The following is a 288358-nucleotide window of genomic DNA, read 5'->3' as shown; positions in this document are numbered from 1 at the left end:
TATGCAATTTGGGAATGCCAATTAACCTTATCTGCATGTCTTTAGACTGCAGGAGACAACTAGTGTACCTGGAAGAAAACCACCTAACACAGGAAAATCATGCAAACTCCACATACAGACCCAAGGCAGGAATCAAACCCTTGACCCTGGAGGTGCAAGGACACAGTGCTAACCACTATACCATCATGCTGCCATTTACTAAATTTTTATTTTAAAAAAGAAGGTGTGTTATTGGTCTTAGGTTATGTGGAGGGCCCACCATACAAACCCTTGCGAAATACATGGATGGATGGATGAAAGTCTTCTTATATCAAGACATTAACTTCAAGCAAGAGAAAGAACAAGAGGCCAGGTGGATGGATGGATGGATGGATGGATGGATGGATGGATGGATGGATAAAAATATTTTTAACGGCTAGTAGAAAGTGTGCATTAATGCAAACCCACTATTTGAATTACAGGTTCACTGTCAGAGCAACTCAACAAATAAATCAAGACTTTTATACTCATCAAGATTTATCAGCGTAGGTGTGCTGGGAACTAATAAATCAAGTTCATGACAAGGAGAACAAAGAGCACATAGTTTCAAAAGCTCTTAAAAGCTGTTGTAGCCCCTAGCAAGCTCCAGCCAAAGGCAACAGTCACTTAATGCTGTTAGGTAAGTGTAGTCTACAGTCACCTACCTTTAGGTATACCTTCAAGCCATGTACTGTACACGATTAATGCACACAAGGTTGTTACATATCCAGTATATTGTGTATAAAAAAGATTTGAAAAATATCATGGTTCAAGCTACTGATTTGCTTACACAGTATACATTGATCAGCCATATCATTAACTACATAATATTAACATTGATTATCAATTATATACCACTGTGAACCTACATACCAAATCAGGGAATTTTGGAATACCACCTTACAGTATAAAAAAATTAATATGTGTTTGGACAGATTTAAGAGAATATATTATTTATAGTTAACATAAAAAGATTCTCATCAAAAGGTTTGCTCATACTAAAATGATGTTAGCACTGACAGAAGCTTAGCTTAATGTTAAATGATTATTTCGATTATCTTTAGGGTTTTGAAATACACTCACCTAAAGGATTATTAGGAACACCATACTAATACGGTGTTTGACCCCCTTTCGCCTTCAGAACTACCTTAATTTTACATGGCAATGATTCAACAAGGTGCTGAAAGCATTCTTTAGAAATGTTGGCCCATATTGATAGGATAGCATCCTGCGGTTGATGGAGATTTGTGGGATGCACATCCAGGGCACGAAGCTCCCGTTCCACCACATCCCAAAGATGCTCTATTGGGTTAAGATCTGGTGACTGTGGGGCCATTTTAGTACAGTAAACTCATTGTCATTGTCTAGAAACCAACTTAAAATGATTTGTGACATGGTGCATTATCCTGCTGGAAGTAGCCATCAGAGGATGGGTACATGATGGTCATAAGGGGATGGACATGGTCAGAAACAATGCTCAGGTAGCCCGTGGCATTTAAACGATGCCCAATTGGCACTAAGGGGCCTAAAGTGTGCCAAGAAAACATCCCGCACACCATTACACCACCACCACCAGCCTGCACAGTGGTAACAAGGCATGATGGATCCATGTTCTCATTCTGTTTACGCCAAATTCTGAAACTACCATTTGAATGTCTCAACAGAAATCGAGACTCATCAGACCAGGCACCATTTTTCCAGTCTTCAACTGTCCAATTTTGGTGAGCTTGTGCAAATTGTTGCCTCTTCTTCCCATTTGTAGTGGAGATGAGTGGTACCCGGTGGGGTCTTCTGCTGTGGAGCCCATCCGCCTCAAGGTTGTGCGTGTTGTGGCTTCACAAATGCTTTGCTGCATACCTCGGTTGTAACGAGTGGTTATTTTAGTCAAAGTTGCTCTTCTATCAGCTTGAATCAGTCGGCCCATTCTCCTCTGACCTCTAGCATCAACAAGGCATTTTTGCCCACAGGACTGCCGCATACTGGAGGTTTTGCCTTTTCACACCATTCTTTGTAAACCCTAGAAATAGTTGTGCGTGAAAATCCCAGTAACTGAGCAGATTGTGAAATACTCAGACTGACCCGTCTGGCACCAACAACCATGCCACGCTCAAAATGGCTTAAATCTTCTTTCCCATTTTGACATTTAGTTTGGAGTTCAGGAGATTGTCTTGACCAGGACCACACCCCTAAATGCATTGAAGCAACTGCCATGTGATTGGTTGATTAGATAATTGCATTAAGGAGAAATTAAACAGGTGTTCCTAATAATCCTTTAGGTGAGTGTATATATTCGCTTTATGTATATTCGCCTTATTACAGATGGAGCCACGCCAAATAGCCGCGGCCGTGTGAATTGCGTACGAATGGCGTACGGCTGCCCTATGCACGCCGTAATCCCCCCTCCTTTTTCTTCGAGAAAGGCGTGTCAAGATTTCACAGTAAACACGCCCATTCAAGACCTATTTATGCATTTACCTGGTTCCACCACTAGATGGCGCTTCGTTCTCAAGGACACGTTAACACAAGCCAGCAATTTAGCTGCGCTGAGTTGCAATCACGTGATTTTAACAACCCCCCCCCCCCCCCCCCCCCGCCGAACTGACGCTGCCAAACTGCACTAGAGATGAAGATGGCGACTTAATGGACTATTCGCGGTAAGTGGTGTTTTAATTTATAAAATTTGTTTGGTATTAGTTTACAGTTTATTTCCCAGTTTAGTCTTTTTATCGGCCATTTTGAAAATCACTGGCAGCACCAGCAGCGGTCAGATGTAACTTTAGATAACTTAATGATCTGTTTACCAGGTCTGGAGTTAACATTACAGCTTACTGTCAGTGTCACAAACTCACAATGTCACTCCTCTTCAACTAAAAAGACACTAAAGCTTTAAAAATACTATTAATGTCCCTATTACAAAAGGTGCACTACCGGATGAAGAGTGTTTGTGCTCTATAAAAATGCCTTTAGAATCTGACCGCGTGCTGTCTGGATAAATTCAGCATTTATTTATTCTTTGGGTAAGAGTTAATCTGCAGGTTATATCTGTGAATATAATGTGATGCAGTTCATGAAGGACACAAGCTGAGGATAGATGTACAGGAGCTCGCGAGCTAAACGCTCATAACCCGGTTTATATTTTTCTCAATTTGGCCGTGACTTTGCGCGGTAGCGCGAGCGCTTAGTTACCGAGATGGATAAAAACTCTGAAGTGTTTATCAGTTAAGGAGTGTGAGGAGGGGGAGGTGGTGGGGGGAGGTGTGTGAGGAGGTGTGGGGGGCTTCAGTACTGGGTAAGTTATAGTTTGGCTTCAGAGATGAACTAATATATACGAGTGTTATATCGCCTAACTTATTTGTATGAAAAGCGCATTTTAATTTAATGCAGACGATAATACAGACAGACCGGGGTTAACACTAACAAAGTTCAATGGTTAAAGTTATCCCAGTTTATTTACATTCCAGAATTCCCCAAAACAGTATTTTACACACTCTGTGGTGTAGGTTCACTAATATCTTTTATATTTATTACAACTAGATATTCTGTAAAGTTTATTTATCTTTGTCTTCACTAAATTCTCCTGTTTTCTTTAATCAGAGCTCCGCCCTGGAGGATTGGGGGGTCAAACGGATGACGGTTGGCCTTTTGGAGCTACTGGAGGAGCCTGAACAAGGGATGACGTCACAGTGCAACAGCTTTAGAATGATGTTTGGTCAGGTCTACTGTATGTTCTGAACATAGAATTGCAAAACGTCTGATACTTTAGGGGGGAAACAAAGAATTAAAGAGTTCCATCTTTAAAATAAAAAAAAAAAGTGATATTTTAATATAAAAGAACCAGATAGAGACTGATAAGCAGCTGGTGTTATCCGGGTATTTTAATGACCTTTAAGCAAAAATTTAACATGTTTTTACCTGTTTTATACAAATTATTGTTTTACCTTTGACTAGTTTTGGAAGAATAAATTTTATTTTTAAAGTCATTTGTGCGTGTTTTAATTGTTGGGGGATTGTTTGTGTATTTAAAAATACATTTACTTAAACCAACAACTTCAATGTGCAAAAATGGGACCCGACGTTGTTTTAAATAGTCAAAGAGTTAGGCTAATAATAATGATAATAATAATAATTATTATTATTACTGGTTATAGAAACAAATTAAAACAACAGTAAAACACTTGATCATATGTATCTGTGCTAGTTTGTGTTTGTGACTATGTGACCCATAATTATTTTTTCTCAGTATAAAATTTTTGGTTTTTTTTTAAGAACTCCATTAAAAGAGCAAAGACAAACTTAGAAGGAGTGGAAGGTAAGAAACCTCAGTGGAGAATACTGAGTATGACATGGTGCTAATTGCTCTGTGTGTGTGGTTTTGGCGGGGGGAGGGGTACTTCAGACTTACTTGTCTCTGCCCAAATGTTTGTTTTAAAGCAACGGAGAAATGCCGGAGCGCGCGCACACACCTCTCATCCACAAACGCTTTAACTGTTGTCTTGTAAATCGTTGATTAAACCTATGAACACAGCTGTTCAGCATCAGTCCTAAACACAAGCGCAGGGTATGTTTTTGTCGTTAATTAAAAGACACAAATATGATAATAATTTACACAATGATAACATGTTGTTTATGTTTAATGTTTATTTTGCGGGAAAAGGTAATAAGCAATATTTAAAATAAAACAAACCAGGAAGTAAGTGTTTTTATACATTAAGGTGCTGTGTATAACCAAGTGCCCCAACAGACATAGCAACAGTGTAGAGAGTGTGTGCGCTGTGGGGGATTGGAAGGTGAACGAAGATAATCATTTACAAGACAAAAGACGTTCAGAGGTGTGTTATGCCCCCCCCCCCCCGGATTGCCCCCCATTACGCAATCGCTATCTTCAAAGAAAAGCCGCCGCCCCTTTTCATTCAAACGCGTTAGCGAGTGTTTTTCTTTCCCTCCGCTCGGTTTTGTGAACACAGTTGCGTTCAGTAACACGATGGAACCAATTACCTAAACAGCAGCAACAACAACCATTATGATCACACTTTGTTGAATTTATATTGCTTAAATATTTCGCAGCTCTGTCCTCTTTGCATTGCTACGTGTTTATTTACTTCCTTTTCGCATCGCATGTATAATGCACTGTAAAATCGACACTATCAAACTTGGAAATGATATAATATCCAATCAAACATCACGTTATTAAAATTAACGAATTTGTCACTACTCTTCTCTTATGCAGCACGGCTAAAAAGATGATAAAAGTTACACCAAAGTGCTGCAGGTTTGGTGTCTGTGAGCTTTTCCTAATCAGAGTTACACGGGGGGCATTTTGTGGCTGCTCCAGTTACACTCTACTTAGATATTACACAGAGGAGAGTTCACTTCTGTTCTCTTCATCCTAGCTTAATTTCATCTCATAATATAATAGTAAGTTTTGTAAAGTCTGAGTTCATCTCCCCAGCCAGTGTTGGGACAGGGTGGCAGGATTGGTGTAACTTTTCTTATCTTTTTAGCCGTGCTGCGTAAGAGAAGAGTAGTGACAAATTCATTACTTTCGTTACTAGACATGGTCTATTTTGTCTGCAAGTGAAATACATCGATACGTTAATAATTTACACCACGATAACATTACTGCAGAAGGATCTAGAGACGTGACTTTGAGACGTTCACAGTATATTCGAACCGTAGACAGTGTTTATTTTGCAGAACATTACAAAACAGCCATGTCCAATAAAACAGTGCATCTTTAATAAGCCGCATTGGTTTCGAGTCAGTAGTAAAATTAACGAAAGACTGAGAAGCCCCGTAAACTTGACCCTGACAATAATAGTCGATCTTATATATATAAGATCGACTATTATTGTCGAAATATTGTCGAATATGACATATATATATTTAAATGTTCGAATTAACGTTTCAGGGTAGCCTATATAATTTGTCTTGTCATCTGTTTACAGCGTTGGCTGATTTTGTGATTGAGACCCATGGGTTACATTGAAATATTTTTTATTAGTAGTAGTAAGCCAGGCTTTAGTAACCCTGGATAAATCACAATATAAGCCCTCTCTCGCGCACGCTCTCTCTCTCTCTCTCTCTCTCACACACACACACAGACACACGTACACACACGAACAAGTAAAACATAAAATCGCGTAAAACCAAATGAAACTATGGCAAAAATATATAAGCAGTAAAAATTACAGTAGTATCCTGTAGGTGATCCCTGTCCTGATAACAGGCGCTGACCCTCTGGAACTGTTTAGTTCTGTTAGTATTGTGTTCAAGTGTGAATGTTTATGGGGATTTATTCTGTCTCTGCTGCCGCATCTATTCACCGTAGTGATAAGTGATTAATGTCCCATCAGATCTTTGATGGGGGAACGTTATACTGGTTAAATGACTTAAGACATACTGATCCGTATGGACAGATATTTGTTCCAGATATTATGCGCCATTAATCGATTTGTTATGCCAATTTTTGACTATCAGCGAAAAAAACATCAGCGAAAACATCAAAAATATAACGAAAACAAACTCAAGCAGAAGTTATATTTCAAGCTTTACTTTGCAGTAAAATATTATCTACCAGTGTATTAAACGGAAATAGATAAAAACACCATAATGTAAAATACTCTACATAGCCCGCATTTGTATTCCATACCTACAACGACTGGTATAGATAAATTACAGATGTTAACGTGTCTTTAAGTATTATTAAGGATGTCGTGAAAAATATTGCAATAAGTAGTTTTATTAATTAATTAATTTAATCATTAATTAAAATAGCATAAGCATCATGGGTTGTGTATTGAGTGATTTAAATCTGTTTTATGAATCGTTTTTTATCCCTCTTTTTTACCACATCATCTTTTTATGAAACTATGTTGACGTAAGTTATGTTATATATATATTAAATATAGTAACCGGCTGCTTGGACACTGCAGTTAACTGAAGCAGTCAATGCTCCATCTGGCGGAATTATACAGCATTGCAACCATCTTTTTAGAAAGCGCATGGGGGCGTTTATGGGGTGGGGCATCGTTAACTACGTCATCGCGGGGGATCACATTCCGTGCACGGATCGATCATGGTCCTGTCACGGTCCTGTCATGGACCTATCATGCTCCAAGCGGCTGTTTGACGTGGCTCCCACTGTATATATAATTTTTTTTCCCCCAATTTGTCCTAAATGAACAAGCAACAGGCTATGGTCGGATGGAAAAACTCTCTGAGATGCACGTGGAAGAAACCTTTACAGGAACCAGACTCAAAAGGAAACCAATCCTCATTTGTTTGATACTAGATAGCATGACAATAAATAAATACTTTCTATTAATGTGGGCTATGTGTTGTAAATAGGAGATGCCTTTTGATTTTCATGGAGAATTGGGTCCAAATTTTTATTGTTGTACATGAAAAGATTCAAGAACAAGTGTGTCCCATCACTAAAAGTATAAGTACAGTGGATTTCTCTGGAGGTAGATGTAACAAGTGAAAGCTACAAGTAGTAACCAGAATATGGGGCAGTTGTGTTTGACCATCAGTATACCATGGCTATGGCACAAGTACTTTGAGTAATAACAATACAATTAGAAATTAGGTTAATGTGCTGAGTTGAGAAAAGACATTAAGTGAAAGTGATCTCAGTGCCAACATTCCTTGAGCCAAATTTGGTTATTTTTAATGGGCATTTGGCATGACATCTGGAATCTGCTGGGGCAGTTTTGAGAAACAGGACTTCGCAAAATATTTTGTTGAGAATTTAACTGGAGTTTAATGGGCTGGGGAAAAATGGTAGAGACTGACTCCTTAGTTAATTAAAAAAATTTTTTAAAGACTTAGATTAGGTTACAGTCTCTTGGTTTCAATTAGAAATAAAAGATTGCTAAGATGTTAATTTAATTTATGAACACAGACAATTAATGTATTTAGTCCTAAAATGTATTTGCAAATTAAACTATAACAGGTAAACATTAACATATATGTCCACAAATAGACACAAAAGAACACATTCACATTACCCTATAGTAGATAATGAAACCTAATAGCTAAAGACATTCGCTAGGCATGTTAACATGAATTACAGCTTTAGAACAGAGCAGCAGTTAAAGAGGTGGTAAACTTTTCTGATCTGTTCAGAAGTAATTTGCAGACTTTGTGATTTGGATTTTATGCAAGACAATTAAATGAATCATGTTGTGAACTCACCATTGTGTTATGCATTCAAACAAAGATAAAAAACAAATGTTACTTGCTGGTGGTTGGTAGGAGACAGATGGCTGGTTGCTTAGGTTGAACTCAGGCTGGCCTGCTACAGGTGCTGAGATATCCATGCAGCTAGATGGAAGGATGCTAACTTTGATTAAAAAGCAGCAGAAAAAAGACAACAAGCCTAGAGGAAGAAAGAAAAAACTGCCTCCAAAATATGAAAGAACAAGGAAAACTGACCCAAAAAAACAGATGAAACTGAGAAAAGGGTATTTGCACATTTGCATCTGTAACCGGCCATTGACCAATTAAGAACCTTGCGTATTTTAGCTGTGCTTAATTATAAATCCCAACCACACCATGATGGTTACAAAGTGGCATTTTTGACCTACTGGTCCAAGAGTAAGTAGACACGGTCTAGTCCAGTGGTTCTCAAACGAATTTTTAGCCCCACTTGTCAACAAAATTATAACTTAATCGATCAAGTTTACTATGTATTGAAATATAAATTTCTAAATTAATAAGATCAAATAACATCAAGTTCAAAAAAGAATAAAATACACATGCAATTGTTATAACAGGCTTACTTCATCACTTATCTAGAGCTTTCTTTTAAATAAGTCGAATGGCTTATTAACGTGACTGGGGTGTGTTGTCTCTAAGTGTCTTCCTACTTTGTTCGGTCTTGTACTGTCTGCTGCCAGCGGTTTAAGACACAAAACACACACAGGTCTCTCCTCTGCCCCACCATCCCCACCATCCCCACCATGAATCCAAGCGCAACACAGGCTTCATCATGTTTTCCTTTCTCAAACTCACTAAAACCAAGCCACTCTGCCCTACCCTTTAACACATGGGATGTGGTGAGAGCCCTTTAAAAAATAAAAATAAAAACAGCACCAGGACTAGATAACATGGTCTTAGGTACTATGCTAAACAGCTTGGGGCGTGTTTCAGCTTCTGTTCCAAAGCTATTTGGCCTGCAAGCTGTGGAAACACTCCACAGTTATTTTCATCTGGAATAAAAGGAGTTAAGGTCATCAGGGAGTGTTGCTGGATACAAATGGGACAATGGTACATTAAATACATAGCATCAAACTTACATTTATGTATTTTCTAGTGATTTCATATAAATAATCTTCTTAAATTTCATCTTTCTTTGTCAGTAAGTATACAGTGGGGCAAAAAAGTATTTAGTCAGCCACCAATTTTCAAAAAATTTATTTGCAAATTATGGTGGAAAATAAGTTGTTGTTTACCTACTAACAAGCAAGATTTTTGGCTTTCACAGATCTGTAACTTCTTCCTTAAAAGGCTCCTCTGTCCTCCACTCGCTTTCTCTATTAATAGCATCTGTTATTAGTATAATAGACACCTGTCCACAACCTCAAACAGTCACACTCCAAACTCCACTATGGCCAAGACCAAAGAGCTGTCAAAGGACACCAGAAACAAAATTGTAGACCTGCACCAGACTGGGAAGACTGAATCTGCAATAGGTAAGCAGCTTGGTGGGAAGAAATCAACTGTGGGAGCAATTGTTAAAAATTGGAAGACATACATGACCACTGAATCTCCATCGATCTGGGGCTTCACGCAAGATCTTACCACGTGGGGTCAAAATGATCACAAGAACTGCGAGCAAAAATCCGCATGGGGGGACCTAGTGAATGATCTGCAGAGAGCTGGAACCAAAGTTACAAAGGTGACCATCAGTAATCAACTGTGCTGCCAGGGACTCAAATCCTGCAGTGCCAGACGTGTCCCCCTGCTTAGGCCAGTACATGTCCTGGTCTGCCTGAAGTTTGCTAGAAAGCATTTGGATGATCTAGAAGAGGATAGGGAGAATGTCATATGGTCAGATGAAACCAAAATAGAACTTCATGTTTGGAGGAGAAAGAATGCTGAGTTGCATCCAAAGAACACCATACCTACTGTGAAGCATGGGGGTGGAAACATCATGCTTTGGGGCTGTTTTTCATGGAGTTGAAAGTCCATTTTGCCTGGCGAAAGCCCCAAAACATCACTGCTTTAGAGAAGATCTGCTTGGAGGAATGGGCCAAAATACCAGCGACAGTGTGTGAAAACCTTGTGAAGACTTACAGAAAACGTTTGACCTCTGTCATTGCCAACAAAGAGTATATAACAAAGTACTGAGATGAAGTTTTGTTATTGACCAAATACCTATTTTCCACCATAATTTGCAAATAAATTCTTTAAACAACCAACAATTAGATTTTTTGGATTTTTTTTTCTTATTTTGTCTCTTATAGTTGAGGTATACCTATTATGAAAATTATAGGCCTCTATCATCTTTTTAAGTGGGAGAACTCTCACAATTGGTGGCTGACTAAATACTTTTTTTTATTTGCCCCACTGTAGGTTTGAACACAGAAATGTGCATTCATTGGTGGCTGGAAGGATTTTTTTTAAGCTGTTCTAGGCAAGCTGTTTTTTTAAGGCAGGTTCTTGAGGTGAAATTTCATATTGCAAAACAAATATTTCATACATCCCATAGGAAATAATGTAAATTCAGATGATCCATTATAGCCACACAAAACTATTACCAATTTCCAACACTATAATCATATTTTTACATATAAAAACAATTTAAACATTAAAAAAATGTAATTGAAGTAAAATATGAAATAAAACTTTAGTTATTCTGAATTTATAGTTAGTTTTGGGATCGACTGCTTAAAAAAAAAATGAAATCGATGGCGTCTGTGAGGTGGCCGCATATGCCGCATTGCCACTGTATAAAAATTGTAATTATTTAATTATAATCATTAATATTTGCTTTCCCAAATTGCTACTTGTTTTAAACAGTGGCACACTAGCTAGTCATAATTGTTAATTGATGAAAGTATATATAATTTATATTAAACATCTTCACAAACCTAACACAATCTACTTTATATAAAAAGTGTGTTGTATCAGCCTCTTCATTAGGCATTCTCAATACAATCTTGTGACACACTTTCAGCTGTGTAGAAATGTTCAATCTTCAGACAGCAAGCGTGACAGAATTGTCAAGAACTACCCTGGTGTTCTCATGTTCTGTATTTTCTCTAACAGGTGGTTCATAACCCACACTCCCATAACTGTCCATGCTTTTCTTTCTCTTAAAGACAAGACCGAGTTAATGTTTATTGTAAACCCCGCTAAGTTGATATTTCAGCAAATTAGCAGCTTGTGTGATGCGTCGCCCAGTCACTCTAAGGAAAAAAATCTTTCATGTGTCCGTTTTTTAATTTGCAGTGTTTGGTTCTGGTGCCTAAGGGCGAATTGTAGTGTGCAGATGTCTTCGGACTTCGGAGATTCTCTGACATTATTTTTACCACCAACCTCAATTTCCTCTCTATTGTTCTTTATTTAGCTCTCATATCTCAATGAAGGACAGCCAGTCAGCACCCTCCCTGCACACCCTGACAATTATTTGGGAAAAACATCATAGTGCCAAAAATTTCTACTTCACTGCTCCTTCTATTTCAAACTTTAACAAGACAAGTTGTCTGATAAACAAAAGATAATCATGTTTTTTATGAATTTTCCTATCATCAAGTATTTATGCTCGGCAATATGCTGACATGTTTAGAAAGGACCTGAACCTGGAAATGCTCACCAAACTGACATGCTGCAATGACCAGGCTGCTGTAGATTGCCTTATTACCATGGCAATCCAACTTGACCATCTGCTCAGTATTTGTAGGTTCAGCACCATCCCAGACATTATTCACCCATCAGCTCCCATGCATTTGGGCCAAACACAAGACAAGTGAGATAAGAAGGTGAAGGAAGGAGTTTGCTACTACTGGGGCAAACCAATTTACATTGTTCCACAGTGCAACTTCTGTACTCCTCTCAGAGGAGACTTCTCTTACAATCCACAAAGGTAACCACCTCCACCACAAGTGCCCCTCGCAGTGAGTGCTTCTCAGTTTTAAGAGGTTTATTATTGCATTAAATGTTCAGATATGGTTCAGATCATGTCTTTCTCCTTTTAGCAGTGATTGTCTCTGGTGTTGCTGCCAGCATCATGGATGGAGTCATAGTTACTTTATATCCCCATTCTACTGCTCCGATATCATCTCACTGGGGTTGGTATGCTCACCGGTTGTACCTAATCATCCATCCTCCAGGCCAGTACTCTTTATGAGATGTCCATCTTATTTTAATACATCGACCAAGAATCCACATTTACTTGTTTTTCTAATAATGCATCCTCATGGCCCCTCAATGTCCTGACAAGAAAAGATAATTAAGTTGTCTGCTTCTTCCTATATTCATTATTGTCTTAAATCCACTCATTTCAGCATAATCTCAACCACCATTGAGAGTACTGACAAGCAGTTTGTCCTTCAAATACCTTCCATGTACCATCAAGTCCAAGATGTTTTGAACAATGGGAAAGCCAGTGGTTTGCACCCTTGAACTCGCTCCTTCATAAATGTACTGATCAGCCATAACATTAAAAACATTAAGAGTAAAACTGCCTATTATATGGGCTCCCCTTGTGATAAGAAGGAAGAAAAGTGCCACTGGAAGAAAAGTCTCTGGCCCCTCTAGACATGGCTCCGCAGGATGTTTGGGGTGAGTTGTGGTGTCTTCCATCAGGACATTGGCAGCGGATCCTTTGGGTGGGTCCTCTGTGGATCAGACTAGTTCATCTGGTGAATAACAAGGGTTCTTGAGTAGATTGGAATCTGGGGAGTTTTTAGTCCGGATCAGGCGTAGAATCCTTCAGCTGCCCTGTAGCCAAATAAGTAAACCATCTGAAACAGCTTTGAGAAAAATTGCCTGGAAATGGATATATGTTTTACAGTTAGCTCTGGTTTAATGACTGTGACTTTTATTTAGCATCAGAAAAGATAAGGAAAGCATCCAAGCTTTGCAGGGTAATTATTCTAAAATACAGTATTAGTATTTGTGTACCGAGGCAACAGTTTTTCCTAAAATTATTCAAAAGTTTGCAATAACTTAAAGAGATTTGAGCTGCAATCTGTGCAAAGCTTCACTGTAGGACACACAGCAGTGCAAGAAGATAATGACATGCCTCCAGTGCAGGATTATTTGTAAATATTCTTTTTTTTTTAGACTTACGGTATCTTCATTTTAGAGCCGTTAGTCTACTCAGCTGGCATCACTTGGATTAGTCAAAGCATAAGGACTTGTCTCTCTGCATTCAAAAATGGCGTCTAATATTAAAACCATTAAAACCATTTCCAGAAGATTTAATATGATTTACCATTAGCTAGTTTAATCAATATCTCATCCTAACAGTCAGTGAACTGATGCAAATAGACTGAAAAAAAGGAATAAAACATGCTGAGGTATGCCTTTATCAGAAAAATGCAGGCAGTCCCCAAGTTACAAAGGATACATTTCCAGGTTACAAGTCTTGGCTTTAAGCCGAACTTGTAAGCAAGTTGGAACAGTAACATACTGTATGGTTCCTATTTAGTGTCAGTTAGTCAAATGTTTGTCCCAGCATATGGTATATATTTTCAGTTTCAGAATATACAAAACTTATACACTCCTAAATACGAGTGGCGTAAAGTCAAACTGTGATGAAATCTTTTGTGAATAAAGACGTAAAACTGATTGACATTTCCAGAAGTCTTCCAACACAGTATGGTAATGAGACTTTTAGCTGCAGTAAAACATTTGAATGGTGCAAACATTTGTAAAAAAGCCATACTTCTGTGAATGACAATCCTGGCCAAGATGGCTCGGAGCCCACTGCAGTTGTTTCCGTGATCTTTCAGCATGTAGAAAACCTGATTACATGATACACTCACTCACTCACTGTCTATGCCGCTTACCCCCATATACAGGGTTGTGAGCGGCTTGCACCCCATTACAGGAGTTTTAGGGCACAAGAAGGGAAAACCCTGGACAGTGAACCATCACACAGTCTTTAGACTGTGGGAGGGAACCGGAGTGCCTGGAGCACAGGGAGAACATGCAAAGGTAGGAATCAAACCCGGACCCTGGAGGTGCAAGGCCACAGTGCTACAGGAACCACATAAATATGATAATACAGTACATCATAATAATAACGTTTTCAGTGACTAATGGCATTTCACTTACTCACTTATTCCCCTTTTCTTTGCTGCATCATCACCACAAATTCAGTTCAATTTGATTTTATTTGTGAAGCGCTTTTAACAATTGTTTTTGCCGCAAAGCAGCTTTACACAATTTACACAAGAAAATAATGGAAATTTGTTTCAAATGTGAAAAATGCATGTAAATCAAAATTATTAGATAGTCCCCGCTGAGCAAGCTGAGGGCGACGGCGGCAAGAAAAAAGTCCCTGAGATGGCAATAGGAAGAAGCCTTGAGTGGAACCAGACTCAACAGGAAGCCCATCCTCATTTGGTAACACATAGCAGGGATTGATCTGCAGTGATAGTTCATATCTTAAAGTTAACATGGAGTGTTCATTATTTGAGGCTCAGGTGGACTCCAGTCCTGAACTATTGAGCGACTGCAGTCACAAGTCCAGAGAAAAGAAGTGGAACCGTGCCTAGTCACCACACGCATCCCAAGCAGACAACACAGGCCATCCAAGCAACAAGATCTTCAACCAGAAGCGGAGTACCTGGAAGAGTCAAACAGGCCAAGAAGTGAGAAGGGGCCTGGATCACTGCCAGCTCAGGCAGCTCAGGAGTGACATGTGTGGTTCGACAGAGAGAGACAGGGAGGGGGGGAGAGATGGAGAGAGAAGAGGAGAGAGCAGCAGAGAAGGAGAGAGAACAGTTATTTATGGTCACAGTCACGAAATGTATAAGGTGACTGTATATTTAGTGCAGAGCGCAGTCAGGGACTCGGCAGAACTAACTATAACAGCAAAACTAAAAGGGAAAGCCAGAAGGAAAATCTGCAACTTTACCTAAGGCAAACTTTACCTATTTACAAAATGCTTCACTGAATAAATAGGTTTTTAGCTTAGACTAAAACACTTAGACTGTGTCTGAGTCCTAAAGATTAATTGAAAGACTATTCCATAACTTTGGGGCTTTGTAATAAAAAGCTCCGCCCCCAGTTGTTGTTTTCATAATATGCAGTACTGACAAGCAACCAGGATCCTTTGATCGAAGTGGCGTGGCTGATCATAAGACACTAAGCAAGACCATTTAATGCTTTAATACAGAAGTAATATTTTAAAATCAATGCGAAATTTTACTGGAAGCCAATGCGGTGTGGTTAATATAGCGGTGATGTGCTCATATCTTTGGGTTGTAGTTAGGACTCTCGCTGCTGCATTCTGGACTAACTGAAGCTTGTTTATGCACCTAGTTGAACAACCAGACAGTGAGGTGTTACAATAGTCCAACCTAGAGGTAATAAAAGCATTATTATTTTTAAAGGCAAAAAAAAAATTCTGCATCTTTTAGTGACAATATATTCGTTATTTTGGCAATATTTTTTAGATGAAAGAATGCTCTACTGGTGATAGGTACATAAGCTTTAAATGAAAGACTAATATCCTAATAGCAAAGCAAATAATGAACAATTTAAGACAAATACAAATGCACACCTGTCCACACTCATGGCTAATAACAAACCTCCGCACACTTCTTTCCACACTGTCAACACTCTGCAAAAACTTTTTTTTGAGGTGTTAAAGCATCCGCCCTATAGTCCTGATCTCACTTTCATCTGTTTGATCCCCTGGAAGCAACCCACAAGGATAAAGATTTATTTCTGATGATAAGGCAATGCATTCATGACTCACAATTTAGCCTAAAAACCTTTTTTAATGAAGGAATATAAAAGCTTTGTTCAGAAACGGACAGAGTACATTTAAAAGCAACAAAGATGCATTTGCCTTTTCTAGAAGTGAAGTAAAATAGATTCTACAACAAGAGTGCAAATAATTTTTGACTCACTCTTGTAACACTAAAATTGATTAAATGGTAAGCAAACTCTGCTAATTCAACCATAATAAAACAAAACTGACATGTCTGTCAGGTTAATTTGTTCATGTGGCCAAAATATATATATATATATATATATATATATATATATATATATATATATATATATATACAGGTATATGTAAGATTACTTCTCCAGCAGCATTTTTTTTAATCTTGATTTAACTAAACATTATGTCTTTACAGTTTTTGACTGAGATAATAATTGTTTGATAAATAAAATCTAAAAGTCTACCCAATTCAACAACATTCACAAGATGGCAGCAAAGAAATTACTACAAACCATCTAGTAACTTTCAGATTCTGTTGGCCATAATAACCCAGTGGCTGAAATTACTCTGACTTTTGAAAATAATTTTTTAAAGAATAAAACAGCATTAATTCTGGATTTATTTTTATGTTTTTCTGGATTTATTTCAATAGTTTATAGGAATGTTTACATTTAGGTCTTTACCAGTTATCACTTGCATTCTAGCATCCATTAAACGGTTGTTTTTCCAACAAGGCTCTTTATTTTTTGCTCTCCCTTGACAAAAATTCACTCACTGCAAACTACAAAGCTCCCTGAATACTTCTCCATGCTGAAAAATACGAAGTTACAGCTTTCCCCAAACACTGACACTTTAGACTCCTTCCATAAATATAAAAAAGGTTAACACCTTTGATACAAATCCTTCTGAATGATTTAGTATTGTCAAGATTTTTTTTTGTTGTTGAGCTGGTTTTCTGTCACTCATGAATTCAATGCTCTTACAATGTCTTACTTCGTTATTTTCATATCACCACCTTCCTGCGACCTTTTCCTTTGTATGATTTTGCCAGTGCAGCACAGTGGTGTAGTGGTCAGCACTGTGGCCTCACACCTTCAGAATCAAGAGTCCTGTTTCAAGTCTGAGTTTGTACGGTTGTACTCCCTGCGTTTGGTGGGTTTTCTCCTGCCTCTCACAGTCCAAATACATGCAGAAATTGTACATAGTGTGTGTTTATATGTGTGTGTGCCCTATGATGGATTGGCACACTGTCCAGGCTGTACCCCGCCTCGTGCCCTAAGTCTCCTGGGATGGGCTCCGGCCCCTGCGACCCTGTAAACATGATAAGCTGTATAGGAGATGCCCTGTTTCTGTTTGGTCCTATTAGGCCCCCTATAAAAATTCATGCCTTGCTAGACTGTCTTTCATGGTATTCACTTCATGCAGCTGGAACTCTACTTTGTCCATGCCCATGAGGTCTGGTGATTTTGTGATTAAGTTTATGTCCAAGTGATGTTTGTTAAGAAAAAATCTTACTTAACTCAATTAACTTAAAACCCTGTAAATACATTTCCATTTTTTCTCTGTTTATTCCTGTGCTGTTAGAAAAACTGAATCAGCTTATCAGATTTGATGTGGCTTTGGGAGGCAAAAAAAAACATCTTATTGTCATACCAAAAAAATAATACTATGAATTCTTTCATGAAAATGCAAGAACGTGGATATCCTATAATTTAGATCATTATGCTTTTTTTTTAGACCATTTGTCTAGATGTCGACTTAGTCTCCAGTGACTTTGGTGGAAGTTTCCAAGCCATTATGCAGTTATAGTTCATTTGCCAAAGCAGCTGCCTTCTTGACAAGGCAAGAAACAGCCACCTTTGCACCAATCCCAATTAGTTATAGCAGCATATGACAGGAAAGATGAGCCTGCTAATTGGATGAACTGTAGAATCGCTTACGAAGAAATTGCAGATGTTCAAGCAGAGTTAGTGTCTGCTCAGCTTCAAAATGCTTCCAGCATACAGTAACTGTTTTTTTTTCCCTCCACAGTTTGCACATACAGCTGATTTTATTGCCAAGGATGGTCAAAAAAATATTGATGTTCGGCTGAATCAAATACCTTGAGTCAAATTAAATGAGATTTATTATTTTCTCTTTGGTTTATATTTCTCAAAAAAAAATTTAGTCACACGGAGTGGGTTGGCATAACAAAGTCCTTATTTCTAATATAAATTCAGTAAAACTAATTATACAGTACATGTACCTAGGAAAATGAAAGCAAATCTTTAAATTTCCACATAGGCACAGACTACTTCTTGCATCGTTCACCGGGCCTGTGGTCATTAGCTCTACGTGCTCATGCATTTGCTGCCTCTCGCGGCCGATGCCTGTACTATCACAGGACACAGGAAATATGAAATTTTATTTACTATGACCTGTTTAGAGATTACAAGTTCTATAACCATTAAATATTGCCTAGTTAATTTTCACCCAGCCTGTAGATGAGTTCGACTTCCATTCCTCTTTCTGCAGTTTTTGTTTGCATGTTTGTTTAGAAATGTTGTTTGCATATTTCATGTTTGCAATAGTCCTGAAAAGAAAATAGATTTTATTTAGTTCGGTGTTTAGCCCTAAAGGCTCTATTTAAACCTGCCAAAAACTAATATTAATATTAACATAATCTTTCAGCTTTACTTTGTTTAGGCACCAATAAGAAGATAATGAATTAGTAGATTTAATTAGAGATACAGTATCAAGACAAAATGGTTTTCTGTAAGATTACGCACACAAATTAACGCAAAATGGTCTAGAAAGCTTTATACGGTACGTAGTAAGGCAACCCAGTTTGCATTTGCAGGGATTTAAATGAATAATTTTACTGGAGTTTATACAAAATCAGATTTTTCCAAATCAACCTGCAACTATAATGCAGTAGCGATTTCATGTTTTTTAATATGTGAGGGGGCTTGAAAACAAAAGTAGTAACACCATGCACAAGCCGTATTCATAGGGCTTTATTATACTTTTTATTAAGCATTCATCATAAATGACAGAAACCTACATTTATAAAGCTTTATTGTTACAGAGCTGCCATTAAGACCATAGTAAAGTTTAGATGTAAAGTTGACATACCACATTTATCAGTTGATTTTTTTTGACAAAAGATTTAAGCTTTACAAAAGAAAGATTAAAGAACTGTATTGTTATATGCTTCAGCTTTGTTGTGTAAAGAAAAGCTTAAAAAGGTTTTGTGGGCAAAAATTCTCTTGGCAGGAGATACCTTGTTTATAAAAGAACCTAACAGTTCAAACTGAAACCCAGTTTTCTGTCTCTCATGCACTTACAATGCACTCTTTCTTTCTTTTTTTTATTTGCAATCAGTAGTTAGTGCTGTAGCCTTGCACCTCCAGGGTTGAGGATTTGATTCCTACCTTGGGTCTGTGTGGGTGGAGTTTGCTTTAAGTCTCCTAGGAAAGGTTCCAGGCCCCTGTGACTATTGGCTTAGATTATCCTGAAGACCAGTTTCATTATGGGAGGTGTTGAACTAGAAATTAATTTGTAAAATGCTTCTATCTATAGAGACAGGTGGAGCTGGACCAAGCAAAGTCAATGCAACAGAACATGTAAGGATGTTAACTGAGTACTCTGCCTGGAACCATCTGCACCCTGCATTTGTCCACTTTCATTTCTCACCCATCTGTAACTCATGTGCTGTTTATTTTGTAAGCATACACCTCATAGTACAACACAAATATTGTATATATATATATATATATATATATATATATATATATATATATATATATATTGTGTTTTATAGGTAAAAATCATGTAGATGTATTCGAAATAGAACTTAAGGGAGAAATTATGCACATGTCAGATGTAAAATGCAACACTGATTAAAATGGGGGTGTATTGGACACAGTGATGTTACACATCCACTGTAAAACAGATTGAAGACATGAACACATCTAGAAGGGTCCTGTTGAATTCCCAAAGGTTAACAAATAAAGTGGCATAAGTGGAATTAGTGTGAAATAAGCGGTTTGGTATGGTCAATTTTTCTTTACGTGATTTAACAAAAAAGTGATATAAATCCAAAAAACTGTAAATGGACCAGGCTAAAGAAAACAAGTCATTTTTAGTCTGGATTTAGTAAGTAAGAAAGTATTATTGATATTACTGACATGCACTCACACTAAAGCTGATAATCACTATATATTTATTTCAGGCAGCACTTTTTCATTAAGCACTTTTTGATAAAAGGGTGTCCGCATGATAAGATGGCAGCTCTCACAGGTAGACATTATCTAAAACGCCTGACTCGTTATTCCTTCCCTAAAAAGACTTCTATTTGAATGATATGTACCCTGAAGATCATTACAAACTGCTATAAATCCCTAAAGATGGAAAGGGCAAACCAGGTAAATTTCTTTTCCCTAGGATATGGTGATGTAGTGAGATAAAAAAAAAATCTACAATTGAGGACAAACATTACGATCATCACCAAGAACCCTCTAAAGGTGGAGCCTTATAGGAGAGTCTGATCATAGGCATACAGTTACTGGAACGCCATAAAATGTTGCTTTTTATTACTATTTCACTTTATTTAAAAAGTAATTTTACCTTATTCCTGTTTACTCCACTCGCTTATGGATCAGCAAATCAGGCTTAGAAAAATAGCCCCAAATGGACTCCATAGTTAGTCAAGTGTTTCACTTTGTGTTAACCCCTGGCATTGCTGTTACTGAGAGGCTATGTGAATCTACAGTACAGTCTGGAAAATGACATAATCAGCTCCAGCCTTTAACTCACTCATGTATTTTTATGGCCACCAGGGGTGCTGTTGTCCTCATTCACTTACTCATTGTCTATACCGCTGTCTCCTGCATACAGGGTCACATGGGGCCTAGGTGGGGTAACATGGATCTATCTCAGGGCAAACACACATATACTTGCTTATTCACACACTATGGGCAGACCATGGGAATGGGAATGGCAATTAGCCTAATTTGCTTTTAATGTTTTTGTACTATGGGAGGAACCCAGAGCACAGGGATAAAACCCACCAAGCATGGGGAGTAAATACACACAGACCCAGGGCATGAATCAAACCTGGACCCTGGATGACTGCTGTGGTCATTGGTTCCACATTACTATTACTATTACTTTCCTTAGAAAAGTAATGTTATTCCAAAAATATAATCTTTTTTTCATAATTTTTTACATTTATATAACTATTATTTATATAACTATTTCTCTGAAAGACAGGGCTGTGGTGTCCTGTTTAAAGCATGTCTCTGAATGGACTTGATGAAATCTTACACACTTCCACTAATGGAAGCTAAGCATTTGCCAAATGAAATGGCAAATGCCACATGGACTTTCAAACCGGATCGGTCGTGGCCTGGGTAATCAACGACCACCTCAGGTGCTTCCTCTTCTCTCACGCCACAGCGGATAGGGTTAGGTGTAAGCAGATGATCTGCTGTGGCGACCCCAACTGTATGATTCAAACAGTCAGGATACAGAACCGCAACTAACTGATTAAAACAAAAGACACAACACTATGAGGAGAACTGCTGTCGCCAAAGCAAGACTGATGCAGAAGTGTGTTAATGAATCTATAAGCTAGTATCAGGTGTAAGTAATCACGATTGAACCACAAATGAGCTGAGGACTAATCCAACATGATTAAACCTAAATGTATCCTGTAACTACTTCCTTAATTTGTCGAAATGTACACAGCCATTACATTCAATTACATGGCATTACACATAATTATTTTGCCAAATAAAAAAGAAACTTAATAATGCAGCAGATAGGAACTACTGCTAAAAATGAAAATGATAAATTGCCACAGCACAGCCCCTCTTTGTGCAGAATTGAATGCATGCCATCCATTACATGTCTTCCCAAGCAATCCACATTCCAGATGCAAAGGCCTCGGGCTCAGTTTTTTGTGATCATAGAATAATTTTTGATGCAGATGTTCAATGAGACAGAGCATGTTGTGAAATTAGAAGCTTTCACCACAAACACAGATAAAAGATCCAGCCATGATTTATCACACAATATCATTCTTTTTCATTTAATGGCTATTAAATAAAACTTGTTAAAAGGCCACATTTAATATGTGCTTCAGTGCATGAATAGTGTAATTATCAAGTGAGGGCAATGATTTTAATATTGGGCCAGAGGCAGACAAAAAAAACAAGAGGGGAAATCTCAACAGTAGTCCATAACAAGACAACATTAACAACAAGAAAATATTTCTGATCTAAATATGTGGCATTCATGAAGATGTAGACATGCCAACCTCACAGAGGAATACAGAATAAATTTTGTGTTGACCTATAACATAAAAATGCAGTATAGCAGTGGTTCATACATGCTCTCCGCTGATGTCCAGATGGCGTTTGTGTGGACATCAGTTTCCTACCACCTTCAAAAACACATGGTGGCGACTACATGTGAAATTACCCCTACAGTACCTCTGTGTGTGTGTGTGTGTGTGTGTGTTGAGCCTAGGTATGAGATATTTTGGTCTCTACTGTAATCCAAACACACCTGTAAATCAACAGATTTGATTTTGAACTAATGAATAGATTAATCTGCATCTACACAAGGGGCTGTGATTTAATACCTAAACGGCAGTAGAGGCGGCGCAACTATGACGACACGTGAATAATCCCGGCCACTCTAAAGCGGTACTAAACTGCAGTGGAAACGCAAAACGAGGCGAACTGAGCCATGCGGTGCCGTAACGAGCCGTGCCGAGCCGAGTCGTACCACGCAGTGGGAAAGCGCCATAAGAGAGTCCCCCAACTTTCCATAATTCCAAATTCATATATTGATTTTAGGTCAAATTCCTTTATCAACAGACAAGTATAAATATGTTTCACTAGTGTTTGGATACAAGCAAAGTAAAAAGATTTTCCAGTACACCCGGGCAATGGTCAGACTGCCTTCTTGACATCTGAAACAATGGCTCTCCAAAAACTCCTTTAATGCCTTAAACATTTGGAAATGGCTTGGAGCGAGGTCATTTCTTTAATGTGCAAGTGGTGATCGTGAATGATTGTGTGTACAGTTTCTACAGACAGATGCATCTTTTCCACAAGTCAGCAACAAGTTATTTACTGATTGTCAAGTTTCATTGTTATGTTCCTTTGCTGAATGTTCACAGGAACAACTGCAAAACATATACATCATCCTTCTTTAAAACCTATTTATTAATCAAATGATTATGATTAGTAAATACGTTTGTTGGACTGGATCCTAGTTTCTGCAATCTAGAATCTGACTGATGTGATCCCATACTTTGTGTCATGAGTTGCCCTTCAATTCAGCTCAGTAAGCATTCCAGGGCAAAGGGTTAGCATATTTATATGACTTCACTCTGCACTGTGTGTGGCCACTTGGTTTTGCAGCAGGGCAGTGGCGCCTGTTTGCCACAGTTTTTGCTCACTGGTCAGGCTTGGGTGACCTTGTGAGAGGTGGTGGCACCTGAGAGTCTCCAGCTGTCACTGCTGGCTCCCATGATCCCCCGGCTGTCCAGGTCAGGACGTTATCTAAATGAGCCGGATGTAAAAACAGCACTCAGATGTGCAAGCTTGTTCAAGCAAAAAAAAAAAAAATGTAATTTTTGTGATGAAATTTTTTCTTCTTTTAATAGGAACTTTTTTAGGTCTTTATATTCAAGCTATCGTTGCTGTTTGGGCACGATAGAAATCCTTCCTTAGGAATACATTCAAAAGAGTGAAACAAAGATTTATACAATTTACTTTTGATCTCTTTTGCACAAGAAAACACTTTGCAAACTCTCAGACAAAACACATCTTTTCAAGTTTCTCAAGTTCAAAAACTCAATAACTTCAACACAACTTGAAAGGTCTGGCCCCATGGTGCTCTGAAAGGAACCTGAAACAAAATCTCCTATTGCTTGGAAGCTTGACTCACAGTGTGGCTTGGTTTCAAACACCTTCTTTCTGATTGAGTGGAAGAAAAACAGCAAAACAAGAAAAAAAGAAGAAAAAAAAAAACAATAAACTATTTCCGAAACAAGACGTCTTCCTTGAACTCATGGTGCCAGGGTAACATTGAACTCAAATGATTATAGCCAAAGGGATTACATGAGAACCTCTGGCTGTGGATAATGATACAAGAACACATTTCGAAATCTCTGGATTCAATTTTCCCACTGTGATTATTTAAAAAAAAAATGAATTTGAATGTTGCTCTTAGGTTAAATTGTATGCAGAAGGGTAATTCCTGGGTTTTTGTAGGCTGCATCTAATAAGCATAGGCAATTGTGGATTTCATCAACAGCTTATTCCCAGCCTGGGCCACCGAGGCAGGTGGTGGAGATTAATCAGATGGCTAATCAGTGCTGTTGCAGGCCGAGCAGCAGGGGAGATGCCTGCAGTGCCACCAAAATGGCGGTGTTTATTAATTCTGTCGAGAGATCAGCCTCCAAACAATTGCCTTTATGCAAATGATCTAATATAAATCATAGTAAAAAGCCTGGCTTACATATCTTACTACAGGAAAACCTGTCAGAAAGGGTTTAATGCAAACATTGTAGACCTCAAAACAATATATAAGTAATGTACCTATCAAATACAAAGTTTTATTGCAACAAGAAAACTTTTTTTTTTCTTTTTTTCTGTATTTATTTAAGCCTAATATAAACCTGGCATTTAACGAGCAGTGATAATAGAGCAAAGTTGCACGGGATGTTTAACTACATGCATCACTCCATATCACATGTATTCTAACTATCGTTAATGACGCTAACTGTTGGTCACCAGCATGGGAGAAAGTATGTCCGAAGTACTGAGGAAAGAGCAGCTGCCTGCCAAAACATACATCTAAAATCCAGCTCGCAAACACTTTCAGCAAGAAAACACATTACATAACATTATATTATCCTAAAAAACATTTTCTATCTTTAGTAACTGCTTTTAAAATGTGCTAAATCGCTACTAAACTGTCAATGTTGTTTTATCAAGGTTGCTCTTGTTTGCACATTTGCATGTGCACTTTATGTTGTTTTTTTGCAGAGTTCTTAGATAGTTTTGTTAATTTATGGTGTTAATTTGTTGTTTTAGCTACTTAACCAATTAAGGGGTCTTAGCTAGTTAGCTTTGTTAATTTATGCTGTTAATCTTTTGTAGTATGTAGCACCTTGGCCCTGGTAGAAAGTTTCAGCTCATTATGTATTGAACTGTATATGATTAAAATGACAACAAAAGCCTACTTTATTTGACTTAACTTGTTCACCACAAACGCAAGCTACAAAGCTAACCAGCTCCTAACACAAAGTTGAGTCCCCATTTCCTCTCTAGTCTTTGAACAAGAACACTACTTGATGTGTAGAACAAGTACAAAGAATTGAACACCCTACATGGCACACTACCTTGCCCGTTTGTGGAATTTAAATTAGGCATTCAAAATCTTGGCTCATATTCTAAAGCAAAATAAGTGGAAATACAAAGTAAGTTTCTCAGGACTGTTCATCACCTCCATGATTTATTCTTCTCACCTTTTGCCTACATACAGTAGTACCAGTAAGAATTTAAACCTACTTTTACCTCTGCAATTACACTATTGGTCACCACCTTTGTCAGTCTCAGTTAGTCAGTTCCATGAGTCACAAAAGAATATATGTTGGCAAATCCTAATTTGTTAATAATAAATTGTGTTTGTGGAACTGTTTCATAAAAGCAATATCACACTGTGCTAATATAATTATAACAGCATTCCCTCTTTTGTGATATTTCTTCATTCTAAGCTGTGCCAAAGCAGCATACACAAAAAGCTGAAGTGCTTCATGGCCTTGAGTACATACTAAGATTTTTTTAATTTTTTGATTTATATATTTCTGTAAGATTTTTTTTGTATGTCAACTGGTAAAAACAATATATGTTGAACAAAAAAAATATATGTTGACCCAATATTTTTCCAATGTACTTAAACCCTTAGAATTGGCATTGGTGGCTCAGTAGTAAGTTTCTTGCTTACCATGCGAAAGGCCTGCACGCCCAAACACCAGCCACTGGATGCAGTGCCGACCCAATTGGGAATAAAATGGGAGGGTTGTGTCAGGAAGGGTATCCACAGATGGAATGGTCCGCTGTGGCAACCCCTTGATGGGAGCAGCTGAAAGACCACCAACAACTTGAAACCTTGGAACATTTACTCTAGTAATGTATTTATCATAGAGATCTGATGTCATATGCACTGCCAGCACCTTTTATCTGATGAATATTGCATTCCTAAAATACCTATTTTAAATTGAACTATAAATGTATATTTAAAAAAATATTAGTTATTAAAACAATCTTTTCCTAAAAATTAGGTGTTCATATAACTTTGTACAAAGCATGGTCAGCAGGTTTTTATTTGTCACATGATAAATATGTTAATTAAGATTGGGGTTAAAGTTAATCATAATACTAAGTATGGCCGTTAAGTATTTTATTCGTCAGATGATGGATACAGAACAGTTACTTTAGACTTAATCTAGGTTTAATATTGTTGAATCCCTCCCCATTACATTTATTTAATTGTATTTATGATTTTTTTTTAACTCCCTTTATTTAAAAGCATGACCACTGGGGTTTTATCCATCAGATGATGAATAAGTTAATTAAGACCACCTTTTATTTCCCATGCATAATATACTCTAGGCCAGTTTTTACTCTAGGCCAAATAAATCTTTTGTGATTAACACTATTACAGCTACCTTATATTTTCTTTTTATATATTTATTTATTTAGCTATAATTTCTGATGTTTCTTAAAGAATTCCGAAGCAAGCATCAAGCACCCAAACTAGTTCTTTGCTGAAACATTTATCATGGATATGTACAGTATCTCCCACTGTGAACTAACTTGACTCAGAAGAACGGCCCGAAAGAGCCATACTGATCAGAGCAATGAGGCTTAGCTCTGTACTAAAAGCTGTGCTGGTTCCAGGATGCTCAGGGGGTTTCAGAAAGTATGTTTGCTAAATTAATCCCTGACAGTTTTTGATGCTTGTTTGATTCCTCTCACTGATTCACATCAGTATTTCAGTTCTTGTACTGTATTGTTTTATATCTAACATTTCCTCTAAGACATGTGTAGATAGCCCCATTGTTTTAAACGTCTGCTCACAGGGCAACATAACACACTCCAAGGGAAGCACTATCGATCCTTTTCCATATACATGAGCTCAAAGCTGCCCATGATTGCTTAGTGCATCCACAGAAGGAAGAGAGAGTAATGCTATTTTACCCAGCCAAACACAGACTCTCTAGCCACTTTTAAATCATGACTTTAGATGTAGCTATTCAAAAGTGCTTATCCCATATGCTTTTAGGCTGTACTCTAATATATGTTTTTATTTGTTAATAATGCTGTAATGACTGTTTTATCTTGCACTATTTTTATTTATTTATTTATCATTGGCTGTTATCTGCTGCTTGATTGTACTTTGTATGGTGACCTTGAGTGACTGAAAAGGCCTTTACAAATAAAATGTATTCTAAACTATATCAGTTTTGTGGTCCGTACCAACCTAATTTTGTTTCATGTCGGCGACAGGCAGTGTAATTAACAATTCTTACATGGAGTAATACATATACAGTAGTTAAACATTCCAGTGCTTTTATAATTACTATTTTAAAATATGTGAGTCAAAAATTATCTGCACTCTGGTTGTAAAATTCATTTTAATTAACCTACTTAAAGTACAAATAAGTTACTTTCCAACAAAATTCCCTTGCTTTTCAATACATTTTGTCTATCTGTCCACAAGCTTTTGTATGGAATCGCCACTAGAGGGTACTGTTTAGTTTGTTGTAGTTTTTGTTTGCAGACTCAGTTTCCCAGAAGGCACTTCGGTCAGGTGATGCGGGTGCTCACCTGACCGAGGTAGCTCATTAGATCATCTATAAAAAGCTGTTTAGTCTGGGAAACTGAGTATTGTTGGTAATTATGTGGGCATTTTGTTCTGTATTTTGTTTTGTTTTGTTTTTTGGTTTGTTTTATGTTGTATTTTAGTTGGTTTTGGTATGGAACCATTGAGCATGTCCCAAAGCTCAAGGTTGTGCTTATATGTAGGTCCTTTGTGTTTCTGTGTGTGGAGCTGATTCGGTTTCGTGAAGTCTTGTGTTTGTCTTAAGGTTTGTCTTAAGGTCTCTAGTGTTGGTGTAGTCCCTTGCATGTTTAGTTTCCTCTATGTTTAGGACATTGTATGTTTTGGCTATTGGTAAGTTAGCTAGTTGCATGCTTAGCTATTTGGTACGTGTAGCTAAGGGTATGTTAGGCTAAAGGCATGTTTAGCTAATTGCAATGTCTTTGGCCCTAGTCCAGTCTCACCGCGGCCTTGTATGGACCGCCATCGTGCTGGTGTCTCGCCATAGCACCTGTTTTACAACATGCCTTGTGTGATAGTTTAAGTTTGTTTATTTTTTGGTTTTGTCTCTTCATTGTGCTTGGTTTGTTTCATTAAAGACTCTTTTGTTGAAAACTGCCCCCTGTGCCTATGCCTGCCCCTCTCTGCCCACGGCAACACCATTAGCCATAACACCTGAATCATGACAGCTTTCATATTTCCTCATTAAAAAATGTCCTTATTGGCTGCTTTCAGGGAACTAAACAGGTGAAAGTCCACCAGAGCAAGGTCAGGACTATAGGGAGAATGCTTAAAGGCATCCGAACAAAGTTTTTGCAGAGTGTTAGCATTGTGGACAGCAGTGTATGAACATTTGTCATGGGTGTGGAATAGTGTCGGGCTCCTTCTTGATAGCTAACACTTGTGCGACCTTCCTTAAATCTCTCTATTCATACAAAATTCTTTGTTACACTTTCTCCACACTGGGTACTGAATCTTTGATGAATAATGACACCAGGTTCACCCTTAGACCACAAAAAAACGAATCATTGCATGATGCTCTTCTTGTAAGAAAATGACAAGTGAGGTATCCATTTTCCATCCAGTTACAAATAATTTCCTGCACAGCTGTGACTGGGTAGACAGTAGCCTTGAACTGAAAGCACTAATCAGACAATGCGGCCAACATATGTTTTAATATAGCAGAACTAGCTTACCATTAAATAATCAAAATACTTATTTAAAGATAACTATAATGTTTAATGTGTCTTTTTTTATGACACTTCTCAAGGATCCCTTTTCCTGCTGTGCCAAAGGATATTTTTCCTTGCCACTATCAAGTTAAATATTTTGCCATTTCTGTAACAATGCTGTGTGAAGTTGTTACATGAAGCTGATATGATCTGTACAACTAAAATTGAAATCAAAAGCCTGGTCGGGTATGAATGAAAGTCACTACTAGCTGGTTTGATTTCAATAAATTAAGTTAAATTCACAATTATAGACAGTATTGTATTCCTTCAAATTTGTTGCAATTATAAATTCACAGGATGTACCTGAGTGTACTTGATCTTGAGAAACTGTCAGAGCCATAATGGAGGGATGTTGGTCCTGGTGGCGGTGTTCATTTGCTGCTTTTTTTTTATTTTAACTCCGATTACCAATTTAGATACAGTTTGTCAACAAGCATTATCATGTAACTTTTTTACAAATTGATGCACGTAGGAAAATAAAATCATTCTATCGACTACACAACTTTTATGATTTACTGAGATAAGAAACCAATGTGTATTTCTTAACCACCAAGAAAAAAAAAAGCTTATGATTTGGGATAAGACCAGCTTTAGCCAATCGACTTAAACTATCTATGACAAAATCAGTGCTTTAGCTTGATAAATTCCATCAACCATGAAGGTCTGTGTTCCCATCATAGCATTACCCAGCATGACTTTTCAGTGGCCCTCCAGCTGATTGACCATGTCTCTCTGAGGGGTTTATTTAAAAGAAGGTTAGGTGGTTTGTGCTTTTGCTCTGAAGCGTGTAATGAGAGCTGGAAAACTTCAGTGGTTCAATACTCTCGAGACTCCTGGGTCCTATTCTTTCCACCCTGATTTTTAGGAGCCTTTTCAGTAGAGGACAATGTATCTCCTATTGTTGGATATTGATGTGGTTCTCGCAGGTGTCTTCACATATCTCTTCACTTCCCCTATATAAAGTCCCTGCTAGTGCATGTGTGCTTGACATCCAGCTTAACATAAAATGTCTTCATACAGTATGCCATGTCACATATTCCTGCCCATGTTTTATGCTAATGCCAATTTAGGCATTCATGCAGGTCTATTGAATACACCGATTAGCCATAACATTAAAAACACTAACATTAAAACGTTATATGTTAAACGTTCAAAATATTTTGGGTTCTCTCTGGTCCCTGGGTGCAGCTCCACAGGACATTTGGGGGTGTGAATTTAAGACTGGCAACTGGAAATGGTCAGTGGATCCTGTGGGTGCTGTGGAGTGCAGGATGGGGCCTCTGTGGATTTTACTTTCTTGTCTGACACATCTCATGGGTGCTTCATCAGATTGGAAACTGGAGAATTTGGAGGCTGGTCAGTAGCTTTGGGCTCTTTTCCTGCTGGGCCTGTGCCTCGTGGGCATGATGCACTTTGTGTTCTGGTGCCCATGATTACCAGTTTACTCATTTATAATTTATATTCAGTTTACGTGGTGGTGCTGTTAATATTATGGGTGATTGGTGTCGCTGTGACACTGAATGGTGTGTAAAATGTCTGAATTTCTAAATATTATGATATTTTGACTTCGTGTCTTATTATTTTGATTAATTATATAACTTTGATGTTTTTTCACCTTAACGCCTTAGTGATTTCAATTTGGTTACACTATATTGTATAGTATTGTAAAGTAAAAAAAAAAATAAAAAATAAAAGAATAATAGCAAGTTAAAACAAGTGGCAATATAAAAAAATATGATGCAGTTAAATGCTTTGATATAAAAGAATGTTTCAAGCATAAGATGTTAAATGGCTACACACATTAGTACAAAATTAACATTTTGTTTGTATTAAAAGATCAGATTTTAAGAATTGCAGATGGAACGTCATAATGAACATTTTCCTATGCTTAAAATGTCTTTTACTTTTACATACCGCATATACTTTTTTAAGTAAATCTCGGTGGGATTCAACCGTTCAATTTAACAGTGGATTGAGAAGGAAACAAATGCAAAGATTAACACTGATTTTCAGTTCCTTTAACTCTCAACTACTGTTCTACTGTCATGAAAAGAAAGTGTGAACTTTGATAGCATTCCTGTTCTAAGGAAAGGGGCAATCATTTGACCAGAACAGGGCTGTTTTAGATGGAGAGCCTAATTAACTCTGAGGGATTGACCGGCACTGCCCCAGGTTTTCCATGTCACTGCCTGTTGTCCATTCTTCCAGAAACAATCGATTAATTCCATGGGTGGAGGAACACAAGACTTGAACTATGGACATAATTAAATTACACTAGGGTGTCCGCTCTTGAGTTTCAGGAAATTGCCTTCTTTTGCGTAGTTTAGGGATGGACCTTTGCTTCCCAAAGGCATTCTGTTGAATGAGAGAGTTTTATTATGGGCTGTGGTGTAAGGGAAGAGATTGTACAGGGAAATTTTAGAAGTTTGACAGTAAACTTTAGCTTATTGTTACAAAAAAGCAAACTAACTTTATAACTATACAGTACGATATAACACAGACATATTTAATTATATCTGGTCTCCAAAACTGTAAGTTTGGATAAATATAAAGCATCAGTGAAGCTTTTAAAAAGACCTGTGTGCAGGACTGTGTTTTTTTATCTTCCCATTCTGCTCCTATTCTGTGACCACACTCAAAGACATACGTGTGTACTGTCTGCTCTTTTGTACCTGCCCACTATATTTTTGAAATAAACTTTGGTCCAATACGACAGAAATAAAATCTTAAACTGAAAAGAACGTGGGAACGTAAAAGCAGGACTATGCCACTGGCAGTGATTCGTTTCTTTTTTGCACAGGGCTATCTGGGGGATCTTTGACCCAGTGAGTTTCTAAAACATGAAACAATGGAAAGCAAGTGATTCAGCTGTGACCTTTCTGGAGAAAAAAAGTGCTTACATTTCACTCAAAGTTTCTGCCTTCCTCAAGGTAAAAATGCGTTTCAAATTCTTTGTGTCCCACAGGTTTAGGACTGTAAGAATATATGTGCTTAAATTTCAGTTTTGGAACAAGGCTTTGAGTAGAAAAATCAAGAATGTGAATGGCAGTTTTGAGCTAGTCGCAGCAACATAGGTCTTGTTTCGCAGCAAAGAACTGGACACAAATCTTATTAATGCCGGCAACTACAGTATAGGCTATGGCAAACAAGGAAAAAGTGTTAGTGTAGATAGTGTATCTAGGACATACAGAATCATTTCTGTTGTAAGATAGAATGCACAAAAAGGAGGTTTGTGGTCTGGATAATGGCTGTAGCAAGCAATTATTTTAAAATAAACAAGTGGGCATTGCAGACACTGCAAATAAGAAATTTGAACTTGTTGAACTTGGAATGGTGGACTTGTTGAACTGAAGACTGAGATAAAGCAGAAAAATGTATCTCCATTCTGCCTAAATATTTTGGCCTTAGATTCAGGTTGTCTTTTGTCAACCTGGCAAATATTGCTCAGCCCTAGCAAGGTCCAAGTCCTGATACACATGTTCACTTTCTAAGGATGATCCTGATCTTCAGTAGACGCTTACCCCTTATCTTATATATTTTTATACACCTAAAATGGGATGCCATAACTATTGCATGTTCTGGTGGGTTGGAAACCAGAGAACCCAAAAGAAGCCCTTAAAAACACAGCGAAAACATGAGAAACTCAAAAATGATGCAAATTGCATTGGTAAATTGCATAAATAGTACTTTGCTAACAATGGCTGCAAATTATTCTTAGAAACTGCATCCATAAATATGCTAATATTTGTTGCATGTTGCAAGCTTCTTTTTTTCATTGCACAAGTATGAGTTTTGGTTTCAAATTAAATAACAAAACAATATTGCTATAAAACACTTCTTTCTGTTGGTAAGCATACACAGCATAAAAAAATGCAGATACACAGCATCTGATGGTTTTCTATTGGCCAAATAAGATTTGCTTTGCTCTCAGGGGGTCTAACAATAGGTTGTGCACTATTGAAGCAGCAGTACTCAGCCTTACAGGAAGATTGAGGACGAGAGAGAGAGAGATGCATGTGTCTTTGTAAGAACACATTGCTCCATGGCTTTTTCCTATTCTATCTGCAATGAATGGGCAAGTCTAATCTAAAAGAACCCCTGACACACTGGGCCAACTCAAGCTTGTAATAACTCTGAACTGAAGGAGAGACTTCAGTAATACAGTGGTGAAAGCTGTGCTGGCCCCAGCACATTGTGTACTCTAGGCAAGGTTTACCTTTTCAGTACGCCATTTCTGCACCATTATCCTTCAAACTTCCACAACCCTTTTATTCCACAGCCATTTTTTTTCCATACCCACTCACCTTGCCTGGTAATAAGACTTAAAACTAAAAGAGGAATACTGTACTTTTTGTTTAAAAAAAAAAAATTAGTTAACTTACAGTATTATCTTTAACAGATGTTCATACAGTAGTTCTAGATAAGTTTTGTATTTATAAGTTGTTGTTTTTTTTTACTTAAAACAATACATTTTGTACCACACTACGATTCCAGGATGTACCGGGCTACTTTGGTACAACACTACATGTACTAGGGGACACGTACCAGGAACAAAAATATGTTTATGTATCATATTGAAAATATTTAGATAGTATAGTAGAGACTCTTTTTCTTCCCAGTGCTTGATATCACCATGGTATCTTTCCAAGTGCCATTTTACCTGTTATGATACCATACAATGATTACTACATAATACTTTCGTTGAATACTGTGTTACACGTTGACTATCAATGTTCAGCAAATATCTAATATGGTACTGTGTGTAATATATCATACCAAAAATATGTACTAACATATTTAATATAGTACAGTATGTACATACCATACCATATTAAATACCTGCTGGTAGACACTGTGGTACCCAGAAAGTGCCATGGTAGTCACAAAAGGTATTGTAGCACACCATACTGCTAACTACTGCCTACTGTCGTACTTAGAGGTGGGTAGAGTAGCCAAACATTTTACTCACATAAGAGTATCTGTACTTCAAAATAATATTACTATAATAAAAAAAAGTATTCTAATAATATTAGTAGAAGTAAAAAGTAGTCATCCAAAATATTACTCAAGTAAGAGTAAAAAAGTAGTTGGTGAAAAGACTATTCAAGTACTGAGTAGCTGTTTGAAATAAATAAAATAAAATAAAATTAATAAATAAAAATAAATATCTTTACAAAATAGCGAACTGAGAAACAAGAAACACAAATTTCCTAATCTTACTTTTTTCACAACATAAAGTATTTGAAACAGATACCTACTGTTGGTAACTGTCACAGCGTGCGTCTGTGATGGGCATGTGCCCAAATCTAATACTTCTCCGCAACAAGGACAGCTGTGGGCTCCCTACAGAGTTCCCGCGGCTCTTCAGCTCTCGCACGGAACCGGATTTCGTGATCCTGCCGCCAAGGAGGAACAGGCCGCAAAGGAGTTACACTTCACGGCCCCTGTTCCCAAATGGGGAAAGCCGCCGGACGTCAGAGAGGACTCCCATCTGAGGCCGCGTCCAGTTTAGCATTGGAGACAGATGTCTCTGCCATTTTTATGCTTTCATTCCCTGTCTACCATGGCTGAAGATTTTTTTCCTGCTATGCCGCCAACTTTTGTGTGGTCATGTGAATACATATAGTTGTTGGGGCATGAGTCATGTGATTTTTAATTTGTAATTTAATTATACAAAAGCACATTTATAAGTGTATTAAATGTACTTTTACGTGCTAAAGTAGGACACTTCAAATGTACAAAATATACTCTACACTAAACTATGGCTGTATGTGTTTAAATGTATATACCAGACATATATCATTCATTCTCATAATTTCTCTTCAAGATCATATATTGATGATGGGAGAGTTGGACTTCTGTGTAAAGCCTTTTCCAGCACGTCACAAAGATTATTGCAGAATGAGGTTAAGGTCTGGTCTCTGTGGTGGCCAATTTCCATGTGTGTAAATGATACTCCCTGAACTACTCTTTCATATTTGAGACAAATGTATCCTGGCATTGTCACCTTGTAAAATGCCCATGCCATTAGGAAAGAAAAACCTGGTCATTCAGTATGTTTAGCTGACCTAATTGTTTGGACATATTTACATTTAGGCATTTGGAAAATGCTCTTATCTAGCGACATTTTTCATCTCATTATACTGTACATCTGAGCAGTTGAGTATTAAGGGCGTTGCTTAAGGGCCCAACTTGGTGGTCGTGGAGTTTGAATGTGGGACTTTCTGAGTCGTTGTCCAATGACTTAACCACTGAGCTAACCCTGACCATATATGACCATAATGTTGTTGAACCTAGACCTGACCAACAGAAGCGACTTCAGATCATAAGTTAGCTAATTAGCTTTGTAGCTTGCATTAGCCATGAACAGAATTACATGGATGGTTCAGAGGCAATTTAGAATGATTTAGAATCATAGTGTGACTGATTTTATTAATTGTTAGAGGTTAGAAGGTTAAAGGTGTGCTTTTTTCACAGAGTTCCCACAATCCTTCATCAAGCTAAAACCTGTTTTTTCTAACATTTAATAAAAGAACTACTAAACAAAATGGAAAACACAGACCAGATAATAAAAGTACACCCACTGGAACCAACCCGAAGTAAGTAATTTGTTCTCTATAATGTATTGTATCTAAGTAGATAAAATGTTGAGCTAATTGGAGTTATATGGATGGAAAATATGGGAGATTCAACTTATTTGCTTTATATGTTTTATTTTTTCTTCTTATAAAACATCTATTGTACTGAGGAAATGGTGCCATTTAGTTATATCCTTATATCATATACAATAATTTTCTAAATTCCAACTATTCTAAATTGTTTTTCATTGGTGTCACAGTGTCAGTGCTATTTAGACATATTACATGCAGTAGAACTCATGCAGTTTGAGAAGCAGCCCTGAATTCTACTGTGCATCGAATGGGGGGTTTATCTGAACTCTTTGTATGACTTTAGTGTAACCCCAGTTACAAAACGATCTTCCTCAAATAGCTTAGCACAGAATTTCTGTAACATGAAGATAAGATTCCAAAATTACATGTAACATCCAGTTGCTACAAATTAAAGCTGAGTTTTTTGTGGATCAAAGGTCTTAAAACCTCAGGGCTTGTATGCAATAGAATTCTTCCTAATGTCATTGGAAAGCACCCGTTTAAATCCATGCAATCTCAAACTACATGTGAGCTCAGGATTTTATTATTTAAACACAGAACTCCATGGCAAAAAATGATAAGTACACTTTGAAAGAAACAGGATTAGTGTGTGTTAATTTTAGGAAGCTCAAACTTAAATCTACTCTAAACTGTGTCAATTCCCAGTGTTGGAGTAAAGACCTAATAAAGCCATAGCTGTATACAACAGATACTGTGACAGAATGAGAGATTTACAAGAGTGTCATGAAACATGGAAATCCAAAGTGACAGGAGGACACTCATGAGACAGACAACAACATGATTGACAAGAAAAATATGAAAAGCTGTGCTCATTTACTGACAGAGCAATTTCAGATGAGGGGAAAATTCTAACAAGGAGCTAGGTACATCTCAAGATTTACAACTATAGATGACCTGAAAAGTAAAGGCCCAAGCTTTTCCAGGGGTCTCTGGAGCACTATGAAAGCCACTTTTAAGTACTTAAAATCTTGATGCCCTGTAACACACGAGGCTGCCATCATTAAGCTTGTAAGGGAGCTGCCAAAGCCCTGTCAGAGAATCCTTACTTAAATTTATTACTCTCATAACTACAACCAATATTGGTTTCACTGTTGTTACTAAATAATTCATAGACGTTAATGAATGATAAGGGGGAAATTAATACTGATTTAAAAAGTGGATGTATCCCTTACAAATGGAATAGTCAAATATTCTAACAAACATTTCTAGACTAAAAAAGTTATGAGGGTAGGATTAAATCATAAACACCAATTAAACATACCATTAAAAACATTATAACCACCTACTGGATGTTTCATACAAACACTCACACATTTACACATTACGGGCATTTTGGGAAGGCCACTTAGCCTAATCTGCATGTTTTTGGATTGTGGATGGAAACCAGAAGACCCAGATTGTTGTTGCAGACAGGAATTCCACCAAGCATGGGGAGAATATGCAAACTCCATGCACACAGACCCAAGGACCCTGGAGGTGCAAGGGACAGTGATAACCATTAGCTACTGTGTCGGCTATCATAAGCACAAAAAGACAAGTACCGTTAGGCCATGCTAGGAGGCAAAGGTTGATCTTAGTTTAAGATCAGCAGTTTTGGAACTCAGCATGTGACATGTGCCAACAACAATCGTATTATCATCAAAGAATCACAGGGATCATGTTTTTTTATTCTGATGGTTAAAGTATTATTGTAATAATAATAGTTGAAACTCCTTACCTGTATGTGCATTTACATATATATAATATATATCATCATATATAATCATATAATATTTACACTACCACCAAACATTACCTAGACAGCTGTGGTTCTTTGGAGTCACAGCCAGTGAGAGATTGACTTCAGTGATTTTGCACCTACAGTATACAGGGAATTTGGGCATATGGCAAGTTCACTGAGTTCTAAGTGTTTAAAGAGGTTGTGTAGGTCTCTCTAATTACGTTGGGACTGTGTATGGTATTAGCAACTGGTCCTAAATCAGATTATACAGTTGCTGTTTGTCAAATGTATTTACTAGAGCTGTCAGTTCTTTGACAAAAAGTTGGACGGAAATTGATCTTTAGCTTATGGCCTTCCAAATTTATAAGTGCTTTGGGAAGACCGTCAAAATTGTGGCAAATGTCTTTATCAAACATATTATTTAGAATGTTCCCCTGTGTGCATGTTATCAATTTTTCATGTTTTGTGGATTTCTGTGTTGCAGAACTTTTATGCTGTTATTTGTGCTGCACTTCAGTACAATGTATGCAGTACACTTTACAGTCACCTCAATGTTCTTAATATTTTCACCTACAGTATTCCTTGCCACTTTAAGATTAGTTAATCTATTTAAAGCTTGTGAGTCACTCAAATCCTTATGCTTGCCCATTTTTTTCTGATTTCGACACAACTTCGAAAAAGACCATTTAACAAGCTATTGAAACAAGCTATTAAAATGTAGCTACCGTAAAATTGTAATGGCTAGACAACTGGATAAGAGCAACTCCAAAACTGCACCTCTTGTGGGATGTTCAGGCTGCAGTGTTCAGGACCTACAAACTTGATCCAAGGAAGAAAAAACAGTGAACTGGCAATGGGAAGTGAAGGCTGTCCCATGTAGTCCAATCAAATTAAAGAGCTACTACCAAATGTAAAATAGATATGAACATTTATTTATTTTATGTTTTAAATATGATATTAGTAAGACACAAATGGTACCCTTGTCATAGAAATAAACTGAGGTCGGTAAGCCAACTACAGGCGTACATACTATTTTTTTTATTTAGTTTGTTTTGTGTTACTCACTTAAGTCATGTATAACATATTCTGTCACCTTAAGCACTTTAGGAGACACATCAAATAGAAAGGAGGCAATCAGGCTGTGTCAAAATGGCACATGGTAATACACTGCTGCAAGACTCTCGAGTGATGCTGTGCCAAAGGTTTAAAGAGTCCCGGCATGGCATTTCTTCACCTGGTTAGCACTTCTTTTCTTTCTTTCTGGGTTTGCGATTTAGAGGTCACTTCATTTGTCTGGTGTTTGTTGGTCTTAGAGTTTTTTAGATAACCAGATGTATAAAAACTGACACTAATGTGCCAGAACTTTGCCCTCCCAAAGTTATGCTTATGTAAATTTTACTTTGTAAAATTACCTTGCAATTCTATTTATTAGAACATAAAATGTAAAGAAAAATTGGCATGCTAGACAACAGTTCTCTTTTGTTAGTATGTCAGCAAGTTTGCCACAGTATATGATATTGTAGTGTTTTTCACCGCTACGAAGGAACTTGGAGAGGCGAGTGAGCTTCCTTGCTGCCCAATGCAAATGGCTGGGAGTATTTTATTTAAGACGGCACCAAAGTCACACAAACCACACATTTACAGTCACTAAACACACATCAACAGGACACACTTCTAACACACACACACACAACCTGGCCGAAGCCACTAATCCAAACACCTTTCCCCAACAGGGTGAACACATACAACCCCTCCCGCAAAGCATGATGGTTCCTAATCGAGACCCCGCCCACGCCACAATATCATAATGTGATGCCACTCTGTGATTTAAATTACTGTGGAAAATAATGCTCCTCAATTGTAGATAAAATTGTCTATAACAGTATAAATAAAAAAAAAACAATACTACAGTATGTACCCATTTTTTAAAAACTGACAAGTTTTTAAAAAAACAGTGAATGACTCCATTTTACAGCAAAATGTTATAAATGCCCCTAAAATAAATAAACAAACAAATAAATAAATAACATTGCTACTTTCTGTTCTGTGATCAGTGGAGTGAAACAACCCGCTGAGCAAAAATACCAGCTGCTGTGAATGAATCAAATGCATTTGATGGACATTTGGAGAATTTCGAAGCCAAGAAAAAGCACATTTACAGTACAGTCTGTTAACTGCTATTGCAGTTTCCTCTGCAGTCTTGGAGGACTATGAAAGGGTGCTATGGTGGAGGAGGAGCCTGATTATTCATTGTAAACTGAACTTTATGTAAGGTTTTTAATGTTACCCATGTTTATCAACAAAATATTTGTAATTAAAAAGGTTTTGCATGAAACGTGAATCAACACTTTTTCCATCTTTAAGTGTCCTGCCAATATGACTTAAAAAACGCAAAGTATGATATTTTTTATATAGTGAAACGTTGGATTGCAAGCATTTTTTGAAAGAAAGAAAAGAAAGAAAGAAAAAGAAGAAAAAGGTTAAAAAAAGGCTATAATGTCAAATTTCCACAACATTCTCAAAAGGAGGCAAAAGCAAATGTCATTAGGGAGTTTCCTTGTTAAAGATTACAGTTTGCCAACAGAGGCTCTCTGTCATTGACTTCGTTAGTGTGTGTGTGTGTGTGTGTGTGTGTGTGTGTGTGTGTGTGTGTGTGTGTGTGGTGTGGTGTGGTGTGGTGTGGTGTGTGAGTAAGAAAGTCATAGTTAATAGACAAAGTGCAGGTTAATTAGTTTTATTTATACTTTATATTTTGTATTAATTATTTTTATATAAATATGTTTGGGTTTTTTGGAATTAATTATCAGAATTTACATTATTTCTTAAGGGGAAATTTGCTCTGATATACGAGTGCTTTGTATTACAATCACACTTCCAGAACAAATTATGCTCGCAATCCAAGGTTTAACCAACAAATTACTGTCAAATCATTAAATTACATGTTAACACATCCACAAACAGAATTCACCAAAGGAGAGGTGGGAGGTGTGTTTTTAAAAAATAATTTAACGGTGACACTGATAAACAACTTTGACATTCCAAATCATGTAATGAAGATTATGGAAAAAAAAAAAGTTACTGTAACAGCCCTGTAACGCACCTATAAAAAATTATTATTATTAATATTATTATGATGATTATTATTATTATGTTGACTAATTATAGGTTAAGTCACTTAAAGTATTTATTAAAAATGTAGTATATTTGCTAATTTTACATTCATGTTACTGACTGAACAAAATATTAGCAAGAAACCCTGTCACATATTGCTGTAACAGCAAAAAATAAGGCAATACATCACGTGTTTTATCTGATAAATGGCAGTAATAAAAAAGGGGGGGTTATAGCCTCTTTTACTTTCACCTGTTTGTTTGTTTTTGCCACCACACTTTAAATAGTTAATTTAGTTTTATGGTGCACACAACCCTTAATTCCAGGGTATCACAACCCGCAGTTTTTAGTGTTTATCACTGATTTTTTGTTCTATCAATACCTGAAGTACTTAATTCAGAATAGAACATGGTCTTGTTTTTTTATAATCTCCACTACTGGTCATAGTTTTCTATTTCATGCTGAACGCGATTAAAGCAAAAACCGAGAAAGAAAGCAGTGTGTAAAATTGAAGCTGTTTCATTTGCAATTCTCTGCCTTGCTGTGACTCGCCACATGCTGGAGACCTGGCTTGACAGATGGGGCCCTGGCTGCTCTGACCTTGCAGGGTGTTGATATTTCGTGCCAAGCCCTGTGCCTCCTTTATGTCCATGCACTCACATCCCACACCTTCTCCAATTTAAGAGCTGCATCTGTGGGTGGCATGCCAGATTTTGACATAATGGCAGCAGACAGATTTTTGGGAGGCTGAATCACGCTGGGTGGAAGAGATGTCCTGTAACTAACAATAACATTATAATGGTAGGAGACTGTCCCACATTCTCTCCAAGGATTTTCTTGAGAAAGGTGCAATTATTTAAATAAGCTACAGTTATTGTGTTAACTGCATGTAGTGTACATATGTACAGTATCTGTGGGGTGGTACCTGCCAAAAAAAAGATTAGCTACAGAGGATTTAACTCTGTTGGTTGCAAGGTGGGGCCTCCAAGGACTTTCATATTTCCAGCAGAACATTATGTCACACTATCTCTGTTTACTTACTTTCTTTTCAAATAAAAAATGCACCTGTCCTTCCACATAATGTAAAAGAATTTGATTTATCAGCCACATGGTAAGGTGGACAGGCATCATCATGTGCACATTGACTGGTCTGTGGCTATGCAGCCCCATACACAACCGGCTGCTATGCATTGTGTGTTCTTTCTATCATAGCCAGTGATGGCTACTCTGGCACTTTTTTAGCAATTTGTGCCAGAGTAGCTCTTCTGTGAGATTTAGAATAGAATTAATAGCCTTTTCTTCACACTAAAAATCAGTGAGCTATGGATCCCAGTGACCATGTTGCCGGTTCCCTGGTTGTCCTTCTTAAAGCAAGCGCTGAAATAACAACTAATAATTTAGATTATTGCTCTCAAGTCACTTGCATACTGGAACAAGTTTTATTGAATTTTTGCCGTGAATATGGCTCCCTCAGTTTTGTACTTAATGCTGAGACCAGTGTCTGCATGAGACCAGCTCATATATACTATATAATATTCGATAGATAGATAGATAGATAGATAGATAGATAGATAGATAGATAGATAGATAAATTATATACTAAGTAATGCTGTACAACTGTACCATTATAAAAATTTTAACTGCTGTATGGACCAGTGCTGTACGGGCCATTGATGTAAACTTGAAAAGAAACACACCTGTGAAAAAATGCTTTTTTGATAACACATACACACCAGCCAGCCATAACATTAACACTACAAAAGATTAACACATTAGCATTAACTACCAATTATATACCAGTAAACAGGTAACAGGTTCATGAGTACTCAAGGCTCACCCATGCCCATCAGGACCAAAGGCTACCGGTCCAGTCCGATCCCACAGAAAAGCCATTCAAGCCCTACTTACTAAAAAAAAGTCAATTCTGGCCCAAGAACATAATCCGATTGAGCACCCATGTGGTGTGCCAGACAAACATGTCTGATATATATATATATACTGTATATACACTTACCTAAAGGATTATTAGGAACACCTCTTCAATTTCTCATTAATGCAATTATCTAATCAACCAATCACATAGCAGTTGCTTTAATGCATTTAGGGGTGTGGTCCTGGTCAAGACAATCTCCTAAACTCCAAACTGAATGTCAGAATGGGAAAGAAAGGTGATTTAAGCTATTTTGAGCGTGGCATGGTTGTTGGTGCCAGACGGGCCGGTCTGAGTATTTCACAATCTGCTCAGTTACTGGGATTTTCACGCACAACCATTTCTAGGGTTTACAAAGAAGGGTGTGAAAAGGGAAAAACATCCAGTATGCGGCAGTCCTGTGGGCGAAAATGCATGGTTGATGCTAGAGGTCAGAGGAGAATGGGCCGACTGATTCAAGCTGATAGAAGAGCAACTTTGACTGAAATAACCACTCGTTACAACTGAGGTATGCAGCAAAGCATTTGTGAAGCCACAACATGCACAACCTTGAGGCAGATGGGCTACAACAGCAGAGACCCCACCGGGTACCACTCATCTCCACTACAAATAGGAAAAAGAGGCTAAAATTTGCACGAGCTCACCAAAATAGGACAGTTGAAGACTGGAAAAATGTTGCCTGGTCTGATGAGTCTCGATTTCTGTTGAGACATTCAAATGGTAGAGTCAGAATTTGGCGTAAACAGAATAAGAACATGGATCCATCATGCCTCGTTACCACTGTGCAGGCTGGTGGTGGTGGTGTAATGATGTAAGGGATGTTTTCTTGGCACACTTTAGGCCCCTTAGTGCCAATTGGGCATCGTTTAAATGCCACGGGCTACCTGAGCATTGTTTCTGACCATGTCCATCCCTTTATCACCACCATGTACCCATCCTCTACAGGCTACTTCCAGCAGGATACTGCACCATGTCACAAAGCTCGAATCATTTCAAATTTCTTGAACATGACAATGAGTTCACTGTACTAAAATGGCCCCCACAGTCACCAGATCTCAACCCAATAGAGCATCTTTGGGATGTGGTGGAACGGGAGCTTCGTGCCCTGGATGTGCATCCCACAAATCTCCATCAAGTGCAAGATGCTATCCTATCAATATGGGCCAACATTTCTAAAGAATGCTTTCAGCACCTTGTTGAATCAATGCCACGTAGAATTAAGGCAGTTCTAAAGGCGAAACGGGGGTCAAACACCGTATTAGTATGGTGTTCCTAATAATCATACTAAATCCTAAATTGTGTTATATACGATATACTGTATATATAATGTGTATACCTATATATGGATTTAGGATCTGCTCTTACAGCCATCGGTACTTACACCCAGGAATTTGAGAAATGTGGCATTGTGCAATGAAACACACCACCTGATGTCTGAACGCAGCATTGAGGAATGAAGAATGAGTGGGCGAGCACTGGCACACACACACACACACACACACACACACACACACACACACAGGAAAGCAGAAATATGTTCTGTTACCAAGCAACCCAGCAAATTAGACATTGAGCATGCTGCTGAAGGTCCAACGTGAAAACACAGCAGCCGTCCTGCTGATGTGCTGTCTAATGACAAGGGCTCTGTGTACTAATGGCTATACAACAATATTGAATCAAATGTTTGGGCCAGGAGAAAGCCAATCCCAGATTGCCCAGAGTAAGATAAGGGCATTTTTCATCCCATAGGACACATGAAGGAACCCTAATCAGGAGTCAAGATGAGGCCATGTCAGATTCTCCCAGCATAACAGAGATAGATAGCCCCTGTAGGCTAACACTTTGTATCATGGAGCATAGCACAGGGCTTCGGATAATATAAGATGTCAAGTGCTAATGAAACTCCTTATGTATCCAAAACATTTTGCATCCTAATACAGAGGCTGAATATGTTTTATTTCTAAGACATGTAAAACATGACTTGTTTTCAGTCGCACTGTAATAAAAAATAAGTCGTTGTTATAAATTGCATTCATATGAGAGTTGTGGGGAGACTTTTACACAACACATCTGGCAGCACTGCAACATCATCAGTATTGCACTTTAATTATTTACATGCTATTTTAAGGTCACACTAAGGCAAGAAAATGTGTTAAATGGAAAACAGCCCATTACCCACCACTCATATTTCATTGAAAGCAGCAGATATGTTTTAAGCAGGAAATGACATGTATCCCAGGAAGAAATCATTCAGACAAAACTTTTAAAATGAGAGCCATCCATCAATATTATAAATGACCAACTAATGTGTTAGCACTAAATATATCAGAAATAACATATCAAAAATGGTATTTATATTTTTTTAATTATTTATAAAAATTAATATAATTTTTGTTGTTTAAAAGATGTGTATTTAATATTTATGATCGTGATGTTTCAGTCTGGAATAGTCCAAACTAAATGTATATTTTAGGGTTTTTTTCTCACTCCTTATAATCCTTCTCTTCTTTACAGGTTTGCTCAGAACTCATTATACCCATTCCTTACTTATGAAAGCTTTCTAACTAACTCTCCTGCACACAGAAGTATTTCCAGTCATAGGCATAAGCTCCAGCTGTGATTTATAAGTGCAATTATGTCTAACTACAACTTTTGGATAGCATCCATTTAGCATCACAGAGTGAGTTTATTTATTTATTTATTTATTTATTTATTTGTTTATTTATTATATTTCTTATATATGAAAAAAAGGAATGAGCTTTAGAGCAAAAAGAATACACCTGACGTGCCATGATTGCTTACTGTATTTACTGAAACAACTAAGGATTTAATATCATTGCCAATATACAGTAGATATTATTTTATCTAACTAGGTTTGATTCCCACCTCTATGTGCATGGAGTTTTCATGTTCTCCCTGTAAATATTGCTGGATTCTCCAAGTTCTCTGGTTTCCCCCCCACAGACCAAAAACATGCAGATTAGGGTAACTGACATTGCCAAATTGCCCACAGCGTGTGAATGAGTGTATGTGCGTGTGCCCTGCAATGGATTGGCACCCTGTTCAGGGTGTACCTTGCTTTATGCCCTAGGTTTTCTGGAATAGGCCTTAGGCCCCCCGTAAACCTGTATATAGGATTAAGCGGTATAGATGATGAGTGATCATAAAGGAGATCAGGATGCTTTAACACCTCAAAATAAAGTTTTTGCAAAATGTCAAGAGTGTTGGCAGAAGTGTGCAGATTTACATGTGCATTGTCATGCAAGATCACAACGCCCTTGAATAGCAGTCCTCTGTGTTTAATCCGAAGTTTAGGTTATAGCCTTTCAATCGGCATCTCACTGTAACAAGCACTGTTGATTGTTGTTCCAATACTGGCCCATTAGAATCCATTCCATTTACTTTCAGATGAATGTATCATATATCTCTTTAATGCACAAAATATGGATATCATATATTTTATTTCAGTAGGAAAACTTTGTATTACCATAAAGTTATTTTATATGTTTTATATATGTTTTTATAGTTATTTTATGTTTATATCTTCAAATAAACATTGTTTTCTTTTAAATATGAAAACAATGGAAAGTGTTTTTGCGCATTTTTGGAAGAAGTTTCCAGTGTCAGTACTTTGCAACAGCTGTCCTACTGTTTAAGTGTAGGCTGTCTTTCAATGGAAGTATGCATAAAAGATCATAGAATAGCAGCAGTTTACTCAAGTACTATATTTATTTTTTATATTTACTTCTAAATGTTTTTATTAATGCAATTTTTTTTTCTCTGAGTCAATGGTATGGGTAAAATTGTGCACATATCTTCAGCTTCTGGAGCTTGATTATGCACCTACTTAAGCATCATGACCATAAGGCATTAAAAACATCCATCCTAGAGTCTTTCAAATGAAAGTCAAAGTCAATAAAATCAATGATTACACCAAGGTCTTTTACTGCTACACATGATGAAACAGAAAGGCCATCCAGAGTTACCGCTTGATCAGAAGAAACCTTACTTCTAGCTGAATGCCGATGTGCTGTTTAATCAGAATTAAGTCAAAGGAAGTTAAAAAACATCCAATCTTGTTCTTCTTTTACACATTCCTCAACTTTATTAGGTTGTTGTCTGTCACCTGGCTTTGCTGAAATATATAAAGTAACTGGCTCTCGGCTTTACATACAGACAGACACTCTCAGCCTTACACAGAAACTCTGCTCTTTCGCGATTCTTTTTAAAGGTAAAGTGTGCAGGTTCATTTTTTTTGTTAGTTTTCTTTACTTTACAACAGTGATTTCGACTAGAGGTGTTCCTTGCTAATTTTTCCGATAAAACAGTCTCTCCGTTAATGTGTGTGTGTGCACAACCCTGATCAAAGCCCTATAGTAGGCCATTTACCACTTTAACCAGCACTGTCTCTGTGCTATAATGCACATATACTAAACCACTACTGACTTTAAAGGTCATAATAGATGTACTAAGTTTAATGAATGAAAAATATAAGAACTTCAGAAATAAATACTGTATATACAGCTTAAATACAGCTTATATATTCTCTGTATATACAGAGAAATTTCATTCATTCATCTAATTATTATCTAGACACATTTTTCTTACACATACACAATTTATTATTATTATTAATATTTTATTATTTTATTATTTTTTTTATTATTATTATTTTATTATTATTATTATTATTATTATTATTATTTGAATTTCTTTCATCTTTGTGAAGCTGCTTTGAGACAATGACCATTATTAAAAGCGCTATATAAATAAAATTGAATTGAATTGAATTGAATTGAATTATACCAATGCAGGGTTTTACAACAAATGAAAATTGAAGTATTTAAAGTAATTTTTATTTTAATTTCCGTATATAATAAAAATTTCCTTCAATGTAATGAAGGAAAAATATTGTAAGAGATTATAGGGATGTGGTGGATAGTTTATGGTTCCTGCCTGGGTCTGACCTTCTCACCTAATTAACTTACCAAGCAATCATCCCTGGCTAGGCAATGAGGGAAATATTGCCTTGTATACTGTGTCCAACCATGAACTGGCCCTCTATGGATCTCTATGGTTGGCGATTAGACATTTTTCAATGCTGAAAATAATTATTTTAACCAGATTGAGAGGAAGGGAAGCACGTACACAATTGTAAACTTATGGTTGGTAAGGTATAGTAGCATTATCCTAAATGACAGCTAATCTGGGCAGCCCTGGTTCATACAATGTACAATGACATTATATGTCATAAACATTTAGTCAAAATTAGAAGCTGTATGCAAGGCAGGTGGCCCAAGACAATTCCTCCTCACCCTAAATTAGTTGCATAAAATTTTAACTATAAATCTATTACTTTTAAGCAGTGTACAGTTGCTACATCGAAGATTGGTGTGGCAAAGTGTCGATATACTGACATGGATGATATTATGAAATATTGTGTGTAATCTGTGATGGTTTGCATTCACACTTGATATAGGCAGATGGTGTTGTTTGCCAACACTATATTGATTATGGTCTGTTCCTGTTAATGAATAAACATTCATTGGCTCTTACCATCAGGAGGTCATCAAACAGCTATGCAGGAAATTAAAAAACATGATGTCATTGGCTAGGTTCTGTACAGTCATACTGTACACAGTAACCTTAAAACTGAATTGCATGTACATGAATTGCATGTATCTTTTTTGTTCTCTCAAGAGCATTTGGCCAGGCAGCGTATGTCTCCTGGTTTCCTGCTTTGTCCCCTTCCTCCTCCCACTCATCTCCCCCTGCTTTTTCCTTTTACTACTGTACCTCCATGGTTGCAAATTTCTCACAACAGAGGTGAGTTTACCTGAGGCCCATGTAGGTGCTAAGGCTCAGACTAATTGGTGTTTAATTAGAGTATTTGTGTTTTCATGTGTTACCAATTGCAGGTATTGTTTGCATTATAAATAGAAGTGTTTTTTTTAATGACTGCAACAGATTTTACCCTTAAGGAAAGTGTCTGCTGTAAGCAAAAAACTTGGGAAAAATGCAAAGTAGGGATAATGTGTTTGAACCTTTCATGCCCTTGTTTAAGGGCAAGGTTTAAATTCATGAAGTTTTGGACAGCTTAAAGAAATTAATAAAAACGTAATATATAATCATATGAAATATAAGTCAGATTTTACACAGTTACAGATGTGTTTAGTGGTAATACATTTTCAAAAAGTGAAGATACGGTATATTAAATTAACTATAAAAGGTTTCCAGGTATCAAAATAATGACCATATTGAGTCATTAAAAAATTATGTAACAAAAATAATGATGAGGCACTCCAGGTGAGGTGTTTTTAAATCAATATATGCCCCCAGCTAATCTTTACTAGTTGATTACTGTTGTTATTATTATTATTATTATTATTATTATTATTATTTATTTATTTATTTATTTTTGCTTGTTTGTTTGCTTTGTTTTGTGGGATTTATTTGCACAAATGTACATCTAATTATGCAAATAAGGCTTTGTTTAATTGAACATGCATATATTTGCTTATCTGGTCTTTGAAAGATGTTCAAATTATTTAAAAAATGACTGTAAGGACACTCAAGAGAGATTTTTACAGAACAATTTGTTAAAAAATTATTTATTGTCTAATCCACGAATTTAACATAAATCCAATAATAATTTAACTTACAGAAATTTTCTCTGCAATAAAAGGAATTTACATAAGAAATGTAAATAAAATAAAATTTTACTTATGTAATTATGTCTAAGAAACAGTTGTTTTAAATCTTATATCGCTCCTCACTTAATCCAGAGCTAACTAGGTAGATGGCCTACTCTTTTGCAGGTGTGCAGGTGTAGGTTATTTTTCTACCCATCCCGAGGCATCTGGAGATTGTGCCAGTTTCAGTAAACAAAGGCCAACCCTGTGAGGTTCCCGAGGCATCCAGAGAAGGACCAGCTCTAGCTGGATTCTGCTTTATGATGGTTAGAGCTACACATCCTGCTCCTGTGCTTCCAGTGATCCAGACCCCATCTGCCCTCTGCACCTACTCACTCCCTGTGCTAAACTGGACTTCATGTTAATTTAAAGAACTTCTGTTATATTGAACTTTCACCTGCATAACACACATGATGTTATATAATTCCTATCTGTTATCACCCAAATGCGGAAGTCTGGTTCCTCTAAAGGTTTCTTTCTATTGCCATCTCAGGGAGTTTTTCCTTGCCACTGTCACCGTCACCTTTGGCTTGCTCATCAGAGACATTTCATTCATAATTCATTTATTCATACCATTCTTATCTATATACATTTTCTCACACATACATGCAAAAAAAAATTTTTCTTTCACTTTTGTGAAGCTGCTTTGAGACAATGACCATTCTTAAAAGCGATATAAATAAAATTGCTTGTATGCTTGTATATTATTATTCCCCCATAAGAAATAATGAAAACTCAGATGATTTGTTCCCCAACTCAAAAAAACTCTAAATAAATAAATTAAAATAATAATAATAATAATAATAATAATAATAATAAATACAAAATGTAAAGTAAAAGGATGTGTAGGATATCTGTGTAGGATGACCTTTACACGTGTGCATTCGTGCACAAACACATACACACATACACGCATACGTGCACAAACACACACAGGCGCACAAACAAACGGAAACACTGCTCTGTCTGGAAACTTCTTTAACAACCTTTCCAATGACACACACACACTGAATGTGTATCACACTGAACAGAATCACTGCTCTCACTGGAAGACTCTGAAAACTGGATCTTTAACAAGAAACCTCTCTAATGACACTTGCTTTTGCTTTACATGCATGCACACACATGTGGTCACAATGTTATAGTCAACAGTACACATGCTTGGATGTTGACTATACGTGTGACCAACAATATATAAACAGTTGCTTAGTGGCTGGCACTGTTGCCTTGTACCTCCTGGTTTGGGGTTCAGGTCCGGGGTTGTGTGCATGGAGCATGGAGTTCGCATGTTCTCCCCATGCTTAGTGGGTTTCCGCTGGGTAATCAAGTCCAAAGACATACAGGTTAGGGTAAGTGACATTTCCTAAGTGCCTGTAGTGTATATAATAATCAAGCTGGCAGAAACGAAGGATATATCTTCAGGAGAGTAGGGAGTATCCCCAGGTCCAGCCCCATTGCTGCCAGTTTGCCACTTTTGGATCCTATAGAAAGAGAGAGAGAGTGTGTCACTCTCAAGAGAACACATAGCATTAGCATTAGTGTTTCATGTTAATGACACCCATCATTATAATAAACTGAAAGAATTCAAGTAACTTTGTGGAGCAATGTTTACAACTGAATTATTGATATTTGTAGTAATCGTTCACTCTTTGTCCATTTCAGTTTTACTGATTTTATGGCATTTGCGTGGTGTTTAATAAATGTTATTTTAAGCAAAATCTCTTGCACGTACTGTACCTCACAGTGAGTCATACATCAAAATGTCATGAAACAAATCAAAACTTAAAAATGGCTTGCAGGAGTCGATCAGTCAAGACAATCCACATTTAAAATTGTTGCCGTCTATAAACTATTCCTTGTGCCTCTTCTTGCCACACTATTGCTTTTTCCTTTTTTATTTGCTGATAGCAATTAGAAGTTTCCTTAAGAGTAAAACATTCAGCATGGGGTTGCAGATGGGGAAGTCAGATATTAACAGGCAGGTATTATCTTTGAGATAGATGCATAGAAGTCCAGGGATATTGCCACGGGGGTAAACAAGGAGAAGATGAGAAGACAGAATATAAATAATCCTCAGTGGCCTTTATGAGACATGACCCCATGGGCTTAAATCTGGAGGCTTTTTTTGACCACATGATCGAAGGGAAAAAAATCTACTGAAATAAACCTACTGGATTGACTTGGCCTTTCCTTGTCTCAAATACAAATCATTAGAGCTATTAGAGCTTTACTTCCAAACATAAAGCTTTGTGATCGATAATTCACTCATATTTCAATAAAATAGTGTTAAATATTAAACTTAAAGCTGCTTGTCAAAATGTAGAAAAGACACTGCCGCTCTGCAACCAAAATGATTAATGTAAGATTGAGTCAAAGTTAAAATGAAACAGAGTGATTCAGTGGATGTGATTATTCATCAGGTCAGGTGTGTGAACTTTGTTAGTCATAAACACACTCACTGATTTCACAGATGGGCCTGGTAACTTTAGTGCCTACATTCACAGAAGGGAAAATGTGTCTCATGTATAGAGAACGTCTGGCGAGAGATGAGATGGAACTTTCATACACATTTCGAGAACATTTACAATGGAAATGCAAAATGCCACAGCATTAAATTTATTTTTTTTCCCAGCATTTTACTGACACTCTTCTGAACAAGTTACCATGGTGCTATTTAGTACACAACAAAGCCAAACCCAATCTTAATGTGCCTCCATAAAGGAACTGGGACAATTTACTCTAAAGTGGAAGATTTAGCTCCAAGATGGGGTTGGATGATTCTAGAATAGTGCCATAGTGGGTTTTCACAAGGCGATTCCAAATTCCCTGTTGTGAGTGAGTATGTACTGTAAGTGTGTGATTGTGAACTCTGCATTGTTCCTCCCGTGACCCTATAAAGAATAAATGAGAATTATTCTAGGATTTGTATGGAATCATTATTGTGACCAACAAAGGACATATGAACTAGATTTTGGAATTAGTTGGAATAGTTTTCCCAGCTTCCTGAAGCACTTTTAGCCTCTGATTTTCAGTCCAGCCCCTGGACCTGATCACTTTTAGAGGAATGTTTTTTGTTTGCAAAGCCAGCATTGGATCATTAACACATTAAAAAAATTCTAACTTGAGGCATGAACCAGTGAGAAACAGGTGCAGATGATGACAGATGATCAGGCCGGTGATTAGTATACTGGTGATGCTGAATGCTGAGTGGTTGGAACAGACGAGAGAGGAAATGAGGTTGCTGTTGTGGTTGTTACATAAACAACTAATTTTTATATTGTGTCTTTAGGCACTTTCCAGCCTGTCACAAAAATATTTTTTTCCTATTTCTTTAATTAGGCCTATATCTACTGAATATCATTTAAATTAAAGGTGTTTCTAGCACTAGCTCCTACAAGCAGTGGCGGCCGGCCCATAGGGGGCGCTGGGGCACCGCCCTCCCTGATAAGAGGGGCTAAAAATGTAAAATATATTTTTTACAAATTAAGTTTTTAAATTCGGTTTACCCACCAGTATGTGCCTACATGCGATATGAATAACATATACAACATTTCCCACCTAGTGACATTCATTCACCAGTGAATTTCCACAGACAGACTTGTATCGTTTCTGTCATGGGGCGCTGAGAAAAAGCGCCCCTGAGTGCAGCCAAATAGCCAGTCATGTAGCTGTTGCTAGGGTAAATTAATAAATATGCGGCCAATCAGGTTCTCAGAATTTTATGGTCTTGGGGCGCTGGAAATTCTGCCCCAAGCCGCAGAAAATACCGCGAGATTTAAGTTTTTTTTTTCTTTTGAGGCGCGGCCAATCAGAGAGAGGCGCGGTGAATCAGAGTAATGATGGCGAACTTAACGAGCGAAGAGCAGTTTCCACCAAATTCGGTGAGATCCTTATTAATATACCCGTTTTAGACTGTTGTGTTAAATTGCATTTTTAAAACTGTTTGCCTTTGTGTGAACCACTTTGAGATGCAACTTTAATTGAAAGGTGATCCAGCTGATCATACCCTTTGATGTTGATTATTGTATTTGATACTCTTAAGCATGCATGGCGTATTATACAATGGAAATTTGTTCATTTACTTTATCTGTGAAACTGGTGATTTTGATGAGGAGATTAAATCATTATTGTTAATTGTAATCATCGTCTGATTTTAATTCTTATATTGGACTAAGCAAAGAAATATTTTGTCACATCAGCCCCACCAGGAAAAATTTTCACCAGCCGCCACTGCCTACAAGATACTACATTCCTAATTCCTCCCAAATGTCTGCATTTTGGAGAAAATTGATCAAAGAAAAAAAGTTAAATGCAAAAAATATATATAAGTTTCAGATAAACTATTTCAAACTATTTTTAAATGAATTGCACACAGTAATAATGGAATAGTAATGAAAGCAATGAATTGTACAAGACAAAGACATGCTACTGGAGCTCGCAACTGCGCTGTGGTACAAGGTAATATATACATTTTTACAGTACAAATACTGGGTTCTGATTTCAGTGGGTGTCTTTTATTAAACTTTAACTTCAGCACATTTTAGGCAAATTGAAAACCCACTTCTACACTGATACATTTTCATGGATAAAGTTTTTACTCACTCACTCACCATCTATACTGCTTCATCCTGCATAAAGGGTCACAGGGGGCCTAAAGCCTATCACAAGAGGTGGGTAAACCCTGGATAGGGGCTGCCAATCCATTGTAGGGCACACACATACACACACTTACTCACACACTACTGATCTGCATGTCTTTAAACTTTGGGAGGAAACTGGAGTACCTGGAGGAAATCCATCAAGCACAGGGAGAAAATGGAAACTCAATACACACAGACCCAAGGCAGGAATCGAACCCAACCCCTGAAGGTTCAAGGCTATAGTGCTAACCACTAGCCACCGTGTCGCCTGACACAGTTGTTACTTAATGTTAAAATACAGTCTATTAAATATATCACAAGTCTGATTAATTTTGAACATATTCTCTCCAACTAAAAAGTAATTAAAACATAAAATCTGCTTAAAATGTTCACCTAAAAGAGCCAAATTTAACTGCAGTAAATACCTTTCCTATTAAAGACTACTCCAAGTGGAAATCTGGGGTCAGAAATTTGTCAGAATTTATTACTAATACAATTATTTTTGGTTTATTTCGTATTAATTATTCACATTTGTTAACCTTCAATAATTAACATCAGGTTAGTTTGTGTTAGCTTGCATTTTGACATTATCGAACACCACAGTTTGGAAGAACTGAACAACCTTACCATTGCTACACAAGCTCATTTTCTAAAAACTAGCTCACAATTGAAAGAAATCGAGAGACAACTTCAGTTTAGAAAACTCCCATGAGTGACTTACTGCATTTGGGTTGCAGAGCTGTCATCGAAGGTAAGTGAATAAAGATGGAAAAATAGCATTTCCCAGATAATGAGTTATGGCCCAGTGGCTGCCTACACATACAGTACAGTAATACTCTTATTTGGCCCACATTCTGTCATGAAATGACAGCAGTAAGCTCATCTGGATCTGCCAAAACATAGCTACAACTGAATACTGATTAGACCTTCTCTTAGGATGTAGATCAAAACACACAGGCAGGCTAGCTTCAGTCCAAAATCAGAAAAGGTGCAAAAACATTAGATTTCACTTGTGGCAATGTGTGTCAGTATTTAACCAAAAATGGGCCATCACTGGCTCACAAAATATTTGGCTTTTCTATTATCCTAATGTAGATAAACCTCACCAAAATCTCTTTTTCCTGTGTAAAGTTCAAAATATCAATGACTATCAGTGGAATACACAATGAATAGAACTCCAGTCCATTGCACTCTACTATGTACAGAGTTAAACACCCAGGTGCAATTTAAAGCCATCAATCTACAGACCAACACATCCTTGGGAGCCAGGATGATACTGGAGAACTTGGGGAACCCTAGATTGTTTTAGCCTACTAGTATATCATAATTAAAATACAGTGGTACTGTACCTCGGCATATACAAATACCCCAAACATACAAACTGACCAATTTTTGCCTTAAGAACTGAAATTTTGCAAAAATATATATATATTTTGCATTTTATGTGAGATTTAGTGAATACATAGCATCAGGAGTCCCAAAGTGAGCTTTAATGTCTATTTTTTTTCATATTTTACTACATTTACATGACTTTTCTAAATGTTTTGATTGTTTTTATATGCAAAAGTAAAATTATAGTGAGAGACATTGGTAATATTGGTAATTGGGAATTGTTTTTTTGGGTGGCTGGAACTGATCACTGGAACTGTTTGCCTTAACAGATTAAACCAGTATGCTGAGGTACCACTGTACATGTATCCCCTGGTTCAGAAGCAAATTATTAAGTTGTGATCTAGCAATTTAAATCAATTATGATACAGTAGGTGCATATAGTGGAGCTAAATTTTTTTATTAATAGTTGAATTTGTGCATCAGCCAATCAAAAGTTTCCATAAGAACACAAGCCAACCAACTCTTGACCAATTATAGGGGGATAGCATGCATCCTCCAAAACAAATGAGGAAGAAAACTAAATCTTTAAAAAATGCTGCTCATGATCAGTCCAACAGCATCACATCGGGCTCAGAAAGAAATACTATCTGCATTTTCCCTCATACATGAGCTCAAAGATGCCCATAATGACTTAGTGTCACTCTAATCGACAAGAAAGAGGCAGTAAGAACATCCCTCCCACACTGAGATTGGGGAAAGTTTGAAACTAAGGGCTGCAGAATTGTCACGATTTGAACTCATAGCAGGTGAACAAATACTCTTAAAAAAAAGAAGAAGAAGAAAACTTGAGAGCCTGAGGTGTGTTTATTTTCAGTTTTACAAAATAAGTTTGGAGTTTTTTTCCTGGTTGACAATTGCCTGCCTTAAAGCTTTGATTTTGCATTGTGTTTTATATACTTTATGTATATATAAGTGTGTGTGTGTGTGTGTGTGTGTGTGTGTGTGTGTGTGTGTGTGTTTGGAAACATTATTAAAAATGTCCATGTTAAAGAAATGACAAGAGTATAGAGAGAAAAAAATCTTCATTTTTGAACACCTTGCTCTGGCAAAGGCACCCTTTTTGAAAGCCTTTTTAGGTCTACCATGACTTCCTGTTCTGTCTTCCAAGCTCTGTCTCTTTTCCTCTGAAGCTTAAATGGTCCTTCGGTTCAGGCTTTGTGTGATGAAAAGAAGAAAACGAGTGTGACAGGCTAATGGGGCCTCAAGGTTCATCGGGGAGTGCAGGTGTGTTTCTTGACAACCAGACATTAAATAATAGAAGATTTCAATGTGCGTGCCAGGATGTATGAATAGTAAAGCTGTGATCGTCCTAGTATATAACTAGTGTCTCATTTGCTCTCAGTGAAGAAAAAGTACAGTTTCTAATCAGTGTGAACATTTAATATTCAAATAGTAATTAATCACTAGAGCGCACTTAAGCACCAGGTACAATCTGGGGTAAGGGTAATTTGTTTACGAACAGATGCATGGAAGTGGATGATGAACTGGTGGGGATTTTTTTTTTTTTTTTTTGTGTCATTGATCAACAAGCTTTTAAAACATTAGCAATGTTCCTGACTTTTCATGCATATTTGCACTACCACTGTCACTTTTAAATTTATATATATATATATATATATATATATACTTTTTTTTTCTATATTTCTATATTTTTATATTTTGTGATATTTTTATTATGCCCTTATTTGTACAGATTATTTTACTAGTTAAATTTATTTTTCTTTAGTATTTCTTTTTATTCATATTTATTCTTTACATATAAGTTTTGTTACTGCATATCGTACTGTGTATGACTGTGTATGTGACAAATAAAATTTGATTTGATTTGACCTGCACAATTAAGGATTTAAGGTTAAAAATAGCATTAAAGGTAAGTTATCCAAAAGAACGCACAGGAAATAAGATGTGGAAACCTGAATAAGCATGCATAGTGATAAATAAATTAATAGCAGTATTTACAGTCTTTTACCGAAATAATAAATTTTGCTTACTTAAAGAAAGAGTTTAGATACTTTTGGAGTTAACTGTAATTAATTGATGACCATTGCAGAGAGATAACAGATTTAAATATTGATTGTGCCAGACCTGTTAATGGTTGGGAATCCAAGAGGATATAAGTTGCCCTTGGTTGTGTGAAAGGGTCATGTGTGAGAAAAGAAATAATCCTTTTTCTATAGTAGTGGTTCAATCATGCGGACAGGGGCCCCATCACGTATTTCAGCTGTTAAACAAATATGAATCTTTCAAGTATCAAAGGTCTACAGTCAAAACTTCAACTCGTTAAGTTAGGTTAAAATAATAGTTTCCTCTCTTAAATCACCAAAGTTTAAAAAACATCACTATTCACCAGTTTAGGACCAATTTTACTTTGATTTGCAGATGCTGCGTAATTGTAGCTCTATCCAGTTAATATTGAAACTAGTGGTCAAATTTGAGAATTGCATGCTTTTCTCTTTGCCTTACACTTACCTTCTGTTAATTTCTAATAGAGAAGGAAGGCCGACCAGAACAGTTAACAATAATGTTGTCAGATTGGATTAATTAAAAACTACTAAATCTTGTTTCATAGTACATATTATAAATAAAAATTAAGTCTAATAAATTTACACAAAAACAGACAAGGTCCAAGTGCCAGTGTGTTTTTGTGATATACAGATTTATTTCATTCTTTGTAAGATGTATTGCAAGGCATTGAAGAGCGAAAGGAGGATTATGGTGAATAATGCCCATTAATCAAAAATACTTGAAATATTTTCCTTTTTTCCTTTTGTTTGAAAGATTTAAATGGGCAAACTTAAAGCAAAAACCTAAAAAGAGCTGTTAAAACTAAAAGCTGCTTAACTGTACTGTATGCTGTTCAATGCCTTTTATAAGGTTACTTTAAATATTCAATAGATAGTCAAACATGAGAGCTTCTTGAGTTAATTTTATTCAAGGCTGTCATTATTAATATTGACCTTCTATCCCAAAATCTATCTTCATAAGCTGTTGCAGTCTTGCTATGACCATGCATATAAGTTCTAATCTTTGGCTGTTTAAATTAATTTAAACTTTACATGAGATCTGGCTCCAATCATTGCCCTCTACAAATGGACTGTCCTAAGATGTCCACATGCCCCTGGCTTCAAATGACATTATACTAGAAAACTATCACCTTGATTATAATTTTGCACTTTGGTCACCAACACTATGCTTATTTCTTTGCTATTAAAGGTAAAAAAAAAAAAAAAAGGTGAACTCGAAGTGAAACATGTCCAAGGACAAGCATTTGTACTCTAAAAGTCACACAGGACTCATAGAGAAACCAAAATCCACCTCAGCTTAAAAAAAGGAGTAAAGCATAGTATCTCTGATGACAAAGTTGACATTCCCATCAGATCAAGCACTCCGTCCTACATAATCCTTCTGTCAGTAAGCTTATGCTTTCACAGAATTCCGCAAGCAATCTCCAAAGGTTAAGAAGTACTTCTCAATTTCGATGTGTTAATATTGTGGCGCATCAAAACCCTTCTAGGCATCAAATCAAAGTCTTTTCAAGGCCACTAAAGTTTGAAGCTTTAATTAATTTAACATGCTCTTGACTATGACTTTAATCTGTACCTGGTGTTGATGTTTTTTTTATGTTCTTCTTTCTCTAATCTAATAACACCAATGGTGAAGGCTTTATTTGAGATTACTGGCAGAGTATTTACGATTAATGAGTCAAGGGTAATGTGTTAGTTGTCATGCTGATAGAAAAAAAAATTGGGAATATAGTATGACCAAAGAAGTGAGACCGAAGGACAGAAAGGAAAAAGAAAAGCTTATATTCAATTTTATTTGTATATCGCCTTTAACAATGGTTATTGTCACAAAGCAACTTAACAATAAAAATATTAAAATGAATAAATAAATAAACACATAAATAAGAAATATGTAAAGTAAATTATTCATTTTAATTATCAATGTGTTCTATTGTGAAGCTGGAAGTGATGGCAGCAAGGGAAAAGTTCCCCTGAGATTTATATGAGAAATAAATATTGAACCAGACACAAAAGTGAACCCCTCCTCATTTGGGTAATAATGGATAGTATGGCCATAAATAAATTACTGCTACTGTATATCTGTGTGCTACAAGGGGAAAATTTCAGGTAAATAACAAGAAAGGTGGTAAAATTGGTGTAGGTTGACAGAAAAACAGAAAGAAAGACAAAAAGAGAAAGAGAGAAAAAACAGTTATTGGAGGTATACTTACAGCCTCATAATGGGTAAGGTAAATGTATATTTAGTGCAAAGTGCAATCAGGGACTCTGGCAGGACTAGATATGACAGCATACATAACTAAAATAGAGAGCCAGAAGAAAAAACAGACATACAGTAAGAGCTCCCTAAGAAGTAAAATAGTATGTCATTCAACCACCAACAAACCAGAGTAATCAATGAGAGTAGGGGAAGAGAGCATTTAAACATACCAGTTTATTATTAAACTCTACGTTTATGAGCCCCCTGAACTGCTGCTTTACCTAAAAACAAATATATTTGTAAAAAAGCTTAAAAAAAACGGCCTCAACTTAAACACCAAAATCGTATTTGAGTCCCAGGCATTGACTGAAAAGCTATTCTGTACCTTTAGGGCTTAGTAAAAAAAAAGCTTTGCCCCCTGGTTTAGTTTTCATTACACGAGGTACCAAAAAGCAGCCTGCAGCTTTTCATCAAAAAGCATTAATAAGGAAATAGAGGATCATAAAACTGCTCAGGTACTGTGGCATGAGACCATTCAGTTCTTTGTAGTTTACTTATGGTATTTCAAAATAAATGCTTAATTTTACTTGAAGCCAATGTGGTGCAGATATGATGCGCTTATAACTTCTAATTATTGTAAAAATAAAAAATAAAAAATAAGTCTGGATGCTCCTTTCTGGATTAAAATTAGCTTGTTTTTTTAATGAGCTTGTTTTTTTGAGCAAACAGCACATTAAATGCTCACCAGGGACAAAAATATTTTGGATCACTGCTACACCACAATAAGGATGCATATCGCTCCGTCCAAAGCAGCTGACCCAGACTTTCTGACCACTGCCTGGTTCATCTTCTTCAGAAAAACTTATAGGCAAAAACCTAAATCTGCTAAGCCTGTAGTAAGGACAGTAAAGAGATGAACCGGTAAAGCAGAGCAGGAATTACAGGCCTGTTTCGACTGCATTGGTTGGAGTGTTTTTAAAGCTGCTGCCACCAATCTGGACGAGCTCACAGATTCTGTAACATCCTACATCAGTTTCTGTGAGGACATTTGCATCCCTACCAGGATATTTTTAACATATAACAATGACAAACCATGGTTTACAGCCCAAAAACTCAGACAGCTTTGTCAGGCCAAAGAGGATGCCTATAGGAGTGGGGACAGATCTTGTACAACCAGGCCTGAAAACCATTACTAACTACAAGATGCCATCCCCCAACTCTGTAGGGAATCAACAACTGGTTGATGACCTGAATGAGTTCTATTGTAGATTTTAAACTCCCAGTCTTACACCACACTCCTGTCCTGACCCCTTTCTACACCACCATTATCACCTCTGACAACCCCCCTCTCTCCGCACCCTGCACTCTAGGTCTATGAAAAGGATGTTCTCCAGATCCTTCTGAAACAAAAGAGAAGGAAAGCTCCAGGCCCAGATCTTCACACAGATCTTCAACAGATCACTGAAACTATGTAAAGTCCCTTCGTGCTTAAAATGTTCCACAAAAAAAAAAAAAAAACTAAAATCACAGGACCTAATGACTACAGACCAGTCGCCCTAACATATGTGATCATAAAGTCATTTGAAAGACTGGTGTTGACCAATCTGAAGGACAACATTGGACCCCTACTGGACCCCCTGCAGTTTGCTTATAGAGTAAACAGGTCTGTGGATGATGCAGTCAACATGGGACTGCACTTCATCCTTCAACATCTGGACAAACCAGGGGCTTATGCAAGGGTCTTGTTTATAGACTTCTCATCAGCATTTAATATGATCATCCCAGCACTGCTTCAGACCAAACTAACCCAGCTCTCTGTTCCTAGCTCTATCAGTCACTGGATCACCAGCTTTCTGACAGACAGGCAGCAGCTAGTGAGACTGGGGAAATTCATGTCCAACAGCCACACCACCAATACTGGAGCCCCTCATGGATGCATTCTCTCCCCACTGCTCTTCTCCCTCTAAACCAACAACTGCACCTCTACAGATCCCACTGTCAACCTCCTGAAATTTGCAGATGACACTACAATCGTTGGCCTCATCCAGGACAGTGATACTGTAAGTCTGCATACAGAAGTCATGCTAAAAACAGAACATGCTAAAAACAGTGGAGATGATCGTGGACTTGAGGAGAAACCCACCTGTACTTCCCCCACTCACCATCATGAACAGCACTGTGACAGCAGTGGAGTAATTCCGGTTCCTGGGCACGACCATCTCTCAGGACCTGGAGTGGGACATTCACCTTGACTTCATTGTTAAAAAGGACAAGGTTGAACTTCACGAGGGAAATACAACCCCTGTATTTCCTTCGTCAGCTAGAGAAGTTCAACCTACCACAGGAGCTGCTCAGACATTCAGACTACAAAGGATGGTTCGGACTGCCTAAAGAATTATTGGCACTTCCCTGGCCACACCACAATAACTGTATATATCCAGAGTGAAGAAAAGGGCTCGGAATATTACTGTGGACCCCTCACGCCCAAGTCACCTTCTTTTTGAACTTTTGCCGTCGGGTTGACGCTACAAACCACCAAACACTAGGACAGTCAGACACAAGTACAGTTTTTTCCCTAGGCAATTTACTTCATGAACAGTTAAACATTCTTCTCACTGTCAACAAATATATGTGCAATATTGTGTGCAATATACTTTGCAATACCACAGATATTTATGTAACTTATTTAAAAGTATCTTACACCTTACTCCACTTTTTTTGTGTCATGCTGTTTTGTCTTGTCATTTGTCTGGAAGCTCTGTCACTAAAACAAATTCCTTGTACGTGCATGCGTACTTGGCAAAAAACTCTTTCTGATTCTGATTAATAATGTCACCTTACTTACCTGTATGAAAATGACATTAATAATGCACATGCACTAAATAAGTTAAAGGCAAAGTAGCATTAGCATATAAATTAATGTTATGCACCTTAGCATTTACTGTAGCTAAGTTAAAGCAAAGCTAGCCAGCCTGTGGTAACTGAGGTAAATAGACATATTCCAACCAACAGCCAGGCTCCATTCATTCCACCCATTTTTCTATTAATGGACCAACCAGGGTTTAAGCAAAGTCAGTTCCTGCCAGGGTGGTTAGGCCCAGAGCCCCTACAGTTACCTTCTAAACCGAGCTTCAGAAAAACCTGTGGGTGGCGTCAAGGAGGGTTTGTCAAGTTCTTATACAGTTCTATGGTTGCATTACCCGAGAAGCAGGTTAATTTTTTAAGTAAACTGTAAAACTGTAAAAAAAAAAAAAAAAAAAAAAAGGTGAAAGAGATGTAAAAGGTTCCTAGCAAGCAGCAGACTAAATATGCCACCTGTGGTGTGTGCAGCAGTTTTACTTACACACATGATGCATGAAGGAATGCTAAACCACATTTTCTTGTCATGTTGAAATATATTAATAACTCCCTTACTTCCTCCTTTTTATTTTTGGCCTTTCCAACTAAATTTTGAGTTACTTTTCGAATACAAAATTTTATGAAAAATAGTTTTTAATTTACCTACATTTTAAACATCATAGACAACACTGACTGTTTTATCAATATATAAAAGTTAATAAGTTAAATAAATTATATTAAGTGAAAATAATTATCGAATATTTAAGCCACTCCTTAAGAGGAGGATAAAAAATTAGGGGAAAAAAACTGAAAAGAAAAACAGTCTAGACAAATATTTTAATTTTTTTTTAAAAAGAAAGATGTAAAAGAAGAAAGATTTTTTAAAAAAGATGTCCCTGTGGTCATCAGCAAATCAAAACAAAAACACAATTCGACAGCAAAACAGGTAAAAATAAAAGGAAATGAAAACATTTTAATGAATGGGAAATATAGACTAGGGTCATGTATTTGTTTTTCATGTATATGTCTCTCGAAGCTAACAAACAAAAGCAGATTTAGTGGAGACATGTAGAGAAGAGGATAAGAAAGATAGAAAGTTGGAGTGTGTATAGAAGTGTATATAGAGCCTGTTGGTGAGGGAATGAGAGAATGAATTTAAGACAAAAAAAGAGAAAGAGTGGAAGGAGGAATAGAGACAAAAAAAGTAACTAAAAAGTGTGTGTGTGTGTGTGTGTGTGTGTGTGTGTGTGTGTAAGAGAGAGAGATAAATCAGAAAGGAGATCAGATAAGGAAGAAAGGAAAATAAGATAAGGGAGATATACAGATATACGGTCATCATCCAAAAAAAAAAAAAGCACCCCACTTTATTTTGCCGAACCACCTTTAACTGTGATTACAACATGCACTCACTGTGGCTATGTTTCAACAACCTTATGCAATACCACAACATTTATTTCTACCCAGAGTTGTGAACTCTGTGAAGTCTTCTCCATCATATCCCAAAAACTTTTAATGGGGTTAAAAAGTCAGGACTCTGTTGTGGCAAATTCCTATGTGAAAATGTTTCCTCATGCTTCTTCACCACTCTGAGAAGAAAAAAAAATCTGTTAATTCAGGTCATCAGCTGACTTCATTTTATTGCCATATAATGTTTTAGACATGGCCATCTGAAGCAATAATAATAATAGCGCCTAATGGGCATCACTTCATGCACTTCCCTTGTTACCTTGATGAACCCATTCCTCTGGAATAGGGTCAGTCTGCACTCATCAGATCACATGATCTTTTTTCATTGTTCCAAACTAAACAATCTTTATGCTTTCCAGCAAACTGAAGCCTTTTTTCTGATTAATGTCATTAACAAGTAGTTTTATTATAGCCATACAGCTGTTCTTCTGAAACACAGTAACATCTTTTCTACAACCGACATGGTTGTTAATAGCGCTAAAAGAATTCTTGACAACTGAAACATGTTCATCATTGCAGTAATTATCCAATCAAAGGCTCTTAATTTGCTATTTAAATCCAAATAGCGCCTTTTTTCCTGCAGTACACGTTAAGAGATAACAAGACAGACAGAGTAGAAACAGGGAAAGTGATGCTGATAGAGATCTTAAAAGGAAAGAAGCAGGAGACAAATGGGGGGTTCGACATAGAGGGGACAATGGAGAAAAAGGGATTTATAGAATGAGACAAGTGAGAAAAAGACATGCAGAGAAAAAAGCCGTATGAGAATAAAGGGGGAGAGAATGAAAGAGTTGACAAGAGAGTGAGAAACCAACAAAGAGTGAGAAAAAAAGGAGAGAAATGGTTGAAAAAGAGATAGAGAGAGCAAAAATAGAGAGGAACTTAAAAAGAGGAATTAAAGAGAAAGTGATGCTTGAGTGAGGCAGAGAGATGGAGGAAGAGTTGTAGAAGAAGGAAAGTGAACTTAACTCATGGATTTCTGTGTCTGTGTGTGTGTGTGTGTGTGTGTGTGGATGCAGTGCCGGTTCCAAACCGGATAAAATGGAAGAGGTGCATCAGGAAGGACATGCGGCATAAAACCTGTACCAAGTCGTGTGCTGCTCTGATGGTCCGCTGTCGCAACCCCTCGATGAAAGACCAGCGACAACTTTGGAATTTGTACACAATAAAATGTCTTTCATGCCAAACTTTTAAAAGGAACTAAAAAAAAAATTCAATTTACCAGTTCAATTAAAAATCTTAATTTAAAGAAAGTGACAAGGAGTCTTGTGGCAAAATGTTTTGACTCTTAAAATCCGGTTCTCATTTAAATAAATTCCATATTCATAACTGTGCAAAACCAAAAAATATGCAGCAAAAACATCAGACTGTCTGACAGAAAACCATAAAAACACAAGCACTAATGAGTCTGCTTAAAATCCGCATCAATAACATTTCTAGCTTCCAGCTCTTATTATCTAACAGCACCTCCCTCACATGGTCAAACGTCATGATTTGCACTCAGCTTGTAATCATCGGCCTCCACTGTGCGAGTTTAAGGCTATTTCTGCGCGTAGCGTGACTCCCTGGAGCTTCTGTCAGCCTTCTGCGCGCAAGTGTTTGCATTTCCCGACATGCTAAATGATCCATCTCAGGTTTGAAGGGGGCATCGGTGGGTCATTCCATTAGTGCACTAATGTAAGAACACACGTCATGTGATGCACTTGTGTGTATCTGTGTGTGTGTGTGTGCGTGTGCCAGTGTAAGGATTTAGCAGAGGAGTTTTAAACAAATTTCAAATATTTTACACCTATTATGAAGCCATAGAGAAGGTTTTTAAAGTAGTCTCTAGGATTAATAGGACAAGAATGAAAAAGGATCAGAAAAAGATAAAAATGAAAGATCATTTACCTTGAAAGAGAAGAGGTAAGTAGAGGAACAGGAGAGAGAGAGGAAGAGAGCACAGCAACCATTTCTCCTCCAACTAATGAGCTGTATGAAGGCAAAGGTAAGCATCTATTTATACAGGGACAAATCAGCAAGCCAGGTATTTGTATTCCACTTAAAATCAACAGGAGCAGCCAGGCTTTTATTCTACTGAGAGGAAAATTGTTCGATCTAGTGATTTCTCACCCTCTTGCAGCACTCCGGGGACTCCGGAGGGACAAAAAAAAAAAAAAAAAAGCTTGACGCTTCTAACAACAGTTCTAAAAGGGCAAAGCAGCCAAGACTAGCAGCAGTTCCTTTTAGAAAAGCAAGCAGCATCTCAAATTCTTCACACTCACACTAAGTCACATTAAGAGGAGTAAACATTTTCACTCAGACTTCATCTCGGTTTTGCAAAATGCTTTAGGCAAAAAAGTGTCTTGAAGCTCCACTTGCCTAGAGCAAAACGTATACTCTGTGTCCTTGCCATGTATTTCTTTTTTTTTTTAAACCCCAAAGTTTTACTTTATTTTAATCAGAATGACTTTGTTATAAGAGCATGACATAATCCTGAGCACGGTTCAATAGATTATCCAGGGTTTTTTCACAGAACATCTGCGTGGAACTCGGTCATGAAGGCAGACGTAACTAAATGTCATTGAGGATGGTAAAATTTTTTTTTTTTTATTATATCTGCTGTAAATCAGCTAAGCTTATCTGAAGGTCATCAATGATTTCTTTATTGATTGTACAGCGATGGATTGGCACCCTGTCCAGGGCGTACACCACCTCAGCCCTGAGTCCCCTGGGATAGGCTTCCAGCATAAAACCCCACACAATTTGTTTTAAACTCAATTTGTGAAATGTTATACATAATTAAAAACCAACACTCACTCACTCTTACTTATTTACCTACTATACCACTTTATCCAGTATACAGGGTCGCGGGGGACCTGGAGCCCATCCCAGGAGACTTAGGGCACAAGGCAGGGTACACCCTGGACAGGGTACCAATCCATCACAGGGCACACACATACACTTACTCACACACTGAGGGCATTTTGGGAAAGCCAATTAGCCAAATCTGCGGGTGTTCGGACTGTGGGAAAAAAAAACAGATTACCTGGAGGAAACCCACCAAGCACAGGGAGAACATGCAAACTCCATGCACGCAAAGATGGATATCAATTCTGGCCAGGAATCAAACCCGAAGTGAAAGTGCTAAGCACTAGGCCAGCATGCCACCAGCTAATATACTTTTATAAAAAATAATTACTATTAAATAAATATAAGTATTATATACAAAAAAATTGTCATACTGTGAGGAAAATAAAAGCTGATTACTTATTAACATGGATGACTAGGGAAAAAACAAGACGCTGAGGCTGAGACAAAAAACTTGATTGAGGTAGTACTTGATTGATTGATGTATTTATTAATACACTATATTATTCTAGCTAAATATGCTAATCGTTTTATCTTGCTCATTGTTTGTAATTTTTTTTTTATTTACACATACATTTAATATAAAACTATAGCATAATAAAGATAAATCAGACACAAAAATACATATGTTGCAAAGTATTGTTAGCTTTTTGAACATATAGAACCGTGTTTGTTTACTATGACTATTGACTTTAACTATTGATGCTTACTTTCCATGATTACCCTATGCCATTACCTGTCATTTAAATTGATAAATAATTATGTTCTACTGCTACTAGCGTTCCCACATTTTTACACTAACGAAAAAAAAACTGGCTTGAACTAGGCGATTTCCTGCCTGTGCCTGAATACCATGTGCCGTCTTTAGAGACTAACATGACCCGATATTTCCTTTTGATATGTTTTTTTTTTTAAACCCAATGGCTTTCATATAAGCAGATTTTATAATTCAGCAGCTGGTAAATTTTTTAAAGACAGACTGTTTTAAAGTCATTTCAAATAACTTCTCGCTGGCCAATTCTGCACATTCTGACCTACATACTGTACTGTATCTCAAAGCTGTTTCTAACCCTTTTTAGAAATTTCCTAAGAACTTCACACTGATATCAGATCGTCTCTTTGCAACATTTATTTGATACAGAGTGATAAAAGAACTGAATTCATATCCTTTAAGCAAGACCTAGGATTTTGTAAGTAAGTCCAAGAGATTTTTGATAATATCAAAGAAGCATTATTGATCTGTTCCTTTTTCTTTTTTATCCCACACAAGTTGATTTCTCACCCTTAAGTTAAGTGGATGTTCCATGGTTGGGCACAAGAAAGCCAATGCTAATGGGGCTATGACTTCTCTAACCATGAACTTTGACTATATATATCAATCATTTGTGATTTAAAACAAAAAGAATTCTTCAAAGCATTCATTCATCTTATCCTATGTACAGGGTTGCGGAGGCCAGGAGGCTTGAATACATGAGGTGGGGTACACTATGGACAGGGTGCCAATCCATTGCAGGGCACAAACACACTCACTACAGGCAATATGGCATGCCAATTAGCCTTATCTGCATGTCTTTGGACAGTGGGAGCAAACCGGAGTACCCAGAAGAAACCAACCAAGCATGCAGAGAACATGTACTGTAAACTCCTCGTACATAGACCAAAGAAGGAATCAAACCTTGAACCTAGAGATGCGAAGCCATGGTGCTAACCAGTATGCCACTGCTGCCTGTATAACAAGCATTCGCCCCAATATTTTCACTTGAACACAACTGTTAGACTTGGGGATTTGTACAATAATTCAAATACCTTACTTTGGACCTACAGTATTGTATATCAGATTTGCATGTGAATTGCGGGAAATCTCTTCCTTTTTATTCAAAATGACAGCCACTGTCTTATTGAGAACCTGATCATGTAATCCACGCCTTCCTCCACCCTCATCCTTTTTGGCAGACGTAATGAAACTTGTCTGGAGGCTACAATCAGTGCGCTGTCTCATGCCCTCTCAGTGGCAGGAGAAGACAGAAGAGCACCTGGGGTCTGTAGCCACTACAAATGTTACCCTGCCAAATTTTTCAGCAGTGAGTGATGTATTCAGTTGAGAGCTTGGACTAGCAGCTCCACCTGCTGACGTTTTCATCCTATCTGAGAGGCAGAATGGGCTTTTACTCATCATCGCTGGCAGATGGACGACGGTGTAATACTCGCATCTTTTTGCACCGGAGCATCAGCTGAACCATTAAGAGGCAGTATAGCACTGTATTAGCATACAGGCTTATGTGGATTTGTAGAGTTTCACCTTGAGCAGTGTCACTAAGCAATAACTCCACAGCTCGTTTCAGGTCTCTTGAGACAGACACGGGATTAAAACGGCACTGTTCCTTACGTTGTGTGGACAAGAGGCAAAGAATGTACAGCATTCATCAGCACTAATTGTTGATTGCCATTCCATTAAGATCACATTATTGTCTTCATTATTTACATTTTTACTCAATAAGCTCATTTGGGCCGAGAGGGTGCACAGGGAAATGGTTGTGCTTAATTAGATTTCTAGACTTATCTCTTTCCGGCCTCTGAACTATTAAAGGAAATAATAAGCATGTGAGGGGACTATTGGTGTCCGGGACAATAACGTAATAAGTTGAGGAGTGGGAACAATGCTACAATGACACTTTGTGCCTCTACAAGCTGTTCCTGTACTGCCTAGTGGTAAATAACCCCTATTCAGGAGATGCAGTTTTTTCTTGCTTGTAATCCTTACTTATTGTCTAATTAAACACAAAAGCCTCCCAACAAAGCAACAAGATTAATCAAGATGCCCAAAGGTTTTTTAAGTGTAGAAAGAGCCGCAATAGGCAGTCAGGAAACATTATCTAAATCCTGACTATGTCAAAACAGTCTAAGAGTGTTATCTTTGTGGGAGGGATGACATTACTCTCTTCCCTGTCAGTCAGAGTGACACTAGCCAATCATGTGGAAGAGCTAAATGTTCAGCTGCTCTTTGATGTAGAATGAGCAGCAGTTTATAAAACGCCGTGGCTAGCCACACGTGCCTTAAAAGCATGTGTTAGTCATCACCTCCCTGACTGGTAGCTATAAAGTTTTAGGTGGAAATTGAAAGAAATTTAAAAAATACATATATATTAGAGGTAATAACCCAAATATTTCTGAACGCAGAATGAAAATCTCTTTAAATGGGTTTTATACCTAGCTGAGAATAAGATATTACCACAGTTCTACAGTACATGATATCAGATTCAAAGATTTAGCTCCGCAGGAATTGGTTGTTACAATAAGTATCCGAAATTACATACTGGGCTAGACTCCTTTTTTCAGTTTTATGCACCGGTGCTGCCAGCATATCTGAAATTTCTAAACCATCATTTTGAGCAATAAAAAGTTTTTTTTTTTAAGTTTTTAATTAAATTTGAAAGCCCAAGCTGAGGTGGTTTAACTCAATAGTTATTAAGCAATAGTTTCTCCAGACAATGGAGACTAGCACAGTAGCGTAGCCCAGAATTAATTTTCTCATTAGTCCCACTTGATTAATTCTGTTTTGAGACATAGTAGCAGGTAAACAAGAATATGTAATTCACCTAACTAAGGATCTTCTGTATGTGATATTTTACATGGTCAAATGAGCAATTGATCCTTTAGGAACATCATTATAGGCCAGTCATTGTGTAAGGTTGCAGATGCACTTACTGTATAGTGGAAAGTAGAATTATGGGAAAATTCGCCAGGTCTTTTTTCAGTCAATAACAGATTTCTGTCAGTTTCTTCAGCTAATGTTGAACAGCTAAAGTTTTAACAGTTGCATTTTAGGTTGCTTTTCTGTTCACTACAGTTGTAAAGAGTAGCTATACACTAATCAGCCATGACATTAAAAACATTATTACAAGGGGAACTCAAACTCTACACTTTAACTCTACACAGAGCCTTCCTCAGCTCAGTTAAAGTGTAGAGTTTGAGTTCCTCTTGTGTCACCAGGGTTGATCTGGCCCCTTGGAGCATGGCTCTGCAGGGCCTCTGGGGGACTATTGTGGTGAACCAAGATGAATCCTTTGGGTGCGGTTTCTTGTGGGGTGGAGCCTCTGTGGGTTAGGCTTGTTTGTCTGGTGACTTTGTCTGAAAAATTTACTTTTTTTACTAGATTTATGCTGCATTGGCTTTTCTGTGATATTGTATTATCTAAGACTGCCTTCAAACAAGAGTATACTTTCTATCTTCTACTCCATTTCTGTCTTCTTCCTTCCTCAGCTCTGATACACAACTGATTTTTGCTCTGATCTATGAGCAAGTTCAAGCTAGAGATGAAATCCGTGGCACAACAGGCAAAAAGCTCTGGAAATACCCCCAGAAGGAGTTAGATTGGGAGCACAAAGGATGTTTCACTCTGGTGTCCTTGCTTTACTTAGTATTTAGACATGGAAGAAAAGTAAAAGGTAATTCTTTATGGTGTGAGTATAATGAGATAAAAACGATCAGATCCTGGTTGTGCCAAACAGGCCTGGCTGAGTATCCATGTAAGAAAAAAAAAATCAATTCCACGGAAAAAGGTATTCCTACAAAGAGACTTATCATTGCAGTTAGACTGGGATTACAAGACACTCGATGTTGCAGAGGATAAAATATGACTGTTTTTTACTATTGATCAAACACAGCATGCAAGTCAAATTGATTATGTCAAGCCAGAAACGAAAGATTCATCATATGATAAATATCCTGTACAAACAGAAAAAGTATTTGGATTTGGAGTCATTTTATTCCAACATTTTAAATCATACCATAATCATTCTTACTTTAAAAATCCTCTCATATCTTTTTTTTTTTTTTTAAGTAATAGATTAGGTTGTGATACTTAATTCTTAAAAACAGTTATCAACCTGGTATCACTGTAAAACAGTGATATGTAATCTTGTGAAAATGTCCTCTGATTGCTTTCAGTCGTCAAACGCTTTGCTTTTTTCAGGTGAAATTGACTGAAAGAGGACAAGTCCTTTTTAGCTTGAAGCTCAACTTCAGAGTGTGGTAAATGGAGTCTTTTCTGCTGATGTCAAGCTGTGTTTTTTATGGTCTAGTATCTGCTCCTACCATGCTCTTTAGGTCCATTTGGTGGTTGTGGAAAGCATTAGTTCAGACAGAGTGAGGACAGGAACTGAGATTGAGCTGCCTATGGAGAAGTATTTTCATTAGAACGAGGCGCCTTCAGAAGCCACTGATGGGTCAGGATGCAGTTTCTTATTGCTTTACATCTAGGTCTCAAAAACAAGATACCCTGAGCAGAATGTGCTCAAAACCGCTTCCGATGGCTGGACAGAGTTTGAAAGACACACATGTCACACTTCAGTTGAAGCAGTATGAATAATGCATGAAACTGCAGTTTCGCTCTACAGTAGTCATTTGTCAAAGTTATTGCGTTTCAGCTCACAATGACTTCACCCCACAATCAGGCAGCTAAACAAATATGAGGGGCTTTTTTTACCTCCCAGAAAGATGCAGAGTAGTAATCAGAAGTTGTTATTACATTTTTAGTCATTATAAAAAATAACATCATTTACACCAGCAAAGTTGAAGGTGACTGGAGGGGGAAAAGTCATACTTAATTGGATTTTAGAATTTTTCTCACCTTCTAGCAAATGTCACAATGACACACTCAGCAAATATAGTTCCAGTTACTTACTGACTGTATACATCACTTTTTACATATTACTGGGGTAATCGAAAAAACAATACTTATTGAACAGATTAATACAAATATAGAAGTTAATACATGACAGTTATTGCAATCACGAGGTTTGTAAATAAGCTTTAAAGTACAGCTTACCTTGTATTCGTGGGCAGGACTGCAAATTTTTAGCTGAATTCCATCTATAGCTACACAAAAATGTGTACAGTATAATAAGAGAAAATGTATTCATTCATTTATCTTCTATACTGTTTATCGTGTCTACAGGGTTGCAGGGTCTGGCACTCAGGATTAGTTCCAGGATAGGGCATGATGCAGGGTACACCCTCAACATGGTGCCAATGCATCACAGGACACACAATATTGTCAATTTTAGGAATGGCATAAGACATGTCTTTGGACTGTGGGAAGAAAACTGGAATGCCTAGAGGAAACTTGTCAAGCATGGGGAGTGATAGGTCCGGTCCAACACCATGCACACAAACCAGAGGCGGGAATTGAACCCTCAACCCTGGAGGTGCTGAGGCCACAGTGCTGAGGATCAAAATATTAGCCTAAAATAACTAGACATAGGAAAAAGTAAACATATTTTTGCTTTTTCTCTCTTTCTGTTTATACTGATGTGTATTTCGAGCATACAGTTTATAAAGCATGTTAGTTTATTTAAGTAATACTAATGTGAGATAATTAACTGTTTGGTTATATTGTTGATTTTATACTGAGCTCCAAAATAAGACTTTCCACCATATTTCTGTACAAAAGAACTATACTAAATGACATATAAATAAAGTAAAAAAAATGTTTTATTGGTAGATAATTTTGTCAATAGATTAAGAAATGTATGCTTAAAATTGTTTAAAATAGGCTTATATATTGTGTTTTGGTTTATTGCTTGTTTATGATTTCTAATAAGGAAGAGGATCAGTTCTTACTTCTTAGAAGTAAGATATTTTCACACACTAGGATGCCATTTTTGGAGCGCATCAAGTGCCACACTACACTTACTGGTAAACATGGTGTAAGAAATCAAACCTATGACTATGCATTACATATGAATAAAGATATAACTATTAAAATTGTAAGATCTATATCCATAAACTAACTACTACTGGTTAAGGATCAGGAGGCAACCAGTGTCACTTAATGTAGTTATATTTGGATCGATGGAATTTTATATGATTGGATATTTTTGGTTGGGGATGTGTTCAGTTTCTCAAGCAAAAAGTGAGTTTCGTGTTCTCATACCATGCTACACACACGATGTCAGTGTCACTGCTGTGCTGAAATTGGAACGTAATCTAAATAGTATCTGCACAGCAGTGGTGATATAAAGTTCCTCTTTCATTAATGGGTCAGGTGGAGGGGTCTGACAAACTGTGCAGAGCAACTAATGGTCTAGTCACCAAAAGTACACCTACAGTACATGATAAGTCTGAGAGTCCAGTGAGTATAATTACAAGGTAGATGTTCTTAATAAACTTAAAAATCTGTGTCCTGCATCTTTTGGAATTTTACGTTATCGATGTAGATGTTAAAAAACAGAATAAGCAACATTTTGAGTGGCTTTTCATTTAGTTTCATGATTTATAATCTAATCTGTCATTTTATGTGATCGTAATGTTTTTCAGCTGCTGTAATAGGAGGGGCTTTTGTTTCACAACCCGACAAGGCCACTGGCTGTTTGTGTTGAGAAATAATGGATACACAGTAACTATTTGTTAAAGTTAGCATGTCCTGTCAGTTTCATTCGTCACCAAGGAAAGAAATAGCACCTGTCAGGCATTCGCCAGTGTGAATGGTGTGTGTGTGTGTGTGTGTGTGTGTGTGTGTGTGTGTGTGTGTGTGTGTGTGTGTGCCCACCAGCCCCCCTCCATCCCCAACTGCCACACATAGTAGAACAGCTCCCAGAGCAATTCCACTGAATGATATTTATCAACTGAGTCAGAATACATTTTACAGGATGAAAAACAGACTATTTCTGAAATGCCAATGCATGTCCACTACAGCTGTTTCTTTTTGTTACGTTGACTGAACTGATTGTTTTTAGCAAGATAAATGGAAATGTACTTCTGCTGCTTACTGAATGGTACAAACCCAGAGCAAGGCCAGACAACTTGGTCGAAATGTCACCAAAGTTCTTTCTCAATTGCCATTATAACAGCAAGAGAGTAATCTCCTGGAAGTGATAGGCAATTAAAAAAGTCTTTTTTTTTTTGAAAGAGAGACATTATCTTTCCTTTCTGAGTGTTGAAATCCTTCACTATGTTGAAGAATGGAGGCTGGAATGAAGTTCAACCCTTTTCCCTTATTACACACACACACATACATTATGAGTATGTGTGTGTGTGTGTGTGTGTGTGTGTGTGAGTGAGAGAGAGAGAGAGAGAGAGAGAGAGAGAGAGAAATAAGGCATCATAAAAAGAAGATATTTTAGAAAGGATTAAAGAGAAATTAAAGCCTAGACAGCATTAATGCAAGTCTGAGCCTTTAATGCAGCGACTGTCAGACACATTTTCTTCTCACTTTCTTATTTAAAAAATAAAAATATTATTAATATTATTTTGGGGATATTTTAAAAAAAAGGTAATTTAATACAAAAGTATGTTTTTATAAAAAACTCTAAATGAACTTCTCATCTGCGGCAGAGGTAGGTTTTGGTCTCGCCCTCCTGAGATGGCCTTCATGAGAGCCAGTTTCATTATGGTACTTGACAGATTTTGTAAATGCACTTGACAATTCGTAATCACCTACTTCCATATGTGTTATTTTATAGTTTTGAAATCCCCAGTATTGTTGTAGAATCACTAAACAAAAACAAAGAAATTTGCAAGTGACCCCAAATTTTTGAACGGTAGTGTATGTGAGTGTGTCCTGTGATGGATTTGTCAGAAAGGCGTGGTGTCCGTCGGTTCGCAAAGGCGGATCCAGATGCAGGTGCAGGAACGAGGCATTGGCTGCTCTCAGATCGAAATCCGCTGGCGCTGGAAACGTGCCAAGAGCGTGGAGCTGAATCGTAGTCGAGGAGAGAGCGCGTTAAGTCAAGGGCCGTGAAATCCGTAGGCGTGGTGTCCGTGTTGGGACGTGGAGATAAGCCGTAGTCGAGAGAGCGCGCGTTGGGTCGAGAGAGACGTGAAATCCTTGAGTGTGGTGTCTGTGCCAAGATGTAAAGATAAGCCGCAGTCGAGAAAGCGTGCGTTGGGTCAAGAGCCGTGAATCCATCAGCGAGGCAAACAAATTAGAATCGTGAGGCAAGGAGAAGAAAAACGAGAAACTAAAAAGACTTGGCAATGTGAAGGCTATCAAAAATAAACACGAGAAAATTGGTTCGAGTTCACAATAATCTGGCAAAGACATGGAGCGCTGCGCTTCCTTATAAACTCTGGGAAATCAGCGCAAAATGAGAAACCGGTGTGCAGGCGGGGTGGACCGGGGACATGGGAAGTGACATGACAGCATGGGAAAACAAGGGCGTGGGATTAAGAGCATGACAACGTGGTACGGAAATGTCAAATGACAGGTGCGGTCTTAGATCAGTCCGAAGCGCTGAGAGTGTGACAGGATTAGCACCTATTTCAGGGTGTACCCTGCCTCATGCCCTAAGTCTCCTTTGATAGACTACAGGCTGTGCTTCAGAATAATGTGGTATAGACAATGAGTGAGTGAGTTCAGTGGACAGGCATCACAAGCCTTGTGTCCTCAAATGGGTAAGTTCCCACACATGAGTTAGAACAGCCTATCAGAACCTATCTGTTATATAAGGACTGTTTTTTAGCTACCTGGGATGCGTCATTGCTAGCTCCCCCCTATGGAGTGAGTGGTTGCAGCTTCAGGCTGCTAATGCCCTTTGAATTCAATATAGAATCAGAATCAGAAAGTTTTATGGCAAATTACGCTTGCACGCACAAGGAATTTGTTTTAGTGACAGAGCTTCCAGAACAAAAAACAAATGACAAGACAAAACAGCACGACACAAAAAAAGGGTTGACATTAAATGGAGTAGGGTGTGAGATACTTTTAAATTAGTTAATAATAATAATTAATTAATATCTGAAATCTGTGGTATTATATAGTACAGTATATTGCACTGTGGTAATGTACAAAATATTGCATATATATATTTATTGACAGTTAGAATGATGTTTAACTGTTCATGAGGGAGATTGCCTGGGGGAAAAAACAGTTTTTGTAAAAAACTAGTGTTTGGTGCTTTATATCATCGACCCGACGGCAAAAGTTCAAATTAAAGGTGGCCTGGGTGTGAGTGGTCCAAAGTGATATTCTGAGCCCTTTTCCTCGCTCTAAATGTATACAGTTCTTTGTGGCGTGGGCAGGGCAGTGCCAATAATTCTTTCAGCAGTCCGAACCGTCCTTTGTAGTCTTCTGATTTCTGTTTTCGTAGCCGAGCCAAACGAGACAATTATTGAAGTGCACAGGACGGAATGAATGACGGCTGAGTAGAACTGTGTGAGCAGCTCCTGTGGCAGGTTAAATTGCTTCAGCTGGCGAAGGAAATACAACCTCTGGTGGGCCTTTTTAACAATGGAGTCAATGTGAATGTCCCACTTCAGGTCCTGAGAGATGGTCGTGCCCAGGAACCGAAATGACTCCACTGCTGTACAGTGCTGTTCATGATGGTGAGTGGGGGGAAGTGCAGGTGGGTTCCTCCTAAAGTCCACAATCATCTCCACTGTTTTGAGCGTGTTTAGCTCCAGGTTGTTGTGACTGCGCCAGACAGCCAGCTGCTCGACCTGACTTCTGTATGCAGACTCGTCACTGTCCTAAACGAGGCCGATGATTGTAGTGTCATCTGCACATTTCAGAAGGTTGACAGTGGGGTCTGTAGAGGTGCAGTCGTTGGTGTAGAGGGAGAAGAGCAATGGGGAGAGAACGCATCCCTGAGGGACTCCAGTATTGGTGGTGTGGCTGTTAGAGATGAATTTTTCCCAGTCTCACTAGCTGCTGCCTGTCTGTCAGAAAGCTGGTGATCCAGTGACTGATAGAGCTAGGAACAGAGAGCTGGGTTAGTTTGTCCTGAAGCAGTGCTGGGATGATCATATTAAATGCTGATGAAAAGTCTATAAACAAGACCCTTGCATTAGCCCCTGGTTTGTCCAGATGTTGAAGGATGAAGTGCAGTAAGGGTCCTGTGATGTCCCTCAGATAGGCCAACACCAGTCTTTCAAATGACTTTATGACCACAGATGTTAGGGCGATTGGTCTGTAGTCATTAAGTCCTGTGATTTTTTATTTTTTTTTTGGAACGGGGATGATTGTGGAACGTTTAAAGCACAAAGGCACTTCACATTGTTTCAGTGATCTGTTAAAGATCTGTGTGAAGATGGGAGCCAGCTGGTCAGCACAGGATTTCAGACAGGCTGGTGATACGCCGTCTGGGCCTGGAGCTTTCCTTCTCTTTTGTTTTAGAAAGCTCTGGCGAGCTTGTCCAGATTGGTGGCAGCAGCTTCAAAAACACTCCAATCAGTGCAGTCAAAACAGGCCTGTAATTCCTGCTCTGCTTCACTGGTCCATCTCTTTACTGTTCTTACTACAGGCTTAGCAGATTTAATTTTTTGCCCATGAACCAGGCAGTGGTCAGAAAGTCCTAAAGCTGCTCTGGGGACAGAGCGATATGCACCCTTTATTGTGGTGTAGCAGTGATCCAAAGTATTTTTGTCTCTGGTGAGGCATGTAATGTGCTGTTTGTATTTAGGCATAACATATATTGGTTATGTGAAATTGGATGACATCCGAGATCCTCCTGGTGGCATCTGTTCCCAATTCCCAGGGATGAATGTCCTAAGCCGCTGCTACCAGACGCTTGTCCCGCTCTTTTTGATGCAGCAGTAACAATTGAGGGCCTCTAGATTTGTTATACAAGCCATTCAGTATTGTAATCATTTGGAAAACCGGGGTTCAGTAATGCATTTGGGTCCTGTGGATTGTGAGGTCGTAAGTCATGTCGCATCCCAGATGGCACAATGAAGTTCATAGTAGTAACTTGTTCGGAGCAATATGCTAAGGGAGTGGTACTGTTTATGGGTCAAAAGACAGGATAGCCGGCTTCCCCAGCATTGGTGCAAGTTGTAAGAGGTAATGCCTACATACCTGTGGTAAATGTGGGAACTGCCAATGTTATGTTGCGTTCTACCACTGTTTTGGGGATATTTAGTAGTGTTTGTGTAGTGAGTCTGCCTGCGGGGGTAACTGAAGTTAAGTCCATTGCAGCTGCATTGAGTTCCCAATCCCCGGGGTGACCCCTGTTGTACAGCAACAGATTAAGGCATTGGATTTGTCTATTTTGCCAGAGCTGGCAAAATAGACAAATCCAATTTTTCAAGCCTTTCGGTTTGTTTAAGTGGAATCGAATGCCCTTCAAGCTTTGCGATGCTCCAGGCACTTTTCAGTGTCTAATGGAATGGGTGTTTGGGGATTAGCAGTGTAGGTCTTTACTACTTTATCTGGATGACATCATAATGTTCTCTTGCTCAGTGTCTCAGCATCCCCCTGCCCTGGATAAGGTAAGGGATTTTTGCCTGGGACTGAGATCCCCCCTGCTGTAAAGCAAAGATTTAAATAAATTTGTACCAGTGAGTCAAGCTGTGGTTTCGGCTTGGCTAGTTTAGCAGTGATCTGAGGGCTTTGCAGGAGGCAGATTCTGAAATTGGGGAGATTCTGGGTTTTAGGAAATGAGGAGTGCACCCTACATTTGAGGAGCATAGACAGTTGTCTAAGTCTGCTTACAGTAAGTCCTCCTTTGTCAGTGAGATCAGTTGTTGGAAAGGGAAGAGATTTTGTATTGTCAAATTTCCCATCCAGATGCGAAGAGATCTTTTAGCTGGTTCTTTTATCTGCACTGCGTGGAGAGGTCTTGACTCAAATGCATCAAGGACATGGGCATGAAGGTGTTGATCGTACAATGGAATTGGTGCAGCAATGTTGTAATTAGCCGGGCCTGACAGCAGACTTATTTCAGTGGTGTTGTCTAGTTGTCCAGCCAGTTGCCCTAGACTAAATGAAATCTGGGTCATTGATTTCACTCAGCTGGAGACTCCTCTTTTTGAGCTAGAGAATATCCTGGTTATGATTGATAACTTTTCCAAGTATATATTGGCAGTGCCCACTCAGAATCAGTGGGCGGAGATGGTTTCACAGATATTAGTGATCAAGTGGTTCTATAAGTTTGGTGTGCCTGCCCGTATTCATTCAGATCAGGGCCACAACTTTGAGTCCTCCCTTATTCAACAACTTTTGTTACAACCCCTCATTGAACCACTGATGGGTCCTCTTATTTTTTTAATGTTTGGCCAAGATACTTGGCTCTTTGTTAATTTTTTTGTTAGTTAGGGGGCAGAAGAAGGGGTCCAGGGGTATAAATAAATGGGTTTGAAAGCATCAAACAAGGTTGCAGGTGGCCTTTGAAGAGGCCCGAGAACACTTGAAGGCAGCTGCAAGTTGTTGCAGCATGTTCAGGATGCACCACTGGGAGACGGCCTACTAGTTTATCTCCGAAATTATGGCGTAAGAGGTTGCCATAAGATCCAGGACATCTGGAGCCAATTGGTGTACCAGGTGGTGAGGACACCTAAAACAGGAGGTTCTGTTTATAACATAGCACTGGTAGATCATTTGAGTGGGGTGAAACATGTCTATCACTCTCTGTTAAAGGTGTGAGCAGATTCCTCCATTTCTGGCCCCACAGAAGTGGCAATTGAGTTGCCAACACTGGAGGAGTCCTCATCTTTGGATAAAGTGGACTTGTGGGTTCTGGTTTCTGAAACTTCCCAATTGCGTGATAGGTCAGTATTGTAGGGCCCAGTTTTTTTGGAACATGCTGTACCCCTAGGGATGGTTGAGAATATTGAATCAGTCACCTCGAGGGTCTGAGACCATTTAATGTGAAGCCAGAAAGTTCATCAGTTATAGAGCCAGCAGATCAGTTTAGTTCTGGCTCATTTCCAGCTCCGCCCTTGGTGTGTGGAATAGGATCTTGTTCCCGGCATTGTGGTTTTGTGCAGGCTGCCATTATCTCCTGCTGGTCTGAGTCTGTTCATCTTCAAGTAACCTGTGGAGATTGGGCCTATGAGCAAGTGTATGACTTGGGTGGCTTGGTAACCAATATCTACAGGACGAATCATTTTGCTGGGAGCGCTTTTTGCACAGAACAGGATTAAGACAGTATCTTGCTGTCTTGCTGTTTTGGTGTTTTGCTGCTCTGCAGCTTTGTTTTTTGTGTATTTAGGGTTAGTTTGCTTGTGTTATTGTACAGTATGGTTTGTTCTGTTTATTGTATGGTTTCTTTGATTATTGTTTTCGTTTGGTCAGCCTGCTTTATATTTCTTTTCTGTATATAGAGTGTTATTTTTTCTTTGTTGGTGACGTTGAGTATTGCATATTATTGAATTTCTTAATTAGGCTTATTGTAATTATGTTTAGTGTATTTATATTGTGTTTTTTAGGCCCAGGAGCAGGGAGGTTAGTTGTTTTGTGGTAGTATTGTGGTGATGGTGTCAGGAGCATGGAGTGTGGATTGTTTGTCATCACTCACATCACTGCATGTGTGTGTGGTTTAAAAAAAACAACTTTACAGCTAGTCTACACTGCTATGGTAATCCTTAGTGTTTTACTCATTGTCGCTATATTTTATTTTGTCTGTTAGGTGTTTAATTTGGTGATTGTAACTTTAATAAACATTTTTGTATACTGATCCCTTGTCTCTGCCCTCTGTGGTAATGGACTTATGTGTCTGATTTTGATTAAGTATTTAGTTCCCCTTACTGTAAAGAGGTGGCTAAATCAGTATTAACATATTTTTCCTAATTGTTGGGGTATTTATAGTGAAATTAGATTCGTGCCCATTGTGCACAGCACCTCACTAGCAAAAATGGTCCTTTATATTGTTATCGCACACATGGTGTGTTAAAATACAAATAAAAATTATTTACTAAATATTGTTTAAAATTTGCAGTTATTTGCTGAGTCACCTGCTCTGAGTCAGCTATGCATTTTTGCCAGCATTGAATTCACACCCAGGTAATCACCATCAAAAATGCCTCTACCATGTTTGACAGGTTCATAATTACATCTATAAAATTAACCACCAGGGCTTTCATATACAGCTCGGGCATTGAGTAACACTGCCTGCAGCTTGATATAAACCGACTCCTTGTGAAAATTATTGAAATCAAAGCTATTAAGACGCCTGGGGCACCAACAGCAGGTCAGCATCTTGGCAGTGCCTGCAAAGGGCATTGATGAAAAATAGCTCTGGCCTCCACGCCTGGCATAATTACAGCTCATGCCTTAATCATGGAACTGTGGGATGCAAATAGTCCACTACTCGGAATGTGGATTGGCAGCAGTATGATCCTTGGCTGTGATTGGATGATTGATGGAGGCCCACCATAAGCTGGCAATAATCTCTGTCCTTGCTGGTGCAGAGAATGCAGTGTTGATTAAGAGCTCATGCTGGTGGGCTCAGGAATGAATCTTGATGTGAATGTGCTGAGCTCTGATTCACAATGGCCTTCAGTCAACATGTAGTAAAACACAAGTCACCTTTTTGAAAATTTTCTAAGCTTTATACAGTAGCTGCTGAATTTCAGCAGTTTTAGCAATCAGTGCTGGGTAATTTAGCATCTTTTGATTGCTTAGTGCAGGGGTCGCCAACGCATGGCCCCGGAGCCCCATGTACGTTTTTCATCTGTCTGCTGCGGCTCCCTGTGGCTTTGGAAAATAAAAAACAAGTATTTAATTTTAATTAATTTTATTTTAGTTCGCTAGTTTTTAAAATAATTAATTCTAAATTGGTGATATTGTGATAAACATGTTTTAAGCAACAAAAAATTTAACATGTGTCACAACTGCCGCATCACAACTACCCGCCGGCAAATGTAGGGTGATAATGCAAGGCTATATTTCTTTTACTTTTAATAATGAATTAAGCGATACCATTTATTGATGTGATATTGATATGAAAATAGCATTTTAAAAAGCAGCTTCATCCTAATATAGTCTAAATTCATGCAAACTATATTTTTAATAATATGTATTAATAATAATATTATTATAATTATTACTAATATTATTACACACATTAGATGAGAGGGAAATAAGGTTTTCAGCTACCTCTTATGTGGAAAAAATGCACTGCTTAATTTTATATATATATATATATATATATATATATATATATATATATATATATATATATATATATACAGTGGTGTGAAAAACTATTTGCCCCCTTCCTGATTTCTTATTCTTTTGCATGTTTGTCACACTTAAATGTTTCTGCTCATCAAAAACCGTTAACTATTAGTCAAAGATAACATAATTGAACACAAAATGCAGTTTTTAAATGAAGATTATGTTATTAAGGGAGAAAAAAAACTCCAAATCTACATGGCCCTGTGTGAAAAAGTAATTGCCCCCCCCTTGTTAAAAAATAACTTAACTGTGCTTTATCACAGTCAAAAGTTCAATTTCTGTAGTCACCCCCAGGCCTGATTACTGCCACACCTGTTTCAATCAAAAAATCACTTAAATAGGAGCTACCTGACACAGAGAAGTAGACCAAAAGCACCTCAAAAGCTAGACATTATGCCAAAATCCAAAGAAATTCAGAAAAAAATGAGAACAAAAGTAATTGAGATCTATCAGGCTGGTAAAGGTTATAAAGCCATTTCCAAAGCCTTGGGACTCCAGCGAACCACAGTGAGAGCCATCATCCACAAATGGCAAAAACATGGAACAGTGGTGAACCTTCCCAGGAGTGGCCAGCCGACCAAAATTACCCCAAGAGCGCAGAGACAACTCATCCGAGGGGCCACAAAAGACCCCAGGACAACAACTAAAGAACTGCAGGCCTCACTTGCCTCAAATAAGGTCAGTGTTCACGACTCCACCAAAAGAAAGAGACTGGGCAAAAACGGCCTGCATGGCAGATTTCCAAGGCGCAAACCACTTAAGCAAAAAGAACATTAAGGCTCGTCTCAATTTTGCTAAAAAACATCTCAATGATTGCCAAGACTTTTGGGAAAATACCTTGTGGACCGACGAGACAAAAGTTTAACTTTTTGGAAGGTGCGTGTCCCGTTACATCTGGCGTAAAAGTAACACAGCATTTCAGAAAAAGAACACCATACCAACAGTAAAATATGGGGGTGGTAGTGTGATGGTCTGGGGTTGTTTTGCTGCTTCAGGACTTGGAAGGCTTGCTGTGATAGATGGAACCATGAATTCTACTGTCTACCAAAAAATCCTGAAGGAGAATGTCCGGCCATCTGTTCGTCAACTCAAGCTGAAGCGATCTTGGGTGCTGCAGCAGGACAATGACCCAAAACACACCAGCAAATCCACCCCTGAATGGCTGAAGAAAAACAAAATGAAGACTTTGGAGTGGCCCAGTCAAAGTCCTGACCTGAATCCTATTGAGATGTTGTGGCATGACCTTAAAAAGGCGGTTCATGCTAGAAAACTCTCAAATAAAGCTGAATTACAACAATTCTGCAAAGATGAGTGGGCCAAAATCCCTCCAGAGCGCTATAAAAGACTCGTTGCAAGTTATCGCAAACGCTTGATTGCAGTTATTGCTGCTAAGGGTGGCCCAATCAGTTATTAGATTCAGGGGGCAATTACTTTTTCACACAGGGCCATGTAAGTTTGGATTTTTTTTCTCCCTAAATAATAAAAACCATCATTTAAAAACTGCATTTTGTGTTTACTTGTGTTATCTTTGACTAATAGTTAAATGTGTTTGATGATCAGAAACATTTAAGTGTGACAAACATGCAAAAGAATAAGAAATCAGGAAGGGGGCAAATAGTTTTTCACACCACTGTATATATATATATATATATATATATATATATATATGTATATATACTCAGGTCCTTCTCAAAAAATTAGCATATTGTGATAAAGTTCATTATTTTCTGTAATGTACTGATAAACATTAGACTTTCATATATTTTAGATTCATTACACACAACTGAAGTAGTTAAAGCCTTTTAATTATTTTAATATTGATGATTTTGGCATGAAGCTCATAAAAACCCAAAACTCCTATCTTAAAAAATTAGCATACCATGAAAAGGTTCTCTAAACGAGCTATTAACCTAATCATCTGAATCAACTAATTAACTCTAAACATCTGCAAAAGATTCCTGGGGCTTTTAAAAACTCCCAGCCTGGTTCATTACTCAAAACCGCAATCATGGGTAAGACTGCCGACCTGACTGCTGTCCAGAAGGCCATCATTGACACCCTCAAGCAAGAGGGTAAGACACAGAAAGAAATTTCTGAACGAATAGGCTGTTCCCAGAGTGCTGTATCAAGGCACCTCAGTGGGAAGTCTGTGGGAAGGAAAAAGTGTGGCAGAAAACGCTGCACAACGAGAAGAGGTGACCGGACCCTGAGGAAGATTGTGGAGAAGGACCGATTCCAGACCTTGTGGGGACCTGCGGAAGCAGTGGACTGAGTCTGGAGTAGAATCATCCAGAGCCACCGTGTACAGGCGTGTGCAGGAAATGGGCTACAGGTGCCGCATTCCCCAGGTCAAGCCACTTTTGAACCAGAAACAGCGGCAGAAGCGCCTGACCTGGGTTACAGAGACGCAGCACTGGACTGTTGCTCAGTGGTCCAAAGTACTTTTTTCGGATAAAAGCAAATTTTGCATGTCATTCGGAAATCAAGTTGCCAAAGTCTGGAGGAAGACTGGGGAGATGGAAATGACAAAATGCCTGAAGTCCAGTGTCAAGTACCCACAGTCAGTGATGGTCTGGGGTGCCATGTCAGCTGCTGGTGTTGGTCCACTGTGTTTTATCAAGGGCAGGGTCAATGCAGCTAGCTATCAGTAGATTTTGGAGCACTTCATGCTTCTATCTCCTGAAAAGCTTTATGGAGATGAAGATTTCATTTTTCAGCACGACCTGGCACCTGCTCACAGTGCCAAAACCACTGGTAAATGGTTTACTGACCATGGTATTACTGTGCACAATTGGCCTGCCAACTCTCCTGACCTGAACCCCATAGAGAATCTGTGGGATATCGTAAAGAGAAAGTTGAGAGACGCAAGACCCAACACTCTGGATGAGCTTAAGGCCGCTATCGAAGCATCCTAGGCCTCCATAACACCTTAGCAGTGCCACAGGCTGATTGCCTCCATGCCACGCCGCATTGAAGCAGTCATTTCTGCAAAAGGATTCCCGACCAAGTATTAAGTGCATAACTGAACATAAGTATTTGAAGGTTGACTTTTTTTGTATTAAAAACACTTTTCTTTTATTGGTCGGATGAAATATGCTAATTTTTTGATATAGGAATTTTGGGTTTTCATGAGCTGTATGCCAAAATCATCAATATTAAAACAATTAAAAGACTTGAACTACTTCAGTTGTGTGTAATGAATCTGAAATATATGAAAGTCTAATGTTTATCAGTACATTACAGAAAATAATGAACTTTATCACAATATGCTAATTTTTTGAGAAGGACCTGTATATATATATTGGACAATGAAACTTAAACGCCTGGTTTTAGACCACAATAATTTATTAGTATGGTGTAGGGCCTACTTTTGCAGCCAATACAGCATCAATTCATCTTGAGAATGACAGATACAGTGGCCAGAGGGGTTTTGAGCCATTTTTCTTGCAAAATAGTGGCCATAACCATTGAAAGGCCTTTAACTAATTCTGATGTAAAAAATTCGTAAATCCCAGCAGTTCTAAAAGGTGATCAGTAAAGTCAAAGCAAGTGGGCAAAGCAACTGGGAACTCCAAGCTGTGGAGGAATACATCACTGAGGCTCTAGGAAAGACCTAAACTCCTCCTACTGGGGGTTTAACCAGGTAAAGTATTAAGAGGCCATAACTTTTACCAAACTGAATTTGCACTGAATGTGTACAACTTAGTATGCCTTCCTGAAAGGCATTAGTGAAAAACTTCTGCTTCATAAACAGTGCCTAATAAATAATGCATAATGGGACATGCTTAAGAGGTTTGTCATCAGATACAGACCATATTTAATCTAGAAAGTAAATCTAATCTGCTTATCTGCTGTAATTTAAACAAGAAAAGTGTGAACCGAGGTAGCCTTCTTAGATTGATTACTTGATGAATCAAAAAAAGGTTGACTTGGTCCCAGCACTGTAAAGGAACACATGTTTTTTGGGATTCAAAAAAATTCTACAGTTTTATTCAAGGCTTTAGTATGAATATTGTTGAATGTAGAAAATAAATCACTAAACAAAAACAAAGAAATTTGCAAGTGACCTCAAACTTTTGAACGGTAGTGTATTGACTTATAAAACTGCAGTAACTTGGATCACATTGTATTTATATAAAAATCTTAATACTGTAAACATTTCTGCTTTAAGAACCAAAATCTTAGTTACTAGATCATTGGCATTCATGAAATATGTATCACTTTCATAAGTGGAGGGATATTTCAGAGGAACTTTTTAATATCTTTATTACTATTGGATTTGTCAGGTAAGCAAATTACCCTATTTACAGTGGGAAAATAAGTATTTAGTCAGCCACCAATTGTGCAAGTTCTCCCACTTAAAAAGATGAGAGAGGCCTGTAATTTTCCTCAACTATAAGAGACAAAATAAGAGAAAAAAAATCCAGAAAAAAATCACCTTGTAGGATTTTTAAAGAATTTTGTTTGCAAATTATGGTGGAAGTAACTATTAGGTCAATAACAAAATTTCATCTCAATACTTTGTTATATACCCTTTGTTGTCAATGACAGAGGTCAAAGGTCTTCTGTAAGTCTTCACAAGGTTTTCACACACTGTTGCTGATATTTTGGCCCAGTCCTGTTGTTTTGGGGCTGTCGCTGGGCAACACAAAATATTTTCTATGGGGTTGAAATCTGGAAACTGGCCAGGTCACACCAGGACCTTGAAATGCTTCTTATAAAGCCACACCTTTGTTGCCCGAGCATCGTGTTTGGGATCACTGTCATGCTGAAAGACCCAGCCACGTTTCATCTTCAATGCCCTTGCTGATGGAAGGAGGTTTTCACTCAAAATCTCACGATACATGGCCCCATTTATTCTTTCCTTTACATGGATGAGTCGTCCTGGTCCCTTTGCAGAAAAACAGAAAAACAGCCCCAAAGTATGATGTTTCCACCCCCATGCTTCACAGTACAGTAGGTATGGTGTTCTTAGGATTCAACTCAGGATTCTTTCTCCTTAAAAAACAAAGTTCTATTTTGGTTTTTATCTGTCCATATGACATTCTCACAATTCTCTTTTGGATCATCCAAATGCTCTCTAACAAACTTCAGACGGGCCTGGACATGTACTGGCTTAAGCAGGGGGACACGTCTGGCACTGCAGTATTTGAGTCCCTGACAGCGCAGTGTGTTACTGATGGTAAGCTTTCTGCAGGTCATTTACTAGGTCCCCCCTATGTGGTTCTGGGATTTTTGCTCACAGCTCTTGTGATCTTTTTGACCCCATGGGGTGAGATCTTGCTTGGAGCCCCAGATCGAGGGAGATTATCAGTGGTCTTGTATGTCTTCCATTTTATTAATAATTGTTCCCAAAGTTGATTTCTCCACACCAAGCTGCTTACCTATTGCAGATTCAGTCTTCCCAGCCTGGTGCAGGCGTACAATTTTGTTTCTGGTGTCCTTTGACTGCATTTTGATCTTGGCCATAGTGGAGTTTAGAGTGTGACTGTTTGAGGTTGTAGACAAGTGTCTTTTATACTGATAACAGATGCCATGAATACAGGTAACTAGTGGAGGACAGAGGAGCCTCTTAAAGAAAAAGTTACAGGTCTGTGAGAGCCAAAAATCTTGCTTGTTTGTAGGTGACCAAATAGTTATTGTCCACCATAATTTGCAAATAAATTCTTTAAAAAATTTAAAATGTGATTTTCTGAATTTCTTTTTTTATTTTGTCTCTCATAGTATACCTGTGATAAAAATTACAGCCCTCTCTCATCTTTTTAAGTGGAAGAACTTGCACAATTTTGTGGCTGACTAAATACTTATTTTCCCCACTGTATTTAGCTAACATTTTAATCTCTCTATTCAGAGCAGCGGTAGACTGGTGGTTAAGGTGTTGGACTGCTTAAATACAATTAGGTGACAAGTTGGTAACCTAGCCCCATAAGGAGCTGCCAGAGAAATTACAGATAGAGAAATATTTCCAGAAAGGGCATTAATTGCCCAATATGACTAGGCATGTGGATTTTAAACAAAACAATAATCACCAGTAAAGCCATGCCTTAAGGAATTGGGTTCCTTGCAGCCATTACAAGAAACTCAGGGTGTCTCATACTCAGTGGACAAGCAATGCCATACACATTTTAATATAAAGTGATGTTTATTGTTAGCATCAAAGAAATTTTAAAAAGTCTCAGGTAACCCTAAACACCCTTTTCCTTGTGCATGGATGACTGTCAAAAAACTGGTGATAGCATCACAGTGTTCTTTAGCATCAAATCAGCCACTCCAGCAAGCCAAGAATTGATTGCAAAGCAAGCAGAAAGGCAGGCCAAGTTTGATTGTCCCTAATCAAGTCCAATCATCTCCACTCATCCCTGGTGAGCCCAGCCAAGGAAAACCTAACTAGCCTGATAAGGTTTGTCCATTAAATCCAGTATTTCTGCAAAATCCATTTCTTGAAATTGGCAGAAATAGTAATTGATCTGTATGTCAGAAAGGGAGGAATCTGGATTATTTAGTTAAATGCTCTCACCTTCCTAACCCACCATTACCCTTGAAGATCATTTTGAGTTTTTACATAGCACCAAATTACTTAGATTAAGTGCAGATGGACTGAAGAAAGACAAAAATTGCCACATTGCATTGATATGCATGATCACTTGCTTAAATATGAAGTGGGAATTTTATCATGACATGGCTCTGTTAGTGAGATTTCTGCCTCTGATACGGTGCCTACAAATCAGCATTTTGCATTTCACCTACCACAAAGGTAAAAATGAAACTGTGCAATATCGTTAAGACACATTCATAGGACTAGTGCACTCTGCATGTCATCTGAGAGCTATGGAGCTAGGATGACTGATTCCTGGGCTACAAAATTAAACTTGGATACTTAGTCACGCAAATAATTTGCTGTCTGTCCACCGTACAGTAACTAGCTTTTGAAAGCTCATTTTATTGGGTGCATATTGAAAAGGTTTAGCTTAATTTAAACTAACATTGAGTGGTGTACCAGGGGGTTATGATGTCAACAAAGCAGCAACGTACTTACTATTGGGAAATCAAAAAAGTTCCTTAAAAAGCACTTTTGGCTGCTGATCATCTGTAGGTGGCCTTATGAGTAAAGAGACCAGGAATGAACATAAATAAGTTTGTGATAAGAGCTTCATTTTTAGAGGTCTTTATTTGCATATATGCTTTTATTTTTTTTATTGGATTCAGCTTGTTTTTGATGCACCCAATTAGTTGTTCAGAAAAACATTTTCTTCATCAGAATTTATTACAGCAATGCAGAATCCTGTGACCTTTTCTATCTCAAGTTGTAAATTAATAAAACAAGTCTTCATCAGTTGAAATGCACATTGTTAGGGGTTAAAAAGAAAGTGCCATATCTGTACAGTAGGGTACATTTAGTTACAAGAGGTCTTGTTGTCAACATATTTTGTTGCACCATAATGAAACTGGTTCTTATGAAGGCCATCCCAGGAGGGCGAGACCAAAACCTACCTCTGCCGCAGACGAGAAGTTCATTTAGAGTTATCAGCCTAAAAAAATGACCAATTAACAGCACCTCAGATTAGAGGCGTTATGAAGCCTTTACAGAGCATAAATAGCAGCACATCTCACCATTAACTGTTCAAAGGACATTAATGTATTTTTTGGACATCTTCAGCATTCCTTTACAATGTGGAAAGAAATAAAAATCAGGAACGATCATGGAGTGACCCCAATATATAGTACTGGTCATTATTATTGGCACCCCACCCCTGGTTAAGATGTGTTCTAAGGCTTCTAATAAATTAATTTTTTTATTGCAGAAGCATAATCCCACACTGAAAATTTAAGAAAAATCTAACCTCGAATTGCTATTGGAGCATTTTTGTCAGTTTTACTGTAATTTATAAAGTTGATCAGAGTATCTAGAATTTTTTAATTATTAATTCATTACTTCCTGTTTGCCTGTGGTATAAATATGACGTGACACAGGGCTATTTCTCCTATCCACTCTTCAACTTGGGAAAGACAAGAGAACACTTTCATTAAGTAAGGCAGATGTGTGTCAACCTTTATAAGTCAGGAAATGGCTACAAGAAAATAGCCACTCGCCAAAACTTGCCTACGTCTACAGTCAGAAAAATCATTAAGAAGTTTAAAACAACTAGAACAGTGTCGAACAAGGCTGCACGAGGACCCAAGTTAATCTTGCCACCACGCACAGTGAGAAGGATGGTATGAGAAGTTAAAAAATCTCACTGTTCAAATTAAAATTCAAATTTTATTTGTTACTTACACAATTGCCTGTGACCTTAATTTTTTTTTTTAAACAGCACAATTGACAAGAAATAAGAGAAAAAATAAAAAAAAGAAGCAAGAAATAAATAAATAGTTTAACTATAAGAAGCAAATGTTGCAATGTGTGTGCAAATGTGCAGTGTCCATGGTTGTCCGGTCTACTGTGTATTGGGGTGTGTGCACAGATGAGAAATTCAATTCAATTCAATTCAATTTTATTTATATAGCGCTTTTAACAATGGTCATTGTCTCAAAGCAGCTTCACAAAAAAGGCCATGAGTGACCATTTCTGTGCAATGTTGCAGAAACATTGAAGAAACACGAAGATGATTAGTCCTGTGTGTTAACCTGGTTTAGAGACTGTATCGCCTGCGGGAAGAAGCTCCTTCTCAGTCTCTCTGTGTTTGCCGTTAGGGAGCGGAAGCGCTTTCCTGATCGCAACAGAGAGAACAGTCCATTGCTGGGGTGGCTGAGGTCCTTTACGATCTTCCTGGCCTTGGTCAGCCAAGCGCACGACCCTTTGTAGAGCTCGTCTGTCCTGCATGGTGCTGTTCCCGAACCAGGTTAAAATGTTTCCCATCAGGATGCTCTCTATGGTGTAGGAGTAAAAGTTCCTGAGCATCTTGAAGGGCAGTCTAAAGTCTCTTTAGCACCTGAGGTGGTAGAGACGCTGCCGGGCCTTTTTCACCACGGTGTTGATGTGACAGGACCATGACAGGTCCTGGGTGATGTGAACACCGAGGTATTTGAAGCTGTCCACTCTCTCCACTGGGCTCTCGATGATGGGGGTCTGGTAGTTCCTCTCCTGCTTTGTGCTGAAGCAGGTGAAATCTTTCACTGCAGTTCTCTAACTGTTCACAAGCTCACTGTTAAAGAACTGCATCAAAAAGTGGAAAAGTCTCCTTACCAACCATCTATCTACATGCCAACAAGCTGCTGAGGCATGCACGGAAAAAACCTTTTCCCACCTACAATCAAAAACATAAACATTTAGAGTTTACTAAGACTTTAACTGGGACCGTGTGCTGTGGTCAAATAAGATTAAGATAGAGTTTTTTTTGCAACAAACACTGTCTGGTTCTGGCATAAAACAAAAAGATGTGTATGCGGAAAGGTACCCAATGCCTACTGTGAAGTATGGTGTGATGCTGTGGGCCTGGGAACACTTATTTGTACTTCAATTAAAGGTTGGATTTTTCTCTCTTTTTGCATTGTGGTTCTATATTGTTATTATTAGAAGCCTAAGAACACATCTTAACCAGGGGTGGCAATAATAATGACCAGCACTGTATATGAATGGTCACTGATAGCAGGTCTTACTTTATTGCTATTCTTATAATACCATCTCTGGGGGTAAAACGAAGCAAAATCATTTAGAAAAGACATGTAAATTAAGTAAAATATTAAATAAACAGACATTAAAGCTCACTTAACCTTAATTTATAATTCCTCCTAGCACCCGGCTGCTTTATAAACGAAACTGAAAGTTTTATTGATCCCTTTTATTGTTGGTACCCAGATTCAGAATTAGATTTCTTTTATTGTCACAAGTACAACACAATTGTGCCACAAGCTAAAAATGGTAAAATAGTAATAAATATACTGTTATATTTTACTGTATATACTGTAATATATATACTGTTATAGTAATAAAAATATTGTCTTTCCTTCTTACACAAAATGCAAAAAACCCCACAAAAAAAAACAAGTAAACGCGCTTGGCTTGGCTTTAAGCTTTAATTATTGGCCCATGAGATGTTAAAAGCACAAGCCACTTAAAAGCAAGAAATACCGCTTAATACCTGTAAGACAATTACTGTATTTCCTTGGTCACTGTAAATAGCCAGGTACATAAAATCAATGCAGAGAGACACAAATAACAATCCGTCATTCCTTCACTGACCTGATCTCCATGCCTCCTTACCCCCCTGGGGCCTTCATTACTATGGATCCATTTCAGAAATCCACTCTAACATCTGGATGAGCAGATTGACCTGCCGTCTATTTATTGCAATAATGTGATTTCCTTTCAGAGAGAATGCTACTTACTCAAGAGAAGATTGCCAAAGCAGAATGGATTCTGCTCTTCACAGGCATGAAATGGCAGAGCACTGGAGCTTCAGATGTTAGCTTGTTCAAGTGCCCATGTAAGTTCCCTCTGGTTTCCTCCCATCTCTCAGATTCTGCAACTTTGCATTGTGCCTATGTACAGGTATGTGTGTGTATGTTTGGTGCTTCCCATTCTTGGTCAATGTTACCACCAGTATTCCCAGGATAGCCTACTGATGCACCAGGATAGAGGGGTTACTTAAGCTAAAAACATACAAAAATACAAAAGTTTAATTCCTAAAAATGTCTATATTTACAAAATCCAAAGAACAAAAAGCTTAGAATAATCCCACATGGGCTAACATTTTGCATGTGGCATTTACAGAAACACCATCTGGGTCAATCTCGGCTCCTGGGTTTAGCTGATTGTCCCCATAATTACAAATTCAACATGCCATAGCGTACTCTAAAAGCAGCATTCCTCTAGTGGATTTGTTGATCCATGAGGACCGAGCTGTTTATTCACATGAGCAAAATAAGGTGAAAAAAACAGAGAGAGACAGCTGGCATCACTATAAATAAATTCTCATCTCATTTCTTTTCTTCAGGTTTCAGCTTAATCTTTATAATGTCTTTCTTACAGGGACAGCATAGACATTTAGGTGTTACAGAATGGCTTATAACTGTATGCGTATTTGTTATTGAAAAAGAAGGAAGTGACAATAGTGCTCGAGGGATGCTCAGTTTAGGATGGAAAAAAAATGTGACAAGACAAATTCTGAAGTTGAGAAGGGTTCATCAAGTGTCCCCAGTAATGCATTAAGGTTATATACAGTTAACAGGTAAAACATGCTGTAATTATAATGATCAAGGACTGTTAATGATTAAATATTTTCAAAGCTTTTTGAGTGATTTAATATTGTTTAATGCATTAAGAAGTGATTCTTTTAATCTTCTGAAAAAAAAAAAATTTCTCGAAAAATATTTACAGTACCTTGAAGTTTAAAAAATTTTCCCTGTTGTACTGTTGCACTTCCTAATGAAAGAATGAAATACAGTGTTCGTAGGATAATTTCTATAGATATTTTAACAAAACTCAGAATGAATGAATGAATGAATAAATTAATTAATGAACACCTCACAATAGGACCAAAACTGCATAAACTTTAGAAACTGGGCATTTATGAATAATTTCTTTTTATGACACTTAATGACATACAGTATCTACTGCTCAAGAAGAAACATATTAAGCAGCAGGAGAGGCATGTAGCATTAGTCCTGTGTGTTTCTCCTGCAAAATAGTCAGTGTTTATCATAAAACAGGGACTGCCCCTCTGAATAAATTGTGTGCTGCAGTGTAGGTTCTTGCAGCTGTCACTACCTTACTGGTGCAAGAGCACCTGTTTAACCAGCACACAGACTAGACACCACCATATTGGACATAATTAAAGGGCTTGCAGTCTATTTTTTTTCTGCCATGCTTTGATGTACTGGAGGACAGTGCCTGCTGAGCTCATGAGCACCTGTTTAGTTTCTCATTCATCTGTTCCTCCAACAGGGAAGTGCATGAAAATGACCAGGAGAGAAACATGCTCTTTTTTTTTTTCGGTATTACCATATGTGACTATGACACTACTGTTTAAAACTGGCCCTCACATTTTTACATACTGTAGTTAAGCAAGCATAACATTTTTTTCTAAGTAACAGCCTATCGTGGGAAGGTAAAAATGAACCACGAATCAGGACACGAGTCCTGATTCATCATGGACTATATGCACAGTGCATCATGGAGCACTGTGCATATACTACGGGCTGTTTGCTAGATTAAAACCCAGATTACTAGCTCTGCAAAAGCCAAAGTGTTGATATGATTGCATCATCTTAATCATGAATGCACTAGGAGCTGTTAAAAGCAGGAGGGGTATGCAAAATATAATAAAACAAAGATATATAATGCTATACTGTACAGTATATACCATCCATTTATACAAAAATAAATAAATAAAAAAGTCACACAAATGACCTCCTTTAGCTTTGATTGCAGCATACAGTGTGCTGGCCAGTTTATGTGTAAAAATGGTTGTTCATGCAAACACTCTTTCACACAATGATTCCTGGAATATGCTTTCACCCTAATAGAAGTGATCTCCATAAATGTGATAATAGATGTCATAAAGTACATTAAGGTCATCATATGTACAGTGAGTTTGGAGTGTGACTGTTTGAGGTTGTGGACAGGTGTCTTTTACAGGTCCTTCTCAAAAAATTAGCATATTGTGATAAAGTTCATTATTTTCTGTAATGTACTAATAAACATTAGACTTTCATATATTTTAGATTCATTACACACAACTGAAGTAGTTCAAGCCTTTTAATTGTTTTAATATTGATGATTTTGGCATACAGCTCATAAAATCCCCAAATTCCTATCTCAAAAAATTAGCATATTTCATTCAACCAATAAAAGAAAAGTGTTTTTAATACAAAAAAGTCAACCTTCAAATAATTATGTTCAGTTATGCACTCAATACTTGGTCGTTTATCCCTTTGCAGAAATGACTGTTTCAGTGTGGCGTGGCATGGAGGCAATCAGCCTGTGGCACTGCTGAGGTGTTATGGAGGCCCAGGATGCTTCGATAGTGGCCTTAAGCTCATCCAGAGTGTTGGGTCTTGCGTCTCTCAACTTTTTCTTCAACATATTCCACAGATCCTCTATGGGGTTCAGGTCAGGAGAGTTGGCAGGCCAATTGTGCACAGTAATACCATGGTCAGTAAACCATTTACCAGTGGTTTTGGCACTGTGAGCATAGGAATTTTGGGTTTTCATGAGCTGTATGCCAAAATCATCAATATTAAAATAATTAAAAGGGCTGAACTACTTCAGTTGTGTGTAATGAATCTAAAATAAATGAAAGTCTAATGTTTATTAGTACATTACAGAAAATAATGAACTTTATCACAATATGCTAATTTTTTGAGAAGGACCTGTAAAAGACACCTGTCCACAACCTCAAACAGTCACACTCCAAACTCACTGTACATATGATGACCTTAATGTACTTTATGACATCTATTATCACATTTATGGAGATCACTTCTATTAGGGTGAAAGCATATTCCAGGAATCATTGTGTGAAAGAGTGTTTGCATGAACAACCATTTTTACACATAAACTGGCCAGCACACTGTATGCTGCAATCAAAGCTAAAGGAGGTCATTTGTGTGACTTTTTTATTTATTTATTTTTGTATAAATGGATGGTATATACTGTACAGTATAGCATTATATATCTTTGTTTTATTATATTTTGCATACCCCTCCTGCTTTTAACAGCTCCTAGTGCATTCATGATTAAGATGATGCAATCATATCAACACTTTGGCTTTTGCAGAGCTAGTAATCTGGGTTTTAATCTAGCAAACAGCCCGTAGTATATGCACAGTGCTCCATGATGCACTGTGCATATAGTCCATGATGAATCAGGACTCGTGTCCTGATTCGTGGTTCATTTTTACCTTCCCACGATAGGCTGTTACTTAGAAAAAAATGTTATGCTTGCTTAACTACAGTATGTAAAAATGTGAGGGCCAGTTTTAAACAGTAGTGGCATACAGAAAATAATGAACTTTATCACAATATGCTAATTTTTTCAGCAGGACCTGTATACTGATAATGTGTTAAACAGATGCCATTAATAGAGGTAACAAGTGGAGGACAGAGGAGCCTCTTGAAGAAGAAGTTACAGGTCTGTGAGAGCCAGAAATCTTGCTTGTTTGTAGGTGACCAAATACTTAATTTACAAAGCAATTTACCAATTAATTTATAAAACATCCTACAATGTGATTTTTTTTCTTATTTTGTCTCTCATAGTTGAGGTATACCTATGATGAAAATTACAGGCCTCTCTCATCTTTTTAAGTGGGAGAACTTTGCCCAATTGGTGGCTAAATAGGGTCAATCTGGACTTATCTACCACAAGACTTTTTTCCATTGCTTTCTATTTAGACTCACTAACAAGCAGAGGTGGAAAGAGTAATAAAATGTTGTCCTTAAGTAAAAGTACTGTTACTTTAGTGAACTTTTGCTGAAGTACAAGTAAAGTTACTCTTATAAAAATCTACTTAAGTAAAAGTAAAAGGTAGCTCATTAAAAATGTACTCACTAAAATTTACTGAGTTACTTTTTTTTTAACAGCGGGGGTGGGATGGGGAATGGAACACCCTTGAATAATAAATCTGTTCCCTTTGTTGTGCTTGAAATCAAAGATGTCGCTTATATATGACCAGGGGTTTGCTTCATAAGAATTTGTTGGCATTTCACTTTCACTTCACTTTCACTTTCAGTTTCTGACAAGGTGGTGTAGTCGCCTTGCACCTCCAGGGTCTGGGTTCGATTCTCGGGCCAGGCTCGATTCCCGTCTCTGTTTGCATGTTCTCCCTGTGCTTGGTGGGTTTCCTCCGGGTACTCCGGTTTCCTCCCACACTTAAAAGATATGCAGATTAGGCTAATTGACGTTCCCAAATTGCCCATAGAGTGTGTACGTGTGTGTGCCCTGCAATGAATTGGCACGCTGTCGTTCTGTGGTTTAAGGTGTACCTGGTGCCAAAACAACTCACGGAACAGCATAAACATTAGTGTTTGGATGTCTGCAACAAAATTTGGACTGATACGAAAGGCGGAAGGCAAAAATTTCTTCAAGAGATTCCTTACTGGTAATGAGATATGGATTCATCACTATGAGCCTGAGATTATGAAATGCAAACATCCTCAATCGCCGACCGAGGAAAAGAAAGTCAACCATGAGCTGGAAAATTGATGCTTATAATTTTCTGGGATTTTCAAGAGCCAGTATTGAAACATTATCTGGAAAAAAACGTTCAACAATCAACAGCGATCATTACAGTGAGTTGCTGATTGTGGAGCTGAAGCCTAAACTTCAGATTAAACACAGAGGACTGCTATCCATTGGCCTCCACAGTCCCTAGTTGGAATACTGAGGTTCCTGGAGGAATGGATGGATTATTGGATGAATGGATGGAAAATAAGCATCTCTGTTGCTAACTTAGGGATGGTTGTCATTTTACAAAATCAGATCATGTGACCAAGTAAAAATATTAAATTTTTCTTTAAAATATTATTTAATGTTCAAAATCAGAATTAGAAATATCTAAATTACAAGCAATTTTCACAATAGCACACACAACTTGAAACGAGACAAATTAACAAGAAATTGTAATTATCAGATTAAGATCAGTGGTATTAAATAATATTGCACTTATTGCACAATAATATTGCACATATTTTTATTGCACAGTGGGGAGGTCATGTACTGTAACTGTACATGAGGTAGATTGCCCGAGGTAAAAAACCTTCTTGTGCAAACTGTCCTGGTGTTCGTGCTCTGTAGCGCTATCTGGACAACAAAGGTTCAAAGAGAAGATGGCTTGGATGTGATTGGTCCAAACTGATTTTTTAATCTGGATATACACAGTTCTTAAAGGTTGGGCAGGAGAGCACCCATAATCCTTTTAGAAGTCTAAACCATCATTTGTAGTCTTCTGATGTCCGATTTTGTAACTGAGCCAAACCAGACAGTTATTGAATTGCATAGGACAGATTCAAGTGTGTGAGCAGGTTGAACTTATTTGACAAAGGAAATACCACCGCTGCTGGGCCTTTTTAACAATGGAATCAATGTAATTGTCCCACTTCAGGTCCTAAGAGATAGTGGTGTCCAGGAACCGGAATGACTCACTCCTGCCACCGTACTGTGCATGATGGTGAGTGGGGAAATACTCCTGAAATTAGCAATCATCTTCACTGTTTTGAGCATGTTCAGCTCCAGGTTAAGTAGAGGGCTGTCTGGACTGCACCAGACAGCCCTCTTACTCAACCTTGCTTCTATACTGTATGCAGATTCTTCACTGTCTTGGATAAGGCTGATGACTGTACTGTACTGTAGGTTTATCTGCAAAATTTCAGGAGCTTGACAGAGGGCTCTGTAGAGATGCAGTCATTTGTGTAGAAATAGAAGACCAGTGAGGTAAGAATTTACACTCCTGAGGGGCGTTAGTGTTGATGTTTCAGCCATTAGACATAAATATTCCCAGTTTCACTAGCTGTTGCCTGTCTGTCAAAAAGCTGGGGATCCACTGACAGAGCTAGGAACAGAGTTTGGGATAGTTTGGTCTGGTGCAGTGCTTAGATAATTGAATTGTATGTGAAGTGAAGTCTACAAACAATTAAGCCCTTATATACCTGTTTGCTCTATAAGCAAAATGTAGGGGGTCCAGTAAGGGTCCAGTGATGTCCTTCAGATAAGCTAACACCAGTCTTTCAAATGACTTCATTACCTCAGATTCTAGGGTGACAGTTCTGTAGTCATTAAGTCCTGTAATTTTGGGTTGAGCTGTCTCATCATGTTGGTTATATTTATGTGGGTGCCTTATTCACAACTGGTTGTACTGTTTTTATACTGCCATACTCCTGATTAGAGGACTTCCGGGTCACCTGGTTGCCTGTGAGCTGTTATAAAGCTAGCGGGAGAGTCTTTCATGTAGAGCGCCTGCCTCATTTTAGTTGTGTACCGGATTTCCAGTCTTGCCACGGGTAAGAATGCTCCTCGCTATCGCTTAACTACGCTTATAGACTCATTAACAGTGAGATATTTTCCTATCAACCCTGTTTGTAGAGTGCGCGCACTGTTTTAGGGTGCGTTTGACTTTTACTTTCATACAAGGTATGAATGCTTCTTGCGATCTCTTTTCTATGCTTATGGACGGAGGCACTCATTTAAATCGGCTTGTAGACTCATTTTGGCTTCTTCTACAGTGCTGTCGTTTTTCTGTGGACTCTCCCGTGTGTAGCGTTCACGTCGTTGTTAGGGGTTGTTCATTCAGCATCCGGGAACAGGTATGCACATTTTATTAGTACATTTTATTGTTCTCCGTGGTATGTACATGTTAAATTTTTTTCATTTTAATTAGGTGGAACTATAGGTGGGTGCTGTGGACAAATGCATGAACACTGCTGCTTTGCTTGTATGCTGCTTTGCCTTAATGCTGCTTTGCCTGATTATTGATTTATTTTTGTTTGCTTTACTGTCATTGGACAAATATATGTCATATACTTGCTTCACTGCTGTGTTGCACGACTGCTGCTTTATTGGCGGAGCGCTTTGCTATTTTGCTGCGGTGTATGCATTCTGTCTGAGAATTTATTTTAAAATTTTAAGTTGTTTTTCCCCTTCTCGTCTTTCTCTCTTTTTTTTTCTTTGATTTTATTGATATGTCCCAATCTTGTAGAGCTGTGAGCTAAAGGTGGTGGCAGTGCAACGTGTTGAGGTTTGATCCCTTCTAGGTGTGCGTGTTGGTCACTCCTCTGTGTTGATTCACAGTGAATTTTGTGTGGATGTGATTCACGTGTGTTTGGGGTGACTCTGGCTTGGATAGTCATCCCCTCCCTGTCTTTCATAGTCTGTCATCCACTGGTAAGCTCCAGCTCTATTTTGATGGTATTTCTTAGCATAGCGTATCCTTAATGTCAAATTAAAACTACTTGTAGTATTGTTATACCGAACTGTTAAATTGTAATAATGTGTAAAATTGTTTGTAACAGAATAAACATTTATGTACGAAATCCACGCCTCTTGCATCTTCAGTGAACGTACCTGGGTGCTTTAGTTAATTTAATAATTGGGGTCCTTTATTTCCTTGAGGTGCAATTCCCAAGGTGGCATAATTGGCTACAGTAGTTACAGCAGGGGAGCGGTGGAGTTGAGCCAGCCCTCCTACCACTCGCCACAATCTGGCGTAATCGGCAGGATCACTGTTTTAAACAATGGCGTAGTTCGTCATAATTGTTTTTTTCTCCTAGCTTGTACTTGGTAGGTTTTTCTAGTTTTTTTCTTTTGAAGTTTATTTTATTGTGAGGCAAAGCAGCAGTGTTCTGTAGAGGACCTCTTTTTAGTGGGGTGAGATTTTTCTCTTTTGTGAGTGGTGTGTTAGAGCCTTATTTTAAATTAAATTTTTATTTTAAATTTTGATTAAATTTCGAATGGATTCCAGCCATGGAGGACGAATTGCAGGAGCCGAGGAGTTTGTTTGCCCAATTGAGAGCTGACAATGAACAGCTCTGCCAGGAGCGAGCTTCTGCCACTCCAGAATCCAATGTTGTGCCTTCTACTTCACAAACCTATCCTCTAACAGGTAATGTCTCTTTACTCTCTAGTGTTCCTGTAACCGAACGAATCGTTTTCGTACCTCAGGATAGGCGGTGTCCCATGTTTAGGGGGAAATGTGGTGTTGGATTAGATAAATGGCTTGAGGAGATACGAGCTTGTATGAGGACTCACCATTTGTCTGTTAGAGATCAAGCATTTTTCCTGGTCGATCACCTAGAGGGGGAAGCTCGCGACGAGATAAAGTATTGTTCCACGGTCGATAAAGAGGACCCAGAGAAGGTTATCACAATACTGCAAGAGCTGTATGGGTGTTCTGAGTCATATGTAGCTTTGCAAGAGGCCTTCTTTTCTAGGCGCCAGCTAGAGGGAGAAACCTTGCAGGAGTTTTCATTAGCATTAGTGAGTCTTATGGGGAGAGTAAAACAGTGTGCCCCGACCACTATGTCCAATGCTGATGTCCTGTTGAGGAATCAATTTGTGGAGCATGTTCTTGACAGTGCTTTGCGTCGTGAGTTGAAGCAGATGGTGCGCAAACAGCCCAGTGCTACTCTACTGGAGGTTGGAGGTGAAGCAATTCGGTAGAAACAGGAGAGTCTTCCTAGCGGTGTGAGAGGTGGCAGTCATTCAGTTCCATCAGCATTAGGTTTTCAGTATGGGATTCACAATAGACCTAGTAGTGTGGCCCCTGCTCCTCCTGCAGAGATGGTTGAGCTAAAGGAGTTGAAATGTCAGCGGGAGCAATAGAAAATTCAGCAAGAGCAGCTGCAGCAGCTCGCTCATAGCATTTCTCGGTTACAGCCTTCGCATCAGCGTAGCCGTTCTCCTCGTAGGGGTCTTGTGTGCAGGCATTGTCAAAAACCTGGCCACTTTGCAAGAGAGTGCGATGGGGTGCGTGCTTCCCCTCAGTCTTACTCGTCCCATGTTCCTATCGCATCTGACAGGCAGTCCCGTCCAGCGCCGGAAAACTAGTAGTGCTACCGGTGGTAGCCAGCCTCAAGTGCCCGGTGTTTTGGGGAAGCACCGTTGGTGCTCTAAAGAGCTTTTTGGGTAGCATGGTCTGGCTTTGTTTGACTTCCCCTCTGTTTTAGAGGCTTCAGTATCTGTCTCCTTATGAGCTTTCTGGCAGGGTAAGGGTTCAAGGTAGTAGGACTTGTCGGATCCCAGCTGGTGCTATGAAGCTGGTAGCAGCCACCTGCTCCGACCAGTACTCAGGCTGTACTGTGCTTTTTGAGCCACTGGATTCCGGTTTGCCGGCTGGACTTCTGGCATCTCCTGCCATAGTACAGGTGGAAAGAGGTACAGTTTATGTACCAGTTGTTAATGTGAGTTCTACTGAGGTGGTGCTCTATCCCCATGTAATGGTAGGTACCCTCCATCCAGTTCATGTTGTTAGCTTGCCTGCTGGTATCACAGAAGTTCCAGCCTGTACAGTGACTGTGAATTCGCAGTCTGCTGTTCCGACAGTTTGGAACCAGATAAAGGGCTTGGATTTTTAGTAGCTCAGGAGCAAGTGAGAGCCCTTCTTCATAAGTACAGCTCTTTTCTCTGTTCATGAGATGGACCTTGGCTGTACTACTCTCATGGCACACGACATCCCGCTTTTGGATGACGTTCTTGTTAAGCAATGCTATAGGCGTATTTCTCCATCTAAGTACGAGATAGTGAAAGACCATAATAATCAGTTGTTAGCGGCACAGGTCATTCGAGAGAGCAGTAGCCCATATGCCTTTCCAATAGTCCTTGCTCAAAAAAAGGACGGTACTCTGCGGATGTGTGTTGATTATCGTCAGTTGAACGCCAAGAAAAGGAAAGACTTATTTCCTTTGCCCTGTATTGAGGAGTCCTTGGATGCCATGACTGGAGCGTGTTGTTTTTCCACCATGGATTTGGCTAGTGGGTACAACCAGGTCCTGGTAACAAAAAAAGATTGTTCCAAGCCTGCCTTTTGTACGCCATTTGGACAGTTCGAATGGAATCATATGCCTTTTGGCCTCTGTAATGCTCCCAGTACCTTTCAGAGATTAGTGAAGCGGATATTTGGTGACCAGACGTGTCTGTCTTTGTTGCTGTATCTTGACTATATCATTATGTTTTCTTCCAGTGTAGAACAGCACTTGCAGAGACTTGAGGTGGTGCTGGGCAGGCTGCAACATGAGGGCCTGAAGGTAAAACTTTTCAAATGTGCGTTTTTCCAACGAGCGGTGCAGTACTTGGGCCATGTGATCTCTGACCAGGGTGTATCCACTGACCCGGGTAAAATCCAGGTGGTAGCCGACTGGCGACTTCCTTCTACTGTCTCAAAGCTGCGATCCTTTCGTGGGTTTGCTAGCTATTACAGATGTAGTCTGTAGTCTTACATAGGCTGGTGGCAGACCTGGGTGGTGCAGGATCGAAGAATAGGGGGAGATCCTCTGCTATTGGGGCATGGACAAAGGAGTCTAGTGCCAGTTTCGAGGCGCTAAAGAGCAAGCTTACCACTGCACCTTTATTAGTGTATGCTGACTTTTCATTACCTTTTGTTTAAGAGATAGATGCGAGTCATTCTGGCCAGAAACGCAATTTTGAAAGTCTCCTTATCCAGCAACTTTGTGGGATTTACGGGATTCAGAAGTCCTGCACCACGCCACATTATCCAGCTGGTAATGGCCAATGTAAGCATTTTAATCGGACCCTTCACAATTTGTTGCGTGCCTTGCCAGTATCTAGGAAGAGAGACTGGGCCTCTTGTTTGCCTCAGATCTTGTTTTGTTATAGTACCACACCCAATCAGTCTACTGTTGAGTCTCTGTTCTATTCAATGTTTGGTCGAGAGGCTCGGCTGCCAGTGAATTTTCTGTTGGGAAGAATTCAGGAGCCAGTTGCAGGCCCTGTTCATGAATGAATTCTGGAGCACCAGACTCGCTGGTGAACGGTATTTAAGGGCGCCCAGGAACGGTTGAGGCTTGCTGCAACTCGCAGAAAGCAAACTCATGACCAGCAGGTGCAAGATGAGCCATTGAGGGAGGGTCAGTTGGTGTACGTGCGTGAGTTTAATGCACGCGGCGTACCGGTTGGAGAGGTTGGCAGGTTCAGTGAACGTACCTGGGTGCTGTAGGTAATTTATTAATTAGGGTTGTTTATTTCCTTGGGTGCAATTCGCAAGGTGGCGTAATTGGCTACAGTTGTTAACAGTAGGGGAGCGGCGGAGTTAAGCCAGCTTGCCACATATTTATGTGATTATTTAATAGATTTTAAAATACAATGATTAGTATCATATTAATTTATCTCACTGTTTATTACATTTGTTTAGGTAGAAGAGTTACATTGTTTTGAAAGTACAATTATAAATGCTTTTCCTAAAAAGCAAAAGTATTAAAAAACTTTTTTTTTTTAATTAGTGGAAACATCCAGCACAATTTTAGAAGGTGGCTCATGAGAATTATGTGCCTCAGATACTTGGAAATTTAACCTCGACATATTACCTGTGTGAAAGTCAAATTTTATTAGTCATTCATAATAATAGTAATTTATGTCTTTTAGTTCCTCTGTATAAAACTGGCCTGATGAGATCCTACCAATCACCTTTTCCCCAAAAAAGTTCTAACTTATGTTGCTCTGCAGCTTCAGTGGCAACTATTCTCAAAATTTGAAATGATTCATTTACTGAATTGTACCACTTTAACTAATAAAAAAAATAAAAACAAGTCTCTGCAAATGGATTCCATCCATGTTACCCATTCAGCAAAGCACCTCTCTCCTCTTGCTGATAGATTTGGGGAAACAGTGAGCCATAACCTATTGTTATTAAACTACCATGCAATAATCTTTATACCATTACACTGTGCTGCTTTCAGGGAAGAGTCAATATCTGTGATAGAACATGATGGTCGGAACAGAAATGTGCAGTCATTAGGCTTCCCAAGAATGAAATGGAGCCTAGAGCATTCAGCTATGCATTTTCAGCACACCAAGGCGTAAGTGATGAAGTGTTTGCCAGATAAGAGTCTCACACTGTCACAACTCGGCTCGCTGAAATTGCTCCCTTGACATAATTGACAATCTATCGGGTTTCTCTCGGGGGAGGTTTTTTGCGTGCGACTAGGTTTTGATATTGATTAGATGTTAGAGGGTGATTAGAATATCATATTATTGCTAAGCTGGCTTCTAAGGATGGATCTGTGAGTTTCGTTGGCGAAGTATCATGTTGCATGTTATCATAGCCTTAATCTTAACAAGCATTGCATGGATGATAATCAGGGCAAGACATGCAAATTTCAATGCAGCAGTCTTATGAAACCATCTGCTGGATTTGTGTTCTCTGATCTTCTTGCATCTGGAGTTCTTTACCTCAAACCCACAAGAGCTGCTTAACACCATTAAAACCCAATATAATGTGCACAGACATGATACAAAACAGAACATATTTAAAAGTGCAGTCTGTAATAAGCAACATCTGTTTGTCAAGGTTTTTAAAGGTTATTTAAGGCAATTTTCACATGAAGATTTTAGGTTTAGGCTTATTAATGACATTTCTTGTAGTTACCCACTAAACAAGTAGGTCCAACAAACAGATGAAAAAAAAAGCTACTTCGTATTGACTTTTGCTAAACACAAGTGTGGCACTGATTATGGTCAAACACTGACTGTGAGCCTCAGAGAACAAGCAGGTAAATAGTGACTGCTTACAAATGATTGTGGAGCGTTTGCTCAGGCTGCGCTCTTGTGCCTACAATCACATCACAGCCATGCTGATATCCAGTACAACAGACCAACCTCAAGTGTAATATTGTTTTTATAGACCAGTTCCACAAACATTATTTTTTTGTCAACAAAATAACAATACCTTTCCTGGTAGAACTAACTTACCACAACTGGTGGAGCTGGAGACTGAAAGTTGAGCTGGTGACCAACAGTTGGTATAATAATAGGGGTGAAAGTAGTTTTAATTAAATAAACCATTGAGGTGTTGGACAGTCCTGTAACTCCCTGTAAGTTTCTCTTGGTATTCCTCTATTCCTTTCAATTTATTACTGAATTATAAAATTGCATTTGATCCATAAACAGATAAAAATTAATTACTCTATGTGAACAGAAACCTGTCAATATAAGACCCAACCCCAAACAAACCTGAAGATCTGTTCTCTGTATGAACTCAAGTATTTTGACCAAGTATAACATAACCCAAGAGTGTATAACAGACATGATCAAAGGTAATATAATGATGTAGATCAAAGAAATTCATTGCACATTCTTAAACAGAACCAACCCTTTAACGTCGACCTTAAATGTAAAAAAATCTGCCATACACATTATAGCGTCAACACAGGAATGGATTAGATGTAGGAAAACTAATTTTCCTTTTTTTTTTAATTGCTTTTCACCCCACATACAGCACAGGGTTCCAACAGTATGAACTGCTTCCATAACATTTCCCAATAATGCAAATAAAACATATCATGACCCATAGCAAAATTTTGTTGTTTAGAATGAGCCTTTTCTTGTCTCATGAGACTGAATTAAGACTGTCTCATTACAAGCTCGACTTTGTCTTTTCTATTTCTTCTAAACCCCACTTAGAAGAAACAAAGAGACATAACAGACACAAACCGAGACATACTTTTGGGAAACATTTAAGAAAAGTGAGACGTACGTGAGAAACAGACCTGCATTTAAAGGAGAAGCAAATGAGCCATATATAAGACCATAATAAGATTAAAGTCAGATATAAATGAGATGTATGAAACACAAATGAGAAATATTATAGTTTTATTGAACACATCAAAAATCCTCAACAGCATACATTGTAATAAATTAACAATTTACACAACACCAGCAAAACCTGGCAAATCAAGACATTAAATGATGCAATGTCACCCAACCTGACAAAGATATTAAGTGTCACACTGCTCACTTTAAAGTATGATTTATACAGGAGTTTCACAAAGGCCACAGCATTGTGACAATCTCCAGTGAAAAGAATCAGTCAAAAAGAAGATGAAAAATGTTAAAGGAAAATTGGTTGCTTGCTGTATGTAAGGGCTACAGGAACAGGGCCAATGCCAGGAAAAGTTCTCTCTCACCAGCTACATCAGTTCTTTTGTGGTGGATGTTCAACAAGTTCATCCAAAGTCTGCAATTCCTGAAACTGCTTAGTATCGAATGGGGGAGAAGCGGGGAAAAAACACATTTGGACTTTACCTCGCTTGAGAGGCGAGTTTGAGCTTGCTCATGGGCTGGTGCTTACCTGACTGATAATGTGGTGCTGATGGAGACCCTGGAACATTTTCCTGTTATTTCTTTGTTGAGATTCTTGGTCTAAAAAAAGTTAAGTAAAATTTTAAGGTAAAGTAAAATTTTTATAATTACCAAGATAACATTTCCACTAACAAACAAATATATTGGTCTATATAACTGTTGTCTCTAAAGTTACATGTTCTGGTAACTACTGTTTAACACTGAAAAGTCCATAATAAAACTACTGGTTTTCAAAAACTGATCATGTACTGTAGTAACGTTAACTTACTTTTTTTTTTTTTTAAAGAGGTAAAAAGTAACTTATGTCAAACCACACTGGTTAACTTAGGGCATGCCTAATAATAATACTGTAACAAGCTGACTTATTTTTACAAAAAATTAAAAATTACATTAAATTTTATTTTTTTTATTTTTTAGATACCAAGATACGCTAATCCACATGCTAAACCACCCACAGGTAGCATTTGCAATTTCCTTTTTTCAATTTAAGAAGAAACATAAGCTGTGTAAATTTCAGCTAAGTAGACCACAGGCTCTGTGGTTTTAAATTACATTTTGACTCCTTGTCAATAATTATTAATTTTTGGCTATAGTTCCATTAATCAAAATATTACAATGCAGCTAAGGACATATTAGAATAAACGGAATGAGTAGCTCATCTCTCATATCTTCCAGTCGTTCGTTCTTTTGAATCACGTGACAAAAGAACAAACGACTCGGGACTTGAAGACTCATTGAGGAGACTCAAGTATATAAAAAAGTACTAAACACTCTTTAGTGTAGATTGCACTGTTTGTCAGAGAACCCTAGCTCTTAAACCCCAAAGCATTTTTAGCCATTCTTTGCATTATGTTTTAATCAATATACTGTATAAGATTGTGCAATAAAGAGTGACATTTTTTCAGCAGAATATATTCTTTAATATAAAGAACTTAATTTTATTTCTATTTAACTAACTATACACACATGACTAAGCAAAGATTTTAAAAAGGATCATATCAGAACATATCAGAATGCCCAAATGCACAGTTTACAAGTACCATATACTTTACAGTATGTATGGAAAACACTGCTTTGGGGAAACTACTGTAAATATGAACTATCTCTAAAATTTAAAGGTAATGAGCCACATTTAAGACACCTTTAGGAAGATGCAGAAAACAGATAAAATTTCCTTCATGTCTCAAAAACAGCTTATTTCTCTCTAGGAGACAAATAAGAGATTAAAATGAGATCTCATATTGGAGTTTTCTTTCTATGGGGATGCATTGCTAACCTCACCTTACTTTTTCACACAAATCTTAGCACTTAATTATGACACTTAAATATACTTATTTAAAAAAAAATAAAGTAGCAGATGTATTATTTACTTTGCTATTACAAAATTAATTAAAATTATAATTACAGATTTAACTCCTTGCTTGTTTATTTGATGTGATCCAAACTTAATGCCTGTCCAACAGGCTGATGTAACGTTCTATGCCGTTCTTTTCCATTACACTTCCGGGAAATTCAGTTAATTACACAATTTTTTTTTCAGAAAAACCATAACCAATCATGTGCGTCTCAGCAGATGAAAGTGTTTCATGGACAGGCAATGCCTATCTTTTCAGCGTAAAGAATGCAATACAATTACCAGATAAAATCTAAGTTAATGAGATAATTTGTCAAACTGTCAGTGCTGTGCTTGAGAGCAAGATTAAAAACTGAAAGATGCATTTTTTAAATATTGTTTAAAGTAAATGTGCATTTTAATAATGCATTTCATTTCTCAAAGCAGATTTAATTAATAAAGCAAGCTCCCCAGGCAGTAATTAAATAGGTCAGAGAAGCCCCCTGGTTAGGAAGGGTGATTTCTTTGGTTCATTTATACCTTGTCCCAGGTTATGCAAGAATCCCAGCCTGCATGATCAAGATGTACTGTATAGGGACGAAAGAAATAATATCAGTGCATAGTGTGTACTAAGTATTTTTATTTTTACATGGTTAATTTACCCACTGGTTAATTTATTCATCCGTTTATCTTCAGTAACCCTTAACCTGTTTTATCGAGGTGATGGTCACAATTAAGGGCAGCCAATCCAGTTACCTGTATGTTTAGTAGGTGAATTAAACCCATATGCACAAAGAGCAAACTTCTGAAATGTCATTCAGAGGGAATTTACAAAAAAGGTGTTCAAGTCAAACCAGGACTTAGATTAAATTTATCATGAATGATGGTATAAAACCAATTGACATTTACAGAAGAATTCATGCTCAGCACAGTGATGAGACTTTCATCAGCAGTAAAATATGTAAATAGTGCAAAGGTTTTAAAGGTTATGCCTCCATAAATGAAGTTCCAGGAGCCCACTGCAGTCTGTCCCATGAACATTCAACAAGTGGAACATGTGATAATTAAAAATCAGTGGATTGTGGCTGAGACACATCTGTCTGTGGGACGTGTACGTAATTATTCACCAACACCACTTGTACATTACTGGAACTCATCTGGGAGTTATTGCCACATTCACGTAAATTACTGACCTTGCAACAAGCCATTTCCACATTTCAAATTTCACCATAGCCTTTTTAAGTTTAAAAATGACAGACATAGAAAAATAAGTGTATTTGTTACTCTCATAACGCTGTTCTGTTTGTTATTCTGCATAATCAAAAGTCCTGGTTTGACTTAAACAACCTTAATCAAGTTCAGATCTATTTATTTATGTAAGGTGATCTTTACCACTGGTAAAAGTCACTGTGGGGGATCCTGAAGGAGCACAATCCAGAAAGTAATAAAAATTATTTGATTCTTCGAAAATTATCATATTTTTTTATTATAATTATTTTATCGCAATAATATACTTTGACAACAATTTTTTTAAATATTGTTTATAGTAAATGTGCATTTTAATAAAAAATTATACCAGACCCAAGGCGAGAATCAAACCCTGGAGGTGTGAGACCATAGTTCAACACACTATACCACCATTCCAACCCCTCAGATACATTTGGTAGACAAAGATAAATACCTGTACGAGTTTAAACCTCCTCTTCTTTGTCTTTCGGCTGTTCCCTTTCAGGGGTCGCCACAGCGAATCATCTGCCTCCATCTAACCCTATCCTCTGCATCCTCTTCTCTCACACCAACTAACTTCATGTCCTTTCTCACTGCATCCATAAATCTCCTCTTTGGTCTTTCTCTAGACCTCCTGCCTGGCAGTTCCAACCTCAGCATCCTTCTACCGATATAAGTATCGGTAGAAGGATGTACGAGTTTAAACCAACGGTAACAAATTTATTTCTATTTGAGACCATCTATAAACTGGAATGATGTACAGTAGCTGAATTTAAACACTATGCTTATACGGCTGTTGCCACCTCCCATGTTTTCGAGTGTTCCATGTTTTGGGGGTCATCCTATTTATTACTTAAAAAAAATTATACAATTAAATTCTTAGTATGAAAAAGCTACAGAAACAATGTTACTACCCTAGTGTACACGCAAGGTTATTCACCTGCCAAAATGTAAGATTGCATGTATGTTATCTCCTGAGTGTTTTGAGGTAAATGCGGATCATTTTGAATTTTGAGATGAATTCCTCCAGCTGCAAAACAAATTCCAATATGTAGTATGTCCTATCTTGTTTTCTGCTTACTGACCTTATCCACATCTGACACTCTACAGTATGTCAGTTTAGTGCATGCAGCCATCCATCACACACTTTAACCCAGGGTAGGTCATACACTCTGATGGCAAACCATAAATGTTATGGTGCGGGCAATTTGCAAGGAAAGGGGAAATACTGTAACTCAGGTTTTTCACCCACTTACTTAACTTAGTTTGCTGACGTTATATATAGTCCATGAGTTTCCTTTTTGCAGTATCGACAAACAAGGTAAGGCCCTTTACATGTTTAGGAGAATTTTAAAAGATTTTAGGTGTGAATGTTTTTTGTTCAAAAAGGAAATTTAAGCCCAATGATTCCATAATTCTTGGTACAAATTGCTTAAAATTCTTAAATCATGATAAGCCATGGGGAGATACGCAATAAGATCATGGCTTACTGGGATGTGCGGGGATTACCAGTAGTGTTCTGCAGTTTGCCAGACTAAGAATGGGCTAGGAATTTTTTGAACGTTTGCACTGGAGCTTTTTAATTTTTATTTTTTTCTTAAAGACTCATAGTTCGACTGCCTTCAACCGCCTATTTTGCTAAGGACAAGCATGATACTGTATCACCTGAGAGTGAACTATAATATTTCTTCAGTCATTTTTTTGATACAGGAAATATGTTGTCCATAATAAAATCTGAAATCTGCTGGCTAATGAACAGTAGTATTCATCTTTTTAGGTCTAGACTGCTGATCCACTGGAATTTGCATGCACCAAGAAATTCCATGTCCAAGAAAAAAATACCCAGTGAATGTCAGATCTTTAAGTGAAAAAAAATGCATTTTTGATTCCAGAGGTCAGAGTTTAATTTATTTGTGCTGTTACAGTAACACAAATAACTTGTTGTGATTACAGTGTACATTACAACCGATGTATCTTGAAGAGCATATTTGAATCCACAATACGTTGAAGCAGCTGGGCTACAGCAGCAGAAGACTACACCAGGTGCTTCTCCTGTTAGCTACAGTAAGAACAGGAATTTGAGGTTCACAGTTCACAAGACTCACTAAAATTTAGCTTTAGATTGTAAAAATGTTGTCTGCTCTATTTCTGATGCGACATTTAGACAGTAAGGTCAGAATTCAGTATAAAAAACATGAGTTAAAACTGAGAATAGTTTAACTAAGTACTGTTGCTGACCATGCCCATCCCTTGTCACATAGCTAAAATCATTTTAAACTGTTTTCTTGAACATGATAATGAGTTCACTGTACTCAATGTCCTCTACAGTTACCAGATCTTAATCCAATAAAGTACCTTTGGGATGTGGTGGAACGGGAAATTTCCATCAAGACTGCATTTGAAGCCGATAAAATCTGCAGCAAATGCCTGATTCTATCATGTTACTATTTTGTAACAAACATCATGGAAGAGGGGAACTGGGTTTTAGGAAGCTTTATTTATACAAGGAACCCACTGTAAAAACTCTTTTTGAACAGTGCCAGTATATGGCAGCCAAGGAAACCCTTTTAGGTGGTTAAATGATTTATCATATTTTAACATGCTTAAAAATTACAGTAGACAGTTAAGAGTAGACATCAGTCCAAAATGGATTCTAACTAGTAAAAGCAGTATGGTAAATAAATGTAAAAACTTAAATATAGTAACTACTGAACTACTACTGTAGACACATTTTTAACATTTGGTTGTTTTAATTAACTTAAGATATTAAGCCTATAACAGAAACTTTGCATAAAGTAGCCTGCGTACATGATTTTACAATTTCTTTATACAGTATAAAAACATTATGATTTCACTGTCTATTATAATATATTCTATTTTTACAAAGAGCGCATTTTATGACCTTTACAGATTTTTTATTAACCAATCACAGTCCTAGAAATGCTGTGTCATCCCTAGCAATGGGGTCAACCACATTTCTCACTAAGATAAAGGTTTTGTACTTCCCTTCCTCAGGAAAGTTTCCTAAATCACTTCTAGTCTAAGACTTCCAGCTAGGACACTTCTAGTCTTAAGACTTTTTGAGCTAAGATAGGAACTCTCTGAGAGAATTCTAAGAAGCTTTGTAAACATGGGCCCTGATGACCTGCAAAGGCTAAAAAAAACTATTAAAATTTTATTCCAATTCAACTGGAAAACCTATTTCTACACAAAACGTTACAAACATTTTCACAGCCAGAATCTGAATACTAACTAAATCTATTAAGCTTATGACCATCCTCTGCCCTTATATATCACAATAATTGACTTTTGTCACCTTCCTCTATGCACCATCATAATATTCCGTATTCAATTTATTTCAGTATATGTATTCATGTTGCAACACTAAATAATGAGGAAAAATTCAAGAGGGAATCACTGCAAACTGTTTTCTGTATTTAGGCTCAATTCACTCCCATTATAAGGCAAATACAGTAAGTCAGTACATATACATAAACTCCAGAGACAAACTCCAATGAAGTAAGTCTAATGAAATGTCAGTGAGAAAAGATTAATGAACATCGATAGCACAGACTTTGGGGAAAGTTGAATAAATTATTAGAAAGTTTGTGAACTTTCATATAGGAAAATACATTAAAAATCCTATCTGTGTAGAGAATATTCCCATGTCTATTTACAGTTCATTATTAAATGCTTGGACTACAGTCTGGACTAATCCGCTAGCATTAGCTTTTTACATAGAGTTTCTACAATTCACTTTTTTTTCGTGACAGTTCTATTTTAGAAATGTTTTAAAGTTAATATAGTTCAAATCAGACAACTGAGCCGAAGTTTTCATACATTTCAGATGTGATGCTCTTGGCCAGCATTTCATTTAGTTGACAACCTTCAAAAAAGAAGTCTGCCACTTTTCTTTATAAGAACTGTGAAGAGGAAAAACACATTATTATCAAAATGGATGGACAGACAAGTTGCCATTCAAGCCAAGTGCTATATTCTCTTCTTTTCATCCAGTATCATTAGGTTTCCCTACACAGTTTCCTTTCACACACCCTTCCTCGCGCTTTCTCTCACAAAGACACACACTTATCGTAAATTAGTGAGCAGCCCAACCTTCACCTCACCGGTAGCTCATTCTTGACTTATCAAAAAGCTGCTATTTGCGATCTTCTCACATCCGAGCGATACCACTGAAAGAGAAATGAGCTATATCTTCAAGGTGCATGTCTCCAAGCCATGATCACTAGGTTGACGTTTTAAAGATGGAGCACCATAAAGAAAAGACGTAGAAATCCGGACACAGAATAAAATTCTGCAGTATATAAGGGTTTCAGTGACAGGACTTTAATATTGTGTCCTTCTACTTTTTAAAGGGTGTGTTGTAATTTCAAAAGGAGGCAAGTGTAAAAAATTGGATCATTTATAGACAGCAAGTAAAGTGTAGTCTAAAATACATTTGAAATATTTTCAATTAAGTCAGTTTTAAGTAGATTTTATGTGTTTATTATTTTTAACATTGAACTTTGTCACAAAGCAGCTCTATAGAAATCATAATATACACATTAACTTCATTAAGTATACCTGTTCAATTGCTTTCAGTTAATCATGAATCACACATTGAATGTACCATGTTTTTTTTTTTTTGTGCCAGTCAGGCTGGTTTGCATATTTCAGAAACTGCTGATCCACAGGGATTTTCACACCCAACCACCTAAATGGATTACAGAGAATAGTCTCTAGAAAAGAAAATGCCTTATTGATGCCATAAGTCAGAGGAGACTTCACAGACAGGTACGAGTTCAGAATACACAACACATCAAATCTTGAAGCAGATGGCTACAACAGTAGAAGACCACACCGGGTGCCACTCATTTACATTAACATTTAGGCATTTGGAAGCTGCTCTTATCAGAGCGACTTACAAAATGCGTAAGTTTTCATCATTGGGTAGATCCCCACTGAGTTACTAGGTCAAGTGCCATCAGTCAAACACTATTGGGAAGTTTAGGGTTTTTTTTTTTTTTAAGGGAGAGATTAACCTATGTACTGAAGAAACAGATATAGGATAGGAAGATATAGATAGGAAGTTCCTTTCACCATCTAGGTGCCAAGACAGGAAAGAGTCTACATGCAAGTGTTTCTTGATTTCTGAGAGATGGTGGGACCAGCCGAGCAGTGCTGGAGGATCGGAGGGAACATGATGCGGTGAGTGGTGTGATTAGAGCTGAGAGATAAGTGGGTGCTGGGCCGTTTTTAGCTTTGTAGGCGAGCATCAGGGTTTTGAATTCGATGCAGGCAGCTACAGGAACATGGGAAGGTTGAAAACAAGACGTGCAGCTGCATTCTGGATCAGCTGCAGAGAACGAATGGTGGACAGAGGGAGACCTGCCAATAGTGAGTTGCAGTACAGTTTCAAAATAACAAGGGACTGAACAAGCACCTGAGTATCACTTCGAGGGTGCGCCCCAGAATCTACTATCTTTGTGCTGCTAAGAAAGCATGTCTTCCTTGTGATGTTTAAGTGCAAATATACTTAACTTTTATACGGCCAGTTCTTGAGTATGCTACTCCAGTATGGGGTGGATTACCTAAAGGTCTCTCTGAGGAGTTAGATCCAAAAACGATGCTGTCAGATAATAGGTATTCCAACTTCTACTCTCCCAACATTAAGTGAAAGGCGTGATGAAGCCACCATACGTACTTTTACTAAAATACTGAGGGACAGTTCATCGCCGCTGCATTGTTTCCTGCCTATGGCTCCAACACCTACATATTCTTTTCGGCGGCACAGGATATTCTTTATACCAAGAAGTAAAACCAAACGTCATGAACTCTTCTTTATTCCCTGTGCTTTTAAATTGTATGACACTGTTTCATAGATAATTTACATGTGCTCGATTAGGATGCCTTTTCTGTGTATATGTGTTATTTATTTTATTTTCCTTTATTTTAAACTAAGTAACTGATTGTTTTAAAGTATGTGTATATTTGACACATTTCAGGGTTTTGTACTGCAATGCCCTGCCTTGTCAAATTTGAATAAATAACTTCTAACTTCTGTGAAGAAAGAAATGACCCAATTTGTCTGATGTTGTATATACAGTAAGAAATCGACAAGAGCTAGTGAGGTTAGTAACATGTAGTAAAAAAAAATGACAGTTGACCCAGTGGGACACCAGTAGAGAGTCTGCATTGGGCAGATGATCCCCTCCATGTCACCCAATACGACCTATCTTCCAGATAGGAAGCAAACCATTGCCATGCTGTGGCACAGACTCTAAGACTTCCAAGAAGAGACAAGAGAATCTGGTGTTTCAAAGTGTCAAATGCAGCTGAGAGGTCCAGGAGGACGAGGACAGATGACAGCCCAGCCGATCTAGCAGAATGGAGCCTCTCAGTGACTGTCGGAGGGGCAGTCTCTTTGGAATGAGTCGCTTTGAATCCGGATTGCTTGGGATCATTGAGGTTGTTCTGCGAAAGACGAAGAGCATACAGCAGCCCTTTTTGTTCACATCCCCAGAATATGTTACATTTCTGCAGTGCTACAGGTTCACATACAGTCACTGTACGTGCTACAGGTTGACGTAAGGTACTCCTATTAGCTACAGTAAACAGGAAACTAAGCCTACAATTCACATTGGCTTAGGAAAACTGGACAATAGACAATTGGAAAAATGTTGTCTGGTCTGATGAGTCTTGATTTCTGGTGAAATACAATTGAGCATGGTTTAAATTCCACAGCCTACCTTAGCATTGTTGCTGCACATGGCCATCCCATTATGACCACAGGATAGTACAGTATGCCATGTCACAAAGGTAAAATCGCTGTAGGTAAAAAACTGGTTTCATAAACATGACTATGAGTTCACTGTACTCAAATTGCCTCCACAGTCACCAGAGCTCAATCCAATAGAGAGCCATTGAGATGTGATGGAAAGGGAGATTCACATCATGGATGTGCACAAATCTGATGTAATATGATGCGATAACAGTTCTCTAATTAGATTTCCCGTGCAAACAGCACTTTCATTTTATTACAATGCTGCAAGTTCTACACTCTTACCTGAGCATGGAAAATATTGTGTGGTTATAATAAAGAATATCAGGAGTGGTACATGTGTCACTGTATTGGTCTATTAAAATGGAATGGAATAATGCACTTTCCTACTTAACTATTTTAACTATGTTTTTTCTTTCTTTGTTTTTTTTTTATGCCAGGTCTCTGTCCACTGCCAAATAATTATTAAAAAGTGATTGAACTCTGAATCTAAAAGAAGTAAATCAACCTCATGTTTTTTGGCTGACAGGTAAAAAAAAAAATTGCTGAACTGAACCAACATGTACCTGTACATGAACCTGTAGCACTACATGTTCTGGGCATGTAAATAAAAAGGGCTGCAGTATGCTTCTAGCATATGAATACCGATCAAAAATACACTTGACCTAACTATACAAATTAATAATCTTCAAATCTTAATAACAGACTTTCAGGAGCTGCTTCATTCTTGAAAGTGATCGAAAGCAAATGTTCTTTGCTTCTGGGATTTTCTTGCAGCGATGTAGTGATGCCTCCCACACACATACACACATACACACACAAAGTACACACCCACATACAATCATGTTCAAACATCCTTAAAAGATCCATTCCTCCTTTTTCTGCTGCCCATCCACTTGGGAGAAGCAAATCTGCTCAGACAGTGCAAATTCGATCTGGGAAGTGCACCTGATTGAATCAGCTTGGATTGGCTTCTATATTCATGTGCGCAATAGCAGCCTAGGACTGGAGCTAGTTTTCTGTCTCAGTGAAGCGCAACAGCCCCATCTGCAGGTGACTACCCTCGGCTGGACACGAGAAAGAAAGGCATTTTCCAGTACGGTGTTTTCATTATTCCAAGTGTATGGGATCACAGCTGCAAGAGGCAGGACCGGTGGATTGTGAAATGTCTTTGCTAATATTTTAAAGAAGTTTAAGATGTTTAGAGAAATGGGCCGATGAAAAATATTGCTGCAAATTTGCCATTTTGGAGCACTTATTTGTCATTAAAACCACTTTTTGTAAAGCATTTTAATGTTTGAAGCCTACTACTGTACAGTATATACACCAATCAGCCATAACAACAAAACATTGTGTGTAGGTTCCCAGGGTGCCATCTGGGCAGCTCTTACCCCTTGGGCTGTGACACCACAAGACCTCTGGGGGTGTTCTGTGCAGTGCTGTGTGCAGGATGATAGCAGTAGATTTTTTAACGTCACCCAGAGCATCCCTTGGATGCCTGATCAGATTGAAATTTGTGGAGTTTCAAGTCTGGGTTGGCAATCTTGGGCTTTTTCCCTGTTGGGCATTGTGCATTGCAGGCTGTAGTGGAGGTGCCGGTGTCTTTCTTTTGTGGCTAGCATTGATGTTTTTTTTTTTGCCAATTTGTACTGCATTTTCTTTTCTCTGGGATCAGACAGGACTTTGGTCTCCACAGGCATGGGTGAGTCTTGTGTGCCCATGAGCTTGTCACCAGTTTACTGGTATAAATTGATAACCCATGTGTTACTGTTATATGTTATATGTTACTGTTGCGGCTGATCGGTGTACAGATTTTGTACTAATAAATTAAAAAAACTGGTCTATTGCAATAATTCAACAACACAAATAAAAACAAGTTTGGTTTAAAAAGAAATCAAAATGTATCCATAATTAATTTGCACCAGACACATGAGAGCCCGTTTAAGGATTACACCACAGTGCCTCTACAGAATCATAACGCTTCACGGATGCAGATTAATGCTATTTTCCAAAAGCATAAAACTTACTCGAAAGTATGTAATAAGCATAAACTGACACTGCTAACGTACAGTCAGAGGGGAAAAATCGTTTTCAGTGCAATCCGTCTACTTACAAGAAGATACTATAGCTCAGGGATAAGCCCGCTGTGTATTGCGATAGCCGCCACAAGCAAAAAAACACCAAGGTACAGTACATACACTTATACTGTACAGACTAACACACACTACACCACTTTTATCCTAAGTGCCAGATCCTAGTTCAGCAGCATCTTTCTCTCTCTCTCTTTCTGTAAGCAAAAAATGCACATCTTTTCAGGAAGTGAGGAGCACAGGGATCAGTCATAGTCGTTGCTTATCGTGGCACTAAGCCAGTCTTTTACTTCTAGTGATGTGGAAGAGTGGCTCTGATGTGTTGCTGACTACACTGACTACACAGTTTCACTGAAGAACATCCAAGAATGTAGACAAGTGGCTCTTAGACTGTACAGAGAAACGATGGCGTGTTTGAAGTACAGAAAAAGAGGCAGCTACACTTAGCTGGTGAGATCAAGGAATTAACCAGAAACTTTCATTTCTCTTTACTTGAAAATTTGTCAACTGTATTGCTGTTACAGATGAAACACTTTTGAGTGAAATTTAAGTTCATAATCACATTTGTTTGTGAAACCATACATTGAGCTTGCTACTATGTTACCTTTTATTGCATATTTCACAAAACACTGGTGTGAAGGGCACACAAGCAATGGAGAGAGAGACCAACACTCAAAGAAAAATTAGCCAATCGACAGATATAACAAAAGAGCTGGGACAAAACAAGAACAAATAAACAAAATAAGCACAGATACGGTACAGTATGTGTAATAAAGGAAAAGTAATAGTAGTGCTTATAGTAACAATTAAATAACACCCTATATACTATAGAGATGAGGGTAATTAACTTTTTTTTATTATAAAAAGACAAATAAAATAAGAATTATTATTTTTTTAATTGGATAGCAACACAACGCCCTTGGATAGCAGTCCTCTGGGTTTAATCCTAAGTTTAAGCTTTAGCTCTTCTACGAGCATCTCACTGTAATGAAAAATGTTGATTGTTGAACCTTTTTTCTGATAATGTTTCAATACTGGGCCTTGAGAATCCCAGAAAACTGTAAACATTACTATTCCAGCTGATGGTTGACTTTTAATTTTTTTTTTTTTTTTTATGGCCGATTAAGGATGTTTCCATTCCATACTGTTTACTCTCAGGGTCATAATGATGAATTTATTTTTCATCACCAATAATAATTCTCTTTAAGAAACTTTCACCTTAGAATATAAATCTAAATTTTGTTTGCAGATATCCAAACACTTTCTTTATACTGCGCAGAAGTCTTTAATAAATAATACCCTCAGGCTACAAAAAAGAGAGAGAAAAGAAAAACCACTGCACACTGCTCTTCTTTCATGCAAATCAACAAGTGGGATGACCATTTTTGCCAGCACCTCAGTTACAAATGAGCTGATGTAGTTTTAATATAACTGGAATGCAAATCATTTTTAACTCACTCTCTTATAATGGTCTACAGTTAGATAAAGAGATCATGCATGTGACATTACACCAGATCCAGAACCAAACCAGCTGCCAATTTGACAGACAATCTGTCTGCAGTTTTGCTAAACATTATAGATACCAGTTATAAAAATCTTTACGACGCCAGACAGGAGTTGCACATGTCAGGTGGAGTCAAAAGAAGTCAAAAAAACTGGAAAGTGGTTTTATCAGCTTCCCACTGAGGAAAAGAAAAGAGATTTGTGGTTATCAGCCATCCAGTGAGAAGATAATTCTGGTCAAAGATGAGCCTCTATTATTGGTCACTGGGGCTTGTGTAGTGGGGAGATAGGGCTAATTCTGGTCAAAGATGAAGCTCTGTTGGCTTGTGTAGTGACTATTTAATTTTTAACCATGAAAGAAATCAAATGTACATGATGTTATGTTTACTACGTTAGAGAATGGGCAGGGGTTAAAGAAAGACAGTGCTGTGAATGTTTTTATTTGCATTATTAGGTTTCTTATAGTGCTTAGTTAGCATCTGGTATACTTTTAATATTAATCTTTCAAAGCTAAAATCAGCTAGATTTTCTTTTTTTTACAATCCAGTTTTCTAATTGCACCAGTCTTAGCATGCATGCTAAATGACTAATCACACCATTTTGACCACATGTGCAGTGACTTCAGTTACTCATCAGTCAGTCAGACAGCACAGATGGCAGTGTGACAGTTGGATGGAAAGGTATGAAGAAAAATAGGTTAGAAACTGAACAACAGTGCAAACTGCCACCTATGAAGCTTTGATATAGGACAGTATCATTAGCTATAGGGAAAAGGTTGTAGACTTCCTATACTAGGAATAGAGAAAGTAATTGATAGATCCTTTTACTACCGCTTATAACTCTGTGGAAGGTTGCGCATACAGTATATGATCACCCAGAATTCTGCTAAGTTGAGTGCAACTCCACACAGACCTATTGTAAGTAGTATCAACTCAGTTATTTACAATTACCAAACATCTAGCCACCATACTAGCCCCTTAGTTGGCCAAACTTTCCAAATTAACAGTTTACTGGATTGTATTTACAAGCAAAAAACAAGTGTGTCCCCAATTGTGGGCAATCTGTAAATGGAAGAAGTAGAAAATACTGCCCTGGGCTCTTTTACAGAAATTATACCTAGCCACTGGTACAAATATGTGGATGACATCTGGGTCAAAAACAAACCACAGTAGGTGGAAGGTTTAACAAAACACCTTAATGCTGTTTTCAGTAGCATCAAGTTTATACAGGAGAGTGTTACATGCTACAGACTTTCTTTATTGATTGTGCAGTACTGTACATACAGTATTGAAGGGGACAGAAGCCTCAACATTGAGGTATAAGAAAATCCAGATCACCAAGACACAGATTTACTCTTTAGTACCACCATTTGGAGCACAAACTCCACCAGGCTGAAAATGTACCTACCAGGCACAAACACACAATTTCTCAAGAACTGTGGCTACCCAAATTGGGCTTTCAATAACTCTACAAAAACATCTAATAAGAGTATGTCCACAACAGACAGAGAAGACAAAGAGCTACAAATGGACCAACATTGTCATCCCATACACAGTCCAATGCACCAAATAATACCCAGATTTGTACATTGGATAAACCAAACATCCACTTCACAAATGCATTGCACAACACAGGAGAGCCAGCTCCTCAAAACAAGACTGCACTTTCTATTGTCCTCTGGAAGACAAGGGTTACTCTTTCAAAGACAGCAATGTCCAAAGTCTTTAAACAAAAGATCAATTTAAAAAAAGTTATAAAAAGGATTGCAAACTCACTTTCAACAGAGGGGGTGGCCATAAACACCACTTATTACACATGTACTATGCAGTTCATCACTCCCAAGGTGGTTTCACAGTCTTTCATAACTCGACACAGGTGGCCCTAATGACACACATGTGAAACAACCCAAAGGTCATCTTTACACCAGATTTTCACTGGGAGCGGATCTCTGACGTCACATGTGCAACATTATCTTGTTTTGTGTTCTGCATGGCAACTGGCAAAACACAGTGGCTTGTAGACCTTTGTTTGAATGGTTGAATAATTTTATATAAATCAAACAGTTTTATTTAAATAGTAGATGTTTTGATTCTGGTATTATGTGTCTAAAAGGGGTGATAGGAGATTATATGGGTTCAGTTTGGTGGCGGTGGTGTAAGTAAATTTTAAACTATTTCCAGACAGAATTTGACTTAGTGGTTTTGTTCCTGATGTATGCAGATTGTTTTTTTCCGTTAATATATAATTAATTTTTAAAACTCTTCCATGAATGAGCTCAGTGGTATTCTTTGCTTTCCAGTTCCAGAGGATAGTTACTTGCTAGCACTGTCAGAAAAACTGGTTCAGCTTCGGTAGTTACATTAATTAAGAAGGACATCCCATAAGAACTTTTACTATGATACAGTATTTACTAAAGTGTTGTTTGGTACACTGTGGTACATACCATATTTTATGTAAATTATGGTGTATTATAGTACATATCATAATATAGAATAGTATAACTGTGGAACAGACATAACAATGATAGGTACTATTGGACTTTATAGAGTACCAGGTTACATACTAATATGGCACTTCAGTGAGTACTATAATATGTATCACAGTATCTAATAATATGGTACTTATTGGGTGCTACAGTGGCTAACAAGGTTCAGCAGGTGTCTAATATGGTATGTTTGCATATAGTGTACAATTTTGAATATGTTAGTACATTCTATTGTACGGCATGGTACAAACCAGGCAGTACCATCCTAAATATCTGCTGAAATTTGTTTCCCAGTAAGTACAGTACCATTGAATTTACCAGAGTATTATGTTTTAACCTGTGGAGGATACCAATCCTCACTGGCACTGCAGAGGATTTGCATTTGAGTCGAGGTAGATCCAAAGTCTATCCCAAAGACACCGGATTCCAGTCCATCACTGGGAAGCAAGCACATCCAGGAACATGCTCACAAATCCATGTACTGGTATGTTGATGGATGGAGGACTGCCTGAGCTGTCTGGGTTAAAACAGGGACCCTGGAACTGTGAGACAGCAGAGTTCATGGAGAGGCCTTTGCTATAATGCGCCCTACTTAAAGTCATAAGACTTTTCAAAACAATTACAATTGCATGCCTGCAGATACTCAGTACAGCTAATGGTTTCACTGAAAAAGAACAAGACCGATGGCATGTCGTGTCTTTGTGGAAATGTCATCTATCAGGTGTGTAGGAGCAGAACAGCAGCAGTCATCTGTGTAATCCAAGACATCAAGAGGACAAGTCTTACTAAAAGCTAGCTATTTGGACTATGGAAACTCCAATAGAAAAAGTAATATTAAATAACATCCACAGTATATAAGTAAAAGCATTATGACCGGAGATTTCCTGAAACAAAAGCAAGAAAAACAGCTTTCTAGGGGAATTGAATTATATTATTTCACAGTAATGAACTCAAAATATTATGCGTTCTCTGGGACAACTGTGCATTGTTATCATGAGCACAAGGGCCAAAATAACTAATTACCAATGGAAAAAGAGTGGAGGTGTTAGGAATAGAGTGACAGTTAATATCTAATAATTCAGAACATCTACACAACTGCCAATCATTCCATACTCAAAAATTTGAAAGATCTGTAACACAAAAGTGACAGAAAAAAACAATGTTTTAACAAACATATCAAGCGTATCACTAGCAAGGGACAACCTTTGGTTTTAAAAGAAGGAGTCCAGTGTGGAAGTGATTTATGTCACAGACCCTTTTTTTTTTTTTATCGATTAACTGGGATTGAGGCAAAGTCAGCTCCTTGCAAGACTGGAGCTCTAGAAGAGAAGAGCCACAGAAGATAATGACAACCAGAGATCTCACAGTTGAGCTTCAAAAAACATATGGTTGATGTACAGTAACTAAGGGTTTGTCTAGTGGTCCACTGAGTTATACAGTTTATTATCACTAGTTTTATCTTGTGTGGCTCTGCCCTTCTAGAGGTTTACAACAAAGGGAACTTTTATTGCCGAATATTTTCCCAATAAATATTTGACACCTCTTTAGTACAAGTACTGTAAACAAATTTGGCCAAAATTAATTGACATTTTTAAATAAAGACATAATAGATGATCAATATTTACTGCATGGTATTTAGTGCACACACAACCTACCTTTGTTGGGTCAATCAATGGATTATTTGAATGTCTCCGTTTTCTGAACTCAAGCACTTAAAGGCTTCTTTGATTGTCACAGTTCAATACATGACAGTTATCTTTACCTAAGAACGCTTCTTGTTCTAAGAGGGTACATTAAGGATAAACTCAAGTCATGCCTCCATTACCGAGAACTCTCTCCTGAACAACAGCCTACAAATACCTAATAGCACTTTAAAGAGCAAATATCTGTCCTCCTCCATTTTTACGCCATGTGGGATAAGAGATTAAAGAAGCACTTACTGAAAGATGAATCTGAAGCGCCGTAGTACCCAATAATCACTAGACTTGTCGTCAGGGAAATGCACAAGTTATTGATTGCTATACAAATGCTGAAGGATTGTCCTGTAGTGATATGTGTAGTCTACTGATTCATAATTATGAAACGTATTACTGAGCTGCACGAGATACTGAAGTCTCTAATTAAAAGAAGCCCCAGTGACAAAATGTGTTACTGAAAGGAATTTAAACATTATTAATGCATTTCAAGCAAGTTATTTATTCAGCAAGAACAAGGCCTTAAACCTTCTGCACCTCAAGCTTTGTGTTTACATCATTGGCATTTATCCCCTATGAATTTCCACTCAGTCTTAGAGAACTTCTTAGCGAATTACTATTAAGTTCTTTTTCTTTTTTTCTTCATTATGTGAAATGTCATTGTGTCCCATGTGTGCAGTTTACCAGCTACAAACTCCAATCTGAGGTAAAAATATATTTGTCTGTACTTGCTCACTAGGGAGGTTTTTTGGAAATTCAGAATGATATACTGGGAGAAAAAAAAAATAATTACAAACAACAAACAACTATTTTATTCAAGATAAGGCAGCTTAAAAGCCATTTTTTGCAGTAAAACATCACACAAAAATGGTCCCAGTAAAAAAATTCGGATACTCCTTTCTAATTCAATTATTTTTCTTTATTTTTATTGTTTCCAACACTGTACAGGGTATTTCAAAAAGAATGAACCGATTTCACTATTCAATATTTTATTAAGTAAAAAGTAATACAAAACTCGAGCCAAGTCATATGTATTCTACTCACAATAAACTTTTATTTCCTGTCTTACAAGTGACAGACTCATTCCATAACGATGCTTGAGAACTGAAGCAATTAGTCATAAAATCGGGTCATTCTTTTAGCATTACCCTGTATATTAACAATGAAAAACAATAATTTTTGACTGAACAAGTATGGAATTATGTAATCAACAAAAATGTGTTAAATAAACCAAAATATAATTTGTATATTCAATCCTTCAAAGTAGACGTATTTTGCTTTAATAACAGTTTGGCACACTCTTGAGATTCTCTCAGTCAGAATAAGCCATGGAGGTAGTGGACAGACCTGAGAAATTTGACTTCCATTATGTTTAAGAATATCAGCTAACTTCAGGGGTTGTGGAGTTGAATCATAAATAGTCAGAGCTAACTAACTGTAACTATTAGTTAATACAAGTTCATTTTATTTTAGTTCCAGGTTGTAACATTGAAAAAGTCAAAATTAGAAAAAGCATTACTAAAACCTTTTTGAAACCCTTAATTTTTATGTTTTTAAAATTCACTGGGCTGTTAATATTAAAATATACAGAAACCTGTATTACATACTGTACATGCCATCGGTTTGTTATTTTTCTATTTATCTCATAGTACAACAAGTTTCCTTATACAGTACATCAACAATCTAAGTTTGTGACTGAAGGTTAGCAAAAGTGTTCTTGAATTCAGGGGAGCAAATTCTATGAAGGTTCTTTAAAGGCTTGTTAATTTCTGCCAGTTTTACAGGTAGATTTCAGTGAAATGAAAAGTGGACACTGTAAGCACAGTAGATAATAAGATGGTGCTGGAAGATGGTAGGATGTTTAAGTGTCATCTACATTTTAAATTAAATTGTAATAGAAATTTAGTTTATTTGTAAAAAAATATATATATATAGTTTAAATAGATAATACATCCTGTAAGAATACAACAATCCAAATTTACAAAAAAATTATTTAGAAGAAAACCATTTTCAAATATTTTTTTATATAATATTAATATTATACCTAGAGTGATATACAATTATTATATTTTTTTATAACTTTTATATTTATATATATATATTTTTTCTTTCTTTCTTCCCCCCTATATTCCTATATTTCTATATATTGTAATATTTTTATTATGCCCTTACTTGTACAGTTTATTTTACTAGTTAAATTTTCTGTCATATTTCTTTTTATTAATATTTATTCCTTATATATAGTTTTTATTTTCTTTTTAAGGTCACTGGCGGTCATACAAGCATTTCACCGCATATCGTACTGTGTATGACTGTGTATGTGACAAATAAAATTTTAATTTGATTTGAACATATCATTACAGTAGCTCCTGTTAAGGAATATACATGCATACTACGTATATTGGAATATACTATACTATACTAATACTAATACTCATACTAAGTAAACTAAGTTGATTTTCTAACTTAATATTTTTGGCCAGCAAAAGAATCTGAGCAACTCTGACAAAGCAGAAAGTATGATGGCTAGATGACTGTAGGTCTTGAGGAGTGTTCCTGGTAGGCAATGGTACAGTAAGCACCTCAAAAAAAGTATTAGAAGAATGGACAACCAGTGAACCAACAACAGGTCCATGGATAGAGATACCTTATTGATCCCATAAGGAAAATTATTGAAAGGTCTTGGAAGGTTGAAAGGTCCATGGAAAGGTCCATGGGTAGCCAAGACTCACCGATGTACACAGCGAGTAAGGGCTAGCCTGCCTTGTCCAATTCCACAAAAGCGCAACTACAGTATGGCAGTAACTGCTGCGAGAGTTCATGCTGGCTATGACAGAATGGTGTCACAACACACAGGGCATTACAGCTTGCTGTGTCTGGGACATCACCCATGCTGACCCTGTGCAATGCCAAAAGTGCCTACTATGGTCGCGCAGGCATCAGAAATGGACCATGGAGCAATTGTAGTAGGTCACCTTGGATAATAAATCACATCTTTAAACATCATGTTGCCAGCTGGGTGTACAGTATGTGGGTCACTTACTGTAACTGAGAACCAGGTTGCATTAAGGGAGAAAGCAAGCTGGGGAAGCTTGAGCCCTGGCATTCATGTTAATATTACTTTTACTCACACCACCTACCTACAGTAAACCTTATTGCAGACCAAGTACTCTGCTTTATGGCAACTGTATTCCCTAATAACATTGACCTCTTTTAGCAGATTAATATAGGTGTTGAAAAGACCTGAAATGCTGAAATACTTAAGAAATAAGAAATTTAGATTTTCCCAGAAGTCTTGCGTTTTTTTTTTTCAGATGCACTTTTGTAAAATTCACCTGTGCTTCTGTGTTCCTTTTTTAGACAGAAGAAACTTTTTCCACGCAACCCTTTCAAACAAACCACGCTTTTTGAATCCTCTTTTGATTGTGTTCTCATGGACTTTAATCCTTAAGATGCTCAGTGAGGACTGTAGGGTCTGAGATTCAGCTTTTTCTTTTCTTTCTTTGTTTTTCTTGAGCATTGTACATAATGTGCTTGAAAGTCCACTAATGGGAACATTGGCAACTGTCTTGAATGTTTTACATGTAAATAATCTTTTACACTGTAGAACGATTAACTACAAACTGTTTGGAAAGTGTTTTATAACCCTTTCCAGATTGACTGCTTCTCTAAGACCATTGCTTATGTCTTTCCCTCTTGGCATTGTGTGATCACCCACCTGAATTCTGCAGACAATCAAATTGCACAAACTTCTGCTTTTATAGAGATATGCACACCTGCTAATGTTCAGTTAATCAAGGACTGATGACTGGCTGCAATTCACCCCTTAAATCCGGTGAAAGCAGTAAGGGACTTAAGTATTTCCCCCTTTTTTTATTTTTATTTTTTGCCTCAATTTTTTTAAATAAGTAATGACCGTGAAAAAAATTGTACCGTATATACTATTGTTTATCTGTAGTTATATTCGACTAATAAACTGAGATCTGCTATGATAATTTAATAATTTTATATACACAATTTTTTATAGGGATATCGATATAATATATTTAGATATTGAAATATATCTATCATTCTATTATAGGCCTATATACTATTTATATTTAGAACTTTAAGTATTTTATATATGAATAGGGAGAACAGGATTTCGAGAAACAAAATACAATTATTTAAAATAATTGTGTTTGTGTAGTAAGGTTTGTGTTTTCAGTGCACAGTTTTCAGAAAGTTATATATTTCCTTTCACACTTACTTACCTAAGATTTAGGTGCTGCATGCAGTATTTTACATCTTGGGCGTTTTTTAAGATGGAATTCGCATTTAATCAATATACGCAATAAATCACTACAGTTCATTCACTTTTTTTTTTTTACCAACCTGCATGCACCACCTAAAAGCCACTAGATGGTAGACTCAAATCAGTTTTTACTACACAGCAGCTGCTTTATAATGATCGTTCCTAAAGGCCTGAGAGCAGCAGCACTTAAATGTGTGCATGCTTGGCCATTCTTTGTCTCAGGAAGGTGTCTAGACGCTGTTTAAAATTTCGAATTAAGGTCAAGCCTCAAAAGGTATATGCATAATTGAATTGTTTTTGCAAAAATAAATGTTTTAGTCTTAATCTTGCATAAAATGCATCTTCACACAGCCATAATTTGTAATTTTACAGTGTTTTCAAATCGTAGTCCTTAACAAGCATGTTGCAACCATGACCCCATGACTGAGATTTGAGCACCAGCAATACTGTAACTACAGCTGACACTCATGCAGTATTTAATCATCATTAATATTCCACCCAACAGAATACAATACTAACCCATGGTCCTACTCAATGCATCATGGGATACAGTAGCTGTTTAGTGTAGTTCCTAGTATTTCCCCGTATAGGCCAAACAGGCCATGTCACATTCCCTATTGAGGGCCCTATCAATTCCCTGGGCCTGCTATAAATATACACAGGGAGGTGTGCAGGGGAGGGAGGATTCACTCGTTTCTGACTTCTCCTCCCGTGTCCCTTTCTCCTTACCCCTGCTGCGGCTATTTCCGCGGGCGATCTATATGGTCCGCAGCACTCTGCCTGGGGTTCGGTTTCTATGCGGCTGATCAATGGAGTGCTGTTGAGATTGGGGCCGAGCTGCAATGCAGCAGTGGGGCTATTGCTGGCGAGAGATGGAGGGAAAGGAGAAGGATGAAAAACATTAAAAATCAGTATCTTAACACGAACATGATGCCCTTTCTTGAGCATCATCCTTGACTCTTACTTAGTCATCATTCTTTTGACTTTGATGTGCAGAAATTGTCCACAGGCTGAAGCTGTCTCCAGTGGGAAGAAGGTAGAAAAGTAAATACTCCTGTTCATACAAGACCTCAGGCTTTAGACCTGTTTTCCACATGTATGAGCAGACATCAGGGTCTCCAACTTTGAAAGTTCTCAGTTATCTTTTTCTTATGTTTACATGACAACAAAGCACACAGTCAAAGGTAGAAATTATTTATTAACTGAAAGCACCCAAATGAGGTTGGGTACTCCCTTATATTTCATTCCTCTCTTCCTCATATCACCATATGGGTTTTTCCTTGCCACTATTCCGATTAGCCTGCTCATCAGGGATAGATTTATACAATTATAATGCAGGGTGGGCCATAAGTTTCCATTCATGAAAAAAAAAAGATATATTTATATATATTAGTGCTGTCAATCGATAAAAAAAAATTAACTAATTAATCGCACAATTTTTTGCAATTAATCGCGATTAATCACAATTAAAAGACTGAAACTTTTTGGATATGTAAATGTAAATAATTAATGTTAACTCAAGACAATTAAACTATTTAAATTCAAATATGATTGTTTATTGGAATTTTTGTTTAACTTGTAACACAGATTTTCTCATGTAAACAACATACCTGCAATAAACCATCAATATTCTCCAAATTAACTGTTGGCTTGAAAGCCATATTTATTACAGAAATAAAAACACAGGTATGTGCCATTTGTGTCATTTGAATTTCAAAACAATCAATGCAATTTACATTGGCGAGGCCCTGTAGAGATTGTTTCGGTGGGGTGTTTTGCTTTTAAGTGATATGTCAAAGACGAATTACTTCTCTGGTATTTAAATTCGGCTTTGCAAAATGTACAGATTACTTTTGTTTTATCCACAGAACCATCCGGCAGAGTTTTATACTGAAACTTTCCGTCTAAAAGTCCTTCCTTGGTCTTATCCATACTTCTTTGCACGTTGAACACACGTCGGCCACAACAGGAAATAAAAAAAACTGCAACCGCGTTAATTGCGTTAATTTTTTTTAATGCGTTAAATATTTCAAATTAATCGCATGCGTTAACGCACTAATTTTGACAGCACTGATATATATATATTTTTAAAAAAAATAAAACATTTAAAATAAATAAATGTAAAATAAATATTCTTAACGTTTTTTTTTTTTTTTTATGTTTCAGATACCCTAACAAGATGCGTTTAAAAAAACAGCAACAAATTAAAATCATACTGATGGCCGAATCAGGAAGCAGTTGCATGGTTGCATTAAAATTTAACAGAAAACATGGAGTGAAAACACTGGAACAATGTGTTTTTTTAAACAATAGTAAACATGTAGAGCATATTATATAAATTAATATACAATTTAATATTTATATATATATAATTATGTATTGGAAACTTACTGTATGGCCCACCCTATATATCCAGAACTCATACATTTCCGTGAAGCTGCTTTGTGACAAAGTCCATTGTTAAACGTGCTATAAAAATAATAGAAAAAAATTACAAAGGAGCTGCTGCATCGTCCACTAGCTAAAGATAAAGCAAAGGCTAAACCTCAATAGCACAAATATCAGCAAGTGTTCAAATCCAGTGGCTCATGTATTAACCAATATAGATTTTAGCCACAGTAGACATAATAACAGCATTCAAAACATTTAATCTCTTTTTAAGTTTAAGCTATCTATTAGTGATTTTTAACAGAATCATTGTATTCGGGCTAACTATTTACCTTGATTTAGCTGTAAAAATGGCAGAGTTTATATATTTGTTTTAAAAAAAAGAACTAAATGAAAAAGGGGAGGGGCTAAGGAATAGCATGCATAGCGGGACTGTAATTAGATGGGAACTAAATGATGATAAAAAAAAATAACTGTATGAATTAGAATTACCAGTACTTTTACTTTAAAATTATTAAATGTGTATATACATGTGATCATTAATTACTCTGTAATTGCATAGCTTTCCTTTTAGTGTCACTTTAGCTATTGAATAATATATACAGGAGCAGCTACTAAATAATTAATAATACTTACTGACATATCTGAATAATAAGTCGAGACTTATTAAGCAAAATGAAATAATGCTTTAATACATGTTGCTAATTTAAAGTCTGTACTGCATCTTTGCCAGCAAAGACTCCACCTCAATACATGTATTTAGCATTTTTTAAACAAATGTTTAATTTTATGTTGACAATTTTTGATAATAACACATACATTGAGCATTAATGATACCACAACAAATAATACCCTTAGGTAGGTTAATTTTTCCCATTAAATCCAGTCAAGTCCAATAAAAATTCACTATTGTGTTTCCAATTCCTATAAATTTTGTAAGAGAGAATGGAGAACCTGGGAGATTTCCTGCATTTGAGACATAGCTGTGGTGTGAATAAGTATGTCACTATACCAGGCCAGGCTGAAAAAGCAACTCTTTCCAAGATTCGCGAAAGCACTGCCAAGCTGCATGCCATGCATACAGAATCAGAAAAAGAAACATTCTGGGGAGTACAGTGAGGAGGGGGGAAAAAAGTTTAAAAGGGATACTCTAGCATGCTCTGTAAGATACACACGATGACTAATTCATAGCAGCTCCTCGCAAACCATTGCATCAGGGAGTAGATGATGGTATCTGTGGTTCTTCGCAGTCTAGAGCCTAGATCGTTCAGTGTAATACACACAAGTGGTCATCAGGAGTCCTATAGTGTATGCAATTTTATATTCAATGTTCGGAAATGTTGCAGTTAGTGTCATCAGGTTATTATTATTTTATACTGTAAAATAAAAGCAATCTTCTGTAGCCAGCATGAGATGCAATGCACAGGATGATCATTTCCTCTATGCAATCCTGTCTTCCGTCTTCACGCTCCAGCTTGGCCATCTTTCAAACACAACCGATCCGAGATTTACTAAAGACACCACAGTAGCCCATCTGTTTGGATAAATAATTTAATGCTGTTGCACCATCAATGTACAGTATATATGTGTACTCTCACTCAAAAAGGAGAAACAAAAATGGACCAAGTCCATTCCCTTTTCAAAATAAAAACAACAGTCTGAATAATATTGCTTGTACAACCTAAAACCCCTTGGCTGACTGAAACTGAAGCCTGAGAGCAGGAACCCTTTTTACTGTAAAATGATATTTGAAAACACACAAGCGCACATCCGCCCACTCTCACACACTTAAAGAGCTAGATATGGGGTTCCCAAATTCATAACATGCACCCCCCCAGTTATACTTCAACACTCCAAATATGAACACCAGTAGTCAAAATATGTATGAAAAAAAGTTCCCTGTAATTATGTCCCTTACACTCCATGTTCACAAAACAAGAACAGTCCTAATGACACAATTTGCCAATTTCGGGATGACACAATGATGAAATCGTAATATATTTCCATAATCATATTTAAACATTGGATAGTTTTAACAAACAATCAATCATCTAAAAAAAACAAGTGTCTGTCTACTAGAAAGTGTAAGATGGTCATCACTGCAGAGGTCCGGTGAGTAGACTTGGAGCCAAGCCAACTTCAGATGTTCTACTTGGAAACCATTGAGTTATTTAAGATCGCTTTGGAAATGTCATTCACGGTTCAGTTTTTTAATTAAAAGCTAGTCTAAAACTTTTCATTTTGTATGCGTCAATAAGAGAGACCTTATTTTTTTTACTGCCCATAGGTAAAATCAGGAGTAATTCTTCTTTATACAATCACATGCAGCTCATAATAAATTGCTGATATTTGGATAAGGATCAAATCCCAGAGATGCTTAACTAATAATTACACTACACCACCCTTGACATACGACACTGGTTCAAATCAATTTAGGCGAAATGTCTTAATCAGTTGACAATGACTCCTAATTCTATCCGAAATTTCTTACATTAAAAAAGGAAATATTTGTTACAGTCATAGTACTTAATCAACTGACGGTCCTCTGACACATAACAAGCCATTAACAGACGGAGGATTTGGGATCCACAAGACCTCTGGGGGTGTGTGGCACTAGAACATTGAAAGTAGGTCAATTGGCTGCTCTGGGTTGTGGGGTGGGGCCTTTCTGCATCGAACAAGTTCACTTTCTAGTTAAATTTGGTGGTTGTCTGGATGTCTAACATTAGAAAAGCTACTCATCTTAAAATAGTGCCAAGTTCAAATTTTAGTTTGATTAAAATTAGATTAGATTGGAGATTAAAATAGGTTTGTCAGAAAGTTAATTTAGCTAGAAACTAGAATCAAGTTCGCTGTTCATAAGCACAAAAGTCTGCTGCTCTTTACCACTTAGTATCACCTTCTATAAACAAACCAAATATCATTTAAATATGAAATACTTTGCCTTTCTTTTTAATTAAGTAAATAAGGACATGCATTGCCATGACAATCTTTAAAAGTCTGTGATTTCTATGAGAAAACTGGTTTATGAAAGTACTTGTAAAACGTATAGTAGTAGGGAGAGGCAGTCAGATTGCAACCTTAAAGATTCTGATTCTAGTTGGATAATAGCAATCGGATATTCCGTGGATGAGTCTGTCTGCTGGTAACTGATTAGTTGATCAGTCTCCAAAAAAGTGCAAAATTATAGATAAATAGAGATGGATGGGATCTGGTTTCACACACTAGATTTGTCGTTCTGCAGTGAGGAACATCTGGAAAGTAATGATCATCTCTTTATGTACCCGTATAAATGCCAAGTATACGTTTATTAGCTTGAAATAAATGTTGTTGTTTTAATTCACTGCCCTAATCTCCAGTAAGGGAAGCTGGTAAAAAATAAATGGCTAGTTGGTGGGTTGTATTCGAAGGAGAGTATACGCATTTTCATACAGTATATGTGTAATTACAAGTGTGTTTATGGGAAACCCTAAATAGCAATAGATGTTTAAATTCAGAGAGATCAAGGTCTATATTCAAGCATAAAATCATTAACCAGTGATCAATTAGGGAAAAATTGTAATTTACAATATATCATTAATGAGACACTGCAAAGGGATTGACTGTGGGCATGAAAAACAGATGAGAATACTGTGTAGCTCAGACGTTCAAATGACCTGAATTGTCCTAAAGGTGTTATCACAAACCTAGTGAGTCCAACCTATTTTATGTACTGTATACTGTATATATTGTCATACATAAAACCTGAAATTACAGTTCTGTCTATACAGCATATCTGATCAAAGGAATAGTCCGACCAAATTGCAAGTTGCAATATCTCTAGTGTGCGTCATTACCAGGAACATCAACTTTAACACATTTCCTTGTACTGAGAAAATAACGAAGTACCAGCTTTCTTAAAAACTACTGAGAATAACAGTCTAAGGGCAATTCTTTTTTAAATATAAAATATATATTTTAGTAGGAGGTGTATTCAATCAGAGGAACTTACCATGTATGCTCTCCATCCCAAAGATTTAAGATGTGTTATTCCCAAATGTGAATGAAGCAAATATAAATTTTTAATAAAATTCAAAGATTAATATGAATTTCTTTAAGTCACATTTTAAAATCTTTATCAGGAGTGTTTAAGGGTTAGTTTTAAAGTTATGCCATATACAAGGGGTGTTCAAATCAATTCAGGACTCCTCATGAAGGAAGGCATAAAACGTATTAATATTTACAGAACACTTAGGATGTGATAATGCTGTACTCTTACCCGAAGTAAAACATTTGAATGGTGCAAACGTTTTAAAGAGAAAAATGAAAGTATGAAGGACAATTTGGCCGAGGTGGCTTGGAGCCCACTGCAGGTGTTCCCTTGAACCTTCAGCAAGTGAAATACCTGATTCTTGAAAAATCAACAGATAACTTGTCACCTTGCAGAAGTGACACATCTGTCTGTTGGAAGTGGACACACAATCATTTACAAACACCATTTGTACAATACAAGAACTTAGCTGGGAGTTATTGCCACATCCCTGTATAGTCCTAACCACATTCCAAGCCATTTCCACATGCGTGGGCTGTTAAAGGGGTTTCTGGGAGGCCAGCATTTCAGACATAAGACAAGCAGTCCTATTTAGCGTTGGTTTACTGAGAAAACTTTCTACCTTGATGGTATTCAAGCATTAGTGAAACACTAGAATAAGTGCATTACTGTAGCAGGGAATTATATTGATAAATTAATATCAAAAGTCTTGGTTTGACCCAAACATCCCTCGTATTAATATTTTTCATCATTCACTGATAAAATTTCATTATGTCTGGCATTCAAGTTAAGTTTTATTTTTTTTTCTCAGTACCTAAAATTGTGCAGAAATTACCGTCCATTATAATCAACACATGCTACAGATATAGTGAACCGAAATTGAGCTATTAAAAACATCTAAGTATTCATTTAATGCTTAACAAAAAGGTTAATAAAGCTGTTATAATCTGGTCAACCATGGACACATCTTTTTTCCTAGAACCTGTCATGGAAATGAATGCCACCTTAAATATGGCTGTCAGTTTTCCAATATAAAAATGTTATCGAGATCAGAGAGTGATCTTGTGAGCGACGCTGGCGAGCACCTGCATTGGTCCTGATCAATATCTATGGCCTATGGACGCGGACGTAATGCGGTTGCCAGTGGTGACCGAAGGGGGGGGGGAAAGGATGAAGCAGATTATAAAATGTCTCTCACCATTCACCCCTCTGTCAGCCGGCCATGCTTTATGATTAAGAGCCAGACCTCTACCAGCTGGCACGAGCTGAAAAAGTGCCATGGTGAGTGTGCTGTGTCTTAAAGTCACAGTCCGGTGTTAATAAATGATATGCTGATTGTGTTACTGTTCTGTTTAGTTTTCCAGCATGTACGTATTAGTTTGTGTTTATGAACAGTCTTTGGAGAGGTAAGGTATGCTGATTTTCAGTGTGCATATATATATATATATATATATATAAATATATATGTTCATGCATGCTTGTATGTGTGTGTGTGTGTGTGTGTGTGTGTGTGTGTGTGTGTGTGTGTGTGTGTGTGTGTGTGTGTGTGAGCGCGCGCATCTAAAAGGCATGCTAAGAGCCAGCAGGTTTGCTGTAATCTTCCACTCCAGTGATCGTGGCCTTGCAGAAGAAACAGTCCTTATTATTCATCAAATGTTGATTGATGCAGGCTCTGAAATTGGAAAAAAAAGGAAGAAGGAGGGAGGGATGGAGAGAAAGAGAGAGAGAGGAAAAAAAAGAGAGAGAGAGAGAAGACAAGCAGGTTATCAGTGACAACTGGTCGTTATATTCAAGTGTGCTGAGTCATGCTCTGGCAGCGTTTTACAACGCACACCTTGCTGAGAATGTCAGGGTGTACTGTAGCTACTACCGTACAAATAGAATAAAATCTTGGATCAATTAAAGCAAGGCCACAACAGATTAATCCATTTTGACACTTTTGCTGCCTCTGCTACTTTATTAAATATGGGACATTAAAAAGTGACACTACTTTAAAGTTATGTGCCCCTAGAGAGAATATGGGAGGAAAATGATGGTTATTATAATGATGCTGTGATTTGGCTGTTCCTGCAACCTTATATTTGTGGCTATGAGATTCAATGTACTTATTCTTTTTAGTAAATATACATTGCAACTGTTGCTCAATGAATTTCATCTCAGACTGCCAAACACATTTAGTTGAAATATTAGACGCAAGGATGACTCACAGTCAAAGCCATTTAAATCGAAACCACAACCACCAAAGGAGACCAGCAGATATATGTACAGTAGATGAAAGCAATTTAGGAATTATCTGACACTTATTTTGTGGTGTGTTTACATTTAGTTGCTATTTTTATGGTCAGTTTGGAAAGCCATGAAGTTGGAAAAGCATCATTTCACTTTCATTTATTGATGACTGTAAATGAAGGCTTAAAAGTTTCTTGTACATGTACATGTTTGTAAATGTGCATATTTTACATCATGCTTCTCCAGAGCTTCTTCACCAAAATATAGCTTATTATACTGTAGCAACACCAAGCATGGGAACAACCAGCATGAATCATGTAAAGAATAAAAGCAAGAAAATTATCTAAACCTAATGGACGTGAGGCTCACACATAGGAATGAATATTTTACAATGTGACGGAACTCACATTTTTGATAAGTTATGGAGATTTCTATGAAGCTGCTCCCACACTATCTATACAAATAAATACCCTAATTAACTTAAATCTTATTGTTAATTAGTAATCTAACTTAGTGTAAGAATCTATCCAAATGAAGGAAACCTTACTTCTGTAAATCGCTCTGGATAAGAGTGTCTGCCAAGTGCCTAAATGTAAATGTGAATATTGACTTAATCCACATCTTTTGTCTTCTGTCACTTCTTATCGTGACATGCTCATCATTATGGCCACACAGCTGTTTAGTCCCAATTTTAAAAGTTCTCATAACATTGTATGTGGAAATTCACTATTAAATTTTATTATTTTACTATTAAAAATAGCTGTCCATTTTGTTATGATGCAACTTTACCAAGCCTTTTAGTGATCTCTAATCATGAGATGCATTTTTCGTCATATCGTGCATTTTTCTTCAGTCTCCTTAGCTTTTTTTTTTTTTTTTTTGTGGTTGTTTCTTGAAGCAGTCCAATGATTAGACCCTTTCAAAACATATTAACCTTTTTCCCCATGGCAAAGGGATACATCTTCTGACATGCATATTTAACAAATGAGTTACTCACAGCTCTGTTACGGTTAAAAAATTGTTGGCAGCCAAAAATAATAATCACTGCAGAACTGTTATTATCCAACTGAAGGCTCTAAAGCATTTGCTCATTTAAACCCAAACAGCACTGTTTTATTCCCAAGCAGTGTATTTTTAGGGTCATGAGCTATAACAATAATGAAGACACTGTCATCTAGACCATATTATACCTATTTATACATATTACTGTATATACAATATTATACCTAGATTCTACATCTGGACCATTTAGCATATAATTCCTGGCTGAAGTAGTGCTTAGGGCTCCGGACGCAGGTAATGACAATGAACATACACTGATCAGCCATACAATAGCATTAGAATGCAAATAATTCTGCCCAATTTTGTGGAAAAGCTTTGGCTCCTCAGGGCGTGGCTCCACCAGGCCTTTTTGAGTGTGATGTGATGTCTGGATCTGGGACACTAGTGACGGATACTTTGGGTGCTGTGAGTTGGGTGGAGGGGCATCCATGGATTGGACTCAAGGTTTGTCTAGCACATTCCATGGATGCTCAGGCTGATTGAGATCTGTGAAAACTGGAGTCTAGATCAACACTCTCTTTGCCGGCCAAGCTTTATAGAGACTAGGCTGTGACGCACTGTGTTCTGATACCTTTACTCAGACAGCATAAACATTTTTCAGTAGTTTTTGCTACAATGGCTTTTCTGTAGAATCAAATCAGATGGGCTGGCCTTTGGAGTCAAAAATTAACCTTGAGTGCCCTTGATCCTTTCACCTTAGCATGCCATTTACTGGTATAGAATTGATCATTGTTATTCAATTTACCTGGTAGTGGTGGTGGTGGTGTTAATGCTGTGGCTAATCGGTGTATCTTAATATACACTATTCTACCATGTTACTTATAATGAAGGAGTACCTACTGTATGAAACCTAAATTTCACTTAATGTCAACTACGGAAAAATATGCTAAAAATTTTGGATTTTTTTCTCTTATACTTCTTATTAATTTTCATACTTTTTTTAAAAAGCTGACCACAACAAGATTTATAGGAAATGACAAAAAATATGAAAAAATCATAAAAAAGTATATTATATGCCTTAACAAGACTGAAATATTGAGCTGAAGTGCACATTGACTACCAGACTGTATAAATCCAGCTGCCAAACCCTGCCAGGCTCTTAAATAGTGAGCAACTGCAAAGGAGGCATTTGGCTACTTAGTGTTAATTATGTTAATCTCTTAAATGGATTCGGATAAACCTAGATCAATCAGAGCCAGCAACTGGCTTATGTAAGTAAGTAAGTAAGTAAGTAAGTAAATAAATAAATAAATAAATACATGAATGAATAAACAAAAAAACTAATGTCAGAAGTGATTGATAACTCACTTGCAGGATTTATGAGAGCAGGGCTTGAAGACGGCAGATATGGAGTGTGCATAGCAGATGGGACACAGGTCGTCTTCACTGGTGGGCTGCGAAGAGGGGGGAAAGAGACGAAAATCAGATGTGCAAGGTGTACTTGAATTAAAAATGCTAATATTGCCATAGATAAATGCTAGCCTGGGCCACTTAAAATTATGCAAATCATAGATCATTATAACGGTTCTCATCTAGGTTTAATTTACTGTTCACCGCATATTAGCATTCCTGGCAAAAGTATTACTTACGACTCATAATGCAGATAAAGGCTAAACATATTCAAACAGTCTGCACCATTGTTTTAAGAGCACACAGGTGACCATTAGCATAGGCATTAACTACGACCTGGATGGATCATCACTCTCTACCATTAACGTTGTTCCAGATTATAGTCCTGTGCTTTTAATCGATCCTCAGCATTAACACTGCTGCCTCTCCATATCATTATGTATAGATTAACTATAGCAGCTGAGAAGAATAAAACATTCCAGGTCATGCTATCAGAGGGGCAATGAGATTGGGGTGGAAAAAAGAATAAAAGAAAAAAGAACAGCCCAAATGCAAAAAAAAAATTATATCTCTTGCATCACAAAAATTACAATGATAATTTGTTTTAGAAAATAATCAAACGACATATCATATCAGATCACAGTTTACTTGTGTTATATACATTTGCAAAATTACATTTTCTATTATTATATATTTTTGAAGTTAATAAGATAAGATATATATACAACAGTTTGTACTGACCAAGTAATCCGATTGGTTGAAAGACATTCCATGAGTGCTGGTATAGAGTAAAATAGCACTGGGGTGTTTAATTATATGTACAAATCTGCTTCACATGTGTTCTAATAATCCTAAACCCTTGAACAAGGGCACTACTTGGTGTACAGAACAAAAGCTTATACATTCTACATAGTGAACTAGTTTTCTATTTTACTCTATTTGGGATTTTTCCCTGGAAATATTAGTTAGCTGAGGCTTTCTAAAGTGAAATATGTACAGTATAGACAAATACAGGAAGAAAAAAAAACAGGACTATCCAACACCTATATGCTTAATTTTCCTTACATTTTGGCTACATAGCAATTGTAATAATTTCAATAATTTAAATTTAAAACGATTTTCAGTAATTGCTGACAGTAATTACATAACTGTCTGTTGCGAGCTCTGCCTGTCGCGGTTAGTTAGCTTCAGCAAGCATGGAAAGATACGTGTTGGGAGAGCTAAATAACAAGCAGATTATAATCTTTTCATGATAAGTGGTGTAGATTGGTTGTATAAAAGCAATATCTCACTTAAGGTGTTGCTGTTGTACTGAACATTAGCATGGCACGCTCATCCCAATGGCTGCATCACAGCCATGCTCATTTTCGGTACAATAGCACCCCCTTTTATGTGATATTGTTTAAATACCCTATGCTTGAGATGGTAAAGAATGTCCTTCTCCTTTAAGACTTTTCCATAGAAAACCTACAGTATACAGTATTACACCTTTACTTCTGCAAAGAACAGCCACCTTCCAAAGAAGATTGCCTCACAGAAAACATCAATATATCAACAATTACACACTTTAAAAAAAAATCTATTTGCCTAGAGAACTCACCATACAAGCTCCTGCATAAGACCCAATAACCAATTAGGACAAGTGCACTATCATAAACCTTTGAAGCTGGCACTAGTGTACAGACTAAAAAAAAAAACTGATCACCATCAGTATTGAGAATTTATCGGTGCTGTGGTATGAGATAAAACCAGCATCCCACTGCTTAAAAATGCCACTTACAGCTTATACAGCATTTGCTTTACAGAATAGGGTTTATTGACAATGACATAAAGAACCCACTGGATTTGTTATTGAAGCTATCAATAGCTGTTCTGTAATAAAAGGACAAAAGAAAGTACTTAAAAATCTCATCACAGTCAAAGATCTTCAGCACACCAACCCAACCAACAAGGCTCTATTTTCGTTTTTTGATGGATGGGTGAAATGAAATGTTTGAGAATATGAATAGTGAAATGGTGTAGAAAAGGACAGAGGGTCAGGACAGCTTATGTCGCCTCGAGCAGGTAAAGATCCTCTGATTCTCTAAGGAGATCTAAAGCCTACACTGCATCAAGGTGGAGTGGGATGCTCACAGCAGCTGGTGTGCTTTTCTTTTGAGTTCATTATATAACACTATACTCATGATATTGTAAAATAACTCATAAAATCTGTGCTGTTCAAGATATGGTTGTTAAGCAGACTTTTGCATAAATACTGTACTAAAGATGGAGTTCGTAATATAGTTCATGACTATAATAATGGCATGATTTCATAAGTACCCTAAAGACAGTGTGACCCATTTCCATTTTTCTGGCCCCGAAAAAAAATATTATCTATGTATTCATATGGTTAAAGGTATGTTGATTTTTGTTAAATATTACTAGTTTTCCTCCCTGGAAATAGCTAAAATAAAATGATATGTTGTGTTACAGTTGTCCAAAACTATGTAGCATAAACTAAAACTTTTACTAAATTATTTTTAAAATTCTGCTATGATCAAAAATTACATGCACATCATGAACATATGGTCTTTTTCTATTATTTCTTTGAACTGGTCTCTTAGTGGGGCAGAATGATTGTGTAACATACATCTTTAATAAAAGAAACACCCTGTAATTTGGAGCACAGATTATAAATAGACATGGTCAAGACAATCTGTTGAAGTTTAAACCTACTGTAGCTTCAGAATGGGGACAAAAGGTAACTTAAGTGACTTTGAACGTGGCATGGTTTGGGGTGCCAGACAGTCTGTTCTGTGTATTTTCAGGACTGCTGATATGCTGGGATTTTCAGACAACCATCTCTAGGATTTACATACAACTGTCTTAAAAAGAGAAAAATATCCAGCAAGCAGCAGTTCTCTGGGCGAAAATGACTTGCTGATGCTAGAGGTCAGTGGAGAATGGCCGGACTGGTTTGAGTTGATAGAAAGACAACAATAACTCAAATAACATCTTGTTACAACCAAGGTATGCCGTAGAGCATCGTTGAATCTTAAAGCAGTTGGGCTACAGTAGCAGAAGACCACATCGGGTGCCACTCCTGTCAGCTAAGAACCGAGGGTACAATTCACATGGGCCCATAAAAATTGGAAAATAGAAGAATGGAAAAATGTTGCCTGGTTTAATGAGTCTCGGTTTCTGCTGTGACATTCGGATTGTAGTGTCAGAATTTGGCGTCAACAACATGAAAGCACGGATCCACCCTGCATGCATTAACGGTTCAGACTGGTAGTGGTGGTGGTGGTGTAATGGCCCTTTTGGTAAATATTTGGAGAATCTTTTTTTTTGGCAAAATTGGTAGTTTTCTGACTTTTAAGCACGACTTAAATTTTACCCTGCTTTATCCATTCCACAACCATCTTTAGTGTTGTTTGGGGTCCTTGTCCAGTTGGAATACAAAGTTTTTTTTCCCCACTGTCTAGCTGATCATTTAAAGGTATGCTATAGAATTTTGAGTCATCCTTATTCATTATTATCATTTATCATGATCATTTTCACTGGCAGGAAACAGCCCTTAAGTATAATCCTACCACCAGTTGTTACACTTTTTTATCCCTCTCTTATACTGTGGGAGAGGCCAGGATTATGCAGATCCTGCACTGTATTTAGAAACAGAGAAGCATCAGTTGCTGATTATGTCAATGCGCTTATAGTTCGATGATAGTTATAGAATGATAATGTGTCAGCTTTGGCAGCACAAAAAAAAAACTGTATTATAGTGTGAGACAATGGAGTTTATATATAAATTGAAAATATTTCTAATATTCTAATCTACACATTTACCTCCTAATTCGAAATAGCTAGTTACTGTGTTCTTTTATGCCCAGTGGTATTTTCTTTAATCACAGTCTGAGAGAAGTAGAAGTCTTGTCAATAGTTTTATCACAACTTAAAATTCCCTACAGGAAGCAGTCTGCTCTAAAAATGATAGATTGCACATTTAGGAAATGCCAAGTGCTTTTGCTGGTCGTGTTGCTGCACTAAGTTTTGAACGTCATATTATTGAAAGCTTAAACGTTAAGAGTAGTAACGTAAATGATAGTCTGGCTGAGGTTAAGTGAGCTTCAACAACGATAAAAGTGAAAGAACAGGAAGGAAGAAGCATTTTAATCTGTCCTTTAGTCCTTGGCCCCTGCAAAAAGCTTTTAAAGGTGTGGTTTCATTTCAGGGTTGTGGCTAGTAGTTACGTTAATGAATATAGTCAGAAGGTAAGACATAACTAGCAAGTCGCAAAACTAATCTCATTCACTTTAAAGTGAATATAGAAAATCATCACCCCATATTTTATCCAGCTGTATTTACCAACTTCTAACAGCCAAGTAAAAGATACTAGAAGCCACTGCAATATTTGCCTACTTAAAACTGAAGAACTGATTTACATTTCATAGTGATTATTTGTGAACTGTAGATTGACTTTAGTCATTCTATAGATTTTAAATGGGGTTAAAGTCTGGACTCTGATTAGGATACACTTTCAACCAGTCCTTCAACCACTGTGGTCAGATTTACTGTGTGCTTTGTGTAATTGTCATGTTGGAAGGTAAACCCTCACGTTAACAAATTTCTGGAAGAAAGCAGTAGATTTACTTTAGGAATTTGATAATATCTTGACCCATCCAAATATCCTTCTATCCTGACAAGTGCTCCAGTCATTGCTGCAGAGAAATACCCCCATAACAGATTATAACCACCTTCATGCTTTACTGTAGGAATGATGTTATTTGGATGATAAACTCTATTTGATTTCCACCAGACATATTGTTTGGTTGTGGGCAATTAATACATTTTTTTTTTTGACTACCTACATTTTTGAAAGCTTAGTCGTGACTATAAAAAAAGCCACTTCTCATGAAAGGCCACATGCAGTCACAACTAAGTTTTTAAAAAATGCAGGTAGTCAGATGAGACAAAAATTATATTACATTGCTGAATTTGATACAAGCCATATTTATGGATAATTTGTGATATTGTTGGCACATGCACACAATAACCACTGTCAAAAAATACTGCAACTGCTTCAGAGTTGCTGTAGGCCTCTTGGTAGCCTCTCTGACCAGTTTCCTTTTTTACCCAGTTCATCCAGGAGCGACATCCTAATACAGGGAGAGTCTGTGTTGTACCAAATACCTTTCACTTCATAATAAAGCAGTGATAAAGCCTTTGCATTTTTTGTATCCATCTCCTGATTTGTGTCTGGTCCACAACTTCCCTGAGATCTTTTGATGGTGCCTTGCTACCCACAGCTGATTGTTTGCTTTAGTCGCACTGGCAAAAGCTTTTATACATCAAAATGACCACAGCTGATCACAATTGAAAGTCAAATGGCTTTTTTGCGTCATTGAAAAAGCTTGATTAGCTTAGGAGTAATTTTTAGGAGGGGGCTGATCATTTTCAATGAGAGATTCAGATTTTTTTTGTTTTGTTTTTTTCTGACTTTTTTTTATCTCACATTTTGCTGTTTAAAGGTTACACTAAGTAAATACAGCTGGATAAAACAAAAACTGTTTCTGTCTTTATTTCCAGCTGCATAGCAATAAAATGTGATTTTTTTTTAAAGGTGGTAATTATTTTCTATACCCATTGTAATATAATTTTACAATATCTTTAAAAAGATATTCAAATCTGTGTGGCAATAAATCAGCAAACAGGTGATGATCTGTAAATCTGGTCCTGTGCTGATCATGTACCACTCCTAACCTACATTAAATAAACTTACTTTCCCAAAAAGAGTGCTGAAATTGATTTTACAGAATATAAACTACAAAAGGTGTAATCCTCTTAATTCCTAGGCTTGTTAGTTTTTTTCATCTTGTTTGTAAAATGCATTGACAGATTTGTTCTACATAAAACGAAAGAGAAATTCAATTTAGCATTGTGTATTGTCTCCCCCAGCACGCCCCGCTGAGTTAATAAAAAAGAAAAAAAAAAAAGAAAAGCAAAGACGAATATACAATGGTTAATGAGGACTTTGCACTTCAATACTGAGAAAATTGCTTCTTTGGAAGTGTATTCATCTCAGGTTGCACTATTGCCAAAGTCAGCAAGGTGATCAATTGCGTGCTAACTTTTCTTTTTTATACTCTGAACTGACTAGAGCTATTTGTGCTCGTATCAACTCTATGTGTCCTTCTCGTCTCAAAGTCAAATGGCTTCCACAGGGACTGATAGAGTTTCTATTTGGTGGTTGGCTCAGGGTGGAGGGAAATACAAGTCCATTCTAAATCTCCTTCACATTCTTTCTCTCTTCGCTTGCTTTCTCCAAGTGTGCAGAGGGGGATCTTGTGTCAAGGTTATAGAAGAAAGGTACATTTAAAATGCATTTTAGTCGCGGCAACCTTGACCAAGCTCACATTCACAATTTATATTTGTAAAATAACTTTATACACTGTGTCATTTAGAAATAAGTAAGAAAAGAAAAAAGTCTAATTTTACTGTCACATACAGTACCAATAAGGACGCACTGATATAGATGCTGTCCTAGTATGGTGCTTATTTTGTTTTAAAAATGCTCCAATTCCAGCATCCAAGACCGCATGACACTATGTGACATAAACAGACTGCAAACCACTTTGCAGACATTTCTACAATTGAAGTAACCTAATATAATTAAAAACTTTGTTCAAATGGATTTTTTAAGAGAGAAAAAAGTGTGCTCTATAGAAAGCAATATCAGTAAGAAAAGTGATCAGAGATCTCTTTGTGCCATGAATTGCATCCACACAAACAATAATGCATGAATATGCATCTCAATCCAGATTTAGTCTACCTTTGCACCTGCAATATTGTTTGCTAAGGCTTTTCACAAAATTCTGGAGCATGCCTTTGGGGATTTGCCCTCTTGTTTGTTTCGTCTTTGCACAATGCTCATGTGCACATAAAATGAGGACTAACTTGCACTTTGGGACATGGACAACAACAACGCTGCTGACACATATTTCATAAACCAAGTTTTAATCATACTGCTGCTGTCAATCAAACACACCATATTTTATACTTCTATACTTTTTACTTTTCTATTTTTATGTCATAGTTTAAACTTAATTTTTTTTTTACATTCTGTTTATTCGTATTTTAATATTTCCATTTTCATTCTATTTTATTTGATAACTTTTCAATTTTATTTTGTAACTTATTTAGTTTTTTAAATGTTACAAAATGTTACTTTTTTGTAATTTTTTATTTTATTTAAAAATATATCTTAAATTGTAGTCAAATCTTTCTATTTTAGGTCACAGATAATCGTTTAAAAATTTCACTGCATACCATACTGTGTATGATTGTGTATTGTGACAAATAAAATTTTAATTTCAATTTTGGATTTGTGTCTTTTAAGCCTCAAGAGGAATAGTGCAGTCGGGCACTAATGTTGGACGAGGAGACTTGACGCATCCTTGTTGTTCCAGTTCAACCAAGTGGTGTGGTTGAGGTCAGAACCAAGTGTGGAGTTGAGGTCAGAGCTTTATGCAGGCCACCCATTCAGTGTACTCAGTATGGAAAAATTGCACTGTGACTTCTGGTTGACCTCGTGACACACACCCTGAAAGCTGTTCTGCTCTAACGAAGTGGCCATTGAAAAGATCAATCTCAGCAGCTCAGTCTCTGCAGTGCGGTCGTGAATTCCCATCAAGCAAAGCCTAATATAAATATAAGACACCATCTGCCAAACTGATTGATAGTAAATGATGAGACAGAGTAAAGAAAATGCATTTGTCATGCAGATTCGCTTGATTAATATGGTGACTCAGAGAAAATGATGAAAGTGAATGTGTGCTATACAGATATTGAAGTGTACAAAGTAGAGTTTAGAAGGCAACCAAGAAATCAAAGGACTTGGCAGCCAAAAATAAACCCAATGACAGCATCAAGGATAATGTCCCAATTCGTTGACATCGAAGTCCCAAAGTTGTTATTTATTAAATGCTGTTTTTTTGTTTGTTTGTTTGTTTTTGTGTGTGTGTGTGTGTGTGTGGTCCTTCTCTTCAGTGATGCATCAGACTCATTTTAAATAGCTGAAATGCTAAACCATAAATTTTTGGCCAATAATTTCATTACTGAAAAAAAAAAAAAAAAAACAGTTGTTCAATAAAAAACTGAACAAAACCTATTTCTCAGTATAACTTCTCAGTATTCCTCTCTTAGCCTCACCCTAATCATAGGAAAATCCCCTTAAATCCTGCTCAAGGTAAAGCCTATCCCAGGTGCAAATATACCCCAGAAGGGACGTCAGCTCATCACAAAATTATTATTTAAGACAAGTTATAAATTTACATTTTATAGTATAACTTCATATATATGAAGCAGGAAGAAATAAAATGCTGGCAAAGCTCCCCCTTAAGGCATGCCCCCTGGGGTTGCTGGTGGTCCAGGGCGACCAATCTTCAGTGGGTTCCTCAGAGGCTAAGACAGAGATATGGAGCACAGAGGTCGGTTGGGGGCTTGGCTTGGGGGCTGTGACAAGGTTTGGCATGGAGAAAGGGGCCTGAACTGGATTAGGAAAATGGAACTGCAAAGGGACTTGGCATAGGCTCATGGCTTGAACTTAACGGATTGGGTATGGACAGAAAGGGCAACTTTGTGAGTTTTTGCCACTAGTTGGGGTGTGACTAGGCTAGAGATCGGGTTTGGGGCCCTCACCTAGCTACAAAAAGGGATGGGACTGAAGAGGCTGCCTCATGGGCTTTTGGCCTTTGGTTTTCATCACATCTACAAGGAAAGTGTGTTCCACACAACAGAACCTCCTAATTTTTTGTTTATAGTCATTTGCTTTTTCAAATGTATTTGAATACTTTAAACAACTTTTTTATTAGACACAAATTGTTGATCAATGGTCATCCTAGAGCATGTTTTCCAAAGTTTTGATTTAGTTACACATATAATGTACCAGATAACATCACTTTCATTTTAATTAATTTGATTTCGTATTAATATCAATTTAACGACAATTTCATTTATTTTTGCCACACTTCCTTGGAGCGATAACATTCGAGAAGAAAATGTTTAAGCGTTTTAACTTTGCATCCAATTTCAAAATTTTAAAGACTATTGTTTGTCCATGGATTTGTTCATCAATTAATGTAAAAAATTTCTTTTTGAGTCATTTATCCAGTCAATGTTTAAGTCTCAGTATTTATGTGTAAAATCTGAAAATATAAGTTTATAGTCTGGTACTACGGTTCTGAGGCGGCCTTTTTTTGTTTCCAATTTCAGCTTGCTTATCAGAAACTATTTCACAATTATGATTTATACATATTTTTTTTGTGCAGCTGCTTTGCGACAATGATCACTGTTAAAAAAAAGGCTATATAAATAAAACTGAATTGAACTGAATTAAAATTAATTTAATTGAAGAGAAGTTTTTCCCAGAGGAAGAAATATTTTAGGGTGCTACTTGGAATATTTTATCTCTCTAAAAAAAAAAAACGTCACACATGACTTCCATGCTATGGTACCACAGCTGTTCCATCAAGCATGACATTTCGTTAACGACACTGATGACAGCCGAGTCATGGGATGGATCACTGTCAATAATAAGACAAGGAAGGAGGTGGAATTCCTTGAAGAATAGGGCATCAACAACAACCTGTCATTCAATATGTGGAAAAGCTGCAAAACTGATTATCTAGAGACTTGTTAGGGGACACACTGACCCTTTGCCTGCAACTACGCTGCAATGTATGAACTACGGTGCAAACAATAAGCACTACTGTTACTGAGAATATAAAGATCATTAACTCTCACCGCTTTTGATAAGGCACTTTCTGGAGCTGAACAAAATCAGGTTAAGCACGGAGAACCACTAGAGTGTCACCTCTATCATAATTCAGGAGTCATAATGATTTGGCTTAAAGTATTTTTTTTTATACATTATCTTACGTAAGATTCATAAACATAATGAATCTTCTGAAATGCAATATACTGATTAAAACAATTCAAGTTTACAATTAAACTCTTACTTCCTTCTTTTTAATTTTTTTTTGTCATTTCCACAGCCATCCAGCCATATTTTTTTTTCATGTTATTTCAATTTCTTTTTTTTTCTTATCCATCCATCAATCCAGCCACCCAGTTTGTTTGTTTCTTTCTGTCTTTGTTTCCTTTACTACCCTTGCTTCCACTAATCTATCCTTTCTTTCTTTGACTTATCTACACATATACAATGACTTCTTTCCTTTGTTTTTATCCATTGTCTATTTTTCCCCATTTATCAATCAAACAATCAATTAATTTTTGTTCTTTTTTTTTTGTTTCATTAGGCTAATAAAAATAAAATGATATGAGACACTACAGCTTCCGGTTTCAGGTTCCTTCATAGCTTTTTTTTTCCATGAATGCCACTTTTCCTCTCCCTATCATCTTCCTTCCTTACCAATTTCTTAACTCCCTTCCTTGCTTAATTGTTTTTCCCCTTAGTTTTCATTGTTTACTTAGTGTCCTCCCTTTCCTCTATTCCTTGGCAATTCTTCCTTCATTTTACAGTTTCTTTTTTCGTGATTTTTGTCCTCTAATTTAGGCGACCATCACATGCTTCCTCCAAGGTGCAGGAAGCCAGTCACCACATTGTGTCAATCTGCTGCTCATTTACTGTAAGGGGAGGCATAATACATTTGAAGGGAAGCACTATCCATCAATTCCGTCTGCATGAGCTCACAGAAGTCACATGATGTGCTTACATTGCGACGATTGATACGAGATAGGGAAGGCCGATTTGCTTTCTTCCGGTCACAGATAGCTGTGGCATCATCAAGATCTGAACACCCAATTTTCGAATGCGTTTCTTTTGCACTCAGCTTTTCTCTATGAACACAGCACAAAGTCATTGTCCATCAGGTAAAAGAAACTACAACTAAAAATAACACTACGGTGACAGCAAGGCAAACGTGGAGGTACTTTAAGTTTGAAGTCAACGGATTAGTTTACAAGGGATCAGAAGTGAACCAGCAGATCCTGCAATGGAAGGCCGAGATAAGAGGGGGAAAGGTACAATTGAAAAGTGATTTGTTTTTCTTGTTAGAGAATGAAACAAAAGTCAGGGGGGCTCCCCAGAAAGATTAAATTGCAAATGCTGGTTGTAGGTTCGCAAATTTTAAAAGAAAGCAAGCTCAGTGGAAAAAACAGTGGAAAAAACAGCTTCACACCAAGTTCGCAATGAATATTTTTACAATTCATTATAGTTGTTTCCCCAAAATGCAAATGTAACGGAATCCCAGTGCTGTGTGTCATGTAAGTCTAAGGATCCTAAGGAATACGGATCTCCTGAAATCCTGTGGAGCATAAAGGACGGATCAATTCCACTTCCCTTACACATCTGAAAGCTGCTGCAGTTTTTCATTTAGTTCTTTTCTAAAATGCACTCCTGTTAAATTAGTCTTCACACCCAACTGCACAGAGGCACTTCCCTGCTAGTCTCCAATATATCTACTGAGGTTGGATTTGTATTTATTTATTTATAACTATGCATTTATTCTTCAGTCATTTTTGCGAACTGGGACAAAATGTTTTTAATTTTGAAAAAAAAAAACTTTATTATTCCTAAAAACTTATATCGATAAACAGTAAGGTGTAGGTTCTTAAACCCTGTTTTCAGTTGTAAACATGTAATACATGGTGTACTGATGGTAACGGTAAGCAGCATCATCATTAACTTTTACATCACACTGTGATGGTGTCACAGGCATTCCTCACTGAATGTAACAGTAGACAGCGTAGTCTATGGCGAAAACAGGTACGTCAAAGTGAGCTCAGGGCTACTGAAACCCTGGATCAGACTGCAGCAGAGTGTCTACAGCAACGTTGCACACGACAGAAACATTGGGGTAGCGTGAGGATCGGCAACAAGTTGACTGCACACTCTATTCTCATGTAATAGTAGCACGCAGGTGTCAGGAAACCTCATGTATGCAGTTTTTAAGACATCTTTGAAATATCTCTTATAACTTAAGAAATTTGTTCTATCCAACTATCCATATTTCATTTTTATTTGTTTTGTTCAACGATCTATCTTCATGCCTTTTATTCCTTTGTTCTTTTGTACAAATCTGCTATTTTTTATCAGTTCATCCTTTTATCTTTCTTTGTCACCCATTCATTGATCAATTATCTTTCTTTTATTTTCCTTTTCGTTTTTTTCTGGTCTATTTTTATTTTTCATAACCTTTTTTTCAACCTTCCATACATTTATGTATTCATCTTTCTTTCTTTTCATCTTTCTGTCCATTATTTCTTTCTTTAAAAATTTTTTTCCCGTCCACCCAACATTCTTTCTTTAGTTCATGCGTTTTTGCTTCTTTATAAACCGTTTACTGAGCCACCTTCACTTTCAGCTGCCACAGTCCAATTAGATTTGTCCAACAATTTTTTTTTCTTATTTTATTATTTTTCCCCCTGTTTTTTCCATGTCCATATTTATCAGCCCAAAGTGCTACCAAGTGTCCTTTCTAAACACAGTTTAATACATTTGCCTGTCCTGCTTCAATACTCCAGCTGTGATTTTCTATTGCAAAGCTGCATCAGCAGTCCTTAGCCGGGTTTCATTTTCCTGTGATTCTGGAAAGCACGGTATCTCCAGCTGAGGAATCACACTGCTGCTCGAGGGTTTCGCCCAGCAGGAAGAACATCAACTTTCAGATCTCCATAGAGCTCTGGTTCACATCAGATAAGTGACCTTTCCTGTGATGTGCCCTAGTTGACACAGACTGAGGGGTATTTCACAATGAGCTGGAGGTTTTGCACAGCCTAAGCACATCATGGAGCTGGAAATCAGCTCCCACAGAGCAGGAATCTTGAAGGCAGAATTAACATATGATGAATCCTTCAAACAAATCTCCATGCTTCTGCAAGCTACGACTGAAAATAACACACCATTTGTATCACATTTGATGATAACGTTTCAGAGAGAGATGCCATCCAAAACACTGAGGATCCAAGAAAATAGGATATGAAATATTTAAATGAAAATAAACTAGCAAAGCTCAAAAACAAATTATTTATACTGCATTCATCACTTTTGTGCCGTGATCTGTATGTTGCAAAACATATTTACAAACCGAAAAGAGAATAATAAAAAAAAGACAATAGTCAAGCTAACAACACAAGGACATTAACTCTCAAAGCAGAATGTTTATGTCCTTATTAAAAATCCTACATGTTTGGCTGCATCAGTCTAAGATATCATAGAAAACAGACTGTTGGAAGAAAATGAGCTATACTATTTGGACAAAAGTATATGAACATCTAAGCATCATGAACATATGTTGGTCTTCTATAAACTGCCCTTATATACACACAATTGTCTGGAATTTATTTGTCTGCTGTCACATTACAGTTTCCCCTAACTGGAGAGACTCAAAGTTTCCTAACCTTTTCCCTGGCAAACACATTTGAATTGAAATGGAATGCAGACAGCGCCCCACACCTTTTCACCTGACTTCAGTGCCTGATCTTACTACATCTCCTGGACAGGGTGCCAATCGCAGGGCACACACACATACACACACTCATTCACACACTATGGGCATTTTTGGAACACCAATCAACCTAACCTACATGTCTTTGAACTGTGGGAGAAAACCGGAGTACCTGGAGTCTGGTGGTGCACCTTATTGTAACATGAAAAATTATTTTGGCATAAAATATTCATAAAAGCACATGAGTGTTATTGTCAGGTATTCACATATTTTTGCAATTTTTTGTGCTTTTGTTTTGCTCTTGCGCTTTGTAAAGCACGACACCAGGCTGCGTATTCTACATAATTTATAGCCTTCTATTTTGATTAAATTCTTGTATTTCGTTTATCGGAAAATTCTATTTCATTTAAATTGTTCTCTAACTCATAAAGAAATCTTTCTTCTTTTTAGGTCATAGGCGGTCGTATAAGCATTTCGCGACATATCATACTGTATGGTTGTGTATGTGACAAAAGTTTGCTCTGGTTTGTGGTCTGTTAACTTAATTCGTCTCTACACTGTATTTACCAAAAAATGTGACATATAATCGTTTATAAAGCCCTACCTTAAACAAGCGGACTATACGACCCAAGTACAAGTGAGTGCTTTTCTTTAGATATGATTTCCAGGAGCACCTTAAAAGTGACTCTACACAGCATTTTTGTCAAGTCATTAAAATAAAGTCTCTGACCAAAAATTCTATTATATTTCGAGGCCAGTCAGAAGTATAGACATGTCAACATTGACTCTCTTTCATGTGAGCTGAAGCTTAACAGAGGGAGCATATATGTTGTGGGGAAGATAACTGCAGCTCTGCTTTGGGTGACAAAGTGCTTGGAACAAAAAAACAGTCAGGTAATTGGGCAAAGCTTCCCAGCAGAACATTAATTCAAAGCATTTCTTTTAAACGTCACTTCCCCAACCCAAACCATCAGACTGTTTTTGCTTCAACAATGCACTGATTAAACTGGATTTTGCTTAAAAAGAAAAAGCTAATGTAATGTAATTTAGATGCTGGGATAATCATCTATTGTTTATGAAGAGCAATTACTTTGAGGGTTGAGGTCTTATCTGTATTATAATAAAATTAACATGGAGCAAATTTATGAAAAGAGATAGGAAGATGCATTCATAATTGCTATTTTTTAAGTATTTTAACTCAACCAAACTCGACACAATGTAATCTGTCCTTTGATATGAGTTGTACTTTTTTTTTTTAATCCACTTTTAGGATGGTTTTACACTAGGCACGATACCGTGCCTGGGTACGATTGCTGCACATCCCTGCTGGCCAGCTTCCCTCCGGGTATTTATTCTCTCCGACACTGCTGGTGACAGTACGCACCTAGCCAGTTTGTAAGCCGGCAACACGAAAGACAAAAAGAGTACAAATAAGAGTCAACCTTGGCCCTATGTCTAATATTATTGAGATTTTGGAGCCTGCCTTCAAACTGTATCAGCTATGGATGTGCAGTTCAGCGGGAAAGATCGGTGTGCATGCTGTGCACACAGATATACTGGAGGAGACAGATTCTAAATGGCACTTTATTTCAGTGTTTATGTTCGCTTTGCCAAGACCACTTTTTAATTGGACGGTGTGTTTACAGTATGTATATCTGTACCCAGACACAGTAGGGAGTGTTCACTTGCATAAAATTTGACTGTGAATGGAGCTCCACATGCTCTTGGCTGACTTTCTTGGCTAAGTGGAGTCTGATTTGGTCTTCTGTGGGTATAGTCCATCCACCTCAATGCTTGACGTTTTGTGCATGCTGAGATGCTTTTTAGCTCAATGTGGTGCCAAGAAGTGATTTTACAGTATGAGTTACTATATCCTTCCTGGCAGCTCAAAACAATCTGGTGGTTTTTTTCTGACCCGTCTTATCAGTAATGTGGTTCTACCCAAGAGACTGTCACTCACTCAGTGCTTTTATTTTTCAAACCATTCTGTGTAAACTCTAGAAGCTAATATGTGTAAAACTTTTAGGAAATCAGCAGTTTCTGAAATACTCTTGTACCAGCCAGAGTAAGAGTGTGTGTAAATAAGACACAAATTCAAACACTATTTTTACAGTGATAAAAAAAATATGCCTCCAAAAGAGCTGTGTGTGGTGCTTTACAGAACATTTTGGGAATAGGTTGAATACACAGACGATTCTCAATAATGCTCATCAGCTCTACAGTACTGTGCAGAAAATTGCAAAAGGCAATATATGGCCTATAGATATTTCCTGTAAGATTTTTTTATTCATATATTTATTTTTATGTTTTGCTGGAATACTAATGTTTTATTTTTATTTCCTGCAATAACTTGCCATAATAATTACTAAAAATATAAAGTTATAAAAAAAAAAAACGGACATTATATATACAAGGATGAGTCAAAAATTATAGATTATTAAAAAAATGTTGTATTCCATCAATTTTTAAATAAATTAGAATAAAAAGGCAGTCATAATCCTTTCTAAATACTAATCTCCTTAATAACAAGGTCTGAAGTCACATTCCGAAGTGTGATATAGATCTGATTTTTAGCGCACAAATCTGATGTTTTTCAGATCAGATCTGAGTCACTATAAATGGTTATGACATGCAAACCAGATCTGAGAAAAAAATTAAAATTGAACAATGTGGCCTGTAACGTAAACGTAGCCTGTTAATGAGCAACAACACTAGTACGCGAACACTGCTTAACACACTAAAATGAAGCTTAACGGCATTGTGTAAAATGGCCCAAAAATATTTGGATAAAATCTAGGAATAAAAAAAATTCTTGTAAATATTCTCCTACCCCTCCTAACAAGCACACGTCATATTTCAGCATCTTCCATCTGGAAAAAAGTCAGAGATACAGAAGGTACAAACTGCTTCGGGAAAAGCTTCTTTCCTTCTGCCATCTGAGAACTCTACCCTCTTCAGATGAAAGGTGCCAGCCTATCTCAAGCTGTACTGCAGTTAAATTTTACAAAACACATCAATTCCACTGTTGTAATATTAAATGTTATATCTGAATATTTGAATGAGGAGAAACATATAAAAACTATAACACACTTCAAAGATAAATCTAAAATATATCAAGAAATGCTACAAACAGCTAGGATAAAATAAGAAAAAAAAAAGAAAACATAACACTTCTAACACACCAAGATAGAACATTTTTTCCATGGATTTTTTTTTTTTTCTCAGACTTTGAGATTTGTATTTCATAGTTTGCCTTTTGTGTGAAAGTCCATGTTTCTCGTTATGGCTATTTAATGTGTTTGAATTTTACTCATTTTTTTTAATTTTTTTTATAACGTTTAATTGTATGAGGCTGAATGGAGTGAACTGACGTCGCACGACAATTAAAAATCGAATCAAATGTGAAGCAGGAAGCTTTTTAGTTGTGCAACTGGAACAAGGTCGTCACGCAGCAGCGCAATAAGGTCATCGTGTTCGTCACAGCTGCGTCAGAGTAAAAGCAGAGCACATGTGTCAGTCAATCAATAGACTTTCTCGCAGCGTTACGGCTATAAATAAACCTTCACTGCCTTCGGATAATCACACACCCGCTATTCAGGGTGACGTCGGATTAAATTATTAAATCATTTGGTTGACAGGCAGACAGCTATAATCGTATAATAAAAATATATATTAAGAGAAAAAAAATTATAATAAGCATCTGTGGAAGGATCGGTTTATAAATTAGGGAACATGTTTGACAGGTTTACATTTACTTAGCCGTTTTTATTTGTTTGTTTTTTATCATAAGCAAACTCGATCCAAACCTTTATCTGCACTGATAGCAACAGGAAACAAAAAATAAGTACACGATCATGTTTTCAATGTTATTAAATATTGATTTATGATAAAAGATTCATCATTTTTATTTCATACTCCAGGATGCCTGTTCCACTTATATATACATACATTTTCTGCTTTTTCATGGTTTTTTTTTCCTTTTATTTACAGACAAAACACTTCCAAAGTAATATTTCAGGGGCAGATAAATGCAGAAATGCGATGAATGAGATAGACTGGAACAATTACTGGTAATCAGACACCACTTGAGTGCCTCGCTTCACTGTAAAGAGAGCTGTGTAGAACAGCCTGGGTGCCCAAGCACAACACAAACTTACACACACAAAGACTGCATGAGAGACGTGAGCACAAAAGACATACAGAGCGCCCGGTTGCCTGGGCATCAGAGGCCCGTTGTTCTTGGCAAAAACGTGTAAACAAATGTCAGGGAGGGTGGAAAAACACACAAGAGCATCCTCCATACATATACACACACACTTAATCACTGGCGCACACACCGTTAACAAGATGTCAAGCTATCAGGCGGGCACGGTTTCAAAAACGGTAATGATTTAATAAACACGTTTGCAGAGCGTCCATTAGCTTCAGTCTGTCTGCAGCGAGTGAGAATAATCCCAAAGTGTGTCTCGCTGTTACAACTCACCACATAGAATGCCAGCATATTTCACACACTTCTAACAGAAACTTGTTCTCATATGTGTTTTTTTTTAACAAATTGGCTTGCATAAGTATTTACAGTCACATACTATTTACCTAAAGTGAACTTTTCCACTTAGCGTTATATGCTTGGACCTGAAATGGCCTTAAGTAAAATTATGTCTGATGACGCGACACAAAATATTCCATAATATACAATTAAAACGGAGGATAAATCAATAGTTTCTAAAATTATTTACTTTTCAAATTCATTAGTATATCCTCTTTTAGCTATCTGTATGGAGTTATAGTGTTATAGAGAAAATGAAACAATAAATTGTAAACATTTCACAAACTTTGCATACAGTATAATACACTAATCACCCACAACATGGCCAATTAGAGGTGAGGGGTATACCATTAATTACCTTGTCACAATAGCACCTGTCAATGAGTGGGATATATTAGGCAATAGTCAGTTGTCAAAATTGCTGTGCAGGAACCAGAAAAAACGGGCAAGTGCCAAGAATCTGAAAGATTTGTTAAAGGCGCTAGTTGTGATTTCTACATGGCTGGGTCAGGACATCGCAAAACCACATGTCTTGAAGGGTGTTTCTAGTATGAAAGAGTTAGTACCTATCAAAAGTAGTCCAAAGAAGGACAATTGGTAAACCTGGAACAGAGTCATGGCAAAACAAGGCTAACGCATGTGTGTAGAACGCGAAGCCTACTGTAGCTCGGCTGTTTCGATTTAACAGAGGAGCTACTGCTGAAAAGGTTAACACTGGAAGGTTAACACAGAAACATTGGAACGTTAACACAGAAAGGTTTCAAGATACAAAATGCATTGCTGCTTGCTGTGTATGGGGCTGTGTAAACGAAGACCAGATCACATTTTCTGGATGGCTGGCTGCATGTGCGTCACTTATCAGGAAACAGACACCACCATGATTCTCAATGTGAAAAACACTAGGAGGCAAGGGCAGTGTGATGTTCTGGTCAATGATAAGTTGGATAACTTTTTATGTCCTGGGGATCTTGTGGATTTTACTTTGACATGTACCTAAGCACTGTTACTGACTGAATACAATCCTTTATGGAAACAGTATTCCATGACTGCAGTGGACACTTTCAGCAGGATGATACAAACTGACACTGCAAAAATGTTTTAAGGAACTCAACAATAGGTTTAAGGTGTTCACTCGTCCTACAAATTCTCCAGATCTCCGTCCAATTGAGTATCTGTGGGCATGTGCTGAAAAAACAAGAATGACCAATGCCCTACAGTAGTGTCTTATTCCCAACTTTTATAACCTATTAATCTATACATCTACAGAATGTTGGTCAACTTTATGGTTGGGGACTCTTTTTAAAAGATTAGCGCCATTTTCAGGAGAAGTACATCTGACATTTAAATTATTAAGATTCAAAACCACTTAAAGTGTGGGAAAGAAATGAGATCATCAGCGGGTTGATGACAACATACCACTAAAAATTGTGTTGCCAGTTCCACTTTACTCACGATGAGTCACTCAAGCTGCAATCACAAATTCCAGTCACTTACACCTCTAATTAAAAGCTAATTGGTCATGGCATTAAGTAGCACTGGAGATGAATTTCCATTTGGCAAAGATGTTACAGAGAGTATGTTTTACTGGTTTCTTTTCATGCGAAAAATAAATATTTTACCTGTCATATTTTCCTCAGGTCTTATTTAGGTGGGTGTTTCAGCTAGATGTGATTCAGCAAATTATATAATATAAACATATAAACATTACACCCATAGGTATGCTTATTCTTTTTATTTAAAAAGGCGATACTATGGCATGGCTGTCATAAAAGACAAGCATACACCAATTAGGCAACATATTACAATGCAAAACATTATGCCCAATAATGTGCAGGTTCTCCTCGTACCTTTGGGGCAGTTCTGGGCCTTTGGGGCATGGCTCCACAAGTTCTCTGCTGTGGTGTCTGGCACCAAAGTGTTAACAGCGGATCCCTTGGATAATGTGGATTGCACAATATATCCGACTGTTTGTCCAGCACATTTTAAGGATTCTCTAAGGATTGAGATCTTGGGAATTTGGAGACCAGATCAACAACATTTGACCCTTTGCCCTATATGTGACGGGCTGCAACGCACTGGGTGTTCTAAGACCTTCCTGTCATTGCCAGCATTAGTACTGCTGCAATTAGTAATGCATTTCTTTGGGATCAGACAGAATGGTGCTGGTCTTTGGTCCCCACATGCATAGATGACGCCTTGCGTGGCAATGATCCTGTCACTAGTTTACTAATATATAATTGATAATGAGTGATATTTAGTTCACCTGGTGTTGATACTTTTGTGGCTGATCAGTACAGGTGTTCTAACATTTTTTTTTTAACTTACACTATATGGGCAAAAGTTTGTGGACAATTTACAGTAAAAACCCATGGTTTTTAAACATACCATTCTAGAATTAGTTCCCTTCACTTTTATAATAACTTCCATTCTTTGGAAGGGTTTTCCACTCGACATTTCACCCAGCCACAAGGGCATTGAGGAGATCAGACACTGTTGTTGGACGAGGAGGCCTGGAGTGCAATCAGCTGTCCAATTACCCCTCCAAGTTTTGTGCTCTGGGTAAGCCACACAAGTTTTCTATACCCTGTAAAACATTTTAATGCATTTTTATGGACTTCTCTTTATGCACAGGGACATTGTCATGCTGAAACAGTGTGATGCCACAGCACAAAGACTTTTTTTTTTTTTTTTTTTTTTTTTTTACACCTAGGATCTAAGTACACTATTGTAATAATATTGTAAACCATGCAAAAAAAGGGTATTGATAGGAATATTACAATTTAAGATTTAGAGCATTAAGCAATTGTTTTGAAAACCTTGTGGTATGTGCAGTATATGTGTATGCACATGACTGTAAGAACTTAAAGGTATTTATTCTTTTCATTACTGAGAACAAAAATGTCCTACGACACTTCCTTTTTAAATCTAAACCATAAACTTGCATAATGAACATTCTTTAAAAAATTCAAAGGAGTAGATTTTACCAGTTTTTGTCATTTATAAAAATCTCTCTAGCTTCCGTTAACATCTGCACACCAATTATATGAAAACTCAAAGCCAATCCAAGTTTCGTTTTATCTCCTCAACTCTCTAATGATAATACGAACATTTTGTGCTTGTCTTACGATGCAGCACAGGCTCTGGTTTGACACTGACCAGACTTGAAGCAGTCCTTTAACACACTGTAAACTTCATACTCCGAAACTCAGTCATGTGGAATTTGAGAAATGGCCCTGCACCTATCACCACATGAGCACTACATTAAAGCCCAGACTAAGTTCCTAATGCAAAAGATGGTTCTGGCTGAATCATGGATGCATTTAGAGCACTAACATCTGATACTGCCTTGGCCTGCTTAGGAAGGGAAGGTACCGGAGATCATATTTCATACTGCAGACAGCTCTGTTTTCTGCAGTCTAACTATGCGGTATTCTCTTAGAGCTGGGAGCAGCAAACGTGCATAGCCCAACGTGGGATACACACTCAGTCCATTAAAGCCAAGCCACAGGATGCTCCTGCAGCTCTTTAATCCAACCTCAAAAACACTTTAATGGCTTTTACTAAACCGTCTATAGTGCATTATAATGACTAATGACTTGTTAATTATTTAGAAACAAGCAATAAAATGCAAAAAGGGAATAGTAAGTGGACATTGTATGCAATCTGATGCAACATTTGTGTTTGATGTAGCGTGCTTTTTTATATTAAGCATAGTAGGTCCTTATCTACTGTGGTAGCAAATAGTATTGAGATAAAACTGAAATTCAATGTCAAAAATGATATGCTAATTTTTTAAAACAAAATAATTTTATTTTGTACAATTAAAATTGCTATACAACAATAAATATTCAGTACTAGATGTGCCCATGACTTCTTTTGCGTGGAATTTACTTGCACACTCATATGCACGTATTAAAATACAGCACCATCTGTTGAATTTTGAGATGGACTAATGATTTTTTTCAAGGTCGATTATTTTTTCTTTTTTTATGATATAAGGGGGTTTTCAAGCTCAGCCAAACACACCTGTGAAAATGTCTTCAGTTCATTAGTTAATTTCTATTGGGTTTAGGTCTGTATATGACCCAGGCCATGGCTCCAAAAGATGAATACCACTGTCATTGCCTGGTTGCCATTTTTCACTTGATTTTCAGTTATTGAAAACAACTGTTCAGCCATTTAGGTTTAGGCTAATTAGTGAGATCACCTAGGTTGTGCGCAGGGAGAACTATAATACATGGCAAATGTTGTGCTGAAATATTTGGCCACCCCTGTAGGATAGACGTTTAGTAAACTATGTAGGCCATAGTCAAAACCACCACTCTTCAATGGCGTCTGTGAGCTCACGCAACAGAAGGAGCGGATAGCGCTGTCCTCCGAGTGTGTTACGTTGATCGGTGGAAACACATGATGGTCTGCGGCCCTCCCGACTGAGTGGTATTAGAAGCTTAATGTGGGAACCCACTAGTGACTGAGAGGAATTGGACACGACTAAATTAGGGAGAAAATCGGGGAAATCCCCCCCCCCCAAAAAAAAACAAAAAAAAAAAAACACCACTCTCAAATCCAAGACCGAGTCTTAAGGGGGTGAGACCAAGTCAAGACTCCAAATTAAAACCCTTAGGGGTCTGCAGGGGTTTTGGGGCCCTAAAAAATGTCCTGACATTTGTGTATTTTTCAGTTACTTATAAACATGAAAATGCCTGAAGTCTAATTAAACTATATTCAGCACAAACTGGGCTACAGTAATATGTGAGCAGCATGTATGTAAAAATTAGTATTTTGGAGAAAATGACAGTTATGCACGATTGTTAAAAACAACAAAAAATCATATCACAGGACAACCCATCCTTTCATGATCAAGAGTTTGCTCTAATTTCTTGCCTTTATTTGTGGATTGCATCAGTGCTTAAGCTGTGTTCCATAAGATTTAGAAGAAGATAAAAGTTCCTTTACTTCAAAAGACAACAAAGAAGCAACAAGCCCAAGACCATATTTATCAAGACCAATGGCGAAAACCATTACAACATTAATTATAAACAGGTAAATTTCCAAGAAAACTAAAGGTCATTATAGAAAATGTCTTAAGACTAAGCTAGAAATAAAGATCAAACTCAAGTCCGATGGCCCTTGTGTCTGACATTTTTCAGTCCTCAGGTTATTTTGAGTCATCCAGTAGTAGAATATCAATAACACTGGATTATATTATCATGAAGATGTTTCATTATTCATTGTTACGAATGGCCATGAAAGAACCATGGGGAAAGGTATTAAGGATTAGACATTTATATAGGACTAAAGTAATACGCTATTTAAAAAAATTTATTAAACCATGAAATTGTTGATAGTTTCATAAAGTAAAAGTCAAAGTTTACATAACAATACCTAATAGTGCAAACTAAATAATTACAGACAAACATACTAATACGAAATTATATAGAAAGAATATAAAAGAAAATGGTCATAAGCATTACAAGCACAGCAATATCCAAATAATTTAATTATTTCGGCATATCCAGATTGGAATTAGATTGTCTTCATGTAGTCTGAATAGTAAAAATAAAACACATTGCGTCAGATTGTTAGCAAGTCTGACTTGAACCACATCCAGAGGTGCTTTAAAATCAGGTTAAGATAGGATTCCTAAATACCAATTCAAATTGTATTTTAAACTGTACATTGAGTCACTCGCAACCTGACATGGAAAGCCAAGAACGCATGATCCTGTGGTACAGTATGGGACATAGATCTATGATGCAAATGTGTGATAGAAAATAATTATAATTGTGTTATAATTATTTAAAGAAAGTTAAATTGCTATGCTTTAGGAGGTAGCAGAGGGTCTTTCAACAGCTTTTGGCACTATTACCACAACGTATGTAAAAGCTGCACCCTTGAATTTTCTTCGAAGCTAATTAACTGCGTTTTCAGAAAGAGTGGCTGGCGTAACCACAGTATGAACATGAAGAACAGTCCCTGGACAGAGGATAAAGCAAAATGTCTAATACTGTAGTACTTTGGGGGATGCAACAGTATAGGCAAAGCTAGAGGAAATGTAAAGAAACAAAAAGACATACTGTATGGTGATATATGGAAATATCATGATGCATGTGGCCTCTAAAGCCGTTACCACAACAACCAAAGGTTGGTCGACATTGTGTCGGATTTGGGCTGCCAGTCTGAACGAATCTTATCTGATCATTTATGTGAACAGTCAGTTCTAAAGATCAGTCTTCCACCATAGATGTTGCTTCAGGGAGAAGTTGTGTACTGCATTATTTAGGGTTAAAAGAATTGCTGCCAGCTGAAACATATTATTTACTGCAGTATTCATCCAATCAAAAGCTCTTAATCCTTTGCTTATTTAAATCAATCTTTTTTTTGGCCAAGCAGTATATTTAAAAACAACAAATGGAACAAAAGCATGCACCAAACTGGGAAATAGCACTTAACATTAAGCCTAGCATTAACACTCAATGTCTCTTGAGGCAAATATCCAATTGCCAGTAATCAACACAAGACAATAAAACAGAAAAAACACAGAGCTTAAATAAGGACACTAATCAACTAACCAGAAACAGGTGACATGAATAAAAAAGAAGAAATAAACCAGAAAATAAACTATGACCACAGGCCTCATCAATAAACAGTCAATTGCAAAGGCGGAAGCACGGGGAAACAACATAACTTACAGTATAAAGACAGAAATGCATGCTGTTTCTGATTGTTTATTATTTTAAAAGTTGACTTTTCAGTCATAATTTTTCACAGTTCTTATTTCATTTAATTTTATAATTCACAATGTTTTATAATGCATAAGTCAAATCTAATTGAACTGTGAAGCCAATATCAGCAATCAAATTTAATCATGAGCAAAGCGTTTGTTACACTCCTTACAATTATTTATCCACCAATACAGTACTGTACAGGTACATGCAAAGCAGCAAGATGGACCAACTAAGTTCAATGTATAGTAAAACATCTCTCCTTACATGAGCAGGTGCCTGTATTTGTAGCTGTGCGAGGATCCTGATGTAGACAACTGTTTGAAGCTATGTAAAGTACAGTACTTACCGCAGTTGTGGCTGCAGCTTGCTTGGACTCCTCGGTCAGGAACGACAGCATCTTTTCCACTTTTTGCGCTTCTTCTGCAGTGATATAGTCCGTATCTTAAAGGAAAAAACGAGACACAAGGTGACACAAAGTCCAGGTTTAAAAAAAGGTTTTGTGGGATTGATTATTCATTTACTATATGCATTGATTAAGTACTGTTAATTCTGAAACCTCAAAATCTCAAATATATTTGGTCTGAAAGTTTAATATTAATGCACATTCTAATATATTACAATCATCAATAATCTACAATGATAACTTACAGGACTTAGTGAACATGTAAAAATTTAAAAACATGTAAATTTTAATTGGGAAACTATTGATATGGTGAAGTTTTCTGATTCGAGATTCAAAGAACTTTATTAATCCCAAGGGGAAAATGCATACATTTCTGTAATAGGAGGTTTATGTTTAGCCTTTTGAAAAATTCAGAGATAACCATTTAACCATATGTTTTTTGACATGTGAAAGTATTGTACAAGGCACATTTAAGTAAAAATGTATAAAACAGTAAATTCTTATAAATGAAGGTGTAAAATTGATAGACATTTACAGAAGACTTCAAACACAGTACAGTGATGAGACTCTTGGCCGCAGTAAACCATTTGAACATTGCAAATATTTTAAAGAAGGCTGTATGTCCATGAATGATGATCCTAGCTGAGGTGGCACTGCAGTTGTTGTAAACTGTACACATAATCATTCATGAACACCAACTGCACACTACAGCATTACAGAAACTCGGCTGGAAACTATTCCCATATTCCCTGTACGGTCCTGACCACAATCCAAGCCATTTTCACATGTTTGGGCCATTAAAGGAGTTCCTGGGAGGCCAGCGTTTTAAACGTGAACAGGCAGTCCAATTATGGCTTCGGATTACTGAAAAAAATTCGACCTTGATAGTATCGAAGCACTGGTAAAATGCTTAGATAAGTGCATTAGTGTTGCAGGGGATTATATAGAGAAATAAAGGGAGTATTTACTCTCGTATTTACTTTCATACCTCTCATTTCTGCTATTCTGCGCAATTAAAGTCCTGGTTTGAATTTAACGCTCCTTGTATAAGGGATTTATGCTTTCCTAATAACCCAACATGCTCCATTTCTATCTTAATAATTTCTAAATTATAAAAAGTAAGGAATTGATTGTTTATACCTACTATAACAGAAATGAGAAAAAAATAAAAACACATGATCTCTCTGCTTTATTAAATTAAAAAAATAAAAGTGTTCAAATGATGTTCAGTAGTAGGACCAAAACACTGAATTGTCCATGTCAGTGCCAAAGACACTGGAGTACAGCACCCATCATCCACTGCAAATCACATTCACTGTATGCAAGTATGTAATCTTGTGCACACGTTGAGTTTGTTCCACATTATTGTGCACCTGAACTAAGTTTGTGGTCTCACAGACCACAGTATTTAAGTTCCAGCTTTTCAGTTTGTCTTTGGTTGGTGCATGTCCGAACATTATATTCCCAGTTCCTGTCACAAATCTTGTGTCTGTCTGAGTGATTCACCATGTTTATTACAATAAATAGGATTTGCACCTGCATCCACCTTCAACTGACAATAACATGCTGCTTTTGGAAAATACTCATCCTCTATGTGATAAAATAACTCTAAAACTATTAAAACACTATTTATTAATCACAAGATTACTTTTATTTTTTGTTCATTTTACCAATGATTAAATTCTTAGTGGTACTATGGCGCCAAAAGGTAAGGAAAATAAACAGTGGACAGTCTTGTAAAATCTGATAAGTTACTTTTTACATTTCCACTTATCCTCTTTTTTCAGTTTCGTTACCATCCAGGTTTTGCGGTTAAATCTCACATAGCTTTAAATGGAAAGCTGGTACACCAGGGTGCACAATCATTTGTTCCATATACTAAACAATCAAGTACTATTGATTAGGGGTTAGAGGGGGATTTGTGATTCAGCCTTGTGTTTGAAGATAAGCATAAATAAAATACAATACAGAGGAACAACACGACTATGGAGACAAAGTGTTGTTAAGATGACATAACGTAATCAGATATCTTTTCTTGCTGAAAGTGCTTTTGTGACTGGATTTGAATGTGTGTTTTGGTAGGTAAACACAAAACACACATTCTTATCAACAGTTTTGGTAGTGTGGAAAGCCTCCAATCAGAATGCTTGGTCGGAAAATACATTTGGATCATATGTCTGAAATACGCAACTGCATATCCAGTACACATTTAATGACAATCTGTGTAAAGCATACATTGTTATCATTGGTGCGCCGCTTGGACAGTAAGTCCTTAAATGGAACTAGAGGTATAGTTTAGGTTGAAAACAGATCAGATATTCCTCTCAGACATACAAGCATAGTACTGTACTGTATATAATTCTATATAGTCTCCATTTCATAAACATCCACCCTGACAAGTCAAGTCAAGTCGGCTTTTATTGTCACTTTAACCATATGAAGTTAGTACACAGTGAAACGAAACAATGTTTCTCCAGGACCAAGGCGCTACAGAGTAAAAGGAAATAAAAAAGACAATAAAAGGGAAAGGTGTCTTTTATGTGTCTTAAGTCTCTGCTACTCTGTCCATCTCTAGCCTGAGTTCTGGGTGCTACTGCATTTGGACACTGAGATTAACTGATGATTATAGTGTGGGGTTGAGAGAAATCAGCCAGCTCTCTGCTAGTCTTCCCATGCTTTTTCCAGTTTAATTCCACAATTGCAATTTCATGCCTGTCTAGTCTGAAAGCTCCTAAGTTGCCAATGATACAGTACTGCCAATCAGCATTGCTCCTGCTATGCATTTTGGACGAATAAGCAAAATGCCAGCAACTATCTCAATGACAAGAGGAATGGAGCATAAGACTAATAAATATCCCAATCAGATAATAACGCACTTAGAGCATTCTGATGGGGGCGATGCCAAGAGGGGAAAGAATATGCAATGATTGCTGATATGAGCAACATTATATATGTGTTCTGCAGTGATGGATTTGTTGGCAAGTGGCCCAACTTCCACAGACTACTCGATTTTTACAAGGACAGGTTTAGACATGGGCAGGATAGGTTTAATTAATAATAACAAAGGGGAATTCATTTCACAGCAAGGCTCTGTAAAAACTTACTTTGATTTTAATTTAGACAACAGCCCTAAAATTCTCAAATTATGTTTAACCTGGGTCTTTTGTCTCCAGTTGCAAAACATCCATGCTTTTGTAATTAACAACTGTCAAAGCAGAAGTCTCTGTGGCAAAAAAAAAAAAAGGTCATGATGTGATCATTAATATACGCAATATAGTGAAAACCAATATTCTACTTTAAGCAGAATTTCATAGACCACATCTGTTAGCTGAGACAGAGCAGATGGGAACATGTTACATCTGCTAATTTCAAGATGCATGTGAGATTGACACTGCATACTAATGAGATGGGTTTGAATAAATGTTGTCAATGAAATATTTGCTGTTTTTGAGATATACTGAAAATCTGAAACAGTTCTAGAAAGTATCTGCATAATGAACAGCACAATTTAAGCTCATTATTTATGTAAATACAAGGAAAGCATATTAGAAAATGACATTTTTTGATAATATTTTTTTCCAGTAGATACCAAAAGGAAAGCCCATGCTCACCACCATGCCATCAAGGCATCAATTTGCTTCTCAACTTACTGTAAAGATCCATATCGCAACTCCCTGCATCTGGATCAATCCATACTCTCCACTAAGTTGGCAGCTGGAAGACGGCCAAAGGTTTCCCATTTGTGTGAACCACTAAACCAATGGACTATGATCACACCCATTTTATGAAAAACATCTTGTGAAGGCTTCCTCACGGTGCATTCATCTTTGGCACACTCCTTAAAGGAGCTTCTCAGTTCAAGCTATAACGCTTCAATAGTACACATTACACAATAGTGCTTTGTAGGAAATTGAAGTTTTCTGAATTTCAAAAAGCTGAAAGCTCCTTTTAACATACTGGCTTACTGAAGTAATCAGCAGTGACGGGTCAATACCATCCTTAAAGGTCTTCCAATTACTCTAATCTATGGCACGTTTATTAAAGAAATAATAAATAAATAAATAAATAAATAAATAATAAGTGGTTTGACTTTATTCAACTGCAGAAAATGTCTTAATGTTGTTTCTGGATTCTTGAAGCAACTTCTTCCATTTCATTTCCAGTTTACTACCTGATTTTCTAGTATATAATCACACCAAGGACATTAGTTCATCATGAGATCTTGCCAAACAGTCATGTGAGCTCTGAGCTTTTTATTCTCCTGCTCGTTTATGCTGTGTTTGACCCTTTGTTTGTGTTATTGGTTTGGTCTTTAGATTATCCTCTGGCCTGTTTGCACTGTGATGTTCTGTTTTCTGACTATTGCCTGGTTACCATCTTTGGTCTGAAGTGTAATCTCGTTTTGTACAATTGTAGTGCATGAATTTTGTATTTTAACACCTCTGCACATCAATCCTTAGTCTCTGTCTGAGTCTTAGATGTTAGAGGTTGATTTACTTTTATCTACGCTGAAACCCACTGGATTATAGGACAATCCTTAAAGCAAGGTAAGGGAGCATTATTGTACAGATTATTGCCTGATTAAGCTCATTTGTTCTCTCTACAGTAGGTTAGTAAGTAGACTGTACAAATGTACATGTATACAGGTCTACATATACAATTACAAATTGTTGCAACACCCACAAACAACTGTGAGAAAAATGGTGCAAAAGGGTTTTAGTCAACGGTGGCCCAGTGGCAGTTTTGGTTGTGGTAGTTTTGGTAGTTTTGGTAGTGTGGAAAGCCTCCAATCAGAACATGCTGCATTCAACTTGCCATTCATTTTTCCTATGATGAATAAGTTAAATAGGGTGTTGGCAAATTGTTTAAAGCAGCAGATGGCCCACTTTCACCAACTGCACACCTTTAATCTGTAACTAATAGTATTTCACAGATTAAATTCTCATCAAGAGACTTACCGTACTCACTAACAATCCATTTTAATACTGCAAAAGAACTAAAGGCTTATGGAGCATTGAATGCATTAAAAAAGTTTGATGAATGTAGTTAAAGCACCATATGCCACATATGTTAATTTCCTCCACATTATGTACTAAGTTCATAGTGGGTCCAGCTGCTAGATATTTTTTTAAAAACAAATAACAAATCTGAAGTAAGCTGTATTTATTGTTTGAGATCTCTCCGAAGTGGCACAATCATATTGAGTATAGGAGACTATGATGGCTGTGATGGCAACTCCAGCACCTTCACCTTTTTCTGCTGTAGCCATTGGAGGCTTGGCCTTGTGCTTTGAATCATTGTCATGTAAGAACATCCCAGGCACAGCTTTCATGCTATAAAATGCAAATTGTCTGCCAGTATTTTCTGATAAAATGCTGCATTCAACTTGCCATTCATTTTGACTAACTTCCCTGTGCCACTGGAGCTTACACAGCCAGAAAACATAAGAGATCCACCACCATGCTTTAAAGGAGATGGTGTAGTTTTTTCCATGGACCTTGTTGACTTCTCTGCAAACATACTGTAGAGTTAAATTTTGGTCTCAACACTCCAAATGACTCCAGAAGCTGTGAGGTTTGCCTAGGTGTTGCCTGGCGTACTGCAAGTGGGTCTTTTTGTGGCATGGGTCCAGTAACGACTTTCTTCTGGCAACTCAACGATGCAGGTCATTTTGTGTTCAAAAACCTCCTTATTGTACACCACCACTTCTTCCCAGAACAGCCTGTATTTCTCTCACAGTTGCTTTTTTTTTGCACCCTAACCAATTCATCTGGCCGTAGTGGATGAAATCTTTCTTGGTCTACCTGACCATGGCTTACTATCAACAGAGCCTCTTATTTTCCACCTCTTTACCAGAGATTAAACAGTACTACCAGGCATTTTCAACTCTTACAATATCTTTTTAGATCCTTTTCTTGCCTTATAAAGTTCTGCTACTTTATCACACAGTTCCACTGGCAGATCCATTCTTTTGTCCTTCTTATGGTGCTGTATCTGGCCAAGTCGGTGCATCACCTTATGAGCTGACAAACTTACTGACTATTTACGCACAGACACTAATTACAATTACAATTGTGGAAAAGTCCCTTTTATGGCTATTTAACCCTCTGTGTGTTAACCTGTGTGTTTATAATATGGCCAAACATTTAAGGATATGTAAACGTTGGATCTGAGTTGTTGGGTTGATTTCAGATTTTATTAGGTGTTAAAAAGGAGTCAATCAACTATGTGATAATCATTGGCTTCTTTATCAGTCATAGTTTCTAAATAAATGTCGATTTTTAACCATTTCTTTTAGGGTATGCCAACTTTTGAGCACAACCGTATATATAATTACCAAAATACAATTTTATTGTTTTAAAAGCTTAACATATATTATGTACAAATAACAACATTTTCAGTGCATTACACGATTTTTGTCATCACCGTTATACATGAAAAGATGTATTTCAATGATATTTTTGGTGATAGGTTTGGTCTAATAATCAAGTATTTATTTCTTTTTGTAACTATATTATTTTTAACATATAATTATGTCAAAAATTAATGCAGCACTTTAGAATAGCACTTAAAAAGTATAACCTCTAACTTACTATTTGTGATAATAAATAAACATCTTGCACAGTGGTCTCTTCAGCTGTGATAGAAGCTCTATGCTCATATTGGATTTGACCTCATTTTTAAGTCCAGCTGGAGAAATGCAAATGAGGAACTGTACATGTAAAAGCAAAGCTTCAGGCAAACCTCTGTGCTGCGTTAGAGATGGCCTCTGATACCCAAGGAGCCAGTTAAAGGGTGCAAAAGCAAGGGAGGAGAATGAGGGGGCTAGAGGAGAAAAGAGGGGAGGGAGCGTATGGCAAATGGCCATGGTGTCCATGGCGACCTTACAGTCCCCATGGGAACCAGGCAGCCCAAGGCATGTCCTTGTCCAACAGGCGGACAGCTCGGTAAGAGGCCAAGCTACACAGGCCTCATGGTGAGCTGGAAATTGAAGTCATCTGATAATCTGTCATACAGCTGTAGAATACTGACAATATTGTCTTATCAAATGTTAAGGACACGATCATAGAGATCATTAGTCACCTTCCTTAAGTGCGTTTCACGAGGGGCTTGTTGTGTGTCTTACAGTTAAAGGTTTTTAATTTAATGACCATAATGAAATCTAATAGATTATAAAACTACTTAAATACAAAGGGAGCTTGTACAATTCATCCATCTCCTGTAAGTAACATTTCCTCGGCTATGGCATAGTTGTGATTGAAAGGGACAAACTATTCAAATAGCTGAAACAGTTAGATAATGACATGATGGGGTGTTTAAAGATAAGAGAAAATGGTTAGTTTAGTACCCAAATGTCACGCATTTTACGTCTCTTCAGGACACAGAAACAAAAACAATACATCATGATGCTTCCATGAATTTTCATAAAAATGCCAGTTAAAGATGGTCAAGATAAAAAGCACTTGAGTTCAACCAGCTTGATTCAGAAATCTCTTAAAGACCTCGCCACCATTCCAGGCTCTCGAGCTAAACCTGTTTCATGCACAAGCCTTACACAGAGTGCAGATGCACTGACTCTATTTGGACTAAATAATTTATGACGGCACTATGCAGCTCAGTGTGGTGAAGGCTTGGGGTTTGTAAAGTGGTAAGAAAGCAGAACTGCACCATAAGCCAGCTTAGCAATACCGGAACCAATCAATGGCGCCGCAGTGCAGGCTCGGACAGGTATAAAAATGTCAATTAACCATCTTTTTCCAATTTTAAATAAAAGGAATTAACAAAGATGGGATACAAGAGCATTAAGCTCAGTATGGCATTTCGTCTCATTCTTATTAATTAGTCTGTCACAATAAAAATCTGTGTATTTATCAAGCCTTCAATGAGTTGACCCATATTATTAATACAATTGGCTGAATTTACTAAAAGGAGTAATTAGTTCCCTGCCTCCCACTATGCACCATACAGGTAATGGATGCCCACCACCTTTTTTGTCTGCCATCAGATCCCCGCTTTTCTGAGCTTGATTTACAAACACAGTTGAATTATTAATTTCTGAAAGTATTCAGTAAAGAAAATGTTCTGAATAAATACTTACTCTGATAATAAACTTGTTGAATTGAACCGCCCAGGTTTTCCCTTCTTTTCCAAAAACATAAAATCCCTGTCCATGGTATTTACACAACATGTGATTAAAATATATTAAGATTTTTGCTCCGTTCCTTTAAGGTATTTTTTTGAAACTGCTGCTTTACTGCTACAGTCTTTTTTTTTGAAAAAAGCTCTTAGTCTGCACCTATCCGCTTTAATCACACTCCATCAACTCTTTTGAACAAAACCGCAAAAACAACAGCTTAAATGTAAATGGATAACAAACGACTACAGAGTGCATAGATTGCATAAGAACACCTGAGGTCCCTAATTTACCTTAATTTATTAACTTAGGCTGAACAAACGTATTTATAGGATCCTGGAATATATTCAAACTGCACGATGGAGATTATAATGCGTTATTGATAATGATTATAATGCCATTATTATGTGCTAAGATTATTCTGTCATATTAAGATTATTAAAAACACAAAGTGCTGCACTGTCATGGCAATAACTTGACAATCAGCATAACCACATTTAATACAGCAGATGACAGCTGTTCATTACAAAAATAATTAATTAAAGATGTTTTAGCAAAGTAAGGAAAACGTTTAGTTAGAAATCAAATATAGGCAAAAAGTATATGCAAAGATATTAATAGTAAAAAAAAAATGTTTTAAAGGTTTGTATTTAACTTTCTGAATGTGACAAAAAAAAACTCTAATACAGTATGTGTTCACGCTGTTGTTAATGTCTTTTAAAACTAAAATTGATCATAACTCAAATCACTTCCCATTTTTTGTTTGTTTGTTCATTTAACCAGTTTTATCTTCTTCTGCACCTGTTGGAACTAATGTCCTGGCAGAGACCAGGTGACCGACAGTTTTTGTAATTAACCATTGATAAATGGTTTCTAATATTTCTAATACGTTTTACTGCAAAACCTGACAAGGGACATCCTATCAGCTATTAAAAAAAGGTTTTGTCTTAGAGACATTAAAAAAAGCCAACCATATTTATTCACAAACAACTGGTATAAATTAAATATATTATTTGGTCATACTGTGTCTGAAATGATGTATTTAATTTTATACTAATCACTTATGAATAAAATATAATATATCATTTGGTCATACTGTGCCTTAAATGTCACTTACTCTATATAATTTTCTTGCTTACTAAACTGTTTTATAAAGGCTATAGTTGACTTAAATTTATACTAAGTACTGTATCAGCACAGCTGTAATTCGCGACAACACCTGAACAGCAACAGTATGCTGATATTCCGTATAATGTTCTGCTCAGATGTGTAATGAGATAAAAATGTAAGTCGCTCTGGATAAGAGCGTCTGCCAAATGCCTAAATGTAAATGTAAATGTACTCTTGGTTGTGCGTTGTTGCTTATAAATTTTTTCTTAGATATTTGACTTGTGACTTTTGCATTACCATACTAGTAAAAAAAAACACATTGTAGATTTTTGAATTTCACTTTTTCCAAACAAAATGTTATATAAATTGTGGTTGTATGTCAGTAAAGTTTATATTATATAATCCACAAAATGAATGCTGGCTGTCAGATATTACCTAAAGAAATATACATAAGAAAGTTCTCCAGAAGGACTGTTACAGAACCTCCAGGATGCTTAAAAAACTTGTCAAGCTATTTCCTACACAAAATGTTCCTGAGACTACATTCAAAATTTTAAATGTAAAATAAAGTCACTCTTAATAATAAGTTATGATACTGTTTTGTAATGTTTACTGCTTGTTTTATGTAGAAAAAAGACGAACTGCATCAGGCATCATATTATGCTTAAGAAATCTGCACAGTCCTCTATTTAAGACTATATTCATTCTAAACAATAGAGTACATTATGTACAAACTGTGAACTTTATGAGTAAACTCACAAGTGTGTAGTGAGAAGTGCTTTTGATCTGCTCCAGCAGCATTGGCCTCGCCCCGTCCCAGCAGGTGCTGGATGGAGTGAAGCTGGAAACACGGGTCTGACAGCAGTACCGAGGCAGCCTGAGTGATCCTGTAACACACAACCGAGACCTGGCTTTAGGGATATGCACATGCTTAATGATCCCACATGAAGAACACCACACAGACACGATGCAATCAAGTGAACTCAACTCATTAACATCTGCAGGAAGACTCTTCTGTGGACACACAGTATAAATTTATGTACTTTCAACCAGTGGAAGACACACTGACTGTAACAGCCAAACAAAAGACAACCTCAGAGTGGTAATGGACGTTGTTGATTTATGGGAGAGAGTCCAAAAAGAATCTATGCAATAATTTTAATCTCCAGCCAACAAGGAATAGGGAAAATTATTAATTCTTAGATGCAGCATCAGATTTTTATGCCGGATTATACTTTTTTATTTTTATTTTATATAAATAAAAATAAAAAAGAAGAAGAAATTTAACTGTATCCAGCATTTCTTTCAAAGCAAACGCTAGATAAGAGCCACCATTTTGTTTTATTTGTTTTTTAATTATACAAACGAGTAATAAAAACCTGCAATAATATACTGCTACACCCCCACAGCCCATGTTCGTTTTACATAAACCACGAAACCATCCAATTATTTTAGCTGTCATCAAAAAAATATATAATAAATCATAACCTTTATCATAAACTTCACTGCTGCACCCACAGTACACAGTACTTTCCTGCTGTTGACAGATTTACAACTTTTATGGTAGCCGAGATACAGTTAGAAAAGGAAAAAGACAAAATCGACAACTCACTTTTTGAACACACAGGCTGAATGGCAAATGGTTCTCTAGTCACTACGTAAGGATAGTACATAACATAACATAATATGATACAATGAGGAAAATTTAGCTTAAAGAAAATATGCAAATTAGATTTTCTTGAGCGCTTGCTTTTGTGCTTTATGTGTAGGTTACCTACCTAGTCTGATAATTTTTTTTTTTTTAAACACAAGCCAAATAATATAATTGATTCCAGAACTTCTACTAAACAGCTAAATTATTTATGCACATTATTAAGGTAAATTTAGTCTACTTTTTTTAAAATTTAGAACTTATTATTATTATTATTATTATTATTATTATCATCATCATCATTACTTCATTCCTTTCTCATCTGAACAACATAAATTAAAAAAATATCCTATGTCCACATCATATGCTTTATGTTCTTTAAATTCTATAAGTCATACATGGAAAATAAATCATATTCGTAAGATTTTTGCTAATTCGAAAAAAAAAAAGAAGAAAAAAACGATCTAACCAGTGACCAAACCGATCCGTTGGACTCCTAACCCTAAGGGTGTACAAACTTTTACTTGTAACTGTAAGTACACAATCTGTTTGACAGGCATAGAAAGCAGCTAAACCAGATATGACTTTCTCCAGGGACATTTAGTAGACAGCTACATAAAGCAAAAAGATGTGTTGTCCATTTAAACAATAGTCAGTCCTTACGCACAGGACAGAGAGAACAAATAAGGGAGAGATAGGCAGAGATGGAGAGAGAGAGAGAGAGAGAGAGAGAGAGAGAGAGAGTGGTCGGGAAGGGGGGACGGAAAGGAGAGATTGAAAGACAAACACTGGACCTGTCATAGACGAGCGTACATGTGATGAAGGTCAACACCAGCAGCACACTTGTGCTGACAGCACACAGACACAACAGTCAGGGAAAAACAAACATGGGTCTAAGAATAGCCCCTTCGTTGTTGTTCCTTGTTGCGCTCTCGGCCACTACTAATACACACACATACACGCACACACACACGCACACACACACACACAGCGTAAACATAACAAGGCTTCAAAGACAGGGGGAAAAAAAAAAGTCCCAAGCCTCAGTGCTTTGTCTCAAGACAACACATCAAAGCTTTTTCGCTTCTTCTTCTGACATTAACACAAAGTTATCTGAGACCAAGGACAAACAGAGTGAGAAAGGAAAGCCAGTGATTATCCCACAAAATTCTATGCTCCAGACAGTTTACAGCTAATTTCCCTTCTCAGTCTTTTGCATACACTTTTTCAACACCCAATTTATGACTGGTTTTCATGTACTGATGTGTGATAATCAAAAGCATTTTTATTACTTACCCGAGTGTCTTATTTTCTAAAACACAATCTGTTTGCTAATTCGACTAACTAATAGCCTTACTAACTAACGATCATATCCTTTTTTCCCCAGCACAGTGCCGGTGATGAAGAGACAATCAAAGTCCAGGAAACCACCAAGTAACCGAGTAATCTAAAGTATGGCACACGGGTCTGTTTTACCTTTGGCCTTGAGAATATATTTAATCATTTAAAACGCAGCACAGTACATGTTTATGGTAGCTATGTTAACATGGACAATATTGGTTCAATTAGATTGAAATCATTCTGATGAGAGATTCCAGCTTAATGGTTTAATTGTTAGTTATTAGATGCTTTACTACGGCTTTCTGAAATTGTGTGAACTTTCCCATGTCTCTACAGTATATCCACAAAACAATGCCCTCATTACACTCCGTCATTCCTCATATGGAAATACTTCCCATAGCCTGTGTCCACATGAATATGCATACAAATAGCTTGGGTCCACTGGGACTTTTTTGTCTAACCGGAGAATGCTAATGTGTTTCCTATTGTCCGTCTGTCTGTCTGTCTGTCTGTCTGTCTGTCTTCTGGGTACCGATGACTTACAGTACATGTTAATGACATTTGTTCTTTTGATCTACGAGACATACGTGACACAGGATACATGGCCAAAAGCTTAAATATGCTCTCTTTGCTGATGATAAGTAAACACATCATGCCTGCATGTCCCTCTCCTTCGATTCGGGGCCGGCTGGTAGGCGTACCTAGGATGCGTCAAGCAATAGTTCTTCCTTTTATCCATTTCCAACTTAATCTGGGGCCTCATTTTGAACTCAACACTCAGCCAGAGTGTTAAGAGTGCCTGGCTAGACTGTTCAGTATGAGGTGTTTACATTATGTAGTTATGGGCATTATGGGCTATTATTACCATTATTAGTGGAATATTAGTGGAACCTATTGCACTCCTAGAGATCCAGTTTTGGTCAATGAAAACCTGTGATAAAAGTGTATACAGTATTTTGATTAACCAAATGTAGAAAACGACAATCAAAGGATGAATTAATGGACCCTAGCGACTAATCCATCCAGGGATTTAAGAGATCCTTCACACAGGCAACACAAACAGTGGCACGCTAAATGAGAGCACCACTGGACTGGTGACCCAGATAAACAACAGAAGCAGATAATTACATGACAACAAGGCATCACTGACTACAATAAAGGCTCGGATTACTGATCGGAAGGGTGGGGGTTCAAGCCCCCAGCACCTCCGAGTTGCACCTGTTGCACCCTTCAGTAAGGCCCTTATCCTATCTGCCCCAGGGGTCCTATATCCTGGCTGACCTGGTGCTCTGACACCAGCACTAACTGAGATATGCAAAAAAATTATTTTACTGTGCTGTAAGGTACATGTAATACATAACTGAATCTTAATCTTAAGCTCCGTGTACATTAACATCCATATATTGGGGAACCTATTGTGTTCTTAATGCACTCATTGGCCCCCTTAATGACCATTTCATGTGGCAATCATACGATAGGTCACTTTGAAGGTCTAATCTACGGCTAAAAGTGTGTGGCCTCCTGTTAATTACACAGTATGTGGTCCCTATCCGAAGTGTTGGCACAAAGTTGGAAGCACACAATTGTCTAGGATGTCTTTGAATAATGCAGTGATACAATTCCAAGAAAGCTAAGAAGCTTAAACAAACACATCCAGGATGACAATGCTCCTATTTACAAAGCACGATCAATGAAGACATGTGATTAGAGAGAACGCTGGCCTTCTCACCTGACATGAGTGCCGAGGGTTCTTATGACAGAATGGGCAAAAACTCAATAGCTTTACCACTACAGTACAGTATATGGGCAGCTGTGACATGGTAGTGTGTGCATTATTGAAAAGCTGGGAGTCATAAAGGTGTATAACACATTTTAATTAATCAATCATACTGTAGGAAACAACAATCACAAGATGAATCAATACTACTTTCACACTATACAAACACTCTTAAACACTCGCACTGAAGCGCAAACAGTGGCGCGCCGAATTGCAGCCCCACTGGACAGGTGACCCAGATAAACAACGGAAGCAGATAATTACATGACAACATGGCACCACTGACTACAACACACACACACACACACACACACACACACACACACACACACCTGGCTGCCCTCCTGCTGATCGACTGGAAGAGGCAGAATATAGCTGGGAGGCTTTTTTCAAAACGCATTACTTGAAATTTGTGTGCACACACACACACACACACACACACACACACACACACAACCTCTTACTTTTACAGCTGTCAGTGTAAACCATTTCCCACCCACTCTTCTTTTAGTTCCGGCATTAAAATACTCTATCTCTCACACACACACACACACACACACACACAAAAAAAAAAAAAAAACACGTCACATTCTACATTCATTAACATTCAAATCTCCAAAATGTCCATAAAAAGTGTGATGCCAAGAAACTACCAGGTGTTTCCAAAATGGGGGCATTTAAAAAAGGTGGTTTGGTGTGTGGATAAATAGAGTCTGTAACCCCCACACACACACAAAAAGCTTCATGTTAAGATCCAACTGTGAGGAAAACATACAGTGGGCTCTGCTTCCACATGCTACACGAACACACACGTCCCCTTACAACACACGTGTTCACACCTTGCAACTCACAAGGGAGACACTTTAAACGTGGTTCTATTAACAGGACTACAGAGATAACATTCCATTCCACTAATTAGGAGAACCGGAAGACTGGACTATGATAGTAAACTAAAGGTTAATCCCAGAGAGCACACAGACGTGAGAATAATGCGTAAACACACCAGAGAACTGTTACGGTCTTAATTCTGATTGGTCAGAACGTGTTGAATTTTCTATACAGTATTTCTGGATGCCAGGTTTTTATGAATATGCTTATTGTAATGTTTGATCTCTATATGATAAGAACTTGCGCACACACTTGTATATTTGGATTAAGACTTCATGGATTTGATATGGTGAAGTTTTCTTGAAGAAGATATGTAGCATGTTTTTTTTTTTAAACTGGTAAAACTTTTAACCATAAGAAAGTCGTCAGGACGATGAATAAATGTTGCATAACAAATTTACTTTTAAACAGATTATACACATGGCGTTTCCGGTATTTGTCCCTGTTTTTGTGATGGTGTTCCAGACTTCAGTTCCCAGTATTGCATCTCTGTGAAACTGTATTCACCCGCAGTATTGAGAGGTCTAATTATCACCTTTATAGCACAATTTCTGTATGAAAAGAGCTGCTGTCTTTAGTTTGTAGCCAGAGTCATAGTTTGTGTGTGTTTGTTTGTACTGCATTATATTTAAAAAAGTCTTTATATCCATGAAAATATCCTATATCCGTGCAAATGTCTTAAGCCACCCCTTATGTCTTCACATTAAATTAAGTTAAATGATGTAGATTAAATGAAAGAAATGTTTGACTATGACAGCCGACAAAGTTCCTAAAGAAAAATGCCTTTAAAAATTGACTGTTCATGTAACAACCTCAGCAGCAACCTTATTTCCCCTCTCTTCTGTTCCAACCACTCAGCATTCAGCATCACTAGTAGACTAATCACCAGCCTGATCATCCGTCATTATCAGCACCTGTTTCTCACTGGTTCATGGCTTAACTTGATGGTTTTTATGCTTAAATGATTCAAAGCATGGCTTAACGGACAAAGAAACATTCCTCATACTACATGAGGGGAGAAAAAAATATATATGTATATAAACAAATCGCAATAGACATATTGACTAAACAGCTCAAGCCTTTATCAACCTTAAAACTAAGTGAAGAGAAATCTCATCCTTCTGATCTTTTCTATGTCTTAAGTCAAAAAGACAAAAAAAAAAACGAACGAGACTCTTTGACGTGGTCTTTTAAAAGTACCTCTTATTCTCGTGTCTACTATAGTTGCTGCAAATTATAAGGAAAGAATGGAGGGGGGGTCATTTTAAATTCCACACATGACGCATTTCAGTTTAGTTGAAAGAACAGGTTGTACGGGTCGATCGACCGAGGCATGTTCTCCACCACAAGACGTTGACCCTCTCTTCTGGCTTTTTGTGAAACTCATGTCAGCTTAGCGCTAAAGCCTTAATTTTTCTAAAGATTCCTCAGAGTGCAACAAAGAGAGATTGATTTGTGAGCGAAAGGCAGTCAGAATAATTACCATTGTGAGTTTAATGCGCGACAACAGCGACTGAGAGACCCCTCAGGAATCTTTTTGTCTGTCGAGTGAGTCAATGTACGGCTGAAGAGTTTTCCTTTTTTTTAAAAAGCTCTTTCTGGAAAGAAAAGATTGCAGTAAATTTTCTGTTCTTTAATTTGATGTTTCTAAAGAATCACAAATCGGAAAATGTGTGCATTGTGAGGATGGTAAACGTTCATTTGACTATGAAGCAGCGTTTCCATTTAACACAGAAGAATCAACCTATAGCTTCATATGGCTTATTTGCATTATATTTTAAAATCAGCAGGCAAAATTAAACAGGAAAGAAATATACATTAGAGCTGTGAAATGTAAGTAGACGCAATTCAATTCGATTTTTGAGCGTTGTGATTTTGTCCTATTGCATTCAATAGCATGAACTGTCTGATTTGTGTTACAAAGTAACAAAAGTATCTAATAAACGATATGAAATGTTGTGTAACTACTGCTGTTGATGTTTAAATGTCACGTAGGGTACAAGGGTATCTGTACTGTGCCAACCGAACACATGAGTATTTGCAGAAGCGGACTGTGTGTTCTAGTAAAGCTCCAATTAATTATAAAAGGATATGTCAATTATTTTAAAACTGTGAATTGATTCTAAATCAAAAACTGACTTAACAATTCAAATAATTGAATCGATCAAAAAAAGTTCCAATATTTTGCATAATGTTTAATATAAATCTCACCGCTTCAGAAATTAAAATCAGTTTAAAGACTTGTTAAGATTTCGTGAATTTCTTTCTTTGGGTTTTTCGACTTCACCCTTTAAAAGTGGAGAGAGGACAGTGATTCAGCCTCGATTCAGCTCAGCTGCAAGAGGTACTGTAAATAAAACATGCTATGTTTAAAGGTTAAGGGAACAATTTTTGAAATGACATCTCATAAACTCACATGTGAGACCCAAAAAGAACCACAAATTTTTAACATTGTGTTGTTATTTCAAGCACTGGAACATGAAAAAACCAAAATGTTAATGGTGGTTACAGTTTAGAAATTTAATTACGCTTTGAACTACTTATTTGTATAATTCTTTAATTATTTATGGCAAGTTGATCTCAGTAATTTCCATGCACACTCACAAATGTAGTATCTATTTGTTTGTGACTGTATTTTAGACGAATAAAAAATCTTTGAGTCATTTTCATCACCATACTTTTATGCAATTCCTTTTGGTTGATTTTTGCTTTTTTGTTTAAGGACCAAAATGTAATGCCTAGACAACTGGGTCAGAGAATCCCAAACACTGCAGTTCTTGTGGGATGTTCCCGGTATGCAGTGGTTGGTAACTATCAAAAGTTGTCCAAGGAAAGAGAACTGCCAACAATGTGCATCCAGGCGTCCCTAATGCACATAGGAATGAAAATCAGCCCATCTGGTATGATCTCACAAAAGAGACCCGTTTGCACCTTTCAATCATAGAACATGAAAACATTATAACAGGACGATGCAACAATTAAAAAAGGTGGTCTGGTATCATGGATCACATTTCCTTTGATATCATTTGGATAGCCAGTGTGTATGTCGATTACCTGGGAAAAATAAGGCAAACTTGCAGAAGCAGTGTGATGCTCTGGGCAACCCTGGTTCCTGGCATTAATGTGGATATTATTGACACATACGACCTATAAAAACATTGATGAAGAACACCCTTTTATGGCAACATTATAGCCTAAAGGCAGTGGACTCTTTCAGCAGAAAGGTTTAGTGCACCCTGCACAAAATGTTGAGGAATGGTTTGAGTAACCTGAGAAAGAGTTCAACATGCTGACATCAAATTTCCCCAGATCGCAATAGGATCAAGCATCTTTCATGTGTTGGACAAACAGGATCCATGGAAGCTCAACCTCACAACTTACAGGGTTTAGAGGATCTGCTGCTAATATTTTGCTGCCAGATACCACAGTACACCTTCAGGGGTTTTGTGGAATTCAAGCCTCGACAAGTCAGAGCTATTTTGTTTGCACAAAGGGAGCCGTCAGGCTATTAACCTCCATCCTGACCTTCACACCTTCTAACTGAGACTGTATTATTCAGCAAATAACGACCAAGCTGGAGATACAGCATGTGAATGAATGTAACCTATGAGAGAAAAACAAGACAACGGTCTACCTTAAATGATTTCATGATCCAGACATTTCCAAGAACAATGCTCAGTCATTACATAACACAATCATGGCTGTAATCTGTAAACAAAAAATTTCTTGGTTAAACAAGCTGACTGATGATCTTCTCACGAGTTAACCTGCAAAAACTGGCTTCGTTCTTTGAATTATAGCTGCGCATAACTTTTCAAATAAGTTCCAGCAGAGAAGCTGTTATGGTGAAAAAGTCAGCAGGACCTTGTTTCTGTGCGTGGGAGTGTACTAAAGCTGTGGGTACACAGAGTGTAATGAACTATGACAGCAGTCACGGTTGGTGCAATTATGACTAAAAGGCAAAGAAAGGGTCCTGATCAACTGATACGGACAGATAAAAAGGGTTTAAGCATTCACGAAACATCTCAGAAAATGAAAAGATGGGGCGATTTTAAAACAACGATTTATGACTTCCTCAGTGTGAATACAAATATGATGTGTGAATGACTACAGGTATACTGTAAGCACTGAAGAAACCTACATTTTTAAAATTCAATTTAAAGGCATGAAAACAAAACTCGTATGGAATCTACACCTAACTAGTTTCCTGGTCTTTCACTCTTTAATTTTTCTTTCACTCTTTAATTTTTTTTAAGGAAAATATTATCTAAATCTTTTAATTTTAAACAAATTTAATAACCTGATTTAAATTCTGCATGCATAATTAAATCATGTCTTTACGCCGATGGCTTATAATAATTTCCTTATATAATAATATATTAAAATATTATATATCCATTATTAAAATCTGCAACTCAAACTTTAATTACTAGCAGAAGTGCATTGATGAAAATTATTACCTTACTTGACATTAATATCATTATTCCTGTTAATTAAATCTGACTCCAACAGTCCTAGCGCAACAGCCAGAAAGAAATACCCTGCCGGAAAAAAAATTCAACATAAAAAAAAAAAGAAATACATAACAGGAAGAATACAAGGAGGAAAAAAAAAAAACATTGAGCAGTCCTTATGTTTCATAGTTCCTAGCGCCGGCCAATCAGTGCTGGGAAGAAACCCCTAGATGCTCCTCCTCCAGGACTGTGCAACTGTAAGAGTGGAGACGGAGAGAGAGAGAGAGAGAGAGAGAGAGAGAGAGAGAGAGGCAGCAAGATAGAGGGAGAGGGAAACAGTGTAGAGTACACCCAGGCTCTCTATGAGACAGCCTGAGAGTGGGAGAGATCAAGAAAAAAAAAAAAAAATAGGACAGCGCCGCAAAACAAACGAAGAGACAAAGGCAAAGCCTGGGACTCAACAAAAGAGATGGATATGTTCAGTTTCTAAAAATTAATGAAGCACCGGAAGAGCAAAAAGGGTGGATAACTCATCTCATAAACAACAGTTTCTCTTGATGCCACGTGGATGTAAGACAATGTGGAAACAAAGGAGTGAAAGCGTGCACCGATAAGTTGTATTGCTTCGCAACTGAGGAAAATAATTTTAGGGGGTTTTGTTTATTTATTTCAGAACTGAAAAGAGAGTGCTGATTTCTTCAGAAATTACATGTTACAGCTTGTAAGTAATGACTCAAAAATTATTTTTATTAAGCAAACAGATTGCATCTCTGAGCTGCCATCAGTGCAACACTCAGCACACACTTATTTTAACCGAGCTGGACAGAATGCTGACGTCCTTGAAGATCTTATCCAAGTCTGCAGCAGCCAACCAAATCGTCTTTTAAGGCCATAATTCAAAAGCGACGACTAGAAGACAACACAAACTTTTAAGATTAATGAGTACAGAATTGGTTATATCGGTTTGGGGCATGGGGCAGAAGTTGCAACAGTCCATTGGCTCCTGAACTTGTAAATGTCCCTGCGATGGTGATGAGAGCTATGACACTGGGATGTCTGGAGTAAACTCTGATATTTGGTAGGTGAAATATTTTTCAAATGACTACTTAAATTAAGTTACAATCTACTCATCATTATCTGTTAAATAATGTGGTTGTCACCAGAAACTGGCCAGTAATAATAGCAAGCATAACATCTTGATAAGTCTTTTCTATTCGGATATTTAGTGTAAGTTGACCTTATATTTGAAAGTTGTTTGCTTACAATTCTTTTTCTCTTTTTTATATATAGAGTGTGCTTCAGATCCCATTTTGCAAATCCTGCCCAAACCACTGTGTTCTTAATGTGTGGGCATCTACCCCTGTAGCACTCTGGCTGCTCAACCAAACTCCAGCAGCATCCTGACGCCACAATGTTGTGTGCTCAGGGTGTGGCCGCCAATCTGATGCTTAGCTCGCTCCTGTTGCACTTGGCCAGAGCTAGCCTACCTGTCGGCTGCCTTAAAGTATCAGACATCCTAAGCTGCAGCAATCTAGAACTGAAGTGGATACCAAAAGACTTGCCGGTAACGGCCGCCACCTTGGATTTCAACCATAACCATCTGACCAAGCTAGAGGAAGGTAGCTTCGCTGGACTTCCCCATCTCGTAACCTTGCGGCTGGCGCACAACCACCTGAGCAACCTCTTCCCTGGAACCTTTCAAAACATGAGCGGTCTGCGCCACCTTGACCTTTCCTCAAATCAGCTGAGCAAAGTGGATAATCATTACTTTCAAGAGCTTGTGGGAATAGAGGAATTGCTTCTCTTCAATAATCATATTGTTAGAGTGGAAAGCAAAGCATTGATCAGCCTGAGCAACCTGCACAAGGTCTACCTCAGCCATAATCGTCTGACCGACTTTCCATTCTTTTCCATTCAGGAGCACAGCCATCCTTTTCTTGTTACAGTGGACCTAAGTTCCAATCGTATGCCCAAGCTACCTGTTGAGGACATTTCAGCTCTGCCAGCTTCAGTTCAAGGTGGTTTGTTCTTGCACAACAACAGTCTGATCTGCGAGTGTGCAATGTATAGCATGTTTAAGCAATGGGAGCAAAAAAACTTTACCTCAGTTAAGGATTACCAAGTGGAGCATACATGCTTAGTATATGGGGAACCTCGTGCCTTGGTGCAGTTTCTTGAACACACTCGCTTCTTTGAAAACTGCACTGTTAAGGAACAGAACCAGTTAGCAGAAACGGAGAGCAATTTGAAAGTAGAGGCCGGAAAATCAGTGTTGCTGGATTGTAAGACTTCACTGACGGGGCAGCATCTCACCTTCCACTGGGTATCCCCTCATAAGAAATACATTGCCCCACCGGATGACAATGATGGGATGCGAATGTATGCAAATGGCAGTCTGGAAATTACTGCAGCACGAGTGGAGGACTCCGGTGTGTACTGGTGCATGGCATTGGACCGCCAACATTTACGGAACGAGACATGGGAGGTAAACATCACAGTGAGGATGAGTTCCCATGAGCCAGAGCCATTCAACACCGGCTTTACTACTCTGTTGGGATGTGTGGTTAGTCTGGTTCTGGTTCTTATTTACCTTTATCTGACACCCTGCCGTTGCTGGTGCCGCAAGCAGCCACTACCTGCAACACCCAGTCCTGCAAATGAATGCAGTGCCCAATCTTCGATTTTGACGCCTACACCACCAGCCACCACGGAGGGTCCCGGCCGCAAGGTCAGTAACAACAAGCATGTGGTCTTTCTGGAGCCCATCAAGGAGATACAAAATGGGAGGCCCAAAGAGGCACTGATCTCCGAGAATCCGAAAGTGCAAGTACTACGAAACAATCCTGACTCTTTCAACTCTGTCTTTTCAGACACCACTATAGTGGCATAGCATGAGGTTGCCCTCATCCCCAATCCTTCATTCCACTAAAATAGTGGGTCTTTCAATGTGGCAGTCTGCAACTTCTGCTGCCTCTCAGGACAGAGCAGGGAGTGGGCTTGACAAGCCAAACAGCAAGACAGGGAACATAGCAAAACCAGGAAAGCAAAGAGTTGAAAGTAAAAATGGCATAGGACAGGTAAGAAAACAGATGTAGCCAAACACTGCCCTGAATATTTAGATGGAAATGTGCTACAGGGAAAGGTATGCATGATGCTTTGGATGCCCTTTAACCCTGCTTGACCGCCTTGAAAGAATGACAGCTGTACAGTAGATGCCTTGTTAGGAGCTTCTATGCCTCTGCTTTGTACTGTAACCCATTACTCTACAGAAATAGCACAAGTATTATAGAGGATGGAATGTGGTAGTCATTAATTTTTTAACAAGAAGTCTAAAATGTTAAAAACTAATTTGATCTATATCTCATTTTCTACTTCTACCTTATAGGCATTAGGCATTTCGTGCGAGTGTGAAAAAGGCTGAAGGGAATCATTTACATATTGTAAATGTTTTGGGTCGATCTGTTTCCACCACCCTTCCACATCCCCCACTTCCCCCACCCTTAAACAAATGCCTTCTTTATCTTAATAAACCATTGTGCTTCGACTCCAGAGGTAAATGCCTTCCTTCATTATTGATAAAGATTAGGATTATGGATAAACTGAATATTTACATGTCGGCTGTTTCACTGTTTTTTCTAATGACTGCAACACCACTGTACGCAAGCATATGAATGCTTCAAAGAAACAAGAGATGGTTACACCACATCACAAAGTTTGATTAAACTGGTTTAAATTATGGGGAAAGAAGATATGTGTATTTTATTTTTTTTTTTATCTTTTTGTTCACAGTGCAAAAAAAAAGCTGTTTTTTTTTTTTTTTAGGAAAAATTACATTACAGTTGAACCACATGCACACTAAACTACAAAGTTAATGCAGTCTGGCCAAAGTGCTCTGTAAATAGAAAATTAAAACAATATTAAATTGGATTAGTCTATGGTTGTAACATATCTACTAAAATCTGTTTACTACGGAACATTACCCTAGTGCCGAAGCCCTCCCCCTCCTGAATAACTGCATACCAAATCCTCCTCTTCATCTGTTTTTGAATTAAACTGCACTAAATGCATGACACCCATCATCAACATCATTATTAACAAGACCACCATCGTCATCTTTGCCTTACTCCCTTTCTATGTGATGTTTCTTGGGATCACTTTGGTATGAAGTTAAAGTGTCCGTGTTCATATCGTGTAAGGTGTACATCAGATACGAGGATTGGATGCAGCTCTTGAGGCAGATGAGGGCTTAAACCTCATGTTCGTGATCAGTGTGCAGCTGGTCTAATTAATTCATACAGCTTAAAATTGTTATAGAATTAAATTTTAAAGGGCTCAGGAGAGAGAGTGAGAGAAATTTTAACTTTATTCTTTTGAGGGATGGTTTAGTTACTTACATGAAAAGGGTGGATGGATGTGGTGCAATTAGCATCAAGAAAAAGGCACGTTTGTGTCTATATGGGTGAGTGTTTTATGTCTAGATGGGGATAACAGGAATAGGAATGTGACAGTTTGACCTTCAGGTCCCAACAAGAAAAAAAAAAAAAAAAAGCGACGGTAAAAGCTGATAGGAATCCTTTTTGTTTACTGATGTACTTAGATGTGGGCATAACATTAATTAGATGTATTAATAATTATGTCAATAGAAGGTCGCAAAAGTGTGTGTGTGTATGTGTGTACAGTCCTGAGTTTAAAAAGGTCCAATCTCATCCAATTAGCCATGGCAGCCATAACAGCCCAAGGAAGCCAGGCCTGCCAGCTGAACATGATAAGCCCTGATTCATTTGCATAACGTCTGTGCCTATGAGGGACTCTGCCATCTGTGTGTGTCTGGAAAGAGGGTGATTTTCAAGACCAGGAGGAAAGGAATACACACGCTCACACACACAGACACACACACAGTACATGTCGGCCTTTCTTTCACCCCAAGAGCAAATAAACATGATCAAACATCTACTCAAATTAGTACTCGGGTCAAACAGTGTTCAAAACGATATACTATGCAACTCCATGTATACACTCGTTTAGATAGATAGAAAGACAGATGAAACGATGGAACTGTTGTCTGGGTCTCTGATTAACAGCGCTTTTAAAACCAGTAGAGCAAAACCTCCAGTCAAGATTTTATTGTCACATATAGCTTTAATTTTATTTATAACATAACTTTTTTTTTTTTTAAATAAGCAAGTAAGAAAGAGAAAGAGATGGGCTTTTCCTTTTATTCTCTATGAAGAAAAAAGAAATCTAAGTAACAGGATCCAGTAGAAATAAGATGAAAGGGAAAAAAAGCAGCTGAAATGTGAATCCGTCTCGCTTAGTGTTGTAAAAGCGGTTGAGTTTTCCATCTTCTAACATTTCAGTAAGCTTTCTACTGTTGAGACACTCTACTGGAGAAATCCAATTAGATTTGCTTAACAGTCTGTGACTGTGAAGTAAACGGGCCAATGTGTAATTGATTTGCTTGTGTTTATTGGCTAGCTCTTAGCATGTAATGGGAAGTTAAAGTTGTAGAAGAAGGCAAAAGACACAAATGATGTCAACTTAATTAACAAATTAAAACTGGAAACTCTAACAGATGGGGGAGGAAAGCAAAACATAAATATGTTTGTTGTGTTATAAATATCATTATAGGAACAAACAGAAAATCTTCAAATCTTAATTGTTACCTTGATTAAAAAATCAACATGATTTTGCAGTGAACATGGACGTCAAAATTTCCACCAGCATCACGTAAGAAAACGAACAATGTTTCAACAAGAACGAACGGATGAAGGGTCTGTGATCAGACTTTGTTCTGCATGACAAAGACAAACAGCTTTTTGAGCGTGTTTGTGTTTATAGGCTTCAAGCATCTAGTCCGCACTATCAGTGAAGATTCACAACTTTTATGAATATATATATATATATATAAACATAAAATAATGAACTTTAATCTTTTGAAATAATGCCATGCTAGCTCCTGTTAGTCATCTGGCTAAATTTCACAGGAAAAAATATAGACATATGATCATGATTCTACATCATGTTGGAAACCCGGTCAGATTAGCATGTTAGCTCACTTGCTAGCATTAGCATTAAAGATCTTTATCTAGGATTGCAAATTGTGCATGTTCTTCTAAATAGATAGGGTTAATTGATAATTGATTAATTATTAATTATTAATGGTCAAAGAACAGTTGAAACTGCATCATTCCAACAAATAAATGAAGCCAAGTTGTTTGACCAAAAAAAATATAATTATATTTGAATGAAGAAAAAAAAACCACATAAGTTAATTTAAATGAATTCAAAAACAAGGTTACTTATAATATAATGCCCAATATATCAATATGCCTTCTTGTGGTGGAGAAGTTTAAACAAGCTAACAAAGAAATATTATGCAAAACAAAATCTAAATCTACGTACAGTTTAACATTTCGGAATATTATTTAAAAATGCTATTTCTGATTCACATCAGAAATCTTAACAAGCTAGAGGTAAAGACTATAAAATATTTTTTATATGACTTAAAAATCAGAAATCCTGTGTGATCTCAGTGACTTTGATGGTGACGTGGCTGTCGGAGGGCTGACGGATTCAAGTATTTAAAAAACTAATAATCTCCTGGGAATTTCACACAAAACAAGAACAATCTGTAGGGAAAAAAAACTCATACGCACTGGGTAAATGGCAGTTTTGTGGCTGGAAAACGTGTGAAATTCTCATGAGATAAGCAGTATCTAAAATACTCAAACCCGACCATCTGGTACTAACAGACATGCTGTGGTAGTCACAGAGATTACACTTTTTTTTTTCTCCATTCTGATGTTTGATGTGAACATTACTCGAAGCACTTCAATCAAGCCTGCATCGTTACTCATTTTCTGTCTTGTTTTTTTGTTTGTTTTATAAATGTACTACATCTACAGTACGTCTATATGCACTGTATGGTATTCCTTCGATGTATTACTAGTTTAGAAGTGTAGTTAAGGAAATCATTACTCGAGAGTATTTACATTTGGTATAACGTGTGCTACACACAGGCAGCAAATTCAAAACAGTCAGCGACCCCTATGAATAATGGCTGGACTTGTTAGAGTGCAAATTTCACACAAGGTAACCCATCCACAAATCCAGCCTCTGCATTTTCCTTTAGAGTTGATGCTCATTGAATTTGGATGTGAAGCCTAATGCACATAAAGCAGTTGTTAACATTAATCTGATGGGTTTTTTTGTTTGTTTGTTTTAAAGTGATGCGAAATCAGTTTTGAGCGCATCTATGATCTGCTGTGTGTGTCCTACTCAGGGCAATACCTAGGTAAAAAAAGAAAAAGTGAGTGTATCCATAGAGGATACTCTGTATAATGAATGGTTTTTCAGTGAAAGCCTGAGGGCTGCCTATATTAAGAATTTATCAAACCCCTTTAAAATTTACTTCTCATCAGAATGAAGAGGATAACCGATATCAATGTACTGTGCTGGAAAAAAAAATATGTATAGGTAAACCAACCGGAATTATAAAAACAGACAAAAAAACTGAGTTTTTACTTGTGCCGAAAAAAACTAAACAAACATTATTTTAGTTTTCAGCTAAACATGGTTTATCAGTCATGCTTTATATTCATCATTTATACAGAAGCATTATACTCCAAACCGAATCCATTATACCGACTCGCAAAAGGCTGCTATTCCTGGACTACATCCTTCCAAATGGAGATGGTAAGTTCCAGTTCTTGCTAATACATCACTAAGCCGAGGCATTTGCTGCTCCTTTGTACTGTATGTGCTGCTGAGCATAATACATCACTATGACCCCTTGAAGGATTTTCCCCTTAATTTGTTTGTGCATGTGTGTGTGTGTGTGTGTGTGCGTGTGCGTGTGTGTGTGTGTGTGCGCTCTCTGACATGGACCTTAAGACCAGAGTTGGCTTAAGTAAATTATCTGACAGCACTAATAAGAAGTCAGAGCCAAGACTAAATCATGTCGCTACTGAGGATCCATCTGGGGTCTTTTCCAGTCACATGGTTTCTGCAGAGTTGTTTAGTGTTGTTCAAAACAGACCAAAAAAAAAAAAAAAAAAGCCATGCAATCTAGTTTATCTCAAGCTCCAAGGCCATTACCTTATAAGCTCTGCTTTGGAGAATATCTCTGCAGTGACAAAATATTTAGATGTTAGAAGATTTAGATGGAGAAGTTATTAGGGTTAGAGGAGCGCATCCAGACTTTAGAGAGGGTTAGAGAACGCGAGAGCAGTGTTATTCCCGTAGCAGAAAGTCTGGGTGCCACAGACGGAGATAGCCACCCCCCGACTCCGGCATTAGAGCCCTCACAGCGGGGCGAGTGGGTGACGACTTGGCGACATACTCGTTCAGCCAAAGCTAATGCTAAGGCTAGCCCACCGGAGCACACCTTCTCTGCGCTTCATGTGTCCAACAGGTTTGCTCTTCTCAGTGATGCACCCACTGAGAAACCTGAAAGAGCTCTGGTTATAGGAGACTCTATAATGAGACATGTGAAATTAGCTAGACCTTTAGGGGCGCCAGCGGCAGTGGTTAGGTGTATCCCGGGGGCCAGAGTACTGAACATAGCAGGTGATCTTAGGGCTTTAAGAAACCATAGGTTCTCTAAGATAGTGGTACATGCTGGAGCTAATGATATACGCCTTCGTCAGTCAGAGGTTAGTAAGAATAACTTTACAAAGATGTTTAAATAAGCGAAGGCGATGTCCGAAGAGGTAATATGCTCTGGTCCCATCCCGATGCGACATGGCGACATAACTTACAGCAGGTTATGGACGCTGAACCGCTGGATGTCCAGGTGGTGCTCCGAAAATAATGTGGGCTTTATAAATAATTGGAAGACCTTTCAGGGCAAAGCTGGCCTGTTAGGGCGGGATGGTGTCCATCCCACTTGGGAAGGTGCTGCTCTCATTTCTTGTAGTATAGCACATAGTCTCAGAAGAGGCCTAATTAATCGGTGACAATCCAGAGCCCAGGCCAGGGAGCAGACAGACAGGCTAAACCAACCGTCTGCTAGCTGCATAGAGTCGTCACTCAGGGTTCATCATATTAAGACTGTGTCTGTTCCCCGAGTTAGGTAAAAAATATAGAAAGACTCAGAAAGTCTGTTTTAGTCATTTCAAAATTTCAAATTTTAAAATTCAAAACACACTGAATACACAGCCGGCAACCTCTGATCTGAAGCTAGGACTGTTAAATACTAGATCTGTCGCATCTAGTAATAAAGCAGTTATTGTTAATGAAACTATCACAGACTGGGAGTTTAATATATTATGTTTAACAGAAACCTAGATTAAAAAGAATGAGTATGTAGCTCTAAATGAAGCCAGTCCTCCTGGATACAGCTACATACACCAGCCTCAGCTAACTGGTAGAGGAGGAGGCGTCGCATTTAAACTCTTTTAATCTGGAGGGTGAAATCAGCAGGTGACGAGTGAAGGCTTGACAATATTTAATTTAGAAAGACCAGCTCGGAACATGAGAGCATACACCAAACAATAGTCACAAGGTCAATAAAGCGATAGCATTTCGTCAGAGAGTGTCAACACGACACAATATCGCCTTCTATCTTTAACCCACGCTGATAATGGGCTCCATTGATATCCATTCAGAACAGTTGGATGAATAGGACCAGCTAAACAGCCCTGGTCTGTTTCTCAAACACAAATATCTGAGGAATACTTAACATAAAAGCTCTGATTTCGGGTTCAAACAGAGGTCTGAAATTATTATTACTGTAGGTCCCTAAAGTGGTGCCTAAACAAAAGTGCTTAGAACGCCTTATGCTGTAGTATTACGAATTTCAAATTCTAAATAAGGCAAAGAGATGAGCACAAACCTGTTCCAGCATGATGTGCACAATGCAAGATCCATGAAGATATGGTGTATAAAGTTTGGTGTGAAAGAATCGAGGTAGCATGCAAAATGTTTTGACCTTAATCAAACTGAATACCTGTGGAATGAACTTCCTCGCCCTGTGACCCCTGATTACCCCATGATTATCGTTTGGCTGGATGAGTAAAGTTCCATAGCCACGCTCCAAAATACCATGGAGGGTATTAACAGCCTGAGATTTATGGAGGACTAAATCTGCAACAGGAACATATGGGTGTGACGATTACATGCTTATATTTAATATAATATAAGGCCATGCAGTGTCCCTATAGTGCATCTTTTCCATCATTTTCGATCAATGTTTATTATTTTAACATATATGTACAGTATATATGAACATTACGTATGGATGTGCTCAGAGCTTCTTTTTTTTTTAACACAAAGATTTTCACACACAATACACAGGTGAGTACTGAACCCATACCTGCTGAGAAAGCTGGTTCTAGATATTCCACTAATCACTCTACAATCATGTGTAAAAGTTAGTGCCCCCTCTTTTAACTTAACCAGGAGTTACTTAGTATAAATGAATGAAAAAACAAAACTAATGAATGACAAATTGCGGCACAATAGCGTAGTGGATAACACTGTGCCCTTGCGCCATGAGGGTCAGGGTTTAACTGCCACATCAGGGCTGTGTGCATGGAGGTTGCATATTATCCCCGTGTTTGGTAGGTTTTCTCCGGGTATTAAAAGCAGAATGAGATGTGTGGTGCAATTATCAGCTCTATAGATAAATATTAGCCTTGTGAACACTTATAAACCAGAAATTTTGCCTCTTTAAACATATTAATAATCTCTTTTATCATATATTCTTTCTGCACATGTTTGCCCCACTTTGGGGTAACACTAACGTAGGAAATTTTGCTTCTTTCCTGATTGGTTAACTCCATAAAAACAAACAACTCTCGCTTATCTGTGTTTACTTGTATCCACTGGGTCTTTGACTGAGGAAGTGGCTGACATTTCACATGCAGTAAAGCATTTAACCAATCACAAATGAAGCTGAATTCTTTTAACCAATCATAACGCAAAACGCGAAGTGTATCGGAAAAGATGAAAAGCCCATCTGAACCGCATCTTCCGTTATATTCCTGGCAAATTAAACACTTTACAGCGGGCAGAACCATGTGGATACCGAGAGGTGTCATGGGGGGGGGGCACCGTTTTTTTTTCCCCCCCCCATGACACCTCTCAGGCTTGGAAGAACCATTTGTTTGTGCTTTATTTGGATTAAATGCTTTAAGCATATAAACTCACAACATAACTGATTTTTGTCCATGCAAACAGTTAAGTTGTAATCTCTAACCCGAATGAATTCATCAAAGACATCAAATGGCTTTTCAAAACAGTATTGCTTGTTCGCGTAAGACATGTAAATGTCAATAGGCCGAAGAAAACTTATACAGTTCCCGAATAAGGTCTTCTACTGGCGCTTAAACTACTAGCCAGAATCGCTCAGGCATACTGGAAACGACTGAATGAAGTGGTTTATCGAGTCATGGTGACCATAACACTTCCTTATCACCTAAAAGGACAGCCATTTCATTAACGCTAACATGTAAAGAGCAAAGCTGTCACTCTTAGCAAGTCACAGAACTGCTCAGATGTTTAGCAACATGAATGTGAACTGGAAGATTCAGAATTAAATAATTTTAAAATCAATATTTAATTGAATTACTTAAAAAAGAACTTATGCGTTTTTTAGATATTCACAACATGACTGTTCTTTTTTCTGCTGTGTTTTTCTTTATCTTTCTCCTCTCCAGGTGTGTCAATTCTCTCGCTCGGCTGGCAAACACTCTCTCGCTCCTGACATATGGATCACTCTTTCAACTCCACAGTAACGTCAAAGAGGAGTGCTTACGCTACTGCGTTGCAGGAAAATTCAAGAAATGTCTGCTTAGCCCTGATAATTCCTCTCCGAACAAACAATGAATTTACAGGACACAGTTTCAGACACAACAGATGGAAGGGATTCTGCCCACGCTGTATTCAGCGGCAGAAGCCATGATGAAAATGCCATGGAGTAACCAGTGATACTGAACATCTACAGTATGGTTGAAGCTGTCACAGTTCTCTAAAGATCTCTCTTTTTTCCACTATAACTTAAAGCAAATATGGAATGAAATAACGTAGTTTAGCTGTTGCGCCATGAATGTGCGTGGATCTGAATCTGAATGATGTTGAGAATAAGGCATGGACGATAATAAAGTCTGAACAATAGCATAGCATGTGTCAAAATTATGTAGTGTGAGTAACTACTGATGTGTGAGGAATTATGTTTTTCAAGGGAAAAGAAATATCAAAGCGCTAATAAATTCATCTAAAAGCTAAACTCCACTGATTTCATGAAATGCATTTTCAGAGAAAACAGAAATGAGGAGATAATGACCAAAGAAAACAGATGCAAGACAAGCACAATAGGAAGCATTTTCCATCGCATATGGCTCGCTTCAATGGTTGCCAAAGCCAGTGAAGCGGTTTAATCGCAGCACAAATCAAAGGTGATGTATTCCACAACAGTGCGGCTCAATCTGCGAGAGAAAGGGCGTCCACTGCGGTGAACATTAATAATACAGTTTACTGCTTATCGATCAACAGAGCAGCCACATAAATGCAAAAACAAACAACTCACCACAGAGTCACTTAAAAAAAAAAAAGATTATAAAATATGAAATGATTTTAGTGAAATGAAAGGGAGAAGGTCTTAGATCTAAAATCTAACAAAGAAACCTAGACTTATGTGAAGAACAGTATCACAAGGAATATAGAAGTATTAGTTTTACTACACAAATCAGAATCTTATATGAAGAAGTAAAATTTTTATAAACGCATGTAGCATTACACAAAATTAAAGACATTGGTGGCTCAGTGGTAGGTGTTTGGCCTGCCATGCGAAAGCCCTGGGTTCAATTCCCAGCCAATGCCCAAACCCCAGCCACCAGATGCCGTGCCAGTCCCAAGTCCAAATAAAATAGGAGGGTTGTGTCAGGGAGGGGATCTGGCGTAAAACCTGTGCCAAGCTTGTGCATGGATCAGATGGTCCACTATGGCGACCTCTTGACGGAAGCAGGCGAAAGACCAACAACAATAGCATGACACAAAATCACGCCAGTCCCTTGAAGTCAAGATTCATGAAATATATGTTATGTGTGTTCTGAAGACAGGACACGACAGCTTAAAGCTGAAATTCAATTCAATAGTTTTTTTTTTTTTTTTTTTACAGGTTAATAATTATATACTCATTCAATATTGTAAGGCTGCTTTCACGCTAGGCACGACTGCTGTCTCTCTGGGTATGATTGTTTCCATTCTGGCTGCCTTTTACATTAGTAATTATGTTCCGTACTCGAGTACACTCACATATTTGCTTTCTTTAAAACAGCAGGTGGCAGTTGCCACCTAGTCGATTTGCGATCCAAAAAAATAAGCACAAAGAAGAAAACAAGTAGAAGGAAGTCACCCGTCATGCTATGCCTAAAATATTATTCATATTGCAGAGAATATGTCAGGAACAATCCTCATGGCTGCTTTTATCCTCTATAAGCTATGGCTTTGCAGTTCAAAGAATGAGATCAGGCAAAAGAAAGGATGTTGCGTTTTAAACAGTCATCCACTTCCGTGTTTAGGTATGGTTGGCCTTCATATTTAATTTAGACTGTGCCTAGTACTAGAACTGTAAATTATAGATAGACTGTCGATTCAATGCGATTCATGCGATTTTCTATTTTATGTAATAGCATATTTTTATTATTAAATTTGTCTCAATTAGCATTCTTACAGATTTTCAATTATTCGAAATTCAAAAAATTAAGTTTGACTTGTTTATTGATCGTTTAAATATTACATGCTGTACAAAATGGTCAGCACAGGCTTTTCCTGCCCATCCCTGTGCTCCACACTCCAGTCCAGTAGGTGGTATTTCCAAGCCAATCCCCATAAACCTTGAAAAAAGCCTAAAGGGTAATTTGGGAATTCAATTTAGCCTAATCTGCATTTTATTGGATTGTGGGAGGAAACTAAAATACCTGAAGGAAACCCACCAAGCACGGGAAGAACATGCAATCTCCATGCACAGAAATTGAGCCCTTGACCCTGGAGGTTCAAGGCAACAGTACTAACCTCCACACCACCATGCCACCTTAGATATACTTATATATACTATATAATATGATAGTATTATTTTTTTTTATTATTATTATTTATTATTATTCTTACCAAGCACAACATTATGATTAAATTATTTGTCACATGTACCTTACAGCACATTGAAATTATTTGTACGCATATTCCAGTTAGGAAGCTGGGGTCAGAGCGCAGCTGAGCCAGGATACAACGCACCTGGAGCAGATAGGGTTAAGGGCAAGGGCTCAAAAGTGGCAGCTTGGTGGTGCTGGGGCTTGAACTCCCAACTTTTCGATCAGTAACCCTGAGCCTTAAGTGTTTAAGCCACCACTGACCCTAAATTTTTGATATTATATTAACATAACACAATGAGAATTAGTAATTAATGTAATATTTTAATTGAATTAAAAACATGTCTATTTCTATAAATCCTTACTATTATATATGCTAGTTTAAAAGAAAATAACTGCAAAATAACAGTTTCTCTGTACATCCTGTAAATGTATTAAACACACACAGTTATGGGTATATATATATATATATATATATATATATATATATATATATATATCTTTAGTATTTGTAATGGTATCAATTTAATATTTAATTACTATAGGTATCCTCAGAGACGGCACGATGGTGTAGTGGTTAGCGACCCTGAATACAGGATAAAGCGGTATATACAGTAAAGTGAGTGAGTGAGAGGTATCCTTAGCGCTGACGTTACCATGCTACTACAGTATACAGAGAAAGTGATGTCTGCATTGGTGATGTTGCTGGATATTTCAAATGGTTCCCTTAACCTACCTCCCTTTTCAGGGAGAATTGAGTGGGGTACTTAAAAGAATACTGTGGAATTAAACGCAGCTGTAATTGTGGTAGATGAAAGTGGTTTGTATTTTCCGATAAAGCTGCAATATTTTTTTTCAAGAAATTAACCAGATTTAGAGCATTTAACATTTGCAAATTTACCTAAATCTAAAGTGTGAATCAAAAACTTACTCATTGATTTAATTCACTGAATCGACCAACAATCGATTAAATCATACAGCTCTACAGGGGTATTGAGTGTTCACATTCTGCATACCTACCAGACTTCGGGATCAATTTTACTACCCGATCAGTGCCGGAGTCCCTAGTGTCAAAAAACTCTTAATGCACTTAACAAGCTTGACGTGCTATTACGTACATTACACCAGCTACCGCTTTATAACCTAGCCAATTAGGCTTCCAAGCAATAAAACCAGTGCTGGGCAACAAACAGAGCTTGTGCTTGTCTGTGTCCTAGCTAATGATTTTATGATTGTTGAGTATACATTTACATTACCAACTTTAAACACACTTCCTTCCTGTTATAGATTTCCCCATTGTAGAATCAGTAAATACATCAATAGCATGACAGTAATACATAACAGTTACTTTTAAACAGTAGCTTCTAGATGCACAAAGAAATTACAGGAATGAATCGTCAAGCTAATAATACTCACCTCTACCGATATAATCACTGTTATTTGCGCAAGAACCTGCACTAGCCATCATTTCTTCACATTAAAAGGGAACAAAATTCTCCAACCATAGCAGAAATACAGTGTACAAGAGCATGGATACACCTGACAAAAAAAGCAATTTCCAAACAATAATGAGCAAAAATGAGAAACTGCAAATAGCATCGGAATGAAAGACTTCTTGTTCAAAAGTTTTTCTGGCAAAAATAAGAAGAATCACTCGCACCAAGCCTAGTTACAAAGTATTTTTTTTTTTTTAAACGAGTCTCAACGTAATTATCATTAAAAGCTCTTCCCAGCATCAAGGTCAGTTACATCTGGAATATATGACAGATAAAAGTTACATGAAACGTACTGTAGACTAATTAACCAGAAATCTTTGCAGGATGTCTACATGTTTCGTCATCTTTTACAACACATGATTGAACCTACGGAGCAAATGTCAAAAGACAGAAAGCTAGTAATGAGTGCTGAATTTAAATGATGGTAAAACGGATATTAATGAGCTTCATGTTTATTCCATATTTAACCTTCCTGTTTGGTGTGTTTCAAGAAGGTTTGTAAGCTATCTCGAATATCTGCCAGCCATAACAAATTCAACATTCCAGACATTTATTAGATCATATTCATTAAGATGTACGTCGCCGACATTGGAAAGTATCTACAAGAATTGATATAATGTAAGTTGTTCTAAGACCCTAAGCAGCCACTATTAAACCATCAATGTTCCAATTCTGCTGTCCCTGAGATGATGTTACCTGCTGGATGATGTTACTGTACCTGCTGTATAAAGTCTGCCAATTGATACTAACAAATGATGGGAAAAAAAACATCTCAAATAGCCAAGGAAACCAAGAGTCAAGAGTGGGTGTGGGTTCAGGAATTCTAAATGGTAGCATCCTCTCCACCCCAAACCCTTCCCTTCCATTTATACTGCTAAACCAATTACTCCACATGATGATCCGATTAGCGTGGCACCACGAAGTGCACCGAATGCCTTTTAGCCAACTCTAACAGAGGTCACAAGTTGTTCTTGTGCAAGAGGTTGTTCTGGATAGAGCATGCACGCAAGTTCATCTCAGTGTACAAAAAAAGTGGTGATGAGACACTTTTCCCTAAATCCATATACTCAATCACTTGATGGAAGTTCCATTAAAACACGCTCTGTTGTTCTGCATTTGTCAGCAAACTGACCACATTGACCTGCAAGGTGACAATCAATGTACCTTAAGCCTAGCTAAGCCTAGCTGTTCTTCAGACTTTAGAATCACCCCCGAACATGTAAGTGTTTTCATTCGTGGCAGGTTTCCTGGAATAAGCATAATCTGTGGAAGTCAAATAATACACAGGAAATCCAATGATGGTTCGCTGCAGATATACAATACCAGTCAAAAGTTTAAACATAACTTCTAATTCAATGGTCTTTGCTGATTTTTATGTCTTTCTACTTTGTAAAACTAAGAGTGCTCCAATCAGGGTTTTTAGGCCGGATCTCTGCACCAAAATGTTTTAAATAAACCTGGACATCAATTTGTATTATCGACCCCATACCAAATGGCAGCCGATTGATCAGAGTACCCTTATGCAAAACAATGCTGAAGGTATCCAAAATATGCAATAATCTGTACTGTAATAGTGAACAGTTGATATTGAGATATCAGGCTGGTAAGTTAAGCCATTATTTGTCACATATGCATTACTGCACAGTCAATTTCTTTTTTCGCATATTCCAGTGTAAATGGAGTCAAAGCGCACAGTCAGCCATGATGCAGTGCTCTTAGAGCAGACAGGGTTAAGCGCTTTGCTCACAGGCCCAACAATGGCAACCTGGTGGAGCTGGGGCTCGAACCGCTGACCTTCCAATCAGTAACTTAGTGCCATTGCGCTCTGAGCTACTGTACCACTGCACAACTAGTAGATTTTGGTCTTGCTTTGATGGGATGGTCTTTATGAAAGTGAGTCTCATCAAGGTGCTTGATGGGTTTTGAATAAGCACAACTGACTATTGTTTTTACTTTAATAGTTGTCATTTCATAGTTTTGTTCTAGAGTATATGGAAACAAATCCCATAACAAAAAAACATTGATTTAGAAGCGTCCAAATTACTAGTACTGTATGCTATTTGCCTAGATTTGCTAAGTAATGCGGTTTGCGGGTGTTCCACAAGACGAGCAAAGATTTTTAATGAATTTTGACTTGGAAAACGAAAAAGTACAAGTACGAGTACCGAGTATCATGTATCAAGCATGCGCTCCTTGTTTTGACGCCGAGCGTCACGTGATCACAACTGAGCCAACGTTTTTTCTTTTTTTTGCGCTGCGAAATTGTGGGTAATCGTCTCCCCTGCTGGGTTTTAGTGCACGTTTCTTACGTATAATCAACATCTGTGCACGCGTGTACCGTTACTATAAAACTGTGATCGTGTGTGTGTGTGTGTAAAACACATTCTATTTTGTGTCTGTATGCATCTGTGTACAGTGCGCATGTAAAGCAAAAGCAAGTCTCATTAGAAAATCCATTTTCTCTCTCTATATCAACCTGCTCTTTGTGTCTGTTTGCACAATTCGATTTGGTTTACGAGTGTTTTGGAATACGAGCCCACTTCCGGAACGAGTTATGCTCGTAATCCAAGGTTTCACTGAATACAGAAGTAGGGCTGCACCATTTGATTTTGACACACAGTGTAATTGCAGTGTGATATTTACCTATTAAATATTCCATTTTGTATTTAAACGTATTTATCTAGGCTAACACCAAATAATGGCATAAAACATTCTCATTAAGAGAATGTTTCCCACCATTTATTAATCACCTTAAAAGCGTTGTTACTTTAAGTAGGAAAGTAGTATGCAAATGAATGAAAATGTTGTACACAGACACACTTTTGGCAAGACTTCATTAAGTTAAGCCAATAGAAACAGATCCAGATAACATGTAGTTAAACGTGGGAGTGAAACGGGAAAACCTGGCACAAAATCTACAGCCAAGTATGAAGTTTCATCAATTTTATGGGCAAGCATCAAACCATAAAAATGGCTGAAAGTGTTTTCACTCAGGCACATGGCCACCATGCACCACTGCTCCAAACGATGCACCTGGGATCCATGAGCTGCAGATGATGGCAGCAAGCTATTTTTTTTTAAATATTTATTTATGTCATTTACCACATGCATATACTGTACAAGTTTGATCACCAACACTTTAGTCTTTAAATCCTCAGACATTGCTGCTTATAGTTTTCCAAATGTGGTCTAAATTTTCATATGCAACCCTTCTCTCAGCTTGGGGGTGTTCCTGAAAGCAGGTGTGGTTGTATGTGTGTGTGTGTGTGTGTGTGTGTGTGTGTGAAGAACAGATGGTGGAAGTGACAGAGACATCACCTTTTTTTATTTGGTTTCTACAAACACCAATTAACACATCATTTTACACCTTGTGTCACCGTCTTCATTTAAAATCACACAATGTCTTCAAACAAATCTTATATTTTTTCTAACCTTTTTTCGATCCATTTACAAAATATGTTTAGAAAACATTGTTTTATTTACCTCTTGACTAGGTGTAATAAAGCAAAAATTATATATTGATATTACCAATTTCACATGATGAAACTCCAACTCATAGATCATTAGTCCCAAATCTGCCACTCAGCAGAAAGCTGAAGATGAATAACGAGAGCTGTGAACTGAGGCAATGTGTCATGCGTGTTAAGCACACAAGACAGAGACACTTAATCAGCAGAGCCGCAGAAATTGCCGGAGCACCGTATTGCCTCATCGCTCAGGCTAGCTCAAGCACAGCTTCAGAGAGAAGAGAAGAGGAGAGAAGAGGAGAAAAGAAAGAAAGACAGAAAAGTAAGGAAAAGAGGAGATCGGAGCAATCAGACTGGTGCCATGTTGGCACGAGTCCCGCAAAGCTTTTTGGCTCTTCCCAATAATTATAGACGCTTTGGGAGGAGAAAAGGGAAGATGTGAAGGGATAATTGGAGATGAGCTCAGCTCCCCAGGCTCGAAGCGCACAGAAAGCTGACCTCGTACAAAAAGGTGCAGATAATTAGAGCAAGTAGGCTGTGGCATGGTGCGGGAGAAAGGCCAGACATGACTTTGCATTTTGAGCAGCCATGCTGCTTCGCATAATAACAATAATAACAATAACAATAACAATAATAATAATAATAAATGTATCCATTTGTAATAAAACTTGCAAAAAGGCAAACAGAATAAGTGAATAAGGTATTATTATTATTATTATTATTATTATTATTATTATTATCATAAAAGAGTGCCCTAAATAATTATTGCCATAAATATATAGGCATAGGATATATTTGTAAAAGAAAAAAGGGTATATACAGGTGTGTTTAAAATAATAGCAGTGTGTTGAAAAAAGTGAGTTAAGCTCCATATCCATGTAATAACTTTTCATTTAAATCTCACAAATGCATTGGACACCCAATGTTCTAGTATGTTCTATTCTGAATCACAACATAAAGAAAAATGTGCTAAATGTATTATTAGTTTACAGAAAGTGAAGAAAACTAAATATTAGTCTATTTAATGTCATCATTCATCTTTATAAAGTGATAAATTTACAGTTTAAACAAAAATGCTTGAAGTTTAATCTTTCTTGTGCATCTCTGAACTAATATTTAGTTGTAAAACCATGGTTTCTAAAAACTACTTCACATCTGTGCTGCATGGAGTCAACCAAGTTCTGGAACCTTTAAACAGGTATTGCAGTCCAAGAAACAGCATTTCTAATGTCAGGCCACAAGATTTCTATTGGATTAAGATCTGGGGATTGGGCTGGCCACTACATAACGTTAATCTTGTTGGTCTGGAACCAAGATGCTGCTTGCTTACTGGTGGGCACTTCTTCTTCGGCATAAGGCAACATGACCTCTTTAATATTCTGATGGACTCAAATTGATCCATGATTCCTGAAATGTAATAAATAGGCCCAACACCATAGTATGAGAAGCATCCCCATATCATGATACTTGTGCCTCCATGCTTCACTGTCTTCACAGTGTACTGTGGCTTGAATTCAATGTTTGGGGGTCACATGACAAACTATCTGCGGCCTCTAGACCCAAAAAGAACAATCTTGCTTTCATCAGTCCACAAAATATTGTGCCATTTCTCTTTAGGCCAGTCAATGTGTTCTTTGGCGAACTGTAACCTCTTCAGCACATGTCTTTTTTCCAACAATGGGACTTTGTGGAGGCTTCTTGTTAATAGCTTTCTGGTTTTGGGCTCCATTTTAAAGTATTTAAAATCATTTTAGCAGAGCAGCCTATCATTTTCTGCACTTCTTTGTATGTTTTCCCCATCTCTAATTAACTTTTGAATCAAAGTACACTGTTCTTTTAAACAATGTCTGGAACGACCCATTTTATTTTTTAGAGAGAAATGCACAGGACAATCTTTTCTGCATTTATCCTTGAATTTTTTAATCCTTGAATTTGTTTGACACGTGTTTTTCACAGAATAATTTACCTCTCTAATTGAACTCCACACTGCTATTATTTTGAACATGTCTCTTTTTAATTAATGATTCAATTCAGGTGCATGCAAGTCATGACTGTTGGGTCTGTTGTTTTCTATTACTGCACTACACATACAAGTAAAATATTTACCATGAAGAAATATAATTTCTCCCAAAAACAATTATTGATCTGTTTACTGATGTCGCACTGCTATTATTTTGAACACTACTGTATATACAAGTGCAAGAAAAAGTATGTGAACCCTTTGGGATTACGTGGGGTTTTGCATGAATTGGTCATAAAATGTGCTCTGATCTAAGTCACAACAATAGAAAAAACACTGTCTGCTTAAAATAATACTACACAAACATTATATTTTTTTCATGTTTTTTATTCAAAATAACATGTAAACATTCAGAGTGCAGGGTTGGAAAAGTATGGGAACTTTTGGACTTAATAACTGGTTGACCCTCCTTTGGCAGCAATAACTTCAACCAAACATTTCCTGTAGTTGCAGATCAGACCTGCACAACGATTTTGGAGTAACTTTACAAAACTGTTTCAGTGTAGCAATATTCTTGGGATGTCTGGTGTGAATCGCTCTCTTAAGGTCATGCCACAACATTTCGATTAAGTAGAGGTCAGGTCACTCCAGAAGGCATATTTTGTTCTGTTGAAGCCATTGTTTTGTTGAATTACTTGTATGCTTTGGGTCATTGTCCTGTTGCATCACCCATGCTCTGCAAAGCTTCAGTTGGCGGACAGATGGTCTTACGTTTTCCTGCAAAATGTCTTGATAAACTCTGGAATTCATTTTTCCATCAATGACAACAATCCGTCCAGGCCCTGGCCAGCAAACCAGCACAAAACCATGATGCTCCCTCCGCCATGTTTTACAGCGGGGATGCGGTTTTGATGTTGGTGTGCTGTGCCTTTTATCTCCACACATAATGTTGTGTGTTTTTTCCAAACAACTAAATTTTGGTTTCATCTGTCTACAGAATATTTTGCCAGTAGTGCTGTGAAACATCCAGGTGCTCTTTTGCAAACTTCAAACGTGCTGCAATATGTTTTTTGGACAGCAGTGGCTTCCTCTGTGGTGTTCTCCCATGTACTCCATTCTTGTTTAATGTTTTCCTTATTGTAGATGTGTCAAATAATGTTAGCATGTGCCATAGAGTGTCTTTAGCTGACACTCTAGGGTTCTTCTTTACCTCATTAAGCATTTTGCGCTGTGCTCTGGCAGGCATCTTTACAGGACGACCACGCCTAGGGAGAATAGCAATAGTGCTGAACTTTCTCTATTTGTAGACAGTCTGTCTTACCGTGGACACATGAACATCAAGGCTTCTGAAGATACTTTTGTAACCCTTTCCAGCTTCATGCAAGTCAACAATTCTTGATCGTAGGTTCTTCTGAGAGCTCTTTTCTGCAAGGCATGGTTCACATCAGGCAGTGCTTCTTGAAACCAGTGAACCCAAAACTGGGGTGTGTTTTTAAAGGTAGGACAGGTTTTAGCAACAGATCCAATATCATCACACTGATTGGACTCAAGGTTGGCTCACTCTTGGCTCCAATTAGCTCTTGGAGAAGTCATTAGGCTAGGGGTTCACATACTTTTTCCACCCTGCATTGTGAATGTTTACATGTTATGTTCAATAAAAACATAAAATGTTTGTGTAGTATTATTTTACTCAAACAGTGTTTTCTATTGTTGTGACTTATATGAAGATCAGAGCACATTTTATGACCATTTAACGCAAAACTCCACATATAAAAAATACTTTTTATATCACAAACTGTATACATCTCCTATACATTCTATCCTTCCATCTGCAAGGTACTAGCACAGGTTTTACACCGGATGCACATCCTGCCATAGCGTACCCACCCATTTCTCCTTTCACTGAGGATGCCCTGAATCTCCAGTGGCTGGTTATTCTATATAGGCATAGGGTTAAGCGCCTCAAGTAATTGCAAATCAGCTGTGGTAGGGGTCAAATTCCAGACCCTCTGATCAGCAAACCGCAGCCTCAACGACATGAACCATCTTAAAATGTTATATATGTGTTTATAGTAAATAGTTTACTTTAATCACAAAAGAAGATTATCCGCAGAAAATGGAAGCAGTTTGTAAAGAGAATAGGCAAAAACATTACGGCTCACTGCATTATGGGTAGGGGACACCATGTTTTAGAACACATTCCTTCAAAAACAGATTAACAGAGAATTAAATACGAACGTACCATACGAAAATCAAGTGAAAGATTACTTCTCAAGCAAAGGAATGCTACTTAGAAAAAGAAAGGAAACAGATTGTTTTGATCTGTACAAACATTAAGAGAGATTGGATACTTTGAACTTATCATTGTGATGGTATTCTGATTTTTTTTTACACCTTCATATCTATTACTTAATATTTAGATATCTCAATAGTGTTAATTCTGCATGGCTTAATCTTAAATCTGTATGCTAAAAAAATCTTTACTGTGGTTCACATTAGAAAAAAAGCCTGATATTGACAGCAATGAGACGAATACATTATAAAATTTGACTAGCCATCTCATAAGCCATAAAGCAGACTGTTTTTATTAGATTATGCATATTACATTTTAATTTCAGGTGCTGATGCCCACAGACATTGACCAGGCCTTTTTAACATAACCCAATTATCATTCCTCATCTTAAATTCAATATGTCAATATGTAATCTAGTGTGTGTGTGTGTGTGTGTGTGTGTGTGTGTGTGTGTGTGTGTGTGTGTGTGTGTACAGCTGAAAGTCTGAGAAGAATTTAAGCCAAAAAGTGAAAAAGTCCTCACTTTTCCAAGAAAAGATAACAGATCAATAATGCACCATTAGTGCTTCACAACAAAAAGTGTTTTGTAACCAGACATGCAACAGCAATTTTCTACATCTAACATGAACTGTGTCTTTATGTAGTTTTGTTTACGATGAATCCTGCAGTCTCTACATCAATAACAAGCTTTGCCTCCAAACCTGTAAATATACTTATCTAAATTGATGTTTAATTAGTTTTTACATTTTTAAATTATTCAGGATTTATAATGCAGTTGGTTTATTAGAGTTAGGGTTCAAATTTAACCGTGAAAACTGTCTCCCCCTTTCACTTTTTCTCTCTCTCTGTCGAGCTACACATGTCGTTCCTGAGCTGCCAGTGATCCAGACTCCCTCTGCCCTCCGGACCTGTCTGACCCGTCCTGGTGCCCTGCTTCTGGCTGGAGATCTCGTCACATGGATGCCCCGTGTGTCTCCCTGGGATGCGTCTGGTGTCTGGGGATGGTTCTCTCTACCTAGAAGACGGTTCTGGCCTTGACTGGTGTTGGCAACTGTTTCTCTGGGGACTTGACAGTTCGATAGTTCAGGACTGGAACTTCTTACAAGTCTACCTGGGTCTTCAATAACTACCTGGACTCCATATTAACATCAATTAACATCAGCTATTATAGCTGAACTGCCTCAAACCCTACACACTGTATAAATACAGATCATTTACTGCTTTCTGTTTCACCCAAATGAGGATGGGTTCCCTGTTGAGTCTGGTTCCTCTCAAGGTTTCTTCCTATTGCCATCTCAGGGAGGTTTTCCTTGCCACTGTCGCCCTCGGCTTGCTCACCATACAAATTCACATTTCATACAAACTTAAATAATTCTTTTGACTGTGTAAAGCTGCTTTGCGGCAATGAAAATTGCTAAAAGCGCTATACAAATAAAATTGAATTGAATTGAATTGAATTAAATTAAAAAGAAAATAATTCTTCCTGTTTCTAAGCAGTACAAGGACAACAAGACAGCAAAATTGGCCTTTTCTTTTTGATTAAAAAGGGGTGGGGTCATACTCTGTCTCCCCTGTCAATCTCATAGTCACCAGCCAGTCATAGACGTTTGTATGTGGAAGAGGGTAGATAGCACTTTCTTCTGGTTGTGTTACGCTGCCCTGTGATGCACCAGTGGTTTGAAAAGATGTGATTGGTTGGCTTCAAAGTTGCCTGATGGGTAGGAATTAGCCAAGATGAAATTTGTGAAATAAGGGAGATGAGGTTTTAAAAAGAGAGAGAAGAAAGAGTAAGCAGTTTAAAAAACGATGTGGCTGGCTGGCTCTTGAAGACATTTGATTGATGAGTGGAAAGAAAAGAAAAGTAAAGGAACGTGAAGGGAAGGAAAGGAAAGGAAAGAATAGGAAAGGAAACCAAGGAAAATCTTCTAAATCTTCTAGATGCTTCATGACCACTCTCCAGGGACCTCACAATGCGTCTTGGGATGGATAAATGTTCTAGAATCATTACCGGGATTTTATTTATACCCTTTTTTCAGTTCTTTATATGTACAGAGTAAATATTTATGGTGATAAATGGGACTAAAGAGTCTGGTGATTATGGCACTCTATATTCTGTCCTTTATTATTGTGTGAATGCAAGTCTATAGCCTTTTGTATTGACCAATGTTCCATTAATAACACTATGAATACTAGCCAACTCACCCTCAAGGCTAGTCCCCATAATGGAAGGTAGCTTTTAAATAAAATAAACAAATACTTATTTTAGTAATGATTAGAATAGTTTTGTCTATTTTTTGTATTATGATGTATCAATTAGCAGTAGCGCTTTACAGAGTTTGGTGTAACTTTCTGTGTTTATCCTACAACTAGATTGAACTTGTTTTTTTGGTCAGTGAGCATAAATTTAGCCTGATGATCCCTTTAACAGCTCTGGATTGAATTCTGGCTCACTTATGAGTCACTTTAGATAAAAGCATCAGCCAAATGAATAAACGCGAAATGGAAATTTAATGACCCGAGAGTGAATTTCCTGAATTTCACATAAATTAAGCTGTGCATAATGGCAAACTATGAGCTTGCTTGAACCCTGTCCACCTTAAATACAAGCTCGGAATGAAAGTGAAATGTAACCATGACGAGCCCACGTTCTCCTGAAAGTTGGTCACTTTCAGAGCCCTTACACATACTTATTATTACATCTTCTTTCAGAGCATAGTATGCGTGACTCTTGCGGCTTTGTGCCTCCACCAGTTCAGAGCTGCAAACTCCACACAATTTTATCTTTGCCTGTACTTGGTTCGGCACAAGTCATCACCATGGCAACCCTTTTGCCACCGCGACTCCCACTTTCATCACACCTTCCAAAAAACCATCAAAAGAAAGCGACGGCCATTTATAACAGTGCCTGAAGAGGCCAGTGACCGACCCGCACACAGACAACAGCAGGAAACAACAAGCCTGAAGCTGTGACGATGATTTATAGGTTTGGCTGCTTAGAAAACAAGAGCAATTGGTCACTTTGGGCTTTTCTTAGATTTAGACAGACTGAAGCCAGAGGGAGTTAATTAACCTGTAAAGTCACCTTTTGGTTGCTCTGTGTTAGGCTAACTGCTTTACTTTTCTAGCGCTTTGGACATGTGTAATATAGACAGTCAACACCTACAATGAACAGCGATGTTTTACCCTGGAAAATACATTGCTTTGTTTCCAGTAGAGGCAAATACAATTTCACTTTATCTGTGGAATTAGATCAAAAATGAATCCAGGTATTAGGCTGGTGACATACATTAGCAAGTTTATGGTCAACTTATCAGATAGAAAGATGTTTAAAATAGAAATTTTACAATGACCAAAAAAAAAAAAAAAAAAACACTTAATGTGTGGACAAACTGCCTACCATACAATACTATAGGGGCAGTGTTATAATAAGTGGTTGCTTCTGTTGGTCAGGTCTACGTACAGCAAAGTTATGTGCCCAAAAAATAAAGTCAGCTGATGACCTGATTGTACTGAATAATTAGGTTTTTTCATCAAAGGAGTTTTTTTTCCTTCACTGATGGCACGGGGCATATTCCAAGATGACCATACCAGGACACATTGGGCTGAAATTGTGAAAGAGTGGTTCAGTGAGCATGAACACTTCTGTAGACAACTCACCCTCAAGGCTAGTCCCCATAATTAAAAGTAGCTTTTAAATGAAACAAACAAATACTTATTTTGGTAAGGATTACAACAGTTTTGTCAATTTTTTGTATTATAATGTATCAATCAGCAGCAGCCCTTCACAGAGTTTGGTGTAACTCTCAAACCTTAACGCCATTGGGAAGGCTTTGTGCAGCAGTCCAACTTTCCCATGATCAATACAAAATCCTGGAGAGAAATTGATGCAACTCTGGACGAAAACAAATATTGTGACATTGCATAAGCTTATCAAAATAATGCCATGGCCATAATGAAAGCAAATTTTGGCCAAACAGATATAATGATCATATACTGTATAATATGATATGAACAGCTTGGGAAAAACAAGTTTAAAAGGAGCAAGACGTCATCAGATGACTTCATTTTATTGCCATATAACATTGCTGAGCCTAGATCTGACCAACTGAAGCAACCCCAGATCAGTGGGCACTACGGGTGCATCGCTTCATGCGCTTAAAATAATGACCTATTTGCATATCCTGTTGCCTGTAATATTGTGTCTTGATTAATTAGGTCTGTTACCAGTTAAGTTAATAGTCATACCTATGCGTTAAAGTCAATATTTTTTCAAGCATCGATGGTGGTCTAGTCGATTTGGACCTTCAAGTGCTTTTATAATCTGTTGGTCAAATGGACACTTTTACAGTCTGTTCCATCAACAAAGCTTATGAGTTTTAGTGCCATTGCCCAGTATTTCAGTCCCGTAACACTAGTTTATTTTACTGCGCTACTGATGCATATGTAAATGAAGTGCGAGTGGGCTTGGCTTTCCCCAGGTGGACAAATGCACTCTAGAATTAGACCTTCCTCCAGTCTGGACATGCTGTTCCATCACATCAACTGGAAACAGCCCACATATTGAGAAACTCTGGTTCAAACAAACAAGTGGTCAGTCTTATGATATCCTGGATATACTCTAAGTGTTTTATATCATACAATATATAAAATTACCTGCAGATGAAAGGAGTCAAATTGTTCATAAAGCGCTAATAATTACTGCTTTTTAATAATGTTTTTAATGGAAAAAAAGGCAGGAATTTTGACTGTTCCCAGATCAGGTTTTGTGCTCACTAAACATCATACGGCTTCGGTATGAAAGGAATTCAAGGCTAATTTTGTGGAAGCAAGCGATTAATGTTAGTTCCTGAATGCTAGTTATAATTCAGTGCTTTAATGTGCCATGAAGCCTTTGTAGGCTGTTTGGCACAAATGACCAAAAGAATTTCTGTAAACACTAAGTCACTGTGGTGCAACTTTTCTTTTCTAGTCAATTAAAGCTCAACTGCCAGCCAGATATAATGAAATAAAATTGGCTGCTATTACAGTAAATTGGTAATCGTTCAATAACCAAGAACTAAAGCTGTCACTTTAATGCCTTATTCCAAGATTATTTTAAACAAGTTAACTTTTAATGTTTTTGTCAACTTCTTCGAGAGAATGTAACTGGCATTGTTCTTAAACAAGACTCAAGAAAACAGTAACTTACTCTTTACAAAGTCAATATTTTTCATGTTAAATGTTTCTTTTAATGACTTCTATACAACAGTTAGTTCTGACTAAATAATCTGACTGGACAAGAGGCATTCCAGTGTGGGGATAACAGAACATAACAGCACTGGGACGTTTAACTACATGTACTGTATCACGCCGTATCGCAGGTGTTCTAACAATCGTTAATTACACTAACAGAGAAAGTAAGTTGGTATGGTATGAAGTACTAAAGAACCATATTTGAAACCAGTCATGAAAGCACTCTCAGCAAGAAAACACATCTCATAATGTTGTCATATTAAACAACACTTTGTCTCCTCATTAACTGCTTCTAAATCGTTCCGAATTGCATCGGCACTGTTTGTGTTGTTTTGTTCATGGATAACGCAAGCTACCAAGCCTAATTATCTTCTAACACAAGGCTGAATCCCAAATCCCTTTCCATCCCATGATCAAGGACCGTAGTTAGTGTGTGAAACATAGGATTACACCCTATATATTGCACTACCTTTCAATTTTGCATTATTTGGAATTCAGGCCCTGAACCAGGAAGTAAGCTGACATTCGAAAGCAGAATAAGTGGAAATTTAGAAGATTTAAAGAAGTGTCCACCACTTCCATGGTTTATTCTCTTCACCTTTTAATGACATAGTACCGAAAAGAATTGAAAAATACCTTTACCCCTGTTAATTACATTAACCGACGGTCACCAGCTCAACTAGTTCCCCCAAACAAGGAATGATAGCTGTTGGCGGAACAAAATATAATATGCAATATCTTCAGCACTCAGGGTGTACCCTTGTCCCTACGGCTTCATCACAGCCGTTTCTGTGCACACCAGCAATTATATTCAGTACAACAAGACTCCCTCTTGTGTGATATTGATTAAGCACAAACTGGGGATTAATTCCTTATACTGTATGTTAAATACAAATCTATTCACCAAAAAAATAGCCTATAAGTAATTAACCCTTTTCATTGGTAAATAACAGAATGGTGTCATTCTATTTATTATACTGTATGTATTATGCTATTATGAAACAAATTCATCTTGAATGTCATATCATTACTTAATAAACAAGTTTGTTAATTATCCTTGAACAGATGATAGTTATCTTATTATAATATAAATACTGTTCTTAATTAAATCATTCTGAATCAACCACTAGAAAAGTACTGCTTGATTCTTCTTTATGCTGCTTTAGTAGATACAGTATGAGACACATTTAGCTGAAGAACAAAAACATAAAACATTTGAATGATTGTTTCAATAATCCCAATGTAAAAAAATATATTTGACATTTGATGAATGAACACAGAGAAGAAAAACAGCACACAGTGTACAAGCAAACCCCTCAGCAGGGATTCAGCATGACAGAAGGTGCCTCATGTCACACCAGTGCTTTCCTCATTAAGGATTTTGCTCGGGGTGTGACGTGCCAAGGACAGCAGCACTTAATTTCTTTCACGTTTCCTTAAAATAGAAAAGGTGTTTCTGGGACTATTTTCTGCCCTGCATTCCTACAGTGGAAAAATTATTAATTAAAAAAATTGTGGCATTCATTGCTGTTGTTTCTTCTGTTTTCTGTTGTAACATATTTTAGGTCCGGCATGAGTACAAAATAAACCAAGACTCATAGCCAGTCAGTGGAATAGACTAAAAATGTAATCCTTTAAAGTTTATTATCCTTATTAAACAACTTAATATGAGTCCTAGAAATCTTTAAAATGTAGAATATACATAGCATTGCATATACGCAATTACCTATTACTTAATGTTATACAGGTGACACAAAATTAGCAGTGCTGCTCCTGAATAAGTGCGTAATCAATATGTAGATAAAGCCTAGAGTTTTAAGACATTTAAACTACAAAGAAAAACAGGCCAAGAAAATCATTCGTAATCATTCGCAAACCGGTATTAGCTGAATTTGTGTTAAAAAAACACTTGGTTATCAAGCAACTCAATGACTTATCATGTAGTTTATAATGCTAGCAATGCTAAAATGCTAATTCCAGAGTTTATAGGACAGAGAATCCACTCTTGAACTTTCTAATAACTCAGATTCAGAATTTTATGAGGTACAGTAAAAGCAGTTAAATAATAAGTGTGCTTGATATAGTGTGTCTTGATAGTCCTAGCAAATGCTAATTCTGGTTAGCATGCTAACTCAAATTTAACTATTCTAGTTTCTGGAGATGGATCTTGGTATAGATAAATGGAATTGCTTCAAAATTAATAATTGCTCCCAATTAATGTTCGGCCTTCAGACATTGTCGCAGTGTTTAAAATGAGGCTGAAAACCTCTTTATTTAGCCAAGAATTTTTGTGAATAGATTTGCCTTAGTTGAAGGAGCAAATCTGGGGCACTCGTGGACATAGAGTATTGTGGTGAACTGGTATGTTTGGATGCTGTCTTCCCCACTCTCATTGATCACACAGGTTTGTTGACGGTGGAGAGACTGGTTGCTTCACTTTCCAGGGAGCCCTCATGTCTGGGTTTCCTTCTGGCTCTTCCTTTTAGTCATGCTGTCATAGTCCTGCTGGAGTCCCTGCTTGCAGTCTGCACTAAATATACATTCATCTTGTACCTTATGTAACTGTGTCCATACCTAACTGTCATCTCTTCTCATCTCCCTGTCAAGCTACACATGCTGCTCCTAAGCTTCCAGTGATCCAGGCCCCCTCTGTTCCGCAGACCTGATCCAGACCTGGTCTGACTCATCCTGGCACCCTGGTTGGAGATCTCGGTGCATGAAGACATTGTGTGGTCTGCTTGGAATGCATGTGGGAACTGGGGATGGTTCCTCTTTACCATGAAGATAGTCCTGGCCTGTATATAATCTCCTATCATGTTGAACTTCCAGTATGACTGCAAAACAATTCCTGCTATCCGTAATCACCCAAATGAGGATGGTTCCCTGTTGTGTCTGGTTCCTCTCAAGGTTTTTTTCCTATTGCCATCTCAGGGAGTTTTTCCTTGCTACCGTCGCCCACGGCCTGCCCGTCAGGACAATCGGATTTTGAATTATACATATTTTCTCACACATTTCATACTCAAGAGGTAAACAACAGCTTTAAACCTTATTCTCGTTCTTATAAACCCCACTATTAGAAATATAATCTTGACAAATATGTACAAAATTATATCAAATATTTTTTAGAGTTAAATAAAACTTGCTAAGGATAAATTAAATAGCAAATGACATGAGTGCTACACAAAACTGGAAAGATTTTCCCAGATTTCTTTTTGTGCGTTTTAACCATAAGATAAATAAAGTCACAATATTTATGTCAAAAGGTCATCTTTTGCAGCTTCCTTCACATAGGAAAAAAACCTACCATGAAGCAGTTACAGTCCATCAGCACTGTGTGAAGAGCGTAGATGGGATGAAAGCTCATAAAGTAGAGACACGTGTAGGGTGAGCTGGCTGACATTATGAGGAAAAGGCCATGTCTTATCTGAGAATGACGAAGAGATAAGCAAGTGTGTCTAGGGACGAGGTGGGGGGATACACAGGCTATATGATGTATACGAATGTACTTTTTTGAGCAAATTCTCCAAATGTAAGACAGCAGGGGGAATTCTGGCAGTATTCAGGTCCAGCATAACAAGTAAGTCTGATTATGCCTGGCCCAGAGTCTGCTCGTCTGGCCCAGATTCTTTGTGAATAACATAACTTGGGTAGGATGTCAAGACATTTCACACAACAGGACAGAAATATACTGCAAGGACTGGAGCGATCAGCCTTGGGCGACTGTTGTTTTTCTGATTCTGTGCCTCGGGGTGAGTCTATGTTTAGCCGGATTCACATTACATTTTTCACTTTTTGACAAGGTCTCACTGGCTCTGACTCTTTACTCTTAAAGTGCCTCAGGTAAAACAATGGTATGAGCAAAGGGACCTACTTTTAACAAAGAAAAACTGACAGACATCAAATCTAAAAAAGAAATAAATGAAAAAATGAAAGGATAGACAGCTCTTTGGACCCTGAACCAAGAGTAAGTTTTTTTTTCTTTTTTCTTCTTGCAAATATCACTGATTCCTTTCACAGGGAGGGAGTCTGATGACAGCAAAGCTCTGAGCAAACTTGTTTGTGTTCCTTATCCTGGGTTTCACATTCCAAATCTATTCTAACAAAATGTTGGGCTTTGATTGCTTTCGAAGATACACCAAAATACCTACAATTTAAAGCAAATTCAGTATGGATTTAAAATGACACAGGTAGATTCTCAAAGATATTCATCTTTACAGGCAGAGCCAATTTGTCTGTTACTTCTTTCTGGATGTTTCCAGTCATCAGCTTCCTCCTAGCGTACTATACAGTATATACTTGTTGTTTTAATTTAGACTTTGCACATTGTAATCATATTATTTCTAACCATACATTGCCCAATCAAAACGGTCACTGTTTTTGTAGAATTTACATGCAAAGAAAACATTTAGAGGATTTTTTTTAAAACTGGAATTGGGGGAAACTTTTCTTCATCTTATTAAGACCTGGAAGGCTAGTTATGAAACTTCAACTTAATAAAAGACATGTAGTCAGAAAAAAAAACAATAATCTTAAAATTATTATAACAAACTATATGACTAATAATGCTCAGTCAGTACTAAATAAACTAATAATTCTCAGACAGTACTTATTAAACTAATAATGCTCAAACAAAACTTAAAATTAATAATATTCAATCATGACTATGTAAGTAACAACCAGCATCAAATAAACGCCAATAAAAAATAAAAATAAGATTAAGAGAAGAGATTTCCTCTCTTTTTGCCATACTGAGTCAGTAATTATAATTCACCATGGTATCTGCACGTCTGCCTTAGAGCAGACGGAATTGAGGGGAAAAAACCTCAATGAAACTGAGAGCAAAATGGCCGGGAATTTTAAAGCTTGAGCCGATAAACGTGTGCAGTAATAGAGAACATGATGACCGAACAGAGCACCTCGGACCGCTCTCTGCATTACAGACCCCCACTCTTCCCAAACACTGTTTCAGCTGTGTAATGGACACAGAGCCACTCGTCTAATGGACATCAGGGAAAGGAAACAGCAAAATTATATCTACAAAGGCAGAAATTAGAAAATATCCGAAAAACGAGTCTTGACAGAGTTTCAACGTGCACACAGCCAGACATGGGGCAGACAATCAGCAGAGCCTGACAGATGCTGAAGTGCTTCAGAAGAAACAATTATAGCCATTATATCAAACACAGTTCAGCTTCACAGGCCAAAATGCTGCGCTGAGGAAAACACATTATCATTAAAGATTGGTAGAAAATGATGCTACATTTCAATGAGAACAAGGGGGTGCATCACTACAACCTGTGTGATTTGTCTGGCACGGCTTTTCAAGGTGCTGTTATAGAAGATTATTCATCTCCTAATAAAGATAATTTATTGTTAATTGATTAATTGCTGTAAAGAATTTTAGCAGATTAAAAATGTATTAAACGATAAGGTTTGTTTTGCTTGCAGAACAAAAACCCTTTACGCCAGGGGCTGGAGTCGAGATTATCACAACCAACTGAAAGTTTGTAGAAAGCTTCGTAGTAATGATAATACCACAAGAACTGCTTGCAAAGCCATGTTGAAGTTCGCAATTTTTTCAATGTCTGCATTTTTTTTTTATGTTAGCATTGCAGGGAAAGTAGAGACATACATGGACATATACAGAGACCTAATGACGTGACTCTCTAGCCAACTGAATAACAAAGCCAGGTTTTAGAAGGTTGCTATTGAACTGGCTCTAAACCGACACTAGCAACAGATATGAACTAAATACTAGTTCCATGTTGGTTATTTGGCATGGCCGCTACACATTAATCAGGTTATGGAAAACACTGGATTGTACAACAGTTTGAATAAAACGTGAACTAAAGGGGGAAACTGGCTATCATTAATTCTAAATAATCCTTTTAATTATTATAAGTCTTAACATGTCCGACTATTGTTAAGAAAAATGTGTGAGACTTGCAACCCTACCACCAACTGACTGACCATGTGGAACCAAACCCAGGAGCTGTGAAAAGGTAAGGCTATTTACAGAACGCCCCAAATGAGGAGGCAAACTTTCACAAATAGCCGAAGAAACCATCCAATAGTTGTAAAGGTTCTCGGATAACCTGCACCTTTCTTTCTTTTCCTTCTGGCAGCCGGAATTTATTAAGGGCAAAATGATAAACAAGCGCTGAAACAAACACCGGGTTTTGACAAGCCTCAGACAGTGCGCGACCTGACAGATGACTGTTTCACCATCTACGCTGAGCTTTTTCTTGGAATATATATACAGCACAAGGAATCTACCAACTCTCTAGCCTCTTTTGTAGGTCAATGCGTGAAAACAGATGGGGAGTAAAAAGGATTGAGATGTCGGGCGTGTGAAAAAATTAACGAGTGTGTCCACAGGCTGCATGCTGCCCCTAATGCTCCTGACATAACTAACACGTCTAGGGATACTATAACTCCACGAGGATGTACAAGGTGCCAGACATCGCTGCAGTCTAGGTGCTCCTGGAGAACAGTCGGGACACGGTCATATACACAGACAAACACACATTAACACATTTACGCAAGCACAACTGTGTCACTTGCTTCAGTTTTTCAAGCTACCAAGGTCTTTAAAAAGAAACTTGACCTCTGAAGGCTTACGGGAAAGTCACAGAGACAAAAATAAAATAAAAATCGGTCATCCAGGAAACATGACATTTCGAATTATGTTTACTAAAGCCTTGGGTAAGCCCATGTTCAGTTTTTCGACATTAAAGCCAGCTTCAATAATGGCAGGATAAATCAAAATGAGAAAAGCAGGTCAAGGACTCACCCGTGTCTTTCAGAGTCGACCAGAACTCGCACCAGAATTCCTGTAACTGCAACCAGTATGGGGTAATGATCCACACTCTCCAGCCCTATACACATACAAACACACAGATATGTGCAGCTGAAAAACATTATTACCACCCTTCATAAGCATATGCAGAGATTAATGAGATTTATTATTCATAAGACAGGTCAAGCGTTACCTGAAGTACATTTATCTTATGAAAGTATTTAAACAAAACCACTATAAACAATGCAAAGCAATGCAAATGCAAAGAATAGTTAGGTGCTGGTGTTCTCACATAGAGTGCTACCCAAAAGTATTAGGACAACATATGCCATGTATTATAGTGTATTATAATGTATTAAAAAACTTAAATAGAATTGTTAAAGTGACTAAAGTTTAGCTAATGAGACAAAAACATGCCAAAAACAAGAGACAAAAAAAGTCCTGTAGAAAAGTCCTCAAGTCTGCATTAAAAATATAATAAAGTCTGGCTCTTTGGAAACAATATTAAAAAGAAATGAGGACTACAGTAGCTCAAGACTTGCACAGTATTATAGCTGGGGGAAAATTACATGTCCTCTTATATGAACATCCGGGTCGCAAAAGGTTAACATGTTTTTTACAGTAACATAAAAAAATGAGTCCTGTTAGTTGTTTCAAAAATGTAAGCAAAAAAAAAAAAAAAGCCTACAATAAAAAACAGATGCACATACTCAAGCTTGTTTAGTCTGGATAAACACAATTTGCAGCACAATTCATCTCAGCGTTTACAGAGAAATCACTGCGGATTCCCGCAGTGGTGGCACAAAGGCAATTTACAGAGTGGCAGATCCTCGAACACTGAGCAGCGATCTTGTAAACGTGTCAGAAACTTGTGTGGCGTTGCTGATAACGCATCTGTCGTGCCCTCAATACAAATTGAGCTCAAGCCATTCAAGACGATGAGGATGACATTTAACTAATAATTGGATTTCTGCAGTGTGGAAAATCACTTTAGTGCAGTTATATAGAGCATGGATTATTTGCTAAATGGAACAAGCGGCATTTCCGAACGTGTGAACCTGGCGTGAACAGAAACTGACGGATCCTGTCAAGACCTATTTATGTCATGCTCTTACTTGTGTGGTGGCTAATTAACCTGCGGATTTAGTCACCACATCATAAAGTCTGTATTATATGCATAAATCATTCAGAAATGGCGATTGAAAAAGCTTGAACGTTACTAAAATAAGATGTTTACATACAGTGGTGTGAAAAACTATTTGCCCCCTTCCTGATTTCTTATTCTTTTGCATGTTTGTCACACTTAAATGTTTCTGCTCATCAAAAACCGTTAACTATTAGTCAAAGATAACATAATTGAACACAAAATGCAGTTTTTAAATGAAGATTATGTTATTAAGGGAGAAAAAAAACTCCAAATCTACATGGCCCTGTGTGAAAAAGTAATTGCCCCCCCTTGTTAAAAAATAACTTAACTGTGGTTTATCACAGTTAAAAGTTCAATTTCTGTAGTCACCCCCAGGCCTGATTACTGCCACACCTGTTTCAATCAAAAAATCACTTAAATAGGAGCTACCTGACACAGAGAAGTAGACCAAAAGCACCTCAAAAGCTAGACATTATGCCAAGATCCAAAGAAATTCAGAAAAAAATGAGAACAAAAGTAATTGAGATCTATCAGGCTGGTAAAGGTTATAAAGCCATTTCCAAAGCCTTGGGACTCCAGCGAACCACAGTGAGAGCCATCATCCACAAATGGCAAAAACATGGAACAGTGGTGAACCTTCCCAGGAGTGGCCAGCCGACCAAAATTACCCCAAGAGCGCAGAGACAACTCATCCGAGAGGACCCAAAAGACCCCAGGACAACATCTAAAGAACTGCAGGCCTCACTTGCCTCAATTAAGGTCAGTGTTCACGACTCCACCAAAAGAAAGAGACTGGGCAAAAACGGCCTGCATGGCAGATTTCCAAGGCGCAAACCACTTAAGCAAAAAGAACATCAAGGCTCGTTTCAATTTTGCTAAAAAACATCTCAATGATTGCCAAGACTTTTGGGAAAATACCTTGTGGACCGACAAGACAAAAGTTGAACTTTTTGGAAGGTGCGTGTCCCGTTACATCTGGCGTAAAAGTAACACAGCATTTCAGAAAAAGAACATCATACCAACAGTAAAATATGGGGGTGGTAGTGTGATGGTCTGGGGTTGTTTTGCTGCTTCAGGACCTGGAAGGCTTGCTGTGATAGATGGAACCATGAATTCTACTGTCTACCAAAAAATCCTGAAGGAGAATGTCCGGCCATCTGTTCGTCAACTCAAGCTGAAGCGATCTTGGGTGCTGCAGCAGGACAATGACCCAAAACACACCAGCAAATCCACCTCTGAATGTCTGAAGAAAAACAAAATGAAGACTTTGGAGTGGCCCAGTCAAAGTCCTGACCTGAATCCTATTGAGATGTTGTGGCATAACCTTAAAAAGGCGGTTCATGCTAGAAAACTCTCAAATAAAGCTGAATTACAACAATTCTGCAAAGATGAGTGGGCCAAAATTCCTCCAGAGCTCTGTAAAAGACTCGTTGCAAGTTATCGCAAACACTTGATTGCAGTTATTGCTGCTAAGGGTGGCCCAATCAGTTATTAGGTTCAGGGGGCAATTACTTTTTCACACAGGGCCATGTAAGTTTGGATTTTTTTTCTCCCTAAATAATAAAAACCATCATTTAAAAACTGCATTTTGTGTTTACTTGTGTTATCTTTGACTTATAGTTAAATGTGTTTGATGATCAGAAACATTTTGTGTGACAAACATGCAAAAGAATAAGAAATCAGGAAGGGGGCAAATAGTTTTTCACACCACTGTATATGCACTTTTAGGCACTGTAGAGGCTTTATATTGTTGGAAAAGAGGACAATCCCATGCAACTTATTTAAGTCCCCGCTGCTAAAATGCTGATCTACATACAGCTCACCTTGTCAATGACGTCCTTGGGTTCTGCTGTTCACAGCGCTCAACACTAAGAGGGTGACCCCGACTTCATGCATTATAAATACTGTCATTCTCCTGTGTCATGTCTGATAAATTGGCATTCGCGGCTGAGGAGAAGTTCAATATCCTCTAGCAAAATTGAGTTATGGTTTGATGCCAAAACTGTCTCTTCTTCTGATGACTTTCAAATGAGCTGGATTTAGATTTAGGTGACGGGCATAATAAAAGAGAAACCGGGCAGGTCAGCGGTAGCTTTAGCTGAGAATGATATCAGGGTGATATTACTGATAGTAGGGGTGGAACAATGCATTACACGGCAAAAAATCTGACAGTGTGTATCCTGAAAATGTGTGACTTACATTTTGGAAATCATCATGTTATTAAAAATGCATTTAATGCAGTTGTTTTATTGGAACATCAGTGGTTTCCATCTGTGCAACCAATGAAGTTTAAATCCAATCATCGAGCACCAGGGTGGACAGCTCCCAACCAAAATGACCAACATTAAATAACTATATTATTTAAATGTTAAATAATAATGATATTGATAGAAAAAAAAATTATGTTATTAATTAGACAACATGTAATTAGAGCTTTCATTACTGTAGCTTTTAAACTACACCAGCCCCTTACCCCTGCGATCTACTGTACAATGCCTCAAAAAAAAAAAAGCTCTATATCCATTTAAAATAATGTCTCATTAGTTTTTATGTTTCAATCAATCATTACGCTTCAGGTCAAAGATTTTGCCCTAAAAAACGTAATTAGTTCTGTTTTTTAACATGTACATTTTGCTTAGTTTAAAATATTAAACTTACGCTTACCATTTTAACTTATTTAGATTTACATCCAATATGAACTTCCAAAATGTACTTTGCTTTGCCTGTTGTTGTTTTTTTATGATTAAAACAATAATAATGGCTTTTCTGTCATAATAGGTCAAAATATTCCAAAAACAAATTGGATCAAAGGATTAAAAGAGTGTTCCGGCACTAGAGTGTATCAGTATAGCGCTAGGATAAATTAATAAATGACGCTACATCAACAGCATTATTGTGCTTTATAAAAAAATATATATGCTAAATATTAATTGTCTGATCTATTTCGATCCATTTTCACCAGAAACATTTCCTGGAACATTTCCAAATCCCTTAGATTTTTAAACATTCTTAACTCCTAAGAGTATCCGATAAGCATCAAAAAGCTGTTTATTGTGTGTTATTGATTGTTTTAATGTCAAGTCTCATACAAAGTGGTAATATTTTTTTCCTGCCAATCTTCTGTTCTACACTCCAGTCCAGTATGTGGTGGTATTGCACCAACCAGTACAAACTCAAAAGAATAAGAAGCGCTACTCTATTTGAGTATTTGAGTAAGACTGAAGCATGGAATTCATCCATGTTAGACAATTTATCGTTTCAAATACTTTATATTAGATAGTTGGATAATTTATTAGTTACCAAAATAAAAAAGTTTATTGATCCTTTTGAATCTATTTAAAAATTTTCAATAAACGATTCAACTGCATAGTCGATTGAATTGCACAGGCCTTGTGTGCCAACAGAAACAGTGGGTTCAGTATATGTGCCTCTACTGTATATTGTTGTGAAATTAAGATAATTGAGCTAGAACTAGTTTGTGAGATTCATTCCTGCAAAGCTACATGACACATGAACGGATTGAACCTAGCACACTAACACAGCATCACCGCTATATTTCCATTAAATTATCGTAATGGAGCTCAGCTATAAAGCTATAAATACCTATAAAGAACAAATCTGAATATGTGCCAGCGTTACCTGGGAGGCGAAGGTTGACCACACGATCGAAGAGGTTTCTCTCAGCCGTTACTCGATTCAGCACCTGGTTTAGGAGCTGGAGGACAGATATACAAAGACCTGTCATTAGCCAAATTGCACAGGTACCAAAGTACTCTGAGCTATTTACACATCTCACACTCATTGGGCTGCAGGTGTGAAAAGCTTTCAGGAAAGATGTTCAGAATAGTGAATTGAAACAACCATCAATTTATTTCAATCATAAACATTATGCCTACATCACATAGATTTGTCAAGAAACAAAGAAAGACAAAAAAAGAGAAAAAAGAGACATATGAGCAAGAAAAGGGGACAAGAGAGAAAAGAATTGCTTAGCCTTTAAAGAAATAAAAAAATCCAACTTCAGGAACACATACTGTATGAACACACACCTCCAAAGTGAGGATGTGTAGGTAGGTCTTATCTTACACATGCATTAACACAAACAGGAAAACAAAGGCACACACTCACACACACCTGTCACACAAAACATTAAGTGTTAATTTGAAAAAAAGAGTGCAAAAAAACAAGTACACAATAGTAATCCCATGAGCAGATTCCTAACATAAGTTTGTGCTGCACTATACAAGTAAGAAGAAGAAGAAGAGATTTTTTGGCAGTTTGGTGGTACTGGGGTTTGAATCCTCAACCCTCTGATCAGTAACCCTAAATCCTCACCACTGCACATTTTAGATAAAGATAAAGAAACTACATGTATTTGTAATATGAATTAAACAGTACATCTCCAGGTTTGTTACTAACCATTACCCACCTGAGCCAAGCGACGGAGCAGAAGCTCGGCTGATGGCCGGCTCCAGTCCAAGAAGATCTCGGGTACCAGAGTGACAGTCATTTCCAGCACACGCAGCAGACTGACAGACAGGTCGAAGCACGTGGCACACACTTTCAGCTGTCTCGTGTCCACAAAATTACGTTCTGGACGCTCTGCGGCCTGTTGGATCTGATACAAAATGATTCATTACTACTCCATTTGTTACCAAGATATACAGTACAGTGCAGAGTCTTCACATGCCCCTCATTTCCTCTTATTGAATTAAATGATGTAGATTCAATTAAAGTAATTGGAACAACTGTTTTACTGTAACAGGATGCAAAGTGCCTAAAGATAAAATTAAAAAATTGATGGTTTGTCTGTTCCAACCACTTACTGTAGCATTCAGCACCACCAGTATATACTGGACCTGCTTGATCATATGTCATCATCTGCACCTGTTTCTTACTGGTTCATGCCTTAAGTTAGATTTTCTTTCATGCTTGAATGATTCATAGGTCACTGCGTGGCGTAACAAACAAAACACATTCCTCAGAAAATGCTCGGGTACAGGGACTACACTAAAAAATCAGAAGCAAAATGTCCTTCAGGAAGCCTGGAGAACTATTTGTCAAGATTAAAACACAAGAGGGTCTAGCTCAATATTTTTGCGCAAGACTTTATACTGTATATGTCATTCTGCTTATGAAAATGTACTATCTGTTCAGATGAGGTACAAACCCTGATCAACTAGCAACACTCGGTTTATCTGACCAACTTGGAGCCTCTTACAAAAAAAGAGGCTTTTATTAATCACAGATATTAACTGACCGAAGAGAGATCAACCAAACATTGGGGCTTTCAATTCTACCATTCCATTAAACTCTACAAACTGAGAGAACTAAAGAGCTTTATTAACCCTGGGAGCACTATCTAACCTGAAAGCTCTACCAATACTGGGAACTTTATCAATCATGGGAGTTCTATCAATTACGGAAGGTCTGTCAATCACATGACATTCTACAGTACCAATAGTGAGAATACACGGCAGCTCGAACAATCATGGGGCGCTCTGCCAATACCGGAAACCTTAATCACGGGAACTCTATTGATCACAGGAGCTCTATCAATACTGAAAGTTCTCCTAATACTGGGAACTTTATCATTCACAGGAGCACTATCAATCACAGGAGCACTGTCAATCCAGGAAGGCCTAGCAATACTGCAAGCTTTAGCAATAATGGGAGCTCTATTAATACTGAAAGCTCTACCAATACTTGGATCACGAAGCTCTACCTATCACAGGAGCTCTATTAATCTCAAGAACATTATCGACCCGGTGAGCTCTATCAATCCTGTGGGTTTTATCGATTAGGGGAGCTCTACCAATACTGGGTGACCTACTGTACCCATCCTGGAAGCTCTATTCATACAGGAGCTCCACAAACCCAAGGCAGACCTACCAACCTACCAGTTCTAGGTTGTTTAGAAAAATAACTGCAAACCAACACCATGCAAAAGACATCTGTGTCTTATAAAGAGCTTGGTGTTTTGTCCATTTATGTAGGTTACATAAATAAGTTACTTCATACAAATCATACAAATGTTAATGAAATTAAATATATAAACTGTTTTTAATTTTACACATTTTGATTAGTAGTCCATCACCTATACAGTATAAGGGTAAAGTAAAGACAAAAAATATCCAAGGCCAGATGACAAAACAACCTATAAACTAATTAGTATGATCCTCCCAAAAATATCTGTAATACTACAGGAAGCTTTATTAATTAGGGGAGACAGTATCTGTACCAACATCTAACCACTTTTAACAATTAACAAAGTCCTACTTTGCATTATTATCTAGCATGTCGCACACGTGTAAGGCCAAATGCTTAACAATTCGAGGAAAAACTGATAATTATAATTTATACATATTTTCTCACACTTTTTCAAATTATTTCCATCCTTTTTTGATTCTGTAAAGCTGCTTTGCGACAATGACCATTGTTAAAAATGCTGCATAAATAAATATGAATTGAATATCTGCTAAGCTTCAAAAGGACAAAGCTATTCTGCTAAAGAACTCTGCCGCATGTCTTATCAGTGCACTGCACAACATGGCTACACCAGCTCCCAATTTTCTCCACTTTAGGTAGGAGGTAGCTACTAAAGAACAACTGTGCCCCTCTGAAGATTGCTGCCTTTTAAATTAGGGATCATCTGAGATAAAAGTCTCCCTGCAACTGCTAACCACGAAGTCCAGTCATCAAAGGCCAATCATTAAATGCAGACCTGGTGGTTCAGTCTGCCACAAACACTGCTGTGTTAAGAGATGCTTCTGGCTGAGCAGAGAGCTTTTCCAGCTCCCCTGCTGAAGCTCAATTCACTGCTGGACAGACCCAGGGACTCCTGCTCCTTCCTACAATTTCCCAAGAGAGTCTAAAGCCTCCCATTGCTAATAATGACACAGTAGAACTAGCAGGAAGTCTGTTTTCACTTTCAGAAATCAGTCTTTATGGGCGTCTTTCTTTTATACTGAAATCAAATTATACAGGAAGACAGGACTAATTGTGGAAGAACTTGAGCTACTGCAGAACAAGATGTTGAAATATGGAGGTCATGTGTGCAAAGGCATCATGACAAAATGCTTGCTTGCATAATTAATGGAGAGGCCCATGTATCTTTCACCTCAACATGTGCCACATCCACAGGGGTTGGGAAACCCTGACTCACATGAAAAAGGGTAACGTATGGTTGTTAATCATGCTCAGAATGGTGCAATGGTAAAACCTCTTATTTAATAAGACTAGAACAAAAGTCCATTCTATATTTTTCAAGCCTTAGATCATTTCAAGCTTTGATGAAGTAAAAATGTCTAAAAGATAAATTAAACTATACTCCAGATTAGTTTTTTTTTTAGTTGATAAGATATAAACATAGCCTTGCATGCCATTCAGATGGAGCAGAACAAGTAAAAGCAGGTACGCCAGCATAAATCAGCACAATTCTGTTTATGCTCAGCCGCAAATACAAACTACTTGATCACTAAAAAACATTCAGCAAGTCCTAAAAAATCAACTTTGTCATTTGTATGCAAATTGTATTGCTTAAAATGGAAAAGACTAATCCACTACACCAACTGGTGGCAGTAATGACAATACGACTGAACATTCCAGCTATGAATAATTTAAAAGTTTCAAGCGGTTTAAGTCCAGAGACAGCCGTAATATTTCATTAAACGCTTTTGTGACTAAGCCTTTTCTCAAAGCATTTATTTTCCTCAATAAGTTTAAACTGCCCCAGAATGATGGTAATGCAGCTACTCGAGAAATACAGTAGGCAACAAAGCTTGTTGATGCACATTTCTCTTACCTCCTGGATCATGCCGATAAACTCCGAGAAGGCCCAGTTGAGCTGGTTGAGGACGCTGTTGAGGAAGCTAGCAGCCATTTCTTTGTCCTGATTCAGGAGCTCCGCCATATGCCTTTGGAGCAGGAGTGACGGACAGGGCTCTGCAACCAATTCAAAAGTGTGTTGTTCGTTCAAATGCATGCTGGCCATAATCAAAGTCCATATAGCCCAAATAATTATTCCTCTAATGAATCATTTACAAGTAAAAAATGTAAGATTTTATTAAAATACACAATGCTATCCACAATATCTATACACCATTCAAAAACAGATTGTCTCAAGTAAAATCTATTATTAATAGTATTATTGTTATTTATATTTCTGAATATTTACACTATAATATTTGGATGTGGTATATCTTTTTTAAAAATGGGAGATTTCTATCTATCTATTCTGATCGAAGACCAGAGGGTAGCCAGGGGTAGCTCAGTGGTTAAGGCATTGAACTACGGTTCGGAATATCCCAGGTTCAAATCCCACAACCACCAAGTTGTCACTGTTGGGCCCTTGAGCAAGACCCTTAACCCTCAACTGCTCGGATGTGTAATAAGTTAACAAAAAAAAAAATGTAAATTGCTCTGGATAAGATCGTCTGCCAAATGCCTAAATGTAAATGTAAGATCGAAGACCGAGTTATAGTTTTTGCTGCTGCTACAACCCCGGCACAAAGCCTTCACACCCTGAAAGATGTTCTGCCCCAAAATAAAGGTACATTACAAAGTTAACTTACTTTACAGACCCCTGGAGTGATCATATTAAATAAAAAATCAAAAAACTATTTAAAAAAACGTACTGTATTAAAGCCACATCTTATCATATATATGTATATATAATCACTAAGTGTATTCAGCCTACATTTACAGAGATATAATTTGGTCTATATCAAAACCCCCTACAACTACATGTATAATATACCAGCATACTGTACCATACAGCTATGCCTGGGAACACCTGACCATTACACACATGTGAAGACTTCCCAACTGTGGCCATAAAATTAAAAGCATACAGTTGTCCAGAATGTCTTTGTAAGCTGAAGCTTCAAGACTCCCCTTCCAATCGAGACTGTTGGAGAATCACCTCAGTGTTAATGCCCATGATTTTGGCATTGCCACACATGGGTGCAAAGATCAAGTGTCCACATACAGTACTTTGCCCAATATATAGCATACAGGTAATTATCCCAATTAGTAATGTATTTATACAATAAGGTAAGTTAACCTAATGGGTGACATGTAATTACAAAACAACAAAAATCAACCTTATTCTCAAAATCAGATCAGTGAAAACGCATGAAAAAATTTAAAAAGCAACAGCTATCCATTACAGTCGTCCACATAGGGTTGAATCACTCAGACCACAGTATTGCATCATGTACATGTGCCAAGAGAAAGAAATCAGGGCACATCCGCCAGTGTTATTCTTGCTAATTTGTGGGCTTTATGTGCAGACAAAAGAGTACCATGGAGCATTCTGGGTAATTCAATTCCACCCATAGTAAAGAACCTGACCTGACATGCTAAAAGCCAGTGAGAGCAATGTAAAGAGCGCAGCGAATGCACTAAATGAAGCTCTGAATAAAGCTAATCTGCAGATAGGTGGGCATGGACCATTAACAAAGAAATAACCTTTATGTTTGATTAGATTGTTTGAGTCCCTCCATGCTGATAGATGCCCACTGGGACAATCGGGCTTAAAAGGGCAAAAGAAAGAGCATCACACCAACCGAGAGATTAAAGCAGCGAGACACAGAGATGTGGAAGTAACAACATGGCACAACTCCAAATTCAGGGATAGAGGGTTAAAAGACAATTAAGACCGACTTAAGTAAAGTGTATGATCATTATAATTATTATTGTAATTTATATTTTAGAATATTTACATTTGAATATACTGTATGGATGGAGTTTTTTTTCTAAGACATTTTTAACATCAGGGAACATTTTATTGTTTTTTTTTTCATATTTTGATCATACAGTTGCAAATGTTTAGAAACATGCGTGGAGAGGTTTTCGGGATACTTGAATAAGTTGGTTCAGCATTAGACTGCTTTGTTTCACAAAACACAAAATTTGCCCCGTTTGAAAACGGAAACCTCTTTCACGAGTTAGTTGTTGCTCCAAAAGACACAACATGAAACTGTAATAAACTTTTTTAATATTTGTAAAATATTTTTGAATGCCTTCTGATCTCTATAGTTCAGCAATCGTTCCTCAGGGAAAGAATCTCTGAATTTAATGCAAAAAAAAATTATTCAAAATGTCTGTCATCTGAAAAAAGAAATAGATAACAGTAACCACTTCTTTCGAATAAAGCTGTTAAATGAGTACTTTCTTTAGGAAGAAATTGCTGAAAATTAGCCATGATCCCCAAGGGGTCCATCCGAGGCAGATTTACCAAAGTACCAATCAGAAAAGCCATCTATTTCCTTAGCTTTACCTCAATCACCATCACTACAGAGACTAAAAAAATAGCTGTATGCTACAATTAGAATAATTATGCTTTCCAAACTGTAAAATGAAGAAAAGCTGCATTTTTTATGTAATTAACACATTTATGATAATCGGCTAAGGCTCTAGAGGTTGTTTGGTTTGGGAATTTGAGGATCCAGGTTCGAGGCCTGTCCTCAGTGGGTTGCCACATCACATACTACTCAGCCACTGCATACAGTGCTGGTCCCAAGCCCGGATGAAATGGGAGGGTTGTGTCAAGAAGGGCATCAAGAGTTAAAAAAAAAAAACCTGTGCCAAGTTGTTGTGCGACTTGATGGTCTGCTGTGGTGAGAAACCCTCTTTCCCAAAAGGTCACATTTCTCAGTGGTGTCCTGTGATCATGCAAATATTCAGATTTGTCTGGAACAGACATGGAAGTAGGAACTTTAATCAACATCAAATAAAAGACTGAATCAGATAAAGCAGAATTTGAATTTAAGTTTGACTCTATTGTGTGATACTGTCACCGTCACGCTGATCCCGCACCTCCCTCTTAATAACAGTACATATCTATTGCAAAGATTTCATTTACAACACAAAGGCATATCTTGAGTCTTTAATAGATTCGAACTAACCGGCACACACGTATAGTGTGTTCACAGCTCAATGGATGTAATCAGATAAACGTATTCCCCTTTTCCCCTCCTGGGCCTCAGCACTGATGACATGAAAAGCATGGGTAATTCCTAATTACAAACCATTAAGTGCATGGAAAGGAAGAGAACGTTTATTCCAACAAGAGCTCCGGGAGAGCCGTAGGCCGTAGGCTTTTGTTTGGGTTTTAGCAGGATCAGCTGGTGCAAAGTCGATTTTCCAATGTTCTTCATTAGATTAGACAATACAGGTCTAAGTAGATTGGCTTTACGGCACAGATCTCAGAGGACTGGAGCTCGAAAGGCAATTGATAAATTTGAATGTATAATCCGTGGATTATTAGCAATGCAAATAAGTATGTACTCAGGTGAACAACCAACAACAAGGATGTTGCTTTAAAAAAAAAACACACACACATTTCCAAAAATAAAATGATGATAAGGTAAGAAATGTATCTAACCAAAACAGAGAACATGAATAGAAGCAAATAAATAAAATTTTAGAAGCAAATAAAATAGGAGAGAAGCTTGAAAGCACAAACAAAGCTTAAGGAGAGTTGTACAATTACACATATCTATAAAATCTATATGCAAAGCTTTGAAGAGATGATATACAGACTCTGATGCAGTAAGTAATTACGTATAGAACAGAAAAGCAAGGCTCGGTAAAAGAAAAAATAAAAGGCCACAACCCAGTGTCTGTTTCCAATCACATATCACTACATACAGTATGAAAGTAGGAGAAGATTCTCTAGAGGGGAATTCTGGTGCAATTATTAAAAACATTTCTTTTTTAAAAATTACTCCAGTGAGACAAATTTCATTTGAATTATTAGTATGATGGTACTATTAGCCTGTCTTCCTTGCAGGATCACCCATTAATCATTAGACAGTCAGTGCCAATGCACCCATACACAGATGAGGGTGCCAATATATTATTCTGATGTTACACCAGAGAAAAGTTTAAGTACCAATATAATCATAGCATGTTCATATTTTCCGGGGTTCAATCCCAAACAAACAAAAACAAATAGACAAATTGGAATTGGAATGACTTGACAATAAGAAAAAAAAACATGAAAGAAAAAAAATCATTACTACTAAAAATAACAATAATTTAAGTAAAAAAATTAAAAAAGAAAAAATATATAATTATATTATTATATAATATTTTTATTAATATATATATAATAAAAAAATAATAAAAATAATATAATAATAATATTATAAATAAGTAAAAAATAATTTACCCTAATATTTTAATTTTTTTATTTTTTTATAATTAAAAAAATCATAAGTAAAAATATTAAGGTAAGCAAAATAAACAATGAAACTAAATTGAAGAAATACATGTTTAATAAATAAAAAATGTAAAGCTAAAAGGTAAAGAAAAGAAAATTATGTGACTATAGCTATAAACTACAGCTTCTAATAAATGTCTATGATGAATCTGAGTAATTAAATGTAAAAAATCTTTAAAATAAATATGATTTAATACACAAGAACTAAATCACTGGAGTATGAGCGCTATACTATATTTATACTATAATGCAAAAGTGGGTGTACATTTTTTTTATTAACTGACATAGGACATTTAAATTGCACATGTTGGTAGAGTAACTCTTCCTCTGATCAAAGGTTCCACTGAAGATAGTCTCCATTACAAGGAATATATTTCGAACCCTTTTTTAAAAATCCCTTTTGTCACAATTGATAGTCTCGCACTATGCTACAGAATGTTTACAAAGATGACGGCATTGACAAGAGCAATGTGCACAGATGGAAGAAGAAGGTTAAAGGAAGGAAATCAGAACTAAAGGGACAATTGATGCAGTGCAAGAGCATAAACTCTGACAAAGGGGATTTAAACAATGGTGCAAATGTATGACTTGTGATGGAGCTCTTGAGTGGTACGTACAGAGGAAGAGTTATTCTACCAACGCGTGTGTGTATAATTTGTTTAAACACTTTATCGTCCAGAAATCGTCCTGGGCTAGAACAATCACCCAAGTTACCACAGGTATTAGCTTCCATCTACAAGTGGGTTTGTGGTTCATTTCCTAAAACAAGCCGCACTGTGCTAACAGTTTCAATAAGAACCAAAAATAAAAGAAAAGTGGAAATGTGTGTGGGGGGGGGTGGTGTCAGTGGAACTTACTTTGGAAACTAGCAATAGACAAATCTCCTGGAAGTCATGCAAATGAGAGCGAGAAAATTGGACGTTATTAGCACAGGGACAAGGCCAGTGAGACAATCGGAGTCAAGCATGCAGGATTAAAAACAAGAAAGGGAAAAAAGTCAAGAACAGACACAAATGAGAAGCTGAGAAGTTGTAAATTCATGCAATTTCTCATGGGCAAGACACTAATTTAAGCATTGTGAAGGGCTTTTTTCCTCAGCAGTAAAATACCCTGCTTAGGATGAAGAACAGAAAGAAAAATCACACCTGCACTCATTTGTACATTGTAGTATTTTTTTTTTTTTTACCAACAAACATTATGATCATTTATTTACTCATCCTAACTCAAGGAAATAGATTTGGAAACTATTCTTGGAGGGAAAAACAGTCACACTTCCTGGACAGGGTGCCAATCCATTTCTGGGCAAATCCATCTCAGACACATACATTCACACCTCGGGCAATTTTAGAGGATCAAATCCAAGATGCAAACTGAACAAAACCCACTGAGGCCCTTTGAGCTTGTCAATTTCACTCCATCATTTCTCTTTTGTTCTTTTTTGATCATTTTGAAGTTTTTTGACACCCACATTCTAAAATTGCCATGTTCCTTGGTAAATCTTTGTTAATTCATCATGACATATCTGTTACTATTTAGTCAGATGTCATACCACCTCTTTCAAATGAGAACACTGTGATGAACATTTCAACACCGGTATATTCACTATAGAAACAAATCTTAGCAAGTCAAATATCAGAGAAAAAAACAGTTTAAGATTGCAAATATAAGAACCTATTTCTGTGTATTATTCTGTTTACCAATTTCAAGCTTGTTCAATTGGCAGATATTTTCAATAAATGTTAATTAATAGAAAATTTTAAGCTTAAAAATGAGTTCATGCATCTAAAAACAAGCAGAATAATTTGAAAGATTCCATAATAAGATACAGTACGGCAGATAAATTTGCAATAATTAACATTTTCATTCAATTTGCAAAGGAATTATTTTTAATAGCACTGACTGATTTCTCTGCAATTGTTGTTGCAGGACAAATCCACATTTCAGATAATTATTTATGGAATAGATAAATTGGTACAGCTAAATAGGCACTGTACAGGATATACTGTAGGCATGGTATTTAACATTGTAAAAAAAATCATACTGTACATGTTCCTTTCTCCACTTGGAAACATGGGGCTACAGACTTTTGAATTAAACTGTATAATCAACAATCTATCTAAGACACTATTATTTCTAAAGTAACAGCAAATTCATAAAAACTTGTATGGCCTATGCTCCATATAGCCAATGTGTTTCATTTTAAGCAGATTACAAACTTTTCTTATTTAACAAAGAAAAACGTGTAACTCGTTTTTGTTCTTATAGAAAAGGGGACATCTTCAGGGTGGTATCAGGAACTCTCAACACTGTAGCTGATTTTACAGTAACTGATTTATTTCTCACATACAGATGTAGCCATTTTAATTGACTACATTTACATGGTCCCTGCCCGACCCATGCTCGGAACGTGATCCCTCTCAATCATGCAGTGAATGTAGCCTACCTCATTAATGGCCATTTGCGCTGTGCTATTAAATCGGTGTTAAATGTGTTAATGCTGTATATTTCAGCCAGGCAGAGCAGTAACTGCACTGACAGCATTGGAGTAGCATCAGTTTAGTTTTGCTTAAACATTATATTCATCACATATTTTCATCATTTAATCAAAGTTGTCATCTTGGACACGTTTTATGTTCTCACACTCTATCACTACCCTCATGCTTCCAAAATAAATCTCACATGAATTAAAACATAAATTTTCCTTATTTTAGCACCAATATCAGCTAAAAAAATGCATTACGCAGTTATTAATTGTGACATGTTTTTAATAAAGAAAGAAAGAACTTGGCTGGCTACACATGGGTTTTAGTTTCAGTCAGAACAGATAAGGATGGGCTTGTCTCTCGCTTCATTACTCTTTGCAATTGAAAAATTAGAATCATGCAGAAAATAAACAAAACCTGTTCACCTGAAAGCATAAATGATATTTATTTAATAGTAGGTGACACTACCGCTTAGTCACACAAACAACTAGAACATGTCCTACAAACACACACACACACTTTGCTATGCCTGCATTTCCGTCACACATAAAACAGCAAGGCTATTTTATGTGCCACTGACTCAGAGTGTCTTTACTGGAGGAGCCAGCTGAGCTCCGATCCAACTGGTAGTTTTGCGAAATGTCACAGGAAGTCAGACGTTTTAATAAAACATGCTCATAATCTGGTGGAGAGCGGAACATTGTTAATGTTATTTAAAAAAATATATGTATATATGAGGAGCGATGCCTGGGAAATCAGGATCTTTAAAACAGTATTTTTGCATGCATTATATTAAGTAGGTGTTTAGTTGATCTGAAAGTAAGATTGCTTACAAGGTTCAAACTGAGCCAAAGGACTAAGCTGTAGTGTTACACAAGAGTGACAAGAGTACTGGGTATGGAATACTGCAAGTTATTGGTATAATTATCTAATCATTTTTAAATGTCAGCAGCTGAATCTTCTAAATGCTTGGGTGAGTTTTGTTATGTTTCAACAGCTGTTTTACTTATAAAACTGCACAAATCTGTATCTAACACTACTTATTATTTTCAAGCTAAGAGTTAACACCAAATATTGCCTTTTTTAGCTTTTAATCTACTTACTTTTTCTAAAAACGCAGTAATGTAACGCATTAAATTTTAAATGCATGTAATTTGTTTACAGTTACCAATGTCAATAACATTAAGCTTTGTAGTTTTACGTTTAATGTAACGGGTTGATTCTTTTTGCAGGATAGCACCACAGACACACAGACAGAAGGTGAGGTATTTACGGGAAAAGGGGTAGTTTTATTTGGAAAAAATAGGCAAGGTTTAAAAAAACGAAGGAATCTTTTATGCGAAGAAAGCCCAAGATCCTTTAACATTGATTATCGCCAGCCTGCCCCGTCTCTTTGCAAACCTGCAGAAGGGCGGGGCACCTACGCAGGGAGCCTAAGGAGTGAGCGAGGAGCGAAACATGAAGCGCACACCCATCACAGGTGCACGCCGTGACCGACGTTTTAGAAGTAACTCGAAAGGAACGAAATTAGTAATCTGATTACTTTTTACATGTACTAATCAGTAATGTAATCAAATTACAATTTTAAAGTAGTAATTAGTCATTTGTGGTAGATTACTTTTTTTGAGTAACACTGTTTATTACTAATGCTCTTTATAGAAATTTCTTTTATGTATAAGTGTTTTTAAAAGCATCTTTGCTTATGGCAGTTTTTTTTGTACGTTTTTTTTCAACTGCATTTATGAAAATTTTGAACAACAGCCAAAAACACTTTTTCACCTCTTACGATTGCTTTTTGTAGCTACCATTAACTCATGGTGGATATTTAAAAGGTGCACTATTATGCATAATTCACATTTTTGTGAATTATGCACATGCTCTCCACCAGATTATGAGCATGTTTAATACACATTTTTGTGAATTTGGGTCTTCAGAATGTGTTTTTCTGTGTGGACAATTGTTTTTGTATTTAAACAATTGAATTACATTTTCCCCCTAATGTGACCTCACATAAGCAGATCCCCTCCCACCCCCCACCCCGCCTTGTTCTCTGGAGGGCGTGACTCAGGGGTATCTCATATAAATAGACATAGACATGGTGCATTTGTAGAACAATTGAGAACTAAGGTAAGAAAAATTGGATTACCTATGGGGCATTTCAGCTGAGGCATTACCACGCACACAAACCTTGGTGGAGCTCTGACACACACACACACGCAAACACAAACACACTTGGGGGGGGGGGCTCCTTTTAAAGCAATAATAAAATATCGGACCATTAAATCTGACAAATACAATTTGCGGCTGTCTTCATCCATTTTTAAAGTTTTAACTTGTCTGCCTCATGACTCAGTATCTTACATAACGAAATCCATTTGAGAACCTTTGAATTTAAATGGTTTCTTCACGTTACTAACTCATATCTTAGTGATGAATACTTTTATTGTTTTTCTAACACTGTTTTATTTTACAGTTTTAAGATTTTGACTGGCTGCCTACTTAATTCGCAGTGCTATAACTTAAGACCTGTTTCTTTTCTCAACAAAGCAAACTGGATATCACAACGTGTCCTCGTCCGCATGACTGCATCACAGCTATACTAAATCCAACACAACAGCACGATCTTGGGTGTGATATTGCTTTTATACATCATTTCATTGTTCTTTATTTAACCAGTTATATTTGCTCCTCTGACACATATCCTTCTGTAGCTAACGGCAGGGACGGATTACCCTGCTATAGGAACTTTAAAGGGAAATGGGTGCATGGGAGCCTACTTTTAGAAGGCCCTCTTAGGCCCTCCTATTGTGGTCCTGGCTTCTGGCTACCAGGGGGTCCTAGAGAGAATGGGGGCTTTTAGAGGGCCCTCTGATTATGAGGGCCCTACTAGGAGGCCCTAGGGAGGAGGGTGTAGTGTACCTTTAAAGGTGCATCTGATTACAAGGGCCCCTACCATGGGGCCCCTGGCTTCTGGGGGGAGGGGAGGGGGCGTGTTAACAGCCTTACAGAAGGCCCTCTGAGCGGTAGGGAGAGGTAGCATGGTGGGATGGAGGCGGTTAACCTGCCCGCTGGGTGGCCCCCAGACCAGCGTAGCAGTGTAAGAGTTTGACCAGTGTAATCACTCCCAGGGCTGTAGTGAAGGCTAAACGCAAGTAAACACGGTTTACCCACCTCTGAAATTTCTGAATTCGTAGTTCACCCACCTCTTATTTTACCACTACACCCCTGATCACTCCGTTCTGTACGGGAATATGGTACACAGGTCGATTCTGGCATGGTTTAGCTGGCACGGTACACATGTAGTGTGATCACTAACCGTGCCCTAACATGGCTCTCACTGTACGTTCACACCAGGACAGACCAAAGCGAACATCTCCAAGATCGTTGAAGAAGCTTCGTTGTTGAATTTGCTTTATTCACTTTGTTTGCTCATTGGAATGTTTGATTTAGCCTATTACCATGGGGCGTTGGTAAATTTATATATTAGAATTGGTTTTCACCGAACCGTGTCATAACTCATTACATAAGGTTACCTGACTTTTAACTTCTCTTTTTCACTCTGGTCGCCCAATTCGCTTCGCTGCCAGTGAATTTGCTTTGTTCAGCCAATTCGCCGTCTCTCCATAGAGAAATAATGACTTTCGTCACTCTGGTCTCTTCTGATGTAATAATAATAATATTATGTCAATAATAAATATTTGAATTAATTCGAGAAAGTTGGTGTTAATAACAATCTACAATCGCAAATTTAAACTGATAAAGACTTCCAGGAGCCGGCAAGAAGACAAAAGGATCACATAGCTAACGACAACATTAACTGTAGCTACGAAGTTTTAAGGTAGGACGATAGGTTTCATTTATTATTTGCCCACCGTGGCTCTAGTTGGCAAGAAATTCACAGCACATATTATTTTGACCGCATCATATTTCTTGTTGGGTCTATTTGTTGCACCTTATACCATCGTTAGATTTATACATGTCAACTTGCATCTGGCAAGCTAACGCCCGGCCACCGCTCAACTACATGAGTGCACTTCTCCACAACATTCTGACAACCCACGTGTAAACCTGTTGTTTATCTAAGTTGTTGTTTATTAAATATGACATGGGTGGGTAGTATTTGTGAGTTCGCTTACTTTACCATTTCATTCTATTGGTGTCCTTGAATTTATTTGTTCCTGGCCCTGCGCATGATATGACTGCCCCCTAGCTACGAGGATGTAATTGTCTTCTTTGGAAAAGCTGCAAAGCAACAATTGCAGATTATACCAGGTACATGGCATTTTGGTTCACTTTTAAAGACATTTCCATGTCTATTTCGAACTAGCACATTCTGGATAATTCAAACAAATAATGTTTGTTATGGTACGATCTGGTTGTGCTATGTTGCTACCTGTCTCTATAAACAGAGATGGGTAACCTGGTGCTAACATTAACGTGAGGTAATGGCATTAGGGTGTACTGATTATAATTTGAGATCCAACTTACTGTATCAACTTAAGCCATCTTCTTTTCACTTTTTAGCACTCGCGAATGTTTTGCCCAGGGGCCCACACAACCCATAATCCGTCCCTGGCTAGTGGCGCTAACTTACTGTAAATGCTGGAGCTAGCAACTGACAGTTAGCGACCAACAGTTAGTGTAATTAACAGGGGCGAAAGTAATTAGACATTTTTTACTGGTAATATGTTGCCAAAAAATGAGGAGACAGGTTTGGACAGGTTTGAGAAACTTATAAGATTTACTTTATGCTTCCGTGCCTTAGTATAACAGCTCATTTAACTTACGTGTTAAACGTCTGGTTTAAATCTTAAATAGCATTAAATGGAAAGCTAGTGCGCTATGTAGGATGCAAGTTAGAATCCCTTGTTCCACATACGATGTAGAGTCCTTGATCAGAGGTTAGCAAGAGAATTGGGACACAGACGTGTGTTAAAAGCTATAGTAGATACTGTAGCTTTATACCTTGCATTGACTGTGGTCAAAACAAAAGGTCAGAACCATTTCAAAATGACTCAGAAGCAATTACCAAGGAGTGAAGTGATACATACTATATAGTTAAAGGTCCCAGTGTTGTTATGATTTATATCTTCACTCATGGAATGCCTTTTATCCAATCAAATTACTCATGATTGACATTTTTATTTTTAAAGGTTTTGCTTCCTAAACAACTTTTCTTGATTATAATAAACTTCTTCATACTAAACATAAATGTAATTTCAGAATGTCCATATCTTGCAGGAATTAAGAGAAACACTAGACTAACTTTTATTAATATATAACACAGCATATATGTTAGCATAATTTAGCATAGTGTTCAATAGCATAATGTTCCCATAGGGTCAAAAGGGCTGAAAGGGTTTTGCTGCTGATTTTCATCTTTGCTCATCTAGTTCATCTAGTTTTCACCGTATTCGCAACTGATGGCGCCTACATTTTCTGGAAAGTGTGAATGCACAAAAAAGAAATCTTATTTGATACTGTCTCTTGCACTTTGTGGTATATATAAGAGTTTTTTTAACCAGCAGAATGTAGTTTGGTGCTCAGGAATTCCCGAGAAAATTCACAATGATATCCCTGAATGCTTTTCAGCTGATTCTTTGGCTCCACTGAAAGATCTTGGAACGGCTTGTCTTTGATGATCTGATTTCTAGAAGAAAAACGTCTTCCTTAACTTTGGCAACAGTTATTCTTGTAAACATCTCTAATAACAAAAATCTTCACCCTCTGATTTTCTGTCCTAGGCCAAAATTCTTTTGGAGTGCCTATTTCTTTTTATTGTAATGCAACTCATGGCTGGCATGGCTGTCCCATTCACAAATTTTACATTACTTCGTGTATACGAGTTGCATTCCAAGCAGCAGACACACTATTTTTAGAGCTCCACAGATTTTTCGGGTGTACTTGGCATTCTGGCGCTTCAACTACAGTTCCATGTTTTTTATGTGGTCTTATATGACAGCCTCAATGTTTGACATTAATGTCCAACTTGTACAAGTTCCACGAATGTTACACAACAGGAATACACGTAGCCCTTAAAACTAGAAGTCTGACTGAAAGTATTTTTTGCATTACTATGTTTTGTCTGTACATTAATCAGAACTCAATTTTTCAATGACATCTTTACATTTCATACATTGTAGGACCCAAAACCAAATTTGAGATTTTTTTTTTGTCTGTATGTCTATCTGTACATATGTCTGTCCAGCCATCAGTTCGTCACAGCATCAAGCAAAACTGGCAGACAAAACTTAATGACACTTTGCCAGTCTTTTGGTATTTGCCTGAACTTAAACCTGCACCATAAATGAAATCAAAATGTTGAAAAGAAGGGATGTTATGAGCAGTTATGTGGCAGATTATAAACCCCAAATTTGGACAGCATACTGTGCATTCGTCAAACTGTGGGCAAGTCTTAAATTGACAACTGGACAATATTTAATTAAACTTTTGTAGTACTTGAACATCTGCCTGAAGTTTATTTTGCACTGTAAGTGAAATCAAAATGATGAGTAAAAGCAATGTTAAGAACAGTTACGTGCCAATTTAATAATTTAAGGTTAAGAAAAAAAAATTAAAGCTGCTCAACTTATGGTAAAAAGGGTTACAAGTTTCTGCACTCTTTCTCTGGTTGCAGGAATTTTCTACAAAACAGTTAATTTTTTTGCAACAACGCAAAAAACATTTAAGAAAGACCGACGAAAGAATGTCAATGGATTATCACAGGAAAAAAAAATAGCTACAAGGGTGCTTCATACTGTATATACTGTATAAAACTATATGAACCTGTTCAAACCTGATCAGGTTAATTCTTTCTCAGCCATCGTAAATTACCGAAAGCAACACCTTCAAAACACAGCAGGGAACTACAGAACATGATGGATGACAGCTGTAGTTAGTATTTGTTTTCTTTTATACAATTAATAGACAGCCGCGCTCGCATTATGCTGCACATGTCGACGCTGATGAGAAAGATGTAGTCCTTTGTTTTTGGCATGATTAATAGGATGCCATTTTGCATGATAGGTTAGACACATTTTGCATAAAAAACAAATAAAAATGTGCACACTTATACATAAACTGTTGTATACACGTTTTAAAAAGAGGAAGGAAAACAATTTGAAATTCTAAAATTAGGGGCAAAAAAAATATTAATAAAAGAAAAATTATTAATTACAGACAAAAATAAACTTAAGCCATGCAGTGATGATATTACATAATTTCCTTAAATATAGAGGGTTACTAATGTTTTATGATGCCTTAAAAAAATGGGTTCATAGGTCTGTGGATGGCTGACCATCCAAACCCATACAGTATAGTGTTTTTCAGCAAATTGATGCTTCAAGGTTAGAAGTAGACGAGCATTAAAAAATAGGCAACCTGTGAGAAAAGTAAAATTATTAATAAGACAACAGAGACTTACTTTGCAAGCTGGGCAGGTTGGCATCCTCAGGTTTGGTTTTAAGCAGGTGAGGCAGCCGTGTGTATCTGTAGCCAAAACCACAGCCCTGTAAAAGAACAGAGTGCAACTAGTGAGCTCTAAAACATGCTAAACATAATTATATATTCACCTTAGTTAGCCTGCTTTTTCCTTGCTCATGCCATGCTGGACCAGGATCTAGTAGCTACATTACCCTGGCTAGGCGGCAAGTCACATTCTACTGTAGCTACTAGTACAACGGTCAAAAATTAGTTGTGCACTGACTATAGAATTTATTTAAATAAAAATAAATTAGAAAAATCAAATAAATCATTTTTTGACATAATCTCTTTTACAGTACAATTAGTCCATCCATCCGTCAACAAGATTTTGTATTCCCTCATTAAAAATGTTTTATGCTGAGCTGCGAGCCACAAATGCCCCATTGTTCTCACTTCTTCATCAGGAAAGAATCTTCATCAGCCTCGTATGGCTAATTTTAGGGAATTAGGACTACAGGAGGATGCTTTAACACCTCAAAACTATTTATTTTTAAGTATTGACAGTGGGAGCAGACTTATGTGGACATGCATCGTCATGTAAGATCACCACACCGACCACAAAGTTTAGGTTTCAGAACATTATTATTATTTTCCTGATAATTTTCCAATACTGGAGCTTGAGAATCCCAGAAAACTCCAAGCATCAGTTTTTCAGTTGATGGTTGACTTTTGAACTTTTTCTCTGTCTGCAATGGTGGATGTTTCCATTCCATACAGAAACTTTCACCTTCCTTATATTATCGGTCCAAAAAAATAATCTGTGCATGCTGTTCTTTTTTTTATGCAAATCACAAGTGGTGCGTCCATTTTTGCATCCTCTGCAGGTACAAATGAACTGATGTAACACAGTAGCATTGACTGGGAAGACAGCAGCCTTGAACGGAAAGTGCTGAAAAAAATGCAGCCAACAAAAATTTTTATATTATATTTTTTTTTAAATCAAGGTTTTGTGTGTGTAACACCATGTACGAAAAAAAGTAAAGATTACTTTTAACATGGAGAAAATGACATTCAATTAATTTTATTGGTTAAAAATAATTGCTTTTTATTGTTTAATGCTCAAGTGTATTTAAACATTTACATAAACTCTAATATTGCACAATAAAGAAGACCGGTAGCTCATCCAGATTAAAAATGCATCATGTAAACACTAGGGATGAGAATCACCAGGGAACACCTGATACAATATCATCACGACATCTATGTGCCAGTTGGACTTTTATAGTGATTCAATAGTGATTCTATGCATCACGATTTTATAAATCCAGATTCAGTATAAATCTTTATTCTGATTTTGTTGCTGTTCTAAAACCAAACATCACGAATAAATCTCTCCTACTAGGATTATAGAAGAATATCATCATTTACCACCTCAAATGCAAATATATATAAATTAAAAATCAATAAAACATTTTTTTTTTTTTAAAGGATTTTGGAGGGTAGTGTGGCGATACAGGAGTTACAGTACCACACAAAAGAATCATGATACATAATGGATCCCCCCAAAATCTCTGGTAATCTTCCCAATCAGTCCGATCGGAGTGGAATTTTAATTACAAACGATAATCTGTTCAATTGTTAAATATAAGCAATTTAAACATTTAATCTGATATTTCTCTCTCGTCAGAATAAATGTGATTTTTCAGCACGATGGCACCATGTGGGGGTAACATTAGGGGGCGTAATAAGTTTCCAAGAACAACATTAACCTGATCAGTAAACTCTATGAGAACAGACAGCTCTCTCCCACTTGTCTATACTTGACTTGGCTTGCATTTCACCAAAGCATTTAACCAAACACCATGAATTCTTGTAACCAATCCTGATGCAGAAAGTGGGATTTTTTATCCAAAAAGATGTGAAACTTTCTTCTGTTATATTTCCAGGAGATTAAATGTGTCCCAGAAGGCAGAATCTAATTAAATTTATTTCTATGAGCATGAAAAACACCCTTATTATAAGATCAGGGTCCATGAAAACAGGGTAATGGTAGCTTAGTGGTTAGCACAGCCACCTTGCAACTCCAGGTCCCGGGATGGAGTTTGCATAGTCTCCTTGTGCTGGGTTTCCTCCAGGTACTTCGGTTTTCTCCCACAGTCCAAATACAAGCAAATTAGGCTAACTAGCGTTCTTAAATTGCCTGAATGAGTGTGTGAGGGTGCATAAGTTCTGTATGTGCCTGAGATTAATTGGCACCCTGAGATAGGCCTGGGATAAGTGCTTAAAGTTTGACTCTCAAATTAAAATGATTTCAAACCGAATGGAAAAATATTGGTAATAGAAATGTAGCCGATTTACTGTTAGCTGGATCCTTCCACTTTAAATTGAGGAATATATAAAGCATCATCTATACTTTTTTATCCCAGTTGTCATCAGATCATTTGATCCGCAAGATCTGGCACAAGATCTGGATGCCCTTCCTGTCGCAACCTTCCAATTTTCTAACCAAGGACCAAACAGTAATGAGCCTTCAGTCAGCAACCCGGGGTCTCAACCACATGAGCCATCACTGCCGTGTACTGATCTAACATTATCTACAATTCTTCAGTACTTCTGTCCATTGACTCTATGGAATGTATTTTCTAAAGCAGAGCACCCATAATACTGCAGATTTTATTTCAGGACTTTCAAATGTAAATTCTTTAAACATTCAACAGCCCAAATAAAAGATTTCTCTTGCAGTGATTTTTTTTCCTAACATAAAAGTGTGCTCGGTTTTTTGAGAGCTAAGGGCAGCAGGGACTCAACAATACAGTTGCATCCGACTGCATCACCTTTTTCACAGGACATAATGGGTTATGAATTACAGAGAACTCAGAGAAGACAAAAGAAAGAAAGAGAGATGAGAAAGAGGAAGAACAGAGACATGGGAACAAAAGGTGAATGTATAGAGAAAGATAAAGAAAAAAGGAATGAAGAAAATGGTAATGGGAGACATGGGGAGAGATGGAGTTGTAGACATGGATGCGGATAAAAGAGAAGGGAAGGAATGAGGGGGGAGCGAAGAGGAAGGAGGTATAAGGAAATTAAAGGATTGTAAAGAAGGATAAGGAAGAACATATGAAGGAGAATAAGATGAGGAAAAATGGTGATGAAAAAGGAAGAAGGAATAATAAAGGGATAAGGAAAATGGAATGCAGCAAAAAAACTGCAAAAATAAAAGGGAGAGATGAGGCAAAGGGAGAAGAAAGGCAACAGGATGGCCAAGGATGGATATGAAAAGAAGAATAATCAGAAAGGGATCTCACCCTCCACAAGCGGACGAGGATCCAGTTAGTCTGAGCCCAGGGTCGCTGTTCGTATGGCGCCAACAGGTTCCTCATCATAGCCACCCGCCTAAACAAAGGTCAAAGGTCATTTGTATATTACATGTATATCCCTGGTAATTACAAAGAGGCTAGTGATAGTTGAATTAAAATGTTGTCACTTAAAACTTTGAAACCTTACAGGTTTATTTAAAGCCATCAAAAAAAAAAAACACAGACTTATTAGACAGCAAGACATCAAGGCATTACAGCCTTCAGTTTCGAATGCCACAAGAATCTCTGCATGTCACAATCGAAGAAGACATTTCCCTAAATGCCAAATTCACTCCTCACGCATTAATTTGAGATCCTCAGCAGGATAATGTAGAAAGCAGCTAGCACCATGTTGGAGAATCTCTGCTTTAATAGGTTCTGCAGGTGAGCTGTGTATGTGTGTGCACTGTGTATGCGTGTGCCCCTGAGGGGATTATGGGTAATGTACTCACTGCTCCTCGGGGATCCTCTCCACAGCTCTGAGTGAATGCGGGTAGCAGACGTAGCTTGCCAGAGCCTGCATCAGTGAATCTTTAATATCTACAGAGACAAAGAAAGACCACAAGATTAGCACAAAAACATGCATTTCCACCTATATACAGTCATAAAAAGCATATTATTGCAATTATATGGTCACTTCTCTGTTCCCGGGGGTAAGCAAAAGTTTGAAATTAGGACAATCTTCAAAGGCCACTGCTGCAAAATTAAATAAACCTTAGAATATTTTTAATTGTAGTCCAGACCTAGTGTTTCTAGCTAAACTAATAACTTCATAAACTTTTATAATAAATTAAGTTTAAACCCATTATAAAAGACGCTACTGATTAAGATATGTGCATGTTGCACTTCAGTGTGAATATGGACTTTGCTGAAAACACAAAAGCTCAAGAAAGAACAGGAAATTAAATCAATACCATCAATAATGGACAGATCAAAAAATACATTACATCCAGAGATCCAAGTATAAAAGCGCTACGGTATCTAATTCCACATCTATTAACATTCATATCTGGTCACACACGACCACATCATTCCAAATAGCTCCAGAGATCAATTTTCTCCCCTTCATTGACATCAACCCAACTTGCTGACGCTTGTTTATGGCACGTGAAAATGAGAAAACAGATCTGCTACTGCAGTACAAATGATGTAGTACAAATAAAGTGGACAAATAGACATGCGCACCAGCAAAACATTTCATTTAATTAATTATGTAAAAAAAGTAAACAAGCAAGTACGTAAATACATTATATGATTTTTTTTTCATAGTTTGCAAACACCCAATTATCATCCCAATATGTACTTCCCACCTGTTCTTCCCCAAACTGTTGCCACAAAGTTGGAAGCTCATAACCATGTAAAATGCCTCTGTATTACATTTACATTTAGGCAATTGGCAGACGCTCTTATCCAGAGCGACTTACATTCCTTTCTCATTACACATCTGAGCAGTTGAGGGTTAAGGGCCTTGCTCAAGGGCCCAACAGTGGCAACTTAGTGGTTGTGGGGTTTGAACCAGTGATCTTCCGAACCGTAGTCCAACGCCTTAACCACTGAGCTACCTCTGTATGCTTTATAGCTCATTGTGCAAAACTCCAAGAGCTCCAAGAAGACACGATTTGAGATTAATTGAAACACAGGCTGCACCTCAGACCTCCATAACAAGCATAATTCTGTCTGAATGGTACAGTAAACCCTTACAGTCACATTGGTTATGTGTTCACATATTTTTGTCCATACTGTATAGGGTGAGAAAAGAAAGAAAACAAGTTAAAAAGCAAATTAAAAACATAAGGAAGTGAGTAAGGAAAGTAAGTAATAAGAAGTAATACATAAAATATATAAAATACATAAAGTAAGCAAATAAGTAAGTCAATAGAAAAAGGATGCAAAGAATGCTTTGTAAAAAAAGGAAATAGGTAAAGTAAGGGAGGAAAGGAAGTAAGGAAAGTCAGGAAAATATATAGAAAAATAAGTAACTAAAAAAGTAAGAAAGCAAGGTGAGGTAGTAAAACAAGTAAAAAAGTAGCTAAACTAAGTAGGATACGTAACTGAAAAAAATAAGAAAAGTAACTAAAGTAAGAACAGAAAGTAACTAATGAAAGCAAGGAATGTAACTAGTAAATAATACTAAAGTAATATAGTCAAATAGTAATGAATAGTAAAGTAAATATGGAAAGTAACTAAACTAAGTTATTTTATTGTTATTTTAATATCTAATTCTCAGGTTTCTTTGATATTCATATCTGTTTATTAGCCATCAGTCAAAAATGACAACCAATATTTTGTTTTCTAACATTAGCTAAATTTTTAGATAATCTAGTAGACCAGGGGGCTAATGCTATCTCACATTTGTCAGAGAACAGCACAACTGGAGTTTTATACACTGACCCAATGATTTACATTTCTATGTTCTAACAATTTGAACTATGAACTACAGTTGCTAGGCATTTAACCAAATATATTTGGTTAAATATATAGTATATGGTATATATTATGTATTTAAATTAGCTGCTGCTAATATATAATCTGAACATATTTGTCAGACACAAGGACACAAAGTGGTTAATTTCTTATTTGCAATAAGCTCCATTTTGAAGTACAAACACTATTCCAAAAAGGATAAAAAGAGCTTCTCAGAGTGGCAGTGTCTCTTATAAGCCAAAATGGGCAGAGAATCACCAATTTCCCCAATGCTGCGACGAAAAATATTTTGGCGCCATTTCAGAAAGAGTTTCTCAGAGAACAATTGCAAAGAGATTGAAGTTATCATCATGTACAGTGCATAATATCATCCAAAGATTCAGAGAATCTGGAACAATCTTTGTGCATTAGGAAAGACCATACTGAATGCCTGTGATCTTCAGGCCCTTATAAGGCACTACATCACATGCAAGAATGCTACTGTAATGGAAATCACAACATGGGCTCAGGAACAGTTCCAGAAAATATTGTTAGTGAACATAATCCACCGTGCCATTTGCAGCTGCCAGCTAAAACTCTAGAGGTCAAAAAAGATGGTATGGGGTTGCATGAGTGCGTGTGGCATGGGCAGCTTACACATCTGGAAAGGCACCATCAATGCTGACAGGTATAGCCAAGTTCTAGAACAACATATGCTCCCATCCAGATCCAGTCGCCTCTTTCAGGGAAGACCTTGCAATTTCCAACATGACAATGCCAGACCACATACTGCATCAATTACAACATCATGGCTGCGTAGGAAAAGAATCCGGGTGCTAAAATGGCCAGCCTGCAGTCCAGATCTCTCACCCCATACAAAACATTTGGAGGTTCCTCATAAAGAGGAAGATGCAACAAAGAAGACCTAAGACAGTTGAACAACTAGAAGCCTGTATTAGACAAGAATGGGACATTCCTATTCCTAAACTTGAGTAACTTGTCTCCTCAGTGGCACTTGTCCCAAGTTTTTTGAAAAAAAATTTTTTTTCCTTAAAATGATACATTTTCCCAGTTCAAACAGTTAATATGTCACCTGTGTTGTATTCTGAATAAAATACTGGAATTTGAACATCCACACTTCCACATCATTGCATTCTGTTTTTATTCACAATTTGTACAGTGTCCCAACTTTTTGGGAATCGGGTTTGTAAATTACTAGTTCATATCATACCATATTTTCCGGTTTCTAAGATTTGTCCAGTGTAAGTTTTTTTTTTTTTTTTTTTTTTTTTAAGTGTTTTTAAACAAAGGGTAGGATGAAAAAATTCTCAACTGTGTTGAAAGGTCAAGAAGATAAAGTATTTTTCAACCAACCTTTTTTCTGAAATTTTATATTTTTTTACATTTCACCTTCTACAATCTATTGGCAATTGCGCAAATCACATTTATTCTCTTAGATGTGATTGCTGGCTACAGAAGTCCAAATGGCCTTCCCAGAATTACAGGAATTCAAGCAAACTGTTTCACATCGCCCGAGAGAAAATCTTCATATGAAGAATTCATCCGCATGACAAATTGGCCCCAAGGAGCACAGTCTATATTAGATTTTTTTTTTTTTTTATTCCAATTAAAATAGCTGCCTAACGGATTACCCGGACATTTTTGGCTCAGGTTCCTTTTGTACCCTTCGGTGTAGGTAATGAAAATAGATAGGACATTAGGAGAGATAGATAGGGGTATTGGAAGGAAAAGGAGGGAAAGAGGGAGGGAGGAAAGGGGAGAGGGAGAGAGAACTAGAGCGAGAAAGGGAGAAAATGAGGTGAAGGTGATGATCATGATAAGCAATGATGAGAGAAGGACGTGAGGAAAAAGAGAACAATCTTGAAAAAGCTTGTACATTAACTTAAGTATGAAAGAGCTTATGGGTGAGTGCAGAGCAGAACTCTAATTCAATATTTGCTACATAAATCATAATGGGTCTGCTTTTATTACACCCGAGTGTGGGCTACAATGATGTAATGAACTGGGCCCTAACGGAGGTTAGGAAATATATAGGGTTTTCAGAAGGGAAAATGCATATACACACACCCATACAACCACCTACAGATAAGCATCTCTGTTTTAAAATCTTTTTCCCTGAGCATAACTCTGATCTAATGTCTACCGCAGTGCAATGGCTTTACCTGTGCCCACGATGCGCGGGTCTGCAAAGTGCTTAGCGAGGATAGCAGCGAGCTGAGTGAGCGTGTCCTCATAACCTGTACGACAAACACAGACTTAATAAATAAAAGTGAAGTCAAAAGTACATTCAAACAGAAACGTACTAGAAGCTTGTCCACCGTGTTCATATCTCTCTGAACTGTAAAACTCCCACACGAATGCTGAGGGCGCTAATAATAAACAATTCCTATGCATGTAATGCATTAAGCCTAAGCGATTATTTACAGAAGAGCACGTGTCAGGGGATTTAAATCTTTAGCTAGCATCACTGTGCAAGTCCTCTCCGAGCTGTTTAGCGTGTTTATACCTGGAAGCTCCTCCATACTGTTGGAAGGGCTGAAATAGTTCTTAAGAGCGCTGTAGCTATTCATGGCCACGTTGAGGTAGAACTCAGGGGTGAAGGCGAACAAAGAGCCTGTGTTGTCGGTGTGCTCGATGGTGCGGATGCACACGCGCAAGAGCCAGTAGACATCCAACATCTTCTCCTAAAAAACACAGACTTAAGGTTTTTAAAGAAGAATTAAAGCAACCTCTTAAATTTAAATTACAATTGCCTAACCCTACTTTACACATTGATCAAATCCCAAATATCTTCCTATTATCCTCTTCCTTAATTTATTACTACTACTTCTACTACTACTAATTATAATAATGATAATAATATGTCTTTGCAGAGCATAAAAGTTGGAGGACATGGTTTTTACTATTAAACATGTTAATATGCTAAATATTATATGCTAATTAATCAAAAATAAAGCATATAAAGCGAAAAAATTGGGGTGGATTTTGTTAAAGGGGCAAATTTTTATGAACAGTTATAAAATAATTATATTTTTTGGCTATTTGTTGATGTGTTGAGCTTGATGCGTTGGGTGTACAGGGCCCTGTAAAGTTTACAGGGGAACTGTGCACATAATTATTCACCAACTCCACTTGCTCAGATGGGAGTTAGTGCCACATCTCCTGTACAGACCTGACCTTGCATCAAGACATTTCCACATGTTTGGGCCATTAAAGGAGTTCCTGGGAGACATGAGGGAATATAAGACATGAAGCAGGCATTTCGATCAAGGCTTCAGTGTACTGAGAAAACTTTCTACCATTGATGGTATCCAAGCAGTAGTGAAACACTAGGATAAGTGCATTAGTGTGGCAGGGAATAAAATAGAAAAATAGAGGGAGGTTTTTCCTTTCAAAATTGCGTTCTTTTAGTCTACACAATAAAAGCTCCTTTGACTTGAACGCCCAAGATACATACAAGTACATTAAGCCAATTCTTGTCATGATGGATGCAAAAATATTATTACAATTTAAAAGCTGCAAGTCATTAAACCGGGAAAAAAAAACTCAGCTGCCTCAAGAGGCATGAAGTATCATTTTTACAAATACATCTGAATCGAAATCCGATCACAACACTTCTAAACACACACTACAAGGTATTTAGAGGCCAGTATACAAATCCCTACTTGTTCCCTTCCACACACACATTACTGAAAAATCTGTTCTGGCGTGTTGCTGATTACATTGCACACCTTGACTGCCAGCTTCCTGGAGGCTTTGCGGTATAACAACTGACAAGCGCTGTTTATTTCAGAGCTGCAGCTTAAATGTCTCCCTTTCTTTATAGGACAAATTAAAGTGTCTACCTCAGCAAAAAAAAAAAAGTGTAAAGTTTTAGAGAACATCAATAAAATTAGCCCAGGTCAGAAAGACGAGTGGCAGCCTGATCTCCTGATGGAGCAAATGGATCAGTCACTATAAAAATTTGTCCTTGTAAATAGTTTTAGAACACTGAAAATGATCTCGCTCCCTCTCTCTCTCTCTCTCCCTCTCTCTCTCGCTGCTGTACCTTGGAGTAAATGGTGGCGTTGATCCAGGCCAACCTGCGGCTCAGGTGGTTGAGCTTCTCAGCAAACACTTTCTGGCTCTTTTGCAGCTCCTCCAGGATGTCCGCTCTCTGCACACAGCATTTTAGAGTGTCCCTAACTGTGTCAGTCAAAACCATATAATTCTGTGTACCTGCCTGGGAAAACCTTTCACAATGTGACACTGAGATATTAAAGTGCAGGAAAGTCTGTAGTTTTCAGGCAATATGTTTCTGAACCCCTGTCAAATCAACAACACTGAATTTCTGGACAAACTCATGTACATAGTATTCAGCAAATCCCGTAGTCTTACTCTTCCTGGACATCGTGCGATCTTCTCGTCTGTGTCTTTCAGAGCGACGGCGTACTCATGCACGTCATCCGACACGACCACCATCTGCAAAAGAAACACAGTAATCATTCCTGGCTCCAAGCCTTCCTTAAACTCCCTAGATACAAACTCTTCAAGTCACCATTAACAAGCTGGAGGTTCTCTGGCTGAAGTAATTTGGCAGAATGAAAAGGTCAAAGGGTCACAGAAAGCAAAGGGAAAGTAATACTAACACTAAATTCGGCAATCTACGTTGTGATCAGAAAATAACGAGGTAATAAAAAAGATGCATTGCTTTGCCATAGGAAGTTCGGTCAAAATGTCTGAAAAAAGACACTTATACTTATTTAAATGCTAAAATCTTTAAACGTGAACTTCGCTTAAGATATTTCAGATAAAAAATCTTTGCCCCTGTGAATAAGGAAAAATGATTCCTGTTGAATCAGTAGTGGAAATCAGGAAATAGTCCAAACACGTCTGAGTCAAGCACTTCAACATAATGCTGCCTGATTATGTCCTGTCACAGATTCTTTAAGGCAGTGCATATGTATATGTATAAAATGTCTTACATATCCCATAATCCTGTGCATCCATATTATAATACTGCTCTAAGAACTTCAGCACCATGAACGTCTGTAACTTCAGCACCATGGACAGTTCCAGGCATGCGCACACTCGTGTCCTCAACATGTAACTTTTTGTGCTGATGTAGTTAGTCATGAGAAAAGTGAGGGATCAGGGATCAGGCTACACCGGAGGAGCTTGTGAATGATCTGCCGGCAGTTGGGACCACAGTCATTAAGCAAACCATTGGTAACACAATACGCTGATATGGATTGAAATCCTTCAGTGCTGCGAGCTCCCTCTCCTCAATTGCAAATTCACATGTGCATGTGTGCCACTGAACAGAAGATTGTTCAAAATGCTGTGGTCAGATTAGACTAAAATTGAGCTCTTTGGCATTAACTCAAGTCACCATGTTTGGAGGAGGAAAAATGCTGACTTTTACACCATCCCAAGCATGGAGGTGGAAACATCATGCTTTAAAGCTATTCCCTACTGAAGGTACAGGCCAACTTTGCCGCATTAAGGAGCCAATGGACAGGGCCATGTATTGTAAAAATTTGGAGGAGAATCTCCTTAAGATGAGTCATGGATAAGTCTTCTAGCATGACCATGACCCAAATTTACCGTCAAGGCATAGGAGTGGCTCAAGAAGAAGAACGTTAAGGTTATAGAGTGGCCTAGCCAGTCTCCAGACTTTAATCCTGTAGAAAATTTATGGAGGGAACTAAAACTTCGAGTTGCCAAGCGACAGGCAAAGAAACCTTAAGGATTTAGAGAATTAAAGAATAGTGGACCAAAATCCCATCTGGGATGTGTGCAAACCTGGTAATCACCTAGAAGAATGGTCTTACCTCTGTGCTTGCCAACAAGGGTTTTTCCACCAAGTAATAATGTTTTTATATAGTCATTTTGTTGGGGGATCAAATATGTATATGTAACCTTCTATGATTATAATTTATATACATTTGGTTGATATTATGTCTGTATAGTTTACAATAAACCTAAGATAGAAATTATAGATATTTAATTTCTTTGTAAGTGGGCAAACTTACAGAATCTGCAGGAGATCAAATAATGATTTTCCCCACGATATTATATGAATCTATCTAATTATCTATTAGTTGATTATATAAAGTTTTAATGAGTGCTTTCCCCAAATGTACAAGGGCTTTTAAGTTTCAAAAGGTGTAAAACCGATTGACATTTACAGAAGACTTCAAGTACAGTACGGTGATAAGACTCTTAGCCGCAATAAAAGACCCTTATAACTGTGTTCTCTTATTTTGCACAAAAAAAATGTCATGCGTTCAGGTAAACACCACTTGTACTATAATAATTATTCTTATGAGTATACATGAATTAAGACATAATGATAATAATAAATACTTATTTATAATAATGATTATAATTATTTATAAACAAAGATAAAATAATAATAATAATAATAATAATAATTATTATTATTATTATTATTAATATAACCACTGTCACCAAGTGCATATTTCCAAAATCTTTAATCACCCAGTTTAGAATACTTTCGTACCCGACTCCAAATCGATTTGTAAACCTTGACAAAAGAAAGATGTTTATAGCTGAATTAGCAATTGCATGGACGGCATTCAGCCTTCTTGAAGGACTTAGCTTAAATGACTCCTACTGTATCAGAAGAGCCCAACAATCTCAGATTGTCATGTTACGTGATTTAGTGCTGCCTGAAAGCACTTTGTGAGCTACATGTATATGGAGTGACTCACTACTGTTTTTTGTATTTTTTTTTGTTAATGACTAAATATGACTTATGTGAACATCTGTATCAGTAGATGACTCAATGGAGACAAAATGTCAGATACGGATAACGTTCATGCAATGCGTCACGACATCCTTCACACATCTTTCTTTTTTTGAATAAGGCATTTTGATCAATTACACATTGCGTGGTGATGAGATTTTGAGTCACCGTATCTGGCACAGCTGAGTGACTAGAAACCTGTCAGAAACAGCATGAGTGCTACAGAAGTTTAATTAATTAAATAAATAATAATAATAATAATAATAATAATAATAATAATAATAATAATAATAGTTCCTAGCACAAATATGCTCGGGATCCCATTCGGGTGAAAAAAGTGATCCGTTGCGTGATGGAGTTGTTTTTGGACAGCTCTGCCGAGCAAAGCACTTCTGGCAGAGCACGAATTGCATCCGTGCTCCAGCGCCATACAGTATGTCAGAGAAGACTACGTCTCGAAGCCGCTCTCAGATCGTAATCTACTCTCGTTTCGGGGAAAGGGATTACTCGGCCAGGTGGGTAGTGAGGTTTAATGCCGTTCTTAAGGTCAGCGAGATTGAATGTTTCGATTGAAGATTCAATTAGAAACTTGCTCTTCGTGTCAAGACTGTAAAATAGAGAGACTGAGTCTACACGGGAGCACAGGTAATAAAGCGCAACTCTTAAGGACAGTTCGTGACTTTCGTTCCATCACAAACTTTTTTTATTTCTACGTCTACAAAAATGGATTGTTTCCCTGTTACTTTTCGATTGCTATTCATTGATAATCAGGAACCTGTAAATGATTCATCGGCTAGCCTTAGGAAAGACGGAGCCATAAAATTTTAATGTGAGTCAGGTTTTAGAGATGTTGTCATGTTTATGTACTCATCCTGACAGACCACTTTATCGCTGTGTGTTCAGGGCCTAGGGTTAATGTAAAGTAGCCAATTTATCTGCTGTAAGACCCAGAGGAAACTCCAAATGAAAAGAGCTTAAGAACAAAACATGGAGCTGTGAGGTGGCAACACAATGCTACAGTCAGGGTTTATTTACTCCTGGAAAATTTCGGTCACAACAGCTGACAAGATCACTCGTTTGAATCTTAACCGTGCAAAAGCTATTTGAGAAGCCAATTACCCAAACTAGGCATACAGTAAAACACCACTTCTCTACGACTGTAGTATTTGGATTGTATCAAGTAAATCACTGACCACAGTATGGACTGTATAAGAACTGGAAACTAGCTCTGTGACTTCACCCATAGGTTTTCTGTAGTGCAGTTTTGAAGCTCAGCTGTTGGAGCTCTGGGTGCCACCATCTTGATTTGGTTAATCCATACATGGGCAAAACAAAAGCAAAAGCCGGACTATTGGTTTATATACAGTGGTGTGAAAAACTATTTGCCCCCTTCCTGATTTCTTATTCTTTTGCATGTTTGTCACACAAAATGTTTCTGATCATCAAACACATTTAACTATTAGTCAAAGATAACACAAGTAAACACAAAATGCAGTTTTTAAATGATGGTTTTTATTATTTAGGGAGAAAAAAAATCCAAACCTACATGGCCCTGTGTGAAAAAGTAATTGCCCCCTGAACCTAATAACTGGTTGGGCCACCCTTTGCAGCAATAACTGCAATCAAGCGTTTGCGATAACTTGCAACGAGTCTTTTACAGCGCTCTGGAGGAATTTTGGCCCACTCATCTTTGCAGAATTGTTGTAATTCAGCTTTATTTGAGCTGAACTGCCTTTTTAAGGTCATGCCACAACATCTCAATAGAATTCAGGTCAGGACTTTGACTAGGCCACTCCAAATTCTTCATTTTGTTTTTCTTCAGCCATTCAGAGATGGATTTGCTGGTGTGTTTTGGGTCATTGTCCTGCTGCAGCACCCAAGATCGCTTCAGCTTGAGTTGACGAACAGATGGCCGGACATTCTCCTTCAGGATTTTTTGGTAGACAGTAGAATTCATGGTTCCATCTATCACAGCAAGCCTTCCAGGTCCTGAAGCAGCAAAACAACCCCAGACCATCACACTACCACCCCCATATTTTACTGTTGGTATGATGTTCTTTTTCTGAAATGCTGTGTTACTTTTACGCCAGATGTAACGGGACACGCACCTTCCAAAAAGTTCAACTTTTGTCTCGTCGGTCCACAAGGTATTTTCCCAAAAGTCTTGGCAATCATTGAGATGTTTTTTTAGCAAAATTGAAACGAGCCTTAATGTTCTTTTTGCTCAAAAGTGGTTTGCGCCTTGGAAATCTGCCATGCAGGCCATTTTTGCCCAGTCTCTTTCTTATGGTGAAGTCATGAACACTGACCCTAATTGAGGCAAGTAAGGCCTGCAGTTCTTTAGATGTTGTCCTGGGGTCTTTTGTGGCCTCTCGGATGAGTTGTCTCTGCGCTCTCGGGGTAATTTTGGTCAGCCGGCCATTCCTGGGAAGGTTCACCACTGTTCCATGTTTTTGCCATTTAAGGATACTTCTCTGTGTCAGGTAGCTCCTATTTAAGTGAATTCTTGATTGAAACAGGTGTGGCAGTAATCAGGCCTGGGGGTGACTACAGAAATTGAACTCAGGTGTGATAAACCACAGTTAAGTTATTTTTTAACAAGGGGGGCAATTACTTTTTCACACAGGGCCATGTAGATTTGGAGTTTTTTTTCTCCCTTAATAACGTAAACCTTCATTTAAAAACTGCATTTTGTGTTCAATTATGTTGTCTTTGACTAATAGTTAAATGTGTTTGATGATCAGAAACATTTTGTGTGACAAACATGCAAAAGAATAAGAAATCAGGAAGGGGGCAAATAGTTTTTCACACCACTGTAGTTTACTTTGCATTTGATTAAACTCTGTGATCAATAATCCTACACGTCGTCCCATGTCAATGGCTACATTGGCTACAACGATTCCAGTTAGCTGGTTAGCTAATACGAATCATAGTAGACTTGAAATATCATCTTAAAATATGTTCGTGCCTTCAAAGAAGAAAAAAAATCCATTGATGGAAAAACCTGGTCATTTAGTATATGCAAGTCATCAGCTGACTTGGTTTCTAAACATAGGCCTTACTGTACCAACAGAAGCAAACCCAAAACATACCACTGCCCCCAAACGCTTGGGTGCATTCTTTTTACCCTGATGTGCCCACCAGTCCGTAATATAGCTCGCCTACGGCCCTTCTTAGACATCAAGGATGCTGAAACACTGGTTTACGCTTTCATTACTTCTCGACTTGACTACTGTAATTCTCTTTTCTATGGTCTACCAAATACAACATTAAATAAGCTCCAATACATTCAGAACTCTGCTGCTAGGGTCCTCACTTATTCAAAGAAATCCTCACACATCACTCCCATCCTACACAAACTTCATTAGCTACCTGTTCGCTCCAGCATTCAATACAAGACTCTTCTTATCACCATTAAAGAACTGCATGGACATCCCCCCCCCCCCCCCCCCCCCATATATTTCTGATCTTATTCATACTCACTCCCCTGTTCGCACACTCCGATCTGCAGATGATGGTCTACTGTTTCTCGCCATAGACTTGCATCATTTGGAGGATGTGCATTTAGTATTTCTGCCCCTACACTCTGGAACTCTATTTCCAAACACATCTGTGATCTTTCTTCACTACAGGATTTCAAAACCCACCTTAAAACATAGCTTTACTCCTCCTGTTTTCCCAAACTTGGAATTTGTGATTAAATAAATGCTACGGGTTTCATGTTTATCTGTATTTTGTTTTTGTTGTTTTTCAGATGTCTCATGGTCTCATGACCACATGGCCATTTTCCAGTCCTCAACAGTCCATTGTTAAGCTCCCTAGCAAATTAAAGGCTTTTTTTTTTCATCAGCATCACTGATAAGTGTTTTTTTTTAAAGCTACACATCTGTTTAGTCCCAATCCCTTAAGTTTTCATTTTACTATTAAACATAGCCATGAGTTCTACTGTGTTTTTTTTAAATGTTATGATTTGTTATTTAATCGTTTAAATGACCTCTCGATCATCCTGCATGCTTTTCCAACCACATTTTTACCTGCATGATGGTTTAACGCTATCCTTCCAGGTTTTAATAATGCATTTTACAGTTCTTAATCTAATTTTCAGCAATTTTCTTAGTTGTTTTCTTTTCTTGATCTTTGATACAACCATGATATGTCTTCTTGCATGGTTGTTCAAGAAATGAGAAGCTACTCTCTGCATCAGTTTGGGTTAAATGACTTGTTGTCAGCAGTGAAATGGTGTCATGGTGAAATGCAGCCAACCTGACTAGTAAGTTAGCGCTGTATGGGTTGCAACTGTTCAGTTGTTGCCATGTGATGGATGTTTGTAGCAAAATCAAGGCAATCAAACTCTCTACTAATTTTAAGTTAAAACTGTGAATGTTAAGGAAGATTTCCAGTTGTAGCAAATCACAGAAATCGGTCATATTTTTGAGTCTTCAACTTATTACGAAGAGGCCAAACCAGTTATGAATTCCTGAAGAACAGCTGTGATTTCACATATGAATAACTCACACCCTGCTATGATGTTTTATTTAAAACTGCGACTAAATTTTAAAGTTTCTGACAGCGAGTTTTATTGAACTCTGAATAACTTCCTGAAAATTACTAGACTTGTGCTTTTTAAGTTTCACTACAATTATTTGTGTTCATGTATTATTAAATAATTTTGAGCTGCATTCCACATATACGACAAACAATAAAACTATATTACTCCAAAGTTTTCCCCAATATTAGTCCTCACCCTCATACTACCCAAGCTCTGAGCGTTACCGTAAAACACCTGCGTGCATCAAATCAATTTTTTATTCACATCTCATAAATATTCACCTAAAAAAATATGAGTGATGCATCAAGCCTCGAAAACCACAAATAAACGTGCAAGACGAAGCAACATTTTCTCCATGCTGTCTAGAGCACCACTATTGTGCTCCAGGGAAAGTCTGAAGTGCACCGAGACTCGGGGATCTCACCTTGCCCAGCTGTTGATGAACACTCAGGTTGTACATCATCACGATCCCATCCAGGATCTCCAACAGCGACTTTTCTGTGATTGGCTGCTCTGGCTCTTCCAACGGTCGCCCCAGCAACAGCCCATCGTTACCATGGCTTCCCTCGACTAGAGATGGAGGAGTGGAGATATATAGGAGAGAGGGAAAAAAGATGTTTTTAAAAAAAAATAAAACACACACACACACACACAGATTATCCACCGGCAAGGTTTCAAAAACATGGCACCTTTTTCTCAGGGGAGATGATTTTTTTTCTTTCCAGTCCTAGTCTAGCTAATTGGTTTCCCGCTGACTTCTTTTGTAGGGCTGGAAATTGCAGCGTACTGGAGGTGGACAGGGCTTTGTGATGCCCTATGGGGACTGAGGGGGGTAATGTAAGCACCAGTGACATTAAGCCTTTATTATTATGCTGTGCTATTTGACAAAAATAGACTTCTCTCAAGGGCAAAATGATACAGGTTTAAAACTTCTGGATTCTGGGAACAAACGAAGGCGAGTGCTTATGTATGTCCACCATGTTTACCATTTCTGTAGTAACGGTTCTAGGATGGCTTTAAACAGTTAAGTAACTCACTGTCCTCCTCTGTCCTCTGTTCCACAGGCAGAGTGCGCACTTTGACCTTCTCAGGTGGGGCCAAAGGTCGTCGTGGGGTCATGAGGCTGACCGCAGCCGTACTGAGGAAACGATTGGCTCGGCCCAGAGTAGGAGAACTCAGCCAGCTCGGCCTGGCCAAAGCCCCGCCCATCGCTGCTGCACCAGATGGTCTCTGAAAAACACAAGCCCGATTCCTTAAATATTGGCCCTCTCTTAAGTGGTTCATTACTGGATAATGCTCAGAGCACTTTTTTCATGAAATGATAAATATGAAAACAATATTTTGTTCCAAAATGTTTTGCATTTTATACAATAATTTATGCACATTGATGTTATTAATACAGTTAACCATGCAATTGTAAGTATGGTGATATATATATATATATATATAGATATATATATATATATATAGGAAGGAATCTTCAATATTAGCATCTTAAAATACAGGGTTTTTTTTTTTTTTACTTATTAACTTATATATAGATATAAAACAAAAGCGGCTGGTGAGGGAACAACTGTTTACAGATGTTACAATATAAGACACTAACCTTAAACATTTCATAACTTTGAAACTAGTTATATTTCATGGAAGAATTATTGGTTAGAAAAAAATTAAACATGGTAAACCATTCATGATAAACCATTATTGTAAAAATAATCAACTTCCCCGTGGTAACAGCAACACAGTGCTTTGTATCAGGCTATAACACACATCATGCCAAGTAAAAAAAAGAAAGAAACAAAAAACAACCATAGGTTTGCTAACCATTTAAAAAAAACGTTTAAATAAAAAAAGTCAAAAACCAAGTTATATGACTAATAACACTTCTACACAAATACAGTGCATGGAACATTTAAATGTTCCCTCTCAAAGCCATTTTCATTCACACGCATTCGAATAAGAGCAGAAAGGTGAAGGAGACTTTACCTGAGCAGCTCCACTTTCATCATCCTCGTCCAGATCGTCCATTGACGCGGCCTGGATCTCCGCAGGGTCGATAATGATGTTGGCTTTAGCCGCCAGGTCGTCTGGACAGATAACACACACACACACACACACACACAGACACGGACACCCAGAGAGAGAGTGTGACTGTTCGTTACTTGGTTTTTCCTTCCCCAGCTTCGTTAGAGGCATTACTTTCTGAATGAACAGAAGGTACAACGTTGGACAGTCATTATATTCTGTCCCTTTGGGTAACCTGACAAAATACTTGTTCACCAAGACTTCCTTAATGAAAAAATTCTAAATCCAGGCATATGACGATGTATTATTCATCGTGTTTGTTTGTGTATATGGAGTCAAATAAAATCGATAACCTGTGTGTCATGCATCATTGTTCTTTTGACAAAAGCCCTAAGGAAAATTAGGTTCTACTTCTTTCTGAAGATGTCTTGCTGATCGAACAGTGTAGCCAAGCTCCCGGTATTAAACATTTATATAAATAGTGAAACATGTTCCTGAACACATGCAAAATCCATTTTAGCAGCTATGTGCTTGGAAGTAATATTTATATAAAACCCAAACAACATTATGTAAATGTACGGGGGTTTAAGTGCACTAAAGGGCAACTCTTAATCATGACTATACACAAAACCTTTACTGAAAACCAACCATGGCATGGATCATTGGATATATGACCAAAAAAAAAAAAAAAGATTGCACTTATAAATATATGGATAAATGTTTACAACACATTATCTAATATTAATATTAATGATCGTGCACATTTAAATATTATTAGTGACTCTTATAATAAGTACCTTTAAAAAAAGGCTTTAGTAGAAATGTGTCATTTCAGGATGGTGGCTCTGCTCCAGAGATAAAAAAGATGAGTCCTCACCCTCATTCTACAATCAACTTTTAATGCCATAGTCTTTTTTTAGATTTTTTATTTCATGTAAACCAATGCTTACAGCATCCAAAATATACAATAGTCCCCTTTAAACAGTTAATATTGAGATGTGTCGGCAACTTACACTCTGTAAAGGCTATATAACGGCTCTAATCCAAGGTGCTGTTTGTTATTTGGTGATTTTAAAAGCTGGTAACTCTAAATGAACTTTTCTTCTGCAGCAGAGATAAGTTTTGGTCTTGCTTTTCTGGGAAGGACTTCAAAAGAGACAAATTCATCATAGTGCTCGATGGGTTTTGCAAATTAACTTGACATTACTGTTCTACTATTGCAGATCAGCCGATCTTCATGTCTTAAAATAAAATAAAACAATAAAAAACAGTTGATGTTGTTGTTACTTAATTACCAAATGCAATATAGGTTTGAAATCTCCAGTTTTAGAATGTAGTAAATAAATCACAAAACAAAAAAAGCTGAATTAGTTCATTGAAGTTGTGCCCAAACTTTTGACTGGTACTGTATGTCTGCATTTGAAATATAATGTTGGTTAAGTTAATAATCCAAGTAGGAGTTAATTATGTGCTATGTTTATTTAGACTTGTAATATTAAAAATATAATCAGGATTTTTATAAAATTGTGATACAAACAGAACCGGAATACACAAATGAAATCGGCACCTACAGTGGGTGTCATGATAGTAACGTATTGGCTGCTTCCTGGTGATTCCCATCCCGATTAAAAATGATTCAAATAAACACAAAAAAATCAAACAATAGTTGTTTATAAAGTAAAGAAATAAACAGCATTAACACCGTACATTAATCCACATGCAAAAATATAATTACAAAAAATTCTGTATAATAACTCCCAAAAAAGGACTTTTTGTTTTCTCATTTTCAGTGTAGTCCCAGTACCTGTGCAGTTTCAGATAAATTATTTTGCTTGTTAAGCCACACAGTGGCCTATGAATCATTCAAGCAAGGAAAGAAATGTGCTTACTTTAAGGCATTTGTTCATAACTTTAAGGCACAGTGAGAAACAGGTGCAGATGATGACAGATGATCAGGACAGTGATTAGTTTACAGCTGAGGCTGAATGCTGAGTGGTTGGAACAGACGGGAGGGGAAATGAGGTTGCTGCTGCGTATTTATTTATTTATTTATTTATTTATTTTTTATCTTCCGGCACTTTTCAGCCTGTCACAGTAAAAAAAAATCTAATTTCTTTAATTTAATCTACAAAATTTAATAAAATACAATTTTATGTAATATGACATCCAACAAAAATCATATTATATTTTATAATATAAAATATATTTTGGCAAAGATTGACCCCTTTTTTCAGGATTATATTAAAACTTGAATAGTTTACATTTACAGCATTTGCATTATGCATTATGTTCTAGTCTGTTTTTTGGTGTGGACCATAAGTACCTTCTGAATATGTACCTGTCATTGAGACTATAGTCTGTAACTAAGTAAAATGTTATGACGAGTATCCGGACGAGTGCAACGTTGTTTTTTTTTACAAAAGAAATTTATATTATTATAACGCAAAACATTATTAAATTACCCACTCGGAGTGGAAAGTAAGTGAAAATATGAACTCAGGTTAGTATACTAATGCTCACTATGTTAGAGACGTTACAACATAACACATCTGGTTTAGCAAGCAAAGAATATCACATCTCTTCTACAAAGAACATTTCCACTTGTTATAAAAGCACTTGCATGCTGGCTCCGGCTGTGTTCTGACTTACTTTGGCCACCGAAATAACCGACATTTAAAATGTCCTGCCTGTTTCATTACCGAGCCCTCAGTGTAAATATGTTATAGAGGCTGATGTGGTGTGATTTGCAAGCCTGAAAAGGAAATTGAACTGAAAGGGTGACGTGAGGAATAATGTTTAATTAACTTTATGTGGTAGCCCATATAAAAATCTTTATTACAACTCGCGGAAAGTGACCTCTCTAAGACCTCTGCTATGATTCCCAGCAATAATTCTGCATGTGTACAGGTCATAAATTCAAAAGGGATTCATTTAATTTATTTAAATTTTTTTGGAAGGGAATGATGAGGTTGGTTTGGTGTGGTTGTACAGTAAAATCAGCCCTGAGGAAAGAAGCAGGTTCCGTGTGCCAAACTCATCTAGGAAGCGGTGGGATTGTCCATAAGGCTGGAGTTTATCTGGGGTTTATTCTATCATTCACCTACAGGCTGAGGAGAGCTGAATTAAATCGAATGATTTACACTGGGGGGAACGAGCAAATGGGAAATTAAACTAAATGAAGAACATTAAAAAGGTTAGGGAAGCAACATGGCAGTCCTCGATTCAAGTAAAAATATTGTTCCTTATTTTGAGGCATCAGCAGTTTGGATCAAATCAGAGGACCAAGTTGCTGGATCAGATTCAAACTGTGTTTGAATTTAAACTACAGTCGATACCATTTGTCAACCCAAGCTTTAAAATGCAGTCTAATATAATGTAAGCATTCAAGACAAGCGCACGCAGCCAAACCTGCAAAAAAACATGACCGTCAATAGCAATTATTAGAAAAATCACCAACAATCATGCCGATGATGATGTCATGACAGAATCGAAGCTGGTCTACAAACTTATCAGAGAAAATCACTACGAGGATATGCAGCATGTAAAATGCCACAATTCAGTCATTTAAGAGGGGGGTAAAAATTTAAAGGGGAAAAAAACACAACAAAGAGTCAGGATGGAAAGCTCCCAGGCTGCCAAATCTCTGATGAGAGAATGCAAAGTCCATGTTTCAGATGCCCTTCTGTTCAAAAATCCACTTCAACTTCAAAACTATGAACAGAATCCAAAGAGGCATTCAATCAACTTTTCCTTTCGAAATCAAATTTACATCTCAAGAACAATGGAAACAATCATGCATCTGAAAGATCCTAATCAGGAAGACAGCTGGAAATCAGTGGGAAAAATCGAGTTGTTGTTTTTGGGTTTTTTTTAAGGAGACACTAAAGAATCATCGCATACAAGAGTAATCAAGAGTTTAATCAAGAGACAAAAAAAGGGAGGATGCTTGTATTGTGAAGTATATAGGACACTGGTGGCTCAGTGGTAGGTGTTTCACCTGCCATGCAGAAGGGTTTGATTCCCAGCCAGTGCCCAAAACCCCAGCCACTGGATGCAGTGCCGGTCCCAAGCCCGGATAAAATGGGAGGGTTGCGTCACGAAGGGCATCTGGTGTAAAACCTGTGACAAGTTGTAGTGCGGACTGGGTATTTCGCTGTGGCGACCCCTTGCCAGGAGCAGCCGAAAGACCAACAACAACAACTTGTTAAGTCCACACTTAAAATCATTACTAAACCATGTTTGCATTATTGATCATCCTGAAAGATGCCAATGCCTTCATTGGAATACCGCTGCCATGAAGGGGTGTACTCAGTCAGCAACAATGTTTAGGTAGGTAGTACACCTTCAAGCATTCAAACAGCCAAATGAAGGGCAGGGCCCAAGGTCTCCCAGCAGAACATTACCCAGAGCATCACTCTCCCTCTGCCATCAAACCTTCTTCTAAAAGAGTATCCTGGTGCCATTTTTCCCAGCTAAGTGACGCACCTACACCCAGCAGTCCACATGATCTAACATAAAATGTGATTCATCAGACTAGATCAAAAAGAAAAAGGGAAAAAAAACGTAGATAGTCTTTCTCTTGGGTTAGCTAGTTATTATTTGTTAATGTATGTTGTTAATTTATGTTGTTTAATTTATGTTGTCAGGTCAATCGGTCTTGTCTCCGCTAGCCAGCTAACTAGGCCTCTTGGTTAGCTAGTTTAGTTTTTCTGTTAATTTATGTTGTAAATTTATGTTGCATGTACTGTAGCACCTTGGTGCTGGAGGAACGTTGTTTCGTTTCACTGTGTACAGTACTAACTGTATATGGTTGAGGTGACAATAAAGTTACTTAAACTAGAACTTGATTAAATGCTTCCATAAATATGAATAATTGCAATCAATATGTGTATTAAGTAGTTTTTCTCCTCATTGCTATTTTTAGGATTTGTCTGCATTAAAATTTTATTTACAAGAGACTTAACTGTAGGTTTAAGAAGTTAAAAAGCTATAAACACTGTATAATTGTGTGATTACAACTTAAAGGTTTAAAGGTACACTGCATGCATTTTCATTTACTGTATATACCCAGGAAAAAACACATTCTCTGTAAAACTGCAGTAGCTGATTTGTTTGTTCTGAATGATATACATATTAAATGTACAAATGTTGCTGTATAAACAGTCTTTATGTTTCTCAGTGCTATTATTTTTACTGCTGCTGGTGATGATGGTTATGGGTCAAGCACCAATGGTGCGCAATCACCTTACTGTAAATATACGTTTTCTTATTGCTGTTCTTTCATGACCGTATGTGCAGCCCACAGAAAGCTTTGCTATGAATGAAATTTGGCAGTCACAGAGCTTTCTATTGCCACCAACAGGGCAAGTCTGGACATCCTGTATGTCAGTAACATCAGAGAAAATTAATTAATTAATTACTTAATTAATTACTTAATTAATTACTTAATTAATTAATAAAAGTCAAAGTCACTAATGAGGAAGTAAAAGTATCTTAGGAACAGTGTGACCTAATTCAGACAAAAGGTTTACATTTGCTTTATCTTTAATACAAAAAAAAATGCTTTATTCCCCTCTACATGTCATAATTTACAAATCAGTAAAATCTAACGTAACATTTGGGCGGCGGAATATAAACCCGTAAAATCTTTGCAAACCAGGAAGATAGCCCTTATAAATTTTACCTGAACATTTTATACTTTTTCTCCTCAAAACTTCTATAAAAAACTTTTACTTCTAGGTTTTATCTTCGTGAACAAAGTGAATAAAACATTTGTCTTGTATTTTTTATATTGAGCTTGGCTCATCCGTGCTGTAGAAACACATGCAGATAAATGAAGTAAAGCCCAATCTTAGTGGCAACACTGGATGCAATATTAGCCCAGTGGCTACTGTTCCTGTACCATCATTAAAGGTTGAGCCTAGAAAGTGTTTGGGTCTTTAATTACCCCTAAAGCTTTTTTTTTCTTAATTATTTACATAAAAATACCAGAAAATATCAGTCACATGCCATGTTTCCTTCCTTGATCCAAATTTAACTTAAATAATAACTATATAAAATCAAAATAATACAAAGGAGGTCCATTTTTGCTGCCAAAACAGCCCTGACCGATCAAGGCATGGACTCCACTAGACTTCTGAAGGTGTGCTGTGGAATCTGAACCAGCCAGTCAGAAACAGATCTTTTAAATCCTATAAGCTGTAAGGTTCAACCTCAATGAATTAGACTTGTTTATCCCGTACACACCACAGATGCTCATTTGGATTCGAGATCTGGAGGGTTTGAAGGCCACGTACACACTTAAATCATTACTGAACCATGTTTTCATTATTAATTATCCTGAAAGATGCCAATGCTTTAGGGCATACCTGCGACATTGGAATACTGCTGCAATGAAGGGGTGTAATTAGTCAGCATCAATGTTTAGTGACGCACATATACCCGGCAGTCCACATGATCTAAAATAAAACGGGATTTATCAGCCCAGGCAACCTTGCTCTGTGGGCCAATTTGAATGCCCAGATGTCTATTGTAGGTGCCTTTGGCCACCGACACGGGTCAGCATTGGCATCCTTATCATATGCAACAAACCGCGATGTACAGTAGCATATGTTCTGACATCTTTCTGTCGGAACCAGCATTATCCTTTTCAGTAAGTCGAGCTAAAGTAGCTCTCCTACTGGATCAGAAACAGGCAAGCTTTTTCTTCCCATGTGCATCAGTTAAATCACCAGTTTAACTTGTATAGTAACTATATAAGTTCCCCTTAACTTTATTTTCTGGTTTCTTCATAGCTATTCTAAAAAGGCGGACCTACCTTCAGTAAAATCAATACCCATCTGCTTAGGAGCCCTCAAAAAAAAAAAAAAAAAAAAAAAAATGAAATGTTGGCATGAATCTTATCCCCATCAGTTTGCAAGTTTTACGAGGTCACAAATCAAAGTGCAGCAGCCTCGCATCTTCCTCATGGCGGGTGAGCAAGGCCGGTTCAGACTGTGCCGAATGATCGCATGATGCACTCACTCTCCATTTGCTAATTAATCAACAGCTTTTCGATTCACATCTTTTTGCTAGAGGCAGCAAGAGGATCGATAGGAACGGGCCAAAAAGTGCTGCAAAGTTTCACCAGCAAAATGAACGTAATGTGTGCCTGAGAGCACTCTGCTCTTGTGTTATTGATGATCTGAAAGGCAGAGCAAAACTGCCCAAGTGTCTTAAAGTAAACTTTTCATGATTGGTCTATTGTCATTCTAGACAAAAACTATAGATTTTGTCAATGAAAAACAGCCAAATTATGTGCAGACTGACCAGGTTTCCCTCTCCATAATAAAAAAAAAAGGTTAAGAAAGGGACCAAGGAGTAACTCTAAGATGATTTATATTCATTCCTCATCCATCTGTATTAAGAATGGACAGTTGCAAATTCTAGTCGCTTATTGTCTGCTTATTTTTAAGTGAATGTTTTATTTATTTTGATTATGTCCGGATAAAGGGTCATGCTGAGCATCTATACTTGAAATATGTTACCAATTGACAAATGCATCATTAGATCCCAATCCTTTAGTTGGCCTCTTTACGGTCATACCAGAGCCTCTAGGCTTGCAGTAACCTACGTTTCAAGGCATTTAATCCTTCCGCATTGGAAAAATGATCTACGCCCAGATTATGTTCGGTGGATCTGTGCTACAATATTCTTTCTTAACCTGGTGAAAAGTGAAGTTACAATGCCAGGCTCAGCTAACAAATTTTATGTTCTTTAGAAGTATATTTTCTATGTTTCCTATGTGAAGTGTGTTGCTGCACTGTAACTTTTTATGTATCTTTCTTCTCTGTTTTTTTTATTTTCAATAAACATTAAACCGATATTGTGCAATTATTTATAAAACTACAGTAAATCCTAATTCCTAATTCCTCCTAAAAAAAAACCTTAAATGTGAAAATTATGCTTGTGGGACAAAACGTGCAAACAATTTCTCAACAATACCCTAGTTTTACAAAAACATTGTTATAAATCTGCTATTCGAACCATAGCTGGGCGGTAAACAATTATATTCCTTTGAAAAGGTAAATTTTTAGATTGGAAAGGCACTCAGATGACTTTTACATCACCTATGACTCGACAAATTGACCTTCATCTCCCCCTAGTGGTTCATCAACCAACAAAGATCAGTTATTAAAGATGGAGCAACTTCACTACTGTTTTTTTGTCCTTTTCTAAAATAAAAAAAAAAGGCACAACATCCAATAAGAAATCAAGTTTCTGTGCCGAACCTTTTAGCGTTTTCTTGAGATGAGAGAGCAGCCCTCCGAGCCGCTGCAGGTCGAAGTAGTCCACCTTCCCATTGTAGAAAAGCTGCGGGGGTACGTAGGCATCTGTCGTGATGAGCAATAAAGAAGAAGAACCATTACTCAAGCTGTGCAAATCATAAAACTGATAAACAACACAGCAAACTTCTGGAATTTTTACAGCTTAGGAGATAAAATGTTAACATGGTGCAATTCATCACATGTTTCATGAACTGTAGTCTCTAGGATGCTGTTCAGTGTCTCTTCTATAGGTTCTATATATAGTTTTTCTATTTACAGTATATTTCCAGGTATAGCTTTTTTCTACCAACATGATACCCGTCTTGATTTCTATTCTGACAAAAAAATCTAATTATCTGGATGACATCATCTCCCTTATCACATGATGTCTATTAAATCAGCAGCAGTGCAATGTATAAAATCCTACGTACCCAGGGTAAGAGCTTCAAAATGACTGACTGCAGCATGTTTGATATTTAAATGTTTAAAAACAGCTGATATACTGAGATCCAGTACGTGACTGTTCTGTGGGTGAAAATACCTTGGCTGGATTTGTTGATGGTAATGGAAGCTTACCGCAAATCAAATAACCACTCTTTACCACCGTGCTAAGAGGAAAGCTTGCAAGTTCTGAAATGCTTTTCTCCTCAGCATGGTTGTAAGGATTAGTCCTTTAAGGGAAAATGTTATGCAAAAGCACTTCTTATTCATTTTTTAGACATTGTGATAGTTGTCCTTGGTGCACGTAAACAAACAAAAAAAAAAAACTTTTCCTGCCATTCATTCCAATTTGTATTGATCAGAGTTTTATTTTTCATACTTTGTCAAAAATATGCCAGATACCATTAAAACTATCCTCATTTATCGCACTTTTTGGTGTTGGACTCAACTGGTGCTCGTCTAAATAAAGCCCAGGCCAATATGATAGCATTCCTTTTCGCTAGAAGAATGATCCTGAATGAGTCGTGCTCACTGGAGTAAAGATGTCTCGTATTTTATTCATCTAGACCATAAAGAATTCCAGTCAGGAATTTTATGATGTCTGGCAACTATTTATGAGCCACTTTGAAAATATAGATGCAGATCAGTTGGATCTGTAATAAAATACTTTTTATTTTTAATACTTCCTTTTGTTTTACTATTCTTTTGTATGATGTGTAATTTTTTTTTCTGCTGACTGCCTATTGGAAATTTTTTTAAATGAGCTGCCCCTGTACATCAGGCAGTAGTGTACACCTCCTGGTTATTTAGTCATTTATTTACTAATTTATTGTTGTTTTATTTGCTTATTTTAAGCATCGAGAGTTGACTTCTTATTGTTGTTTGTTTATTTGGATTTCATTTCATTTTATTTTATAGTCTGTTTTTATAGTCCGTTTTCTATGTCTGCAGCTATTTTAGAATTATACAGCACTTGGTTAACTGTGTTGTGTTGCATGTGCTTTAAAAATACATTTCACTTGACTTAACTATGTTAAATAAAATGCATCATTTGAGGAGTATTCAAGCTGGAGCATTAACAAACTTACTTTAGACAAGCTCTAAGACCTGTGTTAACTTAAATAATAAATTAAAAATGGGATCTTTAAGATCTTTAACTTCCTGCCAGATGGAACCAGTCTGGCTTTTTCTGATCGGCCATTTCTGAAACATTAATGTTTCTACAGTACTAATTTAATCACAGGAATGTGAATGATGAACAAGTCATAAAAACAAAGTTTTCGGCGAAAAGAAGACATTTATGGAATATGTCTTTATAAAGGTACATATAAAGGCTATACAGGTAGTGGTTTCACTTGTTAGTAGTAACTGTATCAACATGTACTGTATTTTCTCGGTAACAAGAAGAAACAAAGCTTTACATTTTTTTGTCATAATAAGCATTGGGGTGTAAACAACTAAGTTTAAAGCCATCATGCTACACCACACCATCTTATTGTTAATTATTCTTCTATACTAGCACCACAAGTTGTCTGTTTCAAAGCTTTATAATGTCCATTGTTGTTTAAAGGTGTGACTTCGGATTATAAAACAACCATAAAGTACAACTGCACCATGATTGTTGTTGGAACAGTTATAGGGTTCTGATTGTCCAATTGTTGGGCTCTTAAACTTAAGGAAACCCGAGCCACTTCTTAACAAAGTTTGCAGAGTTCCTCAAGCCTCAAGTCTCAATGGAAAAGAAGTATCGAAGTAAGTAAGTGAGCGAATGAGGCAGGAAGGGAGGACGCAAGGTCGGAGATATAGCTTCAATAGGCGTCAAGTAGTATTGACCGAATAAATAGAAGCTTCCTGTCGACGTCTCTGCTTTCCGCTCTCCCGTGTTTTACAGCGCTAAAACAGCAGCATAACTGAATTTGGCTTCCAACCCGACCATTACGGTCAAATCCTAGAAGTGATGCCAGACCATAACTAAGAGTTTTAACGCATGCAGAAGGAAGATGTGTGTGTTCACCTTCACTGTTAATGGCTCCTGGCCTCTTGCGTTTTCCTTCATCCCAGTAGCTCCTGACTGCTGTTATGAGCCGATGCATGAAGCACACCATGTACTCGGGAGGGCACAACACCGTCGGGTTCTAATCAGACATAGAGAAAGATTCAGTTATCTCAAATACACATGCCGCATCGCTTCAGATGACCCATAATTCCATTAGCGTGTAAGCTGACTAGTAATGCACCGTTTGTTCTTTGAATCTCAGTATTGAAAATGCTGACATTAGGATATAAAAGATTATGCTTTACAAACTGCGGATGAAATAAAATCTACAGTATATTCCTAAATTAGAAGACTCACAATACGTGCAGACAAAAATAATAAATCAGTAAACACCATACAGCAAAGATGGAACAGAACCAAGTACTGTACATTGACTTGGTTACTGTACCTAAGTACATATTTCATGTATCTGTACTTTACTGGAGTAGTCTTATTAGTGTACTTTTACAGTGTACGATGTTTTCTCCACTACATGCTGCAATAAATATCTGTACTTTTTAATTCAATACATTTCTGCACCGTGTTGCATTACATAACCAGAATAGAGTGTATTATTTAAAGCGCTATTATTGCCACAGGGCAATTATGTGTAATTGCTTGATTTGCCTTCCCTAATCATGTAGCAGGTGTTTGAAATCAAAAGTGAGGACGATTGCAAATAACGACAAAAACAGTAAAGAGAGAAAAATGAGAGAGACTGTAAAACCGCAGAAATGAAAGCAGAGAACTTCTACATTTACTTGAGTAATATTCTACATAGGATATCTCTACTCTACTTTTACAGGATTTCTGTACTTTGCCCACCTCTTCTTATCAACAACAATAATAATAACAATAACATTGGACAGAAACAAGTCCAATGTTATTGTAAGCAAACAGTAAGCAAATGTGATATAAAAAAAAGAAGTGACAAAAAAAGAGGCACCATACAGTAGCTTAAGACTCCAAAAAAAAAAAAAAAAAAAAACTCTTCAACCAGGAGTGGGAGCATTTTAAACCTGCACTGAAAAAAATACATGCAAAAGAGCTTATCTTAGAAGTGCAATAGTTATGTATCAAGTGCTTAAAACTTTGTACTCCATAGATAGAAATAGGTTCTTTCTAAAAGTCTAAATACAGTGCATTACGCAAGTATTCACTCCTTCTCCCTTGAACCTTTCTAATTTTGTAGTGTTCTAACCTGGACTGAAGCGATTAAACTGGAATGTCATGTCATAAAAGTGTACAAAAGCTCACAATACTGAAGTTTGTCATTATGTTTCATCAAAGATCAGATCATCTGTTAAACTGGAGTCGACTTGTGTGTCACATGATCACAATATAAATACAGTCCTGGGGTACATCCTGGACAGGGGACCAATCCATCGCAGGGCACATAAGCACACTTATTCACACCCTGCAGGCAATTTGGAAACAAGTAGTGCTGCAAGGCACTGTGTTGGATGTTTGTAGGACAGCATTAATGCAATACAACAGGAAGAGCACGAAAATAACTGGCTTGTGTACAAACTCAAGATCTACCCCAAGAATTTATATCCTACCCTTAAACAGAGCCAAATAACAAGTCAGTATCTGCAGTGTACAAATGGACCAAGGTTCAATTTCACTACAACACTGAGCTGCACAAAAGCTAAGGAAAAATAAATAAATAAATAAATAAATCACACTAGGGATCCTTAAAAATATATATCTTTCTTTCTTATCTTTTTTACTCCCCTACCATTTTCCAGAGATACAAAATGCCATGAAATGTTTCCTCGGGACAGAAGCTCTTCACGGAGCTGGAAGTAATAACAGAAATGTCAAGGTAACAAAAATGGCTTGCAACCATTTCTGTCTTGGCGAAACCTACTTTACGGTGTTCTTGGAACACAATAAACACCTCTGTTAGATTTAAACCAAAGTTGACAGGCTGAATAAGTTACTGATAGAAATAATGGGATTGCGTAAAATCCCTTACATTATTAAGTGTTCAATTCCTTTTATACTGTACCACAGAAATTCACTATGTTTATTCACCATTCTTTAACTTATTAAAGAATGATAAAACTAACAGAGCTCCACGGTCTACCCGAGACCCGATACTAAGAGTCAACTCCTTCACTAGGGGCTTATGTGTGATTTTATGTGCTTTTTAACTTTGAACTTAAACTGAGAGTGCACGCTTGACTGATGGCATGCTGCTCTCTCTGTCTTTCAAAATGTTTTAAAAGTTTCTTGCAGAGACGTTGGCTGGGTCCTTGTCTTTGTCTGTCTGTAATCTTTGATGCACGCTTGTCTTTGCCTTTGTCATCCATAGTTTTCTCAACATGTATATCAGTATAATATATAAGATCTGATATCATATCATGTGACAAGAGTACTACTGCTGTACAGTTATTGTACCAGGGATTCTGTTGAATTTTCTTACCCCTCTGTTGCTTGCGTTCTCTTGTAAGAATTTGCGGAATTTGTTGAGAAAAATGTATCTCGAGGCCTCACCCTAAGGGGAAGACATATGCACATTAAACACAGCAATACATTTTTAGATGATTACACAACGATGTTGGTAATAAAAGATGATTAAAAATGATTAAAAAGAGATCACTGATGATGCTCCATAAAAAAAAAAAAATGTGAGCAGTGACTGCTGATGTCAGTGAAGTGTCATAAATACAACCACTCGGTTCACGTACCGTCCCTTTGTCCTTGTTATTTAGCAACAACCTCAGGATCTGAACCTGCAGCTCCTCCACCACTGTGCATACACACAGAGAAAGGTATGAAAATAGTGAATTAGCTTTCACTAAAGGATGGATGGATGGATGGATGGATGGATGAATGGATGGATGGATGGATGGAGGGACAGACAGACAGACAGACAGACAGACAGACAGACAGACAAACCGGCTTCCTTTAGGCTTCACTGTACTTTCATTTACAATCACCCAGCCTGAGAAAATCCATCTGAAGTTTTGTTTTGTTTTTTTCTATGTGGAATATGTTTATGTAGGAAACAGTGGATCACACGGAAAAACCAGGTTTGGGTGTGTGCAGAAATGCCATAGTGTGTCTTCAGGTTTTTCTTACCCTCAATCCTCTTTTTGAGTCTCTGACAGCCTCGTTCGTACGCTCGCCGCCTGAGTCTTTCCTCCGAGCTCTCGTTTCTTGGGTCCTTCTCATCCTTTCCCTGCATACAGATCGAATATTACAGGACAACAACTTCTCAAGTACTGTACCTTACAGTTAATAACTCTACAAATTCATAAATAAACCACCAATTCTACTTGCCTTGTGAAGAAAAAGCTAGTTTTACAGCAGGTTTTATGAAAAGGACGCAAACCGTCCAAGCAAGAAAAATAAACATGGGGGGCTAAACTTTGCAGGACAAAAACATTGTCTTGTTAGTTATACCATTAATGTTCAATCAAAAATATTTCGCTGCCAAAACTTCAATGCTGCAAGGTGTTTTTGGCCCATTTAGCAAAATAGGACATGAATTCAGACCTCAATTATGGCTGAATTCTTTCATGTTTATTTATTCATATTAATTACAGATTAGACATCCATCCTTTGTCTATACCGGATATCCTGTGTAGGGTTGCAGGGAATCCGGAGCCTATCCTAGGGAACTCACAAGGGAATAAAGCAGGGTACAAAGTGGACAGGAAGCCATACACCCTACACTGCATGTTTTCGAACTGTGGGAGGTAACCGGAGTATCCAGAGGAGACCAACCAAGCACGGGTAGAATAAACTCCACGCACATAAAACCAGAGTTGAGATTTAAACCTCCACCCCTGGGGGTACGAGATGACCATTCTCCTTAACCTTTATCTGGTCAGCTCTGTGCTTGGACCACAACTCTACCTCACTGCACATGACTTTTAACTAAAGCATCTCTTCTACTTAAACAAATAAATAACAATAAACAAACAAATTCACCTCCTTATCGAAGTGAGTTGGCCACCATGTGGTGGGGATGAGCTCCTCCAAGCCAGCCTCCTTCACCCTCAGAGGGGTCTTGATGTAGAAAAACACCACAGAGCGCAGCACGTCAAATGTAACCAGGTCAAGGAGCTTTTAACGATTTTTGGAAAATCAAACAGGAAGATCTGAGAAAGCATGTTATGCTCATAATGTGACCGGTGTAAAATTGTTAAGACTTTCTGTATTAAATCATCTTGCAAGTTATGTTATACTGTAGCTAGTTTATTTAGACGTAATCATTCTACCACATTATCTTTCTGTAGTAACAATTATCTCAAATATTACAATTTGGTCACATAAATAAATGGGCATAGAGTACAATATGACAATCTTAAATCAATACAAATAACAAGATACCTTAAAAGGAATAACTTTAGAATGACTTGTTACTGTAAACCAAAAAAAAAAAAAAGAAAGAAAGAAATTCAATTTGTTGATCCCCAAATGTTTATTCCACTCTATCAAATGCATTTTTAATCTTTAGTGAAACTTAGTTTAGTTTTTTTTTACAATCTATCATGTCAGAAAGTAAAAAACTTTTATCCATTCACATTTGATTCAATTTGCTTCTATCTACATTATCAGGTGTCTTTCATTTTTATGTTTTTTTTGGTTAGGAAAGGATATAATACATTGCTTAGAAGGTACTTTCTAGACTTTTCATGGTGTAAAATGGCAGTTGTCAGGCGCAGATAGTGAATCTAGAAGAAAAAAAACATGAAATAAGTTTAGAATTAAGTCCATCCAATCTCAATTCAATTCACTTTCAACTCAGTAGAAAATCAACAAGTTTACTCATGTTTTGACTTTAAACTGTTAAATAACTTCCAAACAAAAATCTTGAATTTAGATAATGCAATTTAATCCCTTATTTTCACTTAATAATGTTCCTTTCCAAGTATGTCTTACTGTATATAGATTAGAGCGTAATATTTCTAATAATGATGTTTAAAAAGTTAGATCACTGATTTTATCTATTGATGATAAAGTAATTGACTATAATCGTTTAAATAGTTTTAGGATTGAAATTGCCACAAATAGTTTTGTACCCAACACTACAACAGTGAACAGTTAACAGGTAACCTGAACAAATTTGCCTTTATGCTAACTTGTATGCATTTCCTGCTTTACAATTCCATTTTCAACCTTACGTGACTATGGTCATACTATTTTGTATCCCAAATGAGGATTGGTTGCCTTTTGAATCTTTCTTCCTTAAGTTGTCTCAGGGAGTGTTTTCTTGTCACCATTGCCTCCGGCTAGGTTTTATGGACAAATACATACATTTTTCAATTTATATCCAGAATGTAAATTTCTGTAAAGCTGCTTTCCAACAATGTCCATTGTTAAAAGTGCTATACAAAGAAGATATATATATTAACCTTCACCTTAAACCCAATGTACAAAACAAAAGTACCTGTCTAACCAAACAAAACAAGGCAAAGCAAGTCAAAACGATAACCTAAAAACAGCAATAAACAAAATGAATAAAAACAAAGCTGAATAAAACCTTTGTTTTTTTTAGCAGACCATAACACATCATAGCAAATCAAGACAAAACAAAGCTAAACAGAAAAAGAAAAAAAAGAAAAACAAAGTTAAACACAGCTACACCTTACAAAAAAAAACAGAGCAAAGCAAAACAAAATAAAACAAAGTGAAACAACAAGGCACATCAAAGGAAAGTGAAGCAAAAACAAAACAGTGTAAGGCTCTATAAAGCATGGCAAAACAAAACTAAGTACAACAAAATAACAAAACAAAAAAAACAAAGCAAGTCAAAAAAGTAAAAACAAAGCTAAACTAAATTTAACAAAGCTTAACAAAAGAAAGCATATCAAAGCAAGGCAAGGAAAGGCAATGCAAAACAAATTAAAACAAAGCAAAGCAAAAGAAGGCAAAATAAAGCTAAGCAAAAGGGGAAAAAAGCAAAGCCAAGCAAAAAAACTAAAGAAAGCAAAGCAAAACCATAAAGAAAAAAAGGGGGGGGAAAAGCAACGAAAAACATGCAACAACAACCTGTTTTTAACATTAATCATTTTGGGTTTCAGTGTGGCTACAAAAAAAGATAGAAATGTGCTTCGATGCAGCAACAAATCAGTTTTAGGACAACAGAATCAAGGCAGTGAAATAATCCATTTCCTCTATTATACTTCAACCATTCAAAGCCAGTGATTCTGTCAGCTAGAGTGAAATGTTTTAATTCATAAGGCCACTGTGTTCTTACCTGAAAGCCAAGATCAGGGATGATGGGTGAGAAGCGGTACGCCCTGAGCAACGACATCATCAACTGCTTCAGGCACTCGTTCACCTCAAAGTCCTGCCAGGAGAAAGATGACACAAAAGAAAGACAAAAAAAGAAACCATGAACGAAAACAAGTATGAATGATTTTTCACAGGCTTTTCATCAGCTTAACAGATTTTTACATATAACACTTCTGGAATATTGTCAATATGAGGATTTTTTACACTTATTTTATCATTTCAAATGTTGGATCATGATTCCCAGACTTTCTGTACTGTCCTGGACATATACAACACACAGTCATCACCTCCATGAGCAGCCAGAAGAGATCGAGCAACTGCTGGATTAGCGGATGTTCGTCCACAGAGCCACCGCCCTCCAGAATAGCAAGCAGGAAGCTCATCAGGACGTCTTCTACCAGGTACACTTTACACTGCAGCATAGGCACACATTAGTCAACCTGTCTGAATCGATAAGGCAAAACTGCGAAGTTATTCTACTTAAGAAGATGTGACGAGTTGACAGACAAACTAACCATGAGAGGAGCAAAGTAATTGAAGATATGTGCGAGTGTGACCAGGACTGTGGGCTCTCCTTGAAGCTGCCAGGATGCAATATCCTTCTCAATAAGCTTCTCGTCCTTAAAAAAAAAAAAAAAAAAAAAAGTCATGTACTGTAAAGAAAACGAAAGCTTTACAGAGTACTTTGGTATGTTTCACTTCAACTTCAAAAGGCACTGGGAATACAAGAGGTCAATGAAGAATTGTTGTACCTGTGTGTCTATGCCAGTGGACATCACGTTTTTTATATATCCCAGCAGCCTCTTGGCTTTAATGAGGTCAGCAGTTGGAGGGTCCTGAAGGGGATGATACCCTTCCACAGGATACGTGAACGAACTGAGGGTTAAGGAACTTCCTCTTCAAGCTAAACGCTTTATACTACTCGTATAAAAAGCCCTTACATTTCATCCACAGTGGCTTAGAGGTCAGGTAAAATCCAATACGGCCTCAAAGATGAGAGTAACAGTTGAGAGTAAAAGGCTCTGCTCAAGAGTTCAATAGGACATAAACTTTTGGCTACTGAGGTCCTCAGGTATAACAAAATAATACAACAAAACGTGAGCGGCGAAAAGGATATCTGAGTGGGCGACTGCCGAAGTTAAAGGCCACAGACTCTTTGAATGAAAGACTTATAGCGGGGAAGTAGGCGATCCCTGGACCCATTTTGATATTACTGAAAGCTGTACCGAGGGACTGTCCATTGCTAGGAAATGAAATGCAACAGACATGAACACACTCATGGAATGGATCAAATGATGTATATATTTAAATAATGCAGGACGATATGAGAATATAATAAATATATCATGATCAATTGTGTCACAAAATGTTACTGTCAAATGTAAGTACTAAAGTTAGATAATATTATTTTTGTCATATTTTTATTATTATAATTTTATATTCCTTTATTTAAAAAAAATAAAATATTTAATGCATAATTATTTCTTATAATTAATAATTTATTAATTATTTATAATTAATACATTTAAATGTTCGGGACTACCTAGCCTTAGTCTAATTTGCATCAAACATAAAACTGAATCCTCATTACTTTAAAATGTGCAAATCACTTACAGACAAAAAGTAATTGTTCCTTCATCAAGGTCAATCATGCAGCTAACGATGTCTCCTGCAGCCCATGACTGGAGGAAAAAAAAGAAATGTTAGAAAGCACTTTAGGAAAACTGGACACCCACAGCTGTGGAGAAACAGTGTGTAACCAATCAACTAATCAATGAAGCAGTGTGTGTTCTCACTTTGCCGTAGTTGGTGGTTGTCACGTTCCATTTTCTGACTCGATTGCCATCGTAGGCATACGAGTCTGGAGTGTCTCCAACTCCCTCCTAAAGAAAGAATTCAGAAGAGTGAAGTTATAATCATCACTCTCAGATCAGAACTAAGAGCGCAAGACATTAAAAACCTCATGTGTGTTCAAATGATTAGATCACTTTAATAATGTAACTGCCAACATGTGTCTTCCAATGATTTGATCACTTTAGAGATATAATAATGAATATAAAATGTGACAAGTTTCTCATGCACAAAAATAGAAGGGAAAAAATGCAGAAAAAGCCAGAAAAATGCTAATTAAACAGGACAAAGGGTGAAATTCTTCACCCTACAAAATTTTGGAATTTTTTCTAAAATTGTTGTTTTAGGTAAAAAAAATAAAAATAAAAATAAAACTTTTTCAAAGAGCTTTAACATAATCCTGAAATTATACTTGAAGCATTATAATGCATATCTTTATTTTTCCATAATAATGCACAACTGTTTTTTTTCTGTACCTTCTTGTGTACTGCTTTTCTCTCAATCTTTTTGATATTCTATTTTGCTTCTTTTACTTTTTTTAAGTTTACTTATAATGTATTATTTTCATTGATCCCTCCCCCCCCCATTTCCTTTCTGTTCTGCCTACCCTGTTAGGAGTACCTGTATAAGAGAAGTGGCAATGGTGAAGTTTAGATCCAAACAAACACTGTGTTATCTGATGCCTTTTATTAACAATAAAAGTCCTTGTCCTGCTGTCTATATAAAGAAGAGCTTTTCTCGTTAGCGAAGAACGGAATCTTCACTATAAAACATGAAACTTTTTTTCTTAATAAAAAGGTCAGTGACCGGACTAATTTTGGCCTGCCCTGTAATTCAACTTCAAACATGAACACACACACACACACACACACACACACACACACACACATACCTCCTGGTTGAATCTGCAGTTTAGCGTGCACCATCCTATCTGCATTAAACCTTGAGATGAGATCAGCACCTCGTATATCCATTTCCCTGTAAGTGATAATCAAAAAAAGGCAATGAAGAGTCAAACTAAATATATACTCTGTTCTAGAAGCAAAGCTTTACATAACTGCAAGATGGTGCAGTAGTGTCAGGGTAAAGTTATAGATACCTTTGAATACACAGGTTGCAGCCCTTATGGAACTGAAATTGCTATGGCCAATGACCTTGAGTTCAAAAAAGCAAAGCTTGTTAAAATGACATCTATGACATCCATGGTCACCTTCCGAGTACGTAATTCATCTAAAGCTATGAACCTAAAACTATAATTTACAATCATGTGATGTCACCAGAGAAGAAGTACAAGTGATTCTTACTCCTAAAAGATCATCATCGACAAATAAGAGGCCTTCGAATCCGCTGGTGTGGTCTAGGACAACAGTCGAGGGTCCAAGTCGCCCGTCTGTATGATCTAAAACCAACGACAAAACATTTAGTCAAAATATAAAGATGTCAAATTGCCCTAAAATATCTGGATACACAATATATCATGTGCAAAAAGTTGTTCTTCTGAAATAATTATAGGCCTTATAGTAAATTATTTCCAAAAAATAATATAACCCTAGATAATCAGTATAATCTTAAAAACACCATGAATGAATATATTTTTTGGTCTTTCGGCTGCTCCTGTTGAGGGGTCGCCACTGCGAACCATCTGATCCGCACAACAACTTGGCACAGGTTTTATGCCAGATGCCATCCTGATACAGCCCTCCCATTTAATCCAGGCTTGGGACCGGCACTGCATCCAGTGGCCAGGGTTTAGGCATAGAGCCAAAGCTACCCAGATACCTAAGCTTGAAAATTTTTCCTGTTTCCCGCGCATCAACTTCAAGAATTGACTGTTCACTGCCTGCCTAATATATCCCACGCCCAGGCAATCAATGGTGCCAATCAATGTTGCTCACTTCACATTTAATATAAGGGCTGCTCAGGGGTAAACTATTCTTTACTTTACTGCACCAGAACAATAAAATATATATAAGCTGAAAAACATTGTCTCGTTACATATTACAACTTTTAATTCACGACTGGGATTTTAGCAAGAAAACCACTTGTTGAGACTAATAAAAAAAAAAGCTTCAATTTGCAGTACAAGGAAGTTCAAGAAGCGATACACTCATCAGGCATAGTGCATGTGATCTGGGGTTGCTTTAGTAGCTCAGGTCTAGGCTCAACAACGTTATGTGGCAATAAAATGAAGTCAGCTAATGATCTAAATGTTTTGAATGACCAGGGTATCACATTTATGGTGTTTTTCCTTTACAGATGGCACAGATATATTTCATGACTTAGATTGTGAAAGAGTGGTTCTGGAAGCATGTAGAATTATTTTCCCACATGAACCGGCCACCACATTGTGTGTCTAATCAAAGCTAAATGTGACTGAATGAAATCTTAAATTGTGCAAGAGTATATACAAAGTGATTCAATCTGACCAGCACTGTCCTCGGCAGCCTCGTCATCGGACAACAGCTTCTCCAGGTGAGCGCCAAGGTCCTGGAAAGTCAAGGGTTTTCTGAAAAAAAGTGAGGAAAGTGTGCTTAGGGACCGCAGCTGTTAACAAACCTAAAGTGAACGATTTGTAGTTTAAATCATTTGTGCCAAGAGCTTCAACATACGGCACAGAATGTTTTCTCCATCTATCCCAGCACCCCAGTAACACACCAGATGAACAGTGATCCGTTTTGCAGAATCAGGCACCTTGACTTTACGCAGGAAAACCATGTCTATTCCTGACAGGCAGCTTTCTCCATGTTCACATCATGCACTATCTATAGAGGAGCAACGGTAACCCGAGCACTGTGCTGCATCCAGAACGAGACCCTCGTGCCTGGTTGTGTTCTGCCAGCATTTGTCATGTTTCTGGTCTCTAATAATCTGAGGTCTGAAGAATGCACGGTCTGTGACATAGAAATCGAAATAAACAGCAAGAAATATGTAACCCTCTTTATGAAGAAAGTGCATGTACTTGCATTTTACTTGCAATAGATTTTTTTTTACACCTTTTAGCTTAAAAGGTAAAAATATTTACATCATTTACAGATTTATACAATTTCTCATAACACTGATTTCCTAACACTGAGACCTCGTGTGAGTATGAATCAGTTGTAAGAAATTTTAAGGGCGTTAAAGTCAAACCGGGACTTGTGTCAAATGAAGGCATAAATGTGATTGACATTTACAAAAGACTTAAAGCACAGTATTGTGATGAGACTCTAAGCCGCAGGAAAGAGTGGTGCCAACTAACGGTGCAAGAGTTTAAAGCAGTCAGTACGTCTGTTAATGATAATAATCAATGCGGCTCAGTTCACACTGCAGTTGTTCCTATGAACATGCATCAAGTAGAACGCCTAATCCTTAAAAATCAACAGATAACTTTTCCGACGGATAACTTGCAAAAGAGACGCATCTGTGTGTGAAAACTATACACACAATCATTCACAAACACGACTTGCACATTACCAGAACGCATTACAGGAGTTATTGCCGCAGACCCCCTACAGTCCTGACTTCACTCCAAGCTATTTCCACATGTTTGGGCCATTAAAGGAGTTCCTGGGAGGCCAGCGTTTCATAAGTCTTGCAGGCACAAGCATACATGTTCATGAATATGAACAAGAATTTTATTTTATTTATTCATACGAGTTTTTTAAAAAGATAAATGAATGAATAAATGAACTTAGTTTATTTTCTCGGCTCTGTGAACAATCCAGATGACAATTCGAAGAATTGAAGAAGAATACTTTACCAACCTGTAGGTTGCTGATGCTGGAGCCTGTTTACTGTTGGCAGGAAAGATGTGGTGCAGGTAATCGCTCAACAACTTTTCATTCACGATACCTGGAGGGGGGAAAAAACAGCATTAAAAATATCTAACCTGTAAGCAAGACACTACAGGGGAACTGATGCATTTTTTTCCTGCAGGCTGCAGAAACTCTTCTCTTTTAAATATTTTTAAACTAATAAGTCTAATAACCTAATAATCCAGTAACCTTTTTGTCAAATTCAGCATGAATGAGATTATGTGTAAGGATCTTCATTCTTAAAACCTATTATATAAGTTCTAATTCGCTGTGCTGTATCCTTTGTGATATGTTGTCAACACAAAAAAAAAAGAAAAAAAAACCTTGGTGTGAGTGTAAGTGATGACATTCGCATCCTGGTGAGAAGAACCACCTGGCAGCTATGGGGTATTTACACCAGCCCAACCTCGATGCCCTTTTACATGCCTCAATGGCTGAAGACAAGCGCAAAAACGGAATAGAAGACTTAAGCCAAGTGCCTCAACGCCAAATGGTGCTTGATGGCTTTTGCAAATGCACTTGACTGTTAATACTGTTCTTGCATTTGTCTTAAATAACGATTAACTGTTGTTGCAATTTAATTACCTAATGAAGGATGTATTATTCCCTTGTTTTCAATTCTGCAGTATTGTTTTAGAAGGTAGAAAAATAAACCCAAACTTGTGTCCAGAATTTTGACCGGTATTGTATATTGACATGTGGGTGCAAACAGCATGTACTTTATACAATGTACAATCCCCTTAGTAGAACTTCTTATTCTTAGCAAATCCTTCTTACCTGTGGCTTTGGGTTTGTCTGTATCTGATGCCAGGCGATAGTTCCGTCGGGTCAGGGCTGTACCACCGCCCTTTGAACTCATGCTGTCACGTTAAAACGGATCTCTGTTCTATGCAACACACACAACAGAAAAAGGAAATAAATGAAGATAAAGCTGAACACACAAACAGAGCAATACTTCATTCAGTAGTACATGAGCAAGGTATTAAGTGATATATAGAAAAAAGTGATGCATGCATGCGTCCTGGTGCGTCCTACCATACTTAACGTGTACTCACGGTACACGTTAGACATAATTTATTTTTTTTTTTTATGTAAGCTGCAGGTGTTGTCCTCCAGTGAGGATACAGAATAATAAAGAAAAAAGGTTTGAGATAAAAAACCTTTACAAAAGTGGTATCAAAAAGTTTTGAGACTAGTTTTATAACATGCCAACATATCACAGCACAAGGCTGCACACACAGTCACAGGGAGCACCGACCTTCATAAGTCAGTGTACCAAAAGACATCGACCTGTGTACATCGGGAGCTATGCAACAGGAGCTTTTCTGACCACATCTGCTATTTCATCATGGACACAGAGAGACAACAAAAAAAAGAAGGTTGAATTTTGCATGAAACTGGGCAAATCTGCCCAGAGATCTTAGACTTGATTTTGCAAGTTTACTTCAATAGCGGATAAACATCACCGGAAAACATCAAGCGATCAGGAAGACCTTCAATAAGCTCATTCTCTGCAAATGTCAAAACCATTCGGCAACTTGTGCATAATGATCGTCGGAGAACAATTCACAATCCCGCTGTCACTGTCAGTGTGTCATATGGAACAGTCTATGCGATCTTTAAATGTGATTTAGACATGCACAAAGTCGCTGCCAAGCTCGACCACAGTCTGCTGACCCAGGAGCAGAAAGAACATTGCATCAAAGTCTGTCAAGAACTCCGTCAGCGCGTCGTGGATGACCCATCCTTCATGTTGAGAGTCATTACCAGTGACAAAAATTGGGTGCATATGTACGACCCTGAGACTCTCAGGGTCTGAAGCAACAGTCTTCACAGTGGAAGAGCCTGTCATCTCCACGACCGAATAACGGGAGTCTCACCAGCTCCAACAAGTGCATGCTCATCGTCTTATCTCGGGACTCGTGGCATTGTGCATGGAGAATTTGTATTAATAATTTGTATCAAATTAGACCATTAATAGCGAATTCTACTGTCTAAGGTGTCCAAGGGAGGATGTACAGAAAAAGCAACCAGATTTTGGCGTGAAAATCTCAAAACTTTTTGATACCCACGCATAATCTAAAAAAAAAAATAGCTTCTAATATTACGACTATTAAAAGAAGAACATAACATTTATTCCAACAACTACTTTTTAAATACAATCCCACACCACATTAGCACAAAACAGATAGAACAAATAGATCACATAGCTTAAAAAGCTCCTTACGTTATGCACTAACTATAAAACAACACACTCTTGTTGAAATATATATGTCCGAACTTAATTATTAGCATTATCTCAGACATCTTTTCGTTGGATTTTATAACAGCTTACTTTGGCAGCTCTCCGTAAATCGTAACTCTCACCTTAAACACACACAAAAAAAACGTGTTTACAGTCTGTTTTATGTATTCTAATGCCAAATCAATATCGCTGGCTTTTTTTGTCCCACCCGCATTCCGACAGCGCTATGACAGGCTACTAACATCCCGCCTTCTGCACCCTGATTGGTTAGAATTGCTGGACACGCCCCAGAACAAAGAAAAGCAAGAATTATTAGCCAATTACAGGGCAGGAGGCGAGGTTCCTTTAAAACGACTGGGAAAAGAAGACCTGCTCGAATAGCAAAGCTTCAGTAATCCGTTACAGTTCCTGTATATGAACTTAGTCAAAACAACCGTAGCGCGATCATGCACCGGATCGGATAAATGCAGTTTGATTAGGATGTAAGCAAAGTAACCTAAGAAAGAGCTAGCTCGAGCATGCACGATCAGTTCAGGAGCTAAGATTATTTGACAGTGACAGCCGCAGAAGCTCAGCCCAGTGACGCTTATATATTCAAGCAGAAACAAATACACAGACAGACCAAAGCAGGTGGAAATAACACTCAGATTGTGGTTTGAGTTATTAGACAGCGTTGTTGTTGATTCACCTGTTAATGTTTGAATTCCGCCAAGAGTCGCTTTCACTGCTGGATAAACGAGTCCAAACTACGGCGCGCCGACAGGGACATACTACTGATGCGCTAAAACATGACGAATTTCAAAAACGCGTTTACAATCCGCCTGAAATTTCCGCCTTTTTTGGAATGGAAAAAAATCCAGCCTGAATAAGTAATAATGTCAGCAATATGTCGTTTAAAATAATTTTTAAGCTGCATCATAGAATGAAATTGAAATGATTTGATGCTTTTTAGTATAACAATATTTTCAGCATATATTGTACCTCGAATAATTACAATAATTGTACAGTTTTGGGCGAAGTGATTAGCACTGTGGTCTCGCACCTTCAAGTTTGATTTCTGTGCTTAGTGTGTTTTAAAGACACGCAGATTAGGTTAACTGTCATTCTTTGAAAGGACAAATTGTCCCGCCAGTGTGTGTGTGTGTGTGTGTGTGTGTGTGTGCCCTGCAATGAATTGGCACCCCATCCACTGTGTACCCCGTCTCGTTCCCTAAGTCTCCTGGGATAGGCTTCATGCCCCCTGCGACCCTGTATACAGCATAAAGTGTTATAGACTATGAGTGATTTTTGGCCTTAGTGGTTAGTACTGTCGCTCCGCACATCCAGGTTTCCTGTCTCGGGTCTGTGTCCATGGAGTTTGCATGTTCTCCCCATGCTTGGTGGGTTTCCTCGGGTTACTCCTGATTACTTCCACAGTCCAAAGATATGCATATTACGTTTATTGCTGTTGCCAAATTGCCTGAATCAATGTGTTTGTATCTGTGTGTGCCGTGCAATGGATTGAATTAACCCTAACCCTAATCCTAACCCTAACCTCGTTTAATGTG

The 288358-nt window shown here is 37.4% G+C and overlaps 2 protein-coding genes across 4 annotated transcripts; one reads left to right on the top strand and one right to left on the bottom strand.

Moving 5' to 3' along the window:
- Positions 1-135744: 135744 nt before the first annotated feature.
- On the bottom strand, positions 135745-287635 carry LOC128511281 (E3 ubiquitin-protein ligase RNF123). Of its 2 annotated transcripts, XM_053484058.1 has the most exons (39): positions 287500-287635; positions 285344-285452; positions 284516-284603; positions 283199-283278; positions 282077-282171; positions 281872-281926; positions 281665-281750; positions 280718-280804; positions 280536-280603; positions 280039-280164; positions 279674-279788; positions 279437-279541; positions 279209-279334; positions 278884-278976; positions 277284-277357; positions 276612-276729; positions 275757-275856; positions 275363-275424; positions 275098-275169; positions 272646-272766; positions 270155-270256; positions 261846-261946; positions 260897-261089; positions 260284-260429; positions 252937-253020; positions 252608-252715; positions 251066-251243; positions 250722-250796; positions 246588-246675; positions 246085-246172; positions 242778-242862; positions 228447-228586; positions 225072-225260; positions 224282-224357; positions 219490-219574; positions 174807-174934; positions 164747-164841; positions 139640-139725; positions 135745-136712 (listed from the first exon to the last, which is right to left on the bottom strand). In XM_053484058.1, the coding sequence occupies exons 2-39, from the start codon at positions 285423-285425 to the stop codon at positions 136613-136615; spliced, it is 3900 nt and encodes a 1299-aa protein (XP_053340033.1). In that variant the 5' UTR covers positions 285426-285452; positions 287500-287635; the 3' UTR covers positions 135745-136612. The 2 variants fall into 2 exon arrangements, with proteins under 2 accessions (XP_053340033.1, XP_053340032.1); XM_053484057.1 differs by lacking the exons at positions 283199-283278; positions 284516-284603; positions 285344-285452; positions 287500-287635 and having other exon boundaries at positions 282034-282113.
- On the top strand, positions 184499-196331 carry amigo3 (adhesion molecule with Ig-like domain 3). 2 transcript variants are annotated; one of them, XM_053484061.1, is made up of 3 exons: positions 184499-185236; positions 185449-186886; positions 195819-196331. In XM_053484061.1, the coding sequence occupies exons 2-3, from the start codon at positions 185570-185572 to the stop codon at positions 195894-195896; spliced, it is 1395 nt and encodes a 464-aa protein (XP_053340036.1). In that variant the 5' UTR covers positions 184499-185236; positions 185449-185569; the 3' UTR covers positions 195897-196331. The 2 variants fall into 2 exon arrangements, with proteins under 2 accessions (XP_053340036.1, XP_053340035.1); XM_053484060.1 differs by lacking the exon at positions 195819-196331 and having other exon boundaries at positions 185449-187833.
- Positions 287636-288358: the final 723 nt, after the last annotated feature.

The sequence above is a fragment of the Clarias gariepinus genome, chromosome 23 (genome assembly GCF_024256425.1).
Source record: "Clarias gariepinus isolate MV-2021 ecotype Netherlands chromosome 23, CGAR_prim_01v2, whole genome shotgun sequence".
NCBI classification, from domain to species: Eukaryota; Metazoa; Chordata; class Actinopteri; order Siluriformes; family Clariidae; genus Clarias; species Clarias gariepinus.
This window is presented reverse-complemented; position numbering and strand designations above follow the sequence as displayed.

Bases quoted from the DNA above. Each gene is read 5' to 3' on its own strand.
- LOC128511281 (XM_053484058.1), bottom strand. From the start codon at position 285,425: ATGAGTTCAAAGGGCGGTGGTACAGCCCTGACCCGACGGAACTATCGC. The intron at 277,358-278,883 runs GTAAGAACACAG...TTTTTCTTCTAG, and splicing joins TCCCTGATCTTGGCTTTCAG to ATTCACTATCTGCGCCTGAC. The intron at 260,430-260,896 runs GTGAGTTACTTA...CTCCATCTCTAG, and splicing joins ACAGAGGACAGAGGAGGACA to TCGAGGGAAGCCATGGTAAC.
- amigo3 (XM_053484060.1), top strand. From the start codon at position 185,570: ATGTTGTGTGCTCAGGGTGTGGCCGCCAATCTGATGCTTAGCTCGCTC.